General features: G+C 40.4%; 5 protein-coding genes across 9 annotated transcripts; 1 reads left to right on the top strand and 4 right to left on the bottom strand.

Moving 5' to 3' along the window:
- Positions 1-4,951: 4,951 nt before the first annotated feature.
- castor2 (cytosolic arginine sensor for mTORC1 subunit 2) lies at positions 4,952-21,185 on the bottom strand. Of its 3 annotated transcripts, none has more exons than XM_070917837.1 (10): positions 21,055-21,167; positions 15,139-15,209; positions 13,070-13,263; positions 10,310-10,442; positions 8,611-8,734; positions 8,109-8,111; positions 7,959-8,069; positions 6,562-6,644; positions 5,254-5,348; positions 4,952-5,023 (listed from the first exon to the last, which is right to left on the bottom strand). In XM_070917837.1, exons 1-10 carry the CDS (start codon positions 21,165-21,167, stop codon positions 4,961-4,963), a joined length of 990 nt encoding a protein of 329 aa, XP_070773938.1. In that variant the 3' UTR covers positions 4,952-4,960. The 3 variants fall into 3 exon arrangements, with proteins under 3 accessions (XP_070773938.1, XP_070773939.1, XP_070773940.1); XM_070917838.1 differs by lacking the exon at positions 8,109-8,111 and adding an exon at positions 9,189-9,202 and having other exon boundaries at positions 10,321-10,442; XM_070917839.1 differs by lacking the exon at positions 8,109-8,111 and having other exon boundaries at positions 21,055-21,185.
- Positions 21,186-39,231: 18,046 nt separating this feature from the next.
- Positions 39,232-136,111, bottom strand: doc2b (double C2-like domains, beta). The gene is made up of 9 exons (XM_070917502.1): positions 135,769-136,111; positions 85,437-85,516; positions 68,930-69,004; positions 59,299-59,408; positions 55,915-56,041; positions 46,473-46,630; positions 42,162-42,243; positions 40,570-40,666; positions 39,232-39,365 (listed from the first exon to the last, which is right to left on the bottom strand). The coding sequence occupies exons 1-9, from the start codon at positions 136,109-136,111 to the stop codon at positions 39,232-39,234; spliced, it is 1,206 nt and encodes a 401-aa protein (XP_070773603.1).
- Positions 136,112-148,756: 12,645 nt separating this feature from the next.
- Positions 148,757-161,241, bottom strand: tmem248 (transmembrane protein 248). The gene is made up of 7 exons (XM_070917883.1): positions 161,096-161,241; positions 159,085-159,243; positions 158,175-158,463; positions 154,790-154,940; positions 153,551-153,734; positions 152,123-152,266; positions 148,757-150,098 (listed from the first exon to the last, which is right to left on the bottom strand). The coding sequence occupies exons 1-7, from the start codon at positions 161,096-161,098 to the stop codon at positions 150,078-150,080; spliced, it is 951 nt and encodes a 316-aa protein (XP_070773984.1). The 5' UTR covers positions 161,099-161,241; the 3' UTR covers positions 148,757-150,077.
- A 2,754-nt stretch (positions 161,242-163,995) lies between these two features.
- On the top strand, positions 163,996-178,004 carry lig3 (ligase III, DNA, ATP-dependent). 3 transcript variants are annotated; one of them, XM_070917459.1, is made up of 20 exons: positions 163,996-164,548; positions 165,703-165,831; positions 166,501-166,716; positions 166,860-167,011; positions 167,275-167,441; positions 168,359-168,436; positions 168,550-168,718; positions 170,807-170,962; positions 171,865-171,996; positions 172,354-172,433; positions 172,791-172,878; positions 172,969-173,046; positions 173,183-173,306; positions 174,208-174,350; positions 174,446-174,520; positions 174,877-175,023; positions 175,642-175,792; positions 176,321-176,400; positions 176,509-176,592; positions 177,423-178,004. In XM_070917459.1, exons 1-20 carry the CDS (start codon positions 163,996-163,998, stop codon positions 177,654-177,656), a joined length of 3,036 nt encoding a protein of 1,011 aa, XP_070773560.1. In that variant the 3' UTR covers positions 177,657-178,004. The 3 variants fall into 3 exon arrangements, with proteins under 3 accessions (XP_070773560.1, XP_070773562.1, XP_070773561.1); XM_070917461.1 differs by having other exon boundaries at positions 176,321-176,405; positions 176,520-176,592; XM_070917460.1 differs by having other exon boundaries at positions 175,642-175,796; positions 176,325-176,400.
- Positions 175,826-195,462, bottom strand: rad51d (RAD51 paralog D). The gene is made up of 11 exons (XM_070917462.1): positions 195,381-195,462; positions 195,224-195,285; positions 190,458-190,576; positions 183,790-183,871; positions 183,470-183,604; positions 183,306-183,398; positions 183,083-183,173; positions 181,365-181,435; positions 180,634-180,801; positions 179,039-179,164; positions 175,826-177,649 (listed from the first exon to the last, which is right to left on the bottom strand). The coding sequence occupies exons 1-10, from the start codon at positions 195,460-195,462 to the stop codon at positions 179,069-179,071; spliced, it is 999 nt and encodes a 332-aa protein (XP_070773563.1). The 3' UTR covers positions 175,826-177,649; positions 179,039-179,068.
- Positions 195,463-215,859: the final 20,397 nt, after the last annotated feature.

Raw genomic sequence — 215,859 nt, 5'->3', positions numbered from 1 at the left:
ATTTTCAGATTAAGATTTTAACATTTAAAAATATATTTTTATATATTATATATATTATATATTATTATGTTTCAGTTGTTCCAAATCTTTTAGGTGTGTGACCTTTTAAAAAAAACAAAAAACAAAAGAGGTAAAATTATAAATATTTCACCAAAAAGCAAATATTAGAGAAAAGTTCTTCTCTCCCATTAATCATCTCCACCCCTCAGCTTTATCTAGTGACCCTTTGGAGGCCCCCGACCCCTATGTTGGGAACCACTGGACTGAACAACAGACCTGTATGTAAAGTAGTTAAAAGTAGCTCCACCTCTACAACAGCAAAATGCTGCTCTCATATTGATTTGTCAACATTAACAATCTAATAATGACAGAATAACATCTCAGTCACAGGTGACACTTTACTGAGTACTTACTTTGATACTGACTTTAATATGTATATTTTGCTTATAATACTTCTGTACTTTTACTTAAGATTTTGAATGAAGGACTTTTCCACTGGATGCAACCTTTATTTAACCCTATGTCGAGGTACAATAATGCTAATCTTAACCGTAACATATAAAAATACTAAAAATAAGTAAGTACACACAAAGAAAAAGCGACTTTGTCACAGTCATGAGAGTAAATGCAGTTGGTTACTTCCACCCAAGTCTTTAGTGACAAGCCAGTGAGCTGAAGTTGACCTGAAGGGGATTATGTAAGCAGAAAGATGATCATGATGAGGGAGAACACTAACATAACATCTGCAGCTGGAGCAGCCCCCCACCCTCCTCCTCCTCCTCCTCCTCCTCCTGTCTGTGTGCTGAAGTGAGCTGAAGCAGAGAAAAGGTGGCGTGTGGAGGCACCCGCGCAGGACTACAAGGACCTGGACCTGGCTGTTCTCTGCTTTGTTTACTCAGGTCAAATAATACAGACAACTGATATACCTGCAGTCTTGCCTGCTGTCTTCCATCTGCTGCAGGCCGGAGTGGAGGAAGAGTATCACAGCCGCCTCAGTTCAGTGATGAAGACACCGACAGAGGGCCAGGTGTGTTCATCAAATGTGTTTCACATTATGTTATGATTAAAATTACATCCTCACACGTGTAAAAATCCCACTAGTTACACCTCACAATGTAAAAGTATTGGACAGACTGAGCGAGATTTTGCTGTTTTGAGCATCCAGATGTGCATTTAAGTGACACTATATAACTTTTAAAGAAGAAGAAGAAATGTAACTGTTCTATTACAAATGAGAAGTTGAACTCATAAGCAATAAAACACACCCTCAGGCTACAGCCTTGGTCTGGTATCACCAGTAGCTCAGAGTTTAACGATAGCAAACATTACATAGATATTTGTCTTATCAACATGAAGTCAGTTATCTGACTATTTGAAATAGACTTTGGCACAAGGTGGCTTCTGGACCCGGATTACTTCTTCGATCTACGTGCGGCGACGCAGCCAGTCTGGGAGTTAAAGTTGATATTTTGTTCTCAGGGTGATGCTAGTTGAAAGCCGACAGAGAATCTAAAATGGAGAGGGTTCATCATCTGGGGAGCATGACTGTGCTCAGTGAATTTCACAGCAATCGGTCTGTTAGATTTTGACCTAAAGGTGTCTTTGGAGAAAAGATTAAGGCATCATCAAAAACATTAGGAGACATCCTCTGAGGACTACGACCATGCAAAGCTAATTTAATGGAAATCTGAGCGTTACTTTGAGGGATACACGGTCATAATGTTAATCAAGTGAAAATATGGAGCAGATAGTGGCTGCAGGAAAGATCAGGTAGTTGCCTAAATCATTAGGATTCATCCTCAGGGGACCATGCATACAAAGTTGCAGTATTTTTTATTTCATTTAAGGATTATAATAATACATAGTGAGTTTTTCAAAATGTATCTATATAACAAATATTTTATCACGAAGCAAAAGATCAGTGCAGCTCGTAGTGCATCAGACGTCTGAGGGTTTTAAAAGTGTCTTTTCACTCAAAGAAAACGAGCCCCCGTTGAATTGATGTAGAACCGACATTTGTCACAGAGAGTCACCATCACTGCTGCTGTTTGTGCTCGGCAGGTCATTATAAGACGACATGCTTCACTTCCAGTTTGTGCCCAAACCTCGTTAAACCCTGCTGCAAGTACCACGCTGTTCCCTGACCATGTATACAGAACTCCTCATTAGCTGCTGATATTAATGTACTGCTCACGGCTATAAATATACTTGTATATTTCAAATTTAAGATTATATTTTGTCAATATGTAGCGTATTATTTCCCTATTTCTATGTCAAAAAAGCTAAATAACCCAAAATGTGGATGAGAAATCCGATTTCCAGTTAACTTGAGGCTCTGACGACCAGACTGCACAGAGATGTCACCAGTTTTATTTTTTAAAGTACACATTGGGAGCAAATAACAGTGAGAGAAGAGTCCCCGTTGTTGAGTAAAGACAGTAAAAATGACACATTGATGAAAACTGAACACGCAACAAGCTCAAAAAAAAAGAAAAGAAAAAAAGCTTGTTTATTATTATTTTTTTTTCCACACAAGAAGCTCCAAATGAAAAGCTTTCAACGTTTTCTTTGAAATGGAATCAAAAGAAATGTCACCTTCCTCATGTTTTAACACTGATAAACACAGAGTTTCTACTCATCATCTGATCAGAAGAAAGGTTGTTGTTAGGTGAAAGGTGTTGTGGGAAAAGAAAAAGAAAGAAAAACATTATCACCAAATTCTTAAGACCAACAGAAATCTCCCCATGTGGACAGGATCTTTCTAAAGAAAATAGCCCTCCCCGTTTTCACATCAGTACAGCAGGCCTGAGGGGGCGGGACCTGCATTAAAGTGCAGACTGGGGGCAGGGGAGGGGCAGCTTCAAGACCTAAATGGACACCAGGGCTTGGAGGGAAACGGTCCTTCCCTGTGCGAACCTTAGCTTATGTTTAGCACGCTTGCACTCAGTCATTATTCTAGTACATTGTCAAAGTGGCTCAGTAATTTATTACTACTGTAGATGCAAACATCTTCATCATTGCATTTTATCATCAGGTCTTAACAGCCGGTTCACACCGCGAGCAACATGACCATCGAGTCCCCGGAAGTGACCAGAGTTGATTGTGGCTGAAGTTTTTAACCGTGATCGACAGTTAAAAATCAAAACTTTTAATGTAGCGTCACTATTTCTTGATGGTCAACAGTTTATTTATGCAGGAAGTCACTGCTCCCGGCAAGTGTTTGTCACAAAATAGTTAAAAGCATGCATCTCTGGTGTTAGTAAAGTTTAGAGGTGTTGTACACCTTTTTTGTTTTGTTTTTCCACTTTGGACAGAGCCAGGCTAGCTGTTTCCACCTGTTTCCAGTCTTTATGCTAAGCTAAGCTAACTGCCTCCTGGCTCGCAGAGATGAGAGTGGTGTCGATCCTTTCATCTAACTCTTGACAAGAAAGTCAATAATATTTCTCAAAATGTCAAATTATTCCTTTAAACAGGCTCAACTTTCAGACTCACTGAGTGCTAACATAGCTAACGTGCTAAGACTGCTGGTCTAATATTAGGGTTGATGTAAAGCTAGTAGGGCTGCAACTGAAGTTCATCTCTTTATATGAAACAACTACTGCAAAGGGAAACTTATTGGACTTCAACATATGATGCTCAGATCAACACATAATAGACCCATTTTAAAAACAACATCTTGTATTGTATCTATTGATGGGGCTACATTATAATGATATACATTATAATTTGTTTTTTGTGCCAATCCATCCAGAGATATTTCAGTGAAAACTTTGGCCTGCTGGTGGCGCTAGATGAAAAGTCAGAGGATCACCAAACCTTTTAAAGCCTGTGAACACTCAGAAACCTGAAAGGTTCAACTTACAGAATAAAACCATTTCATTTTAGAAGCTGTATCGTGAAAATGTTTGTATGTTTAAATTATTAATCAAATATCAAAATTGTTATTGCTTAACTCCCTCTAGATCAAACAATCGATTAATAAACTAATCCGACTCTGATGTCATTGATTAAAGCCACATAATGAAAAAAAAAGATTTGTTTGTTTGATAAAATCAGCTGATTCTGAGTGACCCATCCACCATGTTGCTCACAGTGTGAAATGCATATTACTTTTTAAAAACAGAGTCTTGTCCTCATCAAGATCTTGGCTTCACGTCACGTTTCACCAGAAACAAACGTCTGAAGTCTGAGGGACTCCGACAGTCACATCATTGATGTAACTGAAACACGTTCAACAGCTTCTACAAGCAAAAGAAAAGAAAAAAACCCAAAACACACCATATGACTCAACCAGGCGCTCCGTCATCGCTGCCTGTCTCAAAAATTGTCTCCTTCAATTGCACACATGAAAAGTATTTGACAAAGGCATCGGTTTAGGCATTCAAACATCTTGGCACTGAGAAATGACCTGTGGAAAACAAAACAAACAAAGAAAATATGGAGAGCTTGATATATATATAATATATATATATATGTTATATATATATATATATATATATATATATATAACATATATAATATTTCTTTCATTTTTGAGAGTACATTCGTCATCCTTCCATGAGAGGAATTATGTAACTAATACAGTATGGTGCTCATGAGGGTCAGGGAGTGGGAAGAAGCAGCTTTAGAGAGGAAAAGAAAAATATTCAGTCTGGTAAACTAAAACAAGGACTACCAGAGCAGGCAGTGGAGGGCCTCGGGGGCCTCGGAGGGAAGGAGGAGTGGGGGTAAAGAAAATGACCGAGTAACAAAGGCATCCCTAACACACTGTCACCCCCCCCCCCCCCCCACACACACACACACACGTACTCCCGCCCACGCTTTGTGGTTAGATCCCTTCCGTTCAGAGCCGATCCACAGCAGTCCGCTAATAAGCTCTTGGCACTTTTTGGACATGATAAACGTTTGAACGAAATGACTTTGAAAACGGTCGTTTTCATTGTTTTATCTCCGGCTTCCTTCACTGTGCCGTGCTCTTGGTCCGCAGAGCTCCGATCACACTTTGGATGTTTTCTTCGGGGACCTGGAGAAGACACGAGGCTTTATAACCCTCTGACAGCAGCGTACTAGAGCGGCAACTAACGATTTATCAACAAACATCGGAAAAAACAAAGAAAAAAAGAATGTCATCAAAAGTCTTGTTTTGCATGTCAAAAATCCCAAAATATTAAATTCATTATCAAATAAGGAAACAACGAAAAACTGTTGCGGCTCTACAGCACATATACAGTATTTGCGAGGTTCCTGTCTTACCAGGGCGTGGTCGAACTTGAAGGTACTAATGTAGTAAGCTGGAATGTCAGCCGTCGCCAGGGGTTCTGAAATCTGAGCCACGATGCCACACTCATCTGGAAAAAATGGATTTGCTATATTACTGATTGATTTAGTTATCAGTTTGTACGTCATCACTCTGAACACCACAGCTGATCAAATGACATTTAACTTCTTTAACACTGCTAATTAAAAGTGGATATTATTACAAAGATAGTAAACTTGTAGATGTTTGGGTATCATCTCTTTTCTTTTTTTCCAGGAGGTTTGGTTTTGTACTAATACCACTCGGAGTGGCAGAAGATGGACATTTCAACTATTAACTTTTATCCATTAATTTAGTGATCTATTCTGACGGCTCTGCTCGCTTTCTAACTAGTTTTCACACACTCTTCATGTGTGTTTCCCAGTCTTAATTATGACATGAATGTTGACACGAACTCTATTCATAAGCCTGAAACTGATAATTACTGCAACTCAGATATCACCTGAATGCAGCATTACCCTGCAGCATGCTTTAATGAGCATTTAAAGAGAAATTCTGCTTATGTTTGCAGTCAAGAGCAGATTATGGCCATGCAAACCGATGTTAATAAATACTTGATATAAGTATTTGAAACCAAGTCTTCAGGGGGCTTTACGGTGCTACAACTAGCATAGGTTGGTGTGAGCTGTGTTTAGGTTTAGCAGTATTTATTGGACAATCTGTAATCCAAATAAAATAATAATCTTTTCAAACTAGATGAGCTTCTCCACAACCTATCCATGTACCCTGAGGTACAAGTACCTTTGGTTGGGAATCACTGCAGCACTTGTTAAACATATTATTAACATAAATAATGTGACACTTATTAATCCGCCACAAACTAAAAACAGTATTGCTGCCAACTTTGTTTTAGGAATAATAATAATAATAATATACACTAATTTTCTGTATGTGTTCCCTGTGTTGGATCTGACAGCGTCAATCAACACCATCAGCCGCCAGATGCTTTCAGATTCAACACATCAACTCTGATCCTGACAGCTGAAAAAAGTTGTTGAATTTGTTTCTAACTGCTGTTGAGAGATGAAGTCATTGTAGGTGTGAAATACTCTAAAAGTAGGCTGTTGGTGGAAACTATAAGAGATGAAGACATCATGCTCAGTTTGTGAGACTGGGCTGCAGGATCTGTGCTACAGTACTCATCAATAGTTTAAGTATATTTATCACAAAAGCACACACTGTGTTTAGGTATGGGTTAATCTCTGATACTGCGGTAAACTAGTCTTCTGGCAAATAAAACTCACCAAATCCTAAAGGTTGTCCCCCAATGCGAACCATTTTCCAAAGCTCACCAGAAGCACTGGTGAAGAGGACGTTGTTTGGAAACCTTGAAGAGAACAAAGTACAAAGAAATGAACAGTTCAGAGGTTAATATATTTCTTAAATTTAAATATAATAGTATGGTTGATGTGACAGAAAAGAACTTAAGTCACAAGAAGTGTCAAAAATCACGTCAAGTCAAGTGATTTTAAAAAGTCTCGTTAGCCTTTAGCCTAGCCTAGTTTTTCCAATGTGCTGCAGCTAACTGGCTATCCAGCCTGCTAACTGACATTAGCAGAACACTTTTCCCTGGTGGATGTTTGGTAGCTCGTGGTGACCGGTCTCCACGACGTGATGTTACTGCTTTACAGGTCAAAGCGAAATGGCTTCATTGGTTATCGGCAAAGAATTTCTCTGCCTGTGTAGACAGATAAACATGGCAGTCCGACTGATTAATACAATATTTAATTTCTCCCTTTTGTTTTTGGTAACGCAGGAAATGTAATTAACAGCAGATCTGTGACAAAAAAAAACAACATACACTTTACATCTATTTTACATTCAGTATTTTGCCAAGTGGTGCCTCAAAGTCCTTCTTTGTTCTGCTCTGGTTAACACGTGGCACCGTTAACGGACACCGTGTGGAGCTGCAGCAGACGAAGCTATCTATTAATCATTCAGATGAACATCAGCAGGTGAATTCTGTTGCTACTGTTCAACACGCTGCACTGAATAAGAGAGCCATTGTAAAGTGGAGTAAAATGGGTGACCTATTCCTTTAAGGCAACACATTAACTCTTACATAAACGTGGGGACAAGACTGGCCTACATGCTGCAGCGGCAAAATATGGACTTTAAAAACATAATGAAAGTTTGGTCCAATTATTATTTTACCTCCACATGGCTTTAAGACATTACTGGCCCATATAAGGGAGACCACATTTATGAATGGACGATCTCCCATCAGATGCTAATGTGCTGGTAATACAGGAGCAACCACATGGGATCTGCAGCTGCACAGGTTTCTTTAATGTCTTTCTGCTTAATTAGAGAGTATACTGTGAGAAAGTGGGGGACGCAGTGGAGAATAAATGAGTCATACTGAAACCCACTGTGCCTTAAGTACATTTTATATACCCGACTGCTCTGCTATCGCTTAGCAACAAACTAATCGCCCCCTCAAACAACAATCATAAATTTGTTCCCCCTGCATAAACACAATGTTTCTGCAGGAGTAAAATGGGTGACCTATTCCAAACATAATGTTTCTGCCGGTCTCGACTAAAAGAAAACAACATCTTGACAGAACAAGTGTGGTTAATTACACAGCAAGCGATATATAAATATGTTGTTGAGTCACAGGTGTTTTCTGCTACTCAACCTTTGAGTTGTCTGTTCGTCCATGACCAGAGAGATGTAGCCCTCGATCAGGGAGAAGGAGAAGAAGCGGATGTGGCTGGAGTCCTCGCTGGAGGCTCCGGGCTCCTTCGGCCTGGAGAGAAAGGCACAAAACTCAATGTGGTGGTTTCACGTTCTGGTAATCTCACACCTAGTCTGGCCAGCCACGTCCAGTTTCACACATTGTCATTCTTTATACTTTGAGAGAACACCTGAGAGTTTTCGCTGGCTAATGGTCAACATATAATGACAGAAATGCACTGTATCACGTAGCAACACGACCTTACATGTACGTGTTTGTCATGACACTCTGAGGCTGTACTGTACTTTGAGCTAAATGCTATCGTCTACACGCTAACATGCTCCCAATGCTGGTAACAGCTGGTATAATGTTAACCATTGTCACCATCTTATTTTAGCACGTTAGCATGCTAACATTTGCTAATTAGCACTCAACACAAAGTAGAGCAGAGGCTGATGGGAATGTCATTAGTTTTGCAGGTATTTGGTCATAGACCTGTCGTCGAGTACCACTGCTAGCATTTTAAAGATCTCAGTGAGCCCTAAAAAGATGTTGTCCATGAGTCTCAGAGTCGTTTGATTCCAAAAAAAAAATAAGGCAAGCGGCGTCTTACCCTCCAGAGTAAAACATGACGTCCATGAGCAGGGTGGCTACAGAGGGCAGTGTGTCTGGGTCCAGGCTGGTCACACAGAACATGTTGCTAGGACTGGATAAGGGGTGAATGATGGGACGGGGCACTGAAAAACAAAAATGATGGAATACATGAGGGCTCAGACGCAGCAATACAGCCAAGAAACATCTTAATAAAAGATCTATGTGGAAATAATGAGCATTTCATCTCATCACATTTTTGAAAACTGCTACGTTCAAGGTCAAGAATGAACTTTCAAGCTAAACTTCAAAACCAACAGAGTGCTCAGACATGACAACTGGGCAAACTCTGCTAATGAAGATCGTCTGACACTGTCGAAAGCTCCAGAACAAGCTAGTAATTGACCTTGAGTTCAGATAGTTTTGTTAAACAGCCGTTTCCAACATCAAGAATGAACTTTAAAGCTCTACATACATAATAAATGTTATGAATTGCCAAATAATTTGGTTGAGCCCAATGTGGTGAACACTTTTACAGACTATATTGTCTTAAACAAAGTGTAAGATTTGAAAATAAGATCAACATTGGAAAACGAACACTTTCATAACCAGTTCTTTACACGCTAGCCTACTTTCACCTGAAGCACCTCATGATTACAACAAAATTCCTGAATACATTTACAATTTGAGGTACAAAATGAGGTACATTGCTACTCACTACTTTACTTGAGTATTTCCATTTACTGCAACTTTATACTTCTACTCCACAACATGTCAGAGGGAAATATTGTACTTACTACTCCTCAACATTTATTTGATACTTTGCAGATTCAGATTATTAATGCAAAATATACCTAACAAATTAAGATAAACTACCCAGTAATCAGCTCCACCTTTGCCAGCTATAACAGATTATTCTGACTTTAAGAACATGTTGATGCTAATACTTCTGTACTCTGCTGTAGAGGGATGTTACCAGAAGGTCTAGACCTCGTGGTTTATGAGCTCTTTGTCTTGAGAGCAGAAGGTTTGCAATTTGTGAACGGTCATGAGAACCAAGGTGAAATGTAGGAGGGTAACCAAAAGGCCACAGCACCACAGATGGGAAGCAAACCAGATTAAGGATGTTTACGGAAAGAAGCAACCTTGACCACTAAGGAAGACCGAGCCGAGGTATAAAGGGAGTGAACAGCTTCTCATCTGGGTGCATATCACAAACTAACCTTTGTCTTGTGTACCATGCTCTGAGTATTCAAAGTGTGACAATGCTGTTGCCAAGACAATTCTTTTCTGTAATGTTTTGAATGCAGGACTTTTTACTTGTAACAGAGTATTTTTACTCTGTGGTATTGCTACTTTTACTTAGGTAAAATATCTGAGTACTTCTGTTTAATATGTGAGTACTACTACAGTAAAATTCAAGTAGCTAGCAGGGACAGTGATGAATGATGAACGCATTTCCACTTGATTTCTTTCAGACTTGAGCGATTCAAATGACTGCAGGAAATATCCTCCTCATATAAGTGATGGAGTGTATTGATATTTGTAAATTACAGTAAAATCTCTCAGAGCATTTTGACTTAAAACAGACGTTGATGTGATGGAGGTTTTAATATGCATCTTTCCTCTGATACATTATAGAAATGTTGAAGCTTTTTGGGTTGCTTGCTTTTATTAAAAAAAACAAACAAACACACACATAAATGTTTATTTACGCCTACCAAGTTTGGGCTTTACAAAGCCATTGGTGACTCCAAGATTGTGAGCAGCAACAGTCTCTCCGTTGACCACCCGAAGCAAAGTGAATTCGGAAGACAGCGTGTGCATGACCATCGGCAGGTCTCGCTCTCGAACCTGAGGACAAAAAAAATGAATACAGTAAAGAACAGGATGACACATTTACACACTTTCACATATTTATATACAAGTTATTTTGTGATGAAATGCTATAATTCACAGTACCAACTCTCTTGCTCCGCTTCATCCACATTCATTTCTGTTAATGACTTCCTACATTTCATTAAATAGCTTTCGATAAGCTCCAGAAAATGGGCTTAGACTGTTTATATTCAGAGCGTAGAGGAGGAGAGGCATATGGAGGGCATAGTAACAGCAACGCAGCAAGTTTGAGGGAAAGTCTTTAGTCTCAACACATCTTGTAGCTGCTGTGAGTTTTATGTATGTGGAGAAAATGGTACATGTATCTCTGCCTCTGATACAACGCCTGCATCACCAGTGCTGGGAGATACAGCAAAGCAAGTTTAATTAGTTTAACCTTTCAAACACAGAGGGAATTCAAAGTGGCAAAGAGAGTCTTTAGAACAACATTTAAAAACACAATGAAGAGGGAAATTAGAAACTAAATTAGAACAGAACGAAGTACAATAATAGAATACAATAAAGAAATACAGTTTCAGCGCGGTAATAAATTGCCCCAAATTCAATCCAGGAAATAAAAGTGCAGGAGAGAAATTAATCAACGTCACAGGGAAACAGGAGAGTTTTTCATTTAGATTTGAATAACTCTTTAACGAAGAAGCTAAAGTCGGTGTGCATTTAAGATCATCAGGGAGTGAACATGTTTTCATACGATCAGCCTTTTGCGTCACCTGGTCCATGGTTAACCGCCGAGTGAGCTGTGACGTCGTGTGTACAAGTGGAAACTGAAGGTCAAAAGGTCACAAAAGACATTAAGATTCATAAATATCTACAGCAAAACAAATGGACAATAAGTTATTAGTTTTAGAGACATCTTGTCTCCAAGAGAGGGGCGTTGGTCGAAGGGAAACGAGCCTCTCTGCTAGTTAGTTTTTAGTTATATAAGTCCACAGTGATGTTTTCCTTGAAGGTAATATTAAACATTTCAACCATTTCAAGAGTTACTGTAACTGTTACTGCTTGAACACAATATAATATAAAGATTTGTTTATAGTGAGATCACAATAGGCCTCTTTGTGTGTGTCTTCTTTGTTGTCTGTAATACGAAGGTGATAGAAAGAAAAGGATAAAGTACATGTGGGTGCAACAGAGTGCTTCCTTACCGAGGGTGACAGCTATTACTTCAGTTGAATTTCTGTGTGTGTGTGTGTGTGTGTGTGTGTGTGTGTGCTCGACTCAGTCAGGATATACTTATGGCTCCGTCTGAATTAGTGCATTCAACATTTGGGTCAGGCTTTACTGCTTTATGTAACACAAAAGATCCTAACAGTGAAAAAATAACAAAACACACACATCTTAAGCTGGTCTGTCTTTTGATCTGCTCAGAGATTCAGTAACACAACCCCACACAGTGCGAGACAAAGACAGAGAGAGGAGATGGGTGGTGGGTGTGGGCAACAGGGTGAACGCAGCAGGTTTTAGACACCAGTAATTAGGATTGTGGGTAGGAGCAGCCAGTGTGGAGACAGGAAACAGGCCCGGGTATGATACCTGGAATTCCAGCAAGAGGCTGAGCTGCTGATCCCGTTTACGTAACAGATTATCAGCATCGACACAGGTTTTTTTTTTTTTTTTTCTTTCATTTTCATAAACATGCCAGAGCTGCTCAGCAGTCCTTGTTTTTCCACTGAAGCAAGGCAATAAAAAAACACTCCCTGTGGCCAGAAAGGCTTCGGTATGAGAGAGGATTTCTTCCTAAATCAGAGGAAGTGGCGCTGTGGAAGGTACAGTATATCCAAGGTTATTGCTTTTTCATGTCAGGCACTGTGGACGTAAACAATTGTGTTGCCAGTGGTTGCATAATAGACAAATCACGCAAGTCTTAAAGCATGCTGTGAACCTGATCAACTATCGGCTCTTAAACACGTTCAAGTCTTCAATGACAACTCGCACTCATTTGCTATTGTATTGTAATGTCTGGGTTTTTTCCCATTTTTGTTGATTAACTTGATTAAATTAAATTGAAGGGTATTAGAAGAGATTCTTAAATCTCTTTTCTCTCTCTGTTTTTGATGGTATTTTTAGTTGTCATTTTTTCTGCGACAGCCATTCAATGTATTTACATTCTGTAATTAATTAATTAATTACCTCCCTATATAGTATTTTTCCCCAATGTTTGTGGTGGAGTCTGCGATTCCCGCATGGAATTCAAATGCAAAATGGATCCGCAGGGAACAACATATTCATGTAAGGACGCGGACAGTGGAGAGGTGGATTATGCTGCAGAAGTTCCTATGGATGTTTCGATATTTGTTACCACTGTGACAACTTCTATTCTACTAAGTCTACAGGGAGCTGACAAACTGAAAACACATATTTTGGAAGGACTATAGCTTAAAAAGCTCTGTGAGGTTTCGTATTTAGCCCCCAGAACGAGTTTAGTTGGACTAGGATCAGGTTCGACATGTGAGGGTTTGATGCTGTTGCCAGTCTACTGCGGACAATGTTGATGTGGTTTCAAAATGTAAAAAAACAAAAAACATACACAATCTTTTGAAATGGTATAAATGTAGTGTAGGAGGAACGTTATTATCCACACTCACCAAAATGAAGTCCGTCTGATACGTCGACAGCATGAAAACAGAGATGTTGTGGTCGGCCAGCGGTGCAATGACTGATTTTGCGATTTTGGTGACTCCGATGGGCTGCGAATTGGAGGCGTTGCCGCCCCCCGACACCACGTTAAGGGCCAACCACGTGGCATCAGCAACACTGATGTGCTCTGACTGGGGCAGCTCTGTGAATGGACGGAGACAGTCGTGTCAAAAAGAGCGGGACTGGAGGGTCTGTAACAGAATTAAGCCTTGAGTAACTTACACTGATGTATAGGAGGAGCTGAAAAGGGCTATTAGGCCCGACACACGGCTGTATTTATAATGTACAATAGTGATTTAACCTCCAGCCAGTTCATGAAACTTTTTTATAGTTGTTGTAAAAAACGGCGTTACGTAGACAGACAGATTTCAAGATACTGCTCATCACAAACTAGGATCAACATGGTCTTGCCCCTTCATGCATTTCCAAATTATTGCATCCCTGTTGCACCTCTAGGCCATTCAGATCATCCGACCAAGGTCTGTTATTTATACCACACTCCCTCCGCAAACCCAAGTGCTTTTGCCGTGAGGGCCCGTCCCTCTGGAGCAGTCTGACAGATCAGCTGAGGCTGTGAACGGCTTTTTAAAAAAAAACTTCTCAAAAGTCATTTCTACCGACGAGCCTTCCCTGAGACATTGCTGTACATGTATGTTGTTTATTCTTCTGTATCTGTAACTTTGTTTTAAAAAGGTGCTACATAATTAAAATTTTACTTACTTACTATTTTTGGACACCAGTTATGAATAAATCGAAATCAAACTGGGTAGTTGGGGTGAGCAATGAGCATGAGGGTTTGTTCCTTATTCCTTATTTGTTCCAGTTCCTGTTTTTCATCTTTTATACACATACTTTTTATCTTTAAAAGTACTATTGCCAACGCCTTTTTATTACTTGGAATTAACATTATTCACAGCCTCCACCCTCCACGCTTCTGTATTAGACCAGCTTTTCCGGTGCTGCCTTCCCCTCAAGAATATTTGAGATGCCCTTCATCCAGGTTGGTGAAACAATGAGACAGAAGTAGCAAACTCTTAAGCAATGAAACACATCGTTCAGCTGTTCAATTGGTCCCTGGGGAGTTCAGAGAGATAAAATAACAATTCTCACGCGTTACGATCAAAGGATTAATCGTTTACTTGATTGAAGGAATGAATGGCAACTATTTTGATAATCAATGAATTGTTTTAGTCATTTTTCAAGCAAAAAAATGCCAAATATTTCCTGGTTCCAGCTTCTTAAACATGAAGACTGGCTGCTTGTTTTTTTTATCACGTTTGATAGAAAATTGACCATTTTTTTCTAACCCATTTTGACTTTTCATAGACTAAAAGATTAGCTGATAAATAGAGAAAATAATAAAAATGATCGTTAGTTGCAGCCCTAATAATGATTAAAAAGCTAATTAACAAATGTTAAGATCTAACAGCATTGTAGTAAGTGTACCAAAAGCCTTTAACATCACAACATCGTAGCTGAATAATTAGCCAAACTCAACTTCAATCAGGTTCAGTTAATCGACTGGATTGCATAATAATTCTCCGACATTCTAATATTTACTTATTAAGAAGCACATGTACATATTCTCTCCGTATGAAAAGGTCACTAAAATGTCTCTTCTGGAAGTTTTCGATACTGTTGAAAATGTATCTAACGTTACTTGCTGTTTCATAGTCTAGTTCAGCAGAAAACAGGCAGTGACTCACTCAGAGCCAGTCACCAGTAGAAAATACCTGCACCAGTTATGCAACACATAGCCTGTAGTCTCCAGGGTAACCAAGGAGGGTCACCCTGGGAAAGGGTGTGTAATGACATGGATTCACTCGATCAGCCAACCACAAAACACGGCACACTGGCAGCTTGGCCTCACGTCCATAATGACAAAGTGTGCTCAAACATTGGCAGCTGAAGCTACGTGGTGCTGGAGAGAATCAGAGATTACACAGTGTGATCTTTTCCTGTCGCCCCGATCTATGGTTGCCACAGTGACTTTAAAGATCCACAAAGTGAGGCCCACCTTTAAAGCCTTCCTCATCCACGATGATGGTGTAGTCCTCCGGAGTCTCTGTCAAACTGAAAAACTTGCATCTGAATGGGAGAGACAGGAAAAAGAGAGGACAGATCAAACAGTGGATACAGTATGTGAGAAAGTCTGTGCTGGACAAAGCTTGAGTGTATAAGTCATTTCTGAAGTCCAACAATTACTGTCTCCTTTAGCTCTGCTGCTCCCTGAAGCATTCATAACATGCACATCAAACAGTGTGTTGGAAGAATTAAGGAGACAGATTCATATGAAGAGATGCATTGATGTGATACGCAGGGACCAACATAAGACCGCAACTATGCCTGTAAATGTCTACTTTATCATTTTATATTGAATATGAGGCTCATAACCAAGCCATCAGTAAAGCACAGTGCTGCTCTGCTCCCAATATAAACCCAAACAGAGTGCTCTGAGAGGAATCTCAATGATCGAGCAAACACGACCAAAAGATATCATCTAAAATCTAACTTAAGACAATATTTTTTTAGCCATGTAGGTGCATTGTTGAAGGAATGGCAATAAGTCCAGAGTGAAATATCTCAACAACTATCTGATGGACTGAAGTCAGTCAGAGATCTACTGACTTGGAGATCCGTAGACTTTTTTGGAATTGGAATGAAATTTGGTCCAGATATCTGTGGACATATCATCTAGCGCCATCATCAGGTCAAAGTGTTACAGCCTCGCAAAGCTGCTAGCATGGCTGTAGACTCTTTGTCTGGTTTAAACATGAGTGCCTGTGTTTCCTTTCTCATGTTGTCTCACTTCTGATATGTTTGTCCTCTTTAATTACAGATTTAAGTTGCTGATCGGTTAGATATCATTGCTAATTGTAGCTGTTGTCAGTTTATAGACATTTAAATTCGGGTATGTAAGAGATTCTTACACTGACTTAACTTGCAGTAACCTTTGTTATTGATTGAAAAAAGTGGTAAATGGAGAAACAACAGTGGTCCACCCATCCAGTACAATGCAGGTTAACTCAATCCACTCTTTCTTTTCAAAGTCTCTATTTAATACTCTGGAAAATGTCAGCACAATTATCAGTGTTGCCATGATGATAATGTGTGTCACATCACGAACAGGGCTGGGTATCAGACAGAGATGTGTCTGTAGCACAGAATATCCAAAACTGTTAAGTGCCTGATGCGCTGCAGTGATGTTGTTTATTGAATCAATAATCATATAGTGCCCCATTTACATCAACATTTTGCATTTTATTTTGACAAAATTCTTGTATAGCTACTTATGTTAAGACAACATCTGTCAACACATACCGAAACTTCTGTTTTCCCTTTAGTGTCATCTTATTAAATTTCCTTTTTGTTTTGTTTTTCTGAACTACTTAATGTCACAATCATGTCTCTGTCTGAAATCCATCTGTCAACCAAACCAAAAGTGTTGGACGGTGAAGGACATTGGATATAAGGATATAAATCAGCAGCTTTCTTGAGCACAAAGGAAAGCAGTGTACTGGAAAAACACCACGCACAACACCGCTGAATGCTCACACGTCATATTTGGCTGAAAGGTGTGAAAAACGACAGGGGAATAACAGAATAGACTTAACAACGCTTTCTATGGGGACAGCAGCATTTCCTCTTGGAATTAAATGAGCTGTCAAGTGTCACTTTGACTTGCAGTGTGTTTTTGTGGAGCCATGGACATGATGAGGATGATGAGCACCGGAGTTTTAGTCTTGTGACTGAGTTAATAATACTCCTCTAATCATGATCGTGTCATTACGAGCGCTACTTAATGACTTTATTATATGCCAGTGTTACATCCAGATCAAATAACAAATCAGTGCAGAGATTTAGTATATTACCGTCACTGAGGGGGAGATCACTGAACACTTAGTCTGCATTACTCACATTCTGTGTGCGTGCAAGGAACTTCACAGGGAGTCTTTAAATGAGTTTATACTGTAAAGCATCGCAAACAACTCACCACCTCATCTGTGACAAAACACACAGAAAACTCACAACAGATGTGTTTGTAAAAAACGACCCTACCCCAGAGAACACATTCATAGACATGAAGTTGATTTATTATTTACGAAATCACAAAATAATCCAAAACTCAACAGTGCTGCGCTAATTAATCTATTTTGAGAGTTGTTGATGTAAGTTAACAAGTTGAATTTCTCTCATTAGTGTTGCCATAACGAGGACATCTCAGTCTCCACTGCTTTTGTTTATGGCTGAGATACTGAATCAACTAAAACGTGTTCTTGGCATCGAGTATCAAAACGCAGCGGAAGTTGGAATCAAATGCCAAATCAGATTCAGAAGGTTATTTACTCTTTGGTGAAATATGTCCTGATCTATGTTTTGAGTACGATTGTAACGATGTAAGATTCTTTATCTAAAGCTGCATTCATTTATTATTTTGGCCACTTGGAGGCAGCAGGACAAGCTGAAAACAAAACACAGACACATGAGCACATGTTAGCATTCAGTTGCCGATTTACACAACCAGCAGACGCAGAGCAACATTAGCATTCACTTGGAGTTACAACAACTCCTTTAGCTGCTAAATGCTCCACTTTGTTCACCAGCTGGTGTTTTGGCGTTTTGTGCTGGGCAGGTAGTGTTGTAGTAGTTGTAGTAGTTGTAGCAGTAGTGCTGCCTGCTGCTGGAATCGAGGTTTTCAGTTTTCAGGATGGAAAAACTACAACAACGAAAACAGTTCAAAGAGGCTAAAGAGCTCCGTAGTGGTCAGTTATAACTTTCTGTGGGTTTGTCAATGTAAGTGACACCTTCCACATTACACTGTTGTCATTTGATCAATTGTCTATATAAAATATTGATTAGTGCAGCTCAAACACTGATGCATTGAGAAGTTTGTTTAATGCACAAAAATGGGTTAAAACATGTTTATATTGCTTTAACCAAGGTACTGAAAAAAGTACTGCATTAGTACCAGTGTATCAGTATTGTTTTGTAACAATATAAGTGACACCCAGCTCTGTGCAAGTCATTTTTATTCTACTTTTATACTGTTTTCTTAAATAAATAATAGTTCTATAGTTATAAATAATAGTTAATTGTTGTGAATCGATGCAAAAAGAGACAACACAGACAAGACGAAAGGTTTGGTGGTAAAAACAGGAAAACATGGACTGGACTAAACTGGTTTGTGTTTGCAAATCAACACCTAAGTGGTGGAGAGAGGAGGCACAATCCAACACTACGATAAGGATAAAAGCATGCTGTTGAAGGGGGCTCATCAACGGGAGGAGGCACTACGGTGTGCCAAGGTTGTTGCTTCAACAAGAAGACTGTGAGAGAAGACTCAGCTAGAACGAACTACAGGGAAAGGAAAGGGACACTCATGTTCTGCACTCAAATGATATTAACTTATGTAATCATTAATGGGTGGCTGCTATGACCACACAAATATCCAACTTCAAACAAGGTGCACCACTTAAACATTTGCCCCAAACACAAAATCGTGTGTCCAACTAACCCTGAGAGGACTTGGCAGAGCCCTTCAGGGCAGAACTGAATTCATTCAATCAAAGATAAACTCTCATCTGTTTTTCTTGCGTCACTGACATTTCCCACTTACTATAACAAACACGACGCTACAGCAAACTGTAGTCTGAACTGAAGCTTGTATTCATGATGCTTAACTGACCTGAACGCCACAGAAATTACAACAAAAGACAAGTCCAACATGCAAAGCTATAGTTACAGAAATGAAAAAGCATAAATGCTTCCACTTTGCTGCATACCACCAATAGACTGAGTGCACAATCACACCCACAGACAGACAGGCAAACATACATAATGTAGATGTGAATGCAGTCAAAGACCAGTTCTTTGAATGGGACATTTTAGGCGGATGACAGTTAGACGTCTCCTGAGAAAGAATCCACATCTGCTGGACTGCGTTTAGCAAAAACAATCACTTGTCTTTACTTTAAAATCAACTGTTATGGACTTTCATGCAGGTCAAATAGGTATTTTAATGTGTGATGAACTATAGATTTCCACACCAACTATCTCTGACCTTCTCATTGCTTTTTATCAAAAGTATTCACAGCTGATATCTGAGTTCTGTGACAATGAGCCTATAGTAATAGCTTCCTTATGATTGACTGCATCAAAGCTACAGTAAAACGCAGTGACAAACAAGTTGGTTGAAAGGCAAAACCACACTAGTCGTGTGTTTACTTCCTCACTGACATCGACACACTACAAATGTGGTAGCAACAAATATCAAATTAATGAAAAAAAAAAAGGAATGTTAAATCTCTCCATCAGCGCCGGACAGAGAGATTGGCCAGGCTGATATTTCAGCGGAGTTTAGTTTAGTTTATCGCAGACATTCAGTTTCAGCACACGTCAGCCGATGAGTAACAAGAGACATATAACATAAGATATATTAGAGGACCCACAAGTTTATTTTTCAACTGTAAAATGTCTCGCTCAATACATACCTCACAATTCTTTAAACAACAGATTTAATTGGACCTCATATGATCCTTGTTATGAGTTTGGCTAATGTTTAGTTATTGGGATTTTCACACTCTTAATATCAATAATAGAATCAGCCTCAAATCAACCAGTCAAGCTATCCTCTCTATGGAATTATGTTAATGAACATGTGATCCAATTATCGTGTTATGAAGTTATGTTTTCCCGCTCTTTTTAAAGCGATGGTCTCGTGTTTTATGTTGGATGCAAATACAGACCACCTCCACTGACATCATAAAACATTAACACTTTCTAGCAGATTATGGCCATGAAAACTTATGTTATATATATGTATCGCATGCAATAGCCGTGGCAGCTGAGGATCCACCAGCAAAACAAACCAGTTCAAAAAGGTGGCGGGCATAGCTGGGAAACCACAGAATATGTATTAAGATACAGCGAAATGCTAAAAGCTACTTTAGAAAGCAACTAGATGATGTAGTTTGACATGAATAAAAAAATATCCGTTCTCTGGTTCCAGCTTCTCCAATACGAGGATTGGATGCTGCTTTTTCTGTTTTATATCATTGTAACCTGAATATATTTGGGTTTTAGACTTTTAGTTAGGCAAAACATACATGTGAGGACAGCTGTATTTTAGTCAAATCCAGTGGGTCATTTTAATTGTAATCAGGTATATCAGGGATCTGAAGGGACTGTGTTTTATGAGTAACTTCTTCAGCTGAGAGGGAGTTTTGATCACCAGCTCACTGCCACACTTGGTCTGCTGACTGACTTTGCCTATTGTAAAATAGCCAGGGCCAGACACAGCCAGTGTGTCAGTGAAGTGAACTAATTTGCTTAGGCTGATATTAATAGACTGTGGTGATAATAAAAACTGCACAAGTGTAAAGGCCTGTTTGTCATGTCACTGCAAGGGCTATTTAATTAAAGTTTCCTCAGGCTGAATGGCTCACAGTGAATATCCACCTCATAGGACAGGGAACACGGTATGTGCTGTAAATGCCCTCCGCTGCTTGTTCAAGTTTGGTTGAAAACATGTTATAATTTCCCTGAGAGAAGGAAAAACAGGCTGCACACACACACACACACATAACACACACACACACACACACCCGCTGGCGTCGACCCAGCTACAGATGGCACAAAGCTACAAAATGACACTACAGAACAAGGATAGGCCTGGAAACCGGTGGCAGAGACCAAACACACACTCGGCTGCTCTCAGAATAACACATTAATACAAGTGCAAGAACTGGCTCCAGCACAAATGAACACCGCTACCTTTTAACACAAGAACACAAGAACATGCAGCCCCCGTCATTAGTTTGCTGTATGTTAACAACAGCAGTATCCTTACAGTAAACAGCACTGAGGAGCCTGTGAAAAACATAAATGACACTGTGTCTTTTCATGCAGCTACCGCGTCTGGGAAGTTACGTACCTTGTTTTGGAGGCCAAGAAAGCGAGTTTTATTAATCCGTGAGTGCAAATCTGGATCCCCTCTTTCTCTATACTCGCCACTTTCAAACTGTGCTCTAAAATATGAAGCTCCATCTTTTACGTCTTCTCATTTGAGGAACGACTAAAAATGTAAAACCTAAACACTTTCAAATAAGATGCATAAATAAATAAATACACACATACGGCAGGCTGTTAGGCGTATTAAATAGAGAAAGAAAGAGCGAGGCAGGGTGGAATAAAGAAAAGCAAAGAGGTAAAAACGGACCTGCTGTCAAACCTGCAACGGAACCGCTCACACTTCTGGTCGAGGGTTTTCAACATAAAAGTCCCCAGTAGGGAGGGTGCGTTGAAGAATGCGCTGAAGTTATTTGTGTCCAGAGTCGTAGCTAGCCGAGTTTATGCTTTATCGATACATTGGACTCACACACATGAGCATCGGTATTAAAAAATAATAATAATACTACAGCTAGCTATCAAACCTGAAGGACATTTGCTTATTTGCTGTCTGGTGGACAGTTAGATGGTCAAAAGGCTAAAAACGTAAAATAGGAAGCTAGAACACACAGCTAGCAAGGCGCAGCGGCTTCCTGGAGTCTCAGCTGGTTGCCTAGCAACTGCTCAGAACCAAGAAATATTCAAGCACCAAACCCACATAAATAAAACGTGTCATTTTTACACGAACTAAGCAAACAGGATATTAATTAGTGACTTTCAGATGTTCTTAGGTAGGTACGTTTGTTATCTTTGGACAGAGCCAGGCGACCTGTTAGCCCCTGTTTCCACTCTTTGTGCAAAGCTAAGCTAACTGCACAGAATCCTCAACAAACCTTCTAGAGTTGAAACCACTAGCTAGTTGAATAATCAATTAATCTATACAGACAGAAAATTAACCACTTTTTTTTTTTGATAATCACTAATCTCCTTGTCTTTTCCTAAACAAAAACGCCAAACATTACCTGCTAGCACAATAAATACGATTTTTAACGTGTCTCCCAAGTTTCGACTATATAGGGAAAATAGTAGAGTTTAGTTGTTCCAGAGTTTATATGCAGTTGTTGATTTCCAGAGGAATTTCCTGGCCGAACTGCTAAATTTAAATAAAATTTGCACACTAATGACTTTACCCTGGCTAATGAATAAGGGCACGCACAGACGTGGGGATGTGCTTAATGAATTGTTTTATACTGTTTCAACCCCGGCGCTTTTATTTTGAATACAAGGCGGAAGTGACTTTCTCACCAGCCTCCCGCAGCTTGTCAGACCTGTTAAATGGAAGAGCAGAGGACCGCTGTTCCCCATGTTTGCTCTCCGACTGGAATAGTTAGCAGCTGGTCGGACTGAAACAAACAACTTGCCATTCAAACTAAGGGGGCGGGTCTGCAGTGGAGCGGGGCATCATGGGAAATGCTGTTCTCTAGCGTATTTATATGTCCAGGTAAGTGTACACAAGTGCAGTGTGTTACACATTGGATTTGAAATGAAACAAGGACTTTGAATGCTGACATTCAGTTTTAATTTTATAATAACATAAATAATACAACATATAACTATATTGTCTTTACCGTCACATGTTTTAGCAGCACAAGAGAAAGGCTAAGGCTAACTATTTGGTATGAATAAATAAAAAAGACAAAGAAATTCAAGAAATTGGAGAAACTATGTTGTATACAGTACATTTTCCTTAGAATATACTCCTATATAATCCTTATTGTATTAGTGTAGTCACTTCCTACAGATGTAAAAATATGTGAATATAGGTATAGGTGCAGATAATAAATTATATTAAGGTTTATAGTCTTATACACAACAAATGTGCAATATATGTAATATGCACACACTATTCAATAAGTACAGAAATTCACACTGCAGTTTAATTCAATATGATATAGCTATAAATATTAATGTTTCACTACTACTTCAAGGAAAGGTGTAATAGTACATAGTACGTGAATAGTAGGTCGTATAGAGGTTGTCCGTATGCAACAGCAGACAAATTAACTAGCTTTAATAAAGTCACCATATTTAATATCTATCAGATACAATGAGACAGGCTCTTTCTTGTCTCTCACGAGCCTGAAGCTTGCAGGTGTGTTCGCATGTAATTTTGTACTCGGCTGCAATTTAGCAATTATTTTCTCACGTTGCCATGGTAATTATATCGTAGACAGTTGGAAAGCCGCTGACTGTGACAATCAGCTCAATCTTCGTCTTCGTCCTTTGACGTAGGAGAGTGGAGTAGAAAAACTATGTGCTTTTAAGAGGTAATCATCACAAATGCCATTGTTTGTTGCCAGCTTGTCACTCGTTGTGTATCAGAGGAGATTTACATGTTAGCTGACCCCTCTCAACTTACTCATGTCAAACCGCTGAGTGCCTGTTGAGTAGCGGTTGGGGGCAAAAGCATACTTTTTTGAGGTTAAATTCACAATAATTGGCATCCTGTTGCGTCTCCGGTGTTTGAGTCTGTATGCGAATGTTCATCCCCTGCTGGGAGGCCGCAGTGGAAAAGCATGTATTCACGGCTCATAGCTGCATGGTGCTATTAAAATAGGGTATGCTGTGCCTTATGGAAAAATACAGTACATCCGTGAACATGTTCTTTACATGAATGAGTTGTAAAAGAGCTTTTTTTTGCTCTTCTTACTGTTCTTCTCTCACTTAAAACACTGATTGTCCAGTCTGTAGTCCACTCTCTGTTCACAATTACTGAGCTCCCCAGTTTGTTGTTAATTCACCCTGATTTATCAGCCCCATATTGGCTGGCATTGACACTTCTTTGGTTCACTTGTTGGGAGACTCTGAATGCAAATGTCACACCCAAGGCTGGATTACCAATTGCTCCAGACCACCAGGGACCCAGAAAACCCCATTTTTAGGCTGTGTGTCAATTGTCTTTCGGCATTTTGATTGATTGATTAATTGTAGAGGGCCCTGTGTCTACACATTCATTATTTTAGTTTATAATGCTCTCTCATAGTGCATACTCTTAAATAAAGTTATGTTTAATCAAAGCACCAAAAAGTAACTGATGCAGAGTTAACCGGGGTCCATGTGTAGTCCTCTATGCACTGAGGGCAGGAGGTTGAATCAGATCCATCTCCTTTTGCTCTTTTGTGCACAATTGGCTGCTCAAAGTTGGGGGCTATGTATTTTTCTTATTGTTATTATTATCATTAGTAGTATTGATTTGGGATAAGGGTTTCAGGGTTTAAACAAATCGCTTGTCCATCATGTGTTGAGTATTTTGGCCCAAGGGAAGAAGCTGTGCACCAACCTTAAATCCTTTAAGGCCTCTAAATCTCAAGCCCCAAGCGAGCAATCTTGGAATGCTTTTTAATCCTGATTTGAATTTTGACTGTCACATCACGAATATCACCAAAAGTCTTTTTTTAGAAGCATTGCAGCGTTTTCTCTCACAGACAGATACTTAGAATTTATTTTTTGGTTGGTTTTTATCACATAAACAGGCTCAACTACTGCTCCTTCCTTCCACCATCCTAACCATACCTTTGCCCCAAACGCTCCACTTCACCTCACATTTAATCTGAAAGTCTTAAACCACTTTGCTGACGAGTGTGTTCTTGTTTAATAAATCACGGAAGCACTGTGGTGTTAATTGTCTCTTGCCGAGGGCCTCCGTCACTAAAGCATTTCCAGCCAACACTCTAATTGCAAGAACAATTAGTTGTAACAGCCCACAACAACGTATTAATTAAGCAAACAAAGACGGCTCTTCTACCACAACAGAGAGTGTCAACATATTTGAACTGGAAAACAAGTATTTCCCTTGTGACAGGCAACTATTGTACTGCTAATCTTCAGATGGGAAGACGAAAACAAATAGCTCCCTGTCCAAATAATACACAAACAATAACACAAAGACATTAAGCACTTACTATTCAGTACACTGAGGTATTTAAAGCCCTGAAAGGAATATAATAATACTTTTTGCTTGTGTTGTATGTTTACAAATCGTATGAAACATGAGCTGGGAGGTCTAGAGAGAGAGAGAGACATTGTTTTTTTTTCTATATTGGAAATATTAAAAATTAAAAATAAACAATATGAGTGAAATAATAAAAAATGATGAAACCATCAGGAAATTGTAAAGACAACTTTACCAGCAAGAGTAGTTCAGACGTACCATCATTTATTTCTTACTAACAATCAACAGCGATCAATTCCCACCAATGTACAGGTCTGTTTAATGTATCTCCATTTACTTTTCATGTATAATGTACAGTTTATTTTTTCAATATACTTTTCTTTCAAAAACCACATACACAAGAGCATTCATGTAAGGAATGGGTGACAATACATTTATCTGCTGATCAGTGGCATAATAAGTGGGAATACGTTGTACAGTTGAGAAAATGTAGTGCCAAAGGAACAGGCTGTCTGACAGGGTAAGGTAAAGGGGTGAAAATATCCTAAATATAGCATATATTATATTATAGCATATACACTTAAACTGATATTGATTGTTTGAGGTGGGCCGTCTTTTAAGTGGCTAAAATACGTTTTGCTGCCGCCGTCCACAGCAGTGCATTGCTTAGCTTCTGTGCTGGTACTCCTGCCTGTCAAACTGGGGGAGTGCCATCTACTGTAGGTAATACACTGACTATGGACAAGTACCTCACACAACCCCACTTTAAGGTCTGTGAGGGTTCAGGGCTTAAGGGGGGGTTGGGGCACTGGAACTGGGCCACTCGCTTGCTGATTCTTTCTCATGACTTCTTTTGTGTCCTTGTGTCCTCCATAACACATTTGATATTGTATCTAACTGCCAAGACACAGATCCACAACACAACAGTGCCAGAATGGAGGATGAATAAAAATCCAGAAAGTTTATTCCCCAGCTGAGGTTGCTTCATACGAGACAGTCAAGAAGAAGAAAAAAAGCCTCAAGATTCAGTATTTGAAGTGATGCATCACTTCTCAGCCGCTCTGTAGGCTCCAGTGGACAGACATGTGATGTCCAACACACTCACAGTGCAGAGAAATGTCCCAGAAAGTGAGGCACATTAATGCCAAGACAACTTGGGAAGAGATTTCTCTACAAGGTCATCTGTTGTTTACGTTTCCAAAACAGAAATATTTATTTCAGTGGTAACATTGTTGTGTGAATGTTTGATATGGAGACAGAGATATGAAACAGTTACCGTGGTAATCTTTCATTAACATTATAATGCTCGGAAAAAAACATTTTTATTAAATACTGTTTCATCTGCAACAGGTTGTAATCTGATGGTGTCATTCACAAATACAATATGGGAGGGAACTAAAAACTACACTATAATAAACTACTGACCCACGATTATACAAGTCGTTTATTATGAGTGCAAGAATACACTGTTAGATAAACAAAAACACATCATAAGATATTCAAAATAAAAAGAATCCAGTGCTGGACCTGGACAAACTGGACAGGAAACCCTGGTGGCTCGTGGAAACCGCTGCTCCTGAGTTCCAAGAAAATATTGTGATGATTTCTGGAAACACTTCCAAAACCATGAATGTGGCTTGTCACCACAGCACAATACTGGCCAAGGACTATAGCCCATGTTGGGACCAGTTGCACAATGTATGATTACATGAGTTTGATTTCTGGCTATAAAACGTAATCTCTGTCGTTACAAGCTGGCGTTAACTTCTGGACTTCAGACCTGCAAGCCGGAGCCAAAGTGGTAGGTAGGTAGAGTCGCTGCTGGGCAAAGAGGAGGAGAAGAGCTGACATGGACCTTTTAATGTGAAAGGGTTTAGGGTTAGGTGTTCTGGGACAGGGCACAAACTCTGATCTTCAGTATTTAAGTCAGACAAGCTTCACACCAATCCACCACCCCGACCTTCACTCCGTTACTCTCCGCCTCCCTAAATAAAAGACACAATACTCTCTGCTTTATACTCTCTGCTTTGGCACTGAATATTGACAATGGACGTAACCTGCAGAATCATCTAATATGAATAACTCCAAGGGATACTGGCCTGTATATGCATATAATATGAATTCGTGGGGTTGAATTTCATCCAAATTAGTTTTTTGTTGTTCTCATTTGAAAACTTGCTGCTTACTACCAAGGTTAATGTGGTTAAAAAACACACACACACACACACACTATTACAGGAATAGTACATGGAATGAGGACAGAGCAAGCCAGCATGTGTTCATTCGACTGCACAAATTTAGCATTTGGTAAAAAAAAAAGAAAAAAGGATCTATTTTACAGGCAGGCTTGTGTAGCACATCCTGTCTGTAGCTTATTATATGCTTGTACTCAGAGTCTAAGGGCCCGATCACTTATTATGTGTTTTTATTTAAAGTTAAACTCTGAGCGGAAAAAAGATATGATGCTGTCAGTTGTTACCCCCACATTGTGTGACTGGATTAATGGAGAGAAAGGAGTTATGACTCCAAGATGCTGACGCCAATGTGACTGCGACGTGTTGAAAAGTTTGTTGTAGGTGCACTGAAAATACCTCACATAACGTTACTCATATTTGGACAATCATCAATTGGAATATGAAACCTATAAAACCAGCATCTAAAAAGGAAATCCGGAAGCTCATTGCCAGAGTTCGAGCTCCCTCTGAGGAGTAGAATTAACACAGGAGGAGGTGGAGTGGAGGTGGAATGCATACAACCTGAGCAAGGGACCGTTTTAAATTCTGGCAGCAGCATGATGATTGCTTTACTAAAAAAAGTCTTTAAAGCAAATCGCAGAAGCTGCAAATGACAACTGACAGTGTGAGAGGTTGACAGTGTGGGGAAATCTATATGTGGCTCAGGCGAGATGCAGTTGAAAGCTTTGAAGAAGCAAGTAAATGGACCTTGAGTCGGGATTATTTTGTCACAGATACTAATCCCATGGTCAAGAGGAAACGCAGGCTATGATTTGTTTAGCACAAACTTTCCAGTTGCAGGCTGCATGAAAAGCCGCATTCAGAATACAGCAGGTGCAATGTTTGTCGTCAAGTACTTACAGGTTGGAACAGTCCTTGCTATGTTCAGAGTCAGTATACTCTGGATTATACCATATATGTGTCCCTTACCTGCTTTAGAGAATGGGAATTGCCCAACGCCCTGAACTCTCACAGATGTTCCCGACGGCCTCCGGCTGCAACCAACGCTTCCGACTGACTGATTTCCTACAGTTTCCAGACTCTGAGTCACTGAAGGTTCGCAGCACACTCAGCACTTTTGTAGATGCAGTTGTCCTTAAAGGTGTACGAAACAATTTAACACATCAGTGGCCTCAAATGGCAGCAAGAGATAGGAGGAATTCTGATGACTTCAGTGCACAAGAATCCTGTAATGTGGCTCAGCAAACTGCACAAGCACACACAGTTTATCAACCCCCGGCTGTTATGTGATGCTTTATACCAAAGGATACCACAGTGATGAGATGTGAAACTTGGATTAGACAGTTTGGATTCATCACCTACTGTGTGTCCTACCAGTGAGCATGCAACCACCAAAATATAATGAAGAAAAGAGATTCAGGGGTGCTGAGGAGAGTACATCGCACACAGGTGTAATGAGGCCTGGTCCACCTGCTGAGAAGTTTGATCGCGACTGGAACAAACTTTCTGTTTTTCTTTTTTATTAGTGCAGCCAAACAGGCAGCAATTACAGCTGGATGATATTTGTAGAAGAAAAATATTGACTATTGAAAGTGAGTTACAGAACTGGTATAAAGATGCAGTAATAGAGCAAAAAGTGACTTCAACTTTGGCCTGATGACGGAGGGTTTATTTGACATGTGCATGCATGTAATGCAGCTCACATTTAGCCCTACATGCTTGGACCCCTATTAATTGAATATATGATTTGTAGATGTAATATATCTATTGCACAATCTTACCTATTTTTACAGCGCAACCTGCTTTCTGTGGTCACAATTATAAAAGAAAATAATGCATTTTGCCTATTGGCCCATTTACTGTTTTATCTGTCAACTAGTTGCTGTTTGATAAGTCCCATCAGAACAATGTAATACACACAGCGGTTACACATGGACGGTAATACAGTTGTGTTGTAGGACCCTAAAGAAGGTTTTGCAACAACACAGTTTAATGTGAGACATGCTTTGCTCTCAGCTCCCCTGCAATATGAAGGTTTTGTCATATGATCCACACATACACTTACTGGTGCACCCGTACCATATAAGTCATACAAGTTATAAGTAATAGGTTTTACTACTTAAAGTACTTCTCAAGCTGATGGAGATCACACAGTAAAGTACACTTTACTGGACATTACCTGCACAGGAGCTTAAAAGCAGTTTAAGCAACACTGAAAGACTTCAAAAGTGAAAATACTGTTTCCTGATACGGATTAAAGGGATGGATTTTTAAAAACATTACCCTCTTCCTCTCTTCCCATCTGCCTGTGTGAGGTGTGGCAGTCAGACTTTACTCCCCTCCTATTGATTTTTTTTGTCAGTTTACTGACAGTTTAATGATGAATGAATGAATGTAACTCAAAGTGTTAGTCCGTTCCACTAAATGTAACTTTGCAAGCGTCTGACCTTTGTCTTTATATTACACTAGTCTCACTAGTTTCCTGCTAATCTTAGTGATGGGGATCCTGATCAGAACGTGTTTTCCGAGACGATAAACTATAAAAATAGTTAAACATTAAAAGGTTTTGTTACTCTGTTTGTGGCTTTGTACCATTTATCCGTAATGAATGTGTGTGTCTACCTGGGTGTTTGAATCAGACATTTCCCAGAAATAATAAAATCAGGTGCTGAGAGTCAAGATATTTGGCCTTTGCTCAAGCATTATAAAAGCCATGTGTCTCAGTCTTGGATTTAATTAAATGAATTTGTGGGTGTGAGGTCTTTCTATTGTCAAATTTCAGTACTGAGTGAAGTCTGAACTCTTTCTGCAGCCATGTTTAGGGGTTTTTGTGCTGCTGCTTGACGTCATTTAAGAGGCAACAGAGCCTCAGACAGAGGCACGTAAGATGGAGGACATTGGTAAGCTCTAATCTCTTCCCCGTGACCCAGATGAAATCCTGAGAACAACCAGGGTGTTGGCAGGGCTCAGCTCACATCTTAGTACCTCCCTCCCTCCACCAGTACACACAACTGTGATCTGTGCAAACACCATTCCCCATGGATGAATGGACTTTGTACACCCTCAAGAACACAAAATACCAAAGCCTGTTACCTAAACCGACAGCTTATATAAGAATCGAGTGTAACTATTAATTAGCAATCAGTGTTTGAAAGTTTTAAAAAGTGATCTAGTCAGAACAGAAAAAACAGAAAGTTTGTTGACTTAATGAAAAGCAAAAGTAAATGAGCAACCTTATAAACTTTTAGTGTCTAAAGTACGATTTATTTTCACCAAACCTGTCGTGAATCGCTTGTTTCAGCCTGACGAATTACCACCTGTTCACGAGGAGGTGTGCACATTAGCATTAAACTGGCATCTGAGGCTGCCTGCTCCGCTCCATCTGTGGGAAAGTTTCACTCACAAAAATGTTACCAAAGAGTCAAAAGATGCTGTCGGGAAACAACTTTAGCAGAGTCAGTAGTTGTATTAGAGGACCTGAAACAGTTATAAAATATTAATAGTACAGCTGTCGATGATGTGTCAATCAGAGCATCGCTGTGCTGTGATAGAAATAAAGGAATGTTTTGACATAAAAAGCATCTTTGTAAAGCAAAGTGGTCCATGATGAAAGGGAAGGTGACATTAGACGAGAGAATACTATAACCTACAGTAAGTGACGTTACTCGGTCGGATGCAACAGAGGATGATACTGGACATCTGCTGAAATATGCTGAAATATTCCAATACTAACCAAAGAAATCTAAAAAATAAAAGTGCACCAAATTCTCCCGTTTACGTGCCACTTATGAACAAATCCGATCGTATGAGTAGTTCTTGCACGAGTCCCTTTGTCCTGCTGCATTGCCATAAAATGATACCTGCTCACCTAATATTCAATATGGATGTGAAGACCCTTAAACACTCTTAAAGCTGAGAGACAGCACTTTGAAGAGTAACTACACCCGTAACGATTGCCAGGACCCTCCCTTTCAGCATATTCAGACGTGCAGTGTGGCCTTATTGCTACGATGTGAGAGGTTTCTGGTTGCCATGGTCACACTTGGCTCAGTGCTGTGCTTCTGAAAGCAGAAATCACCAGTTCAGGTGCCAACACTGTCATTTACTCTCACTCAGTAACCCCTGCTGATATTTACTAGTTATATTCATCAAAGTAGAAATATTACACTTACAACCTTTAAAGGTAGTGTCAGGAAAATGAACTTATTAACCTCAGCTTCACATTTCGTCTTATTTTTATTGTTGCATCTGTCTCGTCGCTGGCGGTAATGTTCTCTATTTCCTCTTTACCTGCAGAGGCGGATTTCAACGAGCCACCAGAGCCACTCGTTCATCATTTCATGCATTTTCCATTTGTGATATAGATGGCTGAAAGCTCACATTTTCTCATTTCTGCAATGCTCAAAGGCATAAATCACAAGTTCAAAATGTCCACGAAATCTTTCTCTTGACAGGGAAGAAAATGGGCGTCGTACTCAGGTCTGTATATATTCCTAAAAAATATCTTTCTAATGTGGGCTGTCACATAACATGGCATCTCATGTCACTTTAAAGCATGCAAGCATAATTGTGCATTGTTGCTCTTTGCTCTACATTATTTTCTTCACAAATGTCTTGTCATACAATATTTGCAGATATGTTGTTAGCAGGTACAAATATGCATTTCATGATCAGGTGGGCCTTGAATCTTTTCCAGGTGATTACATGAATGAAGGGACGAACAATGATCCTTCTTTCTAATAAAGTGGGAAAAACAACAAAAAGGCCTGCTGGCTAACTCAAACTTTCAGTTCAGTACTTCTGTTTTTCTCTTCCCGAACTCTGCCGTCACCAACTCTAAAAGTTTGATGATAAATAAGTTAATTAAAAAGTTAATAGTTAAGTGTTTTGCTTGGAAGCTGGATTCATTGATCTGCTGGCCACTAGGGGGGACGCACAGCTAACAAGTTAGCAAAGAAATTGCCTATTTAGACACCCAGCAGAGGCAGAGCAACATTATCAATCATTTGGAGTTGTGCTTCAGGCAGCTTGATGAATTTAAGTCAGATATTCACTCTCTGCTCAGGTTTTGGCTCCACCAACACCACCAACACTTTCTGCCATGATTGTGACATTGAACTTTACCGTAAGTGTGTAATGACACCAAAACAGTGAGCTAAAAGAGGCTAAAATGCAGAGTTGAGTGAAGCTTTAATAGAGTTGTGGGATTTTTGCAGAATTTCATGTTAAACATAGTCACTTGATTAATTATTGGTGTAAAATTATTGATTAATTGAGCTTTAACTGTATGTATCTCTCTCCTAACAAACAAAATGCTAAAGTGAGGTGGCTACATGAAAACCAGGTAACTGCTCTCAACTGTCAGTGTTACTGATCATCTGAAGAAAGCCTGTTAGAGGAATATAGAAACTAAAATGTTCCTGACAGAGTTCAGACTCTTTCGCTGTTGTGCTATAATGGGTTGCATTAGGGGATGAGAGCACAAAGAAATAGGAAGTCACACAGCTAATTGATTTTCCTTTGTTCCCCGCATGTGATTCAGATGGTTTTCTGCAAGAGTAACTTGACAAAAAAGCACAAAAGGAGATCTGTACTTTCTTGAATTGTCTCTTAATGACCTTATAGGGGAATACCACTTGAAAAATTGCCTGTCTTTTCAATGGACATGCACAATGCAGCTGGGCTCTGAATGGGAACAACTCTCAATGCAAGATAGAGCAGACGTTAGATGACTTCAATGTATATCTAGTTTGCTGAGGAAGTTTCCAGATTTGATGTGTGTGAATATGTGTGTTGTGTGTGTGTGTGTGTAACATTGATAGCTGCAGCAGCTTTAATCATCTTTGATTTAATTAGTTTTTTTGAGATTTGTTAAGTATCTTCAAATTGCCAAGTTGATTAAAAACTAATTCCACCAATTTCACAGACAAAGGTCAGTTTGCTGATCATGGGGAGTTCTACTCAGCCTGTATAATGTCTTCTGTGGCATCAAGTCTGAGAAAATAACCCTGTTTGGGCTTTACATACATTCACGTATATAACAGAAAGCCTTATGAGCAGGAGATTTATCAGGCAGAGAGGATCTAATGAAAAGATACTAGTGGTTGTGTTATGAGAAATGTAGGATCCATGCTAGCAAGTTAAAGTGAGGATATCTCTGCCTCTGCTGCATTGCTTTCGATATCTTCTTTAAACCCTGTCTCTTGTCTGTATGGAAGTGCGATACTAAATCACTGGAGTATATAATATATAATATATATAATTTCAATTTCAAATGTCGCATTGATTTTGTGATGTTGTAAATCTATATTCATGGTCACCAGGGGTTGAATCATAGAGGCGCTGGTGATCACCTGACTTCCTCTATCCAGTGAAATATCTCAACATTTACCAGATGGATTGGCACAAGATTTGTAACAGATATCCATAATAAAGATGATGAATCCTAAAAACTTTGGTGATCCCATGACTTCTCCGCTGGCGCCACCATGAGGTTGACATTTGTGGTTTTAAGTGAAATGTATCAACAACTGTTGGGTGGATTGCCATGAAATTTAGTACATTTAGATGTTCATGTTTCCCTCAAGATGAATTGTAATAACTTTCACCATTCCATAACTTTTCATCTAGCGCCATCATTAGGTCAGAATTTTAAATGTTAGCATGCTAATATGCTAAACTAAGATGGCTGACATACCTGCTAAACATCAGCATTTTAGCAGTGTCTGAAAGAGGATTTACTTACTGCAGAAATGCCTCTGATGTTCAGCTCTCATCATAGCAGAAGGTAGCAGCAAATCAGTTATCTATATTCATTGTTTTGATATACTGAGTCATGTGGAAATAATAAAAAGATGCCATATGAAATGTATCCTGCTATTCAATTAGCTATGCTAAGGTAGCATACATACATAAACTTGTGTGATGACTCTGGCTTTGTATCAGCAGGAAACACAGCAGTCGTGTAGCTTCCTGTTGGTGCTATCACTGAGCTGTTCGCTAGCAGCATTAGCATGGAGCCTGACCTGAGCTACAGAACTTATGTCACAGGAAGTCATCTTGCAGCATTTTAACTGGACGAATAATTTGGTTCGTTTTTTTCTTTGTATGCACACAAACTCAGTACTTCGTCGCTTATCGTTATAAGTTATTAGGAATAATTGACCCTTCGCCATTATGACAGAATATATCAACAACTTAAGAAAATACAGGCACGTAGAAAAACAAAAGCAAATGAAGAAAACGTATCCATTCATTTGAGAACACTTACAGTATGCATCAAAACAAAATGCGCTGCTAATACAGAAAAGAACGTTTCTGTATTTGCATCAATTGTTTTTTGTCTGCAGGTGTGTTGTCGACTTGTTGTCAAACAGAAATGTGCTTTTATTTTATTGCTTTGCTGAATATTTCCTAAATTGTGAGCATGTGTTGTCAAATTGGTGAAGGTGTTTTCTTAATTTGCTTATTTTTTGTCTATTTTAAATTTAAAATTATTGCAACATACTGTATCTAAACTATTTATTATAATAATACAGTAATCTGTTTTTTAATTAATCTCTGAAAAGCATGCGAGCAAAAATACAGAAATAGAAACAAAGAAAGGCACAATAACCTGCCCATTTGGCATAGGACTGAAATATAATTTGAGACAATGCATTTACAGTCATACATTCAACAAACCAGAGTAATGCAAACAAGTGCCTGAGTGTTAAAAAGGAAACAAAACAACAAAGGAGAGATTTTAATTCACATCAAGTCACGCTTCCAGATAGTCAATACAGCAGCCAAACAGGCAATGCGATAGTGTTCAAAGGTACAAAATGTTGTCCAGAAGAAAGACTGACTTATAGCATAATCTTAGAGCATCCACAGTCGTGTATTTAGTTTTTTTTTATACAGAAAACAGTATCAAACATTAGGCAAAGTCATCTCATGACAAAACCAAGAACATCCGCATGCAGTTTTGTTTTTTTTTGATAATATTGAGCTTGCATACAAAGGCAGACAGATTACAAAATCAAAATCACATGTCGGTTGTATTCATTACATATTCATCAGAGAGAGAGAGAGGGAGGGAGGGAGGGAGGGAGAGGGATCACTGTTGTGTCAAGGAGTATATTGAGATGCCAACAAGGTTTCACAGCCGGTTTGTGCCTCACAAATCAATGTGGCTGAAGAGGCTCTTAACACTTAAAGAAACGCGAGGGCCGATGTGATGCATTAAACATTTCATTCCCCAGCTTTGAGGGTGTGATACCATTTGTCAAAATCAATTTTTCTTCCAAATGAATGGAGTGTAGCGTGAAAGCAACGTAAAAGTTCTAATAACACTATGTCAACAATAAAACTATGGGTCAAGAAGGTTAAATAATATAACAAATGGACATTAGGGCAGTTTGTCACCATCCACCGGCTGTAATTAGTGAGTTAAAATGATGTGATCATAAAAACAGTCGGCCACACTGACAGAATCGACATACTCTTAAAAACAAACATGCCTGGCCTGTCGTTTACAGTGGCGAGAGGTAATGACAAAAAGCTGTTATCTGAATTGCAAGCTTGACAGGAATCCTGAACGTTACGCGAGGACTATTCATATGGCGTTTTCTGTGTTACCAGTCAGTGCACGGTGGACATTTACAAGAAAGGTGGGTGTGGGGGCATGCAGAAAAGGTCATACTGCGGAGTCAAACTCATAAAAATCACAAATACATGGCATGCATCCCAGCCCACTGATCTATGAGGGCAACTTAAGTTGGGAGTTTTCAGTCCTGGAAAGTTTCCAGGGAGGACTCGGGGTACCAAACAAATAAAATATTGAATGAAAAAACGAAACATAAATAATTCAACAGGCTAGAGGGAGTCAAAGTAAACTTTTGGTTATCTCAGTATAGGACATTAGCCCCCTGGTAGTTCAACCATCTCTATTCCCAGATGTGTGTGCCCAAATACAGAGCTTTAGATTTGACATATGAACAAGATCAACAACACAGAGCACTAAGCTGCACATTCTTAGAGGGTTTACTGTGGAATAGAAGGGGTTAAACATGTACATTCTGCTCGATACACTTATAGTGGAGCTGCTTACGTAAAAGAAAATAATAATAACCTCAACAAATGCAACAACATATTAACAATATACATACACGGCTAGTATATTAAAAATTCTGCCCTTCTCACTCCGGCCCGTTTTAGCAAAGCTTGCATTGCACAACCGAACAATCGCACCGACTTTAGCGAGGGCGCGTTCGGCCCTTTCAGCAGCAAACTTGAACTTCAGCAACAATAGGCTGTTGTAAACAATACATGCTTTTGTCAATATTCGTTTTTTTATTATTATTGTTTTTCTTTTATATTTGACGTAAACTTTCCGTTTTGAAAATTCGGCCCTTTTTGACAAACAGCAGGCACATTTTCAGCCACATTACAGTTGAAAATGCCGAGTTTTTGTGGAAACTCATTTTCTGTAGTGTAAACAATAAGCTGCACACACACACACACACACACACACACACACACACACACACACACACACACACCATGGAGCTGCCCAATCATGTGGCATTGTGGTTTTCACCAGGTGGGTCTGTTGTTGATTACAGCTGGCCTCTATCAAGTGGGCTCTCTACCTTCCACACAGCGAAGTGCGGCTGCGTGACGCGATCGCAGTGACTGTGAATGTTTCCACGTCGGAGCTGAAATTATCCCCAGATCATCAGGTGCATATGAGATCTGCTTTTATATCCACTAACTCTCTTCAGCTCCCGACTAATCACAGAGAAGCCATTATGCACTTATTCGACTGCTGAAAGAAATTTCATCTTGCCCTTGAAGTCTGAACCCGTTCTTTAAAGCTTTCACTGTAAAAAAAAACAACACTTTTGATTGCAAACAGCGCTGCGGCCTTGCACCCATGATTCATCTGAAATTTTACTTGAATTTTCTAAATGCATATTTGATTTAGCTACCCTTCGCTTTAGCACTGTAAATTGAGAAACCAGCTATTTTAAAGTCTGGACAGGATGACTGACACTTGTGGAGCCTTGACATCGGGATTACCACACAACCAGGCAGCTCTATAGATTCGGGATTGCGCTGAAACATCAGTCAGTAATCCAAGTCGATGGTGCGATGACACCTGGCCTTGTCTCATACTGATTAGTCTATACAGAGACGCACAGGGAATCAGTGTAACGTGATGAATACTTGCTGTATGTAGCCTTGAGGACGAGTTTAGGCAAAGTAGATTTTTGTATCTCATTCATTAAGTCCTCACTGGTCAAACAGCCTGCTTTATTGGACAGATAACCATCAACCGTCATCCTGCTGCTTACAGATGAGCATCAGTCGTCCTAAAATCCTCTAAGCAGAACTTATGACCATCAACTGCCAACTCCTTATAGCCGCTCAGCCTTGGATTGCGTGGTTGTGTTGTTGGTGTGGTTATGGTACTTGGGAAGAGGACTGAAGGCCTCAGTATACTTCAAACAAGGTGCCTCTGTCTGATGGTGGAAAGCTGAGCTCTCAGACAATCTGACAACAACACGTTCAGACAGACAACAGCAAGGAAGGCCTTAACGTTGAGGGTGAGTGGGGTGCTGACACGGAGGGCTGAAAAAAATGCACCTGAACCTGGTTCAACTTTTGCTGCATTGTGTCGGCCAATCAAATACGTCGAAGTACACATTCCTGGTAGATTATCTTGCAATGTAAACGTTATATATTTCTTCTGTCGCCATTGTTGTGACTGCTGCTGCTCCAACAAAATCCTTCCTTGTGATGTCAAACTCATGGATCTATAACTCAAACTGAGCTTGCTGAATTGTAATTCATCGTCACACCAGAAACAACTCACCTACGCAGGCCATTGAAATGTTTTAACGCAGGGCTGTTTTAAATCTGAAAGCCCAAGGCGGCATCTGAACTTCTCTCCCAAGCTCTCTTTTTTCATTCTTCTCACAAACTACTTTTTAAACCTTTTTCGTTTGTAACACCATGTACAAAATGCCTTCAAGGAGAGACAGTTTGGGGGGGCAGTGGGATGCAGCCAGGAGGAGGCTATACGGATTCAAGTGTGTAGGTATAAACACTGATGTGACATCACTGTGGTTAAGGTTTGGTTTGGTGTAGGCACATAAAGTTAGGGAGCGATCACGGTTGAAAGAAACAACGTTGTTTGCTGGTCTTTTGCTGACCCTTCTAACCAAACTGACCTGACCTTCTCCGTCTGTCTGCCTCTGTGAATTCATCATGTCGTATGTGGACATTTACTGAAACGACTGCTGAGGACGTTGTGCGGTCTAGTTCGTTTGAAGCATACTGAGGCCTTCCCTTGTACAGTATATTAAGGAGGTTTTAGCGTTCCTGTGACATTGTTCTCACCTGGTCAAACGACTCAAACTAAAGGATAAACGCTCCAGATTTCTAAAATAAGCTGCTTGTAGTCGGCCCCATGTGTGGGAGCCACTCACATGGGCTGAACGACAACAGGACCTTCGCTGCCCAACACTTTTACAATCATATTAAAGTGCAACATCTTCAGTTATCGGAAACATTTTTTGCTACATCCTCCGTTAGATTCTCCACTCTTTTCCCACTAAGATGTCAGTATGAAGGCTTTGTTTGTGCTGTTTCAGGGACCGGTGAATCATTGGCCAATTAATTAGCTGCTGCTGTAAAAGATCTCATCAAATAGAAAGCATTTGCTCCTTTTATCTTCACTGATCATACACGAAATCAGAATTATGAGGCTTAAAATTCAACACTACCATCCCCGTGATTCATTTTATTGACTGAATTTCTCTTAAAAGAAAAAGAAATGAGCAGCCGTGCAAACCCCTGTTGTACATGAAAGTGTTGCTGAACGCAAACAAAAGGTTTTGGATATTTTTAAATGAGCCCTGTTGAGAGGACATATATTCCCAAAGAGGTGTCACAGGTCGCGGTGGCCAACATGAGGAGAAATCCAGAGAAGAAGAGCTGGGAGGAGTTAGGAAAATGAACGCAGGAGTCCTATCTGGTGCAACCAGGGAGGGGACAGGGGCCAACAGGTCGGACGACAGGATGCGGGTCTTCAGTCATTTAATGAACCAGGTAATTCATTCGTCAGCGTGTGCCAGCGCTCAATTTTCTTGTCCTTGTTTTTAAGGCAGTCAAACCAGTGTTTGAGCCTCTCTCCGTTTGCATTGATACCCAGAGATACACCACCTGAAGGAAGGCACAAGGACAGCATGAGTCATGTGCTGAACGCTTAGCAAAATGTGTAGGAGATGTACAATGTGCCACATTATAAAAGACCGAAAGGATAACTGCAGACCATTATAGTGTCTTAGCAACAGCACAAAACAGCTGAAAACAGGTATGGCATTAAAGATGTTTTGATAGACAGACGCCCTTTACAAAGAGTTTATAAGTTGTAATTAATGGTTAATAGATAATTTACTATTGCTCCCCTCAAGGTCCACTTAGTAGCTGTTCTGAAACTATCAGTCCTATCAGAACAGCAACTACAACATTAAAATGGTGTTTACATGATAATGCAATGCAGTAATTCTTTATTTTACTTAAGTACAGTTTTGAATGCAGGACTTGTATTTTGACTTTTACTAAAGTTAAGGGTCTTCTTCCAATGTTTGTTTTCTCAACTGCTGTTTCTGCCATCAGGTATGAACTTTGAATCTCAACATTTACAAATGCTTCATAGATCATGATTTAGAGAGTAGATCAGCTTTCACTCCCTACTGATTGGTTTGGGAAAAACACATCAAAATAACTCACTAATGTCAAGCTGGAAGTTAAACAAAGTGGTAACTCAGCTTTATTTTCAGGCACTGAGGGATGAGAGCATGAGGTTAGCGCATTTAGATTGTGGCAAAACAACTCAAGTGCCACTTACTAGCTTTTTCTGGAATTTCCACCACATCGCATGGTCTTCATCAGCAAATAATGTCAGTTATTATGGAGTTTCCAGGACTCCAAGAGGAGTCAGTTATTATTTTACCAAACTACTATTTCAAAGTCACTTTTATGCTCAAATTGCTCAGACGCTGTTTTCTGATGTGTCCCTTTATTCATGTTTTATTTTAATTTTTTACAAAATGCATTTACTTGATTTTAAGTGCGGTGAAAGCTTTTTATTACCTGCTTTGAAACAGGTTTGGGCATCAGTGCAACATACTTAAATTGACATTGAGAACACGATGGCAGGCCAGCTAGTTCCCAGCATGGCTCAGCGGTTGTTTGTTTCCCCGCCTCCAGCCTGAGAGGGGGCCGGGCAGATGGCAGACTCAGCTGGACAGAAGGACAGTGGTGCTGCTGATGCTGCTATTTAAGCTATTTATGAGCTATTTAAGCACGTCCCACACCGTCGTCATCTGTGATGAAGGCCTGGCACTGGTTCATCTGTGCTTACCTATGAAATCGTTGGATTTTCCGATGTCGTAGTCCCACACGGTCACCTCCAGGGTCTTTTTGGTGAGGTCTGCATATTTTATGTCGTAACAGAACTCCTACGGAAAATAGAACAGCAGAAAATAAAAGCTTCTTTCTCCAGTGCGATAACATAGGATAACATCTTTTCACATAATATAAAACATGAACGAGAGTCTATTCTCACAATAAAACAACTCTTCTGCATGCTGTTGGGTTTGCATATAATTACAAACCTGAATGCAACTGACAGTTGTTTCATTTTCAGGTGAAACTGATTCACATAATTCTGAATGCCTCATTGAGTTTGAATTTTCTTTTTTTGTTAAAGCCTAAAATAACACGCAGGTTGATGTTGTTGCAGCCGTTGCCTTTCCTCACTCTCACAGTCTTATTAGTTCAGGACACTCACATAGACCCATTCAGTGTACTACAGGTGTCAGAGGTATCTTGATTGGAGCACAGAGGAATTAAATGTGAAATACATACCAGAGTACTTGAACAGAATGACAGTATAATCAATACAACACACTGTCCACTAAATGAAACAAGCATTTTCCCTGATATCAATTTGCGCCGTGTGAAGCAAGAGCATTTATTCTGCATTTCAGTCTGTAGTTCAATCAGGGTTGCTGCTCCACCTTAATGAAATCAATGATACAGAGGAAGTCCACATTGCTCGTCTCTGACAGAAAGGCCAAGAGGTGATGGAGGAATATGGGCACAAAAAATGTCAGAGGAAATGTCAAGCCGCTGGCCTGTGTGAGTGTTTGGCCGGGGCCGTCCGCTCGTGTACAGGCTGGGTACCTCCGAGCCAAGCTGCCCCCTGCCACGACCACTGAGGGGCTCGTTCAGCCTCAAAAACATGTTTTGGCATCTTTCTGTAAAACCTGGCTGGCTCCTCAGGGTCTTTGGCAATGCATTTCTGATTTCAACAGTATTTATAATCAGGAGTTCATCTGTGAGGCTGAGCTGAATGAGAGAATAAGGGCTGATTACAAGTCCTGTTTCTTTATCAAAGCAATGTTACAGCACACTACAGCACTGGTCCCTATTTTAAACCAGCTATGAGAGATTCTTTGGGAAGAACAAGGGCAAAAACACAAATCCTACATTTGAAATAACTGTTGGCAGAAGATTATGTGTTTTCATGCAGGACCCCGTTGCTCATAGTGAGAACCTGACTGAGAAAATATATTTTCAGGGCCTTTAATGAATGACGGAGATAACCAATCTTTGGTGGGAAACATCAAACAAAGATTTCCAGTGGACGAGAGAAGATATGAGGTTAAATAAAGTATCAGTGCTGCCAAAAGACACCTGAGACATCTTCTATCAACATCCACAGACAGCTTCAGTCATCATTCACAGGATGAATTTAGAAAAATGTGCCTCTTTTCCATCTGACAGCCGAGCCCTCTCTGAAAGGCTTCTGTAGGTCTCGGGGTTATGGAGGTTGCTTAGCACACAAAAGCACCGGACAAACACTCAACTCAGGTAAAAGACAAATAGGGGGAAAAAAACTAAACAAAATTGGAGCTGCAAGGTTTTAGCGCAAGAAGCCGTGATTTATACCTCGTTGAACTCGGGGTTGAGCGTCTTCTTCTTCACAGCAGTCTTGTGCTTTGACTTTTTGTTCTCGTCAGGCTTCAGGTACCTGAAGGAGAGCAGGGAGGAAGACTTAAATCAGGACTTAACAGTGGAACAGCAAGGAGAAAATACTACAAATCCACATGGATTTATTTATTAAATGCCTACATGATGATTATTATTATTTGAAACCCTCATCAACTATGTAAATCCTCATATTCAAAGTAAAAGCATCATTCTGTACATCTCTGTCCTCCAGAGGGTGCTGTGGTACTGCCTTATATTCCACCACACAGCTATATTACATTACCCACACTACATGACATTACTATATTATCTGACTTTAATAGACTCCACCTGTGCTTTTATTAAAGACATTTTTTCCCAGTTGGTAATACATAGATGCTGTTATGTCATCACCTTTCAAAGCAGCTCTTCTCTGCAAAGATTAATGTCCAATACAGGGTAAGTTTAAAAACAAAATTTAATTTCAGTGCCTTTCTGATGAGATTACAGAGGTGAAGACACCTCGCTTCATAACAATAACACATTTCCAAAGTCAGTCGATACTCCGGCTGCATCACAACAGCTCAGACCTCCAGTAAGTAGTCTTTAATCCCTAAACCATCAATATCAGGTTTTATGAGTTTGTTCTGGTAGAATTTTTATGATCTTTGCAGTTTAGTGTTCCTTTAGGATGTATACTAGGTCATACTACACTCGTTTGTCAGTTCATTAGGGACACCTAGCTAAAACTAATGCAGTCTAATGCAACAGTCCTGCAATAAATCAGACTCTCAGCATGATCAGTTTTTATTTCAACTGTTTCAGAGAGGTTTGGGTTGAATTTAAGGGGGGGCAGGGGGGGCCGGAATAGTCCCTCTCAATATATTATTATAACTACGCAATTTTCAATATATAATATGGATTGAGAGCACTAATTATAGACAAAATGTATGTTTTTTTTAACGCTGTGTAACATTGTAGTAGTAATTAGGGTTTCCTTTGTATACATATATTATTAACTGTTACAACACAACTTTTTGGCGTCCCCTTCAGGAAAGATATTTTTATGTTTATTGTCCCCCCAACAGTGAAATGAAATATCCGCCCTCATATAAATGGTATGGACAAAATATTAGAAACATCTCTCAGTATAATGCAATGCAGTTCAACAGCACCACAAACTACAGCCTTCAGAATCTCAACATTTATCACAGGACTGTTGTATTAGACTGCAACTGCCTTGTTTAGTTGTACCTAATAAACTGGCAGCTGAGTGTTTGTTGTGAAATATGAAATATAAACAAACGTTGACTTGATTTTGACTTGTTGAGGTAAAACATGTAACATTGCGGTTACTTGTCAGCTCCAGTGTTTTCACTGCGGTCCATGAGTCAGCGGTGAACTGTTGCTGAGGGTGCACACAGTGGTGTTCATGAATGTACAGCCAGTGTGTGTGTTTGTGTGAAGGTTGGACATTTGCTTCTCTTCTGCCCTCATAAATGATGCAAAAGGCCGGATGCACTCATATCAAACTCTGCGTGGTGTAGTGAATGTTGTGTTTCACCTCTGACCATTTGGCAAAAGAGTAGTTTTGGGTAATAATGCTCATTCTGATGTGGTATAATATCAATCCAGTGAGCAATTACAGTGGCTCGCCACATCCGTTTCCTTCCTTGAGCTCACTGGACCCACACGCACACTTCAATTTCCCAAGGTAACACAGACTTAAAGGGAGGGTAAGTGGGTTATTGCTCACAAAGTTACCCCTGGGGGAGTGGGGGCTGGAATTGTTGTTGATGAGGATATTGCAGCGAACCTAATTGTTGTCATGTAATGGGGCTACTGACCCCCAGGCAAAACAAGCAGAGAGCGAAAGTTAGGATGCAAAACGATGCTATTGTGCAAGAAAATGGTTTTAAATCGTATTTCGGTGCTTCTATTATTATGCTTTTGTTCAGCAGCTGTGCAATGAAACCATTCTTAAGAATATCTCCACCTGTAAGCTTGATGAAATGCACTTGTCATTGACTGGAGAGCCATTAAAGAGGACATTTACTCCGTCATGTCTCAGGACGTGCTCCACTACCTTGTTCGACTAATGTGTGTCTTCGTTCTGCATTCGTACGGCACATGCATTTTAAGAACGTGCCCAACATTACCGACACAATAGAGCAAAGCATTTAGAGTTCAGGTGACAGCTGTGACTTGATGCATCAGATAGACTTGTGCTAGACATGGGCTGGTGAAAGGAGGAGAGAAAGCACGCAGCCCTGTCTATCTGTCTGAGTATACATTTCCTTTATTCCCTCTCACACGAGCTTGTCAGTAAATCTATTATCTGCCTGAGTGTCCTTCAAGCTTCAGGGAGATTTTCTCAACCTCAAACTGTTGGAAAATTGTTGCCAGCCCCTCTCCTCCGAAACGAGTTGCGCTTTTGTTCTCGAGGTGTGCACAGCGGAGTCGGAAATTAATTGCACTTTCATTGCTCAGCCAGATGAAAGACTTGGGAAATGTTCAGGTGTGATAAATAGGACTCTCCTTCAAATTGCAGCCCTGCGGATGGCCTCTTGTGCTGTGTGTCTTTCATGCCGCTGATAATCACAGGTAGTCTGCCTCTTTTCTGCTAAAACATCAGCACTGCCAGCTAATCCATTTCAGCACTTCTACAGTGCGTTGCGCTATAAATAGCCACATTATTACGAGCATCCTGTGTTTTGCAGAGAAATGTACATTGAGAGGAGAGACGTAATCAATCGACAGGTGGCTTTATGTGCAGTCAACACGTTTGTATATCATGTAATCTGAAAACTCCCAAGTGCTTCCTTAAATTCACAAATCTTCTTTCTTTCACAGTATATACATTTTTATTGGCTCTGGACATGACAGTTTTACTACTACTGCAAAGTAGCCACAACAAGATAAATTCAATTCAATTCAAAGCGTGAAACTCTGGAAATGTAATGTGTCCAGTATTTGTCGTTGACTCACTTCTTCCTGTACTTTCCGCTCTTCTATATGGAGACGCAAAGTTTTCAAAATAAAATAAATAAATAAAACAAAATAAATTATTGTATGAGTGTAATACAACCATGAAATTGTGAGTTAATCCAATACATTTTTAAAACTCACCTCATTATAATGAAATGTTATTCTGTCCTGCTTTTTTTCTCAGAATAACACAGTTTGCTGCAGGTTTGTTTTTATTTCACTCTGGCAGCTTTTATTTCAAAATGTGCTTTTTCAAAGTTGTTGTTTTTCACCATTTCCCTAATTATTTCTTAATGCCACTTTCACACAACAATGCCTTCGTCAGTCCTGACAAACAGGGAAGAACCAGTTATGTGATTGGCTGTTGCTTTGGTCTGAATGAGCACGACACCAATGACATCAGTGGCTATTTGTAAACTTAATATCTTTGGGTTTTGGACTTCCGACAAAACAAGATGTTGTCAGCTTGGACTCTAGTAGGCAAATAATAATAATAATAATAATAATAATGCACACATAATTGTTAGTTGCAGCCAAAATAATAAGCTTAGTTTAAAGAAAATGGATTATGTACAATGCCATGACTGTATATTTCATGTGCATTTATTCATATGATAATTCACTTTATGTCTTATTCATTTATTTAATTTCGAACACGGTGGGTCTCCGTACTTCCAGGCTACTTAACTGTGTACTTTTCTAACCTCACAATCATGTCTACACTGTCTTGTGCTGATGTTCAAGTCAAGTTATACTTTTCCTGACATATTCGTTGATGAAAATTTCTGGTTCATCACATCTTGGGTCCAATGTTCACAGCTGAGTCCAACATTTCTATTGGTTTTTAATAGCATTACACTCACTAAGGTAATTACCGAGATATGGGAACACAGCGACAACGCTACAATAAACAAGCTGACAGTCCAGTTTGTCTAAACCTCTTTATTTAGAGGTAAAACTGAAAGTGAACACACAAGTACAGTAAGCACAGTAGGTCAGGTTTGTGATTTTTTTACCTGAGGGATTGTTTTTCAGCCTGTCTGATTGTCTGTCTGTTGTGTTTCTTGCCAGTTAACGCCTCCGTGTTCCCAGATCTCATGAATTAACTTGGTGAGTCTTAATATTACGGGTAGAAATTATGTCCAAAACTATGAAAATAAGATCCAAGTTAATAATAATAAACAGGAGGTATCCTTGTATTAAGGTTGTATTAAAACATGAAACTGTGGAGCTAAGCTTGTGCTGTTATATGTTAGGATGTAACAAGCTCCAGTTTCTGTTTGGGTGTGTTTGCATACTGACGTTTTGACGTAGGGGTCGGAGAAGCCGTTGGCGTCCATGGCGGCAAGGTGAGCGCAGCGAATGATGCCCACCACCAGGCAAGACTTCTGGGTGTTGTACTTGAGAGAAATCATGATGCGTCCTCGCTCCTCCAGGGACTTGTCTTCTGTCTTGTTGACCTGCGGCGGTGAAAATGACAGGATTTAGGAATAATAACCAGCTTTTGTTGCAAAGTCTACCACATGCAGGTATCTATGCTAGCGAGTGGCTGCGAGCCAGGGTTCCCCCTCCTGCCCAGCAGCATTTGCAACTGATGCGTCTCATTTCTGGCATCAACGTCATTTGGGAGAAAACCAAAGCTTTAATTTCCAAAATGCTATTAATCCATATAGACAACAAAATCATTACCTAGAAATGTTGTCACTCTCCCAACCATGGGTTTCATTCATTTTTTAAATCCCAGGAGTTTTTCTGTCCTGTTAAGCATTTTGTGAAAGTCGATATCATAAAAAGTCTACAGCAGCTACTTCTTCTTCTTCTTCTTCTTCTTCTTCTTCTTCTTGCCTTCTCGCGTGTCCTGAAAATCTGCCAGTCACTGATTGGCTGATTGATGTCACCTCCGTTGTAGATGGTGAGTTAATAGCCTCATCAAAATTAATTTGCCGTGTTCTTTAGAGACAAGATAAACATCTGAACTGACACATGACCTGTGTGCCTGTTTTCTTTCCAAACACCACACCAGGCCTCCCCACTGAGGAGCACACATTCACTGTGTTCGTCTGTGTGGATGGTTTGATATTAAACGCTGTTAGAGGATTAGTTATTTATAAATTGTGCAAAATAAGTAATAATTAATAAGGCTGTCAATAATGCCCCCTTTATTTATACCAGTGGTTCCCAACCTGGGGGGGTCACAAGACAAATCTAAAAGCTCGCAAGATATTTGAGACGATCAGAAAGCAGAAACAAATGTATTTCTGCTACACCACATTATGTTTAATTTTCAGACTTTCCTCTTTAATCTTACCAGATCATTTTGCTTGTAAAACGTATTCAGATAAAACAAGTGAGGTCACTCTTTGGATGAACTGCTCACAACCAGTAAACAAATGCAAACTGTGAAGAGGAGTCACAGGCAGAGGCTGGGAACCACTGATTTATACCTTAATGTCTTCTAGGCATTTTATCTTTTATCGCTATAGTGAACTGCATGAAACTGCATGTTATTTTGAATATGTAGCCTCCTGTGTGACTGATTAACCGGTGGGTTGGTTGAACGACTGAATAGCTGCTCATTCGGTGACATTTTGATTTTGACATCTTCAAGCTTGCAGTTCCACGTCCAACCTTGAAAGCCAAGTCCCTTTCTTATCCCTGCCAGAATCCAACCATCTGATCAACCATCAATCAATCGAGTCAGTTCTTCATGGTTAGTGGTTACGTTGGTGGTGGAGTAGCAGTTACCAGACATTCTTCATAATTGTCTTTTTTTCACATTCCTTCAGCGCTCCACAGAGCACTGCAAGCTCTCCAGAGAGAAAAATACATACTTGAGTGAATTACCTTTTACTGAAATGCAGCCCAGGCCCCTAAAGAGATTTCTGGGCTTTTGTTTTTTTTTCTCACTGCTTTGCCGAATGACTTAGAAATGCAATTTAACAGCAACAGTCCCGCTGTTGCTGATTGCGTGAATATGCACTGGGCTTTCCCGTACATCAGCATTTATTTTTAACCACATATACAGTATAAGACCATCCATATCAGCAGACCAAATGCACAGAGGCTTAACCACTTCAAGCTTATCAAGAGCTACTTTAAGTGCACAGACCAGTGGAAATGTGGGCATTGGGGAGTTCTTTCAATTTGGTTTGTGCCATTTCAAATTGATATTCATTAGTTTTTTCTGTCTCAGCTTCTTCATCTCATTTATGACAAAGTTACTTCACACTGAAGCTAAGCTATAAAGTTAAACATGAGATACTTATAGTTCTAGAAAGAGTAGTTCAAATTTCTTTCTTTCTTTGATCAAGTTTAGTTTTGTAGTATTACAATACAAACAAGGTGGCTTTAAAAATGCCATTGAAGAATCCTTCAGTGATAACAACTTGTGTTTAGCAGCCAAAGAGACAGATATTTCTCTCAGGAGTTGGTAGAGACCACAAACAGAGCTATTACATTCGTCAGGTGCACACAAATACGACTCCAAATTAATGATAATGTTGCTCTGTAGATGCCTGAGGTGTTTTTAAGCAACTGCAACCAGTTCGCCATATCAGCTTAAAAGGTGTTGTGTTTTGTTCTTGTTTCCGCTGCCCCCAAGAGGCCAACAAAAATCTGTTACTGCTGGTTTAAACGTTTACTAGCTGTAGAATAATTATAATAATGTCTTGTTAAGCATTCTGCTGTTTGTAGCTTGTTTACACAACTCGAAAACACCACATGAACAACCTATGTGAATGGACAGCTATGATTTTGCCTACTGAGAGCTGCTGCTTCAGATAATCAGTGGTCTTTGTTACAACCTTTGTGAGTTCACACGTCCACCGCTATACACTGACGCCACCAAAACATCCTCAACATTCAGAAACAGTATTAAAATGAAGAAGGAAAACGGGCAGAAAGAAAAGCCTCTGCAGACACAGACTTCTGTCTCCGGCACAGTCTTGTACTGTGTGCAGGAGACAGTGCTCGACAATCTGTCCAGCAGTGTCCACAGCAGGATACTAATCAGATATCTCCAGGGAACTGACTCTCTCTACATGAATCGCAGATGACTTTTACAAGACGTCTCACTGGACTTGTGGACTTGGCATCCATTTCATCTGGGATGCCAACATGCTTCAGCCGCCGTCTCGGTTTACTGTCAAATCTATTTAGTCCTGTCTCTTCTTCTGCTGTTTATCCACGTTCAGGACATCCCACTGTTGTGTCTGCCTCCCTGACTCCTGTAACAAGACGCTCTTTGGGAAGTCTGTGACAAACCAAGAGGCTGACAGGAATACAAGAGTATCAAGACAGAAAGCAGGGGAGGAAGTACAAACTTCAGGCTGCCTGGATGGTATCAAGGTTGGCATACCTGACAGGCGCAGACATCTTTACAGCACTCAGTGTCTTTTTCTACTTCGCACTCACAGACCATCCATTTAGCCTCGGCTAGCCTTCCTCCTCTAACAAGCTGTCATATAAACAACAGATACCAACAAAGAGACACATTTAAAACTAACAAACACAATTGATTACCATATAACACCATTCATCATCTGCTCCTCATAGACTAAGGTCTGCTCTCTTTCCCTGCTTCCGTGAGCCTCCTTTTCCTCTTTCCATCAATCTGCTCAAACATGAAATCAACTTACATAAACAAACACACCGCTGTGCAGCAGCGTTTGCTTAACATTCTCCAGCTAATTGTACCATTGCCTTGGGAAAAACTCAATTAAGATTGGCTAGAGGATGTCCATTAATTGAATTTAACGCACAGTATAACCGGACACCTCCGACGTGACTGTCTGAACGTCGCTCTAAATGAATGTAGCAGCAGAGCTAAATAATCCAGTGAGATACAGTATACACAAGCTCGCTCGCTGCCTGTGTCATTGTTTTCTGGATTCAACAGACCGGCAGCACAGAGGTAGAAACCCCACACAATAATATACCAAGTGCATTGACTGGGTTCCAGGTATTACTCAGGGGTCCCTTAGGGGTTACCAGGGAAACAGAGATATTACCAGGAAAAAAAGGTCAGGTGATATCCCAGGATAAAGGGGGAGTTTTACCTTTGACTGGACCAGACTGCCGAGCCAGTAATCAATTCCAATTTCTTAACTTACAGTTTGAAGTGGAAAACCTTAATTACCTGCCACAAGTGTTTCCCTCTTTGCCTATCTCCTTACAATACAATGAAAAACCCTGACATGCTTTGAGGAGCACTGGTCTTTTTCTGTGCCACATGTCATTAGCGAAGCTCTTTGTAACAATGCGTGGGGTAGTTCAGAATATGAGGCTGTAAATGTGTGTAACAGGAAGCTGAGCCAAAACGCATCTCCTGCCAATGTCCTGGTGGGATCCCTCGGATCAACACCTCTCAGAGAACAGTGGGGCGCTGAGTATTGTGCTGATGCAAGAGAGGAGGGCACGGCTGACAGGGCACTGGCATTCAGTCTGCACAAACATGTTCCTGAAAACTTTAAATATTCACGTCTAAAAAAAGCATTTCAACAGCTCAAATTTGGGAGAAATATTGTAAATTGTTATCTATCTAAAAGGGTTATCATCATGTTTTGATTCAAATGGTGCTAAACTTTGATTGACGCATGGATATATGTGACATCACCTTTTTCTAACGGAGTCCCGCCCACTTTAAACTAGAGAGAAATAACAAAAAAACAAATACAGAAATCTCTTAATCTCGGAAAATAGCCAAAACGTTGATAGAGGTTTTCAGGGCCTTTAATGTGTCTCCTCTGTTAAACATGCAGTGCACTTAAAGCAGCTATAATCAATATTTTCAGATAAACAATTGATCACATAACATGTGAAAGTGATCGATCGTAGTGACCTACGGAGAATTATCACCCAAGACTACAGTTCCCCTCAAGATTTATACTACCTTTTAGCTCATTGATTTCGTTTTATGGCTCGCAACTTGTCTGTTTTGGTCCACTCTCACAGCTCTCATCAGCATAATTTTCAGCTGAAGTAGGCATCTGTTTTCAGAGACAAAGCTCTAAAACATCACTGTAAACTACCTGCTCAGCACCAACCGGCTGACAGATACAGTTAGCAGTTAACGGGGCACGGTTTATGACCTATACTGCAACCAGCCACCAGGGGGCTATCAAGATGATGTGAGCTGTCATGTGGTCCATCAGCATTTAGAAGCTAGATATTTCCCTCAGGAGTTGGTGGAGACCAAAAAAGAGATTAAAGGACCCACATTCACCAAGTGGCCAGAAACAAAACTCCAGATGAATGCTGATAATGATCTTTTACTGCTGGATCTGAAAATAGGCAACTGTTTGCCACAAAAAACTTTATAAGGTGATAATATGTCAGTGTTGTGTTTACAGCTTGTTTCCACTGCCCCCAAGTGGCCAAAAATATCTTTTATTGCAGGTTTAATATGCAAAGATCTTTGTAATGGTTGCTTGTGCAGTGAGAAGGATTTGATCCCTCGAAGTGACTGAACTCAGGTCTAAAGAGAAGATTTTGACCCGATGAGGGGGTTAGACGACAGCTCAGGGGTCATCAGTATACTTTAGGTATCATACTTTCACAGTTTGATTACTAGTCATGATATCTTGCTGTGGACCAAAGTTTTGTATGGACCCACCAACATCATCACCCTTAGGCCCCACCACTAATGGGCCAACAATTTGGCAATGCTACTGCTGGTGCAGAGCTTTCAGAGCAGACAAATCAATGGCTTTTAAGCATCGGTTTACATACGCTGTAATGAGACAAAGTGCTGTTCCAAAACAGGAATTAAACCACTTCTCAAAAATGGCAACAGGGTGAGCTACAAACGTGTGGACATCTCTTACAGTTAAGCCTTTCATTGTCCAACTGAGCTGAGGGAATGGAGAAATATATTGCACAGAGACACTGTGATCCAAGATTCATTGCCAGATTAGCCTGCTGGCTCTTACACTGTTCAAGCCCTCTTGCTGTCTTCTGGTGCCAATGCTAAAGGCAGCATCCAGAGTTGAGGCTGGCAGACACGTCCGTTAGACAGAAATGGGTGAGTGGTCGCAATGTTAGCAAGGACACAGCTGTCCAGGTACCACGAGATTACCAAAATATACAAACAGTTCTTGCGGCTTCCAACGACCCTGATGTGTGTGTAGACGTTTCCTCATTTTATGGTGGTGACTATATGGTGACAATGGAGGCGCTCTCCTGAATGTACCTGAGCCTATTTCAGCGTAACGTATACAAGAACACGCGGGAAACTTTAGCAGCACTATAAATTCCCAGCGTTCACAGTGATGTGGTTGGCCCGTTACACAGGTTTACTGCCTACGAGCTGGACAAGGCAGTCAAAATGCTCCACTGTCAATAAGACAGGCACTGCTATGAGATGATTAAACGGCCGGTGCTGTATTCTCCCCAGCACAGCAAACAACATCCGGTGTTCAGACAGAAACTCCTTATCCGCCACTTCAAGAGCAAGCAGAGCAGAAAGCTTTCTGCCTCGAGCTCTCTCTCTCTGTAACCAGTGACGGTCATAGCTTCACTTCTTTTTTTTTTTTTTTTTTTGCCTTGATGCATTTTCTATGTGAAAATGGCCAAACTTTGCTTTAAATCCTCCGTTGCTGAGAGAGAACAGACAACACCTAAAAAAAAAAAAAACAGTTATGGAGTTTGACACAAACGTCTGCTCTACAGCTACTCTAAAAGCCACTGTATGCTGTGGCAACTAAAACCTCCTCCAGTCTTACTAAAAGGAAGTAAATCCATCCACTCTTTGCTGTAGATAGCTGTTGTAAAGCTGCGGGCAGTGGTTTCAATCAGGCTTACCTTGAATTTTCAGAATAATTTTTAGTAAGGCTGAAGGTCAGGGTGTGCTTGTTTGTGGTAAAGACTATGAAAATACTTGTGAGTAGGGCTGAATAGTTAATATTATCGAAATCGCAATAAGGCCAAGTGCAATATTCAAACTTTTTGATGAAGGTAAAAATGACAATTCCCACTAAAATGGTGACTCATATCACAATCGCAATATGTTTTTGTTTTTTTTTGCATATCGTTCAACCCTCCTTGTGAGTGAGATATCAGCACAGACAGCGTCTATTGTAAATATCCAAACTGATTTCTTTTTTTCTGGGATTTCTGGCACAACAAATGAAGGGAAGGGAAAAAGTCTGAAGAGTTCAAGTGTAAAGAATCACTTTATTATCAGACCATTTCGTCTTTTCCTCCTGTCATCACCTAATATTCAGATATTCTGCATATGTCTGTGATCTCTGCTGACACTCTGTAACCATTGTATGACAAATGATAACCATTGTACACCTTTAAAACATGGTCATTTTTTGGAAGTGTAACATGTGCTTTGACACAATCAGGGGCCTCTCATGGTGAATGCATCGTGGCTGTTTGACACCAGTTACACACGAGCACATTTTGTATTTTTGGATGCTATTTCACACTCCCACATAGACAACAAAGCATATGAGAGGAGAAACAGGAATTTGTCTCTCCAAACACAAGGCATTGCTCTACACTCCAAATATGGCTGATCCAGAATTACACTGAGTTCATTTTTTTTTTTTTTAAACCATAAACCGTGTAGGCAATTTGAAAAGGATATTCAATCACAGTTCAATGATACTCCACTCCACTCCCATGCTCTCATAACACATAATCCACTCCCGCACCCCACTCATGCGCTCAAAACCCAACGCTCTAATCTGTTATGTGTTTTAAACCAAATCCTTATGGATACTGTTGTTTGCACTGGTGTTCCTCGTGTAATTACTAACATGCACGACATGAAACACCCTTGCCGTGCCTTGTTGGGATGTACAGCATCTTAGGCAGGATTATGCTAATCTTTTAAATGTTTTATGTGCAGAACTCCTTTTGGGGATTGGTTATCTTTTGTTGTAACATCACTATTGCAAGAGATGACTACACATATTACTATCTGAAAATACTATTACTGGGCATTTCAATTAGTTCATAATTACATGCTGTACAGTACAGCATATTTTCTATTTTTACCCTCTATACAACTCTGTAATAAGGGTTTTCACATAGAGCTGTGCAGTGTATCCCCCTGAAGAATTAATGAAGAGTATTCAGGAAAATGAGGAATATAGTGAGATATGTACTTGATCCGAGAAACCAAGCTGAAATAGACCTGATAAAAACTTCAGACTGGTTACACAAGTGGTGAGATTTAAATATCTGTAGTGCCATAAGAAACCTTTCTAACACCACTATAATAATCCCTTGACAATAAAAAATAATTTAGATATTGCCTTTTGCCTTTTTCCCTGTACTACTGATCACATTACTGTTATTTCATTAATAACGTATTATAACATATTATCTATTGACAATCACATGGCGATATACATCTGACAGAGGAGGCTTGCTGCCGTGTTGTGTCCCTCAGTGAAGAATAACAGAACGGCCCATACATAATATAAACCACCCAGCAGCCATGAAATGTTAAATCTTTACATAATATTCTGTGATAAAATCTGGTTTGCATAGAATATAAAAAACATACAGTAGAGTGCCGCTCACAAGCTCAAGTACCTGCTCTGTCGTTCCAATGATTTCATGATTAGTTTTAATATAAATCTAGACACACTTTCGTTGGGTTAACCCTTCATCTCATATTCAATATGATATTATTATGATATCATTCATGACTATGCAACACACAACAGGCAGCCAACACACAGGGGTGAAGATACAAGAATACTTTATCAATCTGAAATATTAATAAGTGTATTTAACCTAGTAGTATAATAGAGTGTATTATATACTGGAATACAGTATTGTACAGTATAGTACAGTGTACTATAGTATAGTATAGTATAGTATAGCATACACTGGAGTATAGTATAGTACAGTATAACACAGTATAATATATTATAGTATATACTGGACTATATTGAAAAGTTACAGTATAGTACAGTATAATATAGTGTAGTATAGTATAATATGATATAGTATAGCATACACTGGAGTACAGTATAGTGTAGTACAGTATGGTTTAGTATAGTATACAGTGGAGTATAGTGTAGTGGTGTACAGTATGGTTTAGTATAGTATACACTGGAGTATAGTATAGTGTAGTACAGTATGGTGTAGTATAGTATACACTGGAGTATAGTGTAGTGTAGTACAGTATGGTATAGTATAGTATACACTGGAGTATAGTATAGTGTAGTACAGTATGGTATAGTATAGTATACACTGAGTATAGTATAGTGTAGTACAGCATGGTATAGTATAGTATAGTATACACTGGAGTATAGTATAGTGTAGTACAGTATGGTATAGTATAGTATAGTATACACTGGAGTATAGTATAGTGTAGTACAGTATGGTATAGTATAGTATACACTGGAGTATAGTGTAGTGTAGTACAGTATGGTATAGTATAGTATACACTGGAGTATAGTATAGTGTAGTACAGTATGGTTTAGTATAGTATACAGTGGAGTATAGTGTAGTGGTGTACAGTATGGTATAGTATAGTATACACTGGAGTATAGTGTAGTGTAGTACAGTATGGTATAGTATAGTATACACTGAGTATAGTATAGTGTAGTACAGTATGGTATAGTATAGTATACAGTGGAGTATAGTGTAGTGTAGTACAGTATGGTATAGTATAGTATACAGTGGAGTATAGTATAGTGTAGTACAGTATGTGAGTAAGTGACATGTTGGCAGTAACACCTGAAACCACCAGTAACTGCGTGTGGCACTGTGGACTTACAGGTAACTGTTTCTCCAGGCAGTTGTTGAAGTTTTTGATTTGGTTGGGCTTCAGCTTCTTGAGGGGGATTCGCGTTTCCCCGATGAACTCGTTGTGGCGGAATTTGTCCTCATCACACACTGAAATCCTGAGAGGAGAAGAAACAGAGCAGGTGGGTGGGGGTGGGGTGGATGAAGTGAGGCTCAGGTTGAAGTTTTGTCGCTGAGAAGTGCCTTAAAACCATAAAACCAGTCATTTTCCACCTGGAGCCCATCAGCCTCCAACACAGGGATTCAACTCTCGGCAGAGCTTCTCCCACTGACTCTCAAGGTGGCACTGAAACAAAACCTCAGCAGTTCTGCAGTGAAGGAGTTCATAAGATTTTTGTCAGACTCGATCAGCATGACAGAAACTGATGGGGTAATTACGCTTCAGGACGCTTTCAGCTACATGTGGATCAAAAGACTCGAATATGCTAAAATGAGAGGGGGAACTCTTGTTGGGAGGAAGTCCAGAGACTTTTCAGACGACTGAAAAACGCACTTGTTCCTGATCATGTCAAAAATAATTTAAAACCAAATCACGACTGTAACTTGAACATATCTTTCTGTGCTCGACTTATTTACTCAATTAGTGCAGCTTGAGTTGAGTTGCATGGTGCATTCGGCCTTGTTTACTTATTTGTGTCACGTGCCCATTTTCTATTTGTTTCCACCGAACACGTAAACGCAGCACACGTCCTCTTTTCAACGACATGACGACATCCTCTGAAAACATCAGTGCATGTTTGCCAGTTTAATCAACAAACAAGAAGATTCACTATATTATAAAGCAGAACTGCTTGCAAAAGATAATGAGTGACGGGGAAGTGAAAGGCAGCTCTCGATTCAAAAACCGCCGAGGACATAGGCACACGTACTGTACCCGAGCTTCAGTTATACTTTCCAGACTGGAGATCTATATTCCTCTCCGCCATTTCATTACATTCATAATGAATGTCAATTATTGGTGTGGGACAGCGCTGCCCTCAGTGGATTTATGTCTTCAAATAAATGCAGAGAGCAGTCCCTATGTAAGCACTCACAGCCCTGACATGACATGATTCACACTCGTGGCTCATCAGGCTCATGTAGTGGAATACTGTTTGTTTCAAGTGTTTTTCTCTGCATGATGTGGAGGAAAACATGCAGCCTTTGTGCACCTTATGGCATGAGTAATATGAATTAGCATTGTAGCTTGTAGGGGATGCGGCGTGTAATCAGAATCCAGATGAAACTCGACGGATAAAAAAAAGACTATCTGCTGCATGGACAGGTGGTGCTGAACTCAAATTTCAATTTACAAAAAGAAATGAACAGTAGTAGTAGGAGGAATGTGGAGGCCTTTCTCGCAGTATTGTTCCTGGAAAATGGTTAATCAAGGCGTTATTATGTGAATGGATTTTTCGGCGTGTGCACAGACAAGTGTCCATCAGATTACATCTCTGAGAAGTTGCAGATATTTATTGTTATTATGGTGCTCGATGCAGTAACAATACAGTTGTATTTTTCTTGCTCAACAACCAAAATATATTAGCAGAGCATTGATAAGGTTGCCAGGCAATAATAGATACTTCAATTACTTCAACAGCTGTGAGATACAGTACATGAGACTTTTCAAAAATAAGTAATCTGAGGTTTGAAGATAATAGATAATTAAAAACAAAACAATCACATTTTTATTATATGATGATCAAAACATTTTATGATGATTTCATGAGCACTTGTGTATTTTTCTGCCATTAATCCAATAAAGCTTATCAGCTTAAAGCTACAGTAGACAATATTATTGAATTATAACTTTGTTTGAAATAATACATTTTGACCATTGCATGCCGTGAATAATATCGAATTATAGGGCTCCTTCAAAAAATGTGTGTTTCTGCGCACCCGCCCCTTTGTATCAAATCTTTGGACGAGGGCTGAATCAAACAACCAATCAGGGTTAGCTAGCACGTAAACTGGCCAATCACGTCGACTCCGTACAAATAAGGGCTTCTAAAGAAGGTTCCACCTTCTGGATTGGAGAGTGAATCAGAACAGCTGGAAGAGAGGAATCAAGACACAGAACCCCTGATACACCTGTTTTTTCTCAGTATACGACAAACACAACTACAGGTAGGAGAAAGAAGACCACAGTCACACAAGACACACACACACACACACACACACACACACACACACACACACACACACACACACACACACCTGGTGGTTACTTCGATGCTTGGGGGGGAAACAGAGGAAATAAAGCACATGGCCCACCTATCATTGGGATGTACAGTATTCTGTAGCTACCAAAATGAATACACATATGATTACATAACCTACTTCCACCACAGTGTTAACACTTTGGTAAAAATAAAGGAGCAAAGAACAGTGAAGTAACACTTCCATTGCATAACAGTGTCATGTTTATCATGGGGAGTAGAGGTTTCTGTTCCAGGTTTTAGTCTATTCTCAGGTGTTGTAGTGAAATATAAATAACCAAACAAAACAGGAAGTTATCTCACCCAAACAAAAGTGCCGTTTGGAGATTACACAAACAAAGGGTTTCCCGGCTGTTGAACTGATCGGGGGATATCACACGTTCAGGTTCGCCCGGGCGCACAAACACGCATCATAAATTGTATTGAAAAGGAATACACAGGATAAATAACCGCAGCACTCATTTCTGGCTAAAATGGCTGTTCCCAAATAAAGTGATTTACCTCCGGAGTCAAGAAGAAGAGAAACCGTCAGACATCACTGCTCCCTGAAAATCATTTCTAAACCCTCTGAAAACAGATCTGCAGCAGCTGAGGCTAAAACAGGATACGCATATTTCCTCTTTTCTTTCCCTCTCTTCCATTCTGTTTCTTTCTTTCTTTCCTCCTTTTTTCCTTCCCTCTTTTTCCCTTTGTTTCACTTCCTCTCATTTGCTTAATTCTTTTTTCTTCCATGTCTTTCCTTTTATTCTTTTGTTCCCCTCCATTCCTTTCTTTCCCTTCCCCTCTGTCCTTCCTTGGTTCTCCTCCCTTCCATTGCTTTCATTAACTTCCCCTCCTTTCTTCCTTTCCCCCTCCATTCCTCTCATTTCCTTCCTTCCTTCCCCTTTGTTCTTTTCATTTCCTTCCTCTCTTCCTTCCCTCTTTTTCTCCCCTTCCATCCCTCAAATTTTCTTTCTTCCTCCTCTCTCACTGCCTTCCCTATTTTCTTTCCTTTTCAGCCATTTTCTATTCTGCCTCCTTTCTTCCATGCCTTTCCTTTTATATGGCCATCTCTCCTTCTATTCATGTTTCTTTCTTTCCAATCCTTTCCTTCGTTATTTCCTTCCTTTGTCTTTCTCTTCGATATGAGCACACATAGGACATACTGTTGAGAGTACCTGAGTGTTTTGCGGACCATATCCTCGTCGGTGATGCCGTAGTAGGTCAGGGTCTCGCTCCAGACAGGGTTGAGTGTGTTGTGCAGGGTCTTGGTTCTAAGTTTATTGGCCTGAAAGACAAACAGAGAAGTCGGCCATTTAAAAGGATTGAATGTCATGACTGACTAACTACTGGCTCCCTCGCACAGCTCAAGAGAGCTCATCCCTCAGGTGTCAAGTTTCACTGAAATGCTGCCAGAATTATACAAACGTCCCTGAAAATGTACAAAGCCTCTCCGTCCTGGTGAAAATTTGTCAATGCATTGACGTCCGGTTGCACGCATGCAAACACGAGCTCAGTGCCGCATATTGAACACTGTCAGGAATGAAAAATAAACAGCAGACTGTATTTACACAAAGTGACTGGCATAATCGAAGCAATGCAGGGAGTGAATGCTGTTGAATGGAGTTCAATGGCTCAGTCTGGTTTTTCTTTCTGTTTCTGTCAGAACTACATCTTTTTGGAGAAAGAAATGTTCCAGTCACAGACCTTCGTCAAGCATTAAATTCACAATTTGAAAAAACATATTTATAATTGAGCCACAGCCTGCAACAATACAGAAACAACACCTAACAACATACACCCAAGACAATTAATACCATTGATGTCATTGATAAGTACAATGAGACAAGCAACACATAAAAATAGAAACCTATAAAGTACAAATTACTGGAATAATACACTACAAAGTACAAAATAAGTAATATTTATCAATAAGTTCTAGTATACAATCCAAACTAGAAATTATTTTCAAACTTGGCACTTTAAAGAGCTGGAATCAGGGTGCGGTTAGCTTAGCTTAGCATGAAGACTGGAAGCAGGAGGAAACAGCTAGCCTGGCTCCGTCCAAAGGAAATAAATACACCTACCAACACCTTCAAACGTGTTTTATTTACATGATTTACATGATGAACATACATGTGAAAACAACAATTTGTCGATAAAGGTGGAGCCCAATGCTGTAACTATTTCTTGCCATCCACCCAACACTGTGGGTTGGCAGATTCGGCGGATGAGCACAGGTTTTGGTGCCAAACCTGGCAACCTCACTGTGACAACCAGACCTCCACCAGCTTTGTGAGCTTTGGAGGTATTAGTAGGCATATTGTTGAACTTTGGAGAGAGCCAGGCTAGCTGATTCTGCTATGCTATGCTAGGTTAAACACATCCTGACTCCAGCTTTGTACTTATCTCGTAGGCATGAGATTGACAGTGATCCTCTTATCACACTAAGAAAGAAAGCAATGACACAATATGTCAGGCAGGAAAAGGTTAATCAGAAGGACACCATTATTGATATAGAGAACCTTAAAGGGGAAATACACATCACCAAAGTGTTCACATGGGAGCACTAGCATGTGTGAAAACATTGTGTAAAGCGTTTTGTGGGTGCGTGAAGGCTGGTGTGATGTCACTTGAGTCAACGTCAGTTGGGGCTGAAGACTACAAGTTTGAAAATGAAAAAAGTCTGGAGGTGTGGAGTTAGAAAGAAGTGATCTTACCGGACCTCTGTAGCCCACTCCTCATCTCTGCTTGAGGCTGGCGGCTTGAGGCTACATTAGCAGCTACTAGCATAAAACACCCGAATCTCTGACCAGACTGTCAGTGGTTGGGTTGCATTGTGGGTAATGTAGGCATCATGTTTTGACAAGGAAGAAAATATGTGGAATACCGACAGATGGATGTCGTGTTACTGTGATATAAACTGAGATATTTCAGACGAAAAGTCAGCGAGTGGCTTGATTATCAAGAATTGCACCAATAAATATCACAGCCGCCATCAGACTGTTACGCAGCATTTTCACTGACTTACTTTGCCAGAGTTGCATCAGTTGCAATCTAGTGAGGTGACGAAGATGACTGTGACAAGCGACACGGCTTTATCAGTGTAATACTGTGCGGGGAAATCCTCAGAGTACGCCGCCGAACACGACAAGATGAGGATGATGATACTGTGTTGTGAGTCATGGGTGAGGACATGTGATTCTGTTGAATTTAATCAATTAGCTGGTGTGATTATTTGCAAGTCTGATGGCGGGGTTCCACATAATCCTCTCACTGATTGTTTCTCCCTCAATCAGTGGTTGGTTGATTCCCACAGGAAGGATGTTGATCGCACACACACAAACACACACACAAGCAGTGTTCAAAATGGTGTTTTTGAGGCTGATAACACATTTTGTATAAAAATGCAAATAACACATTTTTATTCTGTAATTTAATTAAATGATTAAATTTGAATTTTGTGTGGATTCCATTGATTATTCATTTCTGTCCTCCGTCAGAGAAGTTTTTCTAGGTTTTTCAATCTTGTCAGAGTAAAATGTGTCTGAAAAAGCATTTACAGTCGTGCATTGAACGTCAGATTAATGGAAACTCTGTGTTAAAATGTTGCATCAGAATTAATTCAGGTTGGGCGTGCTGGTGGTTTAGAGGTCTAAAAGGAGTATCGTGTAACACTAATTTCTCCAGTTCATATTTGGCACCTTTGTTGCATGTCTTCATCTCTGTCTCAGTGTCCCCCTTCATTTTATGTCGTCTGTCAACTACCATCAAATAAAGGCAAAAATACAAACAGATAAATGATACTTTACACATTTTAATGTTTACTTCAGAATTAGCCCTAAAAAGCCTCCATGTGTGACCTGTGCGCAATGACCAACATTTCACTCCAACCTAAATGCATACAAAGGTACATAATGTGTGAGCATAATACTGTATACACAAAGAAAAAAAAAGGTCACCGCACGAGCCCATTGCTGAACAGTATTGCTGCGGTGAATATTAAAAGACTTTTCCTGTTAAGATGCATGACGTGATGAAGTAGCAGAGATCACAAACATGTAGCATAAAGATACAAACCAACACCTGATATTGTACCTGCCCGTTCAGCTGCTTCATTACTGTCTAAATTAGCGAGAGGGTGAACATTATACCCTCTTAGCATCAGCATGTTAGCATTATTGTCAATGTGAGTGTGTTAGCATGCTGATGTTTGCATTTAGCTTGTACAGCCTCACAGAGTTGCTAACATGACCATAGGCTGTTGTTTAGATATGCTTTTATCCCAACCATCATCTGCAGAGTTTATGTAACTCCTTTAGTTCCATTTTTAAGAAACAACAGGTGTTTTACGCAGTGTGTCTTGTTTACGCTGCTGTATAAAGGTGATGTGTCTTGTTTCTTCATCAAAAGATTTATATTATTTAAGCTGTATGAGTCTCCTGGCTGAGACAGTTCAACACATTCATGTTAGAAAGAGCAGAGATTTCTCAGAGATTTCTTTGTTCAACACTTGTTTAAAACTTGTGAACTAACTTAAATAAAGGACCAGTTTTGTAATGTGACACACCAAATGGCTCTGCAAAGGCCAAACGTGGTATAAAACTGAGGTGCTCACGTGTCATATCATCATAAAGTTTACAGCCAGTGTGGCTGACCTTGCTGTTAGGAGCATTTGACACTTGGAGGGCGTTAACTTCACACCCTGCTGACTGACATCTCATCACAGTGACCCGTGGGTACCGCTGGATAGATGACATAATAACCAGACACGCTTTACGCCTTTTGTTACTCTGCCTTGGTGTGTTTGGAATATTTGTGTTGGACAGGAAACTATTCATTTGCCAAATGCAACAAGACATGGACTTCATTTCAAGGCAATCTAAAAAACAAAGAGCTGCTTGTCCCTGTGCATGCAAGTGAATGTGTTTGTGCCATCGAATCATAGCACTGACTCTCTGTTTTATTCCTACCCCCTCAAACTTTTTATTGTGGTTTATTACATAATGCAAAATACAATACGCAATAAACAATGTTGGAATATTGTTCATGAGGAATCATTTAATTCTCCCTAAACTGATTTCTTAGACTTTAGTTAGATCGTTAAAAACAATCAAGTCAAACACTGAAATACTATTTTATTATTTAATCCGACTGATCCTGTCACACAATTGAGCTGTAACTATTTAGTCAATATTATCACAAGTCTGAAAGTATTAATGGCTTAGATAGTTGCTTCAGGTACTGTACGCCAAATGTGTCAACTGCACCAGTTAATCACCTTGTGGTCGCGTGAAAACATCATCATTTTTACAGAATTGAATCCCTTTCAGTAATCGACAGTTTAGTCTGGAATAATTACAGGCATTTCATTGTGTTTGATTGTGGTCTCAAAGGAGATGAAACTGTGATCTGGCTTTGCAGCAGAGCGTGAAACTTCACTTCTGATTAGAGTGCAAGCAGAACTTATGACCTCTTTAGTGGGTCTTAATGAGGCTCTTAGACCGAGCCTAATGATTATTTTGAGAGCAAGCTGAGGGAATATCAGAGCGGGGAGAAGGTGACGGCATCTTGTTTTACTGGCAGGAATATGCAAATGAGGCCAGGAGACAAATCCCCAGAAGCCACATGCTCTCGTGGAGAGTTTTATTTCACTTACAAGTCAAATAATCCATGACATTTCTTATAAATACATGCCTGTTCTGCTGCTCTCTAAACTAAGATGAAAGTGTAGTTGGCATTAGCAGTGATAGCCACCATAGCAGGACGCAGAGAGAATGGAAAACTCCTTATATAAACTCAAACCAATCATTGGAAAAAGATCCTCTGGTCACACTATGTGGCTGACAAATGATCTCAAGTAAGTACAGAACAGAAACCAGGCTTTTCCTGAAGAGCCAAAACTTTGACAGATACCCTAAAAATGATCGTCTGCTGCTAAAGTACATTTAAATCGGCTTATAAACTGCATTTAAACAAAATGTTTCGAAGATGTGAGGGCTGACTGTGATGCCACGAGACTCCTTCACAGAAGTATGTATGGTACCACTTTATCAGCAGCGACGGGTTACAGGGCTGGCAGCGGGGACGAGCCAAGTTGCCATATTGTAGATAACAAAAATGATGCATCTTGACCTCTTTCAGCCTTTGAAGAAATGAGTGAATGATGGTAAAAACTAAAGCATCAGTACAAAACACCTAGTTATAGTTAGTTGTCAATACACAGTAAAATGTGCATTCCTATTGGAAGCCCAGTATTCATGTTAAATGACGCTCTTCCTAATGGCCAGCAGGGGGCGACTCCACTGGGTGCAAAAACGAAGTCAGAGAAGTCCGATTGTATAGAAGTCTATGAGAAAATGACCCGACTGCTCTGTTGATGTATTATCATGTTCACGGTCTCAAGTTTAAAGTCTTCATTTTCTAAATGATGGTCCCATTTAGAGTAAAATAGATGATAAAGCAGGGTATGCTTTAGGGCGTGGCTACCTTGTGATTGACAAGCTGCTACCACGGCGACTTGTCAATCAGGATAGCAGCTGTTATACTAAAAGATAATATAGAAGTTGGCTGTTAGGTACATTTAACTTTGATAGCAGCTACTTCACACGGCGTAGCCAGGTGCAGTCAGGTTGCAGGTACAGGTAGGAGTGCATTATGTCCACCCTCTCGTATAAACATGGTCACTTCTGGTTCCAAAAAAACAAGATGGCGGTGACCAAAACTCGAGGTTTCAAAACTGTAGTCCACAAACCAATGGGTGAAGTCATCCACTTCTTTTATACAGTCTATGGTTTTGAGGTCTCCTCTAACTCGTTTAAACAGTCTTTACATCATACGCTCACTCAAGAAGCAAAGAACAAATACACGGCAGCATGACCTGGCCTTACATCTACATTGTGTCTGCTGAGGATAACCTACATGAGTATTTTAGCCTCAAACCACAGCAGATGAGTATGTGCACATGGTATTTTCAACAAATTATTCTAAGCAACACTTTCCTCATGTTTATCTCCGCAGAACAGAGAGCGCACAAACATTTCCTGAAGTCAGACAGTGGTAACCAGGGCTTTTACAGTAGGTTTTTTTGCCGTGTAAACAGCAATCTGTGGGTAGTCCTTCAGTAAAAATACACTGACTTTGCTGCAAGAATCCAATCATTTGAATCATCCTCAGGGTGCGATGAATATACACAGCAATCTGGTCACTAGTTGTCTTGCTCTGGACCAAATCTGTTGCATGGATATTATCACAGATGATATCTACAGTTGGCGGATTTCTCCTGTAACTCATGTGATTAAAAGGGAGGAGTTGTCCAATTCAGACCAACAGCAGGCAGACTGTTGATTTGTTTTATGGGCCTACTCCATGTGTTGTGTGACAATTATTACGCTACTGTTTCATTATAGTTGTCAGGCCCTGGGCTTTCTCATTTTCTGAATGGCTAATTACACATTCTCATGCTAATAATCACAACTCTATCGGTGCAGTCTCACTAATTAGTCAATTTTATAATTTCAAGACAACAAGTTGTGTCACAACAGAGCGCCATCAGTGTCTGCACACGTGAAGCACTCAGTAATTTATTCCAGTCAGATAAGAAGGAGAGACTTAAAATGTTATCAACGCTGTGTTTTTGTACATGCACTGCACAATGAAAGTCACGACACGTTGTCTGGCTGAGCACACAGTAAACAAAGTGGCGTTGCTAACAATAAAGGGTGGCATATGCATGACAGACGTGGTGACAGTTTCCATCTGTCAGCAGAGATCCAGCAGACTCATTTAGTTTATTTTGAGTCTTCAGTTCAGAGTTCAGAGATCAACACAGCCTCAGCCTCCACTGATTATGTAGATAATAAAATAATGTATCTGTCACTTATACAGTAGGGGAATGTAACTAAGTACATTTACTCAAGTACTGTACTTAAGTACACATTTGACATACTTGTACTTTACTTGAATATTTCCATTCTAAGCTACTTTATACTTTTACTCCACTACATTTATAGTTACTAGTTACATTTTACATAAAAAAATGATATGCTTATATGATATGATGCAGTACTATATTACTAATCCCAGTAGTATACAAAGTATTTAAAATGACATGTATTTGTTAAGGATACAAAAATTGAATAATATTCTACACTACTATAACACTGTGAGAGTCCTTTAAGTACATTTAGCTTTTGTACTTTTACTCAAGTAGCATTTTGAATTCAGGACTTTTACTGGACAAATAGAGTATTTTTTGACCATGGTATTTCTACTTTTACTTAAGTAAAGGTTCGAAGTACTTCTTCCACCACTGCTCTCATATTGATATAACAGTGAGGAGGCAGTTTGTCGGAGCTGCAGTATCTGTTGATGTAGGAAAACAACAGTTTTATAGTGAAAATAGAAGTTCTGCAGACTTTCTCAGACATGTCATGAAATCTACTGAACGCTGCTGCGAAAGAAAACGCTTTTTCCGTTGACAGCCTGTATCAGTCACAATGCTTACAAATGGTTGCTGCGATGGAGTTTTTTTCCTCCACTGTACAATAAAGGGTCTCTAAAAACGTTTCTGGGCTGGTACACTATTTTACTTTTAGCATTGCTAGCTGTGAGGCTATAGTTACCTCCATCTGTCTGTCCATCACTTTATTGTTCCAACACTTTGGTCCAAAGTGAAATATCTTGAAATATCATGAAATTGTTTGAATGAATCAGCTGAATCAGTAAATCGGCATACTAACATCCAGTAGCTGTTTGTGGTAACATGCTAACTATTCTAATTAGCATGTTAGCATGCCAACATTAAGCCATATTCACATTATCATGGAAGAACCTCACACCTTTCAAACCATTGAGGGCAGTACAGATATATTTTTCTTACTTCCAAAATCTAGCGTGGAGTTACTCTTACATCTTTCGTATTTTAGTCTTTAGGTCGACAGTCAACAACAGCAGATTTGCCTGGAAATCAGCACAGATCACCTTATAAACTAGTTAGAGTTAATATTTAATTAGCAGATTGCTATACAATTTTATTTTCTGATGTGTAGTGAGCATAATAACCTAATGGAGGTTGCTAGTGTGGCTACAGAAGTTGTTTTTTTCCCTAGTTTTATGTCCATTGAGTGAAATTATCATTCATCTTTAAGACTTTTATTTTGTTTCATTTGATTATTTTGTAATTTTCTGAGCTTTTTGGTCTTTCTCTTTGGTGCTAAACAGCCATTGCAAAGAGGCTTAGATAATAATTTAACATTGACAGTGTGGCTTTGTTATTGTAGCCAACTAATAAGCTTGATTGTATTTAATTGCCTTTAATTGAATAGTAGACACATGCTGTTTGTCTTGCATGGTGTTCAATGTCTGGTATCCACAGTAAATTATACACCATTAGAAATGAGTAACGCACACCGTTACATGGTTATTCATCCTTGTTTTACATATCTGCCAGGCGTAACAACACACACAATAGTGATCTAAAGTCAAAGTTCAAGTTCAATGGCAAGAGCAGATACTTAACAATTACAAAGTTCAGATTAAACGAACAAATGCGATGAATCTGAGAAGGTATTAGAAGAAAGGGAGATGTGAGCCAGGTAGATGGATAATCACACAGCTTTAGCTTTCAATAAGCTGCTTTTGTGGAATGTACTCATTCACAGGATCTATATTAGATTTGAGGACTTTAATGAAAGGATTAAATCAACCTCAAGGCCTCCTGTTAGATGCAAGCAAATTAAAGACTTCATCGTCTTATATGAAACAACCAGTGAGTCATTTTGTACATTGAAATTCAAGACACATTTCCATCTTTGATTCTTATATGTGCATTTTCTAAAATTTTGGTGGAAAAGCAGCAATTGGGGTCTGTCGTGTGGAGACCAATGAGAGCTTTAATGGATCTTAAGTTACGCCTCTTCAAATGCATCCACTGGTGACGTTGAGCAGACCAAAGCTTGGCTTCACAGCATGATGATAAGAGGCACGGCCTTCACAAGCGAAGCACATTGTTAGTAAGTGGGTACATTAGGGTGGTCAGTTAATGTTGTTTACATTGATGAAGCCTTGCGCTGACACACACACACACATTGCAGTGCTCCTCGAATCATGAAATAGATTATTAGCCTTCTCCTCATGTGGGTCTATTAACATTCCTGATAAAACCCACAAGAAGGACTCAGTACAAAATACATGTATCTGTGAAAAAAAACTCAGACGTCAGGAAACTTTGTTGATAAGTTGTTATCCTCTCACAGCGGTCCATCGTCACCCCACTGATAGATTGAAAAAACACCGAGCAACATTTAAAACTGACGCTTTGAAAGCAGAATTGTCATGATTGACCCTGTTCCCTGAATCATTCAACATTTTGGGAAACATACTCATTCGACTTCTTTAGGAGAGTCAGATGAGAAGATTATGTACGGAAGTGGAGTCAAGATTTGGGTAGCCTAGCTTAGCATAAATATTGGCGGCGGCTAGAAACAGCTTTTTTTTTGCTTTTCACATTTCTCCTTATGTTCCAATTAAACTAATGAGATAAGACGTATTAATTTGTGAGCTTTAGAAGTTCTGGTAGGTGTAGCCTATCATTTCACTTGAAACAGAGGCAAGGTAGCTGTTTGCACCTGCTTCCAGTCTTTATGCTAAGCTAGGCTAAACATGAAAAGACAAACTTTATCTACAGTAAATCCAAGACACAAGTCGACGGTACTAATCACACTTCATTGGGAAGAGCGGTGCAAAACCGTCACAACAGTAAAAGAGATGCAGTCATGGAGAGTTATTATTAATTATCATGGCGCTCACCTTGCTGGCTCCTGGCAGTAGGTGCAACTTGACATAGGGGTCAGAAAGCCCATTGTGGTCCATCGGCTTGAGCCCCTGTGAATCAAACACAGACAAGTCATGAATCATTAACATAGAAAATGTCTGAGAGTCTAAACACCCTCATTAGCAGCCCCTAGAGGCAGCAATGTTAATTACGCCCCATAAGGTCATAAGGTCACCAAAACCATTACGATTCATCCTCTGGGACCACAAATATCAGATCTTATATCTTGTGTGCAAAGATGACAAAAATCCTGCAGCGTCCAAGATAGGAAATGTGCGTCCTCTGGAGACCAGAATGTCCTCGGTCGGTATGAGAATTTTGGTCTAAAAGTTTAAAATTCTGGTGGTCATGAACATCAACCCTGAACATTTAAATACAATCTGTTGAGGTATCCTGCTGTGGAGGACGATGCTGCTCAGTCATGAATTTAGGTGTTGGTCAAAGGGACATTTTGACCTACAGTAGTTGCACTAAACAAAAGGTCATGGGGTCATCATAATCATGACAGGAGAACCTGAATATTCCCATATTCCCAGAAGCGTGACCCAGTAACCCAGCCGGCTGGTTATTCTGGTACAACACGTAACATACAGACACCATCAGCATGAGCGTCAAACTAAGCTGCCTGCTGTCACCATCTAAACAATTTTAAGTCAATGTCTTCACACAAGTTGCGTTTTGATTTGCACATTAGGACATTTGGATCTTGTTATGACACTGACTTGTCTAACGAAGAACAGCTCAAAGAGTGAGATCCATTAAAAGTATTAGGAGCATTCAGTTTTATGTACTTCACATGCTACTTCTTATTTTTTCTATGAATCATTAAATGAAATCTTTGTTGCTGAAGTGCAGGAGACATTCAGCGCAGTATCCCTCGCCCTTTGAGTCACCCTGAGAAATACTGAAGTAAAATGGGGAACTTACTGCATTCCTTTGAAAAGCAAATCAATGAGACTGGGAACAGGATGTAAAGGTCACTCATACAAATAAAACAACACCATGTGGGTGGCCACCGAGTAAAGTACAGTGAAAGGACCTAAAGGCTTTCCAGAGTGAAATGTAGAAGAACTGATACAAACCGCAGCTGAGAAACCTGAATCAACATATCTACCCATAAGGCACAGGCACACTTCTAGGCTTTCTTTGCTTTCCTTTGACCTCACGTGGCGTTGAAATTATTCAGGTTGCCGACTCCTTCTGAGGTAAAAGCTTAAATTGGATCAGAGTCCACGATGTTTTACAGACACCGCTGAGGATAGTTTTTTATCAAATCTTCACCGTTAGATGACAGCACAAACGCCAACTTTCATCAGTGTTGCTTTTAGCTTTATTAAAATTAGTGTTTGACACTCTAGGACTTCTCGTGTGATATGTACGTTTATTGGTATGTAATAAAACTCTTTAACTAATTGAAGGAACTAATTGATTAATGAGCCCAACATTCATTAGACCCTCATCGCCTCTTCTTTCAAACCCCACACCTCCGGTTTGTAAAACAGGCTTTCTTTTTTCCTTCCCCTTCTTTTTCTAGTCAACAGAAACAGAACATACTGTATAACACAATAACATATAACACAATCACAGACACTATACAGAGCATGCAGGGGGTGGAGGGGAGTGTGAGTGTGAACGTGAGTGTGGGAGTGTATTCCAGTGGGTGTAGAGTGAAGATATGCACATGGAATATGTAGAAAATGAACATATAACAGATGTTTTACTTACTGAACTTCCACAAAACATATAATGTTAATTAAGGTTTGCAGAGATTAACGTCTAAAGACATTTAAACTCCACAGAGTTATTTGTGTGAACACGAGCAAAAGACAGACAAGAAGATAAGTAGCTTCACGCTGAGAACCACCTTTTAATTTAAAAGGTGTTTTACATTTGTGTGAATGTGGACGTCCAAATCAACTAGCGGAGTGTAAAGAAGGAGAGTTGTCTCCGCTGGAAAGGCAGTTTCCATATATCTTGTGTAGCAGAATGCAGTGCTACTGTTCTAGGTCGAGTGAGAGCTGTGGCCCTGCTCTGTATGCAAGTCGATTTCTTGCGGCTGCACTGTACGGCATTCTGCTCTATCGAGGCTACCATCAGTGAGAAATTGTTATCTGTGCCTCTTCTACAATTGATTTCACTCCGTGTGATTGCTGAACACTGGTGCAAAACGTGGAGTCTTGATTCTCGGGGAGCACAACAAGACAGAGCAACGCAACATGCAATACATTACAATTTGTTTCTGAACCGTCTTAAAATGTTTGACTGTTTTTTGAGCAGCAGGAGGAGCTCTTCATGGTAGCTTCAAGGCCAACGGTGATTAAAACTGTGTCCGCTGTGGTAACAAACTCCTGTAATCAATATTAGATATGTGTCATTGGAAAAGGCAACGTCAGGTAATATTTACCACCTCTGCTGCGTCCACACTCTCTTGCACTGAATCCTAGTTGGATTACAATGTGTGTTGTGGATAATTAAAGCAGAGTAATAAATAAAAGGTTAGAAATCATCAGCAAATATTTATACATGTGAAATAGTAATAATGGCCTCAATATATGAACATTCACTTGTCACTGCAGGATCCCACAGAGAGGAACACACACGGTAAAATTAGACATCCTGAATAATAAACCATATATATTAGTAGGCAGAATAAATAATAATCAGGCTTAGAAACCCCGTGGCTTTATGATCTTGCAAAACAGAGATTTCGTCTCTCATCTGGCAAATAATAAAGGTTCCACACATCACTGAAAACAGCCATCGAGCAAAGAAAAAGAAAATGAAAATCTTTATTATGAGCCTGGCGCCATTATGTTAATTGTTCCCTGTCTTTATGGTTCTTTCTTTAATGGACCAAAAAGGGAAAAACAAAACAAATATGACGTCTATTCACCCACAATTATCAGGCTTAATAGAGGAGCTCGGCTCAAAGCCCAGCACTCAGCAGGAATTACTGGCAGCAAAATGACACACTCAACTGTATCTCTAATAAGGCAACACTACTGCTTTAGATCCTGTCTGCACAAAATACATCCACAGTGACACTAATTTCTCCAGCTGACTCTCATGTCCACATTTTGATCGCGCATACACAGTGTCGGAAACTTCTCTGACATCTCGAGGAAGGACACCGAAGGTCCGGACAGAAGAGACTACATCATAAAAACAGACGATGAAATCAGTTTAAGAGGAAACACTAACTAGATGAGAGGTTCTTTCTCTGGGTCTTTTGATTTCATTTAGGGATGTCACAGAGACAGTTCTGTCTGCATACAGTGAGACTTCACTTCAACAGGATTAGATGTGTTGTTAGAAAGGACAAGTCCCGTCCTTCTTGGATTTCGTTGTCACTCTGTGGCTTATTTTCAGTAAAACAAGTATTACAGATTACTGTAAAAAGTACTGTAAGGAGAAAGTCTCTCACATGGCTTTGTGTTATACAACAATTTGGTGGTGGCTCTTGTTAAAGCCTCTATGAGGAGTCTTTAGGGCCGTTCAGATGTTGCGTTTATTTATTTTTATTTATTATTTTCATTGGCGACACGGTGGTGATGGTGAGCATGATGATACGCTGTTTTTAAGTTTTTAAGTAACATTACTGGGCTTGAAGAATGGGATGCAAGAAGACCACAGATAAATTGACCGCAATGACAGCAAAATAACACTTAATAAATGTATCAGTAATACAGGACAATGGGTGACTATGTAGTTTTTATTGTTAACTCATGCTCACCACAAGCTCCCATCTTTCTTTTATGGGCATTAAATGTGCATTCAAATGTCGCCAAAGGCTTTTATTTGTTTGCATCTTGATGATGACTTCACAGTCAGACATAAGGAAAAAAAAACTCTCCGTGTCTATCGAAATTTGTTATGATGATTATGTTACGTCGTGAGTTGCCAGAGGGCTGAAGAGTGCTGCTGGAAATGTATATCTTAATTTGAAAGTCTCAAAAGTTGCCGTGAAACATTTTACTGTGTAGCACAGTACAGACACAAACCCAGGAACTGAGTGTACCTCTTAGTTGGAGGCTACTTTAGTGAATACACCAGGAAGGCCTCCTGAGAAGCAAATGATTGAAACCTTATTTAACTTTAATTATAGTCAAAGATGCATGTTTCAGTGTGAGAGGACTGTAAAATTCAACAAAAACAAGGCAGAGCTCAGAGTCAGAGGGACTCTGCCGTCTACTGTGAAAATGAGGCGTAACAACACAGTCAACATTCACTTTGCAACCAGAATCTCTGTGCCAGCCGTGACCCTCTCTCCCCAATCTTGTTTCTTATTTTCTCCTCCCTTATCCCAGCAGCAGCCCGGCTGAACTAAACATGTAAAATATTCTGCTATATATAACATACTTGATCTGAAATACAAACACTTTGAACTGTTTTTTTTTTTTCTCGTGCAAAAAAGTAGGAATACAAACCAGCCCAAAGCTTAACATCTCCTGTAATTGTAACTTCGCCTGCAGCTCCTTGTTCATTGATTTTCATTTTCTACTATTATACGCTCCTCTGGGTGTTGAAATGATACATTTCTTGCTGACATTTAGCCGCACGGTTTGACTGTATTTTCCACAAAACGAAGTTATTGAGACGGCACCATGAGGGTTGATTGGAGAGGTTAATGTGCTGTCTTCATCTACCTCTATTGTTGCCTTCAGCAAACACCTGAGCTATCATTTAAGTGGAGGCCCATTATGTGGGGTTGGATTGGGATGAACAGACAGCTGCGTCATGCTGCTGATTGCGCGAGCACACTGTGAATACTCGGTTGATCATAATTACCGAGGGTTGGAGAAAAATGACCACTGCGGAAGGCAGATGGGTAACATGCATCAGTGTATCCACACACCTCCCATCTCACACATACTCATTCACAACAGTTCCCTTGAATAACAGCCTTTAAATGCTGTGAAATGGAGTTGAGCTCTCTTTGTTTGGGGAATCATGAGCTTCCTTGACATCTTTCAGAGGAAATGAGGGGTGTATTTGGGGCTTGGCATGTGTGGTGGTGTCGAGTTTGGAGCTGGAGTTGATCGAAAAACTCTGTATCTGCAGTATATCACAGAAGTTTGAATTCAATGTGGTATTTCTTATACTAAGTGAGAAAAGGCAAAACAATTTGGCGTCCCAGGTGTGGCGTTGGTTGTCGTCCATTATGATCACTACACGGGATTAAGCTATCAATTATTGCGCCCGACAACCTTTTCTTTCCCGACGCCCTCCTTGGGCTATCATTGGGCTGACATCCTGTAGTCTGAACCCGACATAAGGAGCTGCTTCTGATCGTGTTTAGTTCAGTCTTGGATTCTAGGTACATTCAAAAAGCAGACCTACATAAACACTGATTATTGGGCTAAAAGACAGCTCTGGTTATTAAAACGTGTGTCTTATTTTGCAGTTGTTATTCTATTTCTTTTGGGGTTTTTTCCTTAAACATTAATCAATAAAGGTTCATCTTATTTACATACGGAGCTTTAGAACAAACAGTTTATTTTGAGCTAATGTGTCTTTCCTAAGCCGTATGTCCCACATGGGTGCTGGTTTTCCACAGTTCTATCGGCCTCTTCATCAGCCAGGGCATATGTCTTCATTACCATATCTGACTGGCCTAGTAACACGCAGATGGAGGAAGCATCAATCACCAGGGGCAGCAGATAACAGGATGGATGAGGGGCAGTGATCTCATCCAGAGAGGGAGCTGACACACAGTTATGTCTAAGAAGGGGTTAATGCTTCAGGGGCCACCTGGGATCAGTGGAGGTGCTCAGGTCAAGGCTTCTTGAGGCGATCCTGGAGGGATGGAAGTAGGCAATATGGAGAGTCGGCAGATGGGTCCCGTTCGTCACCAATGAATGTCAATGCTGATGATCGAGAGGCTTAAGGAGGAGAGGGGTGGAGGTGGGGGGTTGTGTCGCAGGGTCACGCCGGGACACATTAGTTTCAATGCCAGTCTTGTCATTGATTTGTGATTTTTTTCGATTGGGAGACAAAACAAACTAGAGATTAAAGAGGGACTGGGAGGCAGCTTGCTTGTCACTGCAATTCTGCTGCATGTATTATTATCTTTTTATATATTATACATTTCAAAGAGCAAGGTCGTCTTTCTAGAGCTGCCATTTTGTATTAACATTCAACAATCATACCGTAGATATCCATCTCAGAACAGGCACAGGCTCCAGACAGCAGCCTCAATAGACCGGAATACAATGCAGCTACGAAGACACACTGTGTTTTCAGTGTTAGTGACTCTAAGAAAATGTCCCACTCTATTCCTTTTGATCTAGTTTTTTGTCAGTATACAAAATAAAACCCAATTGATTTTCCACAATGCAATACACAGGAGATGGGGAAACTACTCACACCTGGAAAAAATTAAAAACTAATTGTGGTTTGGAGCTTCAACACAAACAGAAAAAAAGCTTTCCTATACTGCAGTCGGATGGTAAGTACATTAATTTGTTGTATACTAACAAAACAGTACACTGTGAAGATCGTATCAAAAAAAAATCAAAATTTAAAGCTTTGCATTATTACTATATTTGGCACCTGAATCACTGCCCCACTTTTCAGTTTTACATATTTTTCCAGTTGAAGGTATCGCAGCAGTGTCTGCTGTGTAACACTGCGGGGGATTGTGTCCATCAACACCACACTAACAAACTGAGCAATTTTAGTTAAGTATCCGTCATTATTGTTATTTCCAGTGAGAACACAGTACAGTATGCTCAAAACACGTTTTAGAATTACTACAACGTGCAATTGTGATACAGGGAGTTTCTCCTGCAGCACGGCGGAAAACAAACAGCTTGAAGCTACTGTTGAAGGGGCTTTCTGGGTGAGGCAGGAAATTGCTAATGCATGTAGAAGAAAGGGATTTTGGTTCAGGGAAAGCAGGTTGACCAAAAAACATAAATTACAACCCAGAAATAACACTGATTCATGATGTGTAACAGCAGCTTGTTTACCTTTAATTAATCAGTGACCTTTCAGTCCACTGTAGTCAGTCACTACGTTGTTTGCATGCTCTAGTCACTATTTCTCATCAAAGTGTTTACTTTTAATTAGTTGACTTGTCTTGGTGACTAATTCTTTACATTATGCAGTACTGTACAACCAGATAAGAATGGGACCAACAGATTTACACAGTGGAAATTAAACATTCATTCACTGGGATCACATAATGGTAATGAGCTCAGAGGAGGTTAGCTAGGGGTTGGTGATGGTTTGGATCAGGGTTCACTGCGTCTAGATGGAGGTCGGATAAGACCAAGTATTGATTAGTAGGGACTGGTTGGGATTTGGGCTTATCTCAGCGGCTTACCTTCTTGTATCTGGGGACAGGAAGCTGTTTTTTTTCCGGCAAACATAAAGCAGCAAGACACAGAGACGATGAGAGCATGCAAAAGAGCAAGGTGGAGGAGAAAAAGAAGAAAAACATTGATCATGTGAAATTAAAGTTGAAGCAATTCAATTAACATGCAAATAAAACAAGACAAAATGACGGAAACCAAAACACAAATAAGTCGCTGAAATGTTTTCTGTGGTCAGCAAGAGTAAAAACTGTCTGTTTATACAGTCATTTTCAAGTAATCATCATTTGTTCACAGTTGGCTTTAATTTAATTGCGTTTCTGAGACAATAAGTAAAGTAGTCTGAGTTACAAAAACAGCTTTGATTTGGCGCGCTGACTTCGAGGCAGACGAGGATCACTTCAGCAGGTGTTTCTGCCCACAAACTTTCACACATCTCTACTGATAAAGGCAGAAGTAGAAGTTTCAACACATCCAACATGTTAACACTTCCACATGGTGAGTAGTGCACCTTCACCGACACTGACAGCAGAAATAAATAACATATGTGAAGTGATATAATGGATGGCATCCCCTTTAAAGGAACAGTTGGACATCTTTGTAACAGTGAGATGGGAAGATTGGAGTCAGGACCTGGTTAGCTTAGCTTAGCATAAAGACTGGAAGCAGGGGCACACAGCTATAGCTTGGATCTGGATCTACAAGCTGTCTAATTAATCATTAACAGAAATGTTAAGTGCCTGAACTACTTAGGGAACAACAGCTGGGCACAGTGAATGTGCGCAGCATCTTGAAGTCTGTGCTATAGCCAGAGAATCCGGGCGGATGCATGAACTGTTGTTTGCAAAGAAATAGTTTCAGCACGTTGCCCCTTTAAAAAACAAATAGCTGTTTTTACATTTTTGTTTGTGTACAGATCAAAGAAACAAGCTGCAACGTGTTAATTAGTGAGTTTCAGAGGCGTTGGCAGGCGTCTTTTTGAACTTTGGACAGAGCCAGACTAGCTGTTCCAGTCTTTATGCTACCCACATCCTGATTCCAGCTTTGTCCTTAACGGCCGTGAGATTAATCTCCATCTTCTCATCTCACTCTGGTAAAGAAAATGTCTTTCCCAAAATGTTGAACTACACATTTAAGCTGATGACGCACAAACGTAACAATACGCTGTCTTAACAAAAGGCAAAGGTTTGACAGCACCAGCACTAACTGTTAAGATATGAATCACAATTGATTTTTGCTGTGGCCATGACATAGCAGCTACTCACTTCATCCTTTCTGAATAGCCTTGCGGGTCTGTTTCATCAATATTTAGAGCTGAAATGTGACAATCTGAACAATAAAAATAAAGTATTTCTCAGATTTTTCAGGCGTTCTTCCATTTACTATAATGCAGGGATTACAAATGAAGACAAGTTGTTTTCTAAAGCCCTTTTATGTAAAACCAGCGACACGTAAACAGATACAAACAAGGATAATGAATACAAAAGAGCAGAACATCTCTAAGAAACAGAGCCTGTGTGTGTGTGTGTGTGTGTGTGTGTGTGTGTGTGTGTGTGTGTGTGTGTGTGGGCGTGCCAGGCAATGAAAGGGCAGTCTGCAGAAGAAGGAAGAGAATGAAAGACTGCAGTGGAGTGTTAAGGTAGGTTGTAGTGTAGGCGGTGCAGAATAAACAGGTCTTGGATCTGCAATTGAATAGAGAGACAGCGTCTGATTCACTGATAAGGGCAGGGAACTTGTTTTTTTTTTTTTTACGGAGGGGGGTGCTGCCTTAGAAAAAGACTCTTCACACAGCTATTTGCTTTAATATGTGTGGGATGACGGGGAGGGATATGACAAGGTATGACTCCACTTACAGATTGGATGTAAATCAGCAATATATATCAAAGCATGAGGTCTACAGAAAGCCTTGTAAAGCTCTAGTGTGTCGAAACAATATGCTGGCACCTTTGACAGAACTTCAGAATTTGTACTTCTGATAAAAAAACAACAACCTGGATCTCTGTCAAGCATAAGCAAATATATTTTATATTATATTTATGTTTCTATGCAAGCAGCAACATCAGCCGGTCGTTCCACCACTTTGGTCCTGACTGAAACATCTCAACAACTATTAAATGGATTGATTCATGGTCTCCAGAGGATGAATCACGAGGGTCGAGTTATGCTTGAACAGAAGTAGGTCGTACGATGTGTTGTCTGACTGCATCGGAAACCAAACGTATTTATAGTTTTTCCAAATTATATGGGTCCAGATATTGTTACAGAAATACAGAGATGTCCTGACTTTTAGTTCCTAGTATGGCTCAAGATCCTACATTTCCCATAATGCAACCAAGCGTCCTTTCTTTAGACCAACTGCCTGGTAAACACTCAGTAATCAATAACACAGTGGAGAGAATATGTTGTGCTTTGCAAAGTACACAGACTGCACAGTTTTGAAGAACTTGGATAGCAATGCTGAGCTGAAGCCAACAGCGAAGGAAGCAAATGGCCCTTCTTGGCCACAGCAAGTTTTCCAAGGACCCATGATCTTCTTCAAAAACTGACTAACTGAACTGAAAAAATCCCTGCTATCAAGGTTGTACTTTTTGTTTGGCCAGCCCGAAACCTATCCACCTACCTATGAAGTGCAACTGCTTCAACATGTGCACAACATTCACTCAGCAACGACCAGCAGCTGTAGAGATATTTTGCTGTGCACCAAACTGTCGGCCGGATGAATAGACAAGCTGACAGACCGGCCATCTTTAGGTCCTGCTGCCACAAAAATGACAAAGAAAGTGATCCATCTTTAAACTTTTAACACGTGGTTCATGTTTTATTGCTGTGTGCACATTTCTGCAGAGACAAAACAGATCATTCTAGATGATAAACAAGCAGCAGGCAGCGATTAAGAATTGAGAAGCTACTGCGTCTGAACACAGATGAGATGCAAAATAGACTTCAGATCAGCTGTGGCCTGTTACCAGCTGAGATAACTAATTGGAAGTCAGGTGTGAGTGAAACCACTTAGGAGCAGTGATGTGGACGCCAACAAAGTGTTCTGAGCCTTCCAGGCTGCTGTGTCCGAGGTCCGGGAGATTGAAGGCTGACACGGGGCATTTGTCAGCAGTTAACAGGTTGTTTCTTATTTTCAATGACGCTGGAGGGGACTGTTGAAATTCAGAGTGAGTGAGCTACAACATTTGGCAGTTGTTTTTTAGAGAGAGGTGCAAGATTGTAAATCGTGCCTGTGATTTTTTTCCAGCTCTTATGAAGCTGAGTAACCGGAACAATGGCAGAGGCACGAGGGCTGCGTCTTTCCATACAGACAGGCCTCCTGCAGGGAGCCGTTCTTTGGATAATTTTATGGCTGTGTGGTGATGTGGTGAAGCATAAAAAGCTATGAGGATGCCTGCAGTAGAACCAAAGTACAATGACAGAGACTATCTCGTTTTGCCTGATTTTAGGTGCTCTGTAATGCTATTCCATGAACAAGTGGAGGTGAGAGGAGCTAAAGAAAGTGGAGGGTTGTTACTCTGTGTAATTTAAAATGGTATAAAATAGGAATGCATGTCTATGTGTGCATCAGGCGGGCAAAAAAGGAAAGGTGAATAGCTGATGTGTGTTTGCACAGCTGCAGGTAAAGCTGTCCTTCAAACAGAATTAAAGGACTAGCAGCTTCATAATACACCAACTATGCTTTTATTTTCAAAGTGCCTGTGTGGACTCCGCTTCGTGTAATGCCTTTCAAATAACATGAAGTGGTTTATTAATATATTTCTGATAAATTCAGACAGAGTAAAACGTAAACAAAGTAACGTTGAGTTTCATGCATAAATCCTGTCAAAAAGGTTCAGGGTGCAGGGCAACAACTGTACACAGTAGTGGATCAGATAAGCATATAAATGTAAATGTATATAAAATAATGTGACAAGAACAAACTTACTTTGCAGAATCATGATGAAAATAAAGCATATTCTAAGTAAGTTTTTGTTGTTACTTTTTAATACTTTCTCATAAAGATTCACACATTTCTACTCAACCCTCAAGGTGTGTACAAACAGAAAGTGAATTTTCACCTCCAGTTCTTTCTGTTATTTCCTTCCTGTCTCTCTAAGTCATTTCTTTGCAACTATTTGTGCCGCTCTGGTCGAAAGTTGCGTCCAATTTCGTCTTTCCATTTACTTTGCTGACTCAAGATATTGCGACTGTACTTCAGAGCCAAACCTCGACAGTCTTAACCGAACTATGTTGATGTCAGACTAAACTACCTGGCTCAGTGTGTGGGAGAAGAGGAAGTTTTCACTTGTTTTTTGTAGCACCTGCATTATCTGGTCACTGTCACTGGATAGAAAATATTTAACTCACAGAAACTTTCCACTGGCACACGACTGGGAAGATGTTATTATTAAGTGTCGACTTAAGCTCCTGGACTGGACTTCCAGGTTTGACTTTTTCATTGTCTCACTGGTACCTGAAACAACTCGCCCTCACCTTCACAACTCATTGCGCTGTCTTTGGTCTGAATCACCGCTTAGACCATCAACAGCCGCTAACTAATGCAGTGGTCTACATTATACCTTTCAGTCAGCAGATCGTTTTAAAATCTTGCCAGGATGATGAAAAAGATTCAGCTGTGGGTGAACTGCTTGGTGAAATGGGTGCTTTTTTGCAGTTGAAGTTATTTCAACTCTTGCACTGTGTTATACCGGTTATGATCATGGTTGCTCAAAATGCAACGAGCGTGCTCCGACTGCTGAAATATTCTGAACAATAACACCAACCTCTCCAGTGGCTGCCTGATACAGTGAGACCGAGTACCAAACAGAGCCTGGAGGAGATCTGCGCCTTGATCTATATTGGCATATTAATGATAATGAGGCACCCTTGTCATCACAGAATTTGGACGTTTAGTTCAATCACTTCAATTAATTATTGACTCTGTAGTTGTTAAGCTCTGCCCTCCTATTTTCTCCTCTTTTTGTAGGATGAGGAGGCTGCAGAGTGAGAGATCTGGATCAGTATGTCTCACCTCAACATCCTGTTTCAACTGGAAATTCAGGATCTCAAATACAGAAGAAAATACCATTTACCTTGTAGCTTTAAAACTAGTGACATTATTTAGTTTTTACTAAATACCTGTAACACCAGGAAACACTCTATTGAGGTCTCGGAGAAAGGGCTGTGAGTCATTCTGTACAATTCACTAAAATCTCACTGGGGGCAACCACTATGAGAAAGCAAAGATTTAGACCAGACTCCTTTGTCTGTGTTTGAGTCATGATGATCCCACACATCCTGACTACTTCAGCCAAGAGAGACGGCCACCATGTAGAGGAAGTGCTGTCAGCTCAGAGCTATTTCCGTCTCTCTGGATGTCTACATGCATGTACTCCCTTTTAAATCAATTAAAGCCTATTTCAAGGGGCTAAATTGACTTATTGCCGTCATGTGAGCCATTACAATGGATGTGGCCTGATTCACTTAGCGCAGTGAGCAGCCCGTGAAGACGGTGAAGCTATAGACGGAGTGATGTTAGCGAGTTAAGACTTAATACTCGCTTGACAAAGTTAATGTCTGACCCTGAGAGGTTAGGCCGCAGTCACCATCTATTTTTCATCATTATCTGGACCGAGCAGCATTGTCAAATGGGGCGCTACACTGATGGCATAATGGTGATCTTTGTGCTACATGTGAGATGAAAAGTGCTTTATAAATAAGTACTTTTTATTTTCTAATTACTATCATTATCAGCAGTCACACGGGCTACTAAATCAGTTGCACGCAGTGTTGGACAGTAGAGCTTTACTGATGATTGCGTTACACGATTTATTACTTACCTTTTAGCAATACTGAGAAGATTATTCATATTCTTATTTAGGACCAAACGCTCTTCACCCCAGTTTTAGCCTCCTTGCACTGGTTACCAATTTCTTTTAGAGTCCATTTTAAAATCTCACTCACGACGACGTACAAGGCTTCATATAGCCAGACACCGGAGTATATCAGTGAACTCTTAACACCTCAGTGTCCAAAAAGGCCTCGTAGATCTGCTGTGTTAATAATGGTTCCAGAGTCCAGGTTATGGTCAAAGGGTGATCGAGTGTTTGCTGTACTGGCATTCAGCTTTGGAACAGTCTTGACTAAATCATTTCTGCAAAGGAATAAAAAAAATATGTAAAATAAAGGCCTACCATTACTGGCTGCTTCAGTCAAATCACTGTGAATATGAAGAATATTGATTCTTTATCTGTTACTGCAGCAAAGAGCTTGAAGGTCTACATAAAGCAAGGCTCCATCATGATATACTTATCTAAATTAACTGGGTACTATTTTCTTAATAATCTAATATTTGATTGACAGATGCCAGGATAGTCATCGTTGTTTGTAGCTACACCATTTGTGCTAACCCCCCCCCGAGCTTAATGGAAACACTATTTGATGTCACTGTAATGTCTTTTGGCTCAAATGACCTCCAGTTTCCCCCCTCCAGCAGTGATTTGCTTGGCGGGATGGATGTCAATGTGGACATAAAACAAAGCTCACTTTGAAATAACATATGTCGTGGTTTTATCTCATAGGAGGAAAAAAAAGGCCACAGGATAGAAAACATTATCACCTAATACAAGCCTAAATGTGTCCTTTGGTGTAAAAGGACTTGAAAAGGATCTCAATAACAGTCTTTTTATCAGGTAGCCTTCATTAGAAAACTAAACGATAATTATGAAAATAGTTCTGGCTCTTAAGCTGTTGACATGTGAAGGTGAAGAATTTAATTAAATGTTAACAAGAGACAGTCTATGGGCTATTTGTCCTACTACTTTCATCCTTGTTGCATGCTTCAGAGCCCTTCATTTCCACTTACGAACTTATTCCATTGTAGATTGCCAAGTGTAGCTTTTAACTTTATGTTTCCAAACATTACTACTACTTTACGGTATCCGGAGGGAGAGAAGAATGATTTCTACTAAATGTTTTGGAAACAAAAGAAAAAAAAAAAAAATTCAAATGAACAGTTTCAGTGGTGTTCAGGGTTTAATGACTAAATGGATGAATGACGGTAATGTTGCAAAATAATTCACTCTTGCAGTTTTAATTGTTCTCTGATAGTAAAGTAAAATACTGCAATTTCTTTTTTCTGTCATCTTTCTTCTTTCTTTGCTGAGGTTTGCTCTCTTCGTAGAGCTCTACAGTATCAATCAGCCCATGTTAGTTGAGCAGGTGGAGTTGTACATAGAGATAAGCCCCTCTGCATTCCCCACATTTGATATATTATCGTTTATAAAACCTTTTTTATGCAAATTCAGTTCAGCCCTCTTTTTCCATGTTAGAATAATCATCAGACCAGTGGCCTTTTGCTCTTTTAACCTCTTTTGTTTGCTTAAGTTATGTTGTCTGGTGACCTTTTGTCAGTTTCTTCAATGCACGCCATTTATTTTTCTGACCAAATGCCAACGGGGTTATGACAATATAAGCATTGTACATGGGAGCTATCACTGCTACATAAATATAAAACCTTGTCTCCACTGAACACTGTCACTCTAACCAGCTTAGCAGGCACCGATATCAGTCCCCAGAATAGTGTAAAAGTGTTTAACCTTCTCCCATTCTTCCATGACCGGGGATCTATAAGATCTAATCAGAGAAATGCTTCATCAAGGTACACTGAGTCACCATTACTGTTGAAGCTACTGCAGCTAAACCTATGGTTAGAGACACCAATAAGGGATTTAGCAAACAAATTAAATCATGGAAATGGGTATATACAGTATTTGAAAAACAAAAAACAAACATTTTCTCCAGTTGGCTGGGCAGCAGCCAAAATCCAGGAGCAGATCTGTATAGAAAATAACCACCATAAATCAAGATGGCCAGATGCCCACTCTGCTGTCCAACACTCCTGCCAAGACTGACTCCTCTGATGCCCACTTTCCTCCATACCAACTAGTCAGGCAGACAGATAGGAAGAGTTATAGCTGCTGACGGCAGCCATGGCTGTCAGGACCACCACTTCATCACAGCCAACAGGAGAGGGATTCAGAGAGGACGACACCTCTGGATATTGGATCAAAATTGGCTTTTTATTAATAATTAGACACGGTTCAGTTATTGCAGTCCACCTCCAATATGCAGGATATTTCGATGGGTATGGATTATTTACCAGTTTATCAATGCTACTTTGGTCATCTATAGGAAGCCTGCAAACAGTATTGATTCTGCTGCAACATTAATCTGCTCAATGCCCCTTGACATACAGGTTATTCTACCTCTACAGCTTTGCTGCTCTTCTGAATATGAATGAATAAATACATAAAAATAGCACTTGAACAAAAAAAAATTGAAACATTTCGGTTTTATTTACTTTTTTCACGCTAATAGCTAATAACTTAAAAACTGTATATGTAACAAACACATATTGAATATTAGCATTAATAATTTAGCATTTGATTTAGGTGTTCGGAGTGTTCAATATCAAATGAATAAAAAAGATATTATGGAATAAATTATCATATGAATACATCACATGCTCCCAGCCTCTACAACAACTAACTTTAGGTAGTCCAATATTATATATTTATTTATACAGCTCTGTTTTGGTCTTCACCAACTCCAGTAAAAAATCTCTTTGTCTGAAACACAATTGGTTGGATGCACATTCTTTGTCTGTTTGTAAGCAATATGCTTTAGAAATAATTAATGCTTTCTGAGATGAAAATATCTCTCTCACAGAGAACTGTGGGACGTGTTAAGTTGATATTCCACAGCCTTTTTGCCAGTACGTGTAGGTTGACACGAGAGTAGGCTGCTGCAAAAATATTCAGCTTTAACAGTCATCTGAATTTCAAAACATATTGAAAAACTGTCAATTGGTTTGTATTGATCTGCATTTGTATTGCCTTGTTACACGGTAGTGACAGATGTCTCTACAGTCAATGATAAATTCATGAACTCAACTTCTGTCAATATCCAGCTAAATCTAAAGCAACTGCTATGAACACAAAGCCTCTGATGCTGGCTTTGATAAAAAAAAAAACACATAAAGAATAAAAGCACTCATAAACTTGAATTGCAAGTTGAAGCAGTTCACTAAAGGATTGCTTTTAGAATTTCTCTTTCAAATTCATGTAAAGTAATTCAGAGGCTGCAAATTAACGTCATCATTATCGTCATCATGGCTGCTCACCTTGGCTTTGTTGATGGTGCAGTGCAGTGCATTGTTCTCCTGGTCGTACTGCAAACTGAAGTCCAAGGTCCCCAATGTAGCTGTAAAGACAGAGAAGGAGGACAGAGAGAAAAAGGAAATTAGCCGCAGGAAAAGAAGTCTTCATGCCTCTCTCGGGAGAGAAGAAACCCAAACCTGCCTGCCTGCTTTCATTATTTTAAAGAATGGTCCTAATGGGAAATCTCATGATATCTTGGCAGTGACCTGTAATAACAGACATGATAATCAACACAGAAATGAACACACAAGCTGCGGACATTTACAAAATTGGTAAATGGAGTTTTGAGTTCCATCAATGTTTTTCTGTGTCACAATTTGTGTTGCACAGACTTGATTAACAAAGTGCAAGTGTGCCTGCATGAATGACTAAGACGATGCTTTTTTAAGACACTATTTAACATTGATTCACTTGAATGACAAATATAGTGTGCATATGCTCATCTTGTCTGCACGCACGGTGCATCTGTAAAACCACCAGCCATCGACATCAACAGCACAGTTTGTCAGTGGTGTAGAGGCAGTCAGCAGACCTGGGAAAAAAGCTTGATAGTGCATATATCCTGCTGACGTTCGACAATACTGCACACACGACGGAGAACCAGAAGTGGAGACAGAGGAAAGTAGTAAGGAACAAAAAATATACATACTGTAGCATGATGCTGCCTAGAGCTCTAAAACAAATGGATATATTCTTTGGCAGCTCAAGTGCAAATGTTAAGCAGTCAAAATGAGAAAATGAATGGACATAATTAAATTGTCACATTTTAAATAAGATTTCATCATTAGTTGTCCGTCTTAGCCTTTACACTGTATCAAATAAATTGATTAGATTAAATTAAGTTAGAATGGCTATGACAAAAATAGTTGTCAGAAAATGAAGTCAGCAGAGTCAGCTCACATATTAAAGTATAGATTTCCTCCAGGTTTTAATAGACTTATGATCCTATGTAGGATTTTAAGTCATTTTAAGTGGATTTTCCGTTGGTTTGGAGCTGGGTCAAATTAGATGTTTAATTGTCTCCTTAGCAACCTTTTCCTGCTTGACATTGTTTACCTCCCGGGCTGAAATTGAGACCCACTTCACCCCTGCTTGTAATTAACCAGCTTTTCTTTAAACTCAGGGGCTACTAGATCTCAGCGTAGTGCTGAGTAGTACACTGAAACAATTTATGGCATGATCTCATCCTTTGTCCTTTCAAAATGCCAAATGACAAGGCACTCTCATTTCCTGGATTGATGAAATGTTGTCAGGATGAAAAGAATTTCAACAACCACAACATAAAAAAAGATGTGTGGGCCTCAGAAGGCCTCACATTGTGTTGTTAGTACCAAACAACACCCAGTTTTTGCTTCATTCACACTTTGATATTTATATGAGCAGTGAAAAACATTAGTTTTATGGATTTGTAATTGTACTTATAGCCACAGTAATTACCACCTCCTCCATGCTTTACCTCCTCTGAAGAATTCCAGATCGATTTGGCTGAAATATAGTGGATGAGTTATGTAACGTGGGAAGATCCAGTAGTGGCTTTTTTTAGTATAATTTTAGGCTTTATTTGCTTGGCATGGTCAGTCAGTCCTCCATTTTGGTCCAGACTGAAATATCTCAACACCTATTGGACTGATTGGTTGAAAATTGGTGCTGACATTCATGGTGCCCAGAGGATGAATTTCAATGGCTTTGGTGATCCGCCGACTTTTCCCTCTAGCGCCCCCAGCAGGTTGACATTTGTGGTTCAAAGTGAAATATAAATATCTCGACTGACGGTTGGAAGCAGGAAACAAACAGCAGCCTCCTGTGTTAAAGTCTGACGTTTTGTTGATAACTACTGCGGCCGCAAGAGGGCTCTTTCATGTAACCATATAAATGGAATAAATTAATTACTTTAAAACTTGACTGTCTCATTCAACTGAATTAATTTAAACTATTAATGCTTTTAAGGCTTCATCATTGCATTGAATGGAAATAAAATCTACATTTTTATGCACGGTTTTGTACACCTTTCTATATCTTACAACCCAGTATATTTAGTATGTTTGGAGATGTTGACATTTTCACTGGCAATAAAGATAAAATTATGTGAGTGAAGAAAGCTCAGCTGTGTAACAGGTGTTTGAAGTGGTGGATGCACTAGTGGGACCAACAGGGTAGAAGAGGTTACCAAAGGGCCAGACAGGAGCTCCGATCCTGGAAAGGCTTTATTGCCTCGCTCAAGAAAAGCTTGACAGCTGTGATGAATGAATTGATTTAGGAGAGGTATTAAAGCTTCGGTCTTGGAGTTACAGCTTTCAAACTAATTATTCAGGTGAACATTGTAGCTAATGTTCAACAACTGTGGCGCAGCAGGGACGGAAGTTGACAAAAACTGACATAATTTGTCTCACAGACTTTGAAAATGAATAGAGAACCTCTCTTTAAATGTAATGTTTTATTGGCAGCATAGGGAATTGCAGGGTAGTTATGTAGTACATGTAGTATAAAATAAAGAAATCTATTTCACTGACAAGACTTTGAGCACGGATGAGTTACAGTACAGTCGCTTTAACCACCAGACGTCCATCAACATTAGTACCTCAATAGACTTGGTATCAATAGTTGGCTATCTTCCAAAGCATTCACTTCCACCGGTTTGGAATTAAGTCTCTGTTTGTGATTAAAGTAGTCTCCTGAACAGCAGTGAATCAATGCTCTTCTAGAGAAAGCTGAGCTCATCCACAATGACTGAACCTCTTCACCAGCTCCACCCCCAACGCACACCAAGATGAAGAAGACATTTACTTTGCTGGTCAGTTTGTTGATGTTCATGTACGTGATTAATGGCAGGTTTTTACAAAGTCTTACACAGTGTACAGTCAGTGTTTGCTGCTATTTGGTTCAAAACTGCCCAGTGAAGCTCCAAAATAGTTTGCAGATCTGTTGCTCTGAACAACAATATTTTATCCAGATTGTCCTGGAAAATATCAATCGATTGTATTGAAACATTTGGAGCTTTGCCAACTTAAAGGCTTGTTTAGTGTCAGATTTTGTTTCCCATCAATTTGTTTCTCACTTTGCCTTGACCTGAACCAGTCCTTATCCCTAACCCCAACCGGTCATCTCTATGAACGTAAACCATAACTTAACCCCTAAAGCCAACCACAGACGGCAGAGCAATGAGATCTGACCTGGACCAGTGCTTGAAAAGTGTGACTTTTGTTGCTCCTGAGGATGTTTATGTCACATGGTTGGCGGGTTGGTCCATGCAGCACTTTGATCCAGTCGAAAATATCCCAACGACTGCTGGTCAGATTTCCTTGAAATTTGGCATTAATGATCATGAACCACAGATGATGGATCTTTTGTTGACCCCCTGACCACTCCTTAGGTCAAAATGTCCACACAGGAAATCCAACAGGCGCACTGCCATAAAATTCACCATACACATTCATGCTCCCCAGAGGATCCCTCTAGCTTTGTGCACATGCTAACAACAACAATAACAATAACAACAACAACAACAAGGTGTATTCACCACGTTTACATTTTAGCCCCATCACTGCTTCATCTTAGCCTGATAATCAGACAAAATTGATGTGTTGCTTTTTCTTCATTGCGGTTCCCAAACAGAAATCCCAAACCGTGTCGTCTGCACCATTTTCAGTTCAGAGGCTGTGCTAGTGGCTGCCAGGAGCACTTAATGTTTGTCATGTAGATCAAAGAAATACACCAATTACAGAGGTCATATTTTTGTAAGTCAACTTACAAAAGCATACACAGCTGCGTCAGTCTTATCCACACTTGTTTTATTTTGGGAGAATTGATTCCGACTCTGGCACAAGACAATGATGTCTCTGTTCTTAACCTATAAACCTTTTTCCAACTGGGGAAACAGCAGTCAATGAGCTCAATATCAGACCTCGTTGAATCGCTGAAGAAAGTGGAGATGTGTGCAGCGATTCAGAAGCCTGGAACCAGGCCTGGTTTATCTCTAAAAACAGCAACATTTTCAGTTTACTCATTATTCTGCCCAACAAGCTTGTAAAGAAACCAAATGTCTAATGTCTTCATTTAGTTGTAATGTGCAGTACTGTTGGGATAACATCATTCTGATGCAGGTAATCATGTCTCTGATGCAATGAGCGTGCCATTTTTTCTTAATGTTCTATTGAAATTTTCAGTTTTCTGAAAATATGTTCACTGTATTTTCAGTGTAAAGCAGCTACAACATTCAGTTTCTCCTTTGAAAGAATCCAGAAAGTCTTCCTTCTTTTTCTCTTCTAATGGTTAATTAAGCAGACTCAATTAGCCGATACGTTTCACAGAGACATAGCAACAACAAACTTCAAAGGATTTTTTTTTTTAGGGATAAAGGAACAAGACATACTTCGTCCTTCACAGTGTTAATATTTAATTTACTGTAACATTGCCTGTGTTTATCTCTGAATTCAGGGTAACAGTAGGGCTGTTATTTGGCTGTTTGTGGAGGAGCTGCTTGTAACATTATTTTGCGCTGCAAATGCATGAGCCATCTGGATAGCTGTGGGGTACGGCCCAGTAAGATGCAACAGTGCTGTGAACTCTACAGGAGTATAATAAAGTGGTGTCATTTTTCCTACACTGGAGTCTTGGAGTCTGCAGTGCAACCTAATTTCTGTGACTCTCAGAAAAAAAAGGTCTAATTCAATTTCAAGAGGCTACTTAACAGTATTGAAAGCAATAATTAGCCAATTTTCCTGCGAAGAATCATTAATTAGATAATTTCTAGCAAAGAAAGGAATACATAAACGTACTAATTATTTGTACTCAAGTCTTTCATTAGAAGGTGCTGAGTTACTCTGAAACAAATTGACTGAAAATGTCTTTAAATGTTCCCATTCCTTTCATTTCCTCGAGAAAGACATGTGAGAGCATCATAATTCAGAGCGCAGTACTCTGCCCGTAAAACTGATGAGATGTTGAAATACTGTAAAACATCAGGTGAGGATGTGATAATAATAATAAATAATTTGGTTGTTAAAAGCAGGAGGTACATCAGGATGGCAATTGTTGAGAAACTGTTAAAATGATCCCAGTGTCACAATTTATTGTAGAAAATATGTTGTTCCCGCTGTGTGTGATGATTTATGTGCTGAGGGAACCCACCGCCTGCTATCAGAGTCAGTGCTTGAAGCGACGTTTTGAAGCCGACACATCGACCACCTTTTTTTTTTTTAAAACGATGGATCGAGGCTTTGGAGTGACATGCACATCCAGGGGGGGGGGGCATTTGCTGTGCAGGACATTGATTAAAAGTCAGCTGTAAAAATATGTCACAGAGTTAAACACTTTTGAAAACCAGGCATGCTTGCAAAGATGTCAATTTGTTCTAGTATCACATTCAAGCTGAAAAGTGAGGATCTTACTGAAGCCTGAAAATCTTGAAACTTTTTATAGTTTCTGTATTACCAGCAGAAAATGTCCTCAAATTGACTTCCACATTCCTTGTGTTCACGTGGACTTTTGTGACAGCTTTTAAAAAGTCAGAAAACAGCAGTGAGCTATACACTTTAAATCCTGTACATGTACCAAATGTTGGCCAACAGATGTCTCCATTTAGACTGTTTATGATGCTGCACTGTTGCTTCAGTTCTTTGGAAAGCTCCATTTCCTCCATCACTGCCACTTAACCCGCGAACATACAGTAAGTGTTAGTGTCCATTGCACAGAGTGCTTGTGTGGGCTAATCTCAAGGAACATTAACCTGAGCAAATTCCAGAGAACCCCTTGGCTCGCAGCAAAGATAGGCAGCAAATATTACAATACAAAGGCAATTCTGAATCACATGTGGCGCCACATGATTCGTGCATGAAGTGACGTTTTACAAATCTGATTTCCAAGATAGCGCTGAGAGGGCTTTAGAAAAACGGGTAAAGCGAGGGAACAGCCTCTGGCCTCCGCCACAGTCAAGAGTTAGCAGGAAAAAAGGGGCCTAATTTACACATTCACACATTTGTGCTTGATGCGACAGCACAGCCAAGCAGCTTGTTGCACATGTCACAGTGCTTTTTATAGTAATGGTCCGCTCTCTGCTGTAATAGTGTTAAAAGAGCTGATGAAGGGGATACAGCTGACAGGGACAGGAGGTTTTCTGAGTGATGACTGCTGTCAAAGTGGCCACCACAATGCTCAGTTAAGAGGAGCACCACACCAGCTCCATTACTTCCCTCCAGGCAAAACTGCAGAGGCAATTCCCACTGAGTGAGGCTGACCGGGCAGTCACCTCCCAGCTGAGAGCCAAGTTCATGATACTCTGCAGTGCCGGGTACATTGTACCTCTACATACACACTCTAATTTTGTATTTCTGTTTCACAGAAAAATAGACCATTCAAAGATCTTAAAAGATCCAATGCCAACTTGGACTTTTTGAGGGCAAGATCTGTAGTTTTCTTCCACATTTTTCTTCTTACACAACAGGCAGCAGCTAGAGCCAGTTGTAACACAGACATGTACACTTCCAAGAAATAATCAGCACCACCACACTTTTGTCACTCACTCAGGTGGAATGGAAGTGCAATTAGGATGCCATTAGCTGTGAAAAGCTCAACGTCAAATTGCATCAATTGAGTGCAAAGTAATGCATCTTGCAAAACTAGGTTAAACACCTTGTGATTTTCTCACATCACTGAGCAGGAAATGAAAGGAAATGGACAATAAATAACTCAAATTTGAAAGAATCACTGATTCCACGTGCAAAACTCAGAGAAAGACAAAACACTTTTTCAATACTTTTATTTTCATTTTCTTCTACAAACTGTGGCTTTTCACCCAATCTTACATACAGTATGTAACAGCAAGTGATGAGTTTGGTTTATATTTATATTCACTCCTGCTGTGGGCTCCGCCACTTCTAACAATAATAACTGAGTATTTAGCTTGCTAAATGTTTCTTTCTTCACTAGCTCGTCACTACATTTCCAGACTGAGCACTTCAAGGTCTCAGACTTTGAGGTTCTGATCCTCATCCCGACTGGGTCACATCCAACACTACATGTCAGACTTCACAAGCTGACAAAGCTAAAAGGAAATATCCTCCACAAGCAGAGGTGCTACCTGAACGTCACCGAACAAGACACCATCCAAACCTCAGCTGGGCCTTCATGTGGTGCTCATGAATATCAGAAAGCAGTCAGGTGACAAGGGGCACCCCCGCCCACCAGAAGACAAGAATGAGTTTATTTACCTACATTGTGAGACGATGTGGAGAAAACAATATGGGCACACTGGGGGGGGGGTCCCACCCTACGCAGCATATTACTGTAGTCTAAGGGACAAATTGCCCAAGTGTTAATTTGTCTGCTTATGCAGTGCTTGAATGAACAATTAGATTGCACGCTTTGCTTCAGCATCCCATTATGTGCCTCTCATTAGAGTGGAAAATTCTCCTGGGGGATGACAGGCTCTGTAAAAGATGGGCTGTTTTTTTTTGTTTTGCTTTTGACCACAGAGCTGATTTCATGTCTGATGAAAGCAAAAGGAGGATTCTGACCTGAGATGTCACAAGATTTGAAAGTGTTGAACACTCACTCCTGCGCACTGTACAATGTAATCTGTTTTTCATATCAGGGGTTATTCTGTGAAACTTCCCCACCGCAGCTTCCACCTACAGAGGAAATGATTAGATTTTGGAGCTCATGACTGCACACATTTGCATGTTAATGAGAAATAAAACTTCTGAAACAGCTGTAACAACTTAATGCTTTTAGATAGAGTTCATATTAGGATTACCCATGTGGTCTGTGAAGACATGTATTTTGACATGGGGACATTCACTTTTTAGTGATGTAATGACAACATCAGAGCAGCCAGTTGTGTTTAATACAAGTCAAGAATGGCAGCACATTAGGAGCCTCTTGTTTAATATTGTGACAGGGTGGTATGATAAACAAAGCTCCTTACAGACAAACTGGCAACTGAAAAATGTCCTGAGTCAACAGACATAAATGTGAGGGTCTAAATATCCTAATCTGTGTCAGAAGCATGTCTTGTGCCACCTTCTTAACAAAGCAATGTCGTACATGTATCATGTTCATGTTCATGTTTATCATTTCTTACATACACGGACGAGACGTGCCTCTCAGATCTTTTCATATCAGATTAACATATTTTTAAAGAAAACAAACAAAGTCCTCGGAAAATCCATCCTTCCGAAAAAGACCTGATTACCAGCAGAGTCTATATAAATGTTCACATCCAACAGGATAAACATCCAGCAAAACGCTTTACCTACAAAATCATCAGCCAGCGCGCCAAAAAGCTGTAGTGTAGTCGTAAAATAAGCAGCAGAATGTACCACTTCTGATACCTAAAGTCAGGATACTGACGAATAGTAAGAAGTACTCAGATCCTGTACTTAAGTAGAAATACCATGGCCTAAGAATACTACATTACAAATACAAGTAATTGCAGTAAAGTTAAATGTTAACCATTAAAACAGAAATACTGCACAGTGGATTCTACACATACTACACTACATATTTTTCAAGGCACAGGACAGAAATCATTTGTTGAATGTTAAAATGTTATCAACTCCAAATACTGAATGTGCTGCAGCTTCAGGAGGCGTCACCACACACACACACACACACACACACACACACACACACACACTGGAATCAACAACCTGCAAGTCGGCTGTCATCCCTTCACGTGCGTTGCCAAATCTCTAGGTATCAGTTCCTTTTCTTACATCCTCTCACTGTGTACAAACCATGGAAACACACAAACAACACTTTGCAATCTTAATTCAGCTGGTTGTCATTATCACAAGCTGTATTTACGTTCACATTTTCCCCCAAAATGACCAAATGGAAAAAAAAAAGGGCTGATGGCTTACTGAATCGTTTTGGCAGGTTTGTCTAATTTCCAAGGAAAACATGGCAAACATAGATGAAGTGACGTCGCGTGAAGACATTTCCAGAATAACTACAAGGAGGCTTTTAAAGCGGGGTACATCTACGAACCTGTGTCATCTCTACAGATTAGTGGAGCTGGCAGGAGCAGAGGTCAAACTCCTGTTAATTACTACAGCCAGTGAAGTGTGACACATTTTGTCTGCGTCGCTCACTTTCCAGGTTCTCCTTATTACATACACACTCACTAAAATATTCTGCGTACGCGCCCATGCTCATATGAATGTGCATCACAATCTGGATGCAGTGAAGTGTGCTGCCATGCCAGTGCACAGTATGTGATAATACGTACGTGGCAGGTAAAGGATGAAGGAAGACAACAATCTATGACAAGGTGGAAGTCTGTGCAGCTGCAGCGTTTTACTGTCGGACCACTGAACCATGCTTCTTTAAGCTCAGGACTCAAGCTGTGTTAACGCCCTGCGAAGCACCAATGATGTTGCAGCAACAACCGTGAAGTCTCACCTGTGGTAGTGTTTCATTGGATGGAGATGTTTGGGGGCCTCGGTCCTGACAAGCGACCTCTTGTGGCCATGTGAGATGCTTTTATAGTGCGAGAAACCTTTGTAGGGAGGAGGTTGGAGTGGATGGTGGGTCATACAAAGTGACTGACTTTAATTATGCTGTTCACATCCTTTCAACAGTCCTCGTGGTTTCTTTAACCCTTGACCTTAGTTTCCCTAAAGTTTACCACGTAAGGCATCAACCTTCATTCTTGACCATAGAAATCGTGGTTTGACAAAGAGATAAGATAAGATAATCCTTTATTAAACCCTCAGCGGGGAAATTTGCATAGTTACAGCAGCATACAGGATCGTGCAATAGAGGCATACGTAGAAAATCAAGATATAATAAATAAAAACAATAAAGACCGTTATTAAAAAAAAAGCTACTAAAGCTAAAAAACAAAAAACAACTATAAGTTTACAATTTACAAATTTACAATAAGTCCAATCCCAAATCAAGGTCCCCTTACTAGTTGTTTTCAGGAGCTTTTATCATACAGCCCTAATCAGTGACTGAAGTAACCTCAGTTGTCATGGAGATGGATCTATGGCCATACAAGCTCATCTACTGTTATGATTGAATCTGTATAATTTTTTAAGACTTCTCGTCCCCAGCGTTCTCAATTCCAACTCAAGGTCCACTTACTACCTTTTTCTTGAGCTTTGGACTGTGGTTTTCATCAGAAGATGAAGTTTGCTCAGTTGTCATTAAGATGAGAGCTTATTTTCTGGTTTTCAGGTTGAAAGAAAAGCTAACCTCGGTCAAGTAGACCTTGAGTTGGTATTAGTATTAACTAGAAACAAGAAAGAGAGGTCCTAGCAGTGCTATGGATGACATCATAACAGCTACTGAGCTCAGCCGATGAAGACCATGTGATGTGGTTGAAAGCCCCATAAATTACAATTCATCCTGAGGGGGACATTTTGTAGATGTTGAGATTTTATTCTGGATAATTGAAACTTTAACCTGCTGGTGGTGCTAAACAAAAACATTAGGGGATCACCAAAGTCAGGAGGATTCCTCCTCTGGGGACCATGAATATATGTACCAGATTTCATGACAATCCATCCGATAGTTTTTGAGATATTTCAGTCTGGAGCAAAGTGGTGGACCAACCAACATGCCATCCCTAGAGCCACGCTGTCAGCCTAGTTAGAAAGCATCTCCAACATGAGTATGTACGACTCGCTCTCCGTCTTTCTGTATGCGTACTGTACAACCTTCGGCAAGAAGACATACAAGAAGAAATACAAGCTGTAGATTATTCCCAGCACACTCCCGAGGGGCACATCTGTGTTATAGCTGAGGCCAACTGGAGCCCACATCATTGTAATACACAGGAGGTCTGTCTTCGAGGCCAGATACGCTGCTGAATCTCTGCATGTTGGAAGCGGGATGGAAAATCATTCAGAGGAAAGGAATACATGTTACTGAATGGTTTCCTAACATGTGAGAGTGCTGCATCTTTGTTTACATCACATGTCGCTCTGCAAAGGCTTCAGGTCGTGTTCAATCTCTGTCTTTCTTTTCTATCTCTAATTGCTTTTCTGTTGTTTTGATGAGGCACCGTCAACACGTCAGACGGATTTTATCTGCAGGCTAGTTTAGAATAAAGGTCAGCTGATTATATATTAGGATGGAGGCTGATACTAATATTAATTATTAGGAGAGGTATCTCTATCCTGAAAGTCCTGTTATAGTGCAAGATAATCTCACTTTGATTGGAAACAGAATCCACGTTCACCCTGGATCCCTGGTTTTAATGAATCCGTTGATTTTACACACAGATTGAACACTTGAAATGAAAAGCCGAGCATCAGGTGAAAAACAAAAGAACTTTTTAAAATTGTTTTGTAATTATAAAGCGTTGTTTTTTTCTAGAAGTGTTAAATTTCCAGATATTACCAGTTCCCTCGTGGTAGCTCTGTCCTCTCAGTGACCTTGACAGCCTTAATGACTCTATTCAGGCTGAGGCTTTTTACACAGATAGATTACAGTCTTCTTTATTTATAAAAATAAATGTCTAGCCATACCCCCCCCCCCCCCCCCCCCCAGGCCCCACAAATGAACTTAACAAGCGTCCAAATCTCTGTGTGGGAGGAGCAGACTGCTGAGAGTGTATGAAAAGATGAGTGAGATCAGTGCAGTACCAGAGGGCACAGGGAAGATAGTTGAGGAATTTGCACTAACTAAAGGCTCAAATGAGCTCAACAGAGAATTACTAATAGATTTGCCAGAAGTCAAATAGCAGCTATTGCTTAATGGATGGCAGTGGTGTATTTTAATGTGCACATACAGTATAATGGAGGAGGACAAATTATCTTAGCGACTTTGTGCAGTCAAAGCGTCCACCAACAGCATCAGTGAGCGCTATTATTTTCATGAACCATACAGAATAATCATCGCTTACATCCCCTGATTATTAATTATATATATATATATATATATATATATATATATATATATATATATATATATATATATTAGCCTTAAAGGAAAACTTGACAGTCAAGTAGCTTTGCAGTGGTATAAAACAGCTAATAGTGAGCTAATAATACCTTGTCACATCACAAAGCAGCACAGTTTTTCTTCTACAGCCACCACAAACATTTACTCTCAGAGGCAAAGTCAACAAAATGGTTTTGTCTAAACTGGCATGGAAGAAATTGGTATTGCACTGTCCTCTTTGGAACAAGCCAAAGTAAGAAATTGCCTCCAAATTACAGAAGACTACATGCACACAGAATAACATATTAGATACAACTTGTAGGGAAGGCGAACGACTGTGAATGGGGCCAATACAGTAGGAGATCTATGCAAATGTGTGTGGAGGGTTGTGAAAGTGTATCTCAATTTCTATTCAAATTTGTGAACGGGTAAAAGAGCCTGTGCAAAAGATTTGTACAAGTGTAAAATAATCTAAAAAACACCCCATGTACATCCTTCTAACAAACATGTTGAATGTATTCCTTCCTTGTAAAGAATTTGTGGAAATGTAAGTATTTTAAATCGTGAAAGGGCTTTTAGAGCTAGCTAGAGTTGCTAAGCTTTGTTAAACCTTTAATCTTTTTTTTTTTTGGCTACTTGGGGGCAGAGCAAGAAGCTGTAAACACAACATTGATATGTTTCACTTTATAAAGCCGTACGATGAATGTGTTAGCAAACAGTTGCCTGTTTACACATCCAGCAGACGCGGAGCAACATTATCTTTCATTTCGATGTTTTTTTGCCACCATTCATTGGCTTCATATCCTCGTGTTCTCATTAAAGACTGGTATGGTTTACCTGCCAGCTGAATTTAATCTTGTATTTAATTTCCCTATGTAACCTGATCTGGTGTCTGCTTTCACCTGTTAAAGAATTCTGCTCTGTTTTGGTTGTTTGGAGATAATATGTGGAGTTGGCTTTTTAATGAGCCTTCTGATGTTTTTTGTTTTGGCAAGATTTTGAGGTATAACTTGGCTGTATCCTTGGTTATAGGACATTTCTGTTATGTAAATTGAATATTTTGAAATACTGTCTGCTTTAATTTGTGGAACTGTACATCCTGAACTTGTTTTTGTTCAGTGAGTCCATATGGGCTGGAAATGAGGAAGTGCGGGACAATTCAATCAGTCGATCTCTAAAAACTGTGAAATTGAAATAACAAGTTGAGGCAAAGATCGTTTTATTAATAGTATAAATTACTAAAACGGTTGAAAAACAAAGCCCCTGGTGGTAAATATGCAGTATTTGGTATGTTATAGTGTCACCTTTTCATGTCTTTTTCAGCATTTCACTCTTTCATCCAATAACAAAACTTCATCAATTATAAGAGCAGGATTAAGCTGTCAGGTTGTCTGTTGGCTTACGGGAACAAAAGGTGACTTTGAAGGCACTGGCCTGTATAACACCTCTATGATACTGTTGTCACACACTGTGTTAATCCACTTAAGTGAGTAGAAAGTCCATCATCCCTTTGGAGTTAAAAGTTCCATTCTAAGCTGCAACAGATAAAACACTGTTTAGCTATTGGGTAAACTTTGACTGCATTTTTATTCATAAAGAGAGAGAACAAAGATGAAGGGAGGCAGTGATCAAGAGTTGTGCCTGGCAGCCTCCCCTGAGAGAAGTTATCTTTTCCACCCCGCTGTACATTCACTGTTGCAGCCCAGTGGATTAGACAGGGAGAGGAGTGCTTTTTGCTTTTGCTTTTTTCCCCCTGTGATATGAAATTCTGCCGACAGAGCTGACAACAGAGTGAAGGGTAGAAAAGGCTGCTTGATAAGAAACGACACCCTGCACATGTACAACTGCCACTTTTTGTACTCATAAGAAATGTATGTTTGCCGAATTCAGTATGGCTCCTCGGATTCAATGCAGCTCGTAATGGCATTATGCTGATGTTACGCAGATGAATCATCAGTCAGTCATATAGGTAGAAACAAAGATGTTATATAGTCCATATCTCATAAAACACAGCAGTGATTTTAATACATCAGCTGGTAAAAGATGCCATCATATCAACATTATGATGAGCTGCTGGGCCTCCGCGCTCCCCATCCTCCATTAAAGATGAATGCAATCACATTTGGCAGACGGCAATATGCAAGAGGAGGCCAAGTTCAACATTCCTCCAACTGGGAGCAACATTTTCACAATATGATATTGTAGCAGAGTGAAAACGCTCAGTAAAACAGCTTTGGTTGCTGTTGAACTGATTTCAGAAAGATATTTAGCTCCCGACTTCACAGAGCGATGCAGCAGGTAGCCATGATGGATGACTTACAGACATCGTCCCCACTTTCATTCTGGTTGTGATATATTTCAATGTAGGCTGCGGGCTATTATATGAGCATCTATTGAATGTCAAAATGTTTGATGGGGAAAATAGGAGCAACTTAACATGAAAGAACTGGCCAAAGGGCACAGATGCATATTTTCTGCTTTAAAATAAAACGATGTTTACATTTGGCTCGTAGCAGGAAAAATAATGATATATATTGTTTCACTTTGCTGTTCACCTGAAGCATAACCATCAAATAAAATGAAAAAAATAAACTCAAAGTCCAAACTTCTTCTAGTGTTCATTACGGCCAAAAATATATAGAGTTTGACTAAAGAAACCGTCCGATGATTCTACTGTTCTCACATCCAGAGGTGGAACTGAAGCTGGATTTAAACATCTGCATTAAAGGGTTACGGCGCAGTAATCAAGCCTTCATACTTGGCCTCCGTGGCTAAGAGTTATGCTGTAGGCTACATCGAAGCTAACGTGTCCCACAGAGATGCCCCTTGGAGACCACATGAACTGGGATTGGCTGCCAAAGGAAAAGTCAGGGAGGTCGTCAGCAACATATGGATTCAACTTATCAGGACAATGAATATTTACAGCAAAAAATTACAGCATCTGGTCAAGAGTAAGACAAAGTGTTGGCTCTCAGGGGCAGAGGAATGGTGAGTTTACTGTATGTCAGAATTGTCGTAATTTACGGGTATCAGACTTGTAAATAGCGTTCATGTCCACATCCAAGTTGTAATTACAACTGGGAAACTTTCTGAAGGCTCCAATAAGTCCGACCAAACAAACATGGATATTATGAGACAGGAGTTGATGGTACGACTACGTCTTTTGTTAACAACCAAGCTAATGAGCATGCAAATTAACCAGAAGTTAGCAAGCATATTTCTTTCCTTCAATAAAATACTTTATTGACTGAAATGCCGGCGGGGAGTAAACAGCACCGTACAAATAAAGTAAAAAAACAAGCTCAGACAGCTGTTGTGACTGACTACCACAAGCATGTCTTGGAGGTTAGCCCGCCAGCTACAAAACATCCCCAAACCTCTAGAACCAAATGTTTTTCGAGGATGCACGAGGACCACTTACTGGTGTGAACAGACCTTAACAATAAATCCCACCTGCACAAGAAGTAATGCACTACTAATCAAGCCACTAAAATGTTGAGTCTGATGGTGCCGCGTAATGGAGGGGGTCTCAAATGATAAAGCAATGCTAGTTGAGTTCCATTAGGAAGATGTAGGTTGTATGAATACGCGTGTTGCAGGCTGCCAGCGTTTCTACACTGAGATGTACTGCAGCGAGGACGGGCTGAGTCTGTGTGAGCGCCGCTTGATTGATGCAGCGCTTAATCTTTGTGTCTGATCGGTGCTGGGCATCAACTGTGTAGCACCTGCCTGGAGACGTAGTGTGTCACCACAGCCAAGGGCTCCTACAGATACACTAGCACCAGAACAAAGAGCAACATCAAGCAACAGCGTAGGCCTCATCGGCGTTACAGTGAATATTTAGACCATTAAATTGACGAGTCTCCTGTTTTCATATTTTGTCCACAAGCTGTTTCTGAAAAAATAAAACACATGTTGTCCGGGTTTTTTTTTTTTTTCTCAGGGATGGAGGAACCTGCTCGTCTGTGTTTTCAGCAGCAGATGTTGAGGTTTTCATGAACTGCCTGAAGGTTGAATCATTACTGTAAATGGTAACGCCTGGCAACAGAGAGCAGAGCAAGTCAAGCAACATCCAACATAAACATCACGTCTATTTTCAGAAGAGCCCGGCTTTCTCGATGTGTACTGTGCGATGCTGAATATATCCGCTTTGTGTGTGTGGGTCTTGCTTCGTAAGCCTGCATATATATGTGTGTGTGTGTGTGTGTGTGTGTGTGTGTGTGGAGCTGTCTGTCTTTTCTCTGTCAGGCACCTGTCACACACAGGGATTTTACCTGGCAGTGGATCAGCCTATTTGACAGTAATCCCATCTATCTATCATCATGTTTCTTTTCCTCTGGCTTGTTGTCTTATCTCACCATCACTGTCCATGTTATGGTCCATTATGCGGCTTTGTCCCTGTGGCTACGACACGCTGCGGCTGGCTCAGTTTGGAGTTTCTTCATGTCTAAATGTTGCCGAGCCTGGATGTTTTTCCGCGACCTGCCCCGCTGCACAAACTGATCCTTGATATAGTATCTGCGAGGGTTTACAGGGTTGTTGATCAAAACTAATGATTGAACGGTCGCTTGAGCGTGGTGGTGATTTCAAGTTCGAGTTCATTCACTTTTATGGGCCTTCATCACAAACGTGCTTTCAAGGACTTTACTGAGGCTTCCTACATCCATCTAGTCAACCGTCAATTATAGGACAAAATGGCGGGAGACAGAGGAACAACACGTCCATCTAACCTACTGGCCTAGTTTACTTTTCTGAACACACTTTGAAGCCCATAATCTGTTACCCCTTTGAAATTTAACTCATTTTAACTTTTTAACAAGAAGTAAGGATGCACAGCTGACAGATGGCTCAGGTTGGCAGTATTTTTATTGTCTCTATCATTTTACACTCCACCTTTGTTCCTGCTGTTATTTTTCGTTATCCTGTGCTTTCCAGAAGGTTTCCTACAAAATTTTCTATAGTATCCCATAGTAATTTGTCTCCATTGGTCTGTTGCGGCAGGAAGGTTTGTGCAGGATTTAAACAGCCTCTCCAGCGTAAACTAAACTTTTGACCAACATCAGCACTTCACTGTGTCGTCGACGTGAGTGAGTCTACGTTCATCCTGATTTCTATAGTAAGTTGAAGTAAAAACGTACAGTAATGCCAGAACTTCTTATGTCAGGATGTGAGTCGCAATGTTGTATAAAGCCCACACTGCTTCATTTAAAGGACTGCCAGGTGGACCCAACCCCAACTGCTCCAACAACACAAGGACAAAAACAAACGCGAGAGAATATGATGAGTTTTCCCTCTACTTCGTCTCTACTTTCCCCACCTTTTGAAAACACTGATTTTCTTTTTTCCTAACATTGTGACGTGCTGCTCTCATGATCAATCTATTGTTTCCACCTGCTGAGCTGAATCAGACGGATCATGACTCATTTCAAACAAACAATTGCCTCTGCTTTTGTTGGTTTCATAAATCTGTTATCACTTCTAATGTATAGCACAAGCTTGTCTTCTTAAAATTACATTGATACGCTACTTAAAGATTTGGCCAAATATGTTTTGGAGGAAAAGCAAATTTGCTGCCTGAATCATGTTCACTGGCAACACTGCTTTTCTTTTTTTCCAGCCCTGCACAGAAGGATCGTTGGCGTACAAAAGGCTTTGACTGTGGAAATGGCAGTTTGTGTCCTGCGTCACTTGTGTGTGGTTAGGTTTAGGCTGCTAAAACATAGGTAAGGTGAGCTAGCTAGCTATGAAAGTCACTTGTTGCTCTCCCTTTCAGTAAAATGTCATGTGACATTTCACTTTTGTATTAATATCAATATTGCAAATTCATTCTACACACATAGAAGGTCACAGCAAAGGATGTTTGTGTGTGTTTATGTGGTGAAGTTGCAGGACAGAAAGAAGTTTGGGACCCGCTGGTTAAGTGTTCTTTTAAAATGTTGTGTCCTCATACATGACAGTATGATCTAAAACTGTATGCCAGCCTAACACAATGGCTAAGCTCTATTTTACAAATACAAAAGCGAGTTTATAATACAGAGTGATTGCAGAATTTCGTCTTCTTTTGAATCGCTTTAATCTGTGGTCAGGCGTGCATGCGTGCAGGCACATATGTGTTTATCTGGTGCGCATGCATTAAGTCTGTGTAATGTGATTACGGTATCTGCCTGCACTCTGGGTCTTTCCAAACCACTGAGAAACAGACAGTCTAATCTTGTTGGTTGCTAGGAACTGGGCGAGCTGGGGAATGGATGAGGAAGACAATTTTGTATCTCCCATCAAATAGCTTACCACATCGAGCTAGACTTGATCTAATATCAAGGGGGGAAATAAATGGGTGGTTGTGGAAGGGGGATATGCATTTGGCTGGAAACAATCACATTAGAAAATGCACCATGGCTGCATGTGGTCGTTGTGTGGCTGAATGATTTAAGGCTAACAGGGGTCAAGAGATGCATGGAAATGAACAAAGATATGTTTTTTTCCCCCCCTGACAATTACATTCAATCATTTTCATGGATATTTGCAGTGATTCCCATAAATATTTATATGGAGGGTTTTGGTGCATAAATGTTTGGCTGCAACAGACTGCAGCTCAATCGTCTGTATACTGTTTTAATGTGAAATGACAAAGGATGCAGTTTGGAGGTAGCGCACAAGAGCCGTTTGTGACATTAGTATGTTTTATGTGCTATACACCTAAAGAGAAGCAGCACACATAGAGAGACATGGTGCATAATGAGATGTTTACAAAGAAGACACATTTTCAGCAAATAGCCGTTCAAATCACTGTATTTAAAGTGCAGTGTAGAACAGAAGCAATGGCTGTCTTGAAGCATTATCTTATGATAACATAGGTCAGTCGACACATAACGTTTTGAAATGGTACCATCACACTACTTTGAGATTATCTTTCTGTTGAGGGCAGTTTTGTTATTCCAGAATTTGAGGGCATAAAATGCATAAAGATGTTTTTGTTTTTCCTGCTAAATTTAACAGTAAAAACAGCAGAATTGTTAAAAGTATTGTGTTTCTGTCGGATGCATCCAGTGAGGATTGAATCCACAACTGTGCAAACTTGTTATGTCTGTTTTTTGGTGGCTTCCTCCTGGTTTCTGGGTGATGCATTAGTTCATTACATTAACAAAATCTAATGCGAACCCTTATCTACACGCTACAGGATACTGGAAGTTGTTCTTACTTCCTCAGTGGTAACTCTTTTCCACTTTAAGAAGTCCAGCATGTGGGTAGGTTTAGGCAGAAGAAGTGCTTTGGTTAAGTTTAGGGAGAAGTCATAGAATTGGTTACACCTAATTTCCTTAACTTCACCGGTGCATCATTGGCCCTTGTCTGTTAAAGGCTAAACTTCTTACTAAGAGTGACGGCGTCCTGCATGGACACAGTTTTCTGCCGAGGTTTGAACAGTTTTGACAATTTCACCTTTAAAAACAACCACAGCCATGGGATTTATTTACATAAAGACAAACAAACTACCAGATAGGTAGAGTCAAAGTCAAAAGCTGCACAAAATCCCAGCCTGGGGGGGAGCAAGACCAGCTGTCCCCACGCCAGACGCCTGAGCTGATGCTGGCAAAGGAGCTTGAAAGGTCATCATCAAGATCAACTTTGATCAAGCCACACACTGCACAATAAAAAAAATGTTTTTTTTTTACTTTGTCTGAAGTTTAAATGGATATTTAATGTTACAGAGAAATAAGAAAGATTTTAAACCAAGTAAGTTTTAACCAAGTTCTAAGGGGCTTTACTCTGGCTGATTAGTTGAGCTAGGTGGATAATAAAAAAAAAAAGAAAGCACGTTCACAACAGACAAACAACACCATGCACGTTTGCTTACGTGCAGCCATCAGTCAGGTTTTAGCTCTTTCGTTTGAGACTGTAGTTGTGAAGTTTCAGGAGTATTCCATGTTACTCAGGCTGCCTCCCTATTCTCAAGTCAACCACCTACTCTTACGCACTCGCAGACATCTTGGGGTTTCTAGCAAAGCGTTGCAGGGTTTTCCTCCCACCAGGCTGACTCGTTTCATGGAGAAGATCCTCTGTTCATCACACTTTATGCGTCCTCTCAGGCTCAGTGCTTGGCATCCATCAACTCTCTCTTCACATTAAGTCTCTTTGGTACGTCATCGTGTCTCAAACAGGCCTATCCCTCCTCTAAGCAGACACTTCTCAGCTGTGCCTGTACATGCTGTACATCCAGGATGCAGTACATCTCTCAAGCAGAGAGCTGATACTTCCAGGTGGATTTCCTCCCACCTCGTGTTGAACAAACTGAGCTGCTCTTCTTTTCTGTGAAATCAAGTTCTTTTTTATTGTCATTGACAAAACCAAATTAACACCTACCCAGGCTAAAAAATGAATGTGATTCTTACCCTCAGTGAGGCCTGTGGGTAACAATCTCTCTTGGGTCCCAGCTCTGATCATCTCCTGGCTTAGCCACCGTACCTCCCTCCTTGTTTCCTCTTACACGACACAGTTCAGCCCATCTAGTCACTCCTCTAGCTCCTAATCGCTACAGAGCTACAGAGCCGTAAACATAACTACACAGGGGATCTAGATATCAAGAAAGCACAAGGTTGAACATGGTTTCATATGCAGATCATGGTTTCATATGCAGAGTGATTCAACTAACTATTAATAGTAAGAGGAAGGATGAGCACCAATGGCTACTTTAATGAAACAGTACGGATCACAAAGGACAATAAATGTGTGAAAATGAGAGGGATGTACACGCAAAAACATCCAGCATGACAAGATCTTCCTGAACATTTCCTCCTTTTTTAGCATTTTAGGACAAAATAGAGAGCAGGTAAGCCAGGGTGACTCGGTGGGCTGTGACAGGATCAGATAGCTCATCGTTTCTTAGGTTGGCAATGTATTTGTTATTCCTAAAAACAGTACAAAAATGGGTGGTTATGTGGGGGCGACCTCCAAAGCAAATTTCCCCTGCAGGTTCAGAAGGGCTAAAGATGACCCCGTGGCATTGTATAAGTACGAGAAACCGCTATGTGATTGTCTCCAAACATAATTTTCCTTGAGTGGTTCTGAAAGACTAACACTGGCCCTGTGGGTGACCATTTCAGGACAAAATTCATTCAAATATTCTAAAAACCCTGAAAAATAACCTCAAAATCATCAACATAGAGGCTGTAATTTGCTGTCATCAAGTCAGCATGAAGATCACCTGCAGGCTGGTTACTGCATCGCTGTGTTTTAACAGCTAGCAGCTAGCAGGCATCAACAACAACTCAACACTGTTGTTATAATTAGTAAAGCCGCCTTAACCAGCTGTGAGCGTCAGACGTGCCTTTCTTTCAACAACCAGCGACGGACGCCCTGTCTCTATTTTGGCTGTCAGCTGTACTCGCCCTCACAAAAGGACGAGGGAAGACTGTTAGTGAGGTCGGAGGTTCGTACAGTAACATTTTAACTTGACGTCCAGACCTTTATGTGTGCAGACATTTCAAATGTAGACCTCCCAAAGCCATCGCTGAGCAGTATTTGAACTTGTTTGGACATTATACATGTTTTATGCTCAAATGACGTCACTGAGTCTAAATCTGACAAAAGCCTTCAAGGACAAGCGTGTAGATATAATGAAAACAGTGTGAATGTGTCATGGCAGAAGTTAAATATGACACCAAACTTACTACATGTAAAGTCTGCGAGTTTATCTCCAGATAGCAGAGCATCCTGTGTGTGCAGGAGATATATGGCCTTTGACTGCAGTGGAATTCACAGTGGCTCACCTCATAAAGCAGAGATTTATGAATGAATAAAGACACACAGTGTATCAGCCCCGCAGCCGTAACGACAAATGGCAAGCGTTGCCTTCACATCTCGACTGTGTTCGGCCCTCCAGTCATTCCGTCAGCCGTCCGGCGGATTAAAGATGTGCAGGGACGATAGGATTTGGTCACACGGAGAATTAGAGGGGCCGTTCGTTTCTCCCGATGCGGGAATAAAATTGCCTCCAGATCGATAACCTGCTGTCAGACATGAGTTGAGTGATCTTGCTCTTATCCCTGGGTTGAATACCAAAACATCTCATGGTACACTGAGCCGGGCCTGCAGATGCCTCCTTTCAAGAATGGAGGGAAATGTAGGGAGGGGGTGATAAGACCTATGTCTTAGAGGACTGTGTCGTCCTTATTTGACCTTGTGTTTCCCTCCTGATACGTGAAGAGAGATTTTTCTTTTTGCTGTTAAAACTAATGACGGAAAAAAAAAAGATATTAACCCTATGTTGGGAAAATGTCAGAAAATGAAGTTAACTAGTTAACCAACCACACCTCTAATAACCTGTCCAGCGCTGTTTGTCTCAGATTTCTCGACCCACCCTCCCTTTCCCGTTCCCTCTCATCCCTTCCCACATCCCTTCATCCTCTCTTCCCTCCTCCCCTCAACCCTTCCCATTCAATCCGATGCACACTTCTCTCACGTCTCATTCTAGGTACCGCCTGGGGGTCTGTAATCAGCTCGGGGGCTCAGCTGAAACACACCTGAGACAGAACCCCCACACTGAGTCTCCCTCCGCCCCGGTCTTCACTACGACCTCCCAGACCAGCCTAACAGACGACGTCCTTCCTCCACCTCCACCCCTCCCCTTTACATCCATTCGTCTGTCTCTGACATCCAATACCAGAATTGCCATTAAACCTGTAAATGACATATTGTTGTGGTCCTTGCTAGTGAAAGGTATTTTAAAATAAAAAGGAAATCACAGTTTCTTATTCCTTTTAGCTGAGTCAGTGTGATTTGTTTCAAATGTATTAATTTTTCTTTTCACTGGCTTCAGGGCTCAACTATCAGTGGACTCTTTTCCCGGCAGACATTTTTACTTCTCATAGCAGGTAAAGCACAGGTGTAATCAATAACATTAATTGTGGCCTTGTTCCATTAGAGCGCCCCTGTAAGCTTTGCCTCAGAGGCTGTGTCCAATATCATTCCCTATTTACTATATAGTGTCAAAATATTGAGTGTGAATATTGGGCACTATATACATAAGGGAACATAATGCAATGCATGTTATAGATGGGAAAACCTCTGCTGAGCGACACTACACCTGTCAGTGATGATGCAAAAGGGTAAGTGTCTGAAATCTCAGTTTAATACAATAATCAATGCTATTAGCTACACCTGTGCTTTTCCTGTAACGATGCGGTGAAATGGTCTATTAGCAACCCTGTACGCCAACTGTGGCTTAGAAAACTTCAGGACAGACGGCATTTTGTTAGCTGTAGTAATGAAGAATGAGGACAGAGCGAGGGTGACGTGTCCAGGTAAGTTTCCAAGCTGTGCAGCAGCTGATGAGCTAATTGGCTGTCCAAGCTGCTCATTAGCAGCGCAGTTTTTCTTTAGATGTTTGTCTGGTAGCTTTGGTAATTTACAGTGTAGAATGAACGTAAACCTGAGCACCATAAAACAATGTTCTTGTCTTATCTTACCACTGAGATACGCACTGTAACGCCACAGAGGAGCATTTACCAGCATCAGTGAGGAAGTCAGTGCTTGAGTTATTGTTGTTTATGAGCACCGAGAGGAATCCTGGACCAAGAGACCTTCAAAGAATTCGTGAAGCTATTGAGATTTGACCTGTAACACACATTGAATGCTTCTTTGTGTTGAAGAAACATTAAAAGACCGGATGTCAAAGCACACTTGGATGCCAGATTGTGATGTCAGTCTGTTATTTTGTTATGTTGTCTGGTTTTGATTGTGTAGGCGGCGTTTTAAAGGCCTGCAACCGGTCTGTGATAATCAGCATAATGAAGATTCTGAATACATTTTAATATCAACTAAAACATGGTTCTTTTCCGTTTCTATTGAAGCCACTTTACAGATTTGTCAGGAAAAACCTCGAGGCAGCCACACGGACTGCATCTCAGTGGCTCGTCTGCATGGTGGGTGGAATAGAGGTAAGCGGATAAGAAGACAATAAAGAGAAAACGCTGATGCCAAAAAATGTTGTTGCAGAATATCAGCAACGCACAGGATAAAAAAGAAATATTCAGTAGAGATTTTATAGATATACATTTAATAAAATCTGACTATGAGGACCCTAAGTCATTCCAATCTCATCCCAGCTGTCTCCGTTTTATTGTTGTTTATGTAATCCTTCAGTGATATATAATCATAACATCAGATGGTATATGATGCTGGACGAGTGGGGCTGCTCCCTGTGGTGAAAGGACCACCAGACAATGTTTCATCTGAACATATCGCACATTTCACATCGTCATATTTGAATAGTACAGAGTAAACTTAAGTGGCAATCACTACAAGGTAAGACTACGAACTTATTAAGCACGTCTGAAAGTGATCTGAAGCTCACTGAAGGTAATTACAGCAAAGAGACGTCCCATCGTCTTGTGGCCTCGTATCGCCCATTTACAACTGGAGCCAGATGCATAAAATATATCTAAATCTTTGTGGAAGCGGGCACACATGCACACTCCCACACTTAGCCGTGAATGGATGTAGAAATACCCTTAAGACAGCTCTACAGCAGCTGTCTTTACGCACTGCGTGAGGCTATTTAAAGCCACATACCATTAATTTATCACGTGGACCTGTAAACCATCGCCGTGGCGATATGTCAATCATCATTATTGAACGTCAGAGAGTCACTGAGTCATTTACAGCGCTCGTGAAATGAAACGATTATTAACAGGGAAATAAAAATGAAGTTATGTTTATAACTGCGCCTTTGACTCGAACACAGTCAGTAACTTAGGCTGTCTGTCACCGTATATTTAATTTCCACCTTATCTTACAGTGTCACCTGGCTCTGCAAACATGTGTATGAAGTATGTTTGAGGTGTGCACATTCTCACCACAATACCAGTTCATGTGTAGGAAATGGCGTGTGCCTGGTTTTTGTGCACATCCTTTACACATCTGTCCTTCAACCTGGTATTATTACATTTTTTCATTATGCAAGCTACACATCGGTTGCTTCCTGCAAGATATAATTTGTGTTCTGTGTGTCTGTCTAGTCCATTCCATCAGGCCAGAGGTAGCTACTTAGATGTGAAAACCAAAAGCTGTTTTGGACACACTGATTGTTTGCACTGCAATGAGACCTGTCGGTTCAAGGATATAAATTCAAGTTACCTGGGCCGTTGGTGTAAGGGGGGGGCCTGGCAACAACAATTTCCCTGAACAGGTAGCCTGGCAGTTACACTGAATTGCATTTTTGTCCACTTCATTATTCACACTGGCAGCATGTTCATGTTTTGGCCTAACCTATCTGCAGCAAGTGACGCATCCGTCCTGCTGACGTCCCTTTCATTTGACAGGGAAGCAGAAGAACCATATGATGATTTAGAAATGTGTCTGTAAGTCAACTAACAACTATTTGTACTGCTGTGTCAATCCACGCTTTTTGCCATTTTAGTGGAAATTTCTTTGTCGACAATGTCGATGCCACCTTTCTTATGCTTCCTGCAAAGCTCTGATTGGCTCGGTTGTTTTTCCAACTGGGGAAATAGCCATCAGTGATCACAACACTAAACCTGTTTGAATCACTAAAACAAATCTGACGTGCAGGCAGAGATTCAGAGGTCTGGAATCAGGTTCCTTAAGAGGCCAAAGTCAACAATTCATTTATCACAATGAAGGAAGGTGTCACTCAGTGCAACAGCGTGTCTTATTGATGTGTTTTTGATTGTAATAGAGCTCTATGGCACAGAGCAACAAACACTACCAGACTGAGGCTACACAGGCAATAACTGTTAGCAAGATATTTAGTTAGTTAGTTGCCTAAATGTACCACTGAAACAAAGTAATACAACATATACTCTGTGTACTCAGTACTCTGTGCTGTAGTTGCTTCTGTTGTCTACCTTTGGACTCTGTTGTGAGTGAGACACCCAGAGCAGAAGGATGTAAGTCGAGCTGTATTGATGCAGTTGATAAGTCACGTTTGATCAATATTTTGAAAATGATTGTAACTTTGGGTCGAGGTCATGCTGTGATCGGGTTGGGACTCAGGCTTCGTGACCTAACAGTCGTGCAGGATGAAATAACATGACCAAACACCACCACATCCTCTGAGCGTACGCTGACAGGACAACCACAACTCTCCATCACTCCTCGAAGCTTTGAAAAGAACCCATCAAATGGGATGAGTCTGTCTCTCAAGGCCACTGTTATAAAATGTGAAATTGCCCCTTCAGAAAGGCCCTCGTGTTGAAAAAGCAATAGCCCCCCTCAGGTGTGATCCTCAGGCAAAATTAAAGTGCACAAGTGTCCTTCAGACTGATTATTTGATTGGCCCTTGCCCATCTAACTTTGGCTTCAGATAATTGGACAAATCTTTGAAAACGCTGGCACACTGGGGACTTTGAAACAGGTGAAATGGACTGCTGCATGTCCAGCATGAATAAATAATAGTAATTCTTTGCATTGAAAGTCACTGTGGATGGGGGTTAGCTAATGCAAAATGGAGACATACTTGTGATTATCCTCCCCTTGCAAAACACTCCTTTCACTATTGTGGCTCCGCTGAGCTGCTGCTGTCATTATCGGGCTAAATAAGCTTATCTTGTTGATCAGCGAAACATTTCCAAGGCTTATTGCAGGATTATTTCAAGATTAAAATTCCATTTATTGCATCAATTATCCAGGTAAAACCTCCCCTGAAACAGAACTGACGTTATTCTTGTGATACCAGAAAATAAAAGGTTAATCAAAGGTTTCATTTTCTCTCTGACCTCCCCGCCTCCCCCCCCAGCCTTAACCAAAAACATAATTTGCGTCAATGGCTGAAATGACTGGCTGAACAATGAAATGAGCCCAGTGAAGGCTAAACATCTTGATTTTTTTTCCCTTCCCATCTCTTTCAAGCACCCCACAGACCTGAAAGCTGCAGGCTGCTGTTTCCTCCTCAAGGCCACTGTTATAGAATGAAAAAAAACAAAACAGTCCCTTTTCATCTGTCGCACTTTCTTGTTAGAAAAGCCATATTGCAGTGTGACATTCAGAACAAATTAAAGCATAGAAGTGCCCCCCCCTTTGATCATTTGACTGGCCCTTGACCCCCTTTTTTTCACAGACGATGATTGGACTTCGCTTTGTCACTGCTGGTGCAATCTGAAAGGGGAATTTGGTTCCTGTCCGCAGTTTGCATGCTCATGCTTTGCAGCCCCGCAATTCCCTGAAGGATTGTTGTTCCCTTTGCCCCCCCCCCCCACCACCACTGCCTCACTATCCACCAACACTGCCTTCATCTGTTCAGGAAACTGAAATCATGAGGAGAGACGGAGCAAAATCAAATCATTTTCTCTCTGTTTTTCAAATCTACATCACAACAGCAACACTCAGGAAGAGTTGCTAAGTTAACAGGTTGGATTAACTACTGTGAATTGTGGGAATATAACGCCAAAAGAAGCCTGAACTGGGTTTTTTATGAGCCGACTGCAGGAAATCTGCAATTTCTGACTGCGACTCTGATAACAAGTTTGGAAGCTGCAGATGGAAACAAGAGATTGTGACTCACTCAGCATAACAAAAGGGATCCAATGATTTGTTTCTCTATTAAACTTGAAAAAGTATGTTTTATAAAAGGAAGGTTAACAGTTCTGTCTCTCCTACATTGTTCCCTGCAGTGCTCTGAGCTTTGAAGGACCATATCAGTGATCTGTTTTCCTACCTTTACAGGCAGCAATTGGTTTCCATTAATCCCCATGAGGGATGAAAATTAACTTGGACTCAACAATACTGGAGCTCGAACACAAATGGACTGTTCAACGTGATGGATTATACATCAGAGGAAAGATTCAAGAGAAGGCAGAAAAAATTAATTCAAAACTCATGTCAGCAGAAATGTGGAGTATCCATCATTTGTAGTGAAAGAGTTAACGTGAATGGTGCTGTAAGAGTCAGAAAGGTGCAATAGCACCACACTATATGGTAATATAAGGCTGGCAGATCCTCCTGGCTTCACATCCAGCTCAGGAGCTGATACGTTGAACAAACACTGAAGAGTTAACAGAGCATCAGTCTGAATCCTCTGGCTTGCAGTGAACTCCGGCTCAGGTCACAGTTTGAGACACTTGATTGTACCAGAATTTGAAGGTTTCTGCCAGCTCAGACACAGCAGTACATCATCACCGGTGGCTTAAAACAGCCTCCTCTGGAGAAATCATAAAGTTAATTAGTTATCTAAATTCATAACCCAGAGAAATGGGTGTTCCTTTTTACCTGGAACTTTCCATTAAGCAGTCATGATGCTGCCGGAGTAAGGAAAGAAAAGATAAATAAAATGATCCATAAATAAAGGTTTTTTCTTGTGTTATAACTTAGTATCTCGTACATTACATTACTTTACGAGGTCTTGAGCCATATCAGCAAAGCCCCAGGGACGAGAATCTCGGTCCAGACTGACATATCTCAACAACTATCGGAGGGATTGTCATAAAATTTGGTACATATACATCTGTGGTGCCCAGACGATGAATCCTAATGACATAAGTGATCCCCTGACTTTTCCTCTAGCGCCACCAGCAGGTCAAAGATTTCACCCATACAGTGAAATATCTCAACGTATGGTGGACAGATGGACAAACAAGTTGGTACAGTCGTTCATGGTTCCCAGACGACATGCTCTACAGACTTTGGTGATCCCCTGACCGTTGCTCTAGTGCCACCACGTGGTTGACATTTTGATAGTTTTTGGTTTCGCTGCTAGCTTGATACACACATTCATGTTTCGAAGTCGGATCTTTGTCAAGTCAAAATTCTTAAAGACGGTATTAGAAGGTATTAGAACAAACATTCATGTCGGCAACAGCAGCTTTGGTGATTCTGTCTATTCATCAAGTGCCATCATACTTTGGGTTATGACCAAATACCTGCAGAACTCATGACATGACATCCCCATTCCCCATTATACCTGCTAAACATCAGCATGTGAGCATGCTGACATTAGCATTTAGCTCAAAGCACTGCTGTGACTAAGTACAGCCTCACAGGCTGTAGGCTTATAGTCTTGCTGTCTTGTAATTCCAAGATACAAATCTAATTTCTTATCTTAAAATTACAGGATCTATTTATATCTTTATTTTATAGTTTTCTGCTAATTATGAAATACAGATTACATTCGTAATTATGAGATACAGACGTCATACTTGTGAGATCCTGAGTGAAAAGTACGAGATGCCATCCCAAAATAAGTCAGAACCTGAATGCAGTGCCCGGAAATTGAATTTCAAGTCTCAAAATGCAAATGATTATTGAAGCTAACTTCTAATAATGATTGCACGCTTGTTTCTTCCAATTCATTGCTTTTGATTCAATTCAAACTCAGCTTCCCCAGTCACACATCCAGCCACGAGGGATATGAGCGAGGCTCGCTGCCACATGGCTTGTGAAGTGAAGAGTGTTTGCTGTGAACAGCTTTGGAGGAGGCGGCACTCAGGAAACCAAAACTACCTGCGTCCAGATGTGTGTATCTTGGGAATGTCAGTTACAAACATTTGAAATCATAATCGCGACATCAAACTTTCTTCTTTTTAATTAAATACATGTCTGCCTTCATCTGTAATGTTTCCAGCAAACAGCACTGAACTTATTGATGATCTGGGATGTTAAAGAGCTTCATTTGGTACCATAGGATACGTGTATGACTGGGAAAAGAATTTGTTTTAAAAAGCAACCTTGTAAACCTGTTGCTATACCAACCGCCAGACTGGAGTTTATGTTAAGAGCTATTCACAGTGTCTTAACTATAGGTTTAAGGAAGAGAAGAAGGTGTGTGCGTACTGTGTGCACCGTATGTTAATGTGTGTAGTGATGTAAAAGAAAGGAAGCTGCTTGTTTTAGTGTCTTCTGATGAAATAGAAGGGGACAAAGCATTTGTGAGTCTTGAGAGTGTAAAGAGGAGTAGACAGACGGATTACATTATGTTAGCCAGCAGGAGTCTGTGTTGTACAAGCCAGCAGGAAAACACCTGCTGAGTGCTTCTGCAGGGCTGTACCAGATTTTCACCACAGATACACGGACTGAATTATGTTTCCTTGCATGTGCGTCGTCTCTAATAGAAAGTTTCTGAAATATGGGATCTCATTGCCTCGTTGTTATGTTTGTTTTCATGTGAGTGTGTGTTATATGCATGTTTGATGCACACGCAAACAAATGTGAATGAACTTTTGAAGATTGTATCCATCTTTTCCAAAAACGATCATGTCTCACAATTATAGGAAGGATGTATGTTCATCATGCGGGTTGCTGTCACTTCCAGTTTAGTTTGATTTAAGGAGGCGAAAACAGCAGTTTGGTCCACGAGATCATCCTCTGAGTGTTGGCTCAACATAAACCCTCAAAACCTGGTGGCTGGTGAGAGCGCCGTGAGGGCATAAAAGGGTGGGGTGAAAGGATGGGGACATGACTCATGATTACTAATGCTTTTTCACCGCACTTGTAATAAATGAAGCCATGGGAGGCCTTTTATTGGCAGGAAGCAGGCAACAGAAAGGCTGCGAGTGGACATTGTTGAAGAAAAGTGAATAAATAATGGATTTTCTTATTCTGACAGTGTGGGTGTGGGAGCCAATTACAGTGAGCCCAGGGACTAATTGGAAAAGACCAGTTGGGCCAAATGTAAAAAGTGCTGGGGCTCATGAAAAATGAGCACGAGCAACACAATGTATGCAGGGGCTCATTAGGATGTTCAGCATTTCAATTCCAATTAATAGCACAATTCATCTTCCAGAAAGTGAGAAATCAGGAGGGGATTTGAGAAACAAAAGATTATTCTTTCACAGGAAGAGAGAGAAAAAGTAACCTTGAATTTCTTTTTATCTTCTGGACCCATTTTGTACTTTTGTGGGAGCAGACGAGCAGCGTGTGTTTGACTGAAGCTGCCGGTCACCGAGCCTACACAGTGGGGGGACACCGATTTGAGGGGGGACACCCATCCCCCTTGTTAGCAAAATAACCAAATTGCACTCCCCTTGTTAAGCTGCCCATGGTAATTGGACTTCACTTATATAGCGCTTTTTCAACCTTAACATTTCCTAAAGCACTTTACTGCTTGGTCTCATTCACCCTTTCACACACCGATGGAGGCCGAGCTGCCACGCGAGGTGCCGGCCTCCATCGGGAGCAACTTCAGGCTTCAGTGTTTTGCCCAAGGCCACTTCAACATGTGGACGGGTGGAGCCGGAGATAGCCAGCCCGCTCTGCCCTGCTTTACCTCCCATGTGACAGCGCTAACCACCATCCATCCCCTAGCCCGGACCACGGCTCTGAGACATCAGTAATCTAACTGTGCTGGGTGCCGATAAATCCATGGCGCTGTCCGTGGTGCTGAAGCAGCAGACGGCTTTGTAATTGTGCCTTTTTCTCTCATTCCCACCCTTCTGTCAGTTTCGTCTTGGATCTATAATATTGTGTGTGCGTTGGTCAGTGTCACACCTTATTGAATCTGCACTGAGCAGGCACCATCCGCCACGAGATACAATCTCTGACAACATGTAGAGATCACCAGCGGATACAGTGACTGACCCGGTCCTCACATCCTGTACTAAAGCCGCATCTGTGCTATGTTTTCATGTTGCAATACTTTACACTGTTACTCACAGTTTTGAGCATTTGGACAGCACAAAAAAGAAAGCATAGTCAAAGGATAGGTTCACATTTTTCAAGTCTGTTTTAATACTCAAATGCTCATATGTCCATTCACTTAGTTATTGGCGACTGTAATTGTTCCTCCTGTTCATACTAGCCATAAAAAGTTATATTCTGATGGATCTGTCCAATGTAAGTGAGAGAAAATTTACAATAAAAATGCATTCTAGTTCATCTGAAGATAATATGAGGCTTCAACAGTCTGAGTTAGACAAATCAATTGGCTGTCAAATCAATTTGGGTGTCAAAAGACACACACACACACACACACACACACACACTGAGAAAGGCACAATACAAAATGTCTGTGTGTGTGTAAGTGGGCTGTTTCTAATGATTCATTTTAAAGAAAAATTCAAGAAGAAAAAGTGCTCACCCCACTTAAATGTGATTTCAGTGGATTTTAGCTTCCACTGAAATCACACACACACACACACACACACACATTCCCGTCCTTGTGCTCCCTAGAGTGAAAGGAGACAAGTGATGTGGATGAGGAAGTCATTCTCAATCAGGCAGAGCAGTCAGGAGGAAGCAGATGACGATGAGAGTGAAGGTAGAGGGACTCTAGAGAGGAAGACGAGAGTGTTCACTCACGTGCAAAGGCCAAGAGGTAAATGGGCTTTCCAAAGTGAGGTATTACAGGCACACTGCACCTGACCTGATAAGAAATGTAAACGGACCCTGAAAATCACTTCTTGAACCCTACATCTCCCCCCGATGTAGAGTATGTAGCATTATGTAGCATTAGCAGATTCACAATATGATTTTATACACTGGTCAGTTTGGCATCAGTATCTTTGGAAACACTTGGTTGACTGTAAACTAAGGTTCAGCGGGTTTGAACAAGGCTGGACCCACATGTGAGTGCAGCAGGTGGAAGAGGACATAACCATTGCAAATGGAAACCATTATGGAGAGCAATACTCTAAATGTTACATTTAGCGTGTTAGCAAACTAGCACTAAACACAAGGTACAGCCGAGGCTGATGGGAATGTTGTTAGCTTTGCAGGTATTTTGTCATTAACCCAATTAAAATGTATCCAGAGGGAACATAAATGTCTTTACCATTGGCGATGCATCCAATAGTTGTTGAGACATTTCTCTCAAAACCACTAATGTCAACCTCATAGTGCCGCTAACGTTTCACCAATGTCATTAGGATACATCATCTGGTAACCATGAATGTTTGTTTTGTGCCAATGCATCTAGCAGACATTGACATATTTTACTTCATGAGTGAAAACTTTGACCTGCTGGTGGTGGTAGATGAAAATAAGAGTCATCCTCAGGGGACCATGAATGTCTGTACAAAAATGTATGGCAATCCATTTGTTGCAGTTGTTGAGATATTTCAGTCTAGACCATAGTTACGTACCGACAGACTGACAGACCAGCCGCAGAATAAAAATGTATGTTGGTGTTTGAGATGTGAGGCCGACATGCTTTAAATAAAGTTTGAACCATTATCCACGTGGTCCTTCTCTGAGGGTTGTGTTTTGTAACTCAGAGGGCACCATGATGCCTGAGGGGATGTAAACATGACAACCTGGGTTTGTGTTCAGCCCAGGACCTCACTACATGCCCTCCTCCTCCTCCTCCTCCTCCTACTCTTCTGTCTCTGTCTCATAATGTTCCCCATCTCACCACACTGTGAACTATCACAAGAAAAAAAAAAAATTAAATGCCACACACACAGAAAAAAAATCTCAAAACTCAGCCAGGCCCAACCAAGAACAGATTGGGTATAGATTGTAAAATGTGTAGTTTCTGCTTGAAGAATCCACCTAGCCAGGGAACATCGACCATAAACTGTGCCCCAGTAATGATAGAAAACACAGCCTGCGAGATAGCGCCTTCATTGATAAAAAGCCACGACATAAACACGGCACACGAGCGGCAATAAAACCAAGACAATACCGCAGTATAAGGCATTCGTACACACATGAACCCTGCGAGAGCATTTAGAGGTGGGGCTTCATCATCAAGTGCAGTCAAGCAAGACAAGTCAGCTGCACACTGTGAAACGCTCATTCAGTCTTTTCATGTTCCTGATTGAAGAGAACGCCTCGATGCTAAAACATAGCATTTGTTCTCTTGCCACATTCCCTCCTTACATGTTCAATGATGTTGGTACCACTTTCCAATAAGGTATCTCTTCTCTCAAAGGGTTTATAATGGTTTTATTAGTGGTTAATAAATAATTTGCCAATGCTCTGTGGATCAGTTATAAGACATTAATAAGAATAAGTTATGAGCAGGTGATTAATTATAACTATATAGTGTTGTAAATGTTTGTAAGTTAAGTCAGCAGTATTAAATGGTAGTAAATCATTAATAACAGTAGTAGCAGTAGTTATAAAAGTTAGTAACGTAATATTATTAAAGGTTAATAAGCCTTCAACTCAACAATAAGTCATTAAAAAATGGTAATAAGCATCAACCCTCCAGCTACAATTGATATCAAGTGAATGATGAAGGGTAATGAGCATTAAGGAAGCAGTTACACATGTTAGTAAGTCTTTAATAAAGGGCTATGAGTTTCTCACCTTCTAATAATCATCATGATTGGTCATCAGCATTCAGTGTTTCTCACCAAAACGCATTGTGTGTATCCTTGAGGTCTGATGTTTAATGCATTCCCTTCCTCATAAAACAAAGCAAAGCAGATTTCGCAAAGAATTTGAATCCTACATTTTTTTTACAATTTTCAAAAGTTGTTCATATTCATGGAAAAACATTAACCATTAATAAAACCACATTATTTAGGGTGAGAAAGTGACACCAACATCAATTAAATTCATCAAAACATGTTTTTGTGGCACAGTTATTAGTTCAAATGTAGTTTCCTCTCAAAGCTTGAATCTTGGCTAATCTCTTACAGGACACAGACTCCGTGCATGATGTCAGTCTGCCTGGGAACTCACTACACAATGTCGGAGCTGAATAATTGATTTTGAACAGCATGGAGAGTCTGCACTGGTCTGCACAGAAGAAGGCAGGTCAACATGGACGGTCAGCACATGTTCTCTTGTCCCATGTGGGAGATTATGATTCAAATCTGTCGCTTCCAGATTGAGCCCACGGAGCGGTTGGAGCTGCCACAACCATCCTGACCACATTTTGTCATTTTGTTGTTTTGTTCCGTAATAGGAATCTGGACGAATCTTGTGCTAATTCAGTAGTTTGAGCTGGTTAACAATAGAGACGAACATAGGGTGGGATACCGCGGCCATTTACAGTCAGTAAGGGTTCATTTAATGTGTTACAATAAGCATCTGTCAGCAGCTCTGTGGTCCTCATTTCTGAATTCTCTTCAATGAAAACCACATGAGTTTAGATATATTGTGTTTCTGAAATGCTAACTAGAAACGTAGCCATGATGAAGACTGAGAGATGCGGTTGAAAGCTTTAAAAAAACGCTAGAAAATGGACCTTGAGTTAAGATCACTTTGTCATATCATGTAAATACACTGCAGCTGCCTGTTTTATTGCCGGATGAAATATGAAGCTCTAACATGCGTCTTGTGTTGCGAAACTGCATCAGATTGTAAATATTATTCACTCATGGATTTTAATCATTTATAGTTTGATTTAATCAATATGCGCCTGATTGGCTTATGAGTAGACGAGTATTGTATTGGTGTCAGCAGAACCTCAGTGTTGTGGGAGCCATCTGAGGCGCTCAGGGATTGTATGCTGGTCAGGCATAATCAGGTTGACAGGGATCAATTCAGCTGACAGTTAAAGGGTAACTACACCCTCAAATTCAGCAAGAAGCCTCCTTCCCAGCACATTTAAAACATTCAACAGAGGAGTGAGGGTGTGTGTGTCTGTGGGGGAGTGCCGGTTACTGTTCATCACCCCTAAATATCTCGTTAAGCACAGTTATCAGCTGACCCACGTGTTGTGTTTACATTCACCAAAGAGGAACAAATCTCGTTCATGTGCGACGCCATTTTTTGCATCAGCGCTTATCAGGCTTGCTAATGCCAGCACACTTAGCAGGTGTTCTGCTTTTTGTGGTTAAAATCAGCTGTGCTAACATCATAGTGTGCAGTGCAAAACTGAAAGAGATGGTATTATAGAATGAGTCAGGTCGGGTGCAAAAATATTAATATAAATGCATTAACTATTTAAATTTTAACCAATTTACAAATTAAACACTGAACGTGCATATTTAACAAATAAAAGGAGCAATTTCTGAACTTAATCAGATATGCCATCCAAAATTAAAGCTTCAATATTAAGAAAAAAAAAGAAAACAATCTAAACAAGCGAGGTCAACATGGACCTTCATTGAATATGCATTAAAATGGAATGAAACTACTTACTTTTCCAGGCAATCAGTCAACCGTTTATCAAACAAAGAGCCGCCCCGGTGCACTGCTGCTGGGTGAGTTTGCTTTGATTTTAAATGTCATACCACCAGTAGGTGGCTTTACTCAGCCTGTAACCCTACTTGTACCTGAGCCTCCCATAGCGAGGCGTGCTCTATTAACAGGTTTGGCTTCACCTTGAATAGCCTGGCTGAGGGGAATACCAGAGGACTTAATCCAAGTCTTTTACCCAATCCTTCAATTCCTGAGTCGGAGTAACCGTAAAGGTCATGGGGACACGGGGTCAGACAACACAGCGTATAAACAATCCAGCTTCAGACAGACCCAAGAAGTCATTTCATGTCTCCATTCAGGCTTTTTCCAGCCTCCCTTAAAGCAGAAAACAGTGGAAAAACTTTACGACACGCTGAACATTAACAATGATTTATTATCATATTATAAAATGTTCCTGTATTAATTCAATAAAACATGTCTGCTCCGGCAAGAATGAAAGTGAAACTGGAAGCCTAAAAAGGACCCAGAGAGGCCATGAAACCTCCGTCAAACAGCACCATTGTGTTACTTTTGGACCTTATACGGAGTTTGGTGTGAATGCATCTCTGGGGGGATCAAGGGGCAGCTTACCAAGGTGTTGCCAACTCATTAGAGCCAGCAGGATCCGATCAAACTGCACTCAGATCTATACAAATGGAGCTTTTCAGAGAAACTGCAATCTCTACAGTGGGAGTGCAGGGGTGGGGGGGTGGGGGGGTTGAACTTGATGACGGATGGTAAAACGGTGTTTCACAACAAAGCTATGCTGCAAAGCAGACTGAATCTTTGAATAGACTATTAGAGTGCCATTTACTATAATAAGCTTTACTGGCAGAAAAAAGGCGCCCAGAATGTGCTGGAGGACAACAAGTTACAGGAAACATCATAACTGCGCATCAATGCTGTGTGTTTACATGAATAAAAAATGAACATGTTTACTTGCATAACTTACAATCACCTTTTCTACAAACTGAAACTTGTGCTTTTAGAATAACTTCAAGCTATAAGCACACAAAAACCTGACCACTTCAGCGCTCTAATGACCGACCACTGGCTGTGCTGGTAGCAGCACAGACCCTCAATGGTGTACAATGCGGTGGCCAACAAAGGAAAGAACTGCACGAATATTATAGACATACGGGGATGCAACAGTTCTGAGGGATTGTCAGTTATGTATCTGTCAGCAAATGAAGACACATTTGGTCAGCGCGGGATTGATTCAGTACTCACGGATGATTCAAACACTCTTTATTTATCACACTTCATGTTCTCGATATCGACCGCTTCCCCTGCGTCAGAGCACACGGGATCAAACCCAAGTCTGATTCACTTTGAAGGCAAAATCAGCCGGTTGGTATTGGCTGCACGCACAAGCTATGTGTTGCTCCTCAGTCCTGGAGTCCACCGCAGGTCATCACCGAAGGGACCGAGTGGCCTTCATCTTCCTCACACTTAGCTGAGAGCTGGGCCTCACTGTAATGAGGGTCTGACTTTGAGAGAGCTGGATGGGAACATCAGGAGATGTAAGAACTTAATTTCTCTGCTCAATTATACGATTAAATGTCTGCTGAAAGCTTGGAGGTCTGCGTCTAACATCTGAGGGTTTTGTCCATTTTAATGTCATATCAGGAGGTGGAGAATACCGCGGTTAGGCATTGACACAAATATTGATTTCTGCTGATGAGGATGTTCTGCAGTAACCTCCCCTTTATACTGTACGGGCAGATTTCATTCCCTAATGGCGAAGCTTTAAAGACTGGACTCGGAAAAAGAAATCCTCTGGCTGTTTCGATTTAAAACGTACCGCATATTACACAATTCTCTAATCCTGCTTTGTTGAATGAAGAGATTTACATAAGAGAAAATGTTTGTTCAACAACACTGGTATAGTAATCGAGCTGCAGCTCCAGATTGATGAAATAAAATGCTGTGGCCAAGTGTTTTCCATCCTGTTTGACACATTTTGTACACATTTACTGTATGTATTTTTATCGTGCTGTCAGTTTACCCGCCTACAGAATGTGAGGCAGTATTCCCATTTCCTCTTTGGCTCTTTTTTCTGTAAATACTCCTCTAGTAGGCGACTAGGACTCTGATATTTAAAAACGGCTTGGAGAAGTGATGTGTCTTTGGCTGAAAGTTATTTTACTTTGAGCCACACAGACGTCCGAGAGCAGTCAACCCACTCTTCACTGGGAAAAAAAACACTCGTCATCACTGAACACTGAGGGATTTCTAAGCTCTCACCATCAGAGGTAAAACTGCTCGTTGAAGACAGGATGAAATACTTTGCGCTTTCTTAGATTTGTTTGCGCAGGAGTATACTGTAGGTTTAAGACAAACAAACAATTCAAACGAAGCTAAGAGACTTGCAGAGACTTCGTGAGTCAGAGCGCACACAGAAAGATGAGAAGCTGCAGGGAGTCAAACCTTTGAAACTCACAGCATCAGTTCTTGGAAACGTTGCGATGATGCTGCGCTCTGAATTAATGTTTGGAGCACTGTGTGGGATTTTTGTTCCGCTGCTCTCTTCAGTGAGATACAGATTTCTACCTGGTGGGATGAGAACAAATGTTAATCGAGAGGAGACGAGCGAACAGCTGCCGGCTTTCAGTTTACTTTTAAGCAGAGGTGGAAAGTAACTCCTTTACTTTACCCACATTTAAGAGGGAAATATTGTACTTTTTTTTTTCACTCCAGTGCATTTTACAGTTGTAATTACTTTTCAAATTAAGATTTTACATAAAAAACATATGAGCTTATGAAATACAACACATTGGTAAAATAAACCCACTGGCTCATAACTTACTTACAGAAACTTTGTGTCTAGTTGGGGCCCATTGTCACGTGTCCGATGTTCATTAGTTGTGAGATAAAATTTAACTTAACTTCTTCTTTCCTAATGCATCTCACAACCTCTCAGATTTATCTTGTGAACCAGCTGTAAAATGCTACTGATGCCTTAGTATTAGCACTCTTTTACCTCTTTTAATACTTCTGTATTTTTCTTAAGTAGGATTGAAAACTGCTGCTTGTAATGAAGTATTTCTACATTAACGTATTGGTACTTTTACTAAAAGTGGTTGTAATCAATATTTTATGATAACAATGACAATGTGAAAACAATGAAATCATGTGGAGGGCATCTCTTGCAGTGATGAATCTGCAGCTCCTCTCAGCTTTGCAGAGCTTTATAGCGAGTTTCAGCTCATCGTTTAGCTGTCCAACCTGCAACTTTACTGTCCACAAAGTGTCGGCAAACTAGACAGTTAGCGACTAGCTGGTGAACATAGTGGAGCTTTAAGCAGCTAAAGAGTCAGATATTTCCACGAGGAGTTGGTAGAGACCAAAAACAGAGCTAAAAAAGGGTGAATATTGGTCTTACATTCACCAGGTGGCCAGAAACACGACTCCAAATGAAGTGATAATGTTGCTCTGTAACTGCGGGATGTGTAAATAAACAACGAGTTCACCATATCAACTCAAAATGTGAGTTATGTCAACGGTGTGCTCTCTAGTTTCCGCTGCAGGTTTAAGTCAGGGATCTAAGTGCTTCTTCTACCACTGCTTTTAAGTATAACATTGCAACAAGAGAGTGTCCTGGTTCATATAAAGATACTGTAGGGAAACCTCTCTCCTACAAGATATGTTTATTATCTCCTCATTTGTTCTGCCAGGTACGTTTTGGAGGAAACCCAATTGCTGCCTGAATTAGATTCCCTGGTAACATTTTTTCCCCATCGTGAGAGTGAGACGAACTGCACCCACGTACTGACTTTGAAGGTCAGGGTGGATGGTCCTCTGAGAAGCCCGATTGCTGTAAAAACATGGCCGATCCCGTATTGACAGTGCAATAGTTACATCCGTTCTATATCACCAGGCTTCATCTGAGGAGGGGGGGCCCTGTGATGCCTTGAGGTAGCTTGAAATGATTGAAGTTATAAAAAATGGTGTTCTGCAGACAACTAATTTATTGCGTTGTGATCTGAAACAGGGGAGAATGACGACGTTCGTAGTATTATAGAAGGATTGTGGAGTTTTTCCTCACCTGAATCGGACGGTGGACAGAAAGTGTCGTATGCTGTTCAGATTGTAAAGCTCATGAATAAATAAAATAAAACTGACGTGACTTGCTGTCAGTTATATTGCTATTATTGGCAGATAAACATGGATGTACAGTGTAAGTTTGATGTTTTCATGGAGCACTCCCACACCAAACACTGTTGTTCCATCAAACCTTCACTCAGTGTCAGCACATCTACTATAAAGATTGTGTTTACACTCAAGGCAGAGGATTTACATTTTAAAGGATTATTGATGTGCTTTTTGTTTTTTTTGTGACGCACACTGCTCCTGCTAATGCGGAGGAGAATAGTGTACGGGCTTACAGCGCTGTTTAAAGGAAGGCAACACCTCAAAGTATCTACGTGAATCAAAGGGAACAGTAAGTGGTGACCTGCCAGTCATGGACTTCAATCCATCCTCACGTGGAAACAGTTCAAGACAGAATATAAATCAAGATGAGTGACTGTGTGATTATGAGGCAGCAGAGAGAACAGCTGGAGCGGTACATTACTCGCGAGTCAATGGAAAGACACAAATGGACACGAAATGTTTCAACTGCAAACGGTGACTTCACCAAGAAACAGAAAGAGAGGACAAACTTATTGTTGCCTTGTTTGAGTTTGAACGGTTCGTCGCCGTCTGCGGACACCCGGAGCTCTACGATTCAGCGCCTTTACTGTCCAGAGAAGAGTGAGCGAAACAAAAAGGAAAACATGTGTCTGTTATTTGATTCCAGCTATCAGTTGTACTTAACTATGAACCCAGTTAGCGCATAGCGTTAGCTGCCTTCCCCAGTGCCCCCATTGGCTGTTAAGGGGGAATACGTGGCTGTATTCGTCCCATAGTCAAACATTTAAACTCAGTAAGCTGAGAAAAATGCACTTAGTTGGATTTAAATGGATTTTTACAAGCCAGAAGAGATGTGTCTCAAGTGGTTTCCCAGCATGCGTGTGAAAATACAAAAGCAATTAAGTCGATGTTTGTAGGGGCCTTCACATACCACATTTATGCACAACTGTGAGCTAAAAGCTTCTAAAGAAATAGATGTAAAAACGATTCCACACCTACTTTCTTTATAGGTGAAACTACAAAGACAATAAGTCGTTCCAAAGAGAAGCTGCATTTTACATTTTCAATGAAAATGAAGATATCGGACACCTTAATCAGGAGCAGGAATCATAATAGAAGCTCGTACTTTTGTGAAAGTTCTTGAACGGTGTGAAGTTCTTAAAAGCCTTGATGTGAGGTACAGTTATAACTCCTCTTCATTTTCCTCCTCACCTAAAGTGGAGGTTTGGAGGCTGTAAAGTAACACCATCAAGACCGCCCCTGCATTTATTGATAAAAGTGGACTTTCATGTAAAAAAATATAATTTTTTTGGCCTTCTGAGTTTTTACAGACCCGTGGCTCCCTAAAAAGATGACTCAGGCACTGCTGCTCTGTGGGGTTTGCCAGAAGCGGACGAGTCATGGATCTTTATGTAAGCCTCTCTGTGATGATATTTTGATGAATTTCATTGGAGACACAGCATGCATACTAAATATGCTTTTAATGCTGAACATGACAATTAAATGTCACTCGATGCAGAGAAGTGCTTGATTTGTAATGCTGTGGTTTCAGTTTCCTCCCCATCTGTTAACTGAAGACGGGATATCGCTTTGTTGACTTGCTGAATTGAACAGCTGCTTGTAATTTCTATTGTCTAATTTAACTTTGCTAAATGTCTCATGTCATAATACACAGTCACACTTTCATGCTCCCCAGAGGGCTTTTCTCAGCCGCCCTCAGGCCAAAACATCTAATGGCAACACGAAAGTCAGGTTTCCATCCAAATATAGTGCAAATTTTAACCAAATTTAATCTGCAAAAGAAAATGCAAATGAATGCGTGTTTCCATCCTCTGCCATTATGCCATCACGAGGAGTTGAGTGTATCGAGATAAACAGTTGGTGGCGCTAATTCTCCAGTCGGGTGTCATTGAACTCACCGAGGAAGAGGACGCAACGATGGCGTAACTAAAGGGCACCAGTCAAACCTCAAATGGTTAAAAACTATGTATTAATGTATTCATTTGATGAAGGTGAAGGTGTTTTCATCTGCTGGAAACTTGAGTAAGTCACACTGCTTCCATGGCACTTTGCTTTTATCGATACATCAGCTTTTCCACCTCAGTCAAGTGTAAAAACTTTGTTCAAATTCCTGGCGTCGCCACTCCGAATTGAAAATGCAGATGGAAACAGGCGGATGGAGACACACTTACTGACTGCACCACTTGCCATCAGATGAATCTGAAGGATTCTGTTATCACATAATGGCTTTAAAAATCTCCGAGAAATCAAAACATGAAAAATCCATCTGAAATATAAATTGCTGAATTTATCCTGCAAGTTCCACAAAGTTAAACTTGTAACTCCACCAATAAGTGACAGCATTATGAGACCATTGAAATGGGCTGAGGGGATGAGTTACACGACAGCACATTCATGCATCAAAGGGATAAAGTTTTGATGATGATGACCCTGTGGCCTCTCCTCTTTGACTTCATCCTATTTCAAATGAAAATATATCAAATGACCATGAATGTAAATGTAATTTCTCTGTAACTTGCGTACAGTGTGATTAGAGATTACATACATAATCTTTAAGCCTGCAGTTGACTGGAGACCATCTGGCAAGACAGAACCCCCCCCACCCCAAGGAAATCAAATCCACTTCAGCAGACAATAAAGGAAACACACAATACACCACACACGAGGAAATCCTCCTGCCTGCCTGGTATTAGTCCAGGTGAGCTTGGCAAGCACGTTCAGCCCAGCACTCCTTTCTGAGGCCAGACATTGTGGTCTGTGGTCCGTCTACAGCAGAGCTGCATTGTACTGCTCGTTGAGTCGTCCCTCCTGCGGGAGCAGCAACTGAAGGACTGAAATACTAAGATGTGGCTTCCAAGAGTCCAAAGAAGCAGGGCAAAGACATCTTATCGATCCAGCTGAGGTGGGATGCAGAAGCTTTGAAAGAACATGAGTTCAGCATCTTCTCAGGGAGTAACAGGAGGGACTCGGAGGAAAGAAAGGAAGCTTCTTTGGCCTGGTAAGAAAAACAAGTGTTGGCCTCTGACTCGAAGCTGAGCTTTGGTCCATTGAGAAAATCACAACGAAGTTTATTTATTTATACATTACAGACACGTCTACAGTAAGACATGCGAGCAACCACAACTTAAATGTTTAGATATCATTAAAGGTTATCATTCAACTATAAATATACACTTTGGTGTGAAGAGTTCTTCAGCACTGCTGTCCAATCAGGAGGCCTTCCAGGATACACAAGGGAAATTCAAGGAATCATTGATTCTTGCTTATTTTAACCTTAAGTGGTCCAGTTGGTAACAGTGGAGAGGAAGGAGGCTGCATTTCCCACCAGTAACACCGGCTTATTGTGTGTATTGGAGGGCTGTCTTTCAGTTTAGCACCATACACTGTTTATTGATTCATATATCCACCTCATGGATGGAAGTATATTGTTCACTCTTCTTCAAGCTCCTGTTTTGGTCTCCACTGATTCCTATAAACAAAAAAAACATGTTCTTCAGCAGCTATATGACTTTCTGTCTGAGTTTTATCAGAACTTGTTAGCTGGAAAGGAAAATGAAACAGACTCAGACTCAGCCATAGTGTCTTGTCCCGCCTTAACTGCAGCCAGACTTCCTCCCCATCTGACTGAATTTTTCAGTTCTGTGGCTCCAGCAACTGCCGACACGGGACAGCTGAACCAAAAACAAAACTTGAAAATGTCCCTGAAAAAAAAAACGCCTCCGTGTCTCCATCCACCTGTTTCCATGTGCATTTTCAATTTGGAGCGACGAAGTATTTTTTCACAGTAGTACAGGAAACTTTGCCCTGAACTGCAAACGGCAGTCAGTTGTAACAATTTGAAAGCTTTGAACTTTCATACCCAGATATGCTTTAATGCGGCCTCATTAAACTGCACACAGCACGCTCATGCTTTTACGCCAAAGGACACCAAAGAGACAAGAGGCAATAAATCAAACGCCGGTGAACTCAGCTCTCTGTGGACAGAGTGCCCACTCTCTAGTTGTGGTTAAGTTAGTTAAGTTTTGATTCGTCACTTGGAGTGGGCAGAGAAGTGATCAGACACAAGGATTTAATTTAGGCAAATGGAGTGAGTCTTTGGCTTCTCAGTAAGGGGGAGGAAGCACTCTGCAAAAAAACTGAAGCTTTTAAGAGCCCATGTATCACCAGCAATATTTAAACACGCTCCCTCAATGCGTGCATGCAAAGTGTGACAAACTGAAGCCAAAACAGCATTTCTCCCCACTGATGACAGCCCCAGACGCCAAATGGATCTCTGTAATAGCTGGCATTATCATTACATAATGTGCTTAGTGGGATGAAGGGAGGGCAGAGACAGAGTTTGTATCTGATGAAGCAGAACTGCTGCTAACTTAAAACACTCGATGGCTCCTGTTGAGAGACAGCACCAGTAATAATAACCCATAATGTGAACAGGCTGACAATCTGGCCTGCTTTGTTAGCGCTGGGTTAGTCACAGGAAAACATGGGACACTACTGTGAGTCATTACTACTGCATGACAGCTTGCAGATAGACTCCTAATAGGATTCTACTGTGCTGGGCTCGGCAGTGCTGAAATCACTCTTTACATTGACCTGAGCATTATGAGGCTCGGGGATCTTTTCAAGTGGATTCATGCAGCCCTCTGTTTTGAAAAGGTCTGGAAATGGCTTTTGGTCTGGGAGAGGCAACAGATGGCCCGACACACACACTTCCTTCTCTTCTGCCCTTAAAGGAATACACTGAGTTTAGAGGAGCTTATCCCGTTCAGATACCAAAAGCATTTACACGGCACTGCTGCTTTGGTGAACTACTTCTCACCTAAAACAGCATCTGTGTTCTCTTTGGAAAATGGCCTTTAATCACTCTACAGTATAAGTGTTAGCATGGAGCGTTGGCGCTAATGATCTGCTGTCGACACATCAGTAGCCGTGTTTCCATGAACTTGTTTGTTTGAATAAACTCGGCTCGTTGCAAAGCGGAGTTGGCAGTACAGGCTACACTGACTGTAATCCGCCAGTAAACAGAAGAAGAAGAAGAAGAGGTTGGGAACCGGAAACAACCATCTAATTCTAGGAATTTGTCTCTATATTAAGTTTTAATTGTTCTTTTATGTCGTTATGTTTAGCCAAACAATATGAAAACAGGATGAGACTCGTAATCAGGGTGAGTATATTGGCAACAGAGAGTCACTACTCTACTAAAGTGCTGCTGTTGGTTGAAAACTGGATTTTTTGGATTCAACACAGACATCATATTATGTGAAATCATCAGGCAGCTTTAGTTGCTCTTGATAATTAAAATGATAAATAAAAAATGATATTGTGGCTGACAGGGATCGGAAAAGGAGGGGTGTAAAAGTCTTGTAAATATAACCTTCCTCAGTCGGCGGGTGTGCTGCACCACCCTCAACACTCCACCTTCCTGTGGCTTTAAAAGGTGACAGAGTTGTTTCTGTTGTGGCACAGCTCACCATCGGACGACTGATTCTGCAGATATTTTTAAAACGACTTTCGTCTCAACCTTTAGTTACGGCCTTCCCCGCCTCTTTTCGTCTAAACCTATATTCATCTAAAATGTGCTAAACAAACAAAGTTTATTATATAATTATTATACATATAGCACAGGTTGAGTAAATCTGAAAGTTGACCCATGTGTCAAAATATTTGATATCCCCACAACATGCTGTCATGTAGACGTCTGACACGATCCCACCTTTGAAACAGAGGTTATAATTGATGTCAGGAAACATCTTATTTTTATGAGGAAATTCTGTCACACTTTGCTGTTAAAATCCCCATTATCCTCAATAACAACTAAATATAAGATATAATTTTGTTTACTTTTTCCCGACAGATCTTTTTCCTTTGTTTCAGACACTTCCCTCCCACTCTGACTGCATCTCTGCTCGCCAGTTGACAACTACAAGCAAACACTGTAGCTCAAGTCTTGTGCTGAGGAGACAGCGGTGCTGCCAGAGCAAGACATCTCAGGGGAGACTTGTGTGTGCATACATTACCAACTCTTCCCCCAACCAACCTGCACTAGTCCTGTCAACACATATGGCTCCGAGGCTTATCTCTCAAAAACACAAGGGCCTGCTCTGTCATGTGGGTCACTCCGGCTATTTCTCCTGGCCCCCGGCGGGGACGCGGCCCTCTCCACCCACTACAAACAGCCAGTAATTGATGTGGCAGAGATCTGGAAGTCCAATTGGTTTTGATTACCCCCCTTCGCAGGGGAGCTGGGACACTTGGTGGGTGATGCACTTTTCCGTTTCAATTAAAATCAAGGTTGAGTCACAATGAATCAGAAAATGCTGCTGTTATGCAGATTAGCCAGCAGGTTCTTAGCAAGGATTGAGAGGTTCCTGTGTGATTTGATACAGAAGGGAGAACACTGCCTCACTGCTCCACCCGCACCCCCCCCACCCCCCCACCCCCACCCCTCCCAGAGGAAGCATGCAGATACTGGATCAAGTCCCGCAGGACCATGAAGAGCCAATTTGGGGCAGCGCTGGCTCTTTTAAATGACAAACAACAGGAAGAAGAGAGTTCCTTTCTCTTACATTTAATGCAGCAACAGGGTGGAAGTTAAGACAGTCAAACAAATTCAAACTGAAGCAGCTTTTTCATTCACATCTCAGCAGCACTTTCTGCAGCACCGGGAGGGAGAAATTAGAATTATCGGATCAGCCTCACAACAAGTGAGCTAAAACTTTACAAGCCCTCCAAGATGATTTACACATACATGAGCTAATCTGATAAGACAAGAGAAAGTGGTTATAAAAAATCTATTTCAATATCATTTTTCTTCTAAGCTTGTTGCCGTCCAGTAGAAGCCGTTATGTCTGCAAAACTCACACAATCTGTTCCCGGCTTTTATAGTGAGCTTTTATCAAATAGCCTTGGTTTCAGCAAGTCTTTCAACGCTGCACATTATGGGAGCAGTTGTATCTTAAAGGAGAAACGCTTTCACCTTCAAATCAAAAGCACATACAGACAAATATATAGTAGTGTTTGGTCATGTCGCCACAGTACATGGCAGGAAACCGGAGCCAGGAGAGTAAGGTACATCCCCTGTTGCGTGAAAGCGCTTTGGTGTGGCTTTTCCTATATAACATACAGCAGGTGATAACAGAGTGTATGATGCTGTTCCTTGAAGCAGACTCGTGCTGCTGCAGTATTATTTTGTTTATACGCCTCAAGTTTGTCCTTTCAAACTCCCACGGCGGCGGCAGCAGCAGCAGCTTGGGATTATTTGGGACGTTGCATCAGACCCAAACAGCCACTTGTTGTTTATTTTTTATAAATCTATTTTAGTGCCTGCCTTCATTAGACTCATCAACACTGTAGGTGAGGCTGGTGTTACGCATGCAGATGACTCAGACTTCTGATAACTCATCCAATATTTGTATTTACAATTAATTGCTACCATACCTTACTTTTTTTTTTTTTGGAGGAAGCGGAGCTGACATCGTAATTATCGTGCATCACTGATGACTCTTCAGGTGATTGTAAGATCATTAAGATGACGCTCCGGCAGATGTTTGTGTCTAATTGCCTTATTAGCGGGGAGGATGGAGAGGAGCTGTGGTTTGACGTTTGTGTAAACCTGCAGCATGACTGATCCTCGACTGACACCTTGAAAACAAGCAAGCAACTGTGCACCAACACCAATTCAGTGAAGTTACAGGAATTGGATGCATGCCACAACATCCCAACACCTGCTGCATACAGCCAATCGAATTTACACTTTGCCGCTTCATGTGTCAAGAAAAGTGTAAATGCAACCAAGAAGCATTCTGTCCAGATGATTCAAAACTGTAAACACATAATGGCTTTTCAAGTTGCATAAGTAATCTCTAAGACCTCAGTTTGCTTCACTCTCGGTCGCACCATGTGTCCTGACTTCCTCCCTAATTTATCTCCAAGAACTGAACACATTGGGACACAATGGCGCACACTTTCGGTAAGTCTCTCCTCAAAGGAATTCATAGTGCGGCACATAGTGCTGGAGAACATTGAGCCTTTTACTCCTCAATCCCAATCAGAACTCCATCTGTATTGTGGTGTTTTCAGTAGCCACTTTTGGGGTCTTGCCCCTATGATAATAGCAGGCAATGGTAAACTGACACCACATATGAAGCACTTTCCTATATAGCACTTTAAAATTTGCCTCTCGTTCACACACTGACACAAGGCATTGGCTCGGCATTCGGGAACAATATGGGGAGACTTCGACATAGACGGGGGGGAGCAAGGGATAGAACTTCCAACCCTGCGACTAATGGACAACCTGCTCTTCCTCCTGAGCCACAGCTGCCTCAGGAATGCTGAATGTATCTACTGCATGCCTGGCTGCACACTAGAGCAACAAGTACAACGCAGCTTGTGGTTTCTTTTGCTTTATCTCACTTTATGACTGCAGCACGTCCCACCCAGATCTGCCTGCAGCACAGCAAAACCACGATGGATGTCTTATCGTTCTCACAGATAAGTGTATAAAATATGGGCATTATCCGGTTGTGTAAATGTAAATCGTTTTTTACTTTTACTTTTACCACACAACAAATCCCAGGACAGAACAGAGTTAGCAGTGTGCTATTAGTCTGAGAGGGACCAGAAGTATCACTTTGGAGTTGATAATATTAATTCCCACACACCAACAAAGACATTTCAAAACACCATGTTGTGATTGCTGAAAACAAAAAGAGCAAACACTCTCAGAAAGTCAAGTCTCTCACTAATTGAGGGCGGCTCTCTCTCGGACTGCATCAGGAGGATGCATCTCCATCTCTTTTTCCCCACTGAGTGAAATCCTGGTTGCCTGGCGGAGGTCATAGAGCAACATCTGCCAGGCCCGACCTGTCTCCGCTGCTCCCTACCATCCCCCCTCCTGTCCAGTTCTGGATTAGAGATGGCCTAACCCCCCACCCCACCCCCTGCATGCCGCTCTGCATGGATTATCTCTTAGAGAAGCTACACTGCTGTCACACATTAACCTGCAATCACAAGTCTCTTGTGCGGGGAACACACACGCGACAGAGTCTGATACAAACACGCCGTGAAGCAGTTTGTCTGGTTTTAAGCACCGTGAGAGCAACATGTTATTCAGACTGAGATGCAGCCGTGCCAAGTTGAGAGGCAACCAAATGCTAAAACAGAGACTCCCTCACTGTTTCAGAGATTTATCACCGATCCTTAGGTCTGTAAAAAACGATGCAGGTAGCGGCAGCTTTCATTTTGGCACTACATTTACTCGAGTTCTCGGCACTGCTGCAGGCTGTCGTATCATCTATCTGTGAAGATGTTTGCTGGGAGCGAAAATGGTTTTGCAGGATGTAGGAATCTTGTTGTACCTCTACTTTTTATTGCTCCAATAGCTGTGCTGCATGTTATTAATTTACATTATTATTCATCCACTCAAACCTGTTAGATTAAAGGAATGACATTCAGGGAAGGCTTTCTCAAAGGAGCCTCCCCTCTGTGATGGAGACAGATATGCACACACACACACACACACATCTTTACGCTTTGAAAACTAACACAAAAACACACCGACAGACAAACAATATGCTCACACAACTTGCCGCTAACCAATACAGTATGTGGATGAGCTTACAGATGCAGCCAGACTCCGCTGAGCGCAAAACTGCGACTAATTTGAAGCTCCACCAAGAAGCCATGAATCATTCAGCCCGGTGAGACTGATCGGCAGTATAGACCGAGCACCCTGCAGACACTGGTAATATGAAAAACGCACACATGCACCCGTTGACAGACATATGCAATCATTTGCTCCAATAAAATCACACATATCATTCTTTCAGTTGGAGGAGAGCAGAGGAGGAGGAGGAGGAGGAGGAGGAGAAGGGGGGGTTGTATTCTTTGCAGCAGCAACAGTTGGCTGTCTGTCGACTGAGAGGGAAAGAGTTAGCTGCAGCACAGAGACACACATCATGCACGCACACACACACACACACGGCAGACGATTGGAGATAGAAAGAGATGGACGAGGGAGCCGAGAGAAGAAAAGGTGACAGATAAAGCCACAAAGCCACACGGCTGGAGGGATGCCTGGCAACCGGTGGCAAAAAATGGAGATGCAGTAATAAGAGAAAGGGAGAGGGAGTGGAAGAATTAAAAGGGAGGGAGACACACATGTAGAAATGTTGGGGGAAAAACATGGTAAACAGCAGGATGGAGACGACAGGAAGGGAAATCACTCACTGGAGTCATCTGAGTCGTAGCCCTCCACGTCGGGCTCCTCGTCCCTCTTGGTGGCCTGTAAGGAGGCGGAGGCTCCGGCACAAGCCCGGTCTGGTTTATCCTCATTGGGGCGGTCACTTTCTGCAGCAGCGGTGGCGGAAGCGGTGGCAGAGGAGGTGGAGAGGGCAGAGCACAGGGGCCCGGCGTGGCCCGCTTGGTGGGGCGCAGCTGGGGGGAGGCCCCGCGGGTAACGGGGGAAGTAGTCTGAGATCTGCTTGATGGGCTGGATGGGGCCAGGGCACACGTCAATGGCCATGTGCTCCTGGATGCTGATGGTGGGTTTCTCGCCTTTGCGTTGTGTCATGCATGCGGTCCAGCCCGGAGCCTACTCCCAAAACCAAAAAACTCAGAAAAGAAAAAAAAAAAAAGAAGATAAACAGACCCACCCCCCTCGTCCTCCTCCTCCTCCTCCTCCTCTTGCTTCTCTGGATGAGGTGGGTGTTGTCCTGGGTGGGTGCTGATGGGTGGTCAGGTCCAGGTGATCTGTGGATGTCACCACACTGGTCTACATGGAGAGCTGGAGGCTGCTGCTGCGTCTTCCAGTGCTGTCCTCAGACCCAGACCATGCTGTCTGACAGCCTCACACACACTACTACCTACCCTCCCGCTCTCTCCTCTTCCTATACCCCCACACTCTGCCCACGTCTGCGCTGCCTATCTGAGAGAGAGAGAGAGAGCAGAGTGGTGTTTGTGTGAGGGAGTGTGAGGGAGAGGGAAGGGATTAGAGAGGAAGGAGGGATGGATCAGCTGATGTCACTGCCTAGCAACCGAGCGGTAAACAGGAACCGTCGGCCGAGGTGCTTAATTATGATATTAACCCCATCCATCTGTCAGTGGGAGGGAAGATCAGTGCTGTGCCAGACTCACGCGCGCATCAATGTGTGTGTGTGTGTGTGTGTGTGTGTGTACCTCTGGTGCTATGATAACCTGGACAGTGAGCCATGAATTGATGCTTTGTGTGAGGGTGTTTTGTACTGAAAATGTCTTCTACGCTCCTTCACCTGAGCACTTCTCAACTGCAAACACGCAAATTAAAAATTTGACTTTCTTCCTGAAGGCCCCCACTTTTGCTTTGCTGTAGTTGGGGCCACTTAAGGCCACAAAATGGCTAATACCGCCCCTGCCCGCTCCCTCTTTTCTGCCATCACACCCTGATTTCGTACACTAATTAACACACTTACCTTCTTTCATGCACACTTGTCTGTTTAAATGCACAGACCTATTTCCCGCTTCCCCGTGTACCAATTATGCACCCTGATGTTATCATACGTTCCTTAATTACTTACCATCTGTTGCAATTTTGTAGGTGGTTGTTGTTTAATACACATGTTGCTACAACATTTCACCACTGAGCTCAGATCTGGTTGACACTGCGACTGTAATTAACTGTGACACGATGATGTTAAACCTGCACTATAGGTGAGACCTTGATGTAAAAATACACCTGTGCTTTCATCGTACATCTGTGTTACTAAATCCACTAAATGTCCAACAGAAAAACAGAGAAGAAAAACAATTACGGGATTTCGTTCTGTCTTTCAAAACCCTGAACAGATCCTCAACCTCAGCTGCCAAAGATTCACATGCAGCTTTAAATTCAAAATGTGTCATTTATTTACATACATACAAGTGCTCAACACTTGTCATGTTACTCACATTACACAACAAAGAGACTCACAGTGTCTCAGGAGAGGCTCTCCCTGCAGATTTAGTGGGAACTCTAACCCCTGCAGCAGCCCTGCCATGACGCTCAGCCATTCACAAACAGAACAAACCCGTCCACAGTGAGCAGAGGATGCAGCGCCCTCTTGTGTTAGCTGTTGGCAACAAACAAAAGCTTGGTGGAATTGAAATTCAAAGGCTGTACCCTAGCTAATAGGTGGTTTTATTCATTTCACATGATATTTTGACACAAGATGAAGACATTTGATAGAGTTTGAGTTTTCTTCTGTTCACAATCTGCTAGATTCCCTCTATGTATTCTAAACAAACCACAACACATCCTTTATGTGTTATAAACCAGCAAATGATGCTCGACATTTCTGCCGTGGAAAAGATTTTAGCTCCAGAAAACGACTCTCTTTTAGTGCCTTCTGAACAGGTGGCCTCAATTATGTCCTCCTCCACTACGAGGCGTGGCGTCCCCACAGGATCCACGCTGAGGGTTTCCTGTGAGGAAGTCTGTCTGAAAAATCAGGTCCAGCGGATCAGTTAATTTTGACTTGACAAATCGAGAAATCCCTTTTAAATCCAAAGACTGTGTTGTTGAAAACGTTCATATTCTTTGATGGTTTATTGTTTCTATCAAACAAGAGAAAAATCCTTCCTACTTTCCTAAAATGTCATTATGGGAAGAGTTTTTTGTTTTTTTTGTGAGTTTGAAGATTAAGGGCTTGTGTGTGTGAGTGCGTATGTGCACACACACACACACACACACACACACACACACAATGAGGGCTTTAGAGAGATATAGTAAAACCATTATTGTTTGTGAATAATGCATTGAGAGATAGCAGTATGGGACTCCAGGGTATTTAAAGTAGCCCTCTCTCAATGCCCAGCTACTCAGAGGCAATTATCTCGAATAAGCAGTGAGACAAGTCGACAGGAAACACACCAGGTAACCCTCTCTGTGAAAACACAAAGACTAAAACATCCCCAGGCGTCAGCTGGCCAACAAATCAGCACTGTGACAATTTGGAGGAGCAGAATGAAGACAAAAAGCTCCGAAACTCTAATTTACATTTCTCTTTGTTAGCAGAGTTAGCGTTAAGTACTTTATTCACTTTTGTGTCATTTTCAGTATAATTTGCATTTAAACCCAATTTGTTCCCCTCCTCAAATTGTCATACATGTTACTTCCTCTCCTAATACTTCAAATAGAAAAGACTACTTTACAGATGAAAATGCAGATTTGATGTCAAGCTTAAGGTCTCTTTACCCTTCAAAGGAACTAGTTTGTACAACATATAGTCCAAACCCCCCATCTAAAGGCGGACGTCTTAAAACCATGTGGGGCGTAAAAGCCTTTTCATCACAGCTTCCTCCTGGCTGCGTCCCGCTGCCTCCCCGATCTCTCTCTGTGTCTTTTATGTGATTTGGACACATTTGGGACAGCAGACTGTACACACTAAAAGTGGTAGTTGTGCCTTCGGGAGGTGGTCTTCAGGATTAGACGACGATGTTAGACGACCCGTCAAGCACTTTGTTTCAACCATACTGATGCTTTTACGCGTCACGTTGAGTCTTGCCTTGTGTTTGAATAATCTGCCATTCACGTCCTCACAGCACTTGATGTTACGTAGAACAATAAGTCAAGAAAGCCACGAACAAGTTGGCAAGGTGATGAATAGTGAAGCAGCCATTTTCCTGACTGTGTGCACTTTGTAATATGTACCGTAAGGAGACGGTGTTTTCAGCTATGATTACCATATTTGATCATGAGCTGAGATCTTCAGTAACTATAAAAAATAAATTGTATTTTTATCGCACTTTTTTGAGCAAAGTTGGAGTAAAACACACTCACAATACATAAAGTAAAGTTTCTTGATATCAACTGATGCTGGTTCTTGCAAACATGCAATGCATGCTGGGCAGTTTGCTCAGCTGGAGTCCACATCATTGAGCAGGAGGCAGCTGGAGTCCAGAAGAATATCTTAACAAAAGAGCATCACTATCTTTTTGTTTTGCTTGTGTTTCCTGTCGTTTCTGTCAGACTTTGAGTAACTTTGTCAACAGAGATGGAATGTTTTCAAAATCAGCTTTAAAAAACCTCCAGTCGCCTTTAGAAGAAGTGCACTCCCCGTGGAGACTCCTTGGCAGTTTTGTCATGGAGAGGCCAGACCGGTCTCTCCCAAAAGGAAATTAATGTGCTCGAGGTCCAGAGGCTTCAATATAAAGCACCTCAAATATGAATACACTGCACACTAAATATGCCCCCCCCCCCCGGGCAGATGATTTCCACTCTGAAGTTGACTTCATGTTTCTGGGAATACAAACCGCCTGGTGACTGTGTTTTCTGTGGGTAATGATGCGCAGCGAACAATTTCATTTTGGATATTGATGGCATGTCATCCCCCCACTGGAACTGTAGCTGTGGAATGACGTCCGTATACCTTTTGTTAGAAATAATGAAGCGTTCAAAGTTACGTACAGAAGCAGACATGCATGTGTATAAAACACGTTTCACTGCGTTTGTTCATTTTACTGAAGCGATCGAATCATTTGCATTCAGTTCTACATTCATATTTACACAAATGATGAGAACTGTGAGACAACAGTGTGTCTCTTCACAATAATCCTGTTCTCAAGATTATTGTTTACTGACGGCTGTTTCTGGAGATCTGATTCATGAGAATCTAAAAGAAAATTGTAGATATTGCAGCTTGAGAATGCATAAAGTCTGTCTGGTGTTGCTGGACCCAGTAAACCCAGCATCTGGGTGTCTTGGTAGGGAGAAGTTCAGAGATGAAGAGCAGAGAGAGAAGTTTAGAAAAGAACCGAGTGATCTTCTTCATCAGGTCATCCTCACCGTCTTTTCAGACATCAGCAGTCACTTTGACAAGTACAATGTTATCATAGCAGATAGAAATCATGGTAAGAATTATGAAAGTAAAAGCCAAGTTGTAATAAATTGGAATTATGCTTTGAATAATGGCTTGTGATTTCATGTGGAGCACATTGTGACAGGCAGTGCGCTCTCTGTATGTAGGACAAAAAGTTAAAAAGTTTCTCTTTATGAAATGATTCTGGTCAAATTTAGTGAATAATTCTCCTCCCAAGCAGACTTCCCTGTCCTGCACGCCCATTAATTTTAATTGTGAGTTTCATTTTCAATATTATATTCAGTCCATATTCCATCCAGCCCATGCACTCTGCTGTCTGACAGTCTGTATCTGTTGGTGAGTGAGCTTCTGCCTCATTTTTACCAGCTGTCTCCTTGATCATTAACTTCTGAAAGATAAAAAAAAGAGAAGTAAACGTGTGTTGGACTGTCTTAACTCCAACGTCCTCCTTAGCAGCTGACTCCCCCCCTGCTAAACCACAGCCACCTATCTGTTGGACTCTAACAAGCAGCTTTGTACACAACTGAGTCCTAAAGCAGTCTTTGTTTTCGCCGTTGTTATTCAGAGCAGGAGCGTAAATGAAAAAAAGGATAAACAATCTCTGCCAAATTGCATGCCATGTCTGGAGAAATCTGATTAATGGTCTCTTAACAAGCGCTCCAAGGAGGCTCTGCCGCTCCCATCACCCAGGAATTCAGTTTAAATGAGGGAGTCAAGGGTAGGAGTGACCTTTTCAAATATGCTTGTTCATAATGGCCCATACTGACACCTCAAATTCTGCCCTTAATTTTGGCTGCACACACACTTCTGGCACACAGACACAAACACAAAATGAACAAACTTCTCTCACACGCTCTAAAGACAGAAATAACACTCGTTTCTCCCTCGATTCAGAGAAAACATGCCGAAAGATTTTACGTGGCTGTGGCACCTGCTGAGGAAATCAAGGCTTCAAATCTTTAGTTTGAGTTTTGGGTTTCTCCTCTTTGAATCTCCTAACATGAGCTCAAAAACAGATTTATACAGACCCGATAGAGTCAAACAGATCAACATAATGTCAAACACTGAAGGACGGTGTGTGAAAAGTGAAGACATTTGGTGCTCAGACTCCTTTGTTCCGTTATAAATGGCTCTCAGGGACAGAGACAATCTGCGTCCTCCCTGAGCTGTTGGCTGAATGCGTCAACCTGTAGCCTGAGAATAAACAGGCCCTTTGTTATGCTCATTTAGTACATTGAAAATAAAGTAGTCATAAAACCAGTATGTTTGACTGTCTGGGTGGATTTTACTAGACTTAATGACAAAATAGCAAATGCAATATTTTCAGGTTTGAGTGTCTCTGCGCTGCAAATATCCACTGCCAGCAACAGCTGCGTCATCCGCCTCAGGTTTATGTCTACAGCAGCTTATTAGAAATTAATGTAAGAGAGGATGGTGGAGAAACTCAATATACAGTAAGTCTGTCACTCATCTATATGTCTGCTAACTCTGCCCTCTGGTGGTGACACTGAAGTTCTGCTTCGGCAAATAAATTCAATTTTATTATCCGCTGGGGATGTTTTTCTTCTTTCTGTGTGGCTTGTGACAACAAGCTCCTGCTCCCTGTGATCCCGAGGACGATGTAATGAAAGAATTAAACATCAGAGCGTGGCCTGAGGCAATCAGCTGGCACACCTGCTGCAGGATGGTTTTAAAGGAAAGCTGAAACAGGAAATGTGTCTTTTTTAGAGTCATTTTCATACTTTTTTCCTGCTAACAGATGAAGAGATTCTTTTTAGACAGAAAATATGTGACTCCTTAAAGTGTTAAAGTAAACCAAAATGTAGCATCATGTATACACACACGTTTATTATTGAGGTTATAGTTTGTGTTGACCTGGACTGCATTATATTGAAAGTTAGCTGAATTAAAAACCTCTCGGAAAGTTTAAACAAACCAGACCACTGTAATCTGTGTAAAGGAGGAATATGTGGCAGAGCTGTTGCATTACATTGTGTAAGTGTACTGATTAAATGGCCAGGAAGTGCACACACACACACACGTGTGAGTTTATCAGTTCTTTAGGAAAACATATCCCTCTCTTTAAAAACTGGAGATCGATCCTTTAGCACAGTTGGGAATCTTCTCTTTGATCAGGTAGATTCATTGTGATCAGAATCTTCTCTAAATGCTGTGAAAAGGTTCATTATGAGCCTGTAAACAACAGGTCACATAATCCCTCACTTACAATAAAGTGCAGGCCTTCACCACAGCAGACATTTTGACTTGTCATAGCGTGGTCTCCGTGTCAGTGAGCTGAAACTGGCCCACCTGCCCTGAATGGGATAATTACCATTATAAAACACACCTGTGCTTTTCCTGCAGTAACACATCAAACTGTCTGGAAAAGGCCCGTTTGGACACTAGGTATTGTCCACTTATAAATTCTCTCCCATGAACACTTGAAATAACTATTGTTAAAATGTTCAAATGTATGCTATATGCAGCCATGCAAGCAACAACTGCCTACTTATAATACACAGAGAAATATAGGATTTCTGGATAAATGTAAGTTAAATATTCACTCTCATTTTACTTCTATTTTGCTCTCCATTCGCTGTTTTGCTGTTAAGAACCGAGTCGCGAGCTGGAAAACCAAAACGATGAGCTAAAAGAGACTCTGCAGCTCTGTAGAACTGAGGGACTTCAGAGTCGGGTGATATTTCTCTGTGGATTTGTCTCGACAGAACGACCTCTCACATGACACAATAGTTTATAGTCAAGTCAATATGCAAAGAGGGTTTTTATTAAGTCAGATTATTTACAGGCGTGCATGTGCACATTCAATAAATGACTATTTTCTTTTGCTTAGAGGCATTTGAATGTGGTTCCTTTCTATGCAGTGTTGATAAATAAGAATAGTGTGGGAGTCCTGGAGGTCTTGTGGCTCCATGTCTGGCGGCTTCTTATTTTGGCCACATATGCGTTAAAAAGGGGACTTATTGGAGAGGGAATTCAGGTTTCGGCTGCCCTGTATGACATAAATATATATATATATATATAAACACAATCTATGGTTGGGGGATTGATACTGTATTTTCTCACTTATTGTGGTCTGTGCCATCTTTGAAACGTCTCCACCCTGAACTGTCACCGGCTCATGTGCAGTGCAGAGACAGTGCTAACACATTTGGCTCCTGCACGAGTCTCTGGCTTAATGACAATTCTTATCATCTTAGTGGGACTTAGTGAGAATTTCCGTCAGGATGTGATTTTGATTATATTATATATTATATCAATGAGTCCATGCTTGCTGGCTCTCACTACACATTTCTGAGCCACATGGAGATTTCAAAAATAACATTCAAAGGCTGATGACAAGCAGTGGGTTTCAGAAACCAGCCTTGGTCCAATATTAGAAGCAAACAGATGATGACAGCATCCTAATGTCCTCCCTCACTGTCTACTGTTTGTAGTGAGGTGCCTTACTCTGAAATGACACACTTCATTTCACCCCAGTATGTGTACTTTACATATTACCGCTCAGCTTGGCTTGGATCAGTCTAACCTTAACTACTCCTGCCTGCTCAAGTCTTGTACATTCACAGAACACTATGTACTGCTACTCCCCTTGACACCTTGAATTACAATTCAGTATTTATAGAGTGTGTGTGCTGTACTGCTCACTTGTGTGGCGATAGATATGGTGCTTTGTCCACTATTATCATTCATATGTCATTTCTTTCAGTGTTTTTAGAGATAGTTAGATAGATAGATAGATAGATAGTTAGTTAGTAGGAATAATCTCCTGTGCCGCTTGGTGGAACACCTCGGGGGTATGAGTGTTTGGCTGAAGACGCTTGTCTTCTAATGGTGGGGGCGGGAGGCGGACTCGGACAGCATCCTCTTCTCCGTCACCGCCTCCAGAGAGTCCAACTCCTCCTCCAATCACAGAGGACATGTAATTGCTGGTGCTTATACGGTATATAGTTTGTCAAGAACCGTATCAAAACAAGTTAAAAGATTGTGCCATGAATTCAAAAGTCTGTCCTTCTTCTTGAAGGATAAACCTGGTGTTATTTTCATCTTCACAACAAGGCTCAGTAATCCTCTGAAACAGCTGGGAACATTACTCAGACTGGAGTAAATAGTGACTTCGTTGGGGACTATTTTCAGCAGTGGATTAATGCATTTACAGCGGCAGGTCAGAGTATGTGGGAGGCTGTATTTATGGTAATGAAAGAACATGTCACCCAGTGCAACAATGTGGTGGATTCATGTGATTTTAATAGTTTATGAACAGTGGAGCTCTGTCGCACAGAGGAATAAGCCATGTCAGGCTTTGGATACCGAGGCAATAATTAACTAGTTGGATCCTTTTATTGTGCCACCATTGAACCTTGTTGGTTAGGATTTTCCAGAACGCATCATGACTGGCTGTAAATTGTCCGGTCTGAGCCGGTTGTGTTGTGGGCAAACACCTTGTTGTTCACTCTGGCTGTATTAGCGAGGGGAGGGAATTAATCAACAACATGTTCTGGTACACTGTACTTAAGAGTTGTTTATTCTCTCTGCCCAGCTCCTGGACGCGAGCTGAAATTCAGGGCACGAGTGCAAAGGAGGAGGGGAAGGTTCAACGCATGCAGTGCTGCACAAAAGAGAGAGCAGACCGGTGGTGAGTAGCAGGTTTAAATGTCTTCAAATTATTTAACAGCATAATGAAATGAATAGAATCAGAAAGGTACAAAATATATCTGAAACCCACAATGTTCAACATGGAAATTGTTGCAGATAAGGTGATAATTAACTTAATAGTACATTTAAAGTCCCCATGAGTAGAATTTGACCCGGTGGCCCTGTGATACACCTCCCTCATACTGATCCGCCACAGGGAGACGGGGATTAATGGGCTGAAGGAAACAACGTTATCAACACGCTTGTCCAATTTTTCAAAAGAGAAAAATGTATGCTGAAGTATGAACAATTTGAAAGACGCTTTAGTCACATAATCAACGGTGGTAAGCTGAAGTTAACAGGTCTAATGTTCACCATCTTGGTTTAGAGCGTTGGCATGGCAACACAACCCTCAGTTCGACCTGATGATGAGGATAGAGGAAGAGCTAAGGGGTCATTAAAGTTATTACAATTGATCCCGAAGGTGACGTGTGTTCCAGTGTGTTCATGGCGATCCATCCACTCTTGTTGAAGCACTTCACTCAAAAACAACAGCGTGAACCTGAAGGTGGCGCTAGATGAAGAGTCTGAGGATCGCCGAAGTCATTAGGATTCTTCCTCTGGGGAACATCGATCGTCTGTAAAATAGCAGAAGTTTTTTCTGGCATTGACGAAACCATTGCGATGATGATGATGATCATGAAGATGATGGCAGCCTCCAGTTCTGCTTCAAATGTTCTTGGAGCTACACCATCATCCTGTTTCAGAGTCACCCATTCAGGGGCTGCCACTGGGGCAGATGGATTTACTTGGTGGTTTTGGATCTCAAGGGCGATTTTGACCTTTGTTCATGAAGGTCTGCAGTGGTTTAGGCCTGCTTGGTGATTCTGCCCCGCTGCCATCTGCCCTTTGAATCTCACTGATATCAGTTTAAAGCGTGAGGAACCACAACCAGCAAACTGATCCCGTGTAGTTTAAGTGTCTTGGCTTGATGATGGTTGAAGAGGAGTCAAAAGAGTTTTTTTTAAATTCACGTAGCTAAAACTGCACTGCAAGTATCTGGTGAGGTCTTTATTTTTCTTATTGTCGTCAAATCGCATGAAAAAACCCCAAAACCCACAATGATTTGATCCAACTAACAAGTACTGAAAATAGTCCCAGACAAAGATTCGCTAAAAATTAGTTTGTAGTTGTTATAGGAAATCATTAAAAAACAACCATATATTCGTGAGCTGTGTTTAAATATTTATATCTTAGAAGTAGAAATGAATGGGCTTGGTTACTGAGAGCCACTTACAGGCTGGGAAAGACAGGGATTTGTTAGCACATCACCAGTCTTATCCTCTAACCCCTTCACTTTCAGTACCAGCAAACTAATTATATTTCCACTGGCAGGTCATTAATCTCCCTGTAGAAACACATAAAAACTACGGAGAGAAGGAGGGTCAGAGACACAGCGATGTTGAACTTTAGAGACAGTTTATTTAAACTTGAGTTCATTTACAGCAGTTCCACTGGAGAGGAAAAGGGTTCGAATGACGTTCTAGCCACATTAAACCTATGGTCCTATCTACTGTATGTACAGGGAGGAGGATGCAGCTCGATAGTGCAGAAGGCACAGAGTTGGCTTAATACTTGCCTGTAAGCGCTACTAACATGACAGAAAGGATAACAAGGTGAAATGGCAGCCTTATATCGGAGACTTGTGTGTATTGCTTAATGTAAAGCCGAGAACGCCGCGAGATGATGCAACTAAGGAGAATATGGTTCCTCTGTTTGTACTCCGGTGATATAGTGGAGTAGTTTAAAAACTACAACAGCAAGCGTCTGCTCCTTTTTTTAAAAATCCATTTCTCTACATGTGCACTTAAGCATGGGAATTTGAGCTTCTTGTAGCACAGAAGTGATAAAATGAGTACTGTGTTTGGATTTGTTTCCGTAAAGCAGGTGCGTTTTACAATGTGTGATATTTGAAACGAACAACTTGAAACTGGACAATGTTAAGGCATTTTGCAGTTACAGAGATGCAGTTCTAACCAAAGGAAATGACACAAGGAGGGAAAACAAGCAGGTCGCCGACATTACTTGATTGATGATGGTTTGGCAATAACACGGCATGCTTCATTCACATCTTCAACTTCCCTTCACTCACACACACTCTGCCAAACTCCACCCGCTTCCCATCCAACAGCCGAAATCTCCAACCGTCCAATAAGAGCTGCCAGATCTTCCAAAGAACAAAGCAGGAGTGCCGCTGTGAGAGCACAGGACATAGTGATGACAGCAAAAGCAAAAGATGCATGCTCAAATATGAAACACGTCAGAATTGGGAAGACTTGCATCATTCAATATGGGGAAGAAAAAAAAAAACCCCATCAGGACCAAAACCCAACGCCTTTCACTCGTTGTCCAACACACACACACACAAACCAAACCATAAATGTACAAAGTGTTTGATACAATAATGTGACAAGAGATTCATTTTTGCCACAAAAGGATAAAACCTTATAATATATGAATACCACAACACAATTCAAGTAAAGCCTTTTTTAAACTGGCAAAAAAAAAAAAAAAAAAAAAAATCAAACTACATCATATAGTTTAAAATCACTTGGAATTCTTGCATCTCAGATTTAGATTATGCTGCTTATAAAAAAAAGTACATTCAACAGGTACATCAATTATGGAACAAAATTATAACACAGAGGTAAGAAAAATGTATCAGTAATTTGCTATTGAAGAAAAGTCACACATGACGGACATTAAAGGCGGACTTAGACTGTGATTCATTCTCTAGTTCTCCTTTAAGACTGTCGGAAGGTTTGCATTTTACACTCAATCTTCTCGAAGCAAAGACTGTTTTCAGACAAGCTCGGAAAATTTAATAGATTTTACATTTCTGCCTGTACAGTACAATGGAGAGTGGGTGGTGACTCAGGATTTCAACATTGACAGCAATATTAATTATAGCACTATCGTTTTTTTTTTTGTTTTTTTCCTTTATTGCAAATCTAATATGCGCTGCAGAACATTTAGAATAAATGATTGTCAGAGTCAGCCGTGCTCTCAATATATGAATTATATAACCATTGGAAGAGCATGAATTTCATCCTTAAAGCTACAGGTAAGAGTTTCAGCACAACACAATGAGTCACGACAATTCATGTGAAAATGGACACATTTTTTCTGTCGGAAGTCCGGGGAGGTGAGCTTGTTTTATTTCTGTTCCCAGTCAAGTCGATATAGACTTGTGCATTGAAGAAACTCCACTACACCTACAGGTATCCTTTCAATAGTGGACGCTTCGTCATGTGGAACAAGATTTCAGAGAATCAGTCTAAAGCCGCCTTTATTCAGCTAAACATTTCCCAAACTCACTTCCACACATTCGCACAGCGAGTGAGTTTTTGCACATTTTGTTGTACTACAAAATAATAAAAAATAAAATGATTTAATCTTAAATATATTATCATAGTTATATCAACATAACTATATACTAATATATAATTATATCTATTTTCAGAGGGAGTCCAACTGAAACAAGATTATAGTTCAATATTAGACCGTTTACATGTGATCTTGGACAAAAAAATAAAATCATCACAGGAGCAAATAACACAAAATGTGCAAGAAATCTAAACACTTGAACACATACAACTGATAATGACTTCCTTAAAATAAAAGTAATTCAAAAGCATCCTAAAATATAACAACTCAAGGGCCACTTGACATTTACATTAATAGGACAAAGATCACAAGTTTGATTTCAAACCACAGGCTCATCATTCTGGAAGAAACGAAAAGAGGAGGATGGCTATGGAAGAAGGGACCGGCAAGTTAATGTTAGACAGAGAAAATGATCTCGCGTCTATTTTCAAGCAAGCAAGTCCACCATAGGTAAGGCAAGATAATGTTTTGCTTCATCCAGGTGCAACAAAGAGACCGTATCGAACATCACTTAAGTCTAGAAGCCAAAACTACGAAACTGCTGCAGAGCGACAGGCAGCACATAAAAGACGAGAGGCGGGTGAGCCATGAAGCCACAGAGGAAAGATAACAAAAGGCAGAAAATCATATTAAGTAACATCTACTTGTTTTAAAGCAAAAGAACAAAAACAATTTTATAACACAAACCACAGGAAGTTCCGCAGCTTATTTAACTGCCATTAAAGTGGACTTACTGCTAAGATACTGATAGGATACAAACTGAGACAATGGGACTCATTAACTTACTGTTGATGTTCATATATTCATGTGCACAGTGCAATCATCTAAATACTTAACTCCACGTTTATTGACATTGCACATACACACACACACGCGCACACACACACACACACACACACACAGGGAAACATAATCACATAATAATTTGGTAAAGACCTAATATAATTGAGTTCAATTAAATAAACTAATTTCTACTTTATGCAAAGTCCAAATTCGGATCAGACTTCTGATTACACTGTTGCTGCAAAGAAAAGTGCTAAATTCATTGTCTTCCCTGTTGAAGCTGCGATGGCAAATGCATACTGAAGATTTAATAACACCATGCTTTCTCATCATGGGAGATAAAAAAAAAAATATGGTTTTGAAATATCCAAACATTTACAGCAAAAACTCATAACTGAGTCGTGATAAATGCCACAAAATGTTTTGTGTAACCCACTTCTCTGTGGGTTCTCTATCGATCTAAAACGTAGTTCTTGGGTCTGGCCTTCCGCTTTGTTTATGTACTGCATGTTCTGACATGGCACAAGGGGACTCAGGCAAAATGATAAAATAATATAGTAATAATAATGATAAACAAAAAGAAAAAGGTTTTGCACAGAATATCAGAGTTCCTACAAATATTTACACGACAGATACAGGCACTTGTATATCTTTGGTTGGAGAAACCCAACATTGCAAGAGTAATGCATTCACAGAGCTTTTGTGTCCCTTATTGTATTTCCAAGGTTCACTAGGCAACTGGTATGTTTATTTTTATTTCTTCTGTTTCTTTGAGTTTGTCCATATTACAGGTAAGTTCTGACATAGCTCTCTGATGCCTTTTTAACCCTCTGACAACGCCACCTGCAACAGAAGAAAGGGCTTTTAGTGCAGCTTAAAAAAGTCAAATGCTGCATGCAGTAAAACAATCTTGCAATCCTTCATGGAAACAATGTATACACAGACTGGTAATATGGACAAGAGCAGTGAAATTAGATGAATACAAGCGGACAGAAAAGATTCTTTAAGTTTGATCATATTTCCTCAGTTAGTTTTGCATGCCAAAGTGTCATTCTTGATACTGCCAAAATAAGACATTAGTAGTTATTTATAAAACCTTACTTTGACGTGGAAACTGTCTAATCTTTACGCAAACTCTAGACCTGAAGTGATTTTCCTGCTGCTTATATCGGGGTATTGCAGTTTCGGACACACATGCGCCCAAGCCTGGTGGTGAACTTTGCATTAGTTTTATGAACAATGTGGTAAGAATTAACAATTAAAGGTGTGACGAATTAATTACTAGACGCAAGGTGTATATGTATATATAAATACTGCTATAAATACTGTGTCCAATTAGAAAGAAGCAACCACGGCTGTTCTTGCGTTATTGGAAGACACTGACAACTGAAAGTTTTCAGAGGAATGACTTTTTTGCGATTTTGATGATCCATGGCTTAGTCGCTATCGTCTCCCAAGAAATGTTCTGTCAGATTTGTGCACAGATTTAGCCTCTCATCTGGAAAGAGAGACACGCTGTAATCACGCAATACCCGGATCTGTCAAAGTTCTGCCCATTTTGGGACGTAATCGCTGATCGTGAGGCAGGTGCCGTCAATTTTAAGTTAATTTGAGTGTAAGTTGCAAAAGGGCTTCTTAGAACCTGCGTAAGAAAAGTTTTTTTATGCTCAGTATCTTTTATAAATCAAACGTAAGAACACCGTCGGAAATGATCTTAAGACAGAGTTCAAGTATAAAGCTAAGAACACTTTTATAAATGAGGCCGCTGGACATCAAATCTCTTCGGTACGCAATGGAGAAGCCAGTGCAACGAGGAAATCACTTACATAGGTTTTTGCAACCAACTAGAGAGTAAAGCATCTAAAATTCACACTGGAATTGTCCTTTAAAGTACCCAAATTCAGCTCTGTTTAGCTGCATTCCCACTGACCCGGGTTAGTCCACTTTAATCACACCGAGCCCTGAACACTGTGTCGCAGAGCTGTGTTAATTTTTTATATATTTAATATTTCCTGCTGCTGCTTCACATTAAAAGGTTTACCATCAGCTAAGCAGCGCTAGGCTTTTATTGTGAAGCAGCTACAGTGAGCGGAGCTTCATTTGTGGAGCTACTCTTTAATACAAACAGATCTAAACAACAAGATATGCTGCATCAAGACGTATTCTGCTGCACTATCTGGTCTGCAGATACGTTTTAAATATTGCAGGGAGAAAAATAACAAGCTCAGACAACCAAAGTGAGCTCTTAGATGAAGAACAGCAGAGCTTAAGCTCGGCCCCACCCCCACCCGCCCATATCTAAAAATGTTATTATTTGCTAATTTGTTGTTCCTGCAGTAGAGCACTCAAAACCATCTGTTTGGCCTGACTCACAGAATGAGTCAGAGCTAGCGGACCTATCCTAAAATTGTTAATCCCTGGACCGGTGCGAGCTGGCTCCTCGTACAGTGGCAGTGATGAAAGGTGATGCATGTGGGTGTTGCTGCTGTGTGGTCCTATTGCTCGTTGTAGCCCAGTACAAAAAGGACAATCTTCCATTACCTCTGGGAGTGAGATGCAACTACGCACAGCTGAGGACCACCAAGCAGCACATAACAATGTGCACCCAGGTTTTATAGCTTATGTGGCGTTACCGACAACACACCTCCTGCTATAATCACTTTAAACATAACCAGTTACAGCAGAATTAGTTAGAACTAGTTAATGTACCAAAAAGCAATCATTACATATAGATGTCCATGTATTTTGGACAATAAGCAGAGAATCAGCAGTGTGATTGGATCGTGTCTTTAACCAATCAGTGGTCAACTGATGCTTGGCTGAAACTACCTGTTCTCGTCATATAGCACTGCTGGTGTCTGTTGTACCTTCTCAGGGCAGAAGTCGGGGTTGGTTTGTCGTACTTTGCCGGGCCGACCCTTGATGACTGCATAGCAGAACATAGTGATGACCATGACAAACAGGAAGTAGCTTGTGTGCATCAGGTGCAGGTTGATGAGGGAGCGGTCGTCCTGGTACGAAGGAGTTACAAAGACAGAGTTAAATATCACAGAGTGACTGCAGCTTTTATTATAATCTAAAGGCAATATGCATGATTTTTACATAAAGTGTGGCTTTACTGATCAGCACCTACTAGTGCTGGGTTACGAATTACAGTATTTGTTCCATCATAACTTTGATGGATTGTGATTTAAATGCATGCAAAAGTACAAAATAGTGGCATTTTATTATGTAGAGTTAAGTTTTTATCAATTAATTTTCATTAGTTAATACCACCGTCCCTTGGGGCCAACCTAAAATTACTTTTACTGTTTAATATAATTTAATGCCACTTGATAAAGACTTTCAAAGGTTTTTTTTTAATGCCAAATACAATAAGACCAATTTCAATTGCACAGTAACCCTGACGAGTAAAGAAATAAAACGTAGCTAGAATTAAAGCATCTTCCAGACGTTTAGGCTCCCTAAATATAGGAAGGAAACGGGAACATCAAGTGTCAATCCATTTCTCTGTTATTTTGTTGATGATGGTGGAAAAGGCCGTCTCAAGCACCATTCCCGAATCCTCTGTGCGTTCAAGTGGGCTGAGATCAGGTAACTGCGCCGGCACAGCATATATTTTCAAATTGTTTTCAGGCTCACTGGACCATTCAGCGCCCAGTTGTGGCCTGTCAATTTGATCATTGTAATCCTGGAACATCAATCTACAGCCAACAGGGCTTTGTGTTTGGTCCTAATTACCTTGTCTTATAAGGGGGCGAGTGAGTGATCATCTACCCTGCCTGAAAGTCACCACCTGAATAGTTCCAATACACAATCATTCTGTCATATTTGGGTTTTCTTGGTATTTTTATTGTGTTGTGCTACAATGACTTTACTCTGACATCTTGTCTGTATAGTTGCTTTTAAATTTGCAAGAAGAATGAACAGAACATGAGAAGTTCATGATGATTTAGGATGGAGAATATAAGACAAAGGAGTGAGATGTTTGGAAGGACTCTACCTTCCACCTGAGAGACGTTTCTACTAACACATGTCTTCTAATACAGAGTCTGGAAACTATATTCACATCTCACCAAAATCGTATTTACTGGTTTACTGTGGAAGTATTTACAGTAGATGTTGTTTGGAAACTATCTCATACAAAGTGTTGTTGTCTCAGTTGCTTCCAGTCAAGTTAACTGAGACACTGCGATAACAACATTAGACACTTGAACCAGAAACTCTGAATAACATAAAAATAACGAATCTAAATGATGTTTGCTCTCAGAAAAAATAAGGAGGCGGTGACTCACATCAGGAACGATGACAGTAAGCTTTGGGTTGAGTGCGTGGTACACCTTGCCGATGGCTCCTTTGTAACACCAGAAGGGGTTGTAGTCCTGACTGTACTTGGTATCCGAGTCGCGGACTGTGGTGAACACCTTGTACCAAGACGTGGCATTGGTGTACGTCTCTGGCACGCAGTGTGGCGGCTGCCTGCAAACCAAAACAAAGATTGAAGTGTGTTGTTGACTGGAGTCGTGGAACTGTCCACATTATGTTGCTGTTAAGTTAAAGGTATTGTTAAATTTAAACTGTATTGGTTCATTTACATCATTTTCTGATTATTTATTTCACAATGTGACATTACCTATCCAAACAGAAAGGATGTGGAGATATCTGGGGGTAGGAGAGTCAAAAACTAATAGGGGTAGATATATATAATATTAAAGCAAAAATCAATATACAGGGGCAAACTTATAGTTAATTATCTATACTTTTATAGTTATATTTTCACAGCATGTCGTTTACCTTTGGGCAAGACGACTAATACCCCATAACACTTCCCATTTCAGATGAGATACAGTGTGAGACATAGTGAGACATTCAAAGTGGTTGTCCACCCTGGAAGCATTGACAATCTACCAATAACTAAGTCACACTGACGCCTGATGAAACTAAACACATCTGACGGACTCTAAACGACGCAGCTGAGAGCTCTCAGTCTCCTCTTGGCTGCAGCGTTAACGTTATGTTTCACAGGCTGACGAGACATGCTACTGCTCAACCCCGAAGGCTTCAGAGGTCCTGGGGCCGGTTTCACCACATTTGTAACATACAAGCCGCGATTTGCTACATGAGATAATTTCCTCTCGCTCATTTCCACATGACCGAAACCAATGGCATACTTGTGCTCCATGCACATGCAGGGAAGAGCGCTTCAGGACTTGCAAATTCATATGCAATTTGCAAGAGACAAGCATTTTTGAAACCATATGCAGTACTCGCCGATAAAATCTGCTGGAGACAGCCAGAACAAATAAATCTATGCCTTTTTTTCCTCAGAGACCATATCACAGACTAACTGCTATGATTAAACACTGTATGGAAGCACTGATAGTTATACCCATATATCATAATATTGCTGTAAATGATGTTAAGGTATTGAGTCAATAACTTTGGGTTTCTGTATTTCATTTCGTCAGTGTCACCCCGCTCTAGGCAGAGATATAAAGTGTGTCCCTATGAGTCAGGGAGGCAGTCCAACTCACACTGTGACTGGGAAGATATTGCTGGCCGCCGTGATGGTCATGCAAGTGCTGAACACCACCTGCTCGCAGTGGCCGTGCAGTACACAGTCGTCTGAGTTCCAGGATAAAGGCAGGGTGAAAGTGATGTTTATTTCTTCATGGGCTTCCCGGCCTACACGCGAAAACATGTGAAAATACAATGAGAACATAACAGATCGTCATAAAATGAACACAATAAGAGAACAATCTTACTGTCACATACTTTTCATTCAGTTGTTTTTAGGCTGCACCCTGTATTTTTTTATGAAACCCACCAATGAGCACAATTCATATGCCTCTAACTTGCATATCCACATTCTCTATATTGTTGTGTAGTTATGATCAGGCTAAAACAACCTACAGGTCTAGAAAGAAAGAGGTGCCTACTAGCTCTGAGGCAATTATCAGAGCCTGGAACAGTCTAAACAGCAGGCATACAACTCCCACAGCAGGCAACCAGGGAGAGCCACAGTGGCAGTATTTGATGTCATACCAGGCTACTCCCCTCATACCGAATGAGAGACTGATTCTGCATGCTTATCCAATATTTATCAAACTGCAACTGGGATTAGAAGATTATCAGTCAAACTGAGTGGACCCCTGGGAGTGACTGAGGATAGACGTGGTTGTGTCAACATAAGTACGTATAAGTACGTATCTTCTCAAAAGCAAAGTCAAACAACTGATGAGGACATGAACTTCGCTGAACCTTTCTAGTCATCATGTATCTGGTAACTTAAAACTCAAATTTTCCTGCGTGTCAAATACATCTGAAGGCTAATTAGATGGAAAAGAAAATGTGTTTGACAACACCCAATTATATTCATACAGGTGTACAGGCTTCCTCTGCTGACACCCTCGTGCTAATGCAGTTTGGTGCTGCAGCTCCTCCATTTTGGAAAATCTAATGTTCATGTATGTCACCTCATGAGGCAGCTGTGGTTCATGAGTCATTTTTTGAGTTCTCCCTCAAAAGGCAGACTTTTCTGCTAAACGTAACTGTATAACCATTTGCTAGAAATGATCTTCCTTGATTTGTCTCTGACTTAAGTCAAGAACTGTGAAGAAAGTGAAGTCAAAGTCTCCCAAAGTAGGTTTGCACCCAACAAAGCAAAAATGTGACACATGAAGCGCAACGTTCGTGTCTTTGGCAGCAATTTTGAAACATTAGGAGGTACTGGGAGGTCTTGGTTTTCTACCAAGTCATTACATAAAGGATTCAATAGATTTTACATTAAAAATATTGTCATTGTATTGTTGGAGAACCATAATTGAAGATGAGCATTTATGCAGAAATACAATCCACATGTCAAAATAATCTAATCTAATCTAATATACAGTATATGCTGGTCTACTTAACAAAAGACTTGTGTATACATTCATATACAATGCTTTTTAAATACAAGTCTTTATATTATTTTATCAATTTATCAGTTTGAGGAAAACAATTGTTATGAACAATTAATTTATTTTGCAAGCCTATTAAGAAGGAAGCTGACATTCCCTCTGTATATTCTGTTCACCTCACCAGTGTGAGCCCTACTCAGACAGGACTATTTGCTCAGTGTAATAAAATATTTGCATAGCTCCTTATTGACTTTGCTCCTCAATTCTAGTGGCTTTAAAATGTAGTACAAGGATACGTGTAGTTGGCAAACCGCTAAGCCTGCAACAGCTACAGTACCATACAGCGAAAGACAAACAAGGGCCTGAAAATCTATATGAAGTATTGCCTATTGAGGAGGTAGAGCGGGTCGTCCACTGATAACAGGGTTGGCGTTTGGATAAAAGTTCTATATAAATGCATTTTTTGGACATTCAGTAACGATATGCAGAGGGGTGCGATTATCAGAGCACACCATCAGAGCAGAGCAGGTATTTGGGGCAGGAATGTCCTCAAAAGCAGAAAGCTAAAACCACAGATAAAGCCAATCTGGATGGGATTAATTTCAGTGCACAGTGCTGTAAATAATTAACTCACCTGACCTGGAGAATCCAAACTCAACTGAATAGACATACAGGGGCAATATTTTCATTTTTCTCTGTCGCTAAGTAGTGGAATAACACGTTGAAATTAGGGATGTTGATGATTAAATGGATTCATTGCCGTTAAGAATTTAACTGATTAATTTTGTTGTGATTTGGCGCCATATAAATGAAATTGAATTGAATTATTTGGTTTAAACACTAAATATTTGACTACATATTTAATTTTCTTCAAAGATGACATTTAAGCATGAAATTGAAACCATTTTGCTGATTTAAGTCCAGCCTGAAAGACAGAAATCTGCCTAATTTAATGTTTTCATTTGTTCTATCCTTTTAAATTCTTTCTTTGTGGAGCTGTGCAGCAAATATACATCAGCGTTGAAGGGGCAAGAAAAACACACATGCTCTTAGATGTATGTGTTGTCACAGGAGACTAGGGTCACAAACAAGCATGCAGATAGTAATGTTATCAGAAGCTCAAAGCCAGTGGTATTCACTTTTCACTTTGCTCTGGCTTCTGAAACCTTTAAGTCTGAAACCTATAGGAGGACTGAATGGGATCAGCTTAATGTTACACAACGCTGCCACTGTTTGTTCACCATGTCAAAGTAAAGTCACCACACAAAGAGGTAATGTAAAACCCATTAAAAGGACAAACTCCCACCATCAAAAGGAGCGAATTACCTCCGAACAGCAACCGCACAAAATCAGTCCAGGTCAGAAACATACAGACACTATAGACCGAATGACAAACAACGTATTACTTAGCAGTAACAATGTTTTAGTGAATATTATGTATATGAGTCGACATATGGAGTTCATTCCATCTGCATAATTCTGACTTTGTGAGATTTCACAGACTGCCAAACTGAAAGATCAGTATTTGGATTTGGATCACCATCTGACATATTGAACCAAATTAAATTCTGATTCTTTCTGTGTTTTAGCCCGCTGCACTGTCTATGTCAGCTGTCATGTGCGTGTTGTACATCCGCAGCAAGGCATGGCTTTTTAAACAGTTAATCAAGGCTATAATGCAATGGTATATTTAAATGGTACAATGGCGTGAAACAGGTATGTGATTGGGGGACTATGCTGGATAGGGGTGGAACACAAATGGGAATGTACACACACACACACACACACACTGGAGCACAGAGATTAGTTACTTGATATTTCACCACAATCGATTTTAACAAATTTCACATTCATTAAGAGATATTGTTTCAACTTGATGTAGCTGTATCTCTGACTCTTGTATTGATTTTCCAATATTTATTGGTTAATCTTCACAGCACTACGTGATTTCCCATTTTTTCCCATTTTTTTCTGAACAGACTGCAAATACAAACTAGCAATGATGAGAAAGACGACCTACCAGATAGGCCCACTTGCTGCCCCAGCACTGTAGCATACAGGTGGGTGATATTGCGAGAGTACCCTCCAAACGGGCGCTGGGGGTCCAGCGTGAGGGTGATGGGGACTGAGATGTTGATGGGACCCGAGTCCTCTAGCATGAGGGGAACCTGGGTGCTTGAACGAGCTTGGCCGCTGGTCACAACCATGCTCTCTGGCGTGGTGGACTCGTTCAGACCGTGCTTTATCGTTTCATTCTCAGACACACAAAAGTCCAGCTCATTGAAGCGCAGCAGAAACGTGTTCCAGTCCTGAGAGAGAGCGAGGAAAGTTTTAATTGTTGGACAGGAAATATTGTGACTAAACAAACATCTACTACCTGATCTACTCCTGGGATTGATAGTATATCTGGTATCCTTACAATCCATCCAAGTGTGAAACAACCTACTGCCTTTTTGATTTGCAAATGCTTCCTGTTCCTGATCCACATGCAAATGTTTATTTCCACATATGCACCTTCTGCATGGGAACAGGAAACACACTATATTCACTATTTGACTGGTTTTGATTGGACTCTTTCTTCTCTCCATTTATAGTTTTTAAAGTCATGTGCACTTTAGAGCCAAGTGGAAAGGGGTTGACACAAACTGTGTATCTTGCACAGTGTAACAAGAAAACCTAATTGTTATGCCAAAATAAACTTCTTTTAGCCTAACAGGCTGAACTGAGTGACACTAGAAAAGGCTGAATAGGTCATAGCATAAATGCAACATGGTTCAAAATGTTGGGCAAATGCATCCAGGCCACAAAGGTCATGAAGTGACATTTAGCATTAGCAGTGACCACATTTTACTGGTATTTGAGAGATACTTAATGAGAGAACAGACCATGTAATTTAATCTCTTTGAAAGAACCATGTGGGTGTGACTCACTTCTGTCAACTCTGGAGACTTGATCTCCTTAATCTTGAAGAAATAACCGATGGTCAGGAAGGCGATGGCCACTGCACTGACGCTGATCATAAAAATGACCAGCGGTGGACGGTTGTTGATGTAGCTTCTCAGGTTCTCTATAGGATTTAACAGGTACACCTGCATATGGACAAATACACAAGGTGCCAATGTATCACATAGAACAATAACAATCCATGACACAGACAAAGCTGACCTGAACAATCGATTATAGCTGCCTTGGCCTATTTAACTATCTACTAAATATTTAAGAAGTGATACAGATTTGACATGCTTGCAAACAGTTGACAAAGAAGAAATAAAAGTGTTTTATGCTCATGCTATATTTCTAGCTGTAAGTGTTGATGATGGTGATGTGTTCAAGTTCCTTGTAAGTCAAACTGGACAGATTTGCGAAAGCATTAATTAAAATCCGGGTTAATCCATTACAAATGAACCTCGCCACAAAAATGTTTCACTTAGAACAGCACAAACATTACACATGAAGACAAATGTATTAAAAATATATATTTATCTATGTTCAGGTCCTTTCAGATGTACGGAACTAGTGTGTTTGATGCTGCAACGACTGCTCACATCAATCATGAAACTGAACATCAACCTGTTTAGCAGGATGCTTTTATCAATGGCGCGATGTTTCAACAAGACATGAATGTCAACAGAAGTGCCTTTTAAAACCACTCATTTAATTCGTAAAATAAACTGGCTGCTTTAAAGGCCCAAAATTGCATTGATGTGGAATGGCATGACATGTCTTCAGCACTGCTGTTCAGACAATCTGTTAATGAAATAATTGTTTCTGGCTGTAATATGATCAACTTTAAAAGTAGCGTATCATATGATACATGGTAGAATGCATATTTAGTCAATACTGTATATCATTCAAAGTATCTTATACTTCTAATCAAGTACAGAGCAGTGCAATATGTAATATAGAGGACAGATAGGATTGTCAATCTCTAAACGTGCCTGCCACACACAAATTACTTTTAAATCAAATAATCCCTCTCCTCTGCCTTTTCAAAGATTTCACTATGGCATAGAAGTAAGATACTTGTTTATGCAAATAACTGCTGAATGTGCGTGAGTTTAACAACCTGTCGGGTTTTAAGAGGCGTCCTGCCACCTCGTCACAGATACTGTAGCTACCTGCCATATTCCTCAAGTCAATACTCTCTACGGCGAAATAGTACAGCAAGCAAGACTGATTTCCATGTAAGTTCTACTTGTGACTTGATCTTCCTCCAAAATACAGCATTGCCAAGACTGGGTGCAGCGTTCAGTAACAGTTAAATCATCATCATATTGCAGCCTATGTTGTTGTTCATTGTTAGAGTTTATATATATATATATGTGTAATTATATACATCTACTTTTTTTCACCAACTTGAATGTACATTATAGTACATACATAGTATATATAGTATATAGTACATAGTATAGTATGAATGTTTATTTCTACCTATCTTTGTTGCCCTTATTTTTTGTTGTATGTATATTTCTATTTCTATCTTCCTGAAAATCATTCTTGGAACTGTGAATAAATACATTGAGAGCAAACAAATAATTAATGTATATGTGTACAAATACTTGGCCAATAAAGCTGATTCTGTAAGAATTAAAAAGTTGACATTTTGTTGCAACAGAACTGTAAATAAAGTCAATGTTATCGACCTGCAGGGACCCTAACTATTCCAAAGAGGATGTAATTCACGCTCTTCAAAGTGAGGACATTTGGTATTAAACATACAACTTTAAACTGCAAGGATGTTTGGCTGTCTTCATACGACAGACCGCAGCCAGGTGACAGGAGCTGTCAACCTTGTAGCACGATAAGATAGCTACCTGGCCCTCTGACAATTGTTCCAAGATGTGACAACAATGTCACAAACGTGACATATTGAGAATCAAACTGTAACATTACCAAAATAGCTGGCTAAATTTAACGAAACAACACATTAGCACTTCTCACCATTTTTTCTTTCTGTGCATACGACGGATGCTAGCTGGGAGGTTCGTTGCGGGCCACAACAAGGCAGCAGTTTTGCTAGCAAGCTAGCTTCGCTGCGAAGATAGCCTAAACTGCTAGCTAGCTCGCTTGCTTGCTTGCTTGCTTTCCCGAAGCTAGTCCCTCCTGAAAATACCACTGAAAAGCAAAAGTCGGTGTTCGGTGGAGACTGCCGGGCTTTCAGTGTATGAAACACCACGTATACTCCTTCCCATTCTTTGTTCTATAGTTCACTGCAGCTCTGATGAGAAATCTCTCTTGCGTACAGACTGGAATAACGTCAATAATGTATCTGGGTCCTCCCCGCCGACATCTCCTCAGCGTACCCGCACTGCGTAGTAAGCGGCGCAGCACCGCCTTCTCGTTATTTCCGTAGAATGTACGCCCGGAATTGTCGTGCATGTATTGGATGATGATCGCGCGTACGCGATTTACGTAGACGACGGGAGAGCGTTCAACGTGTTTACAAATGTTTTAAGGCTTTTGCTGCATTAAAGTACCGTCGGAAATACAAAGTGCAAGGGGGGGTTTGCGCAACTATGATTGTTTCGTGTCTGAAACTTTTTTGTTGTGTGATTGTTTGTTTTCACATGTCCTGTTGCATCGGCTACATAATCTTGTTCTGTTATTGACTGTTGATTCGTCAAAGCTCAAAGATAAAGATGGCAATGCATGAGTGATATGTAAGTATGAATTACTTAAGGAGGTATACTGTCAACAGCAATATAATATTACTGATAATGTGATGATGATGATGATTGAAATCCATCCAGCCCTACCATTTCATCGTTTAAGGCAGCATTACTACTAACCCAAAGTAGCTTCTACATTGGTGCTCTTTTAACCTGAGCTGCCAACGACACCTTTGAGTATTTAGCAAGGATAATTATAAGTGGGATTTATATTTATCTTACGTTTTACTGCTCGCAAAATATTATTATTAATAGTATTGCTAGACCATTAAGGTACAAAAGCTCCTGGTTCACATATTGCTGGATTTGCCTTTTGTACAAAATTGTCATACCAAATCGGTCTTACATTTTTAGTATGAATCACAGTATGCCAATTATTGGATCAATTACCAGATACGTGCAGGTATCTGTCGACCTCTCAACAGTAGATTACTAACTGAACAGAGGAAGGTGATGCTTTGTAGACAAGAACGAATGCACGCGTCACTTAATAATTATACAGCATCTGTTTAGTTTTAAAACTAGCTAGTGTAGGATAAGGGCTCCGGTTCAGCAGATGGCGGTAGGTGCATCCTGCTACATAAAGGTCTACCACTTCTCTATGAACCCCACCGGGAGCTGCCCATGCTGTAGCCCCATTGGCTTTAGCTTTTGGCTAGTTCCGTCAAGCCAATCAGAATGAACCAGAGAGTGACCGGAAAAGTGCTATTTATCATACGAAATAAAACACACTTGTCACTGTTTAAATAAATGACTATGCACACATGGTCTACGAGGTGAAGCAGAAGTATACGTTTAGTGCATAAGAGGTACACAGTTAATTAATATGCTCAATACAATGAATGATTAATATATATTTGTTGGTAATTTAGCTTTTATTTTGGAGAGCCATGCCGGAAGTGAGCTGTATCTAGCTTTATATTGTAATTGAAGTGTACTTGACACTGGTGGGCTGTTGGCTAACAACAATGAGGAGGAGTAGCGATTTAAATTGTGCTATCGTATTTTACTAGTTAAGCCTCTACAAGGTAACGTTACAGTCTTTAAATATGTGCAGCGATATTAGTGACATGTCAACTTATTGTTGGATAGTTGGTGTGCGATCTGTTAGCTAACTAGGCTAGCTGTCTGTAAGTTATGTGTAGGTGCTGCGTGGAATAGAGGGAGCCTGGCTAAAGCTAATCAACTAGTTAGCCTAACAACTGACTTCGTGTCATCAGATTTACACGTATCTCGCACACCCAACGTTACTGTGTGAATCCATATTGAACGTTATAGCGATAAATGGAGACGTTGTCTTTTAAATATACAGGCAAGGTTACCGATAAAGTCTAATTTACTGTTAAAATGATGAGAAAGCACACAAGTACTTTGTCTGTCTTATGTTAAACCGAAGACCTACTACCTTTTTGTAAAGTTAACAATTTTATAATTTTACGCAGTAGTTTTTGTAGCTTGCACAGTCAAAACTGTTGAATGGCATCCTGGCCAGTTACAGTTGGATTCACAGAAATTTTATTGCAAGTAAATACAACATCATGTCCTTTGTCATATTCAGCTGGAATCCTCTACCAAGACTTGTGCCTTCAAAACGTTTACCAAAATTAGAGAGCTCATAAAACTTGTACTATGCAATGTCCCTGCACTGTTGTTATTTTACGTGCTTTTAATGTAAGCTGCATTTGCATTTAGATGGATAATCCTCATTGTTAATAGAGAGATCATATGGAGAGCTGAGTCATGAGGGCTGTTGTACATTTCTGACATTTGGGTTGGTGTAAGTGCAAATGTAACTTAATCGATCAAAATATTGGATTAAAAACATGATAAGTGAAAAATGATCACCAGCAGCTAGAGGGTCGTGATGACGTGGACACTATGGCAATCAGTAAATGACTTTGGACTCATTTGTAGGGGCTTTTTAATGTGTATCGTGTATACAGTGAAATGAGAAATGCTGAAATGTGGCACATCTTTCAATGAAAGCAGCAAATGGGGCAATCAGGCCAAGTCGAGTCAGTTGAGGTAGTTTAAACCTGTAGTTAGGCTGATGGTTCCTGTAATGTTTGATATGTCAAAGCAACCGTTTATATAGAACAAAATGTATTACCTCTCTAACCACTATGTCCCTTTGCTTTCTTTAGGTTGTAACTTGCCCACCATCACAACTGGATGCAGATACAGCTCATTTTATTAGCTCACAAGACTCTTTGTGTAGGCCTGCAACCTCTTGGAGCACTTGTCAGGTGTAAGCAACTCTGGAAAGTGTGTAGAGCCTTTTGTGTCTCTTCATGCTTTAAACATCTACCTCCAACTTTTCATGCATTAAATTTTCCCTGGCAAATCCATAAATTCTCCCTGGTATCCCATAAACAAAGACTCCTACAAAGAGATCCTCCCCAGCTTTCCTTACACCACTGTTTCTCCAACCAGCCAGATATGGCAGAACAGAGGTTCACCGTGGAATATGCCAAACGCGGTACAGCAGGATGTAAGAAATGCAAGGACAAAATCGCAAAGGGTATAGTGCGCATAGGGAAGATTGTGCCAAACCCTTTCAGCGAGTCTGCAGGGGAGATGAAAGAGTGGTATCATGTGAAGTGTATATTTGAGAAGCTGGAGAGGGCAAGAGCCACCACAAAGAAGATTGAGGACATCACAGATCTGGAGGGCTGGGAGGAGCTGCAGGATGAAGACAAGGGGCTCATTGATAAACATGTTTCAGGTACAATAGGCAAACACTCAAAATTAAATTTTTATATTATTCAAAAGCCATATTTTCTATTTCTTTTATTGTCGATTGTAGGTAGTTCTAACACTCACTGGGAACTGCTGTGTAGGGGCCCTGACATGTGACCTTTCTGGGGAGCACATAAAAAGGAAGGTTTTTCCCTGTTAATGCGATCAATACATTATCACATGTTTGGAAAGTCAGCAGTCAATGAAATTGACCAGAGGCTGCAGTGCAGTGTTAGTATGAACTAATCTGTCCACAGAATCTCAGCTTGCAATATTGTCCAACCAGTTAAAGAGCAGCAGTCGATTGATTCACTCCTGCAAAGAAGAGAGATCCATGTTGTGGTGAAGTTAACAAGTGATAGATAATGAAAAGAATCCAGAGGCATCACACATCAGCACAGATACCTCTGAAACAAGTACTATCCTATTAATATATTCTTTTTACCTTTTAATATCCAGTGACTTGGCATTGCTAGGTTAACTATAAATGAATTCATATATGGTTCTTGACACCATGCTAGGTGTGTCTCACATTCGTGCATGTCATGTCAGCTTACCTGTTTAACTAGTGCAACTAATTAGATGGCTCAACGTGCCAGGAGAGCATCATGAATAGGAACCTGTTCTCAGGGTGTTTTCATATCGGATGACTGCAACAACATGTAAGTTGGCATATAAACAAACATTTGTGTTATTGACTTTTTAAACTTTTTAAACGATCGACTCTCTTCTAGTGGGGATAGGGTAAACCTGGGCCCCTTTTTATAAGAAATGTTTAAGCAGTGTGATGCTACTCGGGTGGTGTTGAAGCTAATTTAATGGCCTCATCTTTGGATAGGCTTTTAAATTCAGGTGAGAATAGCTTAACAAACAGAACAGGTAAAATGACTGTGCATGTATTTTACATGACTGTGTATGCATTGACGTACAGGTGTGATAGTGTGTGAGTGTAAGTATTATGTATATGTAGGCATACATGTATGACAAGTGGATCCATTCAAAACTCATTCAGTGTGACATCTTTGTTTCTTTTTGAGCCGTTGTTTTACTTGTATGCTGAAAACTTCAATTGGTAATGTTCTGGTGTCTCATGTCAGATGGTTCCTTATTTGTTCTAAAGCCGTTCATCTTGTCTTGTAGACCTGATGGCCAAAGTCAATGCAACTCCAAAGAAGAAGGTGCAGGCCAAGGTGAACACCGCTGGCCAGCTAATGGCCCCTCCTGCGGACCCATCTGTCAACGCTCCACGCAAGTTCTCAGGCTTCACTGGTAAGATATGACCTCTCAGTTCAAGTGGTATCTCTAAAGCCATTCACAAAAGAGGAAGTCTTACAACAAAAGTGACTGAAGCAAGGAACATTGGTGTATTAAAATGAAGAGCGCTTATAACAAGGGGATAAATAAAAACGTGTGTCACATACCATTTCTGTTTAGCTTTCTGTTTTGTTTTTTATACATCTCCGACAGAGAAGGCTGCAGCTAACAAATGAGTTTACTCTCTATCTTGACAGTTTTTTGCCCAATTGACACCATCAGCTTTCTGTCAACATTAAAAACGTTTAAACTCCACAGAAAATACAGTCTTTGTTGTCCGGTCTCGCATATTGCCTCAGTGTTCACATCAAAGCTCAATATGCGACGTCTAGATTGGAGTAGAACAAGTCAACAAGCTTGTCCAATACGCAAATTTTGTACATGTTTTTTTGTAAATGTTTTAGAGAAATTGTTAGCATTAAGCCAAAGTACAAAGGCTGAAATTTCCCCCAAAAAACAAATGATCCCCTTTTTTAAAAAGTGGTCAGTATAACAGAATCATTTGAACTATTGAAATCAGGATAACGTGACTTTGATTTTTTTTGTTCCACTGTGAATCCAAGCAGAAGCACTTCCTTTGTCAAATTGGTTTCATTGTACTGTTCCACTTCACTGTCCTGTCAGCTGCGAAGGCTGGCAGCTCCAGCAGCCCGGGACCATCCTCATCCCCGGCCAAAGCCAGCCAAGGCAGCCCTCTGTCCGCCAAGCTTTGTGACCCCCAGCACAAGGACTGCCTCTTCAGGGAGTTTCGTAAGCTCTGTGCCATGGTGGCAGAACACAGCAGCTACAATGTCAAGACGCAGATTATTGAAAAGTTCCTCAAGAAGGGCTCAGGTGGAGGTTGGTGTTGTAATTTTCTTTTTTTTTGTTGTTGATATTGTGTTTGTGAGCTTTAGCAGACTTCAGCACGACAACATGTGACAGAATCCAAGGCCAGGATTTCTTATGTATGTCTGAAATGTTTTTCTTTTCTTCCATCCCAGATAAGTTCCATGGAGATCTTTACCTGACAGTGAAGCTGCTCCTGCCAGGAGTTATAAAAAGTGTCTACAACCTCAATGACAAGCAGATTGTAAAACTCTTCAGCCGCATATTCAGATGTGACCAGGATGCTATGGTGCGCGATCTGGAGCAGGTCTGTGATCCATATGTTCTCACACGTGACCCAATGTGCTTTGCGAATGTTCAAATGTATAAACTGAACTAAATACCTCCTCGCCAGCGATTATTCAAAGCGGTTTCATTGATATTCTTAGATTGAAAATACATTTCTCAGGGGATTTCCTTCTGGGCCGATTATAGTGTCCTGACATTGTGCCTCGAAAATGATGACAGAGGAACAAATTATTAAAAATGACACTTGTAAAATACAGTGGGTGTCTTTTTTTTTCTTTTAAGGGCGACGTGTCTGAGACAGTGAGGATGTTCTTCGAGGAGAGTAAATCCTTTCCTGCAGCTACCAAGAGCCTCCTGACCATCCAGGAAGTGGACGCCTCCCTGACCCGCCTCGCCCAGCTGACCAAGGAGGATGAGCAGCAGACCGAGCTGGAGGAAATTTCCAAAAAGTAAGACAGTACCTCATCATTTTCATATTAATTGGGATGGCTTGTCGTGATCAAGTGGGTGAGTTTCACCTAAAGCTCTTAATTCGCATCTAAAAATGCCGGAAGAAAACAAAAGCACCACATTTTGTGCAGCTATAAGAATCCATCTTTACATAGTAATCAAGTACTTGTGTATCTGTTCAGCCAATACATCTATGATAATCCTTCATTAATCAGTTCAACACAGTATATTCATTGGAATCATACATGTGTATAATCAATCGTATTCACTACGTATATCATGAGTCTGGACAGACATGGATGTAAACTGCGCCGTGACTGGTTGGCTGTAATTCTAGTTTATTTCTTTTCGGTATTTGTAAATGTTGCAGTTATGCGTTTCCTATTGTTTAGCTTGCACTGCTTTTTTATTGTTGGTGTTAGTTGTTTATTTCCCTTCTCTTTTGATTGTCTGCCTCAGGCATGTCTAACACACACACACACCCCCTACACATCTCCATGTGACATTGTACCCTCCACAGCAGCATATGCCAGAGTGCGACTGTTTATTTGTCATAAATTGCATCTTGCCAGCTGTAAACAGACCGAAGCATTGTTATGTGCTGTACTGAATAAAATGTCCTGTGTCATATGACATTGAAAGGGCAAAGAAAGCCACATAACTTCAGAATCAGGAATATTCTGTCTCAATATTCTCTGTCTCACACATTCATCTTCAAAATGGCTGAAAAACAGCAGAGTTTTTCTGAATTACTTAGTTTATGTGAGATACAGTAATGTTTTTATTTTACATCTACTACTTATGTAGAATTATTCTCGTCATAACCACTTAATTTCTGTTCATTAAATGCTGTAATGCTGTACTCCAGCTTCACAATTTCACCCCAGTGATCATCTGTATTCTCTTCTCATCATAGATGCACCGGCAATGACCTCAAATGCATCATTCGACTTATTAAACACGACTTGAAGATGAACTCTGGAGCAAAACACGTGTAAGTGTCTTTGTCTTTGTCTTCTGCCCAGAAGTTAATATTCATGTTCTTTCAACACTCTGAACAAAGGTTATATTTTCATACCAACCTTGAACTCCTCTTTCATTATGCAGCTTGGATGCTGTGGATCCAAATGCTTACGATGCCTTCAAGGCCTCTCGTAATCTGGGTGACGTGATTGAACGTGTGTTGAGGAATCAGCAGGAGGCATCTAATGGTTCAGGACCCAGGAAGCTCCTCACTGTGGAGGCCTCGCTCATGACCCCCGTTCAGCCCATGTTGGTGAGTAGCACCACTAAAATGTGAGAGACGTATCCACACAGTTCTCCTTTTTATGTATCTGTTCAGTCGTTCAATGCAAGGCTGACTTGAAGGGAAGAGGATGCTTTCATACACATGCCTTCTTAAAGTCACTAATGCATAAAATGAGCTCACACACACAGCTAAAAACGTCTTCTTTTGATGACTATTTCTGTAATTACTTGACTACAAATTTAAATCATTCCCATCCTTAGTGCACATTGTCTGATGTGAGGCCATCTGGCCTCCATGAATTCCTTGAGAAACATGTGCACATAGAAAATGAATCAAGTGAGCACTGTGTGTCCTTCAGGTAATGGCCTCATTTAATTGCTAATTCATTATACATAATGTATCCAGCAGTAGGCCGGTGCTATAATAATCAATTTTTGCTTCAGGGCCAGGTATGTGGGTTATCTGTGAAAATAAAAGGACTAAATTAGAAATAGATTTTCAATAAAAGACAGTAATTGTTGCTTTAATACCTTTTTGGTTTTCAAAAGAAAAAAGGTTAGAAATAAGAGACGACTGTCTGAGTTGTTGAAGTAATTTAATGGGATGTCTTTGTCCTGATACCAAAGGCACCGTTTGACCTCTTTTATAAATGTTAGCTCAAAGGCTTCAAGCTGATTTTTTTTCACTGTTGTATGCAAGAAAAAAAAGATTTAGATACAACAAATGTACGTTTTTGTTCCAGTTAAGATTAAGATGGGCATATATTTAGTATAAACAAACAAGCGCCCCTCCACACATACATTCAGGAAGAGAGGAGGGGCTGATTATCCATCTAACCATTAAGCTGTGACTGAATGAGTCCTTCTCATTCGGGGGAAAACTCTCAGTCTGAGGTTCAAACTGTTTCCAGCTGATTGCTCGTCACTGGACGGCCAAACGGGCAGCAGCTGGACCTTACAGATAACTCTTTACTGTGAACGCACGACTATGCTGAATCCCAAGTATTAATTCAGCATGATTTTAAAAAGGGTTTTCCAAAGAACGTACAGACCATTAAATTGCACATTACACAGCACTTTTAATTACACAGTATAAAATCACATTTCAGTTTACAAATGAATAACACAGTCCAGTTCCCAGCTTCCCACAGGCTCATAACTGTATTGTTTTCAGTCTTGACTTCCTTCTCCTTAATATTTAGTTTGCAGAAGCTGCATCACCTTCCTGTTACATCCAGTGGAGACGCTAGGAAGGGTGAAATCTGGTTAGTTCACTCAGAGCAGCAGGTGACTGTGCAGACATGGTGCAGCGCTGTCCTATCGATTAGTGTAACGCTGCAATATTGATATACAGAATACACTGCTACGATACTGAGGAGGATAAGTTAGGTTTCAGGTGAACATTGACACAAACGCATGTCCAGCGAAGAACTGGGGTCACGAGTTTCGCTGAGGACGGAGCAGGAAACAGCTTCTCTCTTCCTGTCGTCGTCATTATTGCTCTCTACTTTCTGCAAAACCATTTATATTGATTATGATGTTGTTGTAGAGATGTTTTGCTGTGTTCCCACATCTCAGCACAGTCAGACGGGTCAAGAAACACGTGCAGTCAGACGATAAGACGGGTTGTAAACAAGCCAACGGTTGAGCCACTTTAAACCACTGAAAGTGAAAGTGAGCACACCTGAACTGTCAGGAACCAGGAAGTCTGTATGATACTGTGATGGATGTTTACAGCAGATAGTAATTTTACCATTCGTCTTCATTTTATCCTCCAAATAAGTTTGACTAACCTGAGGGTGTGTTTCCAATCTTGTGTTTCTTGACCCGTCAGTTATGACACAGTTATGTTCCCATATCTCAGCAGTTAACTTGGTGAGTACAGTGTTGTTATTACTGATGTGAACGGTGGCCCAAAGTCCAAAACTGAAATGCAAATCATAAAAAAAACAGAATTATCCTTTTAAGGGTGTGTGGAAGTAGGAAGTCTAAAAGAGAGGCTCACTTCTGACACTGAATCAGCTTGAGAAAACTTTCAATGAAAAGCAATTATTTATGAGAATTAGTTTCCGTGCTGAAAGCTCAGTAACTTATTGTATTCCTTTTGTGATTCCAGGCAGAGGCATGTAAATCCGTCGAGTACGCCATGAAGAAATGCCCCAACGGGATGTACTCTGAGATCAAGTATGATGGAGAACGTGTGCAGGTCCACAAGAACGGAGACACCTTCAGCTACTTCAGCCGCAGCCTCAAACCAGTGTTGCCACACAAAGTCAGTGTTATCATACAGACGCATACAGTGCAAATGCAAACACGCACACCCTGTGAAGCTGTATAGCGATTAGTACGACAATGCATGTCGGAGTAGAATCTGCTCAGGTTTGCCCCTGCAGGATTAGTAACTTTGAAGGTATTTTCTCAGCGTGACGTTCAGACATTTCCCACAGTGATTTTCCAGCATTTGCTTTTTCAGCATGAGGCCGGGAGCCTCAAACCTGCATGGATAAATAGCTCCGCACCATGTTCATTAGCCCTTTTAAACCACTAGAGGTTGCTGCTGTGCACACAATATATGCCTCGCATATAAGCTCTTTCTAAGCTCTTACACAACTTCACACATTATTATTGATGACGATACCTTGAGGAACCCCCCCCCCCCCCCCTCGGTTACTCAGCTTCTGAGCAGCTACTTAAGAACCAGCATTACTATCTTGCCCTCCTGGGACTTGTTCTTGCTGGTTTCTGTTCAGGTTCAGCTTTTGCCTTTTAGATACGTTGCCCAGTGTGACTGCCCTGCCCATGCAGCCCATCAGCCAAATGTCTGATAATGGTGCCTTAGCCACTCTAATTAGGCAATTTATGTTAATATTAGGTTAACATTCTGTGGGGGTGGGAATGGAGTCTAATTATAAGAGTCCAAGTTTCCTTAATGTATTTTTTCGTTCTGATGAGTGATAACACTGTAGAACTGTGCATGTTTGTCATTCTACATCATGTTGACAGTAAGGCCCCTTATTATTTAGACCATTTGTTTTTACAGTGTCAAGCCTATTAAAAACTCATGGTGGTGCCAGTCTCTAAAGTCTTGCTGTAATGTTGTTCTTGCTTGTTGTTTGAAAAGCCTCTCATTTCTACTCAGTACCTAAGCCATGTGTGTCCACGTTGATGTTTCAGGTGGCCCATTTCAAGGACTACATCCCTCAGGCTTTTCCTGGGGGCCACAGTATGATATTGGATGCTGAAGTCCTCCTAATTGACACAAACACCAGTAAACCCCTGCCCTTTGGGACCTTGGGGGTACACAAGGTGAGAACACAACAGGCAATTTCCACCTTTTTTTTTTTTTATTTGTCGTGAATTTGTCACAGTTTCCTTTCCGACCAGTTGTTGTTGTCGCACCTCACACGTTCCTCTCCCTTTCCTCCCATATATATATATATATTTATATATATATATACATTGTTATTGTATATATTTTTTACTTCATTGTTCACTCAAATACTGTAAATGTGTATATTTTTTATTTTCTATTTCTTATTTTTATATTTTGTACATACTTTTAGTTCTAAATTATGCTACTTAACTCTTGAATGGGAGCACCGGTACTGTACAATTTCCCCCCGGGGATCAATAAAGTATTTCTGATTCTGATTCTGATTTCAGAAAGCAGCATTTCAAGATGCCAAAGTGTGCCTTTTTGTTTTCGACTGTATCTACTTTAATGGCGTGAGTCTCATGGAGAGGTAAGTTTTCCTGTACTTTCAGTGCTTTAGTTTGACTGTGTCTGGTAGCATTTTGAAGGATTAAAGAAAGATATTGAGGACAAGTCTTTAAAATTCAAGTGCAGTTAAGCAACGGCAGTTATTTTCTCAAAACTTAAAATGTTTTATCTTTCCTCTAAACACAAAAACGAAATCCCTTTAACACATTAGTTTTTTTTGTCTTACAACTAAACTTTTTTTTTCATATTTTTTAAAAAAAATATACATAACATTTTTAGCATCTAGTTTTGTCACAGGTTAGCTTTACATTAGTAACTATGGACGCTGTGAATAGTGCAAGCTGTCTGACATTTATCCGCTGCACATCATGTTCTCCAGGCCTCTGTGTGAACGCAGAAAGTTCCTGCATGACAACATGGTTGAGGTCCGCAACAGGATCCTGTTCTCAGAGATGAAGCACGTCACTGTGAGTTAAATTCTGAATTTGGCTTCCCGCTGTATGTATACATGTGTAATAGCTCATGATATCATATGTGTGTGTGTGTGTGTGCTTCAGAGGGCAGGAGATCTGGCTGATATGATAACCCGTGTCATCAGAGAGGGACTTGAAGGCCTGGTGCTAAAAGACCTAAAGGTTAGCGGCTTTTTATCTCCAAATGGAAAGAAGCTGATGGAATATGGAATATTTTATTACTAGTTTTACAATCATTTTAGGACAGATGTAGCTGAAGCATTACGATGATCGAGCTCTGTACATCTGTGTGTCTCAGGGCAGCTATGAACCAGGGAAGCGCCACTGGCTGAAGGTGAAGAAGGACTATCTGAATGAGGGGGCGATGGCAGACACAGCTGACCTGGTGGTGCTGGGGGCCTTCTATGGAAAAGGCTCAAACGGTCCGTAAAGCCTTTAACATCCACTGTAGTGTATCATTTCTTTATGCGGTGGAGATACAAGAGTCTTCTACGCTCCTTGATTCTCTCATTTGTTCTGATAATTTTAATGCCCTTTTATTATGCTTAGACACTTCCTGTAAGAGGAGGAGTGTGACTCCGGGGACACCCACATTATCTAACTGAGACAGTTTTATTATTACGCTTGACTTTTAATAACTCTATGAAAATTATTTTCAAGATCAGGGGGGCCATTTTGCAAATAGTCTTCAAGTTTCAACAATACTGACACTTAGTATGTGATTATACGAACAGGCCTTTTAATACACGATACAAAAGGATTCGGTATGAGAACACTTCTGTACTCTTGTGGTTCAGTGGTACAAATATAATCTGTATGAACTTTACTTTGTTATGAATACAAAATCCCAGAATTCAGAATCCAGCATAGCAGCATTTCATGTGAAGAATATGCAGATAGAACATAGTGCATAAGGAGAGGATGTCATTGGGTAAAGCATACAAGCAGACAAGCAGACAAGATATGGGAGCCATAGAGGAGGCTGGGTAATGAGCATATTACACAATGGAAGCATAACAAATGCAAAAACAAAGGTACAAATCTCAAAAGCATGGCTAATGAAGACGGCTCACGCAGCATGAAGACAAGCTAATAGAGCAGAAACAACAAATCAGATGAAACACTTGTCATACCATGCTGTGGGACAAAAGTGGGAAGTAGAAAACAACAGCTGGAAGAGGCTAGTTTAGGGAAGTGACATTACAGAGTGTGCCCACATTTATACAAAGCCTGTTGAGGGATTATTCGGTGGATCTGCGGCTCCACAGGCAGCACTTTCCCAAATTTCCCTCCTAATGCTGTGTGTGTTCTTCTACCCACCAGGGGGCATCATGTCCAGTTTTCTAATGGGCTGTTATGACCCAGACTCCAAGAAGTGGTGTACAGTCACCAAGTGCTCCGGAGGCTACGATGACGCCACCTTGGCCAGGCTCCAGAAAGAGCTGGATGTGATCAAAATCAGCAAGGTCAGAGAGGATCCACTTAGAGGCCTGACTGGAATAATGAGCCAATGTAATAAAAATGGAAAATTAATCTTTTGTCTGTCTGTGTCTTTGTGTAGGACCCAAGCAAAATCCCAGGCTGGTTGAAAATCATCAAGAACTATTATCCAGATTTCATTATTCGTAATCCCGAGGTGAGATTTAACTATTCAGCACTTTTATAATTCCCTGTTCATGCACAGCCCAGTTGCACACTGTGCACTGCAGACCTTGGATGAAGTGATGAGTTAAAAGCATCTCTTGTATTTGTGCTCTGCAGGAATTTCTCCAAATAAATCCAAAGTATTGATATGACCACCAGCGCTACAGAGCTGGTCAAACTGCACGTCTACTGAAAATTGCCTCCATTGAAATGACCCTTTCTGCCTTTTTAAAGTCTGAAAATAGAACTTAATAATGAAATCCACAAACTTCTTTCCTTAAACAGCGATAGTCTTGTCAGAGCCTTGTCATTAATGTCTCAACTGCTGTCGTGTTTCCTCTGCTGCAGCAAGCACCTGTCTGGGAGATCACAGGCGCAGAGTTCTCCAAATCTGAAATGCACACGGCCGATGGCATCTCTATCCGCTTTCCCCGCATGACGCGCATCCGTGATGACAAGGACTGGAAGAGCGCCACCAACTTGCACCAGCTTAAAGTAGGACATCGCCGTTTTACTTCAACATGCTATAGTCTGATTTGGTGTTAATAATGTATAGTTCACGTTCAACCCGAATGCAGGAGAAAATAAAACTTTTTTTTGATTAGATACTGCTCATTCAAGGACATGATGTTTTCTGAAATGCAGTTAACTAAGGCATCATGGGAAAAAATTAACCACCAACACCCAACGATTTATGATAGCAATCCCAAAAGATGCCTTAGAAATCAGTTAGTTATTTGATACTGAATTTCCAAAGGGTAAGTCCTGGAATAGTTTATTCCTAATTACTTGCTCTTTCCATCAGAATATATGATGGAAGGTAGGTGAGAAGGGGGAGGTAATGTGATATAGGGGATGGGAGGAGTGAAATAATTAAGCATACTGTTGGACAAAGCACTCATGGGACTGCGTAAGTTAAGTATGATTTAAATGACAAGGACCAAATTTGCAGTTATCCTGCGAACATTGACAAATGAGTTGAAATATTGGCTGCGGCAGTTAACATGCCTGCGCTAAATTATTTGAATGCAACACAGGTCCTCAATCTCTCGTGACACAAGACATTACGTCTCTTGGCTGAAGCCCATGTTGTCATTTCATCACTCTGTTCAGGAGCTCTTCCGCATATCGAAGGAGAACTGTGACTTTAAAGTGACAGCTGGACCGTCTACATCCAGCGACGACAAGGGCTCATCGGGAGGGGACAGCGGAGGAAACTCCCCGTCCTCCTCGTCCCATGGAAGGCCTCCACCCAAGAAGAACAGTAAGTACACAACATAAAGGGGAGGATGAGAGCTGTGTGGCACCATATTGAGATTTTTTTTATTGTAGAAAAAAAAACGATGCTCATACAACAGTTTGATATTCGTTTTTTAAACATTTAAAGCTACAACACGTTTGTAAGGCAGGATGTCGGAATAGTAAGTAAACAGTAGATGAAGTAATAGTAATGTCTATCACAATGTCCCATATCTCAGATGACATTTTCGAATTGTTTAAAACTCAAAGATATTCGCTTTACTATCGTATAACAAAAGGAAAGTAGCACATTTGAGATTTTGAATTTGCCAGAAACTGCAGTTCTTCTTGTTTTCCTACAGACCTCTCTCCTTTTCTCCCTGTTTCTGTATATTCATGAATTGGAGTCATAAATATGGTTCATATTGCTTTTAATTTGACTAGTAAAGCAGAAAAGGATGCGTTTGTTGATTGAACAGGTAAAATGAGTGACCCCAGTGTGATGTCACTACTTAATTTGATATATCATCAATATCATGCTGTCACTTCACAGACAGCAGCAGCCCTCCCAAACCAAAGGCGGTAAAATCCCAGCCTCGCACTCCTGGCCCCGAAACACCCAGCGCCAAGAAGGTATGGTGTTTACTGCACAGCACTACAATAATCCTGTCAGACAGTTCGAATGAGTGGGCTCTAAACTTCATGCAGCGGTGATGAACTGAGCGTTCTGTGTCCTGCCAGGTGAAGAAGAGCGACAGTGTTCACAGCAACGGACAAACCAAAACAAAGGCAACCTCTCAGCTGCTGGAGTCCAGGAACGACAAGGTTGGTCAAAAACAGCTCCCACATGTAGAAAGTCAGGTTGGCAAATGAAACCATGGTGCTTTATAAAGAAAATTTCTGCCATTACAGCTTCATAATAACCTCTTCCAACCATTTAAAGGAAAATGGTCTTCTTATTATTAATCTTATTTCTGCAGATCTGGCCATCGCTTCTATCAGTTTAATAACACTAAATTCACCAAAGGCAGAGCTGAGATCTGGGGAAACGATACAGTGCGATTTTACTGTTGAGCCTGTTTTTCTTTTCCAAATAAGTTTGACTCTGAAAGCTTGTGTTTCTTTCCCCATTGGACCCATGTTTTAGTCATGACGCCACATTTCACGATCTCTGCAATTACACTCAAATCAAATCCGATGCTAGCGGAGGTCAGAGCTACGAAAATAAAACTCAAGTTGAACTAAACCATCGTTTTCAGTTAACTTGAAGAACAATAAAACACTAGTGATCACATGACTGATGAATAATACATTCACACATTTCAATAAGTGACTCATTCATGTGAAAAGTTGCTTGATTTTCAGTTTCATGACTACAATTGAAATACTTTTTCATGGCTGGTGTTTTACACACTTTAGGTTCTAGTAACACAAGGTGAGTATTTGTTAATCTAAACGTGTCACAGACTTGCATTATTTTTCAAATTGATAATTTAATCAGACACTATAATTTAGTTGCAGCCCTACAGCCAGTAAATTACCCATTTTGTATTTAACGTAATGAATAAACGTGTGAATGCTGCACTTTGTTCGTATTACATGAAAGTAACACTGGAGGTTGTTTCCTCTGCTGACCGTTTGTATTTTTCCCGTAGACACTGCTGGACATCTTCAGCGGGGTGAAGCTTTTCCTGCCCGTCTCAGTGCAGGACTTCGACAAACTGAGACGGTACTTTGTGGCGTATGACGGAGACCTCGTAGCGGACTATGACGCCGCCTCAGCCACTCATACGTTGGCTGAACCTGCAGAGGACAGTCAGGCCCAGAGAGTCTCACCCAGCTGGATCTGGGAATGTATCCGCAAGAGGCGCGTCGTCCCTCCCTGTTAACAATAATAAAAAAAACAACCACATTTTATACACTGCGTTAACCTGTCCATACTCTACTACACATCAGTGTAACTCCACTCGGAGTCCATGTTAAACCATGTGAACATGGTTGATCTTCACGGTTTGGTCACACACTCTTTTGAACCAGGACACTGACTTTGTGTTGAATCACACACCTCTCTCAGAGGTGATCTGTATTTATACTTTTCAAGTTCTTATTGTTTTATACAATTGCAAACCAGCAGAGGACACAGTATACTTTTTAGTTTTTTCCAATTTCAGGTAATTGGAAGATACTGTGTACTGTAGATGTAGATTTTTTTAAAAATAAATAAAATTTCAATACAAGTGAAATGCATTTTACAAAGAGATCATGTAACATTAATCGCAATACAGACCTGAAAATGAATATGCAGCAGACTTAAGACGAGGGGTTTAATCTGCATTATTTTTACTGCCTGAGTGAAACATTTTGTGAGGTATTAAACCCTGGCTGATGAACTAAAAACACCCAAATGTGTCTTCCATTAGGAATTAACTAAACACTGAAAAAGATAATAAAAATGTCTCAGTAACATAATTCTAATGCTGTTTATTTTTCTACTAATTGTACTTGGAGTGTTGCAAACAATTTGCGCTGCAGCTACTCTCAGAAAAAAGTGGAGGTATTACAGATGTGATGGAAATGGATTTCTCACGGCATAACCACTGCCTGCCCCGACTACTGACATGCTGTTCCAGAATTTACCAAGATCACATGAGAAGCATTAGTAGTTTTAGGAAGGCTTTCCTCCTGCTAAACTAAATACATTTCACTTTGATTCTAAATCATGAGACTCTTTGTACAATCCGACGAGATGCTGAAAGGCTTTTACTGCAGCCTCCTGCATCTGAATGGCTTTCAAGGATAATTCAGATTTGCCTTTTTATCCCCGGGATACTTCAGGCTATGAGGTGGTTTAATTAAATGTTTGAATGTATTAAAGCTCTGAGGGGAAATATCCACATGAACCTGCTGTGCTTCGCTTGAAAGCTACACGTAAGAAAAGGACTTTGGTGCCTCTATATTCCTTCCTCTTCTCAACAGGTGAAAACAAATCTTAACGTTGACACAAGGGTCAAAGTAGTCTATAATCTATGCTCTCACACACATGAAATGTTAATGCTGCAGCAGAGGATTGAAAGAGCATCTCCAAGGAGTATACTGCCAGTGTCATGATATAAGTGGGTCAATTTTGAAGCCATTATACATGATTCTGATGAAAGTAACAAACCAATGAGCTAATGATTGTAGCAAGTCTTTTTGATAGGAATAAAGTTTAGCAATCATTTTTTTTATATTGGAACTTTATAGCAAATATGGTCCAGAAAGATGCATGTACCTTTGATCAGAGGATTATAGTGTGCTCTCGTCAGGAATCCGTCTCATCCCGTTTCCTCTTTCCTGAGGATCCTTCTTTAGAGCGGCTCCACCACTGCAAGTCAAACTCTTCTTTGATGTGACAAGGCTAAGAAGTAGAGCAGATGACTGTTGATTTGCTAGTTTTAAAACACACAAACAAAAAAAAACCCAACTTGGCTGAAATATAAAACATTCATTTTGGCTATGTTCATTCTGAATGTGCTTTTTTATTTCATCTGACTGCTTTTATAACTCCAAAACAGAAAATGTATAATTAACGCCTTCGCCAACAGTTATTTATGAGAGGAGGAAAAAGTATCCAAGATTGTAGTTTTCAGAAATAATAATAATTTGGTCCCGTTATCATTAATATCCACTAAAAGTCCACTAATATATGTGCTGTGCGCAGAAGCGTCTACTGTCTGTTCTACTGCAGGTTCGCTATTCATTTCACAAATCGTAGGCTCCCATTATTACTGCATTTGTCACTGCAGTTGTACAAATAGTAGTTATATTTCAGAAGCTACACTTGATGAAATGCCTGAATATGGAAGTGGAATGGGAGAATGACAATGGTCCATGAATCACATAACAAGCTATACCATAAAAAAAAAAGGTGTAGAGGAAAATATAATTCCTTTAGGCAACAAATGTGTGTTGGGAGGTTTTAGCTCCTTAATGACAAAAATCATGTAAACTTACATCTATGTACATTTTTGCCTATGGTTCTCAAACCGTGCAGTTTTGTGTTTTTTGGATACTTTCCCACAGTTCCCAGCATCCACTGGTTTCTATTTATTTCTGTGGTATGAAAGTCAATTAGAAGACCGATTTTTGTAAAAAGCTCTTTATATTATTACAGAGACCCAACAGTTCCCACCATGAGCAAGTACTTTGGAGACAGTGGCGAGGAAAAACTGTATTAACACATTATTATTGTTATGTGTTAATACAGTTCAGGTCTGCACTGCATTACCTCATGATACTGTAACTGACAAAAGATACTGCAGACTAGAGACTAATACTAGATTTCCATACTATGTGAAAATGAATGGAAATCAATGGATGCCTGGAATAACTGCATTCAAATGTTTAAAACACATAGCTGTGATGTAAAGCACACGTGGTTTGTAGTAAAACTTTTTAGCAACACCAATGGTATGGTAAGACTAACTGACTGAAGTCGGTTTACACTTGTCATGACTTCAATACAATAATTTATAGTGGTCGAACTCAACTTACTCACTCATGGTTTTACATTTTGTCACGGCCTGTAGATTGACATGTGTCCGTCAAGGACGCTAGAATTGCTTTTGGGTAAACAGTTGAGTGTCATTGTAATTCACAATAAGACTGTTACACTTTTCTCATAAAGATCTGGCTGGAAGCTGCTTTTAAATGGAAATAAAGAGCTCCTTTATCAAACCAGACCTGTTAAAAGACCTGTAAGAGAGCAAACACAACTTCAGAGTCTTCATTTTAACAAGACGTTTTGACATTTGGCTCTCAACGGGACCCCTTTGACAGAATCAATACTGAGCTAGATGATGTGCAAGTCAATGCCGCTTGTAGTACCTGTCTGGAAGACTTGATCAGTGTTGCAGAGCGCAGACTGCAGGAGCTGACGGCCGCAGCCTTCTCTACTCGCTCCAGCAGGATCCTGGTTCTGGGGATGTGACTCCAGGACACGCCGAGACCCGGCTGCACCTCCCCGCTGCCGCTTCTCGTAACATGGTTTGTTACCTGCAGGCCCAGACACCATCATCTTTAGTCTTCAGTTTTTGTTTTTTTCCTCTCTGGGGATTATCACACCATTTCTCCATTCTGTTTATGGTTGAGTATAGTTGCCAGAGACAGTAGAAGCTTTAGAAGAGAAAAAAATAAGTGGGACAGCCAGATTGTCCCACTTTTAATCAAATGGGACCATCAAACAGCCTATCAAATTATCTCACTTCAAATAACGTGATGCTTTGAGGTGAAAGCAGATTTTCTTTGGTGCATGCCTTTTAATGTGATTAGTTCATATTTTGCATAATTAGAACCTCCAGTCATACACCTGAACTAACAAATAGATTTTTGTTCTACACTTTTATGTGTCAGAAATTAGTAACCTTTTGTTTTTGTTTTTTTTTAATCTTGATTTGGTTTTCTTACCCAAACGAAGGTGGGAAAAAAACACTTTTTCATTTCAGGTCTCAAAGCAATAACAAGATGAAGGGTGAAAGGGTTTATGGAGAGTTTAGATTGACACTGGAAATGCATCTTGCATTCAGAGTAGCACACGTCAAGGACTGTGTCATCCTTACCAAAGCAGCAACATTGAAGTCCTTTGCCATTGTCTTAAGAACTCCTGCCACTTGTATCATCAAGGACATGCCTGGAGGCACAGGAAGTTGTAGAGAAGTTTGTTCGTGTACAGAATACTCTCAATGTCTTTCGATGGTCCTTTCTAAGCGATGCAAGTAGTAGTAACTTGTGATATTTACAGTCTTTAATATTCTTATGTTTGACTCATTTTGTCTATAGCCACGCTGGCGGCTGAGCTCTCAGAATGGGAATGTCAGTGAGTCCACGACTTTGGTCCTGACTGAAAATATTGCTGAGATTTGAAACAGACATTCATGGTCCCCAAAGGATGAATTGTAATAAGTTCAGTTAAAAGGCCCCAAAAACATATTTCCTTTCTGTAAGCTGAGAGAAACCTGTTAATTGCTAAACATTAGAAAGTTTACATTGTCATTATGAGCCTGATGGCACGCTCAAAGCATCAAAAATTGAATAGTTATCTTTTGTTTTCTTAAGTGTTTCTCATTTCATTCTGACCCAGGATCAGTTTTATTTTTTTCCAGCTGTGAGCAGCTCTTCCATTTCCTGCAATGCATTGCACTAGAGGGCATCAACAGCACACTAAATAAATCATGTTTTTTTTTAGCTGTAGTCTTGTTAGCATATTCAGTAGCTAGCCCCATCTGTGATCTCAGCAATCCAATGTTCAATGTTACTTCATAATTTGACCACAGTGTTCATCACAATTGAACTTTTTACCTGTTATCCAGCAGCAGGTTGCATCTTCAAGGTATTTTTGTAACTCCAGATGTCTGCTCAGATTGATAAAAAGTCTGCCCATGGCCTGCCATAATTACTGCAGCAGCACAGAACGTGGAAATGTTGGATTTAAATGTTGGTTTCACCCCCAGCACTTATTCTATCACTCTGGGCAGACAGTAGATCTGTGTAACCTGCTGGACGATAACAGCAGTTTTGACTCGTTACGTGAATGAATCACAGAGCGCTGAGGTCTAAAACGGGTCAAACATTCAGTAGCCAAATCTGCTGAAAAGGATTCCCATCTTATTACGACATTTTCTGACATTACTTACTTCATCGCAACTTTTACTAACTACAAAAATGATCTACTGAACTGAGCTGATTCTCTTGGTCTTTAACTTCCAGTTTGAAGAAACAGTCTTGAGTGCTTTTGTTAAGTTATCTTGACTGTCAGCCATTTAGTTTCATTTGTTTTTTGTAGGTTTTCTATTTGAGCAGACATGCTCAGGTGTAGGGAAAAAGAAACAGCTTGAAGGGTAATTAACTACATCTTTCTTATAACGAACTTCTCAAAGCTCAAGCTGAGGTTGGTCAGGTGTTAATTTATTTAGATAAATGAGTCTTCACAGACCAGAAGTGTTTGTTCTGAGTAGCTAACAAAATACTTCATTAATTAGTTATTTTTGTACACTTTTTGAACCAAGTTTTAATTACATTGTGTTTTTTGCCTTTTGTAATGTCTTTTCACAGACACTAAGGTTTATTTTAGATGCCCCTTTGAACCCTGTTGTACTGAGTTTTCTATAAACCATTTCTTAGCAACTAACTTAGGACGTCATCCTTCCAAAATGTGTGGGGACCCTGCTGTGATATTTATTATACAGATTCCTGACAGGTATTTGAAGTTTACAGGCTCAGGTGTAAACACAGCCTCAGGTATGGCGGACTATGATGGACTAGCAGAAAGAGATATCACCTTCATTTTGTTTGCCTCCCAGTAGAGGAGAGATAACAGCTGACACCGAGTCCACGATCACTGCCTTGACAGAGCCACCGCCAACAGACGCCTAATACAAAATGTGACAAAATTAGATTGCTACAAATTTGATCCGTCTTTCTCAAAGGTTCCCCAGGTACAGCGGGATTGTTGGTATATTATTAGCAAAAGAAGAAGAAAAAAAACAGAACTGCAAACAAACCTGAAGCCTGCCGCTGCGAAGACTGTACAGACAGTCGAGTAAAGAGAATACGTCAAACAAACGAAAGATATGGATCCTCTGAAGAGCTTCCATCTGTAAAAATGACACACGTTGTTTTATATTACACATCATGTAGTATTTGTTTAAAATTCCTGTCAACTCACATGCTCTTCCGTGTTACTTGTTTCAGCTTGTAGCATTTGGAGCAAGCGGCTGGCAGTCAGCCCTCCCGTCGTATCGATAAATATTACACTCTGCTTCAGATGGTAGGAAACGTGCACTGCGACACCAAAACACACCTAGAAGACATGACGGGAGGGCAATAGTTAAAGTTAGCATGGATTTTAGCTAAACGGTAACCCTGAAAAGTATTATTTCAGCCAGAGTGCAATTTCTTATTCTATAGGAGAAAAGGGAATTCTAAAAGAGGGAATTTATGAGACTAAAATGATCAGTGATGGAGGGGAAGGTAGGAAATGTTCACCTGAGATTTGCCGCTTCCTGGGCCTCCTGACAGCTCTGTTATCTCTCCAGTATACAAGCCTGAATCCAGCACTTTATCTAAGCTGCAAGAAACAAGGTACAATTCATTACTCACAACAGCCATCCGATGTAATAAACTATTAAGTCCAAGTGCATCCGCAGAGCCAACAAAACCTGCAGTTGGGTAAACATAATACAAACAGAGCTGGCATTAGGTTCCAGACTATTCTTAAGATGTTCGGCCAATTCCTAATTTCAGTTGCTGTTTCATTGCTTCTTATCAATCAAAAATTGTTGGCTTTTCATTAATCTTTGTGTGTGTGTGTGTGTGTGTGTGTGTGTCTAGTGCCAATTTAAATACATTTCCAACAAAGTCAAAAACAACACATTGTTAAATGTATACTATATACTTGTTTTATATGCATTTACTGTTTTAATGAAGTGAGAAACATCAGGTCAAAGTACATCTTTTTTTTGTCTGTAATGTTTGAATAATAAAAAGGGGTGGGGGGTCACATATAACAACAGCCAGAATTGAACCAGGATGTTGCGATCATATTATTATGCATTATATTATATGCATGTTAAACACCAGTCCACCACGACGCCCCTGTCTGCTAACTAGTATGATGATAATAGCAAGCTGCCATTGAGAATCAAATCAAATGAAATCCTATGTGGCCCCATGTTGGAGGAATCTGTTGGCTCCAGCTGTTCTCAGCTCAGCTGTGGATCTCAACAGCCAGTTCTTTAAATCCTCAGCGTTTTAACATTTGACTGGTAAAGGTATTTTTCTCACACACCCAAACATCTTGTACAGAATGTAATACTGTGTGTTGCACCTTTGACACAGTAATGGATCATGGAAAAGACAAATTCGCCCCCTTTTTGTTATTTATTGTGAGACTTGTTTATCAATAACAAACATTCTATCTAACATATATTCATCCCTTTTTTTACGCACACCCTGTAAAGTGGGAAGCGGTCTGCCATGCTTGGAAGCAGCAGGTTATCTGTATTGAACTGTGGCCAACTAATCATGATATCGCTTGGCCTTTAGCAGGTTGGCTAAGACTAGCTTGTATGTATTGATCCACTGTATTGACCCCCCCATTTACACCCACCTGTTATCACATGACTGAACTCCATACATGAGATGCATTTGAAAGGTCCAGAAAAAGCTCAAATTTTTCAGATTATTTCGTCAAACTACTGTCCCCAAGGTCAGGAATGTACTTTTTATGCTCAAATATAAATCCTGTTTATGTTCTCTTAGACACCGCTCTGCTCAATTAATTCCCATTTCATCGTCCACTTTTTATTACTTTATCTATTTCTTACAGTATTATATGCTGAGGACAGTCAGCTGAACTAGATACAACATCTGCAAACCCTTGAACTACTGAACTACTACATCCTGAGATGGATACTTTAACTTTCTTTACCCACAGGTATATGCTGAGTAAAGTAGGGTCTGTTGTTAAGATTTCCAACCTGGTCAGTCATGTTATGGGTTCTTTGTTGCTGCCCAGGTAAATCTTCCCTGAGCTCCACCTTCACACACCCCATGTCGTTTATACGTGACCTCTTCCACCATGGCGTATCCGCTCTTTTTATGTGTTCACACTGCAAGAAACTTAAGCAATAAATCACCAGAGATCCATTAATTTCCTACTGAGCTGAGTGAACAGAGGCTGGACTGATGTGTGGATAAGGTAAAAAGTCGGCCATGGTTCAAAGTTTCACAATGAGCTGTCAACAGCGAATAACGTTTCTGTGCTACCTTAACCTTACCCTACCCATCTGATTTCATTTTGTGATTAAGAGTTCTGCCAAGCAAGTGCAAAATGGGTGTCAGGTTCGTTTACAGCCTGTCCAGCCTTCCCAGCTGTCCACAACTTTAGCTTGAAATACAACAGGAATAAATGTTTTAACAGCATAAACAGCTATGCTTGGAGAGCTGCTGTATCTATCTTTAGGGTCGACGGTAAGCTCTGAAGCTATTCAACTGATTTCCATATTTTACTTTCCCAGTTGAATCATCAGTACAGAAGATGAGCAACAGAAATATCTGGTTCTTTGAAGGGAAGTCTAAGGTACAAGTCTACTGCAACTACAACTCCAAAGGAGCATCTATCAAAACATCGAAGTGTACAGTTCTGTTGTGTGGGTCACCGATGGTAAGAAAGAGCTAAAGACTACACCTGATAATACATACACCATTCATTTTCATATTTGGGTCCATTTTGGATAAATTCAGCAACTTTGGAGCAACATTTTGTTTCCAATTGCAAAAATGAAGCATTATGATTTTTCTACAAATCTGATTCGCTCCTTCGACTGGCTTATAATGCCCATAACATGTAGTACCAAAAACTTCTGTCACTGGCAGCAGAATACACTCTTACTGGTCATATTGTTATAGTTCGTTATATTGATCTAAGTGATAATTTAGTTTGTGCAATTATGCATTTTATATTGAGAAAGTTCTTATACGTTACAACAACATAAAACAGTGATTTTAGCATTAGAGAATCCCAGATTTATTGGACCAAAATGCAGGTATTTCTATTGGCACCAGCTCCAGAGGAATGAGTGCTGTTCTTGCACTTTTATTTTAATCTTCAGGAAGGAAGTGTTCCTTGTCGCAATGCTTTAACCATCTGTTCTTTCAGCGTTGGCATGTTTTGATTTGTCTATGTTTGTCTATGTTGACGTTCAGGCCAGTGATCTGCGCAGTTTGTGGAGTCTCATCATCTTTGCCTGCACGTGTGATGATGGATGTGACAGTGATGCAGTTAAATCTACATAGCCAAGGCCCTCCAGCTTGAAGGTTAAGCATCACTGGAAGCCTGTGGTTGGCTGATTGTGGTTCTCATCACCCACAGCATTATCGTGAAGAGGAACATTGGTGGGGATGGGCATACTTGCATTACTCCTGCCTTCTCTGACAGTGGTGCAGAGGGTTGCACTGCTGCTGAAACATCAGGTTGTGCTCTTCTAAGGGCTCAGAGGGATGACAGTGATTGCCCTTGAAAAGCCACAGATTCTGAATTTCCCATGGGCTGCACTCATCAGTGAGACCAGAGTACTCTGCAGTCCTTGGACCTAAAGGTCTTCATCTGAGTGTATGATTGGAGTGGAAGCAATGTAGAGGTTCAGATTGTGTTGTTGAGTCTAGTTTTTTTTAAGAGCTATTTCCTTCCCGTGGCCATACCCAGCACCAGGATCATAATATAAACAAAGAGTGGGAATTAACAGCATCTTACTTAATGGCAAACTTGGCAGATTTTCAACAAGCTTTGTATCATTACAATGTGGATAGTATGCAAATGAATGAACGCTGAACTTCCCTCCACGTTGCCTGCACCCAGAGCTCCCTGTTGTTCAGTGCTGCTGTTTGAAACTACAGATTGTACTTCCGCATTTTTTGTACGCCTGCCTCCACGGACAGTTGGATCGAAAGAGGGACGGCTCCTCACTGCTCCAAATTAAAACATCCTGTCCAAAATCAATTGGCTATAACAACCACTGGCAGACCACGGCAGAAGGCAATATTCCTGTAGATATGGACGAAAATGGTTTTAATCGTGTAATGCTGGAATCAGACATTTGGGGAAACTTATATGAGCCACAACATGTGCATCAGTGGAAACAGAAGTGGAATTTGGCCAGTTTCTTTTGGATGAAGTTGCTGAAGCTGAGGCCCCTGAGGAAGGGGCACAAGAATGTGTAACATTACACCAAAGCTTTGGGCCACATAGCGACAGTGTTTTGTTACTAACACGGCAACATTACAGTGTGAAAACATACAATACAGATTTTTTTAATGGGGCCTGTTCAAGGCTAGCTTAGCACAGTTTGTTACCTGCTGGTGCTATCAGAGTTTAGCCTAACGTTAGTAGCTCGGACCACCAGTTTGTAAGGGTTGGGGAAGTTGCAAGGTGCGCAGTGCATTCTGGTTGCACTGCATCCTTTTGAGCAAAAAGGAATACCACAGTCCTTCTTCTCTGTTTTCTCTGGTCATGTAGCACCAATTTCAAAAATATTTACGTCTTTCTACTGCATAGACAGCCCAAAAAATAAACATCTTACCAGCGGTGAAATACCCCTTTAAGGGAGCTGGAATACTTGAAGCTCGTTGACGCTTCATTGTAAGGCTGGCTGCAGGCTGCGGAGAGCCACTAACACTGAACTCCAGGGCCGAATTCCTCACGAGAGGGCCATGACAGAAGACCATCTTTGCCATTTTCAATGAGGTTATAAGTGACTGTCTTGACGTGAGGCTGAATTTTATCACTTGATCACATGCAAACATTTCTACAGCAACCTATGAATGGCATTATAATATCAGTGTGTCATTATTCTGTCAAGTGTTGACAAAAGTATTATGTGGGCTACATGATATACAAGCAGATGAAAGCTATAAACCATTATCAGCCCTCATCATCTGTTTGTATGAAAAATGACAAAGGCAGCAGGAAATCTGATAAGGTTAGTTTTCATTGCTTTCTTTCTGTTTGTCTTTGTCTATATTGGTTGATACTCTCAGTGGCTAAAACTAAATGACACTATTAATCATTTTACTACTTGAGCTGCGATGGGGGTGTATGCCATACTAGTTGCATTAATGTCTTTTAAGTGCCACAGACGAATGCTTCTTGATGATATTTAAGGAGACAGCTAAATAATAATATACATGCACTTTAAATCAGTTAAGAACAGATCTCCAACAATCCAAGAAAGGTTCCTCTATCCACAATACTGAACATTTTATAAAGCTATGATGAAATGATGGCCTTAACCAGATAGAGAAATAAGTATAAAGGTTCAAGCACACTTGGTTATTTCAATGTGTGATAGTAGGGTGGTTTTCTTTGAGCTATTTTGATATCTGATTGAATTTCTGACAGTTCTACTAGTTGGTTGAAACAAGACAAAAAACTCAAGAAGTCTATGTCCTTGGCATAGACTCTTTTTCACTGTGCAAATATCAAACAGAAAAGGGAAACCTTAAAAAGAGCAACGGACATTAAAATAATATGCCAAAATGCGTATAGCAGCAGACGTGACTGAAAGCTGAGGAGAAGTCAGTGTTTCCAGCCTTCAGGGCTTCAGGCTTCAGGTAGGAAAAGTCTAAACTTACAGTAGCTGCCTTCACGGAGAACGATGAAGAAAATGTAAATACTCAAGTACATGTATTATTTTATTCAGGCTATGTTCTCTCGACACAGCTATAAAATCAAATTAAAAAATACATCAGCTATCTGCTGTTGTAATGAATACTGTTTCCTACATCCAGTTCACTCGCACAGACCAGCAAGATCCTGTCTTGTGTCTATGCATGTGTGACACCATGAACAGCAAAGAGCGTCATTCATCAGTTCATCATTTCACCAGTAGAGAGCAGCCAAGACGCACAAATCACACTGCCTTCACTCACATGGCTGATTCACTTTCATATCACTAATCCAAAGCACTAACTAATTTATGAAAACCACTTAAAAAGAGCCATGACCAGAAAAAAAAAAACACCTGTGCTTATTAATTATGCTGAAACAGTAACTTTAACGGTAGAAAAGGTACCATCCTATGAGCTGTCTGTGTCCTGGCTAAAGAATATTTCTCTTCTAAAAGTGGATTATTTATCTGCTACGCTTTCTGCTATGACTGCATACAGATGACTGAATTGTGTGATGCCAGCACACATATCTTTGCAAACCTTTCATGGGATGCTGCGTCTCAGTTTAGCAGGTCAATAACAAGTGCAGCTGTAATACAAATGCCATGCTGGTAGCAGCGGGAATTTTTGGTTTCTTTTAAGTCATTAAAATTTGATTTTCTGATGTATAGCGAAAATGTTTTAAAAGGACAGTGGTGTTTGTTTTTTCAGTGAAAAGTAGTCCAGCTAGAGGCCAAGTTAATGCAGCTGATATATCAGAAGCCACTTTAGGCTGCATTCACAAGCCAAATGGAACAGCAAGCAAAGAAGTCAGCTTTAGCTGCTAAAACGCAGCACACAGGCCAATTCTAAAACACTCTATTGCTCCGTTGTATTTTTAACTGCAGCTACCATACTCCAGATGCATAGTCTACCGGCACAGGTCAATGCAAATTCAACTGTAACAACACTGAAAAGATTTTAGTTTGATAAAATGGATCGATGCAGGAGAATCTGGTTACAAAACATCTTTGGTAATGTACAATATTATTGATTTTACATGATATCCTGTGATTGTAGACAGTCAGTACTGGTCTGCAAAGCTGAAGAGCAAAAACTGCAAACATAATGAAACTGACAAAAATGACTTTTAAATGCTTCTGTTGCTCAAACAATGGCAGTAATTAATTTGGTGTAAATGTAAAAGATGCTAAAATGTTGTTAGCATCACCCATCATGTCCAATCAAAGACTATAATGTGAAATAATATCAGGTGGCACTGATGAAGACGCCACTATACGCTTAAACAAGCACACTAGCTCACCACAACTTCCCTTTTGACTCTAAACTGAACGCTGGGGAAATGTCTTGTAATTCAATATGTAGAGAACTTAGGAATACATATTTGATTTTGGAGGTGAACCTTCCTTTAAGCTCTAACCGTTAAATCCCCCAGTGCACAAAAGACAAAGCAGTGTGCTGTGCTGTGTGTGCACAATTGTCTTTACCTGGGATTTCCAGTGGAGAGGATGGCTGTTGAGCTCAATAGTTCTTCATACAGATCAGCGCCTGACACGGGGAATGCTGTGTGCTGGGCCAGCAGCACTCGACGGATGGCAAACAGAGCCTGAAATACAAAAATTACAGCATATGAGGCTCACACAACTGCTGCATTGATCAGCCTCAACACATGTACTCCTCTACCTCGACAGCGTTGCCAGATTGGATTGTTTTCTGCCCAATTGAGCCATCATGATTATAATCCAAAAGGCACAAGGTAGAATGCTGGCTTGTTTTGATATGAGTAGGAGGATTTTTTGAAATAATGCAATCATGTCCACACTCTTTGCTCTTTCTATGCCTTCTCATATCATCACTGGGTTAATATTTGATTACTGAAGCTACAGAAGGCATTTAAATGGCACCAGCAGGTCACTTACAAAAGTTTAAACATTAATGCCAAATAAGCTTAAAACTAGTGAGGTTAAATCTTATATGTCAAGAAGGTAGTTTTAGGTATACGGCCGCAATAGTTTAGAATAGTGCTGGGATTAACAATTATTTTCTTTATCAATTAGTCTGATTAACTTTTGTTTAGATGATTACAAGAAAATATAGAAAAACTGCCCATCTCATTTTGATGCCTCTGTTTTTCTCTCTCTCTTGCTTCAACCTTTGCAAGCAGCTGCACACAGAACAATGGTTGTCCATGACATTTCCCACATGCTCACGCTCACACCTACACTCATGCATAGAGGAAACAGAACATCTAAATATATCACTTTAATGTACTCGCGTTTATCTTCGTTTTTTCACTTCTAGGAACACTCAACACACTCGAGTTTTCTTGTTATGTAATTATCTTCACTGTTTACCATCAATGTTATGTTGTACTATATCACTGTGTTGGCCTAATAATTTATTTGTGAGTTTGAAATAATAATAATAATAAACTTTATTTATATAGCACCTTTCAAAAAAGTACGGGAAACTTTCACTTTTCAACTTTCAGATTTAGTGTTGGTATTGTGTCGAGACGGGGCCAACAGCCAATCAAACAACATCTCCAGTACAGGAATACTTTGAAATCTCCCAACTATGTATATTGTTTATCTTGACATTTTTAACTGACAAACAGACACACACGGTGATCCAGCTAACCCCTCTCATCATATAAAACTGCACTTGACCGGCAGTTTGAGAGTCACAGTAGCTACCAGAGTGATATATGAAGGGTCAGAGGTGTGTGTCTGGATGTTTTAGTTGGCAAAAGTTTTGTCCTGTAACTCCAGATCTAACAGTGGGTGGGTGGTATCACACTCCAAACCGCTGTGGTTCTTCATACACAGAACTCAGCGAGGCTGCCAGAAACTGCCACCACTTCCTGCACTTGGCCGCCTGCGGGCAGATTAATTAGGCAAATTTCAATACAATTTGATCAAATCCCTCTCATAATTACACCCTGCCCACAAACTCATTTTCACTCAGAAATATGTCACATTACAAAGATGCTCTACGAGCCGTTTCACTGGCGCTATAAGGTGGCTAGACAAACACCTGGAGAAAAGAATAAACGTTCCTCCTCTCTACAATAGGGAATAAAAAACACAGTATGGCTGACCAATCAGGTCAGTGATCAAGTGCAGTTTTAAGCTTATTTGATATTTGTACCTACCACACTACATTAGGTAGTGGATCTTTCAACATGACATCAGTCTACTGCATGATCGCACTGTTCTTTAACCAGGCTTGGATGTGATGCTTTATATGAAAACAGATCAGAGGGGAAAAACTTCAAATGTTGTAGCACCCAGCTTTCTGTAGAAAGAGAACTTACTGCTGTTTCGCAGGCTGACACTCTGATTAGTCTCTTCTTCTGGGCAGGGAGGATTTCCTGCCAGAGTTCATGTCCAACAGCAGAAATTTATTTAGGGAAGTAAAGCAAATCTGCTGGGTCTCAATTAGCAGGAATGCTGGTGCCCCAATTTGGGATGAGGGCCCATAAGATGGGTGTGTGTTTACATAGAAACCTTGCCTTGTGCAGCTTTAATTGAACTGTATTAGGCTGCCTTAGTCAGATAAACTTGTCAGTGCAGATGACCTAGCATTGACCTCCTAGCCGCCATGTGTGTGTGCTCAACAATGGTTCAAATCAACAGCAGGAGTCTGATGGACCAGAGGGATGCTGGTTATCAGCTCAGGGGATGCCTGCAGGCTGAACAAGCTGGTCAGGAAGTCTAGCTCGGTCACTAAGATGAACCTGAACCCTCTGAAGGCAGAGAAATGTAATGATCTCATGGGGGGGAAAACACTTCCATTCATTCTGTGATGATATCTTTAACACTTTTAACTTAAATCACCCCCGTCAAGGTGGTATTTAACTCCCACAACCACAATATGTAAGTTAGTGTTAATTACATGAAGACAACATGAAAAGAAAATGTGCTGAGTGATAAGAGTATAGGGACAATACAATATATTTCACACGCAGTCTGTATCTTTTTGATCGACTGCATTTCTCTAACGCTCTGCTGTTTTTGTTTGTGCCCTCAGAGCTGCCAAGCTGTGCATGCCCCCCCCGCCCCTTCTCTTTCCCTTTCTCTAGCCTTCTCCTCCTTCACTCTGGTTTCTCTGTGCTGGTCCATCAGCCGTCCTGGGACCTCTCTCTCTCTCTCTCTCTCTCTCTCTCCTGGCTGTCAGTGCGTCATCCAGTCGTAGATCTGGATCTTCGTCCCCCAGGAGATTTAGCCTCAGCCCTTCGCTCTCTCTCTAGTTTGCATGTTATCCTGGCTCTCTCTCCCTCTGTGTGTTTGTTTGTTTCTCCTCTCCAACTGTCAATGCTGTTGACCTCTTCTGTGTTTGTGCGGCCTGTCCTCTTTCCAGGGCTCTGTGGCTGAGAGGAGGTGGTGTGGCTCAGATCATACTTAGCGGGCCACACCTGAAGCTGCTCATCTGCCCTCCTGGATCAATCCTCTTCACGTTTACTGACATCTACTCATCATAAAACTACACTTGCTACATAAACCTAAGAACAGCAATTAATTAACATAGTATAGAGTTATGATTAGCTGTGCTTTGTGACTTTCACCCACCTCGAAGAAAAAACAGAGATGATGTTCTACTACCAACCAGCTGACCCAACCCTCCTGCATGCATTTTATAGCTAAAATGCAGCTTTCTCTTAATATTCTGTTGCAAACTTAAAATGAATGTTAAATTCCCTCCAAGACATATGGTCATTCATTCATTCCCAGCATGGACAGCGAAAGGAGAACTGCATTTGTGTATTCCTTGTTTATGTTTGTTTCTCGTGGTCCAGATCGCCCATGTTTTCTCCTTGTGTTTGGGAGCTACGGTTTGCGGTTGCCGTCCACCATCTGCCGGAATCCATGTGAATGCAGCATTGATTGTATTCACTGTGATTTTCTGTCGTGAATCTATTCTGTACACACGGCATCTATTGCACGTCTGTCCGTCCTGGGAGAGGGATGCCTCCTCTGTTGCTCTTACTGAGGTTTCTTCCATTTTTTCCCTATCAAAAAGGTTTTTAGGGTTTTTTTCTCATTTCAATCGAGGATCTAAGGACAGAGGGTGATGTATAATGTACAGATTGTAAAGCCCCAAATTGTGATTTGTGATATTGGGCTTTATAAATAAAATTTACTTGACACATTTCTAAGCGTTCTCTGTAATTTTGAGGTTTTAAATTACAAAACTCTTTTCCAATACATGTCCAGACTGCATGTACAGACACTCTGACCACAGAAGACTGACACTGACTGAAAAGCTCTCACTCATCTTTTCACCAAGAAAGCTTGGGCGGACTTGGACCATGCCCTGTCCACCCCCACAATTATTCACTGATGCACATTTATCTAGACGGCCTCTTCTGGGTCTCCTTCCTGATTATTTGCGCTCCTATATCTCTGAAAAAGTTAGGTCGAAAACACCATTTATGATCAAAAAAAAATAGTTTTCTGTTATCTGCCCATAAGGTCAGAACTGAGTTAGGCAGACTTTCTTTCATGATCTCTGCTCTCTCTTCATGGTTCTCACTGCAAAATGATTTAAAACCGAAAGAGCTGGCCTCTCTTTGTGAGTTCGAACTGATAATGAAGGACCTTGTGGCAGACCCAATGAGTTTTTTAGTTTTTAGTTTCTTTTCTATTGCTTACTGTACTGTATTTAAAATAAAATACAACTTTTACTTATTATTATATCCACTGAAATGTTTTGCCATGTGAAATCTCTATTATATCTACAGGAATACCGTGGGTATACAGAACAAGCCCAGTGGGAGGTCTGCTTAGACGAAGGGTGACTTTTTTTAAATTGATTCACCTGATTCAAACCACTTACACAATGTGAAACTCATTCAGCGAGTGGGTGAAAGTGCCTAAGATCAACATTATATAGGTCAGGACCTAAACCCTCCTACTCTAATAAAATGTGAGCGTCTTTTGTTTTCAATTCAGTTGTTTCAAGCTATGAATCTGATCTAATACAAGGAAATAATGAAGTTTCTCTACAGCGATGAGCTGTTCTATATTACAATGAGGAAATGTGTTTGGTTTAAGGGGCTTAATTGAAGCAGCACTTCAATGCATGTTTTTGAGTGTGATATGGAGAGCTAAATGTGACTGTAACTGGAAACTGACGACCCAATCTGGCGAGGTTGATTCCCAGAGTGTTTACATACTAAAATGCACAGTTGCCAGTGTCCTTCCCCACCAGTGAACGAGCTATATATTTAATGAATGTATGATATAAATACCGTATATGACACGGAGCATTTCTGAGCAACTTCCTCAATGTCAGACGAGACCAGATTCTCCACTGTGAAAACAAGAAACCATGTTTATTAATGCTAGAAGATGAAGCATCCTCAAAGCCACCACGTTACACACACACACACACACACACACACACACCTGTTGTAATATCGGCGGCACGCAGGTCCCGCACCAAATCCTCATCCAGTCCGGGACACATTCCTTCTCTCAAGACTACCATGGTCTTGCATTGTTAACTGCTAGTTCATGAAGTAACACGCAGCTTCCACTTTGCGCTGGAAACAAACAAAAAGTGAAGTATGCTAGCTGCCTTTACAGACGCCGCTAGCTACAGTTGTTTTTAGCTTTAGCGGCTAAGTTACAAAGCTAACGTTAACTTTTCTGTCTGTGAATCGTTGAAGACGCCATCAGTGACTTTCTTGAGGCTCCTTCCAAAGTACACGCGGATACAAGCCTATAGTATTTACTGACGACAAACTAACACTTTTACAAAAACTACAAAAAACGTTTTGGACTTTCTTCACTGACGCTAACGTTACACGCTGATTTGTGTCAAACTAATTGCGGCGTCCTCCTCCCGCTTGCCGTAGTGAAGTGCACTCGCACTTTTTAAGGCGCTCTTTGTGTTTGATGAATATCCAGAAACCGTTTTAAGACATGTTGTGGGATTATTCTCACACCAAGGAAGTCTGGCAAGACCTTTGTAGATTCGTCATTGATCATATTTTTAAATTATTTACATTATTATGGGAAAATATGGTGTTTGTATAATACATTTGATAATGATGTTGGCAAAATGTTTCATTCATAAATGTAAATTTAGCTATAAAAAAAACTTACCTTTTGTTTTCCTGAAGCTTGTTGAACAATAAGTGAAACTACTTTTAATTCGACTAACAAAAAGGATATCAAGACACTCAATATGTGTTTTATAATATAAATAAATATAAAGTTTTGTCTCGTGCGATATACCCCTGGCTCTTTTGTTGCTGTTCTATTTGTATACTATCCCCTGTATACTGAATCTGTATTGTGTATATAATAATAATAATAATAATAATAATAATAATAATAATAATGTACACTGCTCCAAAGTTGTTGCTTTGTTGTTTATTTTTGTCTACTTTTCTGTTTAAATTATTGTCATGGAATCTTATTCTTTTATAATTTTCGTTTTGTATTCCTCCATGCATTTTTATATTCACTTAAACTATGATATAGTGAAATACTTAAGTAATAGAAAAGTTGTACAATAAAATAGTGCCCCACAGTCTGATTTTTAGTGGTATAGCTTGGTGCATATAATCATCCACAAAAAAATGATTTGATTCTGTCTAAAACAAAATACACATAACACACTTCAAATATAGGCCTACCAAGTATGTCCAAATGTACACAAAACCAATAAAAAAGGGGGAAAACACATTTAACCAAACATAAAAAAAATTACAATGAAAATAAATAATATGGCTATTAATACCATGTAAGACAAACAAGTGTTGAAGCTTTGACAGAACAATATCACAAATGACTTTTAGTCATTGCAACATTGTCCTTGAGTTGTTCCCACCATGTTAGGTATCTCAAAGGTTTCTAGATGGAGGTGCGTATCATTTTCCTTGTGTGGAATAGGACAGTCATCCAGTATGATGAAACTCTTCTTTGTTTCACAGTCTTAAAGCTGTGTTGGGGTTTTAACATTCATAGACTCTCTGGAATGGATTTTGGTCCCTCAGTGTGTTATTGACATTCTCATAAAGTCATGACTGAAAAGGATTTTTGGGTTCACCTTGTCCCCCTCTGCAAAAAAAAACCCCTCTGATTTCTCAAGAGTGGAAGTGGTCATGGACACTGAGGACACTTATCTAAAGAGAGAGACGTCCAAGAGGACGACACAAACCCTGTTACATACTGATCCTCACCAACTCAGAAAGTCATTGGCTGTGGCCCAGCTTGTCACACTTTCAGGACTCTCTGGTTCAACTTCGGACCAGTTTCTATCAGTTAGATCTCTTTGTTCTGTTCTCTTTTCTAACCTCCTATTCAAAGAGACGGCTGTATTGCTCCTTCTGTTGAAGCACTTTTAATTTCATGCAATATCTGCTTTAAAAATAACGTCAGATTTATTTGATCTGATACCTCGTGGAAGAACGGGATACAAGAGAAAATACAATTCTCTCAGGGATCAATAAAGAATCCCGTAATAACCATTAATATGCTAATATAATTCTACCCGAATGAATTGTATTAGAGTTATGGATAAAGAGCTGATACTGTGTTAATCTAGACTATACCTGCCTAACCCTGTATGAGTAATGAAGTTCTAATTTGTGATGGTGGAGTTTTGAATAAAATCTTGCTGCTCTGTTCTCTCTATTATTGAAGGCTTACTCTGAAAAGTTATTTCTGTTTCCAGAAAAGTCCTGCGAGTACATCGGCCTACTGAAGGCAGAGTTAAGACCCTCCACCTCACACACAATATGGTGTGAATACTGCGCATGCAAAGGTTTACAGCAAAAATAAAGGAAACACCTGGGAGGTTTACAAAGTATATTACAAGAAGGACGCCATAATAATGTATTTTTTACAGGAAGTGACTCTGCGGCCCCTTTAATCTCTTGAAACACAATTTCCCACATTGATTTATTCATCAATCATGAGACACTTTATACTCTTAGTTAAGTTTTAAGTCTGTCCTTGTTGTGTTTTGTTTCTACTGCTCTCCTCAGGCTTTACAACTCCAGAACTCAATTTCAGCACTATTCAGGAGGTGTTATTACATGCAAGTTCCAGGTACTCTCAGGGGCTGGTGAACAACACACAACAACAGAAACCATTTTACAAATGCTGTTTTACTGAGATGTCCAAGCCCTTGTAAGTACTTGGGGAGAGGAGGCCGCTCAGAGGGAGCTGGAGTCAGCAGTCACAAATGAAAAGGTGGTCGAGAAGATTTCTCAGAAACTCATAACCGGGAAAAATATAATACCATGAAACCAGATTATAGAAAAATATAGGATCACAGTGTATGTTGTGGAGCAAACCGTCCCCCTCCACGCTTGGGGTTAGGGCTTAGGTTACGTTATGGTTAGGCAGAGATAGCGGAGATAATTAGTTGGGATTAGGATATGGTTGGGATCATGGGGTTATGGTGAGATGGAGGTCTGCGGGAAACACATCATGAACTTGGGTTAACTTTGGATGAACTTGTATGAAATTGTGTTAGATCAGTAAATGGAAACTTACCACATATGACAGTTTCATGTGGTCCATTTGGAGCTTCACAGAAAGGATTGCTATGTAACGACTGCAGAACATAAACAATCTCTTTTCTCCAGTGGGGGAAGTGGTGTAAAAAACACACAGGTAGTGGTCTCCATGGCAGTGGGTAAAAAAAGGTTCATCCCTTTCACCCTGTTCTCAACAATATATATAAATATGAGCATGTGTGCACACGAAAATAGGTCAAATCAGATCTGTTGACTTGGCTACAGCAGAGTGAAAAGTTGTTATGCCGGCTGTTTTGTGAAGTCCATTTTCCTGGTATGGCTGTGATGCTGTTAATGCCTTTGAGGCCGATGTCAGTCACACAAAGTGTTACTGAGTGCTGGAAATCATGTGGCAAAGAATTGTTTTTGATGGAAGTCACATATTCTCAGTCTCTTTGATGAGACAGCGATGGAAACACGGTCAAAATCATTAATTTTATGGGCAGCCAGAAAGAAAGAGATGCAAACTCTGAAGTTTGCATAGGCGTTCCGAAAAAGACTGACCTCAACAGACTCTTTGGACTTCAGATCGATAAAATATTGAGAAAAGTAAAGAGGCAGCACTACCTCTGCTCTCCCTTCACCACTTCTAGCGAGTAAAGATTATTAATGCATAATGCAGTTTGAAAAAACTTCAAATGGCCACAACATTTTGATGTAGAAGCTCAAAAAAAGAGGACCACCATGTGAATCGTCAACACATCAAGCCTGTAGAGAAAACAATGGCTCAGTCCCATTTTTTACCAAATGGAAGCAATGTTGCCAAAGTCAGCCTCACTCACACAGAGCCTGTTTTTCACAAATATACACCCCAGCCACTCCAGTCATCACCAGTCAACCCAATTTCACACATATGGGAGAATCCAGATCGGTGTCTGAGACAGTGTCAGCTACCATCAGCACAAATCCTCCAAATGAGGGAATGTTTGGTACGGGAATGGTGCCAAATCTCTCTAGTAGAACACCAGACACTTATCTATGCCAACACTGCGTGAAGCTGCTCTTCAGAAGCCAGTTGCCAAATGACAGTGTTTTATTTTGGCAGTTGCACTCCTAGAAATGGGAGAATAGACATTGACCTTGGTTGGACCTGGAGATTATTCTAGAAATCCTACTTGATTGCTCAAAACTAGGTGCAACAGTATATTAAGTGGTTACGTCTGGATCCCCAGTAAGTGCTCAAGACCACTTACATACCTCTGTGGTTTGAACAATATCACCTCTTGGGGAACATTTCAGGGATGGTTTCAGCAAGATGCCTGTTGCATTTTCAAAGTTCTTCAGATACCTTTCTATGAAGACATAACATGATAATAATATATGCAATATACACGGCTATTCATTTATGTATGTGCAGCATAAGAATGAGGGTGTGGTGATTCCTAAATGCACCCCCAGCCTCATCGCCCTGAAGCAGCTGTGCCAATCACGGCGACGCAAGACAACAAATGAAGAATCAGCTTATTCAGGAAATCATGTTGTCTGGATGGTGCAGAGCAGCGCACACACACACACACACACACAGCACACACACACACACACACACACACACACAGCACCAAAAATTCAGCCAGAGGCAGATGGTGTGGTGTTTCTTTTTAAAAAACTGTTAATTAGTACAACAATGATAGAAATAAATGATAAAATAATGTTTGGTGAAGCTGTTTTATATGCTTTTATTCTGTTTACAAGCTTTAATTCTACTGTAGATCTATTTCACATTGAAATTTGTCACATCATATCTTAAAATGTGCCACAGTGTTGGCTTCGTAATGCGTTTTGTGAATAAAACATGAACTGCTGATTTCGAAAGGAAGCTGTGACGCACAGGATTGATGAGCTCCGATAATCTGATAATCTGTCTTGCGCATAAACAGCATGAATACCGAGTTATAACGGACCCGCCTGATGTGTGCAGAGGTGTGTGTGTGGTTATTCTGCAGCGGCCTGGTGATTTAATGAAGATAAACACAGTGGACGGTCCTGCGTGATGGCACTGCACTCTGACACTGCGCTCCTGTTGCAGACAGAATCAATCTTGTTCATTTATAGATAAATGCTGACTGATAAACCGGTGTTCTTCTTTTTATTCACATTAAACTTTATTGTTTTGTGCTGATTAAAACGCTTCCACTGGTTGTGTTTAATTAAGGTAGTTTATTAAAATGTTAAACATTATTGTTATTCCTGCAGTATTTAGTCTGTTCTTGTCTAGTGGAAGCTGAATGATGCTCCAGAAACACATGTGGTTCTGTGATGTCTATTAACTATTTTCAGCGCAAAATCTAAGACCACTTTCAAAATACCAACAACTTGCTTTGCACTGTCTGATTTGAATGAACCTCCCACCTGTTTGCGCCTGTACTCCCACCTGTGCACTCTGCTCTGGGCTCCGAAATACCACACAGTTGGGCAAAGGGAATTAATTTCAATGTCAGGAAAAAATACCCAAAGACCAGAGCCATCCACATGATGGCACCTGAGTTAGCACCATTCACTGGAAAAGACTGAGATCAACACTGAACATCCATGCTCAAAGTATGAGGAAGTGATGCTGTGGCTGAAAGTACAAAGCTTCTTCTAAAGTGGGCCCTTTTGCAGATTGGGTTCATGTGCTGTATTATGTTCCCTGCTTGTAACGGCTTTGTTGGTAAGGTCGGAGAGGGCGAAATACAGATGCTTTTAGAAGCTCTATGCACGATACTGCTGAGTTTGTTCCTGTTAGAGTATGCATTGAGACGTCTACTTTACTGTTGTTCAGGTTGGGTACATCATATTCTCTTCACTTTGGGACTTCATAAAGGCTCCTGCGGTAGTAAAGATTATTTTTTAAACTGGTGCAAAAACTCATTCCTTCAACTCAATGTATCAAAGACAAAAGACGTGCATAGACTTCAGACTTCCTCCCAGTCAGAGAGAACCATCGTTGAGAGTCAAGAGGTGGACGCTGTTGTCAGCTATGAATCACTTTTGAATCTGATGCTGAAATGGTTTGTAGGAGAAGTCAACAATGACTTTTCATGTGAACAGGTCAAAACCTTTTACAAATCCTACATAGAATCAAATTGAGTTCATCTCTTGGTATGGTGGTTCCCCTCAGTCGTGACAAACATTCATTCATCCCCCACAGCCGTTACCCTCCTCAACACAGGGAAGAGTTGGTCATACTTTATGTAAGGGGATGACATGATAGTCATCAACGTATTGTTCTTATTTCTGTTCTGATGATTGTGCTCGTTCATTGATGCAGTGCTGCTGAATCTGTGTTACTCTTACTAATGTGATTTCCTGTTTGTTTTCGTGTCGCACTTTATGCTGCAAAACCAATTTCCCTTCGGGGACAAATAAAGTTGAACTTAACTTAAGAAGACGAAAGAAAGAATTTGCTCATTTTGCTGCATCATTATAACATAATAGACTTAAAAACCATATCCTCCATCCACTATAACAAAGTTTCCATTGATCCTGGAAGGAGAAACGCGTAGCTGTCACAATAAAACAAATGATCAGTGGGCTTTTTTGGTTTGGCCAGCAAAGAAACTCACATTAGGATCAATGCAGCTCAATGGAAAGTGACGATCATAACAACCCAACAACTCTTTTGATCTCATGAATTGAGATTTGTGGGTGAACTTCTTTTTGGATTCATATTGATGGATCCCGTCCTTTTTAGCAGGGCACATCGCCATGGTAACTAAACTGCACATCGGTCCCAGCAGTTCGAGCCTGAATGTGTAAAAAGCCTCAGCATTCACTGGACCCTGAGGCCGTTTTAAAATAACCACCTTTATTGCAACAATTTCATCTCCAAACACGATTACCTGTCTCATTCCAAACAAATGAGACGCGTAATAAAATGGACTTCAGGAGGGGGTAACAGTGAATTAACAGATAGCAAGAAGAACTGTTCTCATTGCGGTTCTCCTCTGAGAGCAGCGCAGCCACTTTCTCCACCTTCTGTGGTGATTTATTATGTCAAGCATGTGATGAATGTTTGAAGCATTTCCAGGCCATTTGCCCACTAAAGATGGCCTCTTTAACTAGCAGGTAGCTTGCATTGTTTGATGATAGTTATCAATAATGAATTCAATTTACTACTGCATATTTAGGGTGCTGAAATTATTCTCTGGACTCCCAAGAGTGATTGATGTAGTAGAATGCACCCATAGTCGATCAACCCAGCGTGAGCCTGACTCTTTTACAGCCTCGGTGTGAAGACACTAAATGAAAAGAAGGTCTCCTTGGTGATCAATTTATATTTGATATCTGCAATTTAATAGCCTCAGCAGGAGACACAATGTTCATCTTCTAAAGTTTATATCCTGCCCGTTATGTTAGTTTGTTCTTTTAAGACAACAACACACGTTAGCAATCTATTTCTTTCCTAAAGCCACTTCTATATGGTGAAATTGTAACATGCAGGTAAAAAAACACGCATCAGAGCGTCTGGGTAGACAAATGGTTATGGCGCATGCCACATGGCCACATGGTCGCAACAGTCACTGGTTTGATTCCAGCCAGTGACCTTTGTGGCATGTCATACCCCTCTCTCTCTGTTCCCTGCCTGTCTCTTCACCTGACACTATCAAATAAAGGCAAAAAATAATTAGTCTTCTAAAAAAAACATGCATCTCCAAGTTTGACGATTTCCACGTTTTTGGATAAAATGAAGGATTACATGCGGTTCTGCGGCTTAAGAGGATTCTGTTTTCCTCTCTCTCAAAGACCGCTGGATTATCTAAAAAATGCGTTAAGCTAAAAAAAAGCTGACATTTTGGAGATACAGATACAGATATGACAGCAGAAATATTAAATAATCCACAACTATTTCATGTCTGTTTCTTTCCTTTCAAATTCCAGTGTAGCACTACATCATGATCATATGATTTTTTGATTTCTCCCCACAGTCATCAAAGACACTCATCTAGATTTGCCCATGTTGCATGAAGTAGGCTATTTGCTCCAAACAGTGCCTTTTTATATGTTAACCTGGTTAAAGCTGCAGGACGGCCTGGTCACATCACAGCTAGTTGGTAGAAAGAGACATTCAGAAAGCTTGAAAACATCACACAGTGCAGAGTTAAAGCAAATGTCTTTGAAAGCATCATAACCAGTGTGTTGTGAGGGAGTTTTTAATTCCCTTGGAGCCTGACTGGGCCTTCTTCTATAGCTAGAGATGAATCATGTATGAAGTATAAATTATATAAAACATGTCTTCGATAGTCCCTCACGTACAGCAGCTCATGGTGGTGTGCTGTGACCTAGAGGCAAGGTCAAACTCTGTCTTCCCGTGTTTCTTTAACCCTTCCCCCTGGAATATAATATTATCAATCTCATTTCACACGAGCGCTCTCATGCAGCGCCTCTAGCCCTTGAACTTAAAATGCACCAAGCACTGAACATCACCCTCTGTTGTTCAGTTCAGCTCTCTGCAGCTTACTCATATAAAACATATTAAAACATGTATTAAGTGGTAAAAAATCACCAGTCCATCATCAAAGTCCAAAGGTACATATGCAATTTAATAAACTGGATTGGATTACTCAATAATGCCTGATGTTGACATTTGCAGGTTGCTTTCAAAATATAATCACCAGACTATAGAGAGGAAAATCCTTTTTGATTTTTTTTCTATCGATCTAATCTTCTTTCACCCATTAATGGATCCCTGAAGAACAAGTTCTTCAAAACACACCTCTTTAAATGTAAAGGTTGTGGATATATATGGAACCTTTTCAGAGAGGAAACTCTCAGCAAAAATAACTGTATGGAAGCTTTGATTTACAATAGTGAAGCTATAGATTTATCCTCATGTCCTATTTTATGTTGCTTTTTAGAGACCAACATATGCCCACAGTGTATTAATTACACATGATTATCTATGTTACACCTCATCAGCCTTGTGTAGTTGAACAAAGGATAATGATGTTTCCTCAGGATGAAAAAAGGTCTTAATCATTTATTTCTAAAATTTTTAAAAGCCATGTGAAAGTTTGATAAAATCGTTTTTTTTCAGAACCAACAACCTTACATTTGGAACATCAAATAAACACCAACGTTTGTTTTATATAACTGAGACCAGACAGGTATCATCTGTGTGCATCACATAATAAAGGATTAATCCCCAGTTTTGCTGCCTTCCAATGAAGACAATGGTCGTCCAACTGTTCTAATAATTAAAAATAATACACAGCACCTCTGTGTTTTTTGTCTTTATTCTGTTTAAAAAATTCTTAAAATCGGGCTGCCAGTCTTTTGAGATGCAATTATACAGTTAATAGAAGTATATTAATTACTTCTATGCACAATTGGATGGATGCAAGACAATGCAAGAGAATTCAACATATTTCTAACTTAAAAGGCATCCTCCAATATTCATGAATTTGTCACATCAGACTTGTCATGTGAATTACAAAAATATGCGGTTTGTTTGTTGTGGTTGAGGGTTGATTTGCTTTCTTTGCATTTCCTCTTCTAGGTCAGACTCTTACCGATGATTAAGTTGGACATGTTGGCTGAGAAAAAGGCTCGGGGTTATCACCCTCTTGCAGAGGGCTTGCTGCCGATGGACCCTGACAAGATGTTGACTCCCACAGAGGCTGTAAACCCTCCCTTTCTCAGCCATTTAAGGGAGGCTGCCAACAGTTCCTATTAAGTCTGTCTGTGTGTATGCGAGTGTGTTTCTACTGTCTGTGTAAAGCATCTTACTGCATGCAAATGTGGGAGACGTCCACAATGAAATATGTTGAAATTGTATGTTGTATCAAGGCTGAAAACAATTAGCATCATTACTTATTATCAATTTGTTCCAAAGAGGTTTCTAGGATTGATGCAGAGGTGACATAATATCACAAAAAAAAGCAAAAGACAGATGAAAGTTTCCTAATCCTAATGCCAACTTTTTCTATTCATGAATTTAAAGTTAACGATGAATGAACTACAGCAGAAATTGCTTTACATAAATAAAGTTGATTGCGTTCAGGTGATCAAATCACTTTTAGCATTATGTATGCCAAAACTGGTGGATTCAGTGCCATGTTTGCTGCTTGTGATAACACTTCCACAATTCATGACACTAAGTGGGTGACAGTGGAGCCTACGCAGACTTCCAACATGACATGAACGCATCATGAGCCAGCTCCGACATCAAAGCGGGCTGAGCTTCCCAGGCCTGCTGTGAAGGTGGCAATGGACTAAAAACACATTTTCACCATCTGAGAGACACATTTGCATGTCATTACATGGAGATCGCTGCACGGCCCAATCAGAAATGATTTTTAAAAACTGGATTTTTTCCAGCACCCTGCATGAGGTGAAGTATGGTCAGCCATCATCAGCAGCAGCAGCAAGGCACACAGCAGCCCTGCAAAGGGTTTAAAATCAGTCACCTGGTATTGTCTGCCTTTCTGGTATTTCCAGTGATGCTCAGAGACCAAAATCCACACAGGAAGTAATGAAAACAGAGACACCTAATATGGCACATTTGTGAATATATTGCGTGTGGGGGCTGGCAAGCAGCATCATCTGTGACGTAACCCGAACACGGTTGCGGCCACATCTTCTCAGAGGGCCAACGAGCTTGCAGGTGAGTTGTGGTCTAAACACGCAACCTCACACTCATCACAGCAGGTGTCAGTCAGCGGCCAAAAGAGTCTTACGCTCTGACTTTTGTTTCCTGTAGCAGGAGCCAAACAGGCTCCCACACGCTCATGCAACCGTTCGCCATGCTCGCTGGATCGCTCTGAAACGCCCTCAGACTGAGCGACTCTGGATGGATGTCAGGATGTGATGGCATGAGCTGTCAACACTGTTGTTGTTGTGCATACATTAAACTCAAATAAATAATAACTGAACCGTGTCCTCGAAGTTATGATTTCAGGCTTTATAGGACAGGACATGATGACAATTCTGTGTTTGGGTAAGAAAAGTTGAATTTTTCATTGGGGTGCTTGTGTTCATAAAACATGTATGATTATTTGGTGTGTTGTATAGTTGCTGCCTGCACATTGTATTTTCAGCACAAAGAGACCATCAAAACGCAGTAAAAGCTCACGCAACAGCTTGAAAAATATGTCTATGATTCCTTTACTGTCAATCGGCCACATATAGCTTCACACACTAGCCTTGAAACTACAATTATCAAGAAACCCTTCTCAAAGGCTTTATTGCAGTCCCCTCCATTTTCTAGGCTTTCATTGGTCAAGGTTGATACAAGACATGTTTACAAAGGCACACCTTGAGCCTCAATTAAATTTTAAACTGCTGTCTGTCCCACCATGACGAATAATAGTTTTGTTGTCCTTGGTTGCAAAACCATCCAGATAGATTTATTTAAAGAACCACCAGGACACTGGTAGCTGCACTTAGTCTGCACAGCCAGCCCCTCTGATACAAACAGAAATACATGCTGGAATTATGCGAGTTGAGCAGTGGGAGGACACATTGCTTTGGTGAGCGCTCGCCAAATGCTCCATAGCAGCTACTGATTACACAGCATTTAAAGCTGTGAATAATGTTGGTTTGGATAGAAAGGCCGCTGGCACTGCACATCGACCTGGCTAAGAGATGTCAACATGTGTCAGTGAATGCAGCTTGTTTTGATGCTGCCTCTTTATTGGCAACCCCTCTGTGTTTGAGCATTTCCCCAACATACAAATTGATTTTTTTCCCCCCCAAAGTGCAACATCGTTGTGTCAAAGCTGCAGAAAAGATTGAATTGTATTCTATTGAGGATTCCCTTCACGCCATCTATATTTGGTCCTAAAGGTTTAAACATCACTTCCTGATAAAGCCTCTTGCTAGAAGCCATAGAGGCTGCAAGAGATTACTTTGTGTAGTTAGGGTTATACTTTAACCAAGATCACCAAAATCTCCTCGGGAGTCATCCTCAAAAGTTCTCTAAACACAGATTTTTACGATACATGGCATGTACAGTTTGAGCCCTCTGCTAGCCTGTTGTGGAGGCTACGCTACCGAAATGCTAATGCAAGTTTTGTGAAGGCACTCACAAACATTGCTGTGTCTTGTGTCCATTGTTCTATTAGTAACAGGAAACAGGAAGCAGATTCCTCTACCACTTCCTGTTGGCAGCCCAAAAGCCAACCCAAAATGTGTCTTCCACCCTCTACCAGGCAGGAGTGTGTTCAGATCTCTGCTAACAAAATAGCATCCTTGCTGGTGTCACCTTGTCCACTGTAACTGGAGCCTAAAGTTTCCCAGTGCTGCTCATTATCTCGTTTCCTCCATGGGAAATATTTTACACAGATCTGAAAAAAAGCTAAATGTCAGTGAACACAGGTCAGTGTTCGAAATAGAAAAATGGCAGCTGTAAAAGCCAGTTTGCCCAAGCCTGAGCAAATAAGTCAAGTGAACTGACCCTTTAATATTAACAGTACTTATTACAAAAAGTGATATCTAGCTATTCAAATAGTTTGAGTTTATTTGCTCATGTTCAGTGGTATCAGTCCGAGCCTTCTGCTGTCTAATAAAACCTTTTCACAGCAGACATTTAAACTTGTCACAGGAGGAAAAGCCCAGATGTGACTATTAACATCAATGATGAATTGTCCCAGTTACCATTCCAGTCAACCAGCATGCACAATACCAGGACCTAAATGGAATTCAGCCATGTTTAGTAACTTTATTATTTACACTTTCACACTTTTATTATTTACACTTACACAATTTACGTCCTTCTGTGACATGTCAAAATGACTGCTGACTGTGACCAGGATTTCTGCCCCTACCTCAGTTGAATGGGATTTTGTTTGTGGTGCTCACAGCATTGAAAAATGGCACTGAAGAAATACAACAACAACAACATCCTTTTTCAGAAACAATATCCAGCCCTCGGAGTCAACAGTTTTTTATTGGAACTCGTTTACACGAGTAGAAATAGATCTTATGAAAAGTGCTCACAGCGAGGTTTGTGGATTATCTAGAGTAATGGGGACAGTGTTTCCTGAAATAAATGATTATGCCAAATTGTTAAGGATAAATCTGGTGATAACATCAACGAATCCCATGAAAAGACCAAAACCAACAATGAACTGATCCTACTGACAAGTATTGTTTGTGGTCGGCGACAAATGCATATTAATCCGCTGCTGAAAGTAGTCCCCAGCAAAAGCACTATTTACTTTTGTTTGAGACAATAACAGAAATGTAGAATATCGCCATCCATACCCTTTTTTTCATTCTGTCAGAACCACCACAAACAAAACTCCATTCACCTCTATTGTATTCAAGTGGAGGCAGAAATCGCAGAGGCATTTTGCACCTCAAAACGCGTAACCATTAATCATCAGTGTTGATCATTAATGTGAGTGTGATCTTGATCGCGCTGAAAAAGTTGAAGAAGTGTTGAATTGTACTTTTTTGGCATATTAACTTTCCCTCAACCTTTGTGTCTGCTTCTATTTCAGGTAGAGATTTCTTACCTTATCTCTCCAGAGAAGGAGCTTTAGCGTATAAGGATATATATATATATATATATATATATATATATATACGGAGGGAGAAATGCGAACAGCACAGCTAGAGAGTTTTACCAGTCACAAAGAGTTGTAGCCCTCTCCTAAAACGCAACATGTCTTGTCTCAGCGTTGCATTCTGGTCTATTGAGGCAGCTGTCAGTGTGAAGCTGTTATCCCTGCCTCTCCTATGATGGATTTCTCCCTGTATGATTGCTGAATGCCCGTGAAAATAGTAAGTCTAGAAAGAAGCCTCTCTCTTTGATTCGGAGGGACTGAGACAGAAACCTGACATTTACTGCTGATGTTTTATACAGTTAAAGATATTTCTGCTGTCAGGCTTCATTGTAGCTGCTCTGGTAACATCTTGGCATGAGATCACAGTCTCCATGACTGGCCTGTTATCCACAGAAAAAAATTAAAAACATTACAAAACATAAAAATGGGACCAGAAATATACGTTACATCACCACCAGCTGCTTTGGTGATTTGTTTCCCTTTTGGTATCAGCATTTCATGTATACAATATATAGAATGTATCACTGAAATTAAATTCAGTGTTCTTATTACTGACACTTTTCTCAGATCTCCCTGAAAAAACAACTTCAGCTCATTCAGAATGCTAGAGCCCCAATAAAGAAGAAAACTGAGCACATCACAGCAGTTCTCCTCACTGGCTCCCAGTGTGTCAGAGAATAAAGTTTAAAGTACTGCTGCTTGTCTATAAATCTCTCAATGGCTTAGCATCAAAATATATCTCTAACTGTCTTGAACCCTCTCCGCCTCTCAGGTCCATCAGGTCATCTGGCTGCTAACTGCTCCCAGAGTGCAAACTCAACATGGAGAGGCTGAATTTAGATACTGTGCACCACAGAGCTGGAATAAACTTCCAGAGGATATCAGACTAACTTTGACCTCTTTTAAATCCAGGTTAAACACATTTGTGTTCTGCACTGAACCTCAAATACTCATCAGGAAACATCTCGCCTTCCTATCCTGTATTTATGTCTTTGTTCTTAACATTTAAGATAAATATTTATGCTGCTTTCTTTTCTCATGTTTTTAACAGACTATGTAAAGCACTTGATTGCCTTTGTGTATGAAATGTGTTATACAAATAAACATACCTTGCCTTAAGCCCAGGCTTTGAAGAAGTGTATCTATGTTTTGTCTTGAAACATACAGGTTTTCTGCAGCAGCGAGGCTCCTCCTAAGCGGTTTGATGTAAATACTGGTTTGGTGGACCCCCACTGCAGAAGTGACCCTTTATTACAGGTTAGATAAGGCATAAATGGCTGGTATGCTCACCAAGGACCCGCAGATTGATTCGCTCGGAGTCACCCCTGCACTCCACATTGAAACAAATTACCACTGAGCTGAATCTATTCCAGTGCTGAAATGCCACTGACATGCGGCATCAGAAAAATATGTTAAACCAGAGAAGTCCTGTTATTACCAGAGGTGCACTCATACTGTTTGGCTGAGCATAAAATGTGTAATTAAGTGGATCAGCTGAAGTAGATTATCAGTAGAGTATGAAATGACAAAATGACATGAATGCAGAATTGTATATTTTTCCATATAGTAGCATTATGCGAGCCACAACAGGGACTTTTACCAACAATGTACCTAAAATGAACAAATTCACAATGTTGTAGTTGTCGCTGAACAGTGTCTTTGTCAAATGTCTTCACATTTTATTTCAGTAGTTTTGCTGCTTATTTATCTATTTTTGCCAGATTCTCCACAGAGATCCACATTGTCGCATTATGACCTTTATTACATGCGTCGGGTGTGTAAGATACACTATGATTGCAGGGGAGTAGCAGTCGCGGTTATTCCTTTTATATTTTAGATCACCAAGCCGAGAGACGCAGCAAAAAGCAGCAGTTTAACACAGCACTGTAATGTCCTGCACTGCACTGTATGGAGGATGTTTACAGTGGCTGATGACAGGAGCTACAGTGTTGAGGCCGCTGCTCATGGAGCACAGACCCCCCCGGCACTTTCTCTCTTACATACAAATGGATACAACTTGGCAGCTTCTTTCAGGCTGGGCTGGAGTTTCTGTTTGCAAACGTGTTTATTCTTTTTAAAAGATCTCATAAAGCTGTTACAGGATTTTTTTTAGCATACTGATGAATACAAAAGTATGTTAATAAACCTGAACGTGAGTGCAAAAGCAATTGAGAGAATGATGAGCGATACTTGTCATTTCCTAGATCAATGACGTGTCGTGTAAGTCTGATCAATACAGACTCCTGTTGAATTTGAAAACCTGATATGTGGCACTTTCTTCTTTGTGATGCAAATAAGCCCCAAAACACAAGTGATAAAGTATTGTATTCTTCTATTTAAAAAAAACGAAGTATATATACAGTGCTTAACAAATGTATAAGACCACCACCCAGTGTACGGTGTTTGCCCCCGCTGCCCTAAATTAACAGTATTGCTGATGACCAAAATATTTGATGTTTCTGTAATGGTTAATCCACCAGTATGTGCACGCCAAGCTCTTTAATCAAAATGATCTCTTTAATGCTAAAATATAATTATCGTTGTTATCCAAGAATTTTGAAATTTACTGTTTTACAAAAAAGCAGAAAACAAATAATAAAGCACATTATTATTTTTTGATTGAGATGCTGAATCACAGTTATTTACTTGCATTCCTGAACAGAAACATTTGTTTTGTGGTTGCAAGAATGCAAGCTGTCATCAGGGCCAAGGTTTAGTTCAAAAAAGGTTCAAAATATTAAGAGTTTTGGTTAATATATGTGAATAAGGACTATTTAGTTGTTCCAGTTTGTTATTTGCCTAATAAATAACAATACAATTTTTAGTTTGAAACAAGTTTTTGACAGATTTCTAAAATATTTGTTTTCTCATTTTTATGACAGGTGGTCTAATAAATTTGTTAAGCACTGTATATATGTGTCGTTACCTGAGTTGAAGTTGTTTTTAACCACATACCTACTTGTTTTGGACTTATTTAGAAGAAGCAGCTGATAACATTTTGTCAATAATCCAGATTTGTTATTTCTTCCATTAGATAATTACTGTTTTTCAGGCGGAAGTGTGTGAAGATGTTTCCACTGGCTATCAGATGTCAGCATCTGCCTCCTCAGTCTCATAAACCCTCTACTACTCTCTCCTAATGACCTGTGTGCCTTCCCTGAGTTCAACAGGCTTTGATCTCAGCTGCCCAAATGAAGTGAAGTAAAGGAGTAAACATGCCAGACTTCAAGTTCACAGCTCCAAGTATGGATTTTGTGGATGTGAGCTGCTGGATGAGTAGAGGTGCAGTACAGTAGCTTTATACACCCATCTCACTGCTGGATCTTTACGCTGCTGCTGGGATTGCAAGAGAATATGATGGGAGGGCACGGTGAGGGTTGAGCAGTAGTGATCCATGAATTTCAAACAGCAGGACTCAAGCCAGGACAACCCTTGCAGGGACACATGCATGGGCTAAGGTGTCAGATGTGAGCTATACTGCATAGTTAAAATTCAAAATAATAAATAAACTGTTATATAATAAAGATCCTTTCTTGTCTTGACTTCCTTGTCACTGAATTTGACAGCGATCCATATGGTAAAATAGGTGGAGGAAGAGTGGAAGTTAAAACATCTAAATCAGACATGTTTGTAGGAATCCTCTTGTGAGACATTAAGTGCTCAATGAGCCAAACTCCTTCAAGGTCAGAGTGCTCCTTCATATATGAAGCTACTGCAGCTGAATTGCTAATAAAATCCTTGCTGACATACAGTGGACATCATACCGAAGCACAAGAAATACATGAAAAATACATAAAACACTCTTGTTTAGTCTTCAACACTGGTAGGTGAAGTAAAAATGACACGATGTCATTTGTGTATTGCATTTTCTTTAGTACTTTACATATAACGGGAAAATACAAGGGTTTGTTTTCAAGAGAATACAGGAAATTTAACAGTGCTCTGTACATTAACATATTATTGTGAGTGTGGTGGTTGCTTGGCACAGCTGACCGAGCCGTGCACATCGTGCACAGTTTTCCATGAGGGGGGAGGAAGGGGGGGCAAAAAGGTACAATTCAAGATGTTCAATTACATGTTGAAAGAGGACTAAGTTTCTATTAGCAGCCTGAAGAAAATACAAAATCAGCAATATCTGCACCGTCACCAAAGCAGCATTACAAAAAAACACAAAATGCACAGAGGAAGGGGATTTAAAAGTGATGTGAAACCTATTACTTTTTATCCATGTATCATGGGCAACATATTTACATACTGTGTGTGTAAATCAAAGGGAAAAACTAAAACAAAACATATGAAAACAGTGTGTGAAGCTGCTATTAGATACTTAATCTGTTATAGTAGTGTCACCAGATTGGGCTGACAACATTAACACTAAACACTAAACAGCCAGGTTTAGTTAAAAATCCTACATTCATCCTGAGAAACCATCATTTAAATTTAAAACTGAAGGACCTCCAGTTGGCTGCTGCTTCTCTTAATTTCATGGCAAATCATGTTGATGCTGTGGCTGAAGGACGGGCTTGGACTGTCAAAAAGAACGTCTCATCATCTCTTTAGATGTTAACACGGATTGAATATTTTTAAACACTAGAATCAGGTCATTATTCATTTCAACCACATGGAACAAAGAGAGGGCATGCAGTAAACCAAATCCTTAAAGTCCCAATCCAGGATTTATGAATATATCAAATGTGGGTCTATATACATGTAGAATATTGAAAGGTATGGTTTACTGACAGAAGAAAATAATCTCATGGCAACTCTCAGATAAGTGAAAAATTAAAGCCTGTTTTGCTCCAGTATTTACAATGTGAAAGTGAACCATTTCCATCTTCAGGTCACATTTAACACTTGTGTTTAGCTGTCACATACGGTCAGTTAATGAAGAAGGAGCCTCAGGAAACACATTTTCAAAGCAAATATAAAATACGTCTTTAGTTCTTGTCAAATATAAAGCTGCCTTTTATGTATAACAGCGCTGCCTCAGAGAGATCAATTCTGGATTGGGTCTTAAATAAGGCTGTAGGGGTTGAAAAGCAGGTAGGATGGCAACAAAATGTTGTACACTTTGAGTGACAGTTTAGTGACAACTAGAGCTTACGCTCATTATCACCACAACATAATTCTCATAGGATCACTATAATCTGTCAGTCAGTTAACATAAAAGAAAAATCCAAGCCCTTAGATGCAGTACAGAGTTAAAGGAAAGTGACATGGAAACCAATTTTTATCTCATGGCCGCTTCAATAGTCCTGAAAAGGACTTATTTTATGTGAGATCAGAGATGGAATAACATCAACCTTCAAAAGTAATCTCCAATCATCCACTCTAGTACTAAAAAGCATATGCTACGCTAACAGGGCAACTGCAATTAAAAATACTATTAGCTCTGCTGTCATCATGCTCTCAGTCACTACGTGTCTGGCTGCCTTGCAATGTTTTAGATGAAATCTCACTTGAGATGTTTTATGCGCTTTCTAAACCTGCCAGATCTTTCCTTTTTCTGCGTCAGCGTAGTTTAAAACCCACGTCGGTAAACCTTTACAAGCTCAGCACAGCAATTAACACTTGCTGCACAACAAAACCTGCAAGTGACATCCACTGGCTGTGCTGTTTTCAGTCACTTTGATTTGTCAGTGAAGCCAATCAGCATCCTGGGATACTTTTACATGTTGTCACAACCACAACCACACCCACGGCATCCACACGGCTCATCTGCCAATAGCAACACAACTGATTTATGTACCAGTAAGAGCTACTAGTCTCTGGCTCTGTACGTTTAGTTCAGACGAAGCCAATTTGTGACCTCCAGTTGTGACAAAATAGGGACTACATACAAAGCAGAGTGTGTTTAAAAACAACATGACAACATGGGATGGCCATGATATAAAAAATGATGGCGCAAAATCAGTAATTTATTCAGTAATCTTCTTCTCGGGTTGATGGCATTTTCCTGCAGAGTTTAGAGGATCTTGTGTTCAGTGAGAATGTTTCAGTGTTTCCAACTGGTACTCTAGCACAGTCAGTTTTTTATTTTCCCAAAGGCTGAGGCCAGCCAAACTTGAAGAAGGGAAATAAATCATCAAAAGATCAAATCTGTTACAATTCTGATGCATAGCAAATCCCCATGTTCAACAGTCAAACGTGATACCACTTTGTTAAAAAGCTACAGTTCTGTCATGACATTACTGAAGAGGACCTTCTACTCACCACAAGACTATAAAATGTTCAAGACTTCCAACCAGCTTCCCACTCTTCTAGCGTGGAGTAAGTAACTTGTTGAATGTTCGTGCGGGAGGCGACTCCGGCTCGACGCGGTATATACATATACTAGAGAGGAATGTCTGCGTGTATGTAGGCCTGACATGGCATGCGTGTAATGCATGGTAACATATTTACTTTAGTAATGTGTATGGATGATTATATAATTACAATACAAACATTTACAAATTTGGAAAAAGTTGCTGATTGTGCCTCAAGATCCCCTTCCATGCAAAGAACGTTAGAGATCCTCACAATACACAGGCTCTTTTCTATTTATACCTCATGCTTGAGATCGTAGTAGTAGAGATAGTACTCTACGTCTTACTACACTGTCTCTAGCCATAGTGAGAAAACAGGGTGTCCGCGCTGATATAACAAGTGAACTGTGACCATTTTAATAAGGCATTAGATTTGTTCAGGACCAGGAGGACTAGTAGTAGGGCACTGCTTTTGACTACCTATGAAATGTAGAAAAATGTACGGAATGAACATGAGTACAAATCATGAGTGTGCTGCACCAAGAACAACAATGAAGAAAGTTTCGCCATTAAAATGCTTTTCCTACTTTGGCAAAAAACAAAATGATTTTTTTTA

Source organism: Enoplosus armatus, chromosome 13, assembly GCF_043641665.1.
Source record: "Enoplosus armatus isolate fEnoArm2 chromosome 13, fEnoArm2.hap1, whole genome shotgun sequence".
Taxonomy (NCBI): domain Eukaryota; kingdom Metazoa; phylum Chordata; class Actinopteri; order Centrarchiformes; family Enoplosidae; genus Enoplosus; species Enoplosus armatus.
This window is presented reverse-complemented; position numbering and strand designations above follow the sequence as displayed.

Bases quoted from the DNA above. Each gene is read 5' to 3' on its own strand.
- castor2 (XM_070917837.1), bottom strand. From the start codon at position 21,167: ATGGAGCTTCATATTTTAGAGCACAGTTTGAAAGTGGCGAGTATAGAG. The intron at 15,210-21,054 runs GTACGTAACTTC...TCTCCCATTCAG, and splicing joins TTCTTGGCCTCCAAAACAAG to ATGCAAGTTTTTCAGTTTGA. The intron at 6,645-7,958 runs GTTGAGTAGCAG...GTTCTCTTCAAG, and splicing joins GACGAACAGACAACTCAAAG to GTTTCCAAACAACGTCCTCT.
- doc2b (XM_070917502.1), bottom strand. From the start codon at position 136,111: ATGACACAACGCAAAGGCGAGAAACCCACCATCAGCATCCAGGAGCAC. The intron at 85,517-135,768 runs GTGAGTGATTTC...CTGTCTTTACAG, and splicing joins CTACGACTCAGATGACTCCA to CTACATTGGGGACCTTGGAC. The intron at 56,042-59,298 runs GTACTCTCAACA...TTCTCCTCTCAG, and splicing joins ATGGTCCGCAAAACACTCAG to GATTTCAGTGTGTGATGAGG.
- tmem248 (XM_070917883.1), bottom strand. The intron at 154,941-158,174 runs GTAGGTCGTCTT...TTTCGCGTGTAG, and splicing joins GCAGCAAGTGGGCCTATCTG to GCCGGGAAGCCCATGAAGAA. The intron at 150,099-152,122 runs GTACAACAGACA...CTTCTGTTGCAG, and splicing joins CCGACTTCTGCCCTGAGAAG to GTGGCGTTGTCAGAGGGTTA.
- lig3 (XM_070917459.1), top strand. From the start codon at position 163,996: ATGCAGATACAGCTCATTTTATTAGCTCACAAGACTCTTTGTGTAGGC. The intron at 171,997-172,353 runs GTGAGAACACAA...TTCTGATTTCAG, and splicing joins GGACCTTGGGGGTACACAAG to AAAGCAGCATTTCAAGATGC. The intron at 176,401-176,508 runs GTATGGTGTTTA...GTGTCCTGCCAG, and splicing joins AAACACCCAGCGCCAAGAAG to GTGAAGAAGAGCGACAGTGT.
- rad51d (XM_070917462.1), bottom strand. From the start codon at position 195,462: ATGGTAGTCTTGAGAGAAGGAATGTGTCCCGGACTGGATGAGGATTTG. The intron at 190,577-195,223 runs GTATTTATATCA...TTTGTATTTCAG, and splicing joins AATGCTCCGTGTCATATACG to GCTCTGTTTGCCATCCGTCG. The intron at 183,174-183,305 runs GTTTGTTTGCAG...ATTTTGTATTAG, and splicing joins TTCGCAGCGGCAGGCTTCAG to GCGTCTGTTGGCGGTGGCTC.